General features: G+C 35.3%; 1 protein-coding gene and 2 long non-coding RNA genes across 7 annotated transcripts; 2 read left to right on the top strand and 1 right to left on the bottom strand.

Annotated features, from left to right (window-relative positions):
• Nucleotides 1–53,568: 53,568 nt before the first annotated feature.
• LOC149774155 (uncharacterized) lies at nucleotides 53,569–61,879 on the top strand. The gene is made up of 3 exons (XR_016417068.1): nucleotides 53,569–53,781; nucleotides 56,846–57,005; nucleotides 59,935–61,879. It is a non-coding gene; the product is annotated as an uncharacterized LOC149774155 (long non-coding RNA).
• Nucleotides 61,880–63,667: 1,788 nt separating this feature from the next.
• LOC149774154 (uncharacterized) lies at nucleotides 63,668–67,492 on the bottom strand. The gene is made up of 2 exons (XR_016417069.1): nucleotides 67,354–67,492; nucleotides 63,668–64,826 (listed from the first exon to the last, which is right to left on the bottom strand). It is a non-coding gene; the product is annotated as an uncharacterized LOC149774154 (long non-coding RNA).
• Nucleotides 67,493–67,779: 287 nt separating this feature from the next.
• On the top strand, nucleotides 67,780–173,540 carry LOC149774153 (E3 ubiquitin-protein ligase TRIM71-like). 5 transcript variants are annotated; one of them, XR_016417067.1, is made up of 13 exons: nucleotides 67,780–68,966; nucleotides 83,753–83,776; nucleotides 90,114–90,137; nucleotides 92,002–92,025; nucleotides 101,518–101,541; nucleotides 139,419–139,442; nucleotides 145,187–145,210; nucleotides 149,138–149,161; nucleotides 154,478–154,501; nucleotides 159,983–160,006; nucleotides 163,883–163,953; nucleotides 165,386–165,409; nucleotides 172,983–172,999. XR_016417067.1 is itself a non-coding variant. In XM_089945830.1 (13 exons), exons 1-13 carry the CDS (start codon nucleotides 67,932–67,934, stop codon nucleotides 173,523–173,525), a joined length of 1,371 nt encoding a protein of 456 aa, XP_089801956.1. In that variant the 5' UTR covers nucleotides 67,780–67,931; the 3' UTR covers nucleotides 173,526–173,540. The 5 variants fall into 5 exon arrangements, 4 of the variants coding, with proteins under 4 accessions (XP_089801956.1, XP_089801958.1, XP_089801957.1 ...); XM_089945830.1 differs by lacking the exon at nucleotides 163,883–163,953 and adding an exon at nucleotides 173,454–173,540 and having other exon boundaries at nucleotides 172,983–173,006; XM_089945832.1 differs by lacking the exons at nucleotides 83,753–83,776; nucleotides 163,883–163,953 and adding an exon at nucleotides 173,454–173,540 and having other exon boundaries at nucleotides 172,983–173,006.
• The last annotated feature ends 77,531 nt before the right edge of the window (nucleotides 173,541–251,071 follow it).

The following is a 251,071-nucleotide window of genomic DNA, read 5'->3' as shown; positions in this document are numbered from 1 at the left end:
CTGTTTCTCGACTTACAAACGTGTTCTTGTTCGTTGTATCAGCGATTATAAAATCTAACTCAGCGTCGTCCATGATCAATCTTGTACAATGTTGTCTGTGATCATACGCTGCTCCTTGGGTAAATTTGCCAATTATTTTTCTACCAAGATCCTTCGAATCGGTTTCATCCGAATGTGGTAACCAAACTTCGGTTTGTTTTCGATATGATATAATTGCTTCGCTGATCGTCAGCGATATTAACATCGTGCAATCAAGCATATACCGTAATAGTACTATTGGTGTCCACATTTTTTCCGAAAAATGTTTTCCAAAACCAAACATAACAAATTGCATGGAGTCCTTTAGACATTTCGAATGACTCGATACGAGCAAATCCAGTCAGATCAAAATCCGGTAATGGTCCATTTATCGATACTCGCGTCATTTCGTGCGTGGGATGACCGAATCGCTCAAAATACACAGAACAATCTCCGTATCCAAGAAAACTTCCCGGATAACACGCAACCATATCAACTGAAATAACATCTCTATGATCGTATTTAGTATTCCATAGTCCGCCGTGTCCATATTCGACACAAATGGATACTATGTCATTGAGAAAATCAAACCGAGTTGGTTTCCACGAATTTTTCTTTCTAGCAAAATGAGCCGCAACGGACGGAACAGTAAAGCAGTTGGTCAATAATTCGTCAGTGTCATCAGTGTAATGCAGCGCAAGATTTTTCATTTTCTCGTGAAGATGATTTGTTCGATAAATAACACCATTTGGCCTCACAAACTGATCAAATTGATTATTTTCTTCCACGCAAGAATGAAATAACCATACTGACACAGGATCGTTTTTACTTATTTCGTTAATAAAATCAAACATGCCTCCATCAGAATTATCTACGGGATAACATTTAACAGTTCGATCTCGTGGAAATATTGTTACTGCGTTGGTCCACGCGTGTGAGTTATGATCAATAATTTCGATCGAAGCTCCTTTTGATCTATATTTTGATTCATACAAAATTTCTCCAGTTATCGTCGCTACGGTTATTGGAAATTTTAATCTTTTTCCTAACTCAGCGACATCTTTCATAGACGCACCAGTATCTTTAACCATTTCCCCCACGTGTTTATTATTTTACGTCTCTTATCCGTTAAGCCGTTTCCACGAGTCAAAACGGTAAAATGTTCTGTTACTCGTTCAGCTACACAATTTATTTTTGAAAATTTCATCGGCGCTAGTTTATCAACGCTAGGTTTTTCATTTATCACATAGATTCCATAAATAACCGCGGTCACAGGATATGCTCGTTCATAATACGGTTTGTCAATACCTGTCAATAGACCTGGTTTGGAATCTTTACTTAGTACGACAGTTTTTTTATTGCCATGGACAGGATCATATTTGTCACGGATAATCCAATCATTTGTTTCTGTCAACACGACAAATTTTATTTTGAAAAGATACTTGCGATTACCTTGATTAATATCAAAGAGGTAGTTAATGATAATTGCTGCTCGTTTGTCGTTCATCATAGCGTTAATGGCGCCGTTGCGTATAATCTTGAACGTTGACCAGACATGAGATGCACCATCTGTGTGAAATTCTTTCTTGGCGTCGTGAATTTTCGAGATCAAACTTTTATTTTTCGGATCAACCAGATCTCGTACTGGTAAGTCTGGAGATATTCTGTCGAGGTTGAATTTATCCACGCTCCAGGGCTTTATTCGGGATAATCTATCGAATTCGTTCATACTATATTTCAGACAAGTATTTAAATTAAAATATTATGTATACAATGTCTCAATGCAGATGGCTCATGGTGGGTTCATTGACTCGTTGTAATAAATCCTGTAAAAGGGAGTTCTGCGGACAACACATGCAGTGCGTTAACCGTGGAAGCTTAGGACCAATACCATGTCTGCGATGTGGTACTGGAGTGCGAGGAAAAACAAAATTATGTGGAAAGTGCGGGGGAAAACGGTTCAGAGAACTTAAAAGATATTATGACAAAAAAAATAATAATAGTGAAAATGCTATAAAATCCGTGGAGGATTATCTAACTAAGTTTTCAGACAAACAATAATTTAAACAAATAATATTATCATATATGGAGCAAAATATATTTATCCCACATCCTGTCGTGACAAACTACGAATCAAATATTAATGGTATCATCAGAAATTGTATGCTTAAAATGCCGGTTGGTTTTGTCACTAATACTGGTTATCTAATGTTTACTGCTGGAAAGAAACATTATCTGTGTCATAGATTTACCTATGAGTGTCATAACGGATTGATCAATGACGGTCTTGTTATTGATCATCTTGACGGAGATCCTCAGAACAACTCCTTATCCAACCTTTGTGTTGTCACGCAAAGCGTGAACTCTGCGCGTGGTAATACAGGAAGATGTAAGACAGTTTCTAGAAGGGTGATCAAGGCTACAAACACAGAAACTGGCGAAGAAATTATATTTCAGTCTATGAACGCGGCTGCGAAATATTTTGATATTAACTCGCGTGCGGTGAAATACGTCGCAGAAAATATAACCAAATCTGCTTCCTCAAAGAAATATAAGCAGAAAATCACCTTTCAATATTGTTAACTATCATTACCACCTCGAATTATATTTAACCACATTGAATTATATTAGTTGCTTTATGTCCCCCTTATACTACTGAATTTTTAATTATGTAAAAGGGAGATTACTTTGTAATATATAGTTTTCTTCGTAAATTTCCGATTTTTATGGTCAGATTAACCATTTACGTCGTAATTAATTACTCGTAGAAGTATATTTATGGTTTCTAACTTACAAAATAGAAATTTCCCATCATACAACATAGCGAGAAACTGAGGCAACTTGACCGTTGTTATTGATCCGCAAGTAGCTGCATTTACAAACCGTTGTTATGCACAAATCGATCACTGCACGCAGGTTTATATTTGCAGTCTGTTACGAAAAACACTGTTATATTCAGAAACCGTTTGTTATATTCAGAAACCGTCATTTTAATGTAGAAACAATTATTTAAATGTAGAAACTATTCCGCTGTTTTAATTCAGAATTGCTGTAGCTATATATTAACTTCCGAAACATATGTTTGTAATAAGATTTGATAGCTCAATCCGTATCGAATTGGACTGTGACGCTCGCGGTCCAGGATCGAATCCCATGACTGACAATTGGTCGGTGGTTACGCATATTAGCGATTTTTATAATTAATTGGGGCACCGCCAGCCTCTCTCCGCTCTCAAAACCATCCAAACCACGTATCACCGGTGGTTGATACATGTTTTGTACCACCCACGGGTTGATTATTGGGGTAGGTGGTTCTGTTGAGCGGAGAAAAATGGCCATTCATTCATTACATCTCATTATATATATTTCATTCATTACATTCATTCATTCATTACATCTCATTACATTCATTCATTCATTACATCTCATTACATTCATTCATTCATTACATCTCATTACATTCATTCATTACATCTCATTACATTCATTCATTCATTACATATTTACTGAACCTGCTAAAAGACTCGAATAGAGGTTCCATTTCATAATATATGTTTGTGCCGTCCAATGCATAATCTGAGCTCGCTAATATACTCGATAGGGGCTCTTCATTCATTGCATATATCCATTTCATTGTATATATCCATTTCATTGTATATAACCATTTCATTGTATATATCCATTTCCTTAATTAAGTTATATGTTTGTGCCGTCCAATGCATAATCTGAGCTCGCTAATACACTCGATAGGAGCTCTTCATTCATTGTATATGTTGTGCTGTCCCTGAAACATCCCGACGAACTCGCTAAACACTCGATAGGTGTTCTAGGGATATTTTTTTTATTTTAAAGATTTATATATTATATAATGAACCATGAAAATATCAATGATGTAATTGTTGCTATTAAAAAATTGAAAAAAGATGGAATTAATATATCTGATGAACTAAATCCTGAAAAAATAGTTTCTGACTTTGAGATTTTACAAGAACGTAAAACCCAGGGGACACACACACTATCATCTGAATACAGTCTCATGAAACGGATTCAGGCGGCAATGTTTCAGTCGCTAGCTACCGTAGAAGATGATCATGTGAAGGAGTTCGTTCCTCTCTCTGCCGCCGTAGAAAGAATTAAATCGTTATTATCCCACGAGTATGAGGCAAAGAAAACGATTAGTGCTCGCATAAGACTATTAAGAAAAATTATGTTAGAGAGTAACTTCGTTACTGGTGAAACGATCCAGAGTAGTAATTCCGATGAAGATGACTGAGATCTTTGATCAGAAATATTATTTCTGAATTTGATGGGTTAGTTGGTACTTAGAATCAAAGATTTAGAATCAAAGATTCTGATTTATGCAATTTATAACTCTGATTGGCTAGTTGGTACTTAGAATCAAAGATTCTTATTTATTATTTATTTCTGAATTAATTTGTTTTTTTTTTTACTGAAATTTAACAAAATTGTACAAATTTCTTAATTTTGACTACCATTTACCCCATCAAATTTACAAAATTGTACAAATTTCTTAATTTTGACTACCATTTACCCCATCAAAAACATAAAATTGTACAAATTTCTTAATTTGAGTACCATTTACCCCATCAAATTTACAAAATTGTACAAATTTCTTAATTTTACAAATTATTTATTCTGAATTATTATTTTATTTCTGAATTATTATTTATTTATTTACTGAATTAATTTGTTTTTTTTTTTACTGAAATTTAACAAAATTGTACAAATTTCTTAATTTTGACTACCATTTACCCCATCAAAAACATAAAATTGTACAAATTTCTTAATTTGAGTACCATTTACCCCATCAAATTTACAAAATTGTACAAATTTCTTAATTTTGACTACCATTTACCCCATCAAAAACATAAAATTGTACAAATTTCTTAATTTTATAAATTATTTATTTCTGAATTATTATTTATTTATAACTCTATGGGTGAGTTGGTACTTAGAATCAAAGATTCTTATTTATGTGAAAATGATCAAATTTTCAGAAAAAAATAAAACATTTAAAAAAAGATGAATTACCTCATCAGATATATTTATTCGACTTTGATGCAGGAGTGCGCCGGAGTTCATTGTGTTAATAAGAAATCCTCGTTTCCGTGGCTAAATTGTTCTATGTTTTGTGAAAACGCGCGTTTTCAGGTGTATAAAAACCCTCACGTTGGATCTTTCTACGACAAAAGTCTTACGACTTTACATACAGATTTATTACAAGCTCTTCTCCACGTAGGTCAATTAAGCGATTAAGGTGGTCTGTGAGTTTGAAATTTATTCGTGACAAATACTGATTATGTGTGGGTAGATAGACAGGATTGGTTGGTACTTGCACGATCAAATCGCCAGGGGGGACTTGTGGTGTGAACGTGTATAGGATGTATCCTTGTTGAGCCTGATTTGATCTTCCGAGATCTATTTGATAACTGCCATCAATTACGTCACAAACTAGGTTAACCGCGATCGTCGATGTTATATTAACGATTCCCGGAGATATGTGCCTACCGCCTCCGAGTGGATCATTATCATATATAAGAACAGTTGCTGGTGGTGTTATTTTTGTCCACATAGCTAGTATTTCAGAAAAGTTTTTCGCGACAAGATCATTGAGTGATCTTATCAATTCGCCAGTTTCAAATCCTGGTAGTGTAAAATTTAATAAATCTGCTTCAGTTATTTTATAATGATCAATGTATGCTTGTTTGATACTTTTTCTTCCTGAAGCTATATAATTATTAGCATTTATTACCTCAATAATGGTCTGATTAAAATATTTAAGATCTAATACAATTTGATTTAAATGTTGCATCGTTGCAATGATCTGATGTCTTAGATCGTCATTAGGATATTCCAGGATATAGTTTTTAAACAACTGTGCTAGTGTCGTTAATGTAGTTGTGTATTCAGTTCTAATTTCGCTAGCCCTTGATCTGAATTCTCTTTCATAAACGATATTAGTTGATGTTTTTGCATCAAAATCAATGATAGAAAACGGTGTCATAGGATAATATTTTCCATCATTAATAATACGAAAATCCCTACCAGTCCATGGATACAAATTTCGGTATTCTGGAGTTGTTATAAACCCGGCACTGCCAGCGATAAAATCAATTAATTTTGGTTCTGGTGGTCCTTCATGCACTGACACGATATCAGGCCAGCCTAGCACGGATCTTATCGTGGACTGATAAATATCAACGACGTAATCAGGCGAGTTTATTTCAATCGTCGAGGACAGGGTCGGCTCATGAACATTAATTGATATTTTTGATTCTTTTCCTGTTATTGATTTTATTCTACGAGCAAATTCATCATTGATTTGTTCGACCTCATAACTACCAGTTGGTATTCCAACAACAACCCAGTCAGGTGTTCCATCGGGTTTGTTTTTATCAGCAAACACAAGCGAATTATTTGCTGGTGTACCATTAAATGATTTTGATCTGATATTTGGCCAGCTGTAATATACTCGTAATTGTGCTAGTGCAATTTCATTCGCGCGAATTGCTGTTGGAAAATTGATGTTAAATTCAGGATTAATCGAACTTAGCGAGATCATCGTGGTTTTGTGCGGGGTTGTGTTTGTCACGATCTGCTGCAGTAATTCCGTCATTATTGATACTCGTACCTTTAATACCTGCGCAATTGTATACGCTGATCATCATTGAAAACTCAAAATCGGATATAATTCCATCATTGAGACTCGCTGATAACAACGAGGATAACCTAGTGTATGCGACAGTTGCTATGTGTAATTTTATCTTGTAATCGGATAATTTTTCGCTCGTGCAAGTACATATTTTTTTTGCAACGATATTAAGCACACCTGCAATTGTCGTAGTTGCACAAAATCAAATAGTTACAGCTACTGGTGCCATCATTGTTACCGCGGATAATATTATTCCGCTTCCGGCAACAACAGCGGATACCGAATAAACAACAACGTCGATGATAACTAATCGTCGTTGATACTTTTTTATTTTTACTGTATATTGTTCGACTCGACCTTTCAACGCTGCCTGCCATTCACGCGCTTGATTGTACCTAAATCCTTGAACGTCGATAGCACTCATTATATTTTATGCTGTAACCAATTGAGGTGTTCCAGCTACAAATTCCAAACACCACCAGAAGGATGTTGCAGTTAATTTCTTATCAGCTGCTTCCAGAATAAATATTTCTTCGGTTCCGCTGTTTAATATAACAGATACAAATCCGGAAAACCTGTCGGTGGAATGACGCCATGGAAACGTTGTAAATATTTCAAATTTTGCAGCACTAAACACAGACAGCCTGTACACGCCAGTGACTGTTGCGGTATATTTGATAGTATTATTTTGCTGCGACCATGTTGCAAATCCCGATGATACCGTGCATACGATGTTGGTAATATGCCCGGAAGTTATTCCGGCTGGGATTTTAATCAGACTGGTTTTATTAACGATTTCAGGAATTCCCGCTACGATGTCTTGCTGTGTTTGTTTGATCGTGTCGATGTTGGTCTTGATATCCTGCTGTGTTTGTTTGATCGTGTCGATGTTGGTTTTGATATCAACGAGTTTTATATTGACGATAAGCGGAGTTCCGAAGAATTCTTCTGTGGTTTTTTGATGGTTTCTGCGAAATCTTCCAAAAGCGCCTACGTGAACATCATACTCGGCTCTCAGCGTGGATAATTTACCATCTACGGTGTCAACATACCTTTTTGTTGCAGCATCTTCGTCGGATGTTGGATCTCTTAAAACTACCATTTTGTTTCCGTTCATGCTAAGTTCACCCGTCATTGTGTCACCGGTGTTTTTCACGCGATTATCAACGCTTCTTCCAATTTCATCTCTAATGGTTGTAAACGATATACTTGAATCCCTGATTCTGCCGCTGTCAGTAAACACGGGTATATTATCCGCAACTGCACCAAATACTCGTCGAACTATATCATTCCATTTGATATTGCTCGTTTTTAGTTTACCATGTCGATCCTGAAAAATAACAACCTCATCTGGGTCAACTCCAGCCAGGTTCATAATATCAGCGAGGTCATCCTTAGTCGCGTACTTCGATAGATCAGCGTCGCCGGGCTTTTTCTTAACGCGTGAGGAAGATCTTCCGTAAATATCAACCATTATAATAAGACCTGTTGTTTAAAACGAATCGGTTGCTTGTATAATCATGCACGACCTTATGTGGTGGCCTGGATGATTTTGATATAGCATCGAGTACATTAATTACTTCACGGCCGCATATTGGCGGATCTGTCATTGTTTGTGTGGGTAGCGTTGAATACCAAACTTTGGTTGTTGCGTGGAGTGGTGCAACATACTTGATAAATTCAACAGGCGGAGCTAACCCGTGTGAATCAAAATAAACAATTCCACGCCGATCAACCGCGTATGATACCCAATGAGTACCAGGTCCGGAACGTTCGTCGAGATTAATAATACCTGTTTCGAGTTTGTTTGGTTGTTTTGGTAATTGATCTCGCATGAAAACACCTCTAAAGGCAGATATTTTTAATCGTTTAGCGGCATCAAGTAAATCAAAATTTGATGCTGGAACGTCTAACGTGGAAGCCTTAGGCCTCTCCCCCAACGAGATCCTGGCAATCTTAAGCCGCGTCCCTTTTTTTTGTATCCTTGCCCTGTTGCTTTCTTTAGAGCCATTCCAGCAGCTGCTCCAACAGCACCTAACGCGGCTGCCTTTGCTACGGCTGGCGCGGCAGCAGCTATTAACGCTGGAATAGCCGCGAGAAGTGGAAATATACCGCCTGTTTTAATTGAGTCTTTAACTGCACCCGCAGAGAGATTGAGTTTGACGCCTGTTTTTGATTGTTTAGCGTCGTTGAAATGTTTAAGCTGGCGTTCTGATAATGATAGCTTATTTTGACCACCCGTGATCTGATCTCGCTTTAGTGATATTTTCATTCCGCAGTTTTTTGCTGAATTTGATTGAAGGTTTTTAATCTGACCGTGAGTCAGACTGACACTAACGTGTTGATATGGCATTTTATGATAATACTCGTGTTTTTAAATAACACGATTAAAGATTTTCCACTGGTGCATCAACGACTCTCATTCGACCACTACCACCTTCAAGTAACATGGCTTTATCGCTAAGTATAACCGCGATTGCTCTATAATTAACATTACCTGAATCTAATGTTGCTTTAAGATGTATATCGACGACAGATTGTTTTGATAGATCAAGATGCTCCAGTGAGAAATAATAAATCGGATACAAGGTTCTAAAATCATATTGTGATATTTGCAACCCAGTATCTACATTTTGATCATGTCCCATAAATGACATCAAACGATGATATGCACGTCCTACATGATTTTGTGCATAATTTAGTTGTATATTTTCTGTTGGTTCTTGTTGTCCGTTTATCCGTAAGGAAATATTTGTGAGACCTAGTTGGTTAAATATCATATGAGAGTGAGTTTGTGAGTTTAATCGATCATGGTTCTGAAACGCAATAAAAAATATGCCGTGGTGCAGAAACACCTTGTTGTGATGCTATATGCCATGTAAACTGACCGTTAACGTTAGTTTGCATACTATCTGTGCTTGTTATCAACCATGACAACAAGGATTTACCACCTGTGTCCATGAAAGAAATCAATTTTTGTTCTTCTGCGATCGTTGGAGTCATTACCGGCATCCACAGTGAAAGTTTCGATAATATTACTTTACCAGCATCACCAGCAGGTCTCCACAGAGCGTCGTCATCATTAATTTTTCTTACAAGAGCAACCGTGTGTCTAGCTCCAAAAATAACCCTTTTAACATTCCTACAAAATCCAAAAATGTGCGATAGTGGAATTGTACATGAAAAACTTCTGTTGTCTCCTGACAACATATTTCTACGCGTTGCAAACCCCAAGTTGAAATTTGGGTTAGCACCATGAACCACTGGCCACACATCAGCATCATTGTTATCGGCGAAGTTTCTTGGTCGTCTTATATTATACGGATCGCTTTCAGGGTTATTGGAGTTATCTTTCACAAACATCATTGTGGGACCTGCTGATCTTGTATAATCATCAGAATATCTTGCTAGACCAATTATTGTTGTAGCAACGTCTACATCTTTCTCAATCGATTCAATATTTTTTCCATCAATCATATACGTGGCACTATCAAATAATGCCATGATCCCGTTGTTGACAAAACCAACTTTTACTGCACCTGCGTAATTAGTATCATCCGTTTTTATAATTGTACCTTCTACCTCAATAAACGCCTCAGCGGGTAAAAAGTATCTACTTGTGTCATGAACTTGTAGTTCAATTCTTCCACGTTGATCTGGTACTCGTGCTTCATAAGAATAAAACTGATAATCACGTACCGATTCATCCTTAAGGACAGGTGCTTCCATGTCAAATGCTGTGTCGGATACGCGCTTGAACATTTTATTATAATTATTTCGTCTAACACGTTGATTACCGCGTTCGGGAAGTTCCACTTCGGGAAGTTCCACTTCCGGATATCAAACTTGAGACATTATTTCCCGATTCACCGAGTCCCTGATCTGCTAACGCTGCTAGTTTTTGATTTGCAGCTTGATTTATTATTTTACTTACGTCTGCGGGCATAATATCAGTACTTGCCAGTTTCACTGGTGGTTGTCGTTTTCGTCGCAATAATCGTGATAGTCTGTCCTTGATCGCCGAGAACACCTTACCAGCAACATTGACAATTGCTCCAGGAGCTTTTTCACGAACAATATCGATAGCCTTCATACCTAATTGTTTTACAACAGGTGCTGCTTTTGGAGCTATCCTTGTGAATAATCCCCGAATGACATCACCAAGTCCATCTCCGTTAATAACCCTATAGATTGGTAATCGTGAGTTTACCGCTCTGACCGATACGGGCTTACGATGATTATTGTGTACGATCATCTTATTTTATTTACCATTTATCTAATCGCGGTGACTAATCATCAACGAGCTCATCAATAAGTTCTCGGTAAACGCCGATATCCATGATACCACCTTGAAATAGTCGCCGGCAAATATCAGATGCTTCATTAATTAATTCTGGTGAATTATTTCCGGCTCGTTTTCCTCCTATGAGAACTTCTAACCGTGACACGTCATTGATGATATTATCAGGACAAACAAAATCATCTCCCAGACCACTGCCAGTAGCTCCTTCTTCTTCTGATTTCTCAGGTGATGTTATTCTAAACATCTCCTTAAATTTCGACAGCGGTGAAAAAGATTGTTTTTGTTCTGCTCGTTGCAGAGGTGGAGGAGGCTTCCAGTGGAGGGGTTGTTCTTGTTCTAGTTGTTCCAGTCTCTTTTTATAAAGTATTTTTACTTCTTTATGAAGAGCTTTGTATCTCAAATCATTCTTTTTAACCGTCTTTCGTCTGCATATATGCGATATATCCATTTAATAAGATTATCATCACTTACTTTTTCATGACTAGGTTTTAAAATACTAGATTTATTAAATATACCAAATAATATTTTTTCAGGTAATTTTTCTCTTTCAGTGTTTCTAATATCTTCGGCAAACCCTTCCTTAAATTTTGCAATCAATTCTAAGTTTTCTCCTACTGGTTTGGATTCCGATGCATGTTCTTTTTGCACGTCGGCGACTTCAGTACGAAATTTTCCAATACCTTCAAGTATTTCTTCACCGACATATGGAGGTTGAGCTGCAGCTATTTCCCTGGCTATGCCAGGTGGAAGATCTCGTAAAATCTTTTTTGTCTGTTTAGTTCTTCTTGCTATTTTTTTGATGACTGTTGCAACTTGTTCAGTAGCTGCAGTGACGGGCTTAAACAGTTTTTTAGTTTCTTCTTCGTACTCAACTTGTGCTTCTTGCTGCGCTTGTAGATTTTTTCTAAATGAATCTCTAACAGGAAGAAATTTTTTAATTGCTTCTAATCGTTCTCGAGCTATCCTTGCAGTATGAGATTCCGGATGTACCATTTTATTATAACATAATGATTTAATTATTATAACAGCAGAAGGGGTGATGATAAAATTAAACTGATATCATTAATATAATGAACAATTGTGCGTGGCTGCGTCAAGGAACCACTAACAAATGTGATAAAAAATGTCGTGGAGAATATTGCAAAAAACATAATTATCTTGTAAAGAAAAACCCTCATGCTGGTCCACGAAGATGTGTTGGATGTAACAACGGCGTTAGAGGATTATATCAGATTTGCAAAAATTGCGGTGGAGATCGATACAGAAGTTTGATGATATATTACAGAAAAAGAAAAAACATAAATCCAAAAATAGAAAAACCACCATCAGAACTTGAATATTACTTGAAACATAAAACAAATTCCCAGGATTCCGAAGATTCCCAGGATTCCGAAGATTCCCAAGATTATTCAGAATAACATAGCAGCAGAGGAGGCTCGTCTACAATTATTTTGGGGACAAAAAATAATCGTAGACATGGTATTTGACCTCTATGAAGGGTCACTATTTTTTTTGTATAACAAGGGTGACCCTTCCCTTAAGTGGTCTGTTCCCCTCCTCTGCTGCTCATCATCATCAACGTTACGCAGTCCAGAAGTAGGCCTTGGCCGTGGCAAAGGCATAAGGCAGTTAAAATTGATTGCTTAAACTCACCCCTACACCATAAAGAAAAAAGGCCCTTTTCAGGGCCACCTACATTTCACGAAAAGAAATACAATTTCAATTTGCCAATAACTCAAAAAGAAAAAAATAACCCACCCATTTTACTCCTATAGTACGTTTCTTTGTATGAGTGCTTGAGTGTAGCTTCTTATTTTAAAATCATAACTCAAAGACACTTACCTTATATCATTCATTTATTCTTTTATCCATTGTTACAATCCAATTCACAATTCACAATACAAAACTTTAAAAAGTTCATTAACTTCTTCTTTCTCCTTGTTTAGTCTCTCTGTTTTTTAAATTTCTTCACCGTCTTTTCCTCTTCTTTCTCCTCATTTTCTTCCCTTCTTCTTTTCTTCTCCTGTTTCTTTGCCTCTTGTAAATAGAATTGTCTTCTTTCTTCCCTTTCTTCCTCTGAAGAATCCCTCTCTTCCTCTGAAGAATCCCTTTCTTCTTCTGAAGAATCCCTCTCTTCTTCTGAAGAATTCCTCTTTTTTTCTGATTCCTCTTGTTTCTTTTTTGAGCAATCTGGAGACCAATGTCCTTTTTCTTTACAATAATAACAGGTATCTTGACTTTTGTCCTTTTTAGCCCCTGTTTTTTTTTCTTTTTTGACGGTCTGGACACTCTGAAGACCAATGCCCTTTCTTCTGACAGATATAGCAAGTATCTTGACTTTTATCTCTAAAGGAAGGAGAGTAGTCCGTGGGCTGGTCTGAAGAGAATTTTCTAATGACCCCTCGCAAAGCTCTGACGAAACGTTCCATCTGGTTAGTCTCTTCCATCGTTGTGCTCGGCTTGAGAGTGAAATGAATAGTGAAAGAGCAAGACACACACCCTTTTATATACGCTGGTCTGCCATGACTATAAATTAGTCTATGGTGTTTAAACTTGAGTCATTTGACGTTTTGCATTCAAGATGAAACGATCCTATTCATTCGAGAAGAAAGAAGAAGAAGAAAGTAAGAGGCAGAAACGTGATCTATCGCCTCGTACCAGGGCTGAAATCTTGGCACAAATTCATGCCAGTGATTTTGAAGAGGACATGAGTGAACCAGAATTTGAAACCTCTAAACCAAGTTCACCACCCTTAGTCAACCCTGAAAAATACTATTCCATTCGAGAGACGGAAAAGCGCTCCTCTAGAAAATTTAGAACCACGGCTTACAAATACACGGTGAAGATTAAAGATTTCAAGGCTGAAGTGCCGTTAGAGAAAGCAGAAGTGTTCATCACTGAGGTGTGGGATTCTTTGCTCACTGCACTTAAGCGACAATGTCAACCCAAAGAAGACGATCGCTTGAGACTTTCCATACAACACGACGGTTTGAAATCCCCTGTTTGGATCGAGTTTAGCACCCCTGCAGAATTGACTGCTTCCAAAGTCATGGACAAGATCCAACACGTACAACAATCTAATGATCAGTTTGACATCACCGATGGTAAAGCCACACTGGACATGACCCACGTCTCTCCTCCTCAAGGGACTGGACGCAAAAAGATGTTATTGGTGGACGACCTTCGCAGCACCAAAAGGAGTCTCGTCCGAATTCACAACCCTCATGACCAGATGTGTTTAGCCCGTGCCATCGTGGTGGGACGAACCTATGCCAACAAGAACGACACGGTGGAATGGAAAAGAACCTGGAAAACTATTCAACGATCTGATCGAGCCAAACAACGAAACGAAGCAGAACTCCTGTTGCAACAAGCTGGCCTGTCCAAAGACACACCCTGTGGCATTCCTGAGATGCAAAAATTGCAAGATGCCCTAGCTCCACGCTACACCTTGAAAGTGCTCCCTCAAGAAGTGCGCGGACCTCTGTTGTTTCGAGGGCAAGACTTTAAGGACGGAAAATACATTCAGGTCTATTATCACGATGAACATTTCGATACCATTACCAGTATCACCGGATTCCTGGGATACAGTTATTACTGTGAGAAATGTGACCATGGTTATAACAATCGAGAGCAACACAAGCATTGTGGATCGAAATGCACAGGATGTTTGGCCTCTTCACCCTGTCTGAGCGAAGAACCAGTGCCTTGTTCAACTTGTCTGCGCACGTTTGTCAGCCCTACCTGTTACCAACAACATTTGAAGACGCAAGGTTCACAGAAGAAATGCGCTTGTCAACTGCTGAGATTGTGCTCTACGTGTGAACAAGTCATACGTACCAATAATACCAAGGCACACGTATGTTCAGGAAAGAAAAAATGTCACATTTGTCACCACATCGTGGACTTGGAAAACCAATGTTACGTGCAAAAATACCAACCCCCACCAGAGAAAGAGGACGGTCACAAGAAGAAAGGCAATTTCATCTTTTTCGATTTCGAATGCATGCAAGAGACTGGCATTCACATTCCTAATTTCTGCGTGGCTCATCGAGCGTGCGAGAAGTGCATTCAAGAACCTATCTTCAGTCATTGCCCTCACTGCAGCAAGATTCCCGGAGGGCGTGAAAAAATCTTTCGGGGACCCAACACGTTAGCCGATTTTGCCCAATGGGTCTTAGACCCCGTCGACAAGACGTGGAGCCAAGAGGACATCGAACGTTACGGAGATTGTCATCGTCATGCCACAGTGATGGCTCACAATTTCTCCGGATACGATGGACAGTTGCTTCTCAGATACTATACGGAACAAGGCACCGAGCGTCCTAAAGTCACTTTGAACGGAGCCAAAATCATTTTCATGCAAGTGGGACAAGTACAGTTTAAAGATTCGATGAGCTATTTGGCCATGCCTTTGAGTCGAATGCCTAAAACGTTTGGAATGACAGAAATGGCTAAAGGGTACTTTCCTCACTTTTTCAATACGGAAGCCAATCAACATGCCGTTCTACCCCATTTACCTGAGGCTCACTATTACGACCCCGACAACATGCGTACCGAACAACGAGAAGCTTTCTACGCTTGGTACCAGGCTCACGCCTCGGACCCTTTCGACTTTCAGGAAGAAATGCTAAAGTATTGTTGTTCCGACGTGGACATTTTATGGCGTTGCTGTGGAAAATTTCGAGAACTGTTCATGGAACACGGAGGGGTCGATCCTTTGAAAGAAGCTTGCACCATTGCCAAAGCGTGTTCCTTAGTGTATCGACAACGATTCATGCCTGAAAACACCGTGGCTGTCATCAGCCCTCAAACGACCAACTTTGTCAAACGTCAATACTCGGTCAAAGCCCTACGCTGGTTACATTACTTGTGCGACAAGGAAGACAAGTGGATTCAGCATGCCCGCAGCGGAGGGGGCGAAAAGACCATCGGAACGTATTCGGTCGATGGCTGGGACTTAGAAAACCCCAAGATCGTGTACGAGTTTAGCGGTTGCTTATTTCACGGATGTCCCGTCTGTTACCCTGACCGTGGCACTAAAAATCAGTTTTTGCAACGAACCATGGAAGACTTGTACCAGGACACTTGTCAGCGACGCCTAAAGTTAGAACAGCAAGGATACCAAGTGGTGGAAATGTGGGAACACGAGTACGATCACCGTATGAAAACCGATCCCGAGTTTAAACGCCTCGTGGAAAGTTACCAGTTCATGGACCCGCTGATCCCGAGGGATAGTTAGTACGGAGGAAGGACCAATGCCACCTGTTTGCTGTACCAAGCCGACGAAGAGAAAGGAGAAGAAATCAAATACTTGGACGTGTGTTCGCTGTATCCCTACGTGTGCAAATATTGTCGCTTTCCTGTAGGGCACCCGCAATTGCTGACGGAACACATCGACCTGAAAAACATTCGACAATACGAAGGCTTGATCAAGTGCAAAGTTTTGCCTCCCACGAACCTATACCATCCCGTCTTACCTCACCATTGTCAAGGCAAACTGATGTTTCCCTTGTGCCGTACTTGTGCCGAAACGTGCAACCAAGACCAACCTTGTCAGCACAGCCAGGAAGAACGGGCCTTGACGGGAACCTGGGTCAGCGTAGAATTGTTCAAAGCTCTGGACATGGGATACCAACTGTTAGAAGTGTACGAAATTTGTCACTTTCCCAAGACACAACAATACCGCAAGGGTGACCCTACTCAGAAAGGCATTTTCGCAGACTACGTGGATGCCTTTTTGAAACTGAAGCAAGAAGCCAGCGGCTATCCTTCCTGGTGTCACACTCCCGAAGACCAAATAAAATTCAAAGAGAAATACCGGGAACAAGAAGGCATCACTTTAGACCACATCGAGAAAAACGAAGGCAGGCGATCGTTTGCCAAAGTGATGTTAAATTGCTTGTGGGGTAAAATGGCACAACGACCGTGTTTACCCAAGACGGAATATTTGACAGAACCTTCCCTCTACTTCCAGATGATTCACGACAAAACCAAATACATGAAACACGTGGACGTCGTTCGAGAGAATTTGATCTTGGTCAATTACGAAGAAGATCTGGACTTTGTACAAGACGACCCTTTTGGAAATGTCATCATTGCTGCTTACGTGACAGCTCATGCTCGCTTAAAATTGTACGAAGCTTTAGAACTGTTAGGGGAACGTGTCCTGTACTTTGACACGGACAGTTGCATTTACATCCATCACCCGATTCAACATCACCCTGACATCGAAGGAGACCGTTTAGGAGCCTGGACAGACGAGCATCCCGACGACAAGATTCTAACTTTCGTCAGTGGCGGTCCCAAAAATTACGGCTACGAATACCGTGACAAACAAGGAGAAGTGCACACGACGTGCAAAGTGAAAGGACTGACTCTGAATTATCGTACCAGTCGAGTGGTCAACTTTGGGCTATTGAAAGAAGCCTTGCAATCGGGAGAGGATGGAAACTTTAAAGTGACCACCTATCAACCGAACAAAATTGTACGTTTACCCACTCACCACATCGTCAGTCGACCCTTGGAAAAAGTCTATCAAATTGTATACCAGAAGCGAGTGCGACTTCTCAATCACTTTACGTTGCCGTACGGTCACGTCGGTATTGGTCTGTATATAAAAAGGAACTTCACCATTGGGAACCGCAAGATTCGGCCTACGTAGAACATGCTCGATGGTCACCGAATTGTCATTACTTACCCTTAGTGGGACCGAGACATTGAAGTAACTTCTTACCATAATAATCTGTTCATGGATACTTTACAAGAGAACATTCGTGCTTTGCCTGTGGAGTTGAGAGAACGCATTTATCGAGAACTGGTCAAAATACAAGTGAAACGTAAAGAACAATTGCATCCGTTACGTCACCGGTGTTTGAACCACTGGTACCTGAAGGCTATACAAGGATTGATTCAATTGAAAGTGTTCCATCGGACAGACATTGATCAACGATCCTCTAGTTTTAAAAAGGATTGGTTTGGTATGGACGATTCTACCTACATCATTGTAAACGTACTGCATCGAATTCCAGAGGAAGAGTTAACGAATTACCAACATCTTGAACACAATGTCAACTTAGTGAAAGAGGAAACTTCTGAACGAATTGTAATGTGTAGATTAGTGACTCAACGATTTAAATTCGACACTGAAGTAAAACCATGTTTGTGCAAAGAGTACATTTCTTGTGTCAGACCAAAGAGGATTTAGTATGACCTATTCATGGATACTTTGCTAGAGAACATTCGTGCTTTGCCTGTGGAGTTGAGAGAACGCATTTACCGAGAACTGATCAAAATACAAGTGAAACGCAAACTCAAAGTGATTCGTCCGTTTTTAAATTATGCTATGTTCCAAAGTACAAGAAGACTGATTATGAGTGGATATTACATTAGGCACAAAGTTAAACGAGGCTATTGGTCACCACCCAACGATTCCAAAAACAGTGTATATACTTATGGATACTTTACAAGAGAACATTTTGGGCTTGCCTGAGGAGTTGAGAGAAAGGATTTACCGAGAGCTGGTCAAAATACAAGTGAAACGTAAAGAACAATTGCATCCGTTACGTCAGCAGATCTTTAACCACTGGTACCTGAATGGTATAAGAGAACTGATTCGTCAGAAATTGTTTCAATGGTCAGACATTGTTCAAAACTTTGAGGTCGCTAATGATCGACATGTTCATAATTATGGTTACTTCGAGATTCACCTAGTGCAACGCATTGAGGAAGACAAGTTAAAGGATTACCAACATTTGTTACGTGGAATCTACTTAGCGGAAGAGGAAACTTCTAAACGAACTCTGACTTTTCGGTTACAGTATGCAAGATTTAGATTTCCTACTGGAGAACGAAGATCTCTGGCTAGAAAGTACGTGTATTGCATCCGAAAAAAAGAGAATATAAAAACAGGCTGCCATGCCACGGCTTATGTCACATGTCATTGAACAGATTCCGTGGAAGGAACTCAATGACCATATTCAAACCGTGGATCATTACCATCGATTATTACAAGAACTGTATCCATTCAATTTGGGACGACAAGTGGTGTGTGTCTTAGTGACTTGTTTTCTGGGATTTCGTTTACCAGCCGATTCTTTGTGGACTCTTTACGATCAGTACTTACCACCTCCATGGCCTTAAATGGTCACGAAAAACTCCTTTTGCTCAAAGCCTTGCGTTTTCATCTGGATACTTCTCGACCTCAACAGGAAAAAAAGATTCGTCAACTTTTAGCTACCCAAGACGTGTATGACGATGTGTGTGTAGCTTGTGACTTACATCCCCATTGGACAGATGTCCGTGCCTGGAAAGAATGGGGTTTTGAGGCTTGGACCCAAGAAGTGGCCCAGTATGCACGAGAGTTGTTCAAGGAAAAAAGTTACTTTTCAACCCGTGTTAGTGACGGTGCCAGAAGAACCCGTCACCCAGGACGGGACTGTCGTGGACAGGCCTGAAAGACCCTTTCGGGAGGACACTTGTGTGACCTTACCCCCTATAATAGAACTGGTTAGAACATTACCCAAAACATGTGGTTGTTGTACAGACACTTGTGTTTATTCCACGTTCATAGTTATCATGTGCCTTTTATCCTTGTACTTAAGCCTTTGGCTTTTATGTATTTTTGTCTTTCGTATTCATGTTTGAAAAAAAACATTCAATAAACGTGTTCTGAAAAAGTATATAAACTCCTGTCTTGTTTGTTTTCGTGTCACAAGTGACATTTCTCACACCATGGCTACCTCTACTGTCTCTGCTCCCTCTTCCTCTACTGTCAAAGTCATCGACGAACACTTAGATCGTGCCAGTTGGGAGGCTTTGTATCTCCGCCATCCCTTTAATATGCTCATTGCCGGACCTAGCGGTTCAGGCAAAACCGAATTCGTCAAACGTTTGATCGAACATAAACATCATTTGATCGATCGACCACCTCAACGGATCGTGTGGTGTTACAAAGAGTGGCAATCGGCGTACAGCCTCTTGCGAGAAAGTCAAGGCGATTCCATCGTGTTTGTGGAAGGCATTCCTAAAGAAGACGACGGCATCGTCTCTGACTCCCGTCAAACCCATTTGGTCATTTTCGACGACATGTTAGGAGAAGACGAAGAAGAAATTAAATTGTGGTTCACGCGCAAAGGGCATCACCGTAACGCCAGTGTCGTTTACATCACCCAAAATTTGTTTCAACAAAGTAAAGCCCATCGCACCATCAGTCTCAATGCGCATTTCGTGGTCTTGTTTAAAAGCCCTCGAGATAAATCGCAAGTGCAAGTCTTAGCCAAACAGTGAGGAACGCCTTGGCTGACTCAGGCGTACGACGATGCCACTCAAACGCCACACGCCTATTTACTCGTCGATTTGAAACCTACGACCCCGAGGATTTGCGATTTCGTACCCACTTGTTTCACCACTGGTGCCAAGACGGAGGGCCTGTCCTGTACACGTCTCCGTCCTCGACTTCATTTCACTCCCCATAAAAAAAATCTATAAAAACCTCAGACCCTTTTTCGTCTGTCTCACACAGTGTGAACATGACGTTCCTTCAGTCGCATCTTCCCGTCAAATTGATTTGTGCCTTGTATGGCATCAGTCGAGAAAAAAATCCACAAACACGAGCTCGTGTCTTAGAAGATAGTCTCAAAGAAGTCTTACGATGGTTCACGGTGACGGCACGTCAAATACTCCAAGGAATCATTCAGATTCCTCATCAAACCAAACGCTTTTTCGATCGAAACAAAGTCGCTTTGGTCCAACTGGCCGATCCCCGCATCAACACTCAAACCAAAAAACAAATCATTTTGAAACATGGAGGGAGCGGTACTCTAGGAGGGGTCATCATTCGCTCACTCTTAAGATGGGATCCTAATGCCCCCAAAGTTATCCCCAAGACAAAAGTCCAACGAAGCCCCAAGAAGAAAAAGAAAAAGACCAGGTCCCCAAAAAGAACTTCTCCAGTGGCAGGACCCTCCTCTTACCAGACACCACCACCACCCCGGTAAAAGAAAAGAAGCCCCCAGAAAAAGAAACAGAGAAAAAGTCCCCAGAAAAAGAAAAGTCCACAGAAGAAAACTAGTCGCAAGAGAGGCACTTCGGCCAGGACGCAACCTTACACTCGCAAACCACGACCTGCCACAGCGGTGACTGCGTCTCCGGCAGCCTCACGTTTATCCACTTCTCCGTTGATGTCACCAGGAACTGAAGAGTACTTGGAGACGTTGATCACACCAAGAACTTCTCCGTTGATGACCCCCAAAAGAACTTCCCCAGTGGCAGGACCTTCCAATTTAGCGGCAGTGGCTGCTGCTCACAAAGTACCTTCTCCCAAAATCAAAGTCCATGAAAGATCGGGCATGTTACAAAGTTTACTGGATTTGTCCAAGCAAGAACTGGCTCGATTTAGTCCGTTGCGTACCCCTGCACGACGTGTCATGCCTGTCCTCAAACAGATACGACGTAAAGACAATCAGTGGCGACGCGTTCCAGTATAAAAAAGGCCTGTGACCAAGTCGGGGTATCAGTGAACTTGTAAAAGATGTCACCTCCAAGAAGCCACAAAAGAAAGAGACAAAGGCAGACGCGTCATCCGACAAAGCGCTTAGCCAAGCATCGACATTACCCTAAGAAAAGACATAGTCGTTCCAAGAAAAAGAGGCATCAACAAAGGGGAGGATTCCTTGGCGATTTTGGGAAAAACATTGTCACCTTTATGACAAAGCGATAGTCCCAAAAAAAAGATAAAAGGGTGTGTGTTAAGTCATCGACGTTAGTGTCTGTTCGGTGAATGTCCCGGAACCCACAAGCAAAAATGTCACCCTCCAGAAAACCCCAAGGAAAGAAAAGGAAAGGACTGCCACCACGTTTAGCCAAACATGGGGACATGTTATCTGTCCTGTCCAAAGCTTCTCCACCCCTACAAAAAAAAACTCATTCAAACGGCCTCCAAAGAGGTCATCGATACCGTGTGCGAATGCTGTTTGAACGTTTTGAAAGGCACGATCCCTTTGTCCAAACACCAGAAACAATGCTTAGGCAAACATCGTCACGTTCTTCGGAAAATGGTTCAAAAGAAAATTCCCATTCGTCAAAAAAAGAAGATGTTGGTCCAACGTGGAGGCATTTTACCTCTCTTGTTAGGCCCCATACTGAAAGGAGTCTTGGGAACCATGTTGGGAGGACTGGTGGGAGCAAGATAAAAAGGCCCTCGGAAGTCCCAAGATCTCAGAATCCACCCCTGACAACCCCATGGAAGGACGAAAACTAGCTTTAGTGCCTTACAAACGATGGATGGAATACATCGGTGGCAAGAACAACGCACCCCGCATTTACCTCCCAATCCCAATTTGAGCGAGATGTCCCTGTTACAACACGAATTGCAGTCCTTGATGGATCGCCAAGATTTGTCCGAAACAGAAAAATCGCAAAAGTACGGTCAACTCTTGCAAAGACTGCAACTCTTTCACCAGAAAGCTTTAGACGAAACAGCTTTACCCACTCTGAAAGATTTTAAGACCTTGATGAAAAGTCCAGCACCATCATCATCATTACCACCACCACTACCATCCCCAAGGGTCACCAGAGATGCTACCCCACAAAGACCTGAGGAAGAAGAGATGCGCGAAGTGTTTCAAACACCGTCAGCAGCTCCCATTTCGAGTAAGATTGCAGCATCCTTGTTGACCCCGTCCCCCACACCCCAACGAGAAGAAATGAAAGCTTGGGTTAAAAAGATGATGTCCACGCCTCCTTCGACAGAAGTGAAAAAGAAAGAAGGGAAACCAGAAGTGAAAAAAAGAAAAGAAAACCAAAGCCATTCCATTGCCACCTCCACCTCCACCACTACCTTCGACTTCTACTCCCGTAGCCCATCGGACACGTAAATCCGTTTCCAAACCACCCTTTCGACCCACCCAAAGTAGCATCACCGAAGAGTGGGTGACTTATTAACACACCAACAAAATGGAAAAAGTCTTAGCCAGCATTTACTACGATCCCTCGCATCCTGCAGGTTACGCAGGAGTTCAAAAATTGTATCGTGCTGCCAAAACGCGACTGAAAAGTCTCCGTTTACCTCAAGTGCAACGATGGTTACAAGAACAAGCTACCTACACTTTACACAAACCCATTCGACGCAAGTTTGCCAGAAGTCGCACCCGAGTGGAAGGCATCGATCATCAATGGCAAGCCGATTTAGCCGATGTCTCTCATTTGGCCAGCTACAATCGTGGCTACAAATATTTGTTTTGTGTCATCGACGTCTTTTCCAAATTTGCCTGGGTCGTGCCCTTGACTTCTAAATCGAGCAGCGAGTTAGTGCGAGCCCTGCAACGGGTGTTGAAACAAAGCGGTCGTCACCCTCTTCGATGGCAAACGGACAAAGGCACCGAATTTCTGAACCAAGCTTTCCAAAAAGAATTAAAGAAACGTGACATTCATTTTTTTACCACCGAGAATCCCGAAACCAAAGCCAGCATCGTGGAACGTTTTCAACGCACTTTGAAAGAACGCATGTGGAAATATTTTACGCATCACCACACTCTGAAGTACATCGACATCTTACCGCACCTGGTGCAAGCGTACAACCAATCTTACCATCGAAGCATCGGACGTGCCCCGCAAGACGTGACTCCCGACAACGAAGTGCTGGTGTTTGAGCGCCTGTTCGGTACGTCCCCGACGAGGGCTGTCCCCAAGAAAAGTGGAGAGTTGACCGTAGGAGATTGGGTGCGCATTGGCAAAACCAAACGCACTTTTGACAAAGGTTACTTACCTAACTGGACGACCGAATTGTTTCGCGTCACTGGACGAGTGCATGGCCGTCATCCTGCCGTCTATAAATTGGAAGACATGAACGGAGAAGTACTCAAAGGAACGTTTTATTTACCCGAGTTACAACGTGTCACCAAAAAAGAAGACGACGTGTACGACATCGACAGCATTCTCGAACGCAGAACCCGTAAAGTGGGCAAACGACGTGTCAAAGAAGTCAAAGTACGTTGGAAAGGATATCCACCCAGTTTCGATTCTTGGATCGACGCTTCGCAAGTCATCGACTATAAAAAGAAGAAGTGACCATCATGCCCTTTCACACATCTGACGCAGCTACGTCGACCACTCCTTCTTCACCCAGTTCTTCTGTGCAAGATTTACAAAAACAACCCTTGTGGGTGTGGTGTGGAGAACGTGTGCCTAAAACGCAAATCGTCTTTTTCTGCCAAATCTTCGTAGTGTATTGTGTCATCGGGGCAGCCATTGCCAATTTGAGTTTGCAACAAGGAGACAAACAATTGTGGACCATTTTATTGAGCAGTTGCATCGGTTACCTGCTTCCCAATCCCTCCCTGAAATTCTCCTCGAACGGGAACCACGGGAACCTTGTGTCCAGTGCCAGTGTCAGTCACCACTCCAACCACAATCAGAACCCCATTTTAGACGGAGACACGCCTCTGACGTCCACTAACCCCTCGGACAGCCGCAGAACTCTGGAATTATGAGTCACGAAAACCAATTTTACTTAACCTTACCCAGTGACAGTTCCATGGAGGTGTTTCCCCACAACACGTTGTGCTGTTAGAGGCCAAATTACCTCAAGCCATCCCCTTAGATCACGAAGCCCATTGGGAAGTGGCTTTAGTAGAAATGATTCACCCGACCCAAGTCCTCAATGTCCTTCCCAATCAAAATGTTTTTGATGTGGAAGTTCATGACCAGCAATTGCAACAGGAGTTGGATAAGAAAGTCAACTATGACAAGAAAACTCGTACACAAAATTTCACCACCTATCACTTGTTCATTCCCCCAGGGTATTATTTTAGTGGTCAACATTTGGTCAACACCATAGCTGCCAAGTTTAATGGCGTGTTTGGGAAAGCTTTGGAGAATGTCGACAAAAGTGTCACCATGGAGTACCACAAAGTAGCTCGTCGCTTCTCGATGAAATTTGAGCGGAGTAAAATCATGTCCATTTTATTTTGTCCTGAATTGTTTGACATGTTGGGCGGAGACATGAACCTGAGAATGATCATACTCAAGAACAACGAATTACCCATCGTTTACGACAACGAGTCTTTTAGCAAGTTATTTCGTACCCCAGTAGAACTGAACCAAGGACTGAATTTGATGTTCGTGTATTCCGATGTGGTGGAATACAACGTGGTGGGACACACCTCCGTACCGTTACTGCGTGTCATTCCTTTCAAAGTGGATTCTGCCGCGAACGCTGACGAGGAAGGTGGAAACACTTACCACGTCCACCGCGAATTTGTCCATCCTCACTATTTGCCCGTTAGCAAGTCGTATTTGGACACGGTCAACATTACTATAAAAGGAGATCTGGGACAAAATATTCCATTCACCAAAGGAAAAGTCACGGTGAAACTCCATTTTCGAAAACGGTTCTCTCACGACTCGTAAGTAAGTCATGTATCCAGTGTACCAAGGGGTTGCTCGACAGCGAGGACACGGTTTAGGAGACATGTTAAAATCAGCCTTTCGTTCGGTGGCCCCGGTGTTGAAACCGATGGTGACACGCGGATTGCACGCCTTGAAAGATGCGGCACTGACGCAAGGCAAAGAATTTCTCCAAAATGTCATCATCGACAAACAAAACCCTAAAGAAGCCTTCATGAGGGCAGGCAAAAATGTCTTGCTGCAAACGGGTAAAGACATTTTAGGCCGACGAGACACACCTATAAATGCCCTGCACGCTACCGAATCAGGCATTCAGCAAGGACAAGGCAGAAAGAGACGACGAAGAAAACACCCTTTCACCAGACTTCAAGCTAGAAAGGCCAAGAAAAGAAGAACCGTTCGAGACTTAGACGTTTTCGATTATTGAGACACAGCAACAAAAAATGATGCACCGAGAGTCTTGCGCTTGTTCCAAGACGGAACTGGATATGTTTGCCATGCCCCCCACCATGATGACGATGCAAGAATCCCAGTGGGTGGAATTTCATCCCGTCTCCTCATTGACTGATTCCGCTCCCATCGAGTTTGAAATCAAAGGACAGCCCGAAGATTACATCGATCTGAATAGTAGTTACCTATACTTGAAAGTGAAAGTGATCGATCCACCCAACGCTAACATAGACGCTGATAAAGCAGTAGCTCCCGTCAACAATTTCATGCATTCCTTGTTCAGCGAAGTGGACTTGTACTTGAATAACAAACTGGTCAGCAGCAGCATGGATACTTACCCTTATCGAGCCTACCTGGAAAATCTCTTGACGTACGGAAAAGAAGCCAAGAACACTCATCTGGATGCTTGCGTGGTATGGAAACCTGACCAGGCGACTAAGTTCAACGGCATTACACTTGCTGGGGATGCTTCAAATCCAACGGGATTTGTAGAACGACAAAAGAAAATTGCTGGAAGTCGTAGTTTAGAACTAACGGATCGCTTGCATTTGGACATGTGGTTACAAGAAAAGTATTTGCTAAATGGGGTAGATATCCGCCTGAGACTGAATCGGAGCAGTGCCGCTTTCCATTTGATGGCTGCTGCTGATGCCACTTACAAAACCAAAATCGAAGAAGCCAGACTCTACGTGCGACGTGTGGAAGTGCTGCCTAAAGTAGGTAACGACATCAGTCAGACGTTGAGCAGAACGACCGCCAAGTATCCAATACGTCGCGTGGAAGTGAAAACCTTCACCATTCCTGCTGGACAGCGATCCATGATCGAAGATCATCTGTTCCAAGGACAGTTACCCAAGCGTTTGATTGTTGGTATCGTCAAGAATTCAGATTTCAATGGAGCCTACAATGAAAATCCTTTCTACTTTAATCATTACAATGTGTCCAAGATTGAAGTCAGTCGCGATGGCAAGACCTTGTGTACCCGACCCTTTGAGCCTAACTTTGGTGCCGCAAAGAATTATTTGAGATCGTACTTGTCCCTGTACGAAGCTACCGGACAGTTAGGAACCAACACCAGTCACGGCATTACGTACGACGATTATGCAGGAGGCTACGCTTTGTGGGCTTTCGATTTCACTCCAGACCAAGGCAGCGACGAGGGACATTTCCACCCTATAAAATCTGGCCAGATTCGTGTGGAAATTCAGTTTGCGAGTCCACTGGATGCAGGGAACACAGTGAACGTCATCCTGTATGCAGAATTCGATAATACCATAGAAATCAACAGTTTGAGAGAAGTCATTCTAGATTACTAGAAGTCATGGAAGACTGTTATCCCTCTTTACCTAGTGGAGAAACTTTGGACATGAAATGTAAGGAGACCGTGGAAGAAGAAGTGATCATGATGAAGTCAAGATGGCCAGAACAAGAAGCCCATTTAGTCTCCTGTTTTGCCAAACACTTGGTCGACAAAATGACGGAATTGATCAAGAAAAATTGTTATGGATGTCAAAACGATCATCCCAGTCAAATTCAACACGATAAATGCCTGATGTTGAGTCAAGAAGAAAAATTGGACGAGTATCTGGACGAAGCTTGGAGTCTCATCTCGAACAAAGACGTGTTGCACCAGTGGTATAAAGACTTGCGTGAACATTCTTGTCCACCATTAACCACTCAAGAGATCCATCGTATCGAAGCTCTCCTGAATCAAAGTGAGGAGACGAAACGAAGAAACGGTTATTTGTCAGACATTTTCAAGCAAAAAGTCAGGATCGAATTGACGACTTATTATTACCTGTGAAGAAGAAAAAAACATGGATACCTGGGAACTTTATTACCTTTTGAACCACAGTTCGTATACGGCTTCTTGGAATCCTGTCGTCTGTGCTAAAGATGAACTTCCTCATCGCAAACCTAAAGACCATCAAGCTTACGTGATCAACACGGACGACAGTCATCTCCCAGGAACCCACTGGGTAGCCGTCTACTTTCCTCAAGAAGGATGTGTGGAATATTTCGGTTCGTACGGATTGCCCCCTTTGGAAGACGATATCATTGACTTTATGAGAAGAAATGCTCAAACCACCCGATTCAATAATGTGAAATTACAAGGCACAGATTCCTTGGTGTGTGGACAGTACTGTGTGTATTTTCTGCATCATCGCAGCCTGGGCTATTCCTTAGAACATTTAGTGACTCATTTTGATGTTCGTTCTTCTTCAAGAAATGATGTGAAAGTAGATAGATGGTTTTGTGACCATTATGCTTATCTTTTGTCTCAAGCTAGGAAACGTAGTGTCCATCAATGGCCTAATGATTTCCAACAGTGGAAATCACAATTTCATTCACAACGTTGTCAGCCCTGTTTAAAGTAGATTGTCAATTGAGAAAAAAAGTTTGTGGTTTGAAAAAAATTGTTTGATGTTATAGTGTTGGATTATTGTTAAAAATGTTAGAGTTGTTGTTTAGTGTTAAGTGATTTTTGAATAAAAAAAGTTGTGTTTTGAAAAAAATGTCTTTGTCTTTTGTTTTGCTAGGAGAATGTTGGATTGATGCTCTTTGATTTCTTACTATCCCTCTCATGACACTCACTAAACGTTGCGGCTCGAAAACCGTGTGGGGGATGTTTTCCTTCACGTCCGCGCTTTGACTTTAAGAACCGGGGTTGTTTCCAGTCTAACCATCCATTGTCGTCTCATCCTCCTAAGAAGATGTGCTCCAAACTAGCTAAGCTCAACGAAGCCTACGTGAATTTGCATAGGGTCAGACACAGTCTGATACCGAAGCCAGAAGAAATAGAGAATGTGAGAATGTTAAAAATCACTGAAGACCTGATAGAAGAGCTCTTCAGAGAAGAAATGAACAGGGAAAAAGAAGAATGGACAGAGAAGTACAGACTTCAGAGACAGCAGCAACAGCAGCAACAGCAGCAGCAACCTGAAGCTGACAGAGGCTTTGTCGATTGTCGTATCGACACCAAAGAGTTCTTCTTCTCTTTCCGAAGAAGCAGACCTATCGCCAGAAAGTCTATCCTCAGAGGACTTCGCATTCTTAGAAACTAAAAAAGAATGCCATAGCAAAAACAAAAAAACAGCCCTTTTCAGGGCTACCCAAATACTCTAGAAAAGAAATAACGATCGATTTGCCAATGTGTGTAGGTAGAGTAGTGTGAATATAAACACTAACTCTTTATTGATAGTGAGAGTGTATGTGTTTGTGTGTTTGTAAGTGCTCACGTACGTTGGTGTGGATAGTAGATTAATATGATGTCTTTTTTGGTGTTTGAGGTGTATATTTGGGGTTAGATTGGATTGCTTTGCGTATGTGGATAGTCAATTGAAGTGATTTATAAAAAATTTTAAAATAGTGATGGGTAGCATAAAAAAGTGAGTGAGTGTTTCTTTTAGGTCAGCGCGTTGTTTCTTTTGGTTATGATCTAGGTAAGATCGATTTTATGTTTTTAGGGGGATGTTTTCCTTCACGTCCGCGCTTTCACTATAAATTGAAACTCGTTCGGCAGTCTAGCTACCCTTGTTGATTGATCAACACAAGAATGAATAGTAGCAGAATAAGCAAACTTCTTGAACTCCAGATACATCTGGAATATGTAAGGCGCCTGGTTAATGAACTGGCTGCGGAGGCTATAATAGAAGAAGAAAGAATAAAGAAGGAAGAGGAGGAGAGAAGACAGAGGGAAGAGGAGGAAAAGAAAAGAGAAGAGAGGATGTCGTTCAATATTCCCGAGACAGAGGATTGGGGTGATGAAGCGAATCATCCTCCCTCTTCGCTCCTCAGAAGAAAGGTGAAAGGAGACTGGGGAAGAAGATGCGTGTGTGGCGCCAGGCCAGGAAGGTGCAACCATTAGATAAGTGCATCTGGAGTTCAAAAAACAGCCCTTTTCAGGGCTACCCAATACTCTAGAAAAGAAATAACTATTAATTTGCCAATGTGTGTAGGTAGAGTAGTGTGGATATAAACACTAACTCTTTTTTCATTGTGTGAGGGTATGTGTTGGTGTGTTAGTGTTTATAAGAGCTCAGGTATGTTTGTGTGAATAGTAGATTATGGGTTTATTTATTGTTTCTTAGCGTATGTGAAGAGTATAGTTAGGGTTTTATTATATGAAATGAGAAAGTAGGGGATGTTTTCCTTCACGTCTGCGCGTTGTTGGGTCATGATCTAGGTAAGATCAATTTTATGTTTTAGGAGGATGTTTTCCTTCATGTACGCGCTTTCAGTATAAAACTAACAGTGTTGGCCATTGGAGCCCATTCTACGGAATAAGCAAACAAGAAGATGCCAGCAGCTTCAGCTTTATACAACGATCTTATGGGAAGTTGGTATTGGATGGTGGATGGATTGAGTGTAGTAGAAAGGGTTGAACAGGAATGGAGGTATGCACTGACAAAAGACTTCGTCTCAAGACAAGTAACCAGCCTCCACTTATCCGTAAATATTGTAAAAGAAATGATAGAGGATGAGGAGAAGAGAATCAGAGGTTTAATTAACCCACCGTATGTCAAAGTGGGTAAGTTAAAAGAAGCGATAGATCATGTGACGAGTGCAATGTGCTTTCTAGAAGACATTGTAGAATGGACAGATTGGTGTTTCGCGAAGTGGGGGTTAGAAAAACTTAAGAAAGCTGAAGAACTAATGAGGAATGTGCTGACCGAAGAGGTCAAGAAGATCAAAGAAAAGTGGTCAAAGGAAAGAAAAGAAGAAGAAAATAGAAAAAAAAAAAAAGGATGAACTAGAAAAACTGAACACAAACTGGATGAAAATCCAAGAGAAGTTCCGGGCCATGGGTCACCCGGACTGGATGCCGGAAACAGAAAAGAAGAAGAAGGGGTTGATGGACAAAATAAGAGGATGGTGGAAGAAGTTAAGAAGTTAAAAGAAGAAGAAGAAAAACCCAAAGGCCCTTTTCAGGGCCAGCCATATATCTCGAAAAGAGAATGACTTTTCAATTGCCTACCCTTTTAAAAAAAAGAAAAAAGAAATCCCATATTCAATTCCCTTGTACGTAAAGTGACCCACGATTTATTCCCATGTTAAATTCCCCTTGTCGTTAAACAGACCCACACTTTAGTTCCATGTTAAATTCCCCTTGTCGGTAAAGTGGCCCACAATTTATCGCCATGTTAATTCCCCTTGTCGGTATTCTTACCCACGATTTTTCTCCATGTTAAATTTCCATTGTCGGTATATTTGCCCAGGGGGGTCTGTAATGCTAATTCCCATTGTCGGTTTAGTGCCCCCCTTCACTACTAGTAACATATTTAATGAGGAAGGATATAGAATGTACACATATTTTGACAGTAACATATTTAATGATGAAGGACATTGAATATAGACCTATTTTGTCATTAATTAAAATTAATGGGGAAGACTACTGAATGCATATTTATTTTGACAGTAACATATTTAATGAGGAAGGATAAGGAATGTATAAATATTTTGACAGTAACATATTTAATAAGGAAGGACATTGAATGTAGATATATTTTGACAGTAACAGATTTAATGAGGAAGGACATTAAATGTAGACATATTTTGACAGTAACATATTTAATGAGGAAGGACATTGAATGTAGACATATTTTTGCATTAATTAAGAATTAATGGGGAATGGGGAAGACTACTGAATTTATACTTATTTTGACAGTAACATATTGATTGAGGAAGGACATTGAATGTAGACATATTTTGACAGTAACGGATTTAATAGGAAGGACATTGAATGTAGACATATTTTGACAGTAGCATATTTATTGAGGAAGGACATTGAATGTATTCATGTTTTGACTAACAAATTTTATGGAAGTATATGTGATTTGACAGTAGTAGAATATGGAATGTAGACATAGCTTGTCATTAAAGTTTGTTAAATTTTGAGAGATTACATGTTCTGTTCATCATATTGGTTTCATAAGTTTCTGGATTTTACATTTTTAAATGATGGTGAATCTAATCATTTATGCAATTAGGTGTGTTTGTTGAATTATCTCCCCATTAACACATAACTGTAATAACTTCTCTGGGTGGCAGGGTCCAGTTTCGTAAATTGGCCCCTGGCAAATTTCTTAACTGAAGGCTATGGTGTGACTTTTTCAGCTATTATTGTTTACTATTTATAGATATGGATATATTTGTGAACTATGTGTTTCGGGCTTGTGTTGTTCTTGAAATTGATGTCAGACATGTACATTTTCCATAGTTGCTCTGCAGTATGTTGATAGTGAAATACCAATAGTCAGCTAGGAAGAAGAGCAAGCCTCCCATAGCAGTAGACACGTGGGTTCAAGGCAAGTAGAGTATCTAAAAAACAGCTTGGATGACAACTATTCTGAATTGCATCAAACTATTTAGTAGACAATGTTCTTCAAAATTTTCATCCAGGGAAAGAGCTTGCATTTGCACTGTGAGCACCACATGCTGTCAAAAATGGCCTTTGGATGTGAAAAATGCATGTATAAAATAGGGGTTGGGGTGCATAAAATTCTTCTGCTATGAACTGCCATTGACTTCTCTGGTCAAGTGAATAATATTCTTATGCGTTGTTTTAATATATGTATCTAAAAATATGTACCTTTTTGACCTCACTTTATGATTTTTTTATACTAGGTCGCTGATTGCGGTATTAAATTTGTACATAAAAACTGGCCCCTGCCCCCTTAAGGAAAATTGATATTTTTTTTATGGTGCAGTCAGCCACATCTATTATACTTTTCTGTTTCTTTGTGTATATTTAAAAAATTTGTATGCATTAGCTTCATTATATTTCCTTCCTTTTTCCATATATCACTTAGTGTTGTTATGCAATGTTCTTTTGAGAGGGAGGTAACTGTGTTTTGTACCTCAATGTGAGAACTGTTTGCATCATGACAAAGTAGCATATTTTGGACTTACTTACTAAATATGGGAACAAAATGGTAACTATTATGTATTGTCTTGCACTTTCTGTAGCTGTCAAGGTTTACACCCCTATTTTTTATGAATAATATTCACATTTCAATACAGACACACATGAACAATTGCATAGCATGTCAACATGGATTCTTAAAAGTAATTTTACTCCATAGCAGCAGATAGAATTCAAAGGAATCATACATAAACATACTGCTGTGAATATTGAATGTCACCAGTGGAACAGTCTTAGAAATAATGATGCATATGGCATATTGCTTGCTATATTTTGGTGAGAAGGATGAAAGTTTTAGCACACCGACATAGTTTCTACCTTCATGATCCCACTCCGAAGTTGACATAAGAGACTCATATCTCACACTTGGGTGATAATAGGAAATGTTTCAGTGATATGCATATATCTTGAAATTTCTAGGTTCAGTTAACAAAGGAGGAAATGTTTAAATTTAAATGGCAGTTTCATGCATTTGACAATACACATACAATTTTTCCTCTGAAAGTCTAATGTTTTCACTGAATGTTAAAAGTACATCAATATCACTTGTTTCTTTTCTTTTTGCAGGTCTCAGTTTGCATGGTGAGAGATTAGGATTAATTGGTTAGTCATGCTGAAAGAAACAATAGCTTCAATCTCATCCAGATACTCATTCTGATCTAAGTGCACAAGAGATTGACTTTGATGGACAGACTTAGCTTCTGCAGGAGTTGTTTTATGGTATGTGCTTATCAAAAGCCAAGCCAGTGAAATGCTTTTTACCTTGAACTAAATTTTCCAATGTAAATATTTGTTATATACCTTATCTTATTATTTACTATAATTTTGTAAACTCCAGAAAACATTCAAATCAGTTGTAAGTAAGTTGGTGTTTGAGAAAAATTTCTCTGTTAAATTGTATTGGTAATTTGTATATATATATATATGGTCAATTTAATTGGCTATGCATCTATGAATTTATTTGATATGTCACTTTGTAAGTTTTTGGGTCACACACATCAGTATATCAATATTCCAGCATTGTCTAATGTTAATTGTTTACACTTTGACTTCTCCAGACTAGCCAGACTTGTGTTGCAATTACCCCACCCCCCCACAACACACACTGACACAGCACTGATACTGATATTAGCATCTCCAGAATGATAATGAAATGTTAGGAACTGCTTCTTTTATATCAGTCTAAAAGTACTTCTAAAGCATATGATTTACTTAAATGTGTGATTTCTTTAAGTTTGCTAGAAGAGTTTAAGGAAAATTTTCACTTTTGTCACTGGCAACTAACATAGCATTTCTGTCATTCCCTCCTAAAATTTATAACATCCAGATCTCTTCATGATATTCATAAAACATTGTAAAGGAATTTTGATTTTGTACTGATGCTATGGTGGCAAAGACCAAAAGCATTGTAGGTTGCAAACAATCTGAAATCTTTTAAGAAATGCAGCCAGTCATAATTCACAATGTAAATAATGCAGTGCTTTTTGCCGCAAAGAGGTAACTTTTTTAAAAGCATAATACCATTTTCAGTTTTGCGCACAACAAGTTTTCCTTTATACCATTGTACTAGATAATGTCTAAATATGTGACAAAATTATATACAATTTTTGACATAAACCATTTTCAGCCAAATTCTTAAGTTGGCTGGGTCCAGTTTTGTAAATTGGCCCCTGGCAAATTTCTTAACTGAAGGCTATGGTGTGACTTTTTCAGCTATTATTGTTTACTATTTACAGATATGGATATATTTGTGAACTATGTGTTTTGGGCTTGTATTATTCTTGAAATTGATGTCAGACATGTACACTTTCCATAGTTGCTCTGCAGTATGTTGATAGTGAAATACCAAGTCAGCCAGGAAGAAGAGCTAGCTTCCCATAGCAGTAGACATGTGGGTTCAAGGCAAGTAGAGTATCTCAAAAACGGCTTGGACGACAACTATTCTAAATTGCATCGAACTGTTTAGTAGACAATGTTTTTCAAAAGTTTCATCCAGGAAAAGAGCTTGTGTTTGCACTGTGAGCACCACATGCTGTCAAAAATGGCCTTTGGATGTGACAAATGCATGTATAAAATAGGGGTTGGGGTGCATTATAAAACTTCTTCTGCTATGAACTGCCATTGACTTCTCTGGTCAAGTGAATAATATTCCTATATGTTTTAATGTATGTATTTAAAATTATGGATCTTTTTGTCCTCACTTGTGTATTTGATTTTTTATGACTTTTTATACTAGGTCGCTGATTGCGGTATTAAATTTGTACATAAAACTGGCCCCTGCCCCCTCTGGCCTGGTCAAGATATAAATAGCATACCAAAAATTGGAGCATATTCATAGTTGAGAGTTACCTCCCCTACAACACTATACTATAATGACTACTCTGGCTTGGGCAATATGGACATAGGACACAATTAATTTTACTATATGTTATCTACATTGGTTTCTCAGTACTGACCTTTCCACTGTGTGACAATCAATACAAATCATATGCTAATCTAAACTACCTTCAAAGATGACTTCACGGTGAAGTTCTCGTCAAAGGTTGACCTGCTCTTTTTTTAGATGCTGAACTGTCAACACATCACCATGTAAACAGGACACAGATTTCACTTCCGGAGCATCACCAAGGCCTTATTACTCACTGTGCACTGTCGCCGAAATACACACATACAACAACACCCTGAGCTCATATTATGAAGAATAAACAGTTACCTTTAAATCCCTACCAAAAATGCATAAATAAAACTCTTCTATCACCACCAAAATGAGAGAGGAAAAAATGTTCTAAAAATAGACTAGAACTACATTCGTGGGTACTGAACTGGAAGTATTAATTGTGAACTGATTCCTGACAGGGTTAGACAATTTCACCTCCATGGATAAAACTTCCATCCATGATCAAATCAATGTCTCTTAAATGCTGCTGCAAAGTTTTAAGGACTTTCATCCATGAATAGGACAGATACAGGCTTTTAGCTGACACCACTGTAACACAGACACAACTCAATTCCAAATGGCCGAATTTCAAAAATGCACAAAACTTAAAGTTTAATTGTGATTTTGCTAATCAAGATAAACACTTCAAATAAACTGTAATTAGTTTTTAGTTCTAACACCAATCTGGAAATTACTAGAAATTAAACTAGACTGTTTAACTTTCTTAGAAAATTCAATTTTAAAAAATCATACATATTTTGATATGAAAATTTAAATTTAACTTAAATTTTAATGAAATTTTAAAACCTGAAGTTGACAAATTTTGTTCTATGGCAAAGTCTCTCCAATCCTTTGTCATAAACATCAATGGTTTTCCTTATCAGGTGTGAAGCAATTAAACCAAAGCTTGTCAATGAAAGGTAACACCTGAAATCTGGTAGCATCTAAATACGCAAGCTAGGTCTAACCAAGTACATGACATCATTTTCACCCATGAAGGGGAGGAGTCTTCAGATGTCAGGCTTCCAGTAGTATTGAAGAGTTGGTGAAGTTCTCTGAAACCAAGCTAGCATGCCTTCTCCTAACTATATAAGTGAGAGAGAGAGGATGATTCTTGTATTTTACATGCAGTTATCGTAACTGAAACCATGAAAGGGTACAAGAAGAGGAAGACAACTTTTTTTAAACCTGGATATATTCCACATAACAAAGGAGTCACATATCTGACTGATAATACTCTACCAAGTTCCAGTGCTGCATCTGTTCCAGTGACAAGAAGAATGGATGCAGACAAGTTCTCTGTCACAGCAGTGACAAAGCCGACAAATGGGGGTCTCAAGTCAGTTCAGGCACCAGACTGTAATGGCACACCTGGGACTGCAAATATTCTACAACCATCATCCAAAGCAAAACTGGACCTGAAAGAGACAAATTTGAATGAGCATGATGGGACACGTATGATCTGTATGAAAAAAAATGTTGAAATGTGGAATGATATCATTCATCGCCATGGCAATCAAGTCAACATATGTGGTAGACCAGAGTTCCAAATTGCTAATGAAATAAAATGGGGACTTGCTTGGAAGCATACTATGACGTGTAAAAACTGCAGCTTTAAGTCACCAGAGTATAAGTTGTATGATGAGATAAAAACAAATAAACCTGGGCCAAATCCTGCTGCTGTAAATATGATGTTTCAAGCTGGATTACAAGATACACCAATGGGCAACACCAGGGCTAGATACTTGCTTGCAGCCACTGACATTCCGCCACCTAGCAGAACATCTATGCAAAGGGCCTCCAACCTTGTAGGCAAAGCAACTGTGGAGATGAATGAAATGGACATGACAGAGAAGCTGAAACTAGTCAGACAAGTTAATGTTATGCGTGGTGTTCAGCATCCTGAGCAAATAAATGTTGCTTTTGATGCGAGATACAATGCCATTAGCTTTGGACATGAAAAGAAACCTGGTCAAAGTTCATCACAAGCTGTTGGAATTGCCTGCGAAACTGTTACAGAGAAGCGATACATTGTGGGAACTACAATAGAAAACAAGCTGTGTTGGACTGGAGCATGGCTGAAGGGAGAAGGTTTTGATGTGAAATGTCCAGGAGGCCATGTTGACTGCACAGCAAATCTGTCACCAGTTGCACCACATTCAGAGTATGAAATGGCAAGAGAAATGGGACAAAAATTTGTTCTGCAAGAGATTCTCATCAGACATGCAACAACAGATGGAGATGCACAGGCTGCTGCTGGCTTCCAAAATGCTTATACCATTCTGCATCCAATGTGGAAAGTAGAAAGACTGTCGGATCCCATCCATTTGGGTCGTTTACAGTTCAAACGGTGTAATTCTGCAATATTTAGTGAAAACATGTTTCCAGGAATAAGAACAAGAGAAGGAAAAAGGCTCAAACAGAAAATTTTCAGCCAAGACATTAAAGCACGTTGCGGTTTAATCTTCAAACAAATGATGGAGGACAATAGTGGTGATGTTAAAAAAATTAAATGTCAACTTCCCCAAGTATTGGATGCCACTCTGCGCTGTTATTCAGGGGACTGCTCCAAATGCCGGCAGTATTCAAAGGTCTGTGGGGGAGGAAGTACTAACAGCTGGTGGATGCGATCAGCATACCTGGGCCCTCATCAAATGACTCATCTCAACATGACAGAAAATGATAAGAACATCCTGCTAGAAGTTCTGAAAATGAAACTCTCCTGTGATGTTGTAGAAAGATTGCGACTGAACACAAACACACAGAAATGTGAGGCAGTGAACAGATCAATCAGTGTTTCATTACCTAAGAATGTGAACTATTCCACAAACTTTGAAGCAAGAGTGCATTCAACAATACACAGACTCAATAACAGCCTGGGATCATCACTGAAAAAAAAAGTAACACACTTGGGAGGTAAACTTTCAACAAGGACTCTGAGATCACTGGAGACAATGGATAAAGACTGCACTTACCATCAGTTGTATCAAAAGCATCCCAAAACAAGGAAACGTATTCTAGCAAGACGAGGAAATATGATACAGGCCCATCTGAGGTACAGGACACAGCAAGGCAATAGGAAGTCTGACTACTGCAAAGGACTGCTAGATACCAAGGGCGATCACTCCTATGCAAAGGTTTAGCAGGAGCCAATGGACACTGCAGACAGAAAAAGTTATCTTAATTCCATGTGCAAAATGAAAGCGCTCAAATACACCATGAATAACACATTGTACAAAAGGGAAAACTGTAGTGGGGAAATCCGTAGGTAACACAACGCATGTTATGTGCAGTTGTGTTACTTACTACCACCTGATGAGACCTATGGAGAGGTCGAAACAGTTTTCTCTGAATATGAAGACACAAATAAAGAAATTAAAAAGCAAAATAAATAAAGATTAAAAAAATCAAAATTAAAATAACATGACATGACAAGACATGACTTACTAGACTAGCTGAATGAATGAATGAATGAATGAATGAATGAATAAAAGGAAGGAAAGAAGGAAGGAAGGAAGGAATGTATTTAAGAAAGCACTGTCATACCAGCATGGTCTACTAAAATAAAGACCACACTCTTTCCTTTCTCCTTGTTACTCAACACATACATACATCCATCCATTCATCCATCCTTCCTTCCTTCCTTCCATGCCAGACATACATTGATATGGATGTGGGTGGGTGTAAAGGATATATCATGATACCTGAATTTATTCCATATTACAATTTCAACTTCAACATGCAGTCAGGATAGTCACCATGGCCAATGCAATGACCATAACCTTTGCAATACTGTCTATTATTATTAATGGAATGACACTCTAGAACCAGATGATCCACATTCACACACAGACTTTTATGGCATAAATGGGATGCATCTAGCTCCTTTGGTATAGTCAGACTTCTCAACTTCACCATCAGTGCCAGTCTGTGAACATGTTTTTTCTTCCACGTGTTTGTTGTGGGATCCTTATATGACAATAGGCCATATAATCCATTGGCTGTTACATTTCCTGTCCATATTTTACAAACACTATTATGTGCTATTACAGAATTCAATGAAATTTTTGCTGACAGGCTTTCAAAAAAATCCTCCATTGCAACTTCAATATGGTGTAGGAATACATTGCTGCTAATAATAATGAGTGTCATCTCCAACAGATACCATTTCTTTGAATTTATAGGGAATTTTTTTTTCTTAATTTTTAAATTTTTTAAAATTAACTTTAAAAAAAAATTAATTAATTTTTTAAAATTTTAATTATATTTTCGGATTGCTACAGTCAATATACACAAGGTGTGAAAATCTCATGTGTCTATCATTAATAATAAAAATATTATAGCAATTTAAAGTTGAATCAATGCTTCCCTGACAGGACATAGGACACAATTAATTTTACTATATGTTATCTACATTGGTTTCTCAGTACTGACCTTTCCACTGTGTGACAATCAATACAAATCATATGCTAATCTAAACTACCTTCAAAGATGACTTCACGGTGAAGTTCTCGTCAAAGGTTGACCTGCTCTTTTTTTAGATGCTGAACTGTCAACACATCACCATGTAAACAGGACACAGATTTCACTTCCGGAGCATCACCAAGGCCTTATTACTCACTGTGCACTGTCGCCGAAATACACACATACAACAACACCCTGAGCTCATATTATGAAGAATAAACAGTTACCTTTAAATCCCTACCAAAAATGCATAAATAAAACTCTTCTATCACCACCAAAATGAGAGAGGAAAAAATGTTCTAAAAATAGACTAGAACTACATTCGTGGGTACTGAACTGGAAGTATTAATTGTGAACTGATTCCATATATAAATGGTGGCACTGTACTGTCTCTTGATTTGCACAGGGTTAGATTTTTAAGGAAAATAAATTTCCAGGCTTTCCTCACTGTTTATCATTTCAAAAAGACCTTAGTATCATTAAATAACATTAATTGCCTTCCATTTTTGCCTGATTGATGGACAGAACTTAGGTCATAGCTATAGTATACAGCTGCGGCTCTAATTCAGATGTGCACTTATAAAAAAATAAACCAAAAGAACTGCAAGCTCCACTTGGTCATTTTCAGTTCCTGGACTAAAGATTTAAATTATAATTAAAAGTGAAGATAACTTATGATGAGGTGTCTACATTTCCAAGTCAGCAATGGATGATATATAGATCACAATGACCTGCTTCATAAATGTAGTAATCACTAAATACTGCATTATCACTATATTTCATAAGCATATCATAAGAGATGAACTTGGACACAAGGTAATGAATAAAACTGATGCATGAAATGAAATGAACAGTAGTTGTCAGACAGCTTTATTTGCTATTTCAACTCGGGCATCCAAGAATGTTCAAGGAGCATTCTAAATCAGTTATATTCCAACAGACATTAGTTTTCCTTTTGTTGTGTGTCTGTGTGTGCATTTTGTGTTTTTTTATATCTTTAATGTCGCTTGAAAAATTTCAGCTATGATGTCTGCAGTGTGACAGTTTACTGTGATGCCTAGCACTGGGGCATTGTGTCACAGACATGTGACATTATGTTGAACCCAGACATATTATCCCAACACAAGTGTGACCAGTCCTAACACTAACCTCTTAACACTGAATGCCAAACAAGGCAGATAGTACCATTTTTATGTATTTGTTATGACAAAGCCAACTTCAAAACTGACCTCCCCCAACAAAGGTGGATGATCTATCCACATTTATTGCAAAATAAGATTTGCACATCATCACAAAGGACTACTTCTCTAATTATTACTTACAATATAATAGCAATGTGCAATATATGTGTAAACATAGTTTATGGAAATGTTTATTGCCAAAACAGAGGACAACTCTTGGGAAAATTGTGTGCATACAATAATTAGTCACATCTTCAGATGACCACCATTGTACATGCATAGTGAATACAGTAATTAGTCATATCTTCTGATGATTACCAGTGTGCATATATATAGTGAATACAATAATTAGTCACATCTTCTGATGATCACCATTGTACATGCATAGTGAATACAATAATTAGTCACATCTTCTGATGATCACCATTGTACATACATAGTGAATACAATAATTAGTTATGTCTTCTAATAATAACCATTGTACATGCATAATGAATACAATAATTAGTCATGTCTTCTGATAACCACCATTGTACATACACAGTGAATACAATAATTAGTCATATCTTCTGATGATCACCATTGTACATGCATAGTGAATACAGTAATTAGTCATATCTTCTGATGACCAACAGTGTACATGCATAGTTTTACAGCAATCCAATAAAAAGTGCAATAGTAGTTGCATTAAAATAATTGTGACATACACTCCATCAAGCTTAAAGTAAAAAAGGGGCAATAAATCTTCTATAAAGGACCAAGATCTGTCAGTATGAATGATGACCATACATTGTATGAATCAAGTTTAACCACAGTCCATAACAAGACAAGACAACTTGCATTCACAATGAAATGTTACATTTCACTACATTCAGCAGTAGGACAAAACGTATAGGACCTCCAAAAACAATGGGGAGTAATGTAATTTGTTGACATGGTTGTCTTCCAATCATGACCATATATTTACTAACTTTCATGGCAGTCCATGAAAACCTCTGGGACTAGTTGCATTAATGACAATGTGTTGGATGGAAATGAGTATCATACTATAGAGACAGGTACACAATCAATATAAAACATTACTGATTCAGAAAAATCAAATTATCTGAGTTTTAGCAACAAACATAAATTAATCACATATGTCTAACAAGTTTTATTTTTGTCAGCATTTAGTGTTTTTATGTATACTCATTCTAACAAGGATTTCATTAATGAAACTAAGAGTTCTAAGAAAACAAAACTTTAAATAATTTTGTTAAAAATATATTTTTCAAATGTTACCACTTTGTAAATCATTATTCACACAAATAAGCTTCAGAGGATACATAGAAAGAGTGATAAAGAAACAAATTATAACATATCAGCTACAGTGATCAGCAAGTCCAGGGGACAATTTCATATTATAAACTGTCAGTGCACCCTAAAGTAAAAAAAATACCCATGCACCCTAAAGTCAAAAAATACCCATGCACCCGAAAGTTAAAAAAATACCCATGCACCCTAAAGTAAAAGAAATACCCATCCATCCTAAAGTGAAAAAAATACCCATGCACCCTAAAGTAAACAAAAATACCCATGCACCCTAAAGTGAAAAAAATACCCATGTTCCCTAAAGTTAAAAAAATACTCATGCACCCTAAAGTGAAAAAAATACCCATGCATCCTAAAATGAAAAAAATACCCATGCACCCTAAAGTAAAAAAATACCCATGTATCCTAAAGTGAATAAAAATACCCATGCACCCTAAAGTAAAAAAAATACACATTCACCCTAAAGTGAATAAAGATACCCATGCACCCTAAAGAGAAAAAAATACCCATACACCCTAAAGTGAAACAAAATACCCAAGTACCCTAAAGTGAATAAAATACCCATGCACCCTAAAGTGAAAAAAATACCCATGTACCCTAAAGTGACAGAAAATACCCATGCACCCTAAAGTGAAAAAGATACACGTGCACCCTAAAGTGAAAAAAATACCCATGCACCCTAAAGTGAAAAAAATACCCATGCATCCTAAAGTGAAAAACTTACCTATGCATCCTAAAGTGAAAAAATACCCATGCACCCTAAAGTGAAAAAAAAATACCTGTGTACCCTAAAGTGAAAAAAGTACCCAAGTGCCCTAAAGTGAAAAAAAATACCCATGTACCCTAAAGTGAAAAAAAAAAATACCCATGTCATGAATGTTAACTTGGGTTAGAGATATATGCAATGTTGTATCAAGGTGCAACAATCATAAAAATCAATATTGTAGGCAAATCCAAACATAAGGAAGCCAAATGTTTGTGAGCTAATCATTAGTCACAGAGATGAAAATACACAAGTAGTTATCATGAATGCATAAATTTCAAGTTCAATTCATTTTCTTCATGCACTGGCTAATGTACAGCATAATTCTGTGAGGAAAAATCCCCAATGTACAGCATAATTATGTCAGGGAAAATCCCCAAAGTACAGCATAATTCTATAAGGGAAAATCCCCTATGTACTGCATAATTCTGTAAGGGAAAATCCCCAATGTACTGCATAATTCTGTAAGGGAAAATCCCCAATGTACAGCAAAATTCTGTGAGGAAAAATCCCTAATGTACAGCATAATTATGTAAGGGAAAAGCCCCTATGTACTGCATAATTATGTAAGGGAAAATCCCCAATTTACAGAATGATTATGTAAGGGAAAATCCCATATGTACTGCATAATTATGTAAAGGGAAATCCCCAATGTACAGCATAATTCTGTAAGGTAAAATCCCCAATGTACAGCATAATTCTGTAAGGGAAAATCCCCAATGTACAGCATAATTCTGTAAGGGAAAATCCCCAAAGTACAGCATAATTATGTAAGGTAAAATCCCCAATGTACAGCATAAGTCTATAAGGAAAAATCCCCCTCTCCCCAATGTTCACCAGACCTATAATTTCACACTGTCATCATCATCCCCCTGATTGCGTTTAGCTATCATCTACTTTCATTCTTCTGGGACACCAGGGGATTCTTTGACCTTTTTGACACTCCAGGTTATTTTAAAGTCTCTTGCATATTGTTGAACATGTCAATGTATTTTTGGTCCAATATCTCCTTCAGTTTTGTAAATGTACTGGATTCCCACATTAAGGATGCCCACCATCTGCACCCTCCTCATCTGAACTCATGCAGTTGTTCTCCAGCACCTTCCTTATTTTTTCCATTTTTTCCAGAACACCTTGATTCTTTCTTTTCCAGTGCAGATAGTCTTCTTTTTGATTTCTGCTGCATGATAAATAAAAGGAAAAATAAAAGGGATCTTTAACAAGTACATAATTTTGACAAGGTTCTGCATTTTAGAATATGATAAAACCTTTGTTTTTGCACGATATTCTCAGTAATAGCTAGGCTGAATGCTACAAATTGAAAAATAGGTATCACAATCAAGACAGACCTATTCCAAATGCTCTTATTTCTAAGAAGTCAAGGTCACGGTCATGTGTTGAAAGCAATACATTTATTGGGTCTATTATAAACCCCAGTCTGATGTTAGTATGGAGAATTATTAACCATTCATATTGAAGGGTTATATATCACTCACTAATAGGTGCATGTTGTAAAATATCAAATTCCTTGTAAACAAATTTACATTACACTGACATGTAATGAAAATAAAAAGAGTCCAAAACCCACAATCAAATCAAATCAAATACAACCATAATACAGACAGACATACAAGATAATACAACTTTAATACACACAGACCTAAAACAGAACATGTTACACACACACACACACACACACACATACACACACACATACAAAATACAACTATAATTCAAACAAACAAAACACATGCATACTAATGCTGAGCATTACATAAGAACTACAACACATACACCAGCAATATAAACAGGTGACATTTATACAGAGGTGACTGCTAATACAGGGTTGACACTTTTTCAGGTTGCAGAAATACAAACACAACAAAGGCTGCCTCTACCATAATGTCAACAGCTTCAACAGATACTAATTACAAGCCAAATGTTACCACCAATCTACGCCTAGACAGTTTAAGGTATGTCATACTACTACTACTACTACAACTACTACTGTTACCACTAATAATAATAATAATAATAATAATAATTGTTGTTGTTCTTGCTGTTATAGCATTTACTACTATTACTACTACTACTACTACCATCACTAATAATAATAATAGTAATAATAACATTATGAACATATAGCACAAATAGTGATACTTGTAACAAATCTAAATTAGTCACATGAAATATGACACAACACAAAACACATCCATAAGAAAAGGATATAAAAACATGTAACATGTGACAGAGCACGCACACAAGACAACTGTAAAACAAATTAATACATGTAACATGTGACAGAGTACACACACAAGACAACTGTAAAACAAAATAATACATGTAACATGTGCCAGAGTACACACACAAGACAACTGTAAAACAAAATAATACATGTAACATGTGACAGAGTACACACACAAGACAACTGTAAAACAAAATAATACATGTAACATGTGACAGAGTACACACACAAGACAACTGTAATAAAGACATAATATACATGCATGAATAAAGTAGTTCATTACATGGAAACTACAACAACTACACCAGCAATACAACAACATAATATCAAGCAATACAACAACTACACCAGCAATACAACAACAACTACACCAGTAATTCAACAACATAATATCAAGCATGCACAATTATCAAGACTAAACTACATACTGTTCCATATTTTTAGACTAAGGAAACAAGATGGAAAAAAGAAGAAAATGTGTTCATTTCATAAAAGTTTATAGAAACATATTACCAATGGGGCCCTTTAAAGGGATAAAGAATTTGGGGCAGGGCACATAATGCAAATCAAAAATTTGATATTAGACTAAAATTTAAATTTGGATATGAGACTAAATACAAATGAAATATTAGACAAAAATTAGAAACATTCTGTATTAGAATAAAATGAAAAATTCTACATCAGACTAAGGAAATTAGAAATTCTATATTAGCCTAAAATGAAGAATTCTATATTAGACTAAATTTAAAAGTCCTATATTGGACTAAAATGTAAAAGTTTTGAATCAGTTACAATTAAAACATCTAGACTAAATTTAAATAAAAAATCCTATATTAGACCTAACTAAAAAACATTTTACTAAGATGCAAAAAGAAATTGATTGACTAAAATTAAAAATTCTATATAAGACTAAAATTAAAAATCCTATAATGAACTAAAATTAAAACGCTCTTTATGAGACTAAAATTAAAATGTCTATATTAGTCTAAATTAACAACAAATACCCTATAATCAACAAATTTTAAAAATTCTATGATAGACTAATATTGGAAAAACGTATAATCAGCTAAAAATTAAAAATTATATTGAAGACTAAATTAAAAATTCCATATTAAACAAAAATGAACAAAGTCTATATTAGACTAAACTTATCACCTCCTATATTAGACTAAAATTTAAAATTCTAAATGAGACTAAAATTCAAAATGATGTTAGGCTTATTACTGTTGATTAAAAATTAAATATTAGACTACATTATAAATTTTATATTAAAAATTTCTATATTAGACTAAATTACATTTTCTATTTAAAAAAGAAAAACTATATTACACTAAACACATTCTATATAGTACTAAATTATAAATCCTATATTAAACTAAGATTAAAAGTTGGATATTGAATAGATTTTAAAATTGCAATACTAGACTAAATTAAAAATTACATATTAGACTAAACTTAATAAATATATATATATATATATATATATATATATATATATATATATATATATATTAGTGTAAAATTAAAAATCTATATTAGACTAAATTTAAAGATGCTATGTTAAACTAAATTAAACTGTATATATTAGAATAAAATTAAAAAATCTATATTAGACTAAAATTAAAAATTATATATTAGACTAAAATTAAAATTTGTATATTAGACAAAATTGAAAATTATGTATTTGACTAAAGCAAAAAATTATATTCTAGACTAAAATTGAAACATTTATATTAAAAGAAAACTTAACAAACCTAAATTAGACTAAATTTAAAGAACCTACATTTTACTAAGATCTTGACTGCTCTGGAGGCCTAGTGGTTAGAGCGTCCGCCTTGGATGCGGGAGGTCGTGGGTTCGATCCCCAGCTGAGACATACCAGAGACTTAAAAAAATGGTACTAACAGCTGCCTCGCTTGCCGTTCAGCATTAAGAGGTTAGTGTTAGGACTGGTCAGCCTGGTGTCAGGATAATGTGACTGGGTGGGACATCATGCTACATGTCTGCGGCATGATGTCCCAGTGCTAGACATCACTATAAACTGCCACATTGCAGACATCATAGTGATATGACTGAAAAATTGTTAAAGCTACGTAAAAAATCAAAATCACATCACACATCACATTACTAAGATCTAAAAAATAATTAATCCACTCAAATTAAAAATGCTATATTAGACCAAATTAAAAAATAATATATAAGAATAAACCTAAAAATCCTATAATTTACTAAAATTAAACACTAAATTTGTCTAAAATAAAAAATTCTATAATCAACACAAATTACTAATTCTATGTTAGATTAAAATTAAAAAATTCACAATCACCTAAAATTAAAATTTGTATACTGGACTTAAATTTACAAGTTTATATCCCAAAAAAATTTAACATTCTACTAACACTGGAAAAATTCTACTATGAGCTAATACTGAAAATTATTTATTATATTAAATTAAAATTTCCATATTAAACAAAAACAAACAAAATCTTTATTAGACTAGAATTAAAACTTCTATACTAGATTAAAATAACAAATTCTAAATTAGATTAAGCTTCAAAATTCTGTTAGACTAATTAAAAAGTCTATATTAGAGTAAAATTACAAATTCTATGTTAGACAAAATTAAAAATTCTATATTAGACTAAATTAAAAGTTCTATATTAAACAAAAATTGAAAATGTTATGTTAGTTTAAAGTAAAAAAATTGATATTGACTAAAATTAAAAATTGTAAATTAGATTATTTTTAAAATGTTATTTTAGACTAAATTCAAAATTATATATTAGACTAAAAATTAAAATATCTATTATGGACTAAAATTATAGATTCTACACTAAAATAAATTAAAAACTGTATTAGACTAAAATTAAAAATTCTTTGTAAAGCTATAATAAAATAAATATAATCAAGTAAAATTACAAATTCTATATTAGACTAATTACAAATTACATATTAAGCAAAAATCAAAATCTATATTTGACTAAAAAAATTATATACTAAACTAAAATTTAAAATTCTATATAAGACTAAAATTACAGGTTTCATATTAGACTAAGACTCCAAATTGTCTTAGACTAATATTAAAAACTTTATATTAGAATAAGACAAATTCTATATGAGACTAGAATTAAAATATCTACATTAGCCTAAATTTTAAATTCTATATTGGACTAACATTACAAATTCTATATTAGACTAAATTAAAAAAATTATATTAGACTTATAAGAAGCATCCTATATTTTACTAAGATGTAAAACACATTATTTAATCAATGAAAATTAAAAGTTTCATATTAGACTAAAAATAAAAATACTATATTAGACTAAAATTTAAAAATCTATATTGGACTAAAAAAACAAAATCTATAATCTACTAAAATTATATATTTAATATTATACTAAAGGTAAAACATTTTAAAATCAACTAAAATTATAATTTCTATATTAGACTGAAATTAAAAATTCTCTATTAGAATAAAATTAGAACTTCCATATAGGACTAATATTGCAAACATTCAATATTAGACTAAATTCAAAATTCTACAGTAAACAAAAATAAAATATTTCTATATTAGACTAAAGTTAAAACTTCTATATTAGGCTGAACTTACAAATCCTAAATTTATTCAAAATTCAAAATCCTATATTAGACTAAAAATTGATATTCTGCTAGACTAACATTTACAATTCTATATTAGAATTAAATTGAACATTCTATATATTACAAATTATATATTAGACTAATATTACAAATTATATACTAAATTAATGTTTAAATTGTATATTAGACTGAATTAAATGATATATATTAGACTAAAATAAAAAATCTGTATTAGACTAAAATTCAATATGCTTTAATAGACTAAAAACAAATTCTCTATTAGACTAAAATTGATTATTCTATACTAGACTAATATTAAAAGTTTTATATTAGACTAAAATCAAAAATTGTATATTAGAATAATTAAAAAAATTCTATATTAGACTAAATTAAAAATTACAAATTTAATAGACTAAAATTAAAAATTCTAATACACTAAAATTAAAATTTCTATATATGACTAAAATAAAATTTATATATTAAGCTAAAATTAAAAATTCTGTATTAGAATAAATCATAAATTATATATTAGACTAAATCAAAAATTATATATTTAATAGACTACAATTTAAAAATCTGTATTAGACTAAAATTAAAAGTTATATATTTGACCAAATTAAAACTTCTATATTAGACAAAATTTTAAATTCTATATTAGACTAAGATATTATTTCTGAGTATTACAACATAACATCTTTTTTTCTGAAATAAATACATCACTAATAAACAAAACAATATTTCATAATTAAACATATTACTAAAAGCAGACTCAAAATAGTAAAAATCAGATTTCAGAAATAGACATAATAGCTAAACTGAAACTATACAATCTAATTACAGAACTGAACATATCGCTAAACCAGTTTAAATATTTAAAAATCTTATTTCACAATTAAATATATCACTAAAAGCCAATTCAGACAAGTAATTAATCATTAAACTGTTTTGATACAAAAGATAAGTCATGACAGTCAATTTAAAAAGACCTGTATCTTAATGGTCTTGATAAAACTAGTTAATGGGTCCCAGTCTTATGGTGTTACATAAAATGTGTTTGAAACTATTCCACTAACACATGGTGAATACAAAAGTGATATTCACTAAATTAAATTATACTGAAGACAATGAGAAAACCACTTTGTTCAAACTCTTTTCTGAGGTTTTCTTGTTATGATATGTTAGAGAAGCACTATTCTATTAATTTTCATAAATTTTAATTTGCATTTATTTCCTGTTTAGTTCAAAACTCATTTTGAAGTTAAGCTAATTTCCAATGCAACATGGCAAGAAATCATATTTAAAGGTCAAACTTTGAAATATGTGGGAGTTTCCTCATCCTCATCTAAAATTAGCACTTATTTATGCATAATTTGACATGACTAATCAATAAAGTTAATACAATGGTCAAATGGCAGGTTTATCTTTTTAGACCATGTTTATGCTTTAGTAATAATTTATGTGAGTCTCTACTGTTGTTGCCCATGGATACAAATGTTGGAATGCATTGTTATGTAATCTCATAGAAATGATCAGTTTTTACATGCAGTTCTGGAGCAATAAATAACTGTGGGCTGCAGGGTCTCATTATAAATGAAATTAAGGGTATTGGTCAGTGGATACAAAGATGGTGGGGGTGTAATGAAGTTAAGGGTATTGGTCAGTGGATACACAGATGGTGGGGGCGTAATGAAGTTAAGGGTATTGGTCAGTGGATACAAAGATGGTGGGGGTGTAATGAAGTTAAGGGTATTGGTCAGTGGATACAAAGATGGTGGGGGCATAATACTTATTACAGGTTCTGAACTCACAGGAATTTATCCACTTATTTAGGTGATAAATTTAGACCACTCTGCCACCAGAGGCCCTATTTTTGTTGTTTTGGGCTTAATGCCATGTATTGCAGAACATGATAGGCTCTATTTGGCACCTAGTATATCTGGTGTAGAAAAAATGTAGGAAAACCCTGGCAAATCCACTGACCCACTACAAGGTACTGGTGGTCTTTTGTCACATACTTTGGCTAAGAGGAGAGATGGGCAAAAGTTAGCACTTTAGACCAATCAACCACCGGAAGCCCCATAGATGTAATGAAGAAGCTGATTCACATATTTAAGTGTATGATTGAAGGCATTTGCATATCAACCAAAACATACAAAAAGATTGGTACATTAGAAAAGACACAAGAGTAATGGAACATGGCAAATTTGTAACTGGGGTTGTCATGCATGAAATGTGTGGAAAGGAATGAACTTAGTTTGTCTGATGCATAACTTATTTATTTGAATAGACTATTTTCAAGGCTATTTTTGAACATATTATTAAGTACATGGAGTGATGGTTGGTATAATAGGACAGACAAGTCTCATATTTGGATCATGTATGTTAGAGAAGGAAAATAATGCAAATTAACACATTGACAAACACAGATTTATCATAAATAACTTCTATCAGTCCATCTTAATCTCCATACACTACAAGGGCAGCTTCCATAATTTTCCAGGATTTTTTTAAGGCATTTGATATTGTTAATTCATAAATGAAATGTCAGTTAAAAGAAACACTGGATTCACCATCTGGATGCTATTTATCCAATAGATTGAATCCTAATGTTATACATAAATCTGATCAATATATGTTCTGTACTTTGGTCACTTAAACTTTTAATAGTGTGGGTCAAAAACACTTATCAGGACAGTGGTTTGTTTGAGCTGAACCCATTTTACAGGATCTTGCTTTACAGTTTTTTGGTGTATTTCTGCTTCTCAGTGTTGACCTGACAAAGCATGATAATGAACTGACAGATATGTTCATGAAAGCAAATCATGATGTATAGTTAAAAATTACAATCATGTCCACTGTTTGTCATGAAATGAGACAGCCATGTTTTATATATATATATATATATATATATATATATATATATATATATATATATATATAAATATTATCAATTTTTAAAACACCAGTTCCATCAGTTTTCATGTTACAAACAGCACACAACTTTTCAAATTACAAACAGCACACTCAAAGTAAATGCATTACCATGATGTAAAGTTGACCTTAATGAAGATGTAACATGACTCTATAGTTCTGATGTTTACATTTACAAGATATCAGGCTGGTTTCAGTATACCTTTCAAGCAGAATATTATAAAGAGATTTTGTATAAAAATATACAAGTATCTGTATATATTGTACTGTGTACACACTGTATAAAAAAAGCATTTGACATGAGTGTCACTTTTTTTTCAAAATGGATGATTGCTTGGGTAAACATCAACATTTTGACATACAGAAAAATGCCTAGAATTAAGTAAATATCATGGCATTGCAAGTCACCACTTCCAATCCATCCTGCTAGAGGTCTGACCTGATCCATTAACAAATGCTTAATTCAGCACAGCAAATGTGTATTTCTCTTTACATATGCAAGAGTTATTGTGTGTGTGTGTGTTTGGAATCTTGATAGTTTCCAAGTTTAATAAGTCATGGACAAGTTCCAATCTCTGATGCATGCATACTTATAGCATTGGGGGTTGTAAGGCTGTTTGGGCCTGGTGCAAAATGAGGAAAATAGGCCTCCAGAATCTAATTTCCACATCAGTGAATAAATTCTGTGAAATATTCATAGAAAAATATAGGACTGTTTTCAATAATCTGCTTTAATTATAGTATACTTTAAATAAACTCCAAGGTTTTCATGCCCCCTAGCTTGCGGGCCCTGTGTGATTACCTCTTTTGCACCCCGCTAAGGCCACTACTGGTTATAGGATGGGAATCTTGACAATTTCCAAGTGATGAATCCAAGAGCAAGTACCCTTCCCCAGGATTTGTAACTGAAGTATGTCTGATATTGTTGTGTGTCTCTCAACCAGTTGTATATGGTTAAAAATTGGGGTCTCTGCTCTTTACAAGTTAAGATCTAGGGACAAATCCACATCCTTAGGGGCATGGCCCCTGGTTTGCATTGGATATATATGTGTCCTTCAGACCTATAATATAATTGGTTGTTGTATCGATCTCAGCAGTAGCCCCACAGGGCCCACCCTTTTGAGCAGGATCATAGATTGTAACCCAGGATTCCATTACATATGTCATAGCCCTGACCTTGATGATTTCTAACAATCCAACTTTAATATCTTCACTTACAATACTTAAAATATTGATATTACCCCTCTCCCACTAAAAAAACCTATGCCAACAACTTGCTCGACTCCAAGGGTCATATTAAAAATGTTATACTATTTTGAACATGTAAAAAAGAATAATCATATCTGAAAGTTCAAGACCTTTCCTACATTTAAATGGCTTGCAATCAATTCATGCAATAACCACCATAGCTGTGAAATATATTTCAAGGGACAAGATATTAATGTTATGCAATAACTTCCTTAAAGACCTATCCAACAATTAAATCAGTCTTTCCAGAACTAAATCGGATAAAATCGAACGTTCACGACCAGTCATTTTCTCAAGAAAGTGCACAATAAAGAATTCCAAGTTGTTTCGCGCAATATCTGGAAAATGGCATATTCCAAGTTGAAGCTCAACAAACTGCAAGCCGTTTTGGGACAGACTCGGCATTTTCAAGTGATAGAAAATGATTTTCTAATAATATGCATTACCCTTTATTTTGTAATATTCAAATTAGAAACTTATTATTTCCATGTTAGAAAATGTTGAAAATCTGAGTGACCCCGGTAATTAAACAATGATTGCTCCCATACTTAGTCGCTGTCATTAGAAAGCTTACAAGTTAAAATAATGTGATAAGCATTCCGAAGACAGCAATTCCGTAAACAATGAGTAGTACTAGTACATGCAAACTGTATTTTTGGATATAACAGCATATACAGTTAGATCCTTCAAAGAAATAGAGTCCTGGATAATTGACTCAGAAATGGTGATAGCTCTGATTTTCCTGGTTTTTGAAAACGAAGAGTCAAAGATTCGTGACTCAAAAATGGGATATCGGAATAGTCCTGCGAGTCCTATAGCTCCAGTGTAAGTATTAAATAAGAACTGTATGCATTACAACACTTAATGCAGTATTTTTGAAAACTATTTTAATATAAAATAAACAATAGCGTCGTGACCAGTTACTGTATGTTAATAATGTATTGCATTGAAGAGATGACTCGATGAACAACATGGTGAATCTGAATAAATCTCTCCTTTTGTTCACAGATTTTATTTCCTTCACATTGGTGTCTACTGTCCCAGTTACAAAACCAATGATGTCCACAAAGTGAATGACTGGCTTGTTGGTGCTGATTTTAGTTATTGGTATTTGTCTACCTCTTGACATTTGTTTCAAACAGATTTTGTAACATTTGCTTTTTGCTTCAAAACATTCCTTCCTTCCACATTAGTTGCAGGATGCATGGCTGTCTCGTGTCTGGTAACCTCAGACAACTGCAAATTAGTACTTCGTTAACAAATAGTTGGTCCGAGTGCACTTTGCAGACTAGGAACAAGCAGCATATATATGTGACATCATTTTTATTTCTTAGCCAGGGTTAGACCATTAAGTTGGTCTCCGCTTTTTCTTTATGTTCCACTGTCCGAAAAAAAGAAAGCAGAAATCTACTTCTTGGTCTAAGTCAAGGAAGTTTCCATATCCAATCTGGCTTCCATCATCTTTTCATTAACCTCTGACCATAATTAACCAGATCAGTCTTGTTCTGACATCACATCTGAGTCTTCTTTCATAGCTCACATGAGCTGCTTGATGGATTTATAAATAAAATCCTTCGCAAAAAAAAAACCAAACTTCCTAATAACCACATTGGATGCTCAAGATAACTGAATATAATACACATCTTGTTAATTGGAAATATATACCACTCTGAAAGTTAGCTTCATTAGTGATGATGTGTAATATTTCATTACTAGCACTCATTTATCTTGGTCCTAAGCAAAAACATTGTATTGTTCAATGTCTATGATGACTTGCTGTATTCCATAATGGTCAAGATCAGCAACCTTCCATTGAACAAACAATTTAATTTTCCAGCAGCGGGGTGTCAGGAAAGGTCCATGGAGTTTCTTGAAAAAAGATTTTGCTCTCAGATAGCTTGACTATAAGACTATTGCACAGCTTTATACCAAACAAAATCCAGAGGTCTTGGAAACGCTTAACAATGCATATTTGGATACATTTTTTTATCTGGGACACAGAAAATCGCTTACTCAGGAGTCCTCCATATGCACACAATAGCTGGGCGGCTTATAAGAGTACATCAAAATAATATGATGCAATAGCTGGGCATCTAGACCAACAAGTAGGTCTCTGCTTTTTTTCTTCTTTTGACATTGCTGGTAAATGTCAGAAAAATAAGCAGACACCTAAGAATTTGACTAGTGGCTGAATGGTGGGAAAATAAGCTGATCAGGCAGAAAGGCCCAGAGATGTACATGTGGTCATTATAAGAGTACGGTACGTCAAATAAACAAATTTAGCTTTCATTGTGTTCATTTACTAATGTAGCAGAATAAGTAGTGCGTGTGACCTCAAAATCAAGACATGTCGATTTTTAGACAAAATGCCATTTGCAAATTTGGATAAGTATTTGGGGTTAAACGGCAAGTTGACAAAGATTTTAATGAGATACAGAAGAGTGCTGAGGTTTCTAGAACTGATAGTTTGGATGGAAGAGTAACCAAGTGTGAGAAAGTGGGTGATGACTGGCTTAGTGTTTGGAGTAAGACCTTTCCTTGTATTGACCAAATTCAGCCTTACTCTAAAGGACAGACAAGAGCTATATGTCATGGTGTAAAGAATATGGAAAATTTAACTCAATGACAACCACAGGTTCGTCACATCTGGACATTTAGCCACTTCTGGTATGGCCCAGTATGCTTATGGAACTGCAACTTTTGCTGGTGGGATGCTTAATTTTACCTAACTAGGAGTCCTGGACTCATAGTTTTAAAATCATAGCGAGACCTCTGAAAATCCCATTACATTCATTGTATTATGTGAAAATAAATTAATGATCTTAAAACCCCAAAATTAAGTATTAGATGGTTGGTCTCATCTGCTAACTGACATTCTGATTCAGTTGTGGGGGGCCCTGAGTGGTCTAAAGTACTCACTGTTCCTGATCACTGCCATTCACCTCTGTCTGCATGGGTTCGATTTGCAGGCTCGGTTAACATGGGTACGTGAGAAAGCTTACCAGTGGCTTCTTGTGGGTTGGTGGTTCTTCCCGGGGTTTCTTCCTCCACCAGTTATACTGGCCACCAAGTATTGCCTATCTTGTGCTGAAAAATGGTGTTAAATCCTAGAAGAACAACATCATTCAGTTTTGCGTTTTGATCATGTGGCAAAACAAACCCCCAAAACAGGAGCTTTTGTTGATTATGATGTACTGCAATAATGCAGATAAAAGTCAGCAACCAAAGCAAATATGTCTGCCAGGATTAAGATGTAATGCTTTGATATCAATTTATTTTTAATTTAATTTTTAAATATTGAAACTTGAATATATCAGGAATTTTAAAACAATTCCTTTCACACTATTCGATACATTTGCTTTTAAGATTTGTTCAACAGTACTATATATACATTTAATGAGCAAATTCATGATTCATACTTAAAAATGCCAGTATTTTCCAGGGTATATGCATACCTCCCCCCATGCCTTAGGCCCATGGTCATACATTATAAATTGTTGAGATTCATATCCTTTATACCTTCATGCATATCACTCACTGGGACTGAAATTAAAAATTCAGATATACAGTTATGTTTGGACCATGTACCTATTTTTAGACACGTGACATGACACTGGTGGCACAGATTTTTAGTGGGTGGGGTGAAAAAAGTTGAGGACCGGGATGTGTTATGCAAGCATTTTAGTCAGACCGTTTGTGAGAAATGACTTACGGAGAGTGAGAAAAGTGACTCACAGGATAGGTGGACTCTTAGTAGAGGTTTATTTCTTGCATATCATCATTTCATTGACATTGAAGCATTGGTTGTTTAAGACAGGTGATTGCTTAAGACAGATTAGACGTTGTTATCAAATGACTTTAGATTTCTTGTTTCACTTTCTTCATGTAGATGAAGCCTGGTCACCATGCATCAAGATGAATTCATGGTCAGTGTCATTGTGCTAGAGATAATCTGAAAAGGATGGACCCGGAAAGATATTCTGGACACTGGTCAGCTGCTGTGTTCAGAAGAGTATACCATGCAGATTGATCAATATATGAAACTCCAGGTATATTGGCATTCATTTTTTCCTTACTTTACTTGAATACAAATCATCTCTTGCCACTGTGTGATTACCCGGTAATGGTTTCTTCCCACCATGTGACTAATGCTAGTTTCATGCAAGTCATCTCTTCCCACTATGTGACTAACGCTAATTGCAGATAAGTTATCTCTTCATACCATGTGACAAATGTTAGTTACATAAAACTCATCTCTTCTCATTGTGTGACAAATTTTAGTTAAATAGAAGTCATCTCTTCCCACTGTGACTAAAGCCAGTTACATACAAGTTATTTCTTCACAGTTTTGCGCTAAACATTCATGAAATATTACATAGACATGTGATCGAAAAGAGAGGTCAGCTTATAACAGATCAGGAGATTGGCAAAATTTGGTCTTGAGTTTTGACAGTCACTTTAATAGAAGGATGATTTTTATCGACCTGATTTTTAGCATGAAAATGAGTAAAAATTTCAACTACCAAACAGATTTCCATTTTGTTATTTTAAAATATGCATATAATATATTATCAACATTTCCATTTTGTTATTTTAAAATATGTATATAATATATTATCAATCCTTTCACATAAGCTCCTGCCATTCATACTCTCCTTGTATGGATCACAAACAATTTTAGCATTTCTTGGAGATCGCCTGGATTATATTAATTTTGTACAGCCAGCAATTTTCCTCAGAATGGAAAATATACTTTTGGTGTCTGCATTGGAATGTGGCAATGTTAATGCAATTCTGCAGACTCCACCAAAAATGTTAAATTGTTTGCCGCCAATCCTTGGGATATATAAGTAAATGGCCCAGGTAGACTCTCTTGATGCAGTTATCAACTTGTTCCATACTAAACAAGAATTACTTAAAACTTTTTCAGTATTTAATATCGATTTTTTGGCATCTAATAGTTTAAGTATGAGCTCCAGTCACCATCTGATCTGGCTGTATTCATAATAGTAATTTGATACCATACTCTTTAAGTTTCTAAATTGTATAACTTGTATTTAAATATTTACAATATAAAATCCATATAAACTCAGTTTAGCTTCAAATTAAAAAACTATTATTTAGAGTGCTACGTTGTTGTCATTGTAGGTAATCTCCAGAGATTACACTTTGTTAATAAGTACATGTGCACTTCTATAATTTGTTGGCATTTGCTCTGATCTTTTCTCTAGATAATCATTGTTATTATGTTAAATTCAAAGATATGACACTCTTGTCAGCATGTGAAAAGGCATCACTGGTTAGGAAACTTATATGGGTAAGAAAACTATATGAGTAAAACACTTGGCATTATGCTATACTGTAAATAGTCACATGAATTAGCATCATTAAATGAAACAAAGATTGAAAACATTTTCCAAGTAGAACATGTTAAAAAAATAAGGAAAACTGAATCAAAATAAATACATTAATTAGTAAATAACATGAATTACCTTGAAAGTTTGGCATAAGGAATAAAGATGGGATATAATGAATTTAGTACATTAATGGTAGTTATAGACCTTGAGACACCTGTATACCCTGCATTAAGCTACATGTGTCTTTACAGGGTACAATAAAAATAAAACTCAAGGAGGACTTTATGGTTTTATTGTTCAGTGGTAATTAAATTAACAACTGTCAGCTCTGTAATGACCTAACATGTTTCAAAACTAAAGAAAACAATTTTATTTTTTGTTCTTGAAGAATACACCATATCTTGTCAAATTATTAAGTCAGGATCTTGTTTAAACCAGATCACAGTCATGTGATCACAGGCAGTATTGCCATAAATATATGACACTGGGATCAAGTTGGGATAAACCCCTTATCATTGAGCAACTGGATATACCCCTTATCAGTGAGGGACTGGATAAACCCCTTATCAGTTAGGGACTGGACACACCCCTTATCAGTGAGGGACTGGATACACCTCTTATCACTGAGGGACTGGATACACCCCTTATCTTGGGAGGGATGGGATACACCCTTTATCTTGGGAGGGACTGGATACACCCCTTATCTTGGGAGGGACTGGATACACCCCTTATCAGTGAGAGACTGGATACACCCCTTATCTTGGGAGGGACTGGATACACCCTTTATCTGTGTGGGACTGGATATACCCCTTATCTTGGGACGAAAACACTCTGAGCTAGGAGGATTACATGCATGCATAATTATATACTCACATGTAAGTTGAGTCCATATGCAATCGTAGATCCAATAGACCCAGATCTGCCATTGTTTAACGTGACAGCAGATTTAGGCTTGAGTTATAAATGAGGACATGTAGTAATTGTCCAACAATTGTAGATCCAATAGACCCAGATCTGCCATTGTGTAACGAAAAAGCAATATCTTGATTTACATGCATCAAACATGTGATTCTGTAAGTTCATTGCTTAATGTGCAGATTTTGCATCAGTAATTGTTCATGAGGTAAATTACTGTGGAATTTAGAAATTGTATATCCCTCTCACACCTAATCCACACCATAATTACAATAGCCCTCTGACACCCTGATCCACACCATAATTGCAATAGCCCATCACACGTTATCCACATAATAATTGCAATAGCCCTATCACACATTATCCACATAATAATTGCAATGGCACTGTCAAACCTTATCCACGCCATAATTACAATAGCTCCCTCACACCTAATCCACACCATAATTACAATAGCCCCCTCACACATAATCCACACCATAATTACAATAGCCCTCTCTAAGCCAAACCATACCATAATTACAACAGCACTCTGACACCTAAACCATACCATAATTACAACAGTCCTATCACCCTTGATCCACACCGTATAAGGAATACAAATAAACATAAGACAACTGCAGACAACACAGATTATCTGAGATCACTACATCAGTTTCCTTTTTAAGATGTATAATAAAACTTTGTTATTTTGTTATTTTTACAGATGGGGGTTCATCACACATGGCTGTATTGATGGCTCCAGTGACTTGATTACTTATCTGAGGTGTGGGACAGCTAATACAGACTGTACAGTCCTGAATATGTGCAAAGGTGTGCATCCTATTTTGTGTCATCCTGGGTGATTTCAATGTTGGAGAGTGTAGAAAAAAAAACTCAAATCTTATAAGAGAAATGAGGAGCCATATTAGAGTGAAGATCTGTTTACAGGCTTAGAATTGAACAGCTATGGTGCTATATTCACCATCAAATAACATTGAATTGACTCTGTGTTTTACAGTGTTGAGGGATAAATGATTTTGACCCAGATGGCCTAAAACAAGGAATGGCACTGAGGCCAGTCATAAACTCATGACTAGAAGACTTCAGAAGGGGATGGAATGAGAACAAACTAATATGTGAAGGACACAGATCACTGCATCAACTATGACATCTGGCATACCTCACCATATGGATTTCAACTACAGATCACTGCATCAAATATGACTTCTGGCATACCTCACCATATGGATTTCAACTATAGATCACTGCATAAAGTAGGACATCTGGCATACCTCACCATATGGATTTCAACTACAGATCACTGCATCAAATATGACATCTGGCATACCTCACCATATGGATTTCAACTACAGATCACTGCATCAAATATGACATCTGGCATACCTCACCATATGGATTTCAACTACAGATCACTGCATCAAATATGACATCTGGCTTAGTTCACCATATGGATTTCAACTACAGATCACTGCATCCTCACTGCATTGATATTATATACAGAGCAACATTCAAACTACTTTGTCAAATACCAATTCTAGAATAGAGTCTGGATCATATGCTTTCTGTGTTTTATAAAGAGTCTGAAAGATCTGGAGGAAAAAGCACCTGCAGGTCCTGGATCTGATTGAGATGATCTGTCAGCTTTCTTGTTGGAGGATTAGCAAAGAGAGCCTTGGCAGATAAACAGTCATTAAATGCTTGGATTATTAGAGATACTCAATTGGCCATAATGATGGAAATGAAATAAAGATTTGGAAGATGCTATATTTGTTTGAGGTTGCCCAATCCCAGTATGTTTTAATTTGTTATGTGAAATTATACAGGAGTCCTGTTCAGTTTGTGCATAACCAATAATCTGTTAATTACTGATCTTGTATTGCTTTGCCAAGACTAAATTGGCCGACACAATTCTAATACTGGACCATTTGCTTAAGGACTGTAAGTATTCTATGTTTGTATGATAAAGAATAACACTCCCACTGATATTGGCATTTCGTTATTTAAATTGGAATTAGGTCTCATCAAACATGTCCACACATTATTATAAGCCTGTATTAGGATACATACTGCAATGTCACCCATGGATTGCCAGTGTTTTAATCAGAAATTTCCTAGTGCTTGTGGGTGGCATAATTACTTTTTATGAGAAGAGGCTTTCGTCAAGATTTGTAAAATCATAATAAAATCTATAAATTTAGACTAAAATTTACACTGATTTTTCTTCATAAATTGTAATCAGACAAATTGAATTTGAACAGAAGATAAAACAACTTAAATGTAACAATGTTGACAGGCTTTTGTAACAAGAAAGAATCAAGATAAGAAAGCAATTTGACAACCCTTTTTTGCACAGGGGACTAATCTGCTGATATTTTATTCAGGTTATGATTAAATGATAACCTGTCAGAAATATGTAATTAAACAACATTAGATATAAATTAATACAAATATTTCTTCCAACACCAATTTAATTGGTGAATTTAGAACATTCCAGAGTATTCAAGTTTATTCAAAACATTCTATACTTTTGGATTTGTGATAGAACATATATGATTATTTGGGACTTTTAATTCAAAATACATGTACTGTGTCTTTTGAGTTTTCACATTGTATTCTACAGAAATAAATTATTTGTTGAATTGTATTAAGCATGTAAGTTTCACTTCTTTTTGTTACTTAATTTAAGACCAGTGGGTCGTAACAGCTTGTATCATCAAGATCTATAATCTACTTTGATTATGAGCTACAATCTCTGCATATTAATAAGGAGATATTCCATATGATTTGCTGAACTTTTTAACACTTGAAAAATGATTTATCATACATCAAATATGTTGCATTCTGTGATTTCCATGATCCATCCTTGACCTTGCTATCATGGTCATGAACTTGGAAGATTACTGGTAGATTTTAGTTTATATATTTTCTTTTTTTATATTTCTTTAATTCATTGATGGATTATTTGAGGTAAGTCATTCTGATGCAAATAAATTTATTATGCAACACATCTCCATATGTTTATGACCTTAAGGTCAAGGCCAGATTCATAATATACAGCATGAACATTGATTTTGACATTAAGGTCATGACCTTCTTGTTAAATGTAACATTTTTGTATGTTATTGCCAACCACTGACGCAAGATCAGGCATGATTTTGGGTGTGATTTATGCAAATGATGCATCCAGATAATGGGAATGGATCAGGCATGTTTGTTATCATTGCCAAGTGTGTATCACTCCAAACATAGTGTTCTATTCAGAGTGCATGTTGTAAGTGTATTTGATTATCTCCAAAGTTTAACCACAAAACACTTTCAAATAATCATTAATAGTAATTAGTTTGTACATTGCTAGCTCTAAAACTCCATTTCTGTTTTTCTTATTGTGGAGAATTTAGAATTAAAGTCAGGGTATGGCAATTGACTTTGGTTGTAAATTATTTTTGCATTGATGTTAGGAAAAGAAAATTGTTATGGTATTAGAAAACCTATTTTTTGAACCATGTTTACGTGAATTACTATACAAATTGGCTACAGACCTGTTGTTTCCAGTATGGAATTTTCCAATGGCTTAAATAGTCTTTCATAATAAAGCAATACATAAGCAATGGCTTTTTCTTGGTAAAATTCATACAGAATTACTGTGAGGTTACCTCAATAACCAGACTTTCAGGATCTGGCGAATTTGCTTAAACTGTTAATTCAGCTGACTTTAGCTCATTCCCCACTATAAGAAATTTTCAGTCAAGTCAGTAGCAAAGTCCCCACTATAAGACATTTTCAGTCAAGTCAGTAGCAAAGTCTCCACTATAAGACATTTTCAGTCAAGTCAGTAGCAAAGTCCCCACTATAAGACATTTTCAGTCAAGTCGGTAGCAAAGTCCCCACTATAACACATTTTCAGTCAAGTCAGTTGCAAAGTCCCCACTATAACACATTTTCTGTTAAGTTAGTAGCAAAGTCCCCACTATAAGACACAAAAAGTACCCACTATTAGACATTTTCAGTCAAATCAGAAGCAAAGTCCCCACTATAAGACATTTTCAGTAAAGTCAATAGCAAAGTTCCCACCATAAGACACAAAAAGTCCACACTATAACACATTTTCAGTCAAGTCAGTTGCAAAGTCCCCACTATAACACATTTTCTGTTAAGTTAGTAGCAAAGTCCCCACTATAAGACACAAAAAGTACCCACTATTAGACATTTTCAGTCAAATCAGAAGCAAAGTCCACACTATAAGACATTTTCAGTCAAGTCTGTATCAAAGTCCCCATTATAAGACATTTTCAGTCAAGTCTGTATCAAAGTCCCCACAATAAGACATTTTCAGTAAAGTCAGAAGAACACAGTTGTAAGCCTTTTCTATTGTCATTTGTTACAAAATGCTGCAAAATGTTGTACTTTGAATATGAAAAGCAATAAGCAAAATCATATTAAATTGACTTGTTTGTTTATTCAGATCTCAAATTATTTCATGTAAAGCAATGCTTTCCAGCAGGTCCTGATGTCAGCCATAGCTCATTTTCTATAATAATCTTCTCCTTACTCCTTGGATCAGTAATACTGATGTTAGGTAGCATCTGCATCGTGTCTGACTTTATAGTTTCCATTTACACTTTGATGTTAGGTAGCATCTGCATCGTGTCTTACTTTATAGTTTCCATTTACACTTTGATGTTCTTCATAACTTGACACATTTAGTCAGCTTTACATTATACTAAGGACAGCTCAATTATACTTCATTAAACTTAACATAAAACAGCTTGAACATCAACCAAACAATTCAGGAAAAATGACTACAATGGTGTTTATCCTAAAATAATTATTGTGTTGGTCTTTCCCTTTTATTATACTTCTTCCAAAAAGACGGGTTATTTGTAGTCAAAGTCTCAAAAGCCATAATATGATCATGTACCACTTTGGATCTCTTTATTATTTATAAGACCTACAAAAATCATCCTGCATGTGGCATAAACTATCTAGATTACAACATTAGAGTAATCAACAGCTTGTTGTGTACACATGTTAGCCTTAACACAATTACTCAGCCATGCATAGCTGCACTGACTGCAGCAACTACTGGAGAAGGTCTGGTCCCCCGTTGACTGGTTCTGGCTGACATCTGTATTGCATGGAAAGAAAGCATAACACTACAGTATTTTTTCTTTGGCTTCAGTTTTTCACAAATAAAGTTTCAAAAGTGATAGGTTTTAACTATAAAATAGTATGTGCTTTAGTCGGCCTTAAATCTGGTATATTTGTCCTACTGCCCATAGAATCACAAAAAAATGTTAAAGCCAAGTGAACACTAATTATAGGTAACTTGGATCATATGTTCTCCATTACAAGGTCAGATGCTTCACTTTTTGTACACAAAGTTGTCAGCTTTTGAAAGATGATAAGGCGATAATCTTCATAACGGCAGGGGATACAGATTAGCTATTTGCTAATATCTGCACTTCGTTCACGTAACTGAAGTTTTCTCAGGCAAATTAGATTTTTTCAGCAGGCCAATGGACACCATTTAGAACACACATGCAGGTGGAGCCAGTTCTGAAATCAGTTGGGTGTCGGGCTATCATGTTTTTACCACTGCAAGAGAAATGTCATGCTTTCTATATAATACTCAGTAAAATATGTCTGTAGTTTTTCATTATGACAGTCAATATTATCTAAAAGGATTTACAAGTAAAATAAGGACATGCAGAACTTTATTATTGATTGGAACATAAAGATCCACATCACATGATGGTATTGCATAGCATGTTGTAAAACATCCACAACAAAAAAGATGTTAGCAAGGCATGTAATAAAATGTCCACATGTAATGTTTTCAAGTATGTAATAAAATGTCTGCATCACAATATGTTTGCCCAACATGAAATAAAACATCCACATCACCTGATGTTTGTACAATATGTGATAAAACATCCACATAACCTGATGTTTGTACAACATGTAATAAAACATCCACATAACCTGATGTTTGTACAACATGTAATAAAACATCCACATAACCTGATGTTTGTACAACATGTAATAAAACAAACACATAACCTGATGTTTGTACAACATGAAATAAAACATCCACATAACCTGATGTTTGTACAACATGTAATAAAACATATACATAACCTGATGTGTGTACAACATGTAATAAAACATCCACTTAACCTGATGTTTGTACAACATGTAATAAAACATCCACATAACCTGATGTTTGTACATGTAATAAAACATATACATAACCTGATGTTTGTACAACATGTAATAAAACATCCACATAACCTGATGTTTGTACAACATGTAATAAAACGTCCACATAACATGATGTTTGTACAACATGTAATAAAACATCCACCGAAACTGACGTCTGAACATGTTATAAAATGTCCACATCACCTGATGTTTGCACAACATGTAATAAAACATCAACATCACATGATAAAGCTTGTATATCATGTAATAAACCATCCATATCACACAAAGGAGTTTGCAAAGCATTCAATAAAACATGAACACAATAATAAAGTCAGCATAACATGCAAAAACACATCATATAATTAAGCTAGGAAAGCATGTAGTAAAACATCCACATAACATAATGAACAAATTAACATTACATATGAATATATGCACAGCATAAATACAGTGTATAATTAGAAATGCACAACATATAATAAAGCACTGCAGGGCGGGTTTCTCCAATCCCAATTTGTCTTCTTTCCTCACCCCTTCTCTTTAGCTCCCACTTTCGTCAACCATAAACGTTACTGTTTAATTTTTTTTTTTTTTTCCTCTTCTTCGGCGGGCGGATTTATTACTGGGGGGTGGGTGGGGGAGAGACCTCGAAAGATTATGCTTTTTATTTTTAAAAAATCACGGCTGGTTATTTCTGAGCAGAGCAAACCCGGGAGATGAGAGACCTGGCCGGTCCATCCACACACACACACACACACACACACACATATATATATATATATATATATATATATATATATATATATATATATATATATATAGACTCATATATATGAGTGGGAGTGGGGGTGCTTGTGGGTTTAACACCGTTATGTAGCACATGATAGGCTATTCATGGCGGCTACGATATATGTTGATAGAAGAACCCTGGCAAACCTCGGAAAGTACAACCGGCCCACAGGAAGCTACTGACAAGCTTTCTCGCATACCCACACAAGACCGAGAACAGGGTAGAATAACTATTACTAAATTCCGGAGCGCACAACGGTCCCGGAACCCAACGCCAAAGAGGAGATTTTTCTATTTATTCATAGGGGCCTACTGGATAATTTTTCCTACGGCTCAAAAACCCTGTCCGAGGCCCTTGTACGCACGTTGCTGTCCGTGCATCCCCCAAATATGTGTTGATACTAATAGACAATATGTGATATAAACCGAAAATAAATATCGTCTCGGGTGAGGGGCTGATTTACTGCCCTACACTGAAATAAAAGTGATCCGTAAAGACTAGCAGCTTAGACCACTCGGGGCGGGTAGTTGATTTGAACAGGACTTAATATCCGCTGTACACGCTCCCCTGTTTCATTTACACCGAACGTCATAGATAGACTATAATGACTATATACTATAATCGTATTGTTGTGAAAACTTCCCTAATTTGACTTGACTAATTGACCTTAATTTACCTTGATTAATTTACCCTAATTTTACTTGAGCCGTACATTTGCGTTATATTTTTCTTCAAGATTTACAATGTAAACGCATCCAGGTCAAAACGTATCTTGACCAAAACATATTGAGCCAATACGCACCTAAGCCAAAGGCACATAAGTCAAACTGTGCATGTCACTGTGTACATGTACCTAAACCAAAATGTATTCAAGAGAGATAAAAACTTAACTGACCTTGCCGAGACAAATGTAAGTTTGCAATCAGTATAACTGGCAAAGGTTGTGGAACATAACTTAAAATGACTCCCCCCAACCCCAACAACAAAAAACAACCACCACCAGCCCCCCCCCCCAAAAAAATTCCCCAAAACAACAAGAACAACACTCCCCGAAAACCCCCACAAACAAACAAAACAAAATAAAACAAAAAACAACACAAAAATAAAGTACAAAAAATAACTACTTACGTTTGGTACTCAGATCGATGAACTGTATCAAAAATCGATTAGATCTTCACTTACTGAAAGGTCACATCATATCACGGAATTTGTGTCCTATGTCACTGAACAACATATACTCTGAAATAAATGTATAATGGTGATCAGTGAAATCAACCTAGAACCAATCTGGCCTATGTACGACTTATGGAGAAGTAGTATAGTATGATACACAGAACATGCAATATACTACACAACATCACTAAATGTCTCCGCTTGCTTGGACTTGATTTAATTTGAGCACATTTTCAATTTGGTATGTATTTACGCTAATGCGTTTCACGTTGAGTGCGTTTTGACTTGGTAACTTTTCACCCTAAGTACTGTTGCCTCTAAAAACTCTCATCACGATCGGATCAACGCTCGATCATATCCGTCAGATAGTTATTTTAAAACCTGACGGAAATGGCCCGAGCTAGGGAGTAATCATTGAACTTGTGACAATCACTGAAATATATAGCGCTTTCATCCAACAGGTGGCGCTAACACGTCTGCTTGCTATACCTGTATCTCCATTTTGGTGGAACAAAACGAAAGTGCCCTCGAAAATGGCAGCAAGTCGACAGGAATGCAGTATTTGCATGGATAGTTTTAAGAATCCGAAGCTAATATCCTGTCACCACAGTTTTTGTTACAAATGTCTGGAGGATTATGTACGGGTTAACCTTCACAATGGTCAGTTTAATTGCCCCATATGCAGGACAAGTGTAAATTTACCGAAAAGTGGGGTTTCGGGATTTCAAAGTAACTTCTACATCGATACGGACTCGAGTGAGAAATATCCTTGTGAAATTTGTGGTCCGAAAAACTTGGCAAGCAGTAGATGTTTGGATTGTGAGGAGAATTTGTGCCAGTCATGCTGTTATGTCCACGAAAAATCGAAAGCGACTAGGCATCACAAAATATGTGATTTGGGAACTCTAGATTCTGAAACGAAAGGCAAAATCCGACAACGTGTCTTCTGTGATCAACATCCAGAAGAGGAAATTAAGCTTGTTTGCCAAGATTGTAAAGTGCCTATTTGTTTCATGTGCAAAGCGATTAAGCACGACACTCATCCCACAAAATCCGTAGCTGATGTTGCAGCTGAAGTGAAAATGACCCTTGATACGAAGTTGAATCAATGCTCAGACAAGCTGAGACGTATCAAGGCTTCCACAGCAAAGGGAGAGGAGCTTGATAGGAGCATTAATGATGCTGAGCAGGAGGAATTAAAAGCAGTTGACGACCAGTGTTCACAATTACACAAAGCTATTGACCAAGAAGCGGCAAAATTTAAAGACAAAATAAAACATGTTTACCACCTCCTTAGACAACAAAACACAGTTTTCAAGACATATATGCATGATGAATTCAGCTCGTGTTCTAACACCAAGGACTGTGTACAAAAACTAAGAGATCAGGGGACAGACATTGATATAGTAAAGAAAGGTCCTGACCTTGAACAATTAATTTCAGCGGCAATATTAAAGACAGACTCTACACCCAACATACGTCTGGATAACAAACTGTTTTCTCCAGCCAAAATCGTCGCAAGTAAACTGATTCCTTTAATTGGCATCTTGCAAGATTCTACTGACGCCGTAAGTATCAGTACTCATAAATGTCATCCACAATGTGCTAAAGAAATTTAAGTCTTTTTTCTTATCTTTTACTAAATAAGCAATGTTTGTAGTTCCAACGCAAATACAAACAGACCTATTTTCATATATTGAGTTAATGTCCTGCATGAAATTGGAATTCGCTGATAAACTCTGAAATTTGATGTGCCATTGAATTATATTTTTTTTTGGTTCGAGATGTTAATGTAAAGAAGCTATAGTTGCATATTTTGTGAGTTTCACATTTTATGACATAATATAAAAGGCATCCACATATGTGTATATTTTTCCATTAACATTCCCATATACGTTTAACGTACTTTGTATTTGTATATTCTGTGATTTTTACATTTTATGACATTCCCTCGTTCACTGGAATTACAAAGAACAGAATAATTAGATGAATTAAATAATCATGTTGAGGCCTCGACTTTACTCCACCGCCTTGGGTTGCATTTTAACCTCACTCATATGTGATTCTCGCACATTTCTAAAATTTAACCTACAATGTCACCTGAATAAAACTAGAAATAAGTATCGGAGAAAAAAACTCGCGTGCCTTATCGTGTACAGTCCATATAACGGAATAGAATTTAACTGAAAGTTAAAATGTAGCGCAAGATGCTATATATCAATGTCCCATTATGATAACAGCGAGCGCCGTGATATTTGAATGAACCCGGTCGGATCATTTTTAGGTCATACACATCAGGTCGTGAAATAACATCGGAAGCAGTAGTAGGACTACACGTTATTTGGTGGTTCGACACTTGAGGAATGCACCACACGTGGACTTGGATCCAGTTATTTTTCTTATGTGGTCTCTACGTTTGTTTCTTAGTACTGCACTCTCCACTGCGTCCAAATCCTATTAAATCGCACTTGAATCTAAAATTACTAGAAAGATGTACTCACGGTTAAGTCATTGTCATAGGTTAGCCGGCATGTTTTGAGAGGCTGGACTGTAATTTAATGTACCAATTAAGCCATTTAAATGCATGTACTCGTACAGCCATTTAACTTCATGTACTCATAGTCATTTAAATTAATGTATTTCACACATTCCTTTAACTTTATGTATTCGTACTCATGTGACCATTTAACTTCATGTACCCTTACAACCTTTTAAAGTCATGTACTCGTTACTCATGCGACCATATAATTTCATGTACCTTTACAACCTTTTAAATTCATGTACTCGTACCCATATGACCATTTAACTTTATATACTCTTAGAGCCTTTTAACTTCATGCACTCGCACAGCTTTGCAACTACTTCCTTTATTCAAATATATATTCAGCGTCATATACTCGTACAGACTTTGAACCGAATGTCCTCATACCCGTGTGACCATTTAACTTCATGTAATCTTACAGCCTTTTAACTTCCTGTACTTGTACCCATGCGGCCATTATACTTCATGCACTCTTTGAGCATTGTAACTTTATCCTCTCATACAGCCGTGTAACTTCATGTACTCAAGCAAACATTTAACTTCACGTACTCAAACAGTCATTTAACGTAATGTACTCGTCCATACTTTAGCATTGGCTTCAACCCAAACTCGTCGTTTACGTGGAGAATTCCACAAGAGATCGTCATGTGATAAATGTTGTCCAATTAATAATAGCATTTGAAAGATATTTGTGACACAGAGATGTGGAATTGGGTTATAAGATTAAAAAAACACGTATCGTTCGTTGTTCGTTCATTTTTTTGACACTGTAAAAATAAAGTAAAACGAAACTTTTTGTTTTGAACAATGCGATAATCATATGGAATGAATCAACGTTTCATGTTTAGCTAGTCCGAGTTTCCTCTGACCTTTGCCACCCCATTTTTTGATATTTGGACATTTATGCTGGGGTGTAGGGTCAGAGCGCATTCCCTATCGAAAAGTTAGAATTCGCCGACACCATTTGGTGTCGGCATGGGGTAGCCGCTTTCTAGCCGCCCCAGCAAACTTGAACGACCTTTCATCGAGATATACCTACGTGAAATCGATAGGGGAATATGATTTATTTTCTCAGAAATTGCCATCAAACCATTCGTTATGTCTTTAATCCGCTGATACACGAGACGAAAGCACGTCGTTGCTAAAATTTGACCTGGATCTGGCCATTTTGTATTTCTAATCACGTGACTACAGAACTCACGCAACCGACATCTGAATGACATCAGAGGTCATACGGTCACATGATATCAACAACATACCATTTCTAGTGTTGCTGTAGGAAAACAAATCGAAAATATAAATAAAGGTAATGAAATTTTTGTGGAAAAATTAAAAAACATAAACTTCTCAAAATATTTATTGTGAAAACAACGACGAATATCTGTAAATGTTGCAGAAATTTGAAGAAAACCAGATTCACTACGAACAGCACGTGTCAATATGATAGTCACGTGACACCAAAAAAAAAAAAGAACAAACAAAAAAGAAACAACACAAAAACAAAACAAACAAAAAAACAACATCGCTGACACGTGCTGGATACTTCCTGAAAATGGTTTTCTCCACCCTGCTGCGATACCGACAGGTTTCTTTTCGTTGCTCTCAGAATAAATATGTTGCGAATTAAGTGTGCATTGCATTTATTTACAAACATTACGTAACTTCTATATTATAAGTCCATATTCTATGTACAATAACTTGGGAAATTTGTTTATTTCGATATTACGTGACTATATGACCGCTGATGTCATTGACATGTAGGTTCCGATAGTTGTATAGTTATGTGACTCGGAATGCAAATGGCCAGATCCAGGTCAAATTTCAGCAACGACTTACTTTCGTCTAGTCTGTCAGCGGATTAAAGACATGACGAATGCTTTGCTCACGATTTTTGAGAAAATAAATCATATTCCTATCGATTTCATGCAGGTATATATCGATGAAAGGTCGTTCAAGTGTGCTGGGTGTGCTAGAACGCGGCTACCCCATACCGACACCAAATGGTGTCGGCGAATTCCAACTTTTCGATAGGGAATGCGCTCTGACCTTACACCCCAACATAAATGTCGAAATATCAAAATATGGGGTGGCAAGGGTCGGATGAAACTCGGACTAATCTTTAGCAAGACGTTTACTTAAAAGATACAGACAAAATAAAAAACCATAAGAAAACAAAAGAACATAAAAACAGAAAGAAAGAAAGAAAAAACAAGATAAAAATCAGTAATGTTTTCTATGGAAGTTTCATATTACAAAGTCAGCACATCGCAAAGCTTTGCAACTACTTCCTGTACTCAAATAGATATTCGGCGTCATATACTCGTACAACCTTTGAACCGCATGTCCTCGTACATGTGTGGCCATTAAACTTAATGTAATCTTACATCCTTTTAACTTCCTGTTCTCGTACCCATGTGGCCACTAATCTTCATGCACTCTCTGAGCCTTTTAACTTTATGCACTCATACAGCCGTGTAACTTGATGTACTCAAGCAGACATTTAACTTCACGTATTCATACAGTCATTTAACATCATGGTTTCAACCCAAAGTCGTCGTTTACGTGGAGAATTCCACAAGAGATCGTCATGTGATAAATTTTGTCCAATTAATAATAGCATTTGAATGATACATGTGTCACAGGGATCTGGAATCGGGTTATAAGATCAACAGTACATGTATCGTTATTCGTACATTTTTTTTTGGACAGCTGTAAAAATAAAAAAAAAACGAAACTTTTTTTTAGCAATGCGATAATCACACGGAATGAGTCAACATTTCATGTTTAGCAAGACGTTCACGTAAAAGATACAGACAAAATAAAAAAAGCCAAGAAAAGAAAAGAAAATAAAAGCAGAAAATATAACAAAACAACAAAAAGGACCCCATACAAATCAGTAATGTTTTCTATTAAAGTTTCATATTGCACAGTCAGCACATCACAAAATCATCTACACAAGCAGATGAGTTTCATCGAGGAATGTTTAAGCCCTAATTCCCTCAAAAAAGATAAAGAAAGGAAATATTTTTAGCCAAGTGCTTGAAATGGGGGTGGGGGGAGGCGGTTGTGATATTGCAGATAGGTATAAAGACTTGTCAAGGAGAGAACTAGAAGACCATTGCCTGTGCTATCATTGCAGTTTATACGAAATGTCTTGATTAGTCAAAACAAAATAAAATAAATTTAAATGAACTAAATTATTTAGTTTACTTCGAGGGGTATGATTTTAAGTGGTGTGTATACCTTGACTAAAAAGTGATATTCAAATTCCTCCCGTATTCCATGGACTTTCAACTGAAATCCAATGATCCTCTTACACACATTTCCAGGATCAACAACTAATACACTAAGTTTTGTAAATGTCCTGCTAGTAATTAGAACGAACAGTATTAACAGACCTGACAAACAGACTGTAGGAATCATTACATCTCCTTACACTGAAATGTATTCTAGTTCATGCTATGCATTTATAATTACATGAGTCTATATAGGGCAATATATTCGAGTTTTTTCTTTCTTCATTCCTATTTCTTACTTTCTAATTGTGCGAAATATGGCACGTTAATCAAGGTAAATGGATGAAATAGGGGATTCGTGGCCTTGTTTTCCATGCTAAGAATCTGCAATATATTGGATACGATATTTCTTTCTTTCTTTCTTTCTTTCGATTTAAGTCGTTTATCGTCAGCTGCTGTCAAATAAGACTAATTTAAATGGGTTCCTTGGCACAATTCTTAAAAAGGCACTACTGCATACATTTTCCAAACTTTTCCTTTTTTCTTTTGTCATTGGAAGTGCCGAAATTTAAAAAAAATAAGCGTATGTTCAATCCAATAAGGTCGAAATTGCACTTAAAGATGGCCAAACTTTGAAATATGTAGGATTGTCCTCATCTAAAAATAGATCTTGAGTCACGTGACAAATTGAAATAGCTGCAGGGGCGGGGACTGACAAAAAAGGAGCGATCGACTTGCGGGGAACCCCCATCGATACCTCAATTTGCAAAAAGCTCGCTAAAATAAGTGTCATTTTTGTCTGTAAAAATGCTTTATTAATTACCGAAAGCTAATCCGAGCCTTGTATGTAAACTTGGATCACTGGTTACTTTCCATGCTGACCTCAGTGGAAAATTACTATTCATGCTGACCTCAATGAATGGGGCGACAGACCCCCTCAAAACGCGACTCCAACCTTGAGCCCTTCCCCCCACCCCATCCATGCCCCATTTTAGAATTCGGGCCTTGTAAAAATGCTATTTCTACTTTGGAAATACTGATTTATTAGTTACCAAAGGACAATCCGAGACTTGCATGAAATAGCTAAATGGAATGAATGCGAACAGTTGATTCATGTTGAATATATATTCAATAACTTTCTTGGGTAGCTGTTATAGCTTTTTTGTTGTTGTATTATTTCGTGAATACACCAACTGGCGAAACGAGATTTTGGACAGCTATCACAGTAAAGGAGCCCCAATATCGATTATATACCATAATTAACACGCCTGGACTGAAGCTGTAACAAACTTTCCACGCAAGGGAACCAGATTGTATGACGGTGATGTTTTGGGGCAGATTTATAAAAATAGTGCGCGTGACACTGTATCTGTCTGGCTATTTCACGGTGACGACACAGATTTATCTGCAGCAGATTTATGTGTCACATATAAATCAACATTGGATCAATTTGTGCTGTCGTCTGGGATACTTTATCAGAAGAAATCTCTCCAACGTGCCATGGAACACATTGCGGTACAGTATGACGGCGACAGTGATGAATTACTCAATAACTGTTTTACTACGTCGTCTGTTGTGGCACATAAAGCACAGACAATATTTTAACTCCAAAAGAATTTATGGACGATATATCACAATCTTGTGTCGAGTTTGGATATGGTGGTCTCTAGAACACAAAATATGATTGCACCGATTTAATCTCAGTTGACAATGTGGCATTTTACCCGGCTAGTAGTCTTGGATATGGCTAATTTCAACCGTATTTTGAATGATTCGGCCATCCTACACACGAAATGACCAGAATATCGACAAAATGCCCATTACCTATCGATTACGATCTGACTGGATTTGCCGAGATTGAATCATTCGAGTTCTCAGCGAATACTCTCCCGGATGTACCTGCCTGGTTTGCTTGTGATTTTAATGCCCCAAATCCGAATTTAAATCCCAACGATTTTTGTGCAAAAAGACCGTCGTGGCCGGGCTTCATTAATGCTACTACGATATATGCTTGACACCATTTCCTTACATTGATTGACTGTAACTTGTGCGATATCTTACAAGCCGGCGAAGATAGTTTGGTTACCGCACGATGATGAAGATATGTACAGAAAAAGTATCGGTTAATTAACATTCTGTGCATCATCCGATAATAAACGCCGCTGTACAAGATTAGTCAAGGACCCAGTATAGCTTGATTTTGTGATTGCAGATACGGGGTCGCGAAGGGTATTATTGTCGCGGAAGCGCGTGTGTCTAATCGACGGTACAAAGACTGGCACAGTCGTTAGCTATTACGATGGCGATTCTCCGCAGTTCGCTTATTTGAGATCTTCAGTGCTCGCGTATTCGTCAATAAACCTATTATGGATGATTAACCGGTTTCCAGTAAATGCTGTTATATTTGCTTCGGATTCATTTTATGTAAGTCGATCGAAAACGGATCTTGTGAACCTATTTATCGACGGCAGTGGTGATCAAAATTATGGTTGTTAGAGAATAAATCGTGAAAAAATATGTAATTATTCTGAATCGGACGATGTTAAACTTCCTGCGGTGTATTACCGAAATGATAAATTGTCAGAACCATCATCGTTTCGGTCAGTAAATGATCCAATCACGAGACATAGCACGGTCTATCTTAATGGTTATAGTGGTTTCAGTAAAGCAATACGTGCGTTAGAATTCTTTGAACACTCAAACATGATTGTGTTGACTCCATCTCACCGCTTGCCAGAGATATTACACAACGGGGAGTTAAGTCATGCACGTATGACAGCCTCTTTCGATGGCGTGGTGATGTGTTGACCCTCGAGAGAATGGGTACAAAATATATTATTAAAATCATTATATGGGGCGAAAATGTATTTTGTCCAGATAAACTTCAAAATGTTTCTCGACTGGCCGATGACGAAAAGCACAGACAATTATCATGTCCCGCGATCCAGGACAACCTTCTCAGTTTACAGGAGAATCGCCGCATGACTGGCTGCACAATTACGTCGACGTGTACGAGAAAATATCGTACGAACACTGATAGGGCGATGAATCATTACGAGAATTAACAAAACTTAATTAGATCATAGCTGACAAGATTCAGTGTGAAATAATGCGTAGTGTAATTATAGAGACACCAATATCTGGTTTCAGTAACTCATGTTTACCTAATGATCTGATAGTTGTATCACGATAAAACGTCCTTGATTCACTTCAGCATTGTACATTTGAGCTTCACAAAGAAAACTTACCAACGCTGCCAGTTCCATTGATATATGGGCCGGCGGATACACGCAGACACAATATTCTGGTCAAGATTCCAGGAATTAATACCCAGCAGAAAATGGTTCTTAATGATATTGTTGAAGTTCCCATGGATCTGTACATAATGCTCTATCGGTGGAGGGAACGGGGTCAACATCTTGGACTCTAGGAAATGCGATAACAATTCATTCTTCGCAAAGGGCTAAAAATAGTATACGAATATCTAGGTTGTCGATGATCGCATCGAATGGTCAAAGTTAGTATATTTGGCAGTGTCTAGAATTAAAATAATGTTTAAACTGCTCAGAATTGTCTACGATAAACCAGACACGGCGTCGAAGAAACCGGTTGGGGAAAGAAAAGTCACAGGCACGATAAAGAAAAGTAATAGGTGGTTATGCAAGAGAGGAAAAAAAACAAACAATCAGTGTCAGTTTGATCTTGATGTTAAATTTATCATGACGCTGAAGCAATAACAAAATAATAACCGTGCCTAAGTAACACAATAATGCTGTAGCAATATTTTCCTAATGACGTACGAACATTTACCGTAGAGAGAATCGATAGTAGTCTCGGCTACACACTCGAAAATGTCGCATTGACATGTATTTAATGTTATAGACGTAGGGTAGTAAGTTTCCTCAGGCAAGCTCCACCGCGCTGCGACTGGGGTCGAGCCGTGTCTGTGACGCTGTATCCAACTTGTTGGTAATTGGATATCTTCAAGAATTACCTGTAATTGTTGACAGACAAATCCACGTTGAGGAGCCAATGAATGTAGTCTGTTGATTGCAGGCTGGCCAGTACATCTTACCATGCTGAAAGTTATATGCGTGGTTATACTCCAGATGCGATCAGTTGCTCTTGCATTAGCACCTTCAAGTTCATCAGGTTCATACAAATGCGCGACTTTCCCGTTGCTGTCAGCACTATTTGTTGTAATGGATTTCCTGGTGATTTTCGTCGTGATCTGAGGTTTTCGTGATTGCATCGATAGGTTTCATGTTCATTTACATTGTGACTTATTTGTTCAACGCGGTATCACGTGAGATAGGATTTCAACACATTCGTTTGATCTGTCCTTGCTCAGTAATCTCTGCGCTTACTGATATCGAAACAATCGCACATTAAATGTCCGATTAAATCGATCAACGAGCGCCTAATCACAATGTAACGCGGTGTGTTCACGCTTGATATTAAATATAATTTGTAGCAATCGCATTGATACTGCACCGATAACTTCTTTGCCAGGGTCAACTTACAGCAACTGTGGAGATCGCTGTCGATTCACGGGTGAGCGCGGCTATTACTTCTTTTTTTGTCGATAGTGGTTCTGCGTCTTTGTATCTGTTTGCAACTTCGACAACAGTCAACTCGTATTTCTGTGCGCGCAGTTTGCATGATGTGCGAATGAGTAATGTAGTAAAAACAGCATATCTGCCTGATCAACTTCGTAGGGCATGCTGACATCAAACCGTCCATCCTGGATCGTTTTGGTACGTGGTAGTTAAATTTACCATATTGCCTGTCGTGACAACCAATCTGCCACTGCAGCACGCATGAAACTTGGTGTATAGGCGGGTTTGCTAATCGCTACTGTACATCTTCAATATCTTCTTGGACTATTATAAATCGATACATAACGTTATAATCGAACAATGAACTGTCTTCTCCCACTGCTAGTTTACCTCACATCGCTGATCTTGTCAACCATTTGGCGACTGATTCTCGAATGTTTTTATTTTTGTATCAGTCTCTTCATCAATCGTATTTACAGGAAATTCGCCTGGGTTTGGTTGTTGCCCAACCTGATGATGAGGTGACTCAATTGGGGAAAACTTTATTTAGTGGCACCATCCGTAGATGAATAACGATCATATGATGGTCTTAAGGAATTCAAAGACGCTGAGAGAGATACTAGTGTTGAATTTATCACTGATGTCGATGATACGCACTCCGTAGAGGATCTTGACCGATCTAGTTGTTTACGATGATGTGAAGCTTGACAAACAAACAAATCCGGCCAGAATATTTTCACGAGGCAGGCATATGGTATTTACGTTACGCGGAGATACCATCATATCCCCAAGGTGATCAGATATAACTGTACGTTGTTTTGTTATTGTTAACGGTGTTGACACATACGCTGAGAAATATTCATTAGACTTGGTGTCCATATGACGTGGATAGAAACAAGTTTAGAAACTTCTTTGCACATTCTCAGAAACCCCGCATGGATTTATTACACTAAGTTTACATGATCCAGCAACACGAAATCAAACTAGTCTTGATAAAAGCTTGTATCAAAGAAATACACTCACTGTATAATGAACCGCGGAACTATTAACGAGATTGTCTCTGAGATTAAACAATTACAGCAAGATAGTCTAGTAATTCAACTCGATGTTGACACAAATCAACGACTGTTTTGAGATGATACCAGCAGCGAAGTGAGGAGGCCAGATAAGCGCTAGTGGTAGAATATAAATGTATCAAATTACTCCAACGAGAAATATAATTGTCATTGCCGGATTTACATGAACAACATGAGATTGCTAAATTTGTTTCACTGGCAAGCGCCATTGAGGAAATGCTATCAGAGCGGTCTAGATACTATGAAACTCGAGCGGCTGTAAGTGCTCATACGAGGCAGCTAAGACAAATGTGCTTGAATCCTCTAGGATTCCTGAATCCATGGAATAGCAACGTCGCCAGTATAATACAAATTATCGAGAAAAGAAATAACGACACTGAGTTTCGGAAAATATTCTCGAATCATATCATCGCGAACCTTAGCCATTTTATCGTAATTCAACGGGGGTAGTACAATGGACGGAGGTGGTTCGTCTTTGTTTATCTTAAAATAATCAAAAAGTAACTTTTTTTATAATTTGGATCATTTCTGGTTATTTTGTGAACAACTTTAATTGAAATGAATGATTACATGGTTCAGATGTTTTATTGTATTAATATATTTCCTAATAATCATATTTTGGTTATTCAATCAAATACTGCTCGAAGATTGGTTTGTGTATTTTCATATTCCTGCTCAATCGCACTGACGATTTCTCCTATTTGAGGAATTGGTATGCTACTCTCCCGATCTGACACTCCTATGAAGAGGCTCCGTTACTCTGGGGTGTTCATAAAAACTGCTTAAAACGGTGAATAATTATGTAGCTGTGGCTGTCGTGGTCCAACATAAGCTGGCACTTCCGGTCATCCCAACACGGTTCTGATCAATGACTTGTATTTGTCAGCGGCTTTTGCAGACGATGCTATTTCAATGGCTCGTGTACTCTGATAGTGATCTTTGTTTCTTTTCCCATTATTGATCTGATTCTACGCTGAAGTTCATCCTTCAATTCTTCGATTTGATATGATCCTGTTAGTACGATGACGATTTTCCATCCTCGGGCGGGGGGTGGGGAACATTCATCAGACTTGAATTTTTTTGTGAGAATACCAGGGAATTGTTGGTGGATAATTCACGAAATGATTTTTCTCTGATTAATAATAAAGTCATAATTGTGCCAGTGCGATTTCAAGTCACCGTCCATTGGTGGATTTTATCGGAGTTGGAAAACTGATATGAAATTCCTGCCGCGTTGACGTCGCTGATAGCATCGTGGTCGTCAGCGGTGTTTTTTTTAGCTATGTGGTTATTTATTCGGTCATTATTGTCTATACGACGGATTCTAAATGTGGCGTTGGAAACGATGACTTTTTGACGTGGGTGTGGTTGCGTTCTTGTGACACCTTTAATGAATATCTATAATTGCAATAAATTCATTGATATTGCTTCGTGGTTTAACCCCAGTCAATATCGATAATATATTTATGCACGCATGCGCTGCCACGTACGTCCTTTATGTGTGCTCATGTATTTTTTACTGGCACACGTATATAGTTTTCGCGATAATAGTAAGGATATCAGCAACACCGACAACAACAGCGACATCGATTCCTACTAATGGCGATTTCACATACGTCGCTGATAATGATTAATGTCATTGTTTTACCGACCAGCGAGTAGACCGCATATACAACATTGTTGATGACGATGATACGTCTGCGGTATTTTTTCGGTTTTGTCATTTACTCGTCGATAATTTCTTTAGCGATGCCTTTCACGTACATGCTTAATTATACCGGAATGTAAATGTGGGATTCATTGTGCTATACTAAGTAATCAATTGCGGTGTTTTCGCGACGAACTCCAGACACCACCAATATATCGCTGGGATTACGATTTTGTCTTCTACATCCAATATAAATGTTTCCTCGATATTTTGATTTAACACGACTGACACGGTTCAAGAAACTCTATCGGTGGAATGACGCCATGGATACCTCGTACATACCATACATTTCGCAGTGCTGAACACGTACAGCCTGTACACTCCGTTGACATAAGCGGTATGTTCGAGGAAGTTGTTTAATTATGACCATGTTGCTGATCAAGACGCTTCTGAGATAAAAGAAGTCTTATACACTACACCATCAGTAATATTTTCTGATTGTTTATGCGCAGTTATCGATTCGTTTGTGAATTTCAGCGAGCTTAATATCGACGACATTTGGAACTCCCAAACATCACCAATGACTCTTAGTATGTTTCTGAGATGGCTCATGAACGCGGCTGTAGGATTATTATATTCAGATCTGAATGTGGGCATTCGATCGCTGATTGTTGTAAACAACGTCCTTATCGCGATGTCGTTGTTGTCAACATATTTCATGGTTGCTGCGTCATCATCCGATTCTGGTTCCTTCAAATTAACAATACTATTTCCGCCCATATTGATTTCGCCGGTCATTGTATCGCCGGCTTTATCAACACGTGTAAATATCTCTCATTTGGTCTCACCGATTGCTTCCTACGAGTCTTTGATTTTCCACCATCAGTAAATACCATGATGTTATCGTTTCCACATCCTGAAAGTTGCAGGATAACATCGACCCATTTGATATTTCTCGTCTTTAGCCTCCCATGCTGGTCCTGAAAAAAGACCATCGGGTTTCGCTCTCATGAACCACTGGAAATATATGTCCTGGTGCCGAAACTCCTTGCTTTGATGCTATCTGCTATGTGAATAACCCAGCACCGTTACTCTGGACGCTGTCTGTGGTCATCGTCAGATACCACTGCGTTGCTTTACCGCCGCCATTCATGAAAAGAGAGCAGCCGGTGTTCTTTAACAAGTGATGGTGTCATTGTTGGCATCTACAGGACCACAACGAAAGCTTTATCAGTTTTACCTTACCAGCCTCAACTGTATAAGGGCACCTTATTGCATCGTTGTCCGTGGCTTTTTGAACTAATGGTATTGATTTTATTAGCACCAAAAATAACTTTTCTGACATCATTTGCAGAACCTAAAGATGTGCGACAGTAGAATAATACATGAAAATTTGTCATTGTCATGTAACATCGATCGACGTGCTGCTAATCATTGTTACGCTATGGTTCTGGTGGTGATCACTGGTGTCCTTCGCGAACATCATTGATGGACCGGCGGATCGCGAATAATCATCGGAATATCTTGCCAGACCCAATATGGTCGTAGCGACGTCGACGTTTTCGAGACATGATTCAATGTAATGTCCATAAAATGCTGACCGTAACACTGTTAAACAATGCCATATCACCATTATTAACACAACCAACTCGATCTCCAATTCCGTATGCTGTATTATCTGCTTTCAGATTGACCTTCCATCTCAATAAATGCCACAGGTGGGCATGAAATATTTGCTTATACCATGAACTTGCACCTCGAGTTGTCAATGTGCGACAGGTGCACGCGCATCATAAGGATAATACTGATAATCACGCACTGATTCATATTGGAGATCTGTCGCGTCCATGTTAAATGCGGTATCAGATACACGCTTGAAATTTTTATGATGTTATTTGTTGTTTAAAATGATCGTCGATCCAGGCCACTTCCCGCTACCAGACTTGCAGTTATATTTATGTTCATCCCCGTTTCGGCTTGTTTTGTCAGAGATAGCTCAGCAGCTAATTCTTTCAACCGCTCATTTCCGGCTTGATTTATTGTTTTGCTGACACTTGCTGGCATCACTTTGACGCTGGACACTTTTACAGGCTGTGGTTTTCGTCGTACTAATCGCGGGAGTCTGTCCCGGATTACTGAGAATGCTTTACCAGCAACATTACCAACAGTGCCACTACCCTTATCATGAACAACTTCGCTTTCACGCCTAGATCATTTGCAATCGGAAAAGCTTTTGGGTATATCTTTCTAAATAAACCTTGAATAACATCACTTCTCCATAGATTGATGTATAAACCAGTAATTGTGAATTTATCCCCCTAACCATTTCAGGTCCACGTTGGACATTGTGCATAATCATGCTATTTTACTATCGCTGATCTAATTGATCAGTCACTGTAGTAATCGTCGGTAATTTCATCACTTAGTGCCAGATAGACGCTGCTGTCCTTGAATACGCCGGTACATAAAAGCTGACAAATAGCAGCTGCTTCATTGATGATTTCATGGAAGTTATTGCTCGTCTTTCACCAATCAAACGTTCTAGTCGATCAGCATCAGCGAGGATTTTTTTGGACAATGTTTATCTTGAATAACCGGCCAGGTTTGTTTTCTGTGATGTTGATCGCGCGTGGAAAGGCCACTTTCGGTTGCTCTTTCAGGTAGTTCGTCGTTCGGATCTGGATGTGGTTCCAAATGGGTCAAAAAGCTGTATTTTTAGGAGGACAATAGTCCGTTTTGAATTCCTCGGAATTTTATATATTGTCAAAGTTAGCAATAATGGTCCTTTCATTTTGGTATTTCGGATATTTTATTTGGGCCCCAAGCTAGCCGAGGTTACCTACTACATCAATTCTGTCCCTCTCACCCAGTCCCAACAGATTTAACATTATTAGATTTGGTCCAGCTTTGAACATGGTGTTAAATTTATTTTTGTCGGAGTTATAACCCACATTAAGATAGTAAGTTAGCACATCTAAGCTTATCAGGGTGTTTAAATATGTAGTGTTTACCTAAACACATTTGATGTATTGTATGGAGAAAGAAAAACCATTGCATATTTTGAATCATTCTATCCCTTAAGGATAATGAAAAAAGGAGACATTGAAATTAATAGTTTTAAATACCAGTAGAGTAAGCCAAAAGGGGCATTATGGTAGAAATTATGTTCCAGTAAGGACGTATATTGTAATTACATTTGACAATGTATGTATGAGTATATACTCTCTCTTTTGAGACCAAATTAGTGAAGTTTATTTCGCGTTTCTAATTCTATATGTATTATAATCTTTCAGGAAGAAAGAAAGAAGAAAGAAATGGCAAGTATATCATGTCTGTTTTCAGTCAAAGTTACAAAATTGTTTATTCCTGACGGCCGTTCTGTGGTTGTTAGATATGTACAGGTATCACAAACTGTTCATCGAACTCGACTCATCTTTTTGGCATGATTGTCAAGGTTATTAATTCATTGTAATGCTTCTTAATCTTTTGGTGATTAAATATCTATACGATCATTTTGTATTCAGTGAATATCACCAGAACAGTTTGTGATACAAGTCGAAATGGTAAACAAGTTAAGCAACACGTATATTAATATCAATGGTTCGAAGGATTGGAAGAAGGTGGAAATTAAATTTCGAGTCCCCTCATCATTAGCGAAGTAACGATCAGCGTGTCTGAGGTTTTGGTTAGGAAATGTAAAACTCGAGGCTTCTAGAGGTTGAAAACCAACTTTATCACCTATAAGTATCACCACTTATGGTATTTGCCAATTACTAGTTATGCTGTTCTTGGGATTAGTATGTTGACTGAAACAAGCTGTTAAATTGATTGTTTTGGGTACTATAACCCACGTTAAGATATTATTAAGTTAGCACATGCGTTATAAGGTTGAACTGGACATTCTTAATCAGGTGCACTTCCCATAATATATCGCCTAGGCTAGGTTATTCATCAGATTCAACTACAATAGGCACGACTTAAGTTATTCTGAAAATGGCAACATTTAACCGACAAATTGATATAAGAAACTTTGTATGCATGAACACAGGCACGCTCACAAAATAATAATACTAATAATGTGGACTTTGTATAGTTACTAATCTGTATAAGCCCTAAGCGCTTTATAACATTAGACAAACCTATAACATAACAAACATATAAAATGATATTATTACAAAAAAACAAACAAACACCATGAAATTAGAAAAGATAAAAACATGCTGAAAATATATAAGGTAGGAAACATTATTAGGTCTTTAAATATGTGCGTTCGAAATAAGTGAGTTTTAAGAGCACTCCTGAATGGGATCACTGTGTCTTTGTGTCTAAGTTTAGTAGGCAATTCATTCCACGTTGCTGGACCCTGGTATGCAAAAGAACGTTGTTCAAACAGACATATACATACACACAGAAACACCGACACAGATCACACTCAAACACATACATGACACAAACACACACACACACACACACACACACGAATGTGCTGATATGCCAATGCTCTTATGCATTGATAATGTCTTTAACTAACATTACACAAATCCAACGTATTGTGTTAATCTACCAGTCAGTGAGCACATACAATGCATGATTCCGTTCCAATCGCTTCTTATTGCAAGACCAACCCAATAAACTCTGATCACAAAATGATCCCCACATACTGATCTAAAACAGGAATGAATTTTTGTTTGACCAAATCACTATTTATACGCATAGTCACTGGCTCATCGTCAAATCATGTGACACGCTAAACTTAATAATCCCCCAAAAAACGAATAGCAACGTACCGGAGACCAAAAAACCTCAAAGATGTCCGAGTCGGGGCAAAGCTAAGATAATCACTACATAAGACCACCCTAATAAATATAGCCCTTGTGGCGATGAAAAGTTTTAAACCATTGAATACATTACAAAGACCAACGCATTCTCGTGCAAACCGACTTGCGAGAAAATAAACATACATGATCCAAACAGAACGTATAAAACAGAGAATGTAATTTATCCCATCACGTGCAAGATCTGTAGCTTTCTTTATGTCGGAGAAACTAAAAGGTTACACATACGGATCAGTCTTTGCTGATCTAATTCGATAACAAAGAAGGTGTACATGAGTCCAGTTGCAGAACACCTCTAATCCCGTGGCACACTTTCAGTAGTCTAACACTTATTGCAGTTGCTCACAAGCGCAACTGGAGTTCCGAGACCAGGAAAGAAAAGGAATCTTTCTTGATACACCGCCTTAGAACATTGAAAACAAAAGGTTTAATCCAAGAACACTATACAAAGATAGCTATGCACAAGTAAAATTATCATCTGTTTGCAGCCTGTATATTTTATTTAAGTAATTATTTCAATTTCCTTATTACTCACCAATAACCTATAATTACTATTAGAAATAATGAAATATCCAGGATACAAATTGCGGCTACTCAAATTTACATCAAGAAAACTGTGATGTAGCTTTTGATTTTATACAATACAGTTAGACACAGAACTATGATGTCTATTACAAGAAGCAGCGATACACATGCAATGGTTGCTGTTCTAGGTCTTAACATATCTAAAAAAAGAAGTGTAGCCAGTAAGTGAAATATAAGTCAACAAACTCACTATTTCCATAGAGAACACTGAAAACGGTAAAAATACACAGTTTTGTGAATCAAATTCTAAATAATCATAACTGTCTCGTCGGAATATCCAATAATATATGATGTTCCCAATGAACTCCAGTTGTCTCGAAGTAAGTAGTCTTGAATGTCCTGATATGCTATAGTCTTGAATGTCTGCATATAATAATGAACAGTCAAGAAGGTCTTGAAATGAATTTAAAATAAAATCAAAAGTAATGTATTTTAATCCGAAAAGTCAATTAGCACGTTAGGAATTCCAACGAATGATTTAAAAATATTTCCTTTCAAATGATTTCTAATTCCATCGCAACTAAGCTCAGTTGTTTCCCAGAAACGGATCTAATATTGGGATGAACATTATTTTCTTACAAGCTCACTATTGTATGCACATCTCAAGTATTGGCCTACGACGCAGTAGAATATTATGGGAACGTGATCATTCTAATGAAAATTTCATCTAACTGGTAAGCAAGGCTAGGCCTTAAACTCAAGTATTAGACAATAAATTGCTTACAACTTGTCATACAAATTACCACGTGGATACTTATCATCTCAGGTAATTTTATCATTTAAAGCCGTGCCCCAGAAGAAGGAAAATATGTATTTCAATACTAACGTTTCTCACTTTTCGTTCTTCAAAAACGTGCTGAAATGTCAGATACTTTTATAGTCGGATTATGCTAGTGTATCGTTGAAAAATGCCCACACCAGAACTTATACAGAAGATATTTTTCATTGCTTAGTTTAAGAATTAAGTATAAAGTAGCCATTTTTTCTAATGTACTGAAAAAGCTATGTCTTTTGTGACCCACTGCTTTGTCCATACTTTTGGCTTCTAATGTACTGAAAAAGCATTGTCTTTTGTGACCCATTTCTTTGTGCATACTTTCGTCATTTTTTAAGTTCGAAATGACATGAACACATCCAAAACAATACTTTCTTCTATAATAAATCTTGTGTCCAAAATATTGGGACTAAATGCAGGTTATGGTGCCAGGAGAATATCACACTCAGTTTGTATAATTTGTAACATGCAATTAGTGACGATTCGAATAAAGGAAAGATAAACAAGAAACAAACACCAAAATCAATCGTCGTTATACTTTTAAAAGAAATAGACAGATGTTCATTCTTAAGAAATGGTATGCGTTCATAGTATGATATGATTATCTCGCTTACATAAACAATTCACATTACACACATAACACTACAACTACATTATGCAACACAAGTTTGGTTCCTGGGTAGTAAGTGTTATTTCGTAATTGCATATGCCTAAACAATATAGAACATGCCCCAGAAACTTTGCGTTTGTGACCAGGACAGTGATATTTTGAAATGTATATATTTCCAATGAGAACACGGGAGTATGTGTCTTTTAGTTCACATAAAGTAAAAATACAACAACATTTGAATCAAAATTAACATGTATTTATACTAAAATAATAAAAAATGACTACAACAGGTTTAGAAGTGAGTAGGTTTTCGAGATTTACGATTATACTGTAAACTACGTTCATGTATCAGCCCCCAAATGTAATCTCCCGTCATGTATTCGTTGTACTATCGATTGTAGCGGCGTTCAAAATCCAGTATATCCTGTTGGAAGCGCTCGCCTTATTCCTCCAGGTACTCCATTTTCTCCTTACATTTATCAAGATGAGCATCAAGGATATGGACTTTGAGGGACATCCTACAGCCGATTGTGCCGTAGTGTTTCACCACAATCTCAACCAGCTCCAAATTGTTTTCGGCCTTGTGGTTTCCCATGAAGCCCCGAACCACTGCGACAAAGCTGTTCCAAGTCGCTTTCTCCTTATTAGTGAGCTTCTTGGGGAATTCATTGCACTACATCATATTATTTATATGTGGTCCGACGAATCGCCGACTTTGATCTTTGCCTCAGATAGCTTAGGGAAGAAGTCTTGAATGTACTTGAAGGCTGCCGACTCCTTATCTAGAGCTCTGACAAATTGTTTAATAAGGTCCAATTTAGTGTGCAGTCCTGGAATCAGTACCTACCGGGGGTTCACCTATGGCTCCCACTTGACGTTGTTCCTCCCCACAGAAAACTCGGTGCGCTGTGGCCAGTCCCACCTGTGGTAGTGCGCCTTGGTGTCCCTGCTGTCCCAAAGCAAATATATCAGTGAAAATTGGTAAAGCCGCCTTGGAGACCCAACAGGAATGAAATCATTTTGAAACATTCGATGACCTCGTCCGTTTTCATCATAGTCAAGGCATAACAGCAAGGTCTTGATGCTGTTGTAGTCTTGTTTTGAGGTGAACAGGTGAGCCAAGGGAAGGGACGGGTACTTTTTTCTACTATGGAGCAGCATGTCTTTGAGGCTCGTGGATGAGCTGTCATTTGAAAATATTCCACGGAATACTTTTTCGCTCTTGTCTTGATACATTGTCCGCAGACATAGCAAAATGCAATTAGGAAATAACACATACTACAGCCTCTTGCAGCCTCCTCAGAAAAATGTAGATATGTATCCACTTAGGCAGCTGGAACTAAACTGAACTGGTGGGCTTAAGACCCCTGTATTTATATCAATATTTATATTACTGGAAAGTTTTAGAAAGTTCTAGAAGTTACTCCAAGTTTACGCAGCACTGTATCTATCTAGAATGTTTGGAAAATAGGTAAGTTTGAAAATATCACTGTCTTGGACACAAAAGCAGTGTTTATGTGGAATACTAGCCATTTTCTATAATTTTGAGGCATAAACAATTAGGAAATAACACATTCTACCCAGAAACAAAAGAAAATGTTACACGTTGCTATTTATAAGCTACGTCAGAGTGTCCTTACCTCTAATGTTCAAAATAGAAAGCTTAAATGTGTATTTACACTCAATTACTTGTAGACCTTTTATCATTGTTATAATGTTCAAGCTGAACAAGGATGAGACCAGACGGCTTACTTAATGCATAGCAGAAGTTGCACATTTTAATGTACTTTTATTTAAGTCTTTGATAATCAAGGTTTTAATGCCAGGCCTTTGGCATCGTTTCGTCATAAACATTTACTGTGTTATACACTGAGCCGTTGTTATCATGTAAAGCCGAGCCCAACAAGAACGAAAAAGAAACCTGCAAAGCTGCGATTGACATTACCTATCTCTTCCAGAAAAGAATTTAAACAGATGAACATGATTTATCTTAGTGTAAGATGTCTTGATTTGAAACGTGCAACTCAAACGACCATCTACTAGAAACCGTATATGCGCTTAATTTTTATGAAGTGTCATCATTGTATAATTTGCTGTTTCTTCTTGCCTGATTCCCGTAATAAAAGCAAGAATCTTGAATACTATCTTAAAAACAAATCTGATAATTTTGGTTTGTCTTCTTAAGAATGTCATCATGACCACACCCAACAACACGTTTTTAAAACTATTTCGTATAAGAATTAATAACACAATGACCATTTTCAATATTACAAAGAAATGGCTCATGCTTCTATTTTCCATCTCCTCGAAAATATTACTTTTACTGTGCAGATTAATGTGGCATATATAAATGTTATATTCAGTTAAAAAGGATGCATTACGTTGACATAATATGCCTTTCCTTTGTTAGCCCAGACGGGGCATATTTGATGACTGACGAGCTTTCTGTTTTAATTGCTGTATGCAAATATGCGTATTTTACAAGTTTCAGGAAATTATAAAAAATACCGAAACTCTCTAGATTCATTTGCTTGTTTGTGTCTGATCGCATGCGTCATGCACTTTTTTCCATAAAAAAGTAAATGTACTTTATGGCGGAAAACATTGCAGCTCAGTACTGGTTATCACTTTAGGATACAGAAAAGAGAGAAGAGTTAAAATTCAGAGACCTAAATACAAGCCAAGCTGTAAAATAGATTCGTTCTAACGACATTTATTCTTAAATACTCTGCTCAAGTAATGATATATGTGTGTTCGCATTGGCGATGATATGTTTAACATCTCTTTTGACTGCATTTAATGGAAGTTACATTTACATTGTCTGATATCAAATTATTATATTGTTTCAGGAAGAAAGAGAGAAAAAAGAAAAAGTAAGTATTAAGATGCTTTCATTCAGCCAGTAAGTGCACATAATGTTCATCCCTAATACACCTTTTAAAACGTATGTGACAAGGAAGGATACTAATTATAATGTATATAGACTTGGGACTGTACCACATGGTCATAGCGAGATACAGGTTTGTGATTATGTTGTATGTAACCACTTTCTACCTAATTAATTAGTTATACTGTCTGGTAGAACCATCTGCAGTTCGTTTATTTACTTGTACCGCATAGTGTGAAAGTGCGCAGTCTACAAACAAGTTAGGGCTGATGATCCGAAGCGGATGGAGAGAGGGGGTGTGTGTGGTGCTGACCTGTCAAAAACGGTGATTTGGAAAGTATCGGCAGCCAACCAGTTTATGCTGAGATGACGGCAATTTGAGTCTGAACAGTCACTTGATTATTTGATGCTATTTTTTTATCGTTATCACAGGACCACTAATTGACTTGCGCGTAAATTTAGTATGTATATGTCTAAGAGAAGTTAATAACTGAAATGTAATTTTCAGTTTAATTTAGTTTATGTAATTGATTAGATTTTTGTATTTTACATACAGTGGCTCGTGTTGTTCTATTATATATTCCTGCTCATATCTCTGTTATTCCATCCATTGCTTTCGTATTTCATCCTGTCAATAATACCAACGTCAGTCATCTCCTACATAACCAACACCAACGCACCATGATGTGTGGGGATCACACCCTCCTTACGATGGCACCGTCAATAACAAGCCAACGTGTCAAATTAAAAAGAATTCGTCGGGAAAATCGCTACCATCGATCACTGCAGACAAGCACACTACAAGGACATCTACATTATTAGACATGAGAACATCCCCATCCCATCGAGATCACATCTCTACGCTACTCATTAACACAACATGACGTGCTCCTTTGATGACAAACGATACTCAACATATGACATTCAAAGATTCGCCATCGGATACACACATGCATACAAAAATGATAATAGATATTATAAACACACTGACACAAAAAACACACACACTCTCACGCACAAAACAAAACAAACAATTGAGCCAGAAAGCCCGTTGCCCTAGCTGTTTATATCAAGGGGGGCATCGCTCACTTTTTCACGCAGAAAATAGTGAGCCAGAACCCCCATTAAACTGATACTGCCGTTTTCTACGTTTACAAGTGTGAATACATTCTCAGTCAATAAGTGTACACAGTGAACTTTACCGACCACCGAATTATCGTAATCGTTTAAAAAGTGCATGATATGCTATGTTAATTATTGATTATTCGGTCCTTACCATTCCAAGATTTACTGAGATGTTGACAGAAAACTTTATCCATATACATAATGTGAGGTAGCGTGCTTAACATTGGTCGATACTACAAGAAAGGAATGAAAGTAAGTAACCTGTTTTGGAGTCTGGACATTAAGGTTTTAAATGTGCATATAATTTGGATGGTTGGTTTACATTTATTACCACGAGGAAATTTTGTTCTGTACAAAACAGTGATTTTAGTTCACACGTCATGGCTTCACCAAAAATGTATATATTTGTAGCTTATGTGCGTGACCATATTGTATCGTATGAAAGTACAGACAAAATGTTTACATTAATGTTAGTTCTTGTGCTCAAAGATTTCTTAGTCATGGAACAACAACTTTGTTGATGGTTTATTTTATTGACACTATTCTACGTTATATTGATAGTTTTAGTATTTTATAGAGAAATGTAAACTATGCATCATCATTTATCTAATTTTGTCGTGCCTTACACTGGATGAATACGTGGATGCGTATATACTTCCCATCTTGAGAGCAAATATGTAGGATATTTCATCTTGACTAATATCAGATTTATCCTATTCTTTCAGGAAGAAAGAGAGAAAAAAGAAAGAGTAAGTAAAATTAGAGTTGCTTTCAGTAAATATATCAAATCATGCGTTACTTACAATTATATGATTTCTAATGCGACAATATTTATGAAAAATAATTATTGCCAACTTTTCCTCATTTTTTTACCATTGCCAAAGAAGGATTATTTTCAAACCCGTGTCTATTTAATTTTTTTCGATATTGCACATGTATTACTTTCGACGGAAAACGAAGTAGCATCGTTTGTTCAATAAATGCATCCAAGCGGACACTTTAATGGACTAATACATTATACGTTTGTCTCAAGAAGTGTCTATGATGATATGACATTATCCTACCAACTTTCTGTCCTGTTATAGTATTGACTGTCGGGTCCAAACTTTTAGAAGCACTGGGATGATAACTAGTGGCTTTCTTTTTCTAAATGTATAATGTGGCTAACATTGTCTATTTTATCCCAAACGTAAAGGTCACACGAAGGAAAATGTAATAATGAAACTTGTTTCCATGTGCGGACTAAAATTTTAGAAATACCGGAAACACTTTCTTATCATATTCAACAAAACATACGCGATGCGTAGTCCCTGAATCAATGATGGAGCCACACAAGATACGACGTCTGCACGGTTTCTGTTGCTACGTGACCAGCTAAGACATATTGGGATTTAATAAGGAGCAATGAGTTTATCTCCAGCAAAGTAGCTATGCAGTAACAATATTTCAATGAAGGTGTCGAGTTAGTATAAAGCGTTAATAATTAATCTGGAGTATGTTCAATGAGATATAAAAACACACTGTGGCATACACTACTCCAATATTGCAAAATTTGTCTAATTCTGCGTTTCATTATGGCAGGCATGCGTGGATTCACATTATTATTTGTCAAAATCAAAAAACAAAAAAAGCAAAAAAAAAAAAAAAAACATGTTTTAAATGATCCAAACAATTGTCAAGGCGTTCTACGCATAGTTGTGCTAAATAAGAACGTCATCGCTATCTTGAATAAAGACAAACTGCATGGGCAAGTCAAAGGGAGGTAATCTATGAAACTCAAACTGGTTTCCTAAAATGATACTCGCCTGTATTAACATGTTTAGTCTTCAAAACATTGGTCTATAAATAGTTAAGCAGACCTGGTTTCAGATTATTTTGTCTTTTACTGACTTGTTTCAAGCCATTTGATTCGATACTCCCTCATAGTGTTTAGAGAAGTAGGGTATCGAATAAAGTTTTTTCGTTGTATATAATCAATGTATATTAATAGTTTTGTGTACGTGTCTACGTTGATCGGCATTATACACAATTTATCCTTCTCACATAGGAAACAGAAACAATTGCATTATAAGTCATTTAAAGTTGAATCTGTCAATTATTCGATTACTATATATATAGTTATGTGTGTGTGTGTGTGTGTGTGTGTGTAATCGTTTCCATACTTGACAATGTACTATACTGACTGGGGTGATATTGCTAATTGTCAGATACTATCAAAACTCTAGAAATTCAAGTTGAGGAGAAACAGGTTTCCAAATTATTATTGACTAAACACAAAGTACTGTTCGTATAAATGAAGGTATTTTGAAAAATCGTCTATCCTATTTATGCCACAGAACACAGTTTGTGTGGTTACCAATATTACACCAACTTCATATGCAATCTAAGCATTCTGTCCAAAATGTTGTCAACCTCAAGTATAATTATCAGCGGTAGGTACTGTGATTTTCCTAGACAATCTTAGTCGTTACCTGCGGTATCCCCCATTAGGCCGTAGGTAAATAAATCAGCGATTTTCATCAGATACTGTATGCACCACAATTGCACCCTCCGACCCGCCATTGATCTAAAAGAAAATGAAATTGCACACCTGTTTTAAAATTTATTGCAATAACTGATTCCTGATATTTAAAAAAACTGATTGTTTAATGAATAATTTAATTCTCAAAAGTAAGTCCAGAATTTATGTACGAAAACAACATTATAGACGTGCGATGGGACAGATGCATCGAACGCCATATTACCCACTAAAAATCAAATGTGGATGGAATATAGAAGAATATTAGAGGAAACCTCGACATTATGAGATAAGTTCTAAAACAAATGAAAACGGGTCGGGTTGTGCCTGCCTTCTAATCGACGTTAAATTATTCAAGGAAACATGTATTATGCAAACAAATGAGAAATTTAATTATTATCTTAACTGCATACTAGACGTGAAAATCGGCAATATAATATATCATTGACATTCTGGTAATTGTAGCCATCTTGCAAATCTCGTCATAGCCGCTCCTGCTGAATGGACGGTCATGTCAACGTGAGATTGTTACTAAGAGACTTATTATGGTGAAAATGGGACCGACCTGAGATCAAATATGTGCACCAATATGGCCATCCTGAAAATCTTTGTTATTGCTACTTCTGAATGAAATGTAATATTGAGATAGGGTTTCCACTTGGATGCTTCTTAAGAGGGGCCTAGTGTTCGAAAGCGCTCACCTTTACCGATCACGGCTATCTCACTTCTGTCCACGTGGGTTCGAGTCTCGGACTCGGCCAATGTGGTATGTGAGAAAGCTTGCTAGTGGAATTTCTTGGGCCGGTGGTTCTTAAAGGATTTTTTCCGTAGTTCTTCCTGCACCAGTTGTACTTGCCGCCATGTATAGCCTATATTTCCCTGAGGAATGGCGTTAACCCAGAGCAAGAACAACATCAAAAGAAAAGCACCATTTTTACAAGTGTTTCTTATGATTCGGCGGGGTTCGAACCCGCGACCTCCCGAATCTGAGGCGGACGCTCTAACTACTAGGCAACCGGACTCATCGTCAATATTGTTAAATCGTTTATATCGTTTATATCAAACAATCACCGGGGGCCCCTAGTGGCCGAGTGGTCTAAAGCGCTCAGAGTTACGGATCACTGCTATCTCACGCCAGTAGCTTCTCGTGGGTCGGTGGTCCTTTTCGGGGTTTTCCGCGAGTTATTCCTGCACCATTTATACTGGCCGTCATGTATAAGTCTATCTTGTGCTGAAAAATGACGTTAACCTCTATAATAATAACATAAAATCAAACAGTCATTTTTCCATCTGCTATTTCATCCAAAACCATTTTGTTATGTTTTTTACAAAGTGTTCCTTACAATACAAAATTCTAATTTGAATGATGCATGAAAACAACAAATACTATATGCAATATCCTCATGGCCTTTTTATTTGTACTTAATCATTTTATTTGTACTTAATCATTTTATTTGTATTTAATTATTTTATTTTTATTTAATCATTGATGTTTTCAAAGTGGAACTGTTTTCAGTTTGTTTATCCCTTAATGCTTCTGTACCGAAAACGTTTACTTTAATTTTAATCGAAAGTCTGTCAAATGATAGGAATATATCTTAGCAGATATGTGGATTGTATTTGCATTAGTGCATTTGATTTTGATATTGTGCTTTTAGCTACAATTGGACTTGGTGTCCTAGGTTAATTGCATCAATATCATTATATTTGTACATCGATTTTTCTTCAATCTTTAAATGTAGTCGAATTAACTGCTGTCAGCTATCTTGAATTTACGGCTATTATAGATTTGATGTTTATTCATTATTTCGGTGGGGATAGTACAACGAATTCTGGTCAGAATCATGCCTTTTGAATGAGCTATATCAGCCGTTTATACGACAGATTATGCAATTATTACAGATATATTTCATCAATATATAATACATATTTTGGCATTAATAATTGTTCATTGGATTCAGCCAGGATATAGATAGTTAAATAAATAGATAGATAACGTGCCTATGTGCACGCGACTATGTTTGACATCTTGTTTTGTCATAAAATCATCACGTTTTATACTTATCCACTCCGATAATTATATCATGTAAGTCCATGCTCCAGATATAGGAACATGAATCAATCAGCTTTGACAAAAATGATGCAGTTGACGTTGCCTAACACTTCCAAAGAAGTGCATTCTGATTGGTCTGAAATACCCATAGTGTAAGATTTTCTAATCAGATTCTCGTTATCGTTCGAGAATGTGCACACCAGCACAGACACAAAAAGGCTTTTTATCATTTATCAAAAACGAAGCCACACAAGATATTACGTCTGCACGGTTTCTGTTGTTACGTGAGCAATTAAGGCATTTTAGCATTTATTAAGAATCAATGAGTTTATCTCTAGAAAGCAGCTGTTCACTAATAATATTTAAATGAGAGGGTCAAGTTAATACTTTAAGGTGTTATAACTTTAAGATATACATATCTACTCTGGAGTATGTTCAATGGTATATTAAAACACATTGTGACATAAACTGCTCCAGTATTGACCCACTTGTTTAATTATATATTTTAGTCTTTCAGGCATGCGTGGGTACATGCTATTATATATATATATATATATATATATATATATATATATATATATATATATATATATATATATATAATGTATTAAAAGATCCCAAAAATTGGCAGAGCCTTCCACACATCGTTGTGCAAAATAAGAACGACAGCGCTTTCTTGAATAACGAATGCCAGCATGGGCAAGTGAAGGGGGGATAATATATCAAGCTCAAACTGGTTTCCGAAAAGGGACACGCCATATTAAATGGTTTAATATTGAAACATTGGTTTATAAATTGTTACGCATACCTGGTTTCATATTATGTTGTCATCAACTGACTTGTTTCAAGTCATTTGATTTGATTATCTCTCATAGTGTTAGGAATGTTTAGAGAAGTAGGGTATCGAAAAAGTTTTTTCATTGGATATATTCAATGTACATAAATAGTGTTTGTGTATCTGCTGTCTACGTTTTTAAGCATTATATACAATTTATCTTTGTAACATACGAAACAAAAACAATTACATTATTATTATTTTAATGACGAATATGTCAATTATTTTATTACCAAAGATATATATATATATATATATATATATATATATATATATATATATATATATATATATATATATATATATACCATTGCCATAATTTATACTATCTGGTGGTGTTATTGCTAATTGTACAGATATTATCAAAACTCTAGAAATTCAAGTTGTGTTGAAGAGGTTCAAGATTACTATTGAGTAAACTCTAAGTACTGTCTCTCCTATTTATACCACAGAACAAAATTTGTGTAGCTATCATTATTATACTCATACTGAAAATTTGCAGAACAGATTTGGTAAAAGTTATTCGAAATTACAAAACGATATGTTTTCTTTTGCATTCCATACCGGTAAATTTGGCCGGTATCCTTTTTTATTCGTGACGTTACAAATTACTTTAAAACATGATATTTTAATTATAGATTATTCATACTCAGCATAATGTTGAAAACTGTTAAGAAAAATCAACACGAAAATTAAACCAAAATGGCGTTCCAGGCCTGAACCACTGTCTCCGTAATATTTACTAGATAAGGCATATCAAGTTTTCTTGTATATTTTAATTTTGCTTCTGATTTAATTTGTATGTGCATACATTCTTTTGAACTCGCATAACCATTTTGTTGTTTTCTTTTTTACCTTTCATTTAGTTTGATGTTGAAACTTTCTTTTCAACTCGCTCATCCAATTGCCATTTATAAACTTTTTATTTTCTTGTTTGAACTTTATTTATGACTTCCGTCTGCCAAACACGAGGTAACGAGCTCAATGCTCGCGTCATCCCAATCTTGTTATAATTTTAACTTTTTAAAATGTTGAATCTTTCTTTCAAAGTCGCTGATCGCAAGTTTTCAATTTTAATTTTTTTATTGTTTAAGTTGAAATGCTAGAAGAAACGAGGTTCGCACCCAGTAACTACTAACTTTCTTCTATACTAACGTTTGCTAAGCAACAAGTTGTCAGTTCTAAATTCGCGGCACCCAATTTGTTTATTTTCAAACTTTCTTTATGACTAACGCCTGCCAAACACTAGGTTCCGAGTCTAATTCACGCGGCATCGCAGTTTTGTTTTTATTATTTCTTTTTTAAAATTTATGTGGAAACTTTCTTTTCTTACTACGCTTGCCAAACAATATTTCGCTAGTTCGAATGTTGCAGCATCTACTTTGTTTTTTGTTACTTCTTCATGTTTGAACTTCCTTTTCAACTCGCGCATTCCAAAGTTTATTGCGGTATTTCCTGCTTTTTATATTTATGTTTAAACGTTCGCAAGAAGTCTCGGGTTCGAAACTTGCGGCTTCCCATTTTGTTATATTGAAACTATCTTTTATTACTAACGTCTGTCAAACAAGAGGTTGCGAGTTCGAAACTTAAGGCATCCCAATTTTTTATTTTATTTTTAACTTTTTTTGTTTGTTTTCATGTTAAAACGTTCTTTTGAACTCGCTCATCACAATTTTTATAATTGTTTTACATTTTTACATGTATGCTGATACTGTCTTGTATTACTCTCGGCATATAGCAGATTTCATCGGCATAGTACATGGATTGTCCATCTCTGTTAAGTTTGCAGTCACTTTGCACACCAAATTCTTCTGCTGACTGAAATGCTGTTAAATCTAGGTTAAAAATCCCAATCACATCACATCACAATTCATCTGCAATCTCAGCATTCTGTCCAAAACGTTGTCACAATCAAGTATAATTTATTAGCGGTACGTAGTGCGATTTTCCTAGACAACCATAGTCACTATTTAACGGTATCCCTCATTAGACCGTATCTACAAAATCGCCAATTTTCAGCAGATACTGTATGCAACACAATCGCATCCTCAGACCCGTTACTAATCTTAATAAATTAAATGACACACTAGTTTTCAAATTTATAGCAATAAATAATTCCTGGTATTTTAACAGCTGACTGTTTATCGAATATTTCATTATCAATAGTACTTTCAGGCTTTATGTACAAAGACAACATTCTAGGTGTGCGATACTGAAAGACAGATTGGACAGATGTATCGAATGCTATATTACCCATTCAAAATCAAATATGGATGGAAGAAAGAAGAATATCAGAGAAACCTCGTCATTACGAGATAAGTTCTAAAACAAATAAAATAAAACTAGTCGGGTTGTACGTTCTTTTTAATCGACTTAAAAGTGTTCACCGAAACATATATTAAACGAACAAATGAGTCTTTTAATTAGTATTTTAACTGCATATTAGAGGGGAAAATCAACAATTAGATATGCATACTTGAATTTCCGGCAATGATGGCCATATTGTAAATCTTGTCACCATCGTTACTGCTAAATGGATGATTATGTTAACATGAAATGTTCACTAAGATAATTACTATGATAAGTCTGTGTCCGATCTGAGGTCATATTGTGGCCGAGTGGTCTGAAGCGCTCACCATTTCGGATCACTGCTATCTCACGTCTGTCTTCGTGGGTTCGCCTCTCGGGCTTGGCCAATGTGGGTATTTGAAAAGGCTTGCCAGTAGTTTCTCATGGTTCTTTCCTGGGTTTCCCCGGGTTTTTTCCACCGTTTATACTGGCCGTCATGCATAGCCTATCTTGTGCTGAAAGATGACTTTAAACCCTATAATAATAACATAAAATAAAAGAATCATCATTCAACCTGCTATTTCATCCAAAACCATTTTGTTGTGTTTTTTACAAAGTGTTCCTTACAATACAAAATTCTAATTTGAATGATGCGTGAATACAACAAATACTATATGCAGTATCCTCATGACCTTTTTATTTGTATTTAATCATTTTATTTATATTTAATCATTGATGTTTTCAAAGTGGAACTGTTTATCAATTTGTTTATCCCTTAATGCTTCGGTACCGAAAACGTTTGCTTTAATTTTAATCGAAAGTCTGCCAGATGATAGGAATATTTCTTAGCAGATATGTGGATTGTTTTTTCATTAGTGATTTTGATTTTTATATTGTGCTTTTAGCCACCAATTGACTTGGTGTCCTACGTTAGTTGCATCAATATCATTATATTTATACATCGCGTTTTCTTCAATCTTTAAATGAAGTCGAATTAACTGCTGTCAGCCATCTTGAATTTACGGCTAATATACATTTGATATTTATTCATTAATTTGGTGGGGATAGTACAACTAATTCTGGTCAGAATCATGCAATTGTGAATGAGCTATATCAGCCATTTATACAAGACAAATGATACAATTATTACAGATATATTTCATCAAGATATAATACATATTTTGGCATTAATAATGGTTCATTGGATTCAGCCAGTATAAGGATGGTTAAACAAACATATGTGCACTCGACTATGTTTGACATCTTGTTTTGTCATAAAAATCATCACGTTTTATACTTATCCACGCCGATAATTATAGCATTACGTCCATGCTCCATATATAGGGACATAAATCAATCAGCTTTGACAAAAATGATGCAGTTGACGTTGCCTAACACTTCCAAAGAAGTGTATTCAGATTGGTTTGAAATACCCATAGTGTAAGATTTGCTAATCAGATTCTCGTTATCGTTCGAGAATGTGCACAACAGCACAGACACAAAAACACTTTTTATCATTATTTTGTATAAAAAAATGAAACACACACTGCCAATTTATACAAATCTAGTACAATAGCATTTTGCCGTCCTATGACCGTGCTTGAACCACGTTTTTCTTTTCTTTTCCAAATTACATCGATTGACGAAAATAATATTGTATTATCTAATGCAGAGAGAACGGTCCTCACAATCTCATAGCGTAAGATGAACTGTTATGAAAAGTGCAAGTTTCTTATTTTCCTTTCTTCTAATATTCAAATATCAACAAAGAATTATCTGCTGGAAGACGTATCAAGTGTGCAATGTGCATTTAATTAGGACAGTGTCGTCTTTGCATAATGTACTACCTATCCCTTTTCCTTGATGAAAATAGTGAGGAAACCTGATAAGAATTTGTAATCATATTATCTTGGTCTTTCAAGAATGTCCACATCAGTACATACAAAAAACACATTTGCATCATTTGTGTGTAAGAAATAAACATACACTGCCAATTTATACCAATGTACAGAACTATCATTTTCGATTTACTGTATTGTAGAGAGAGAAAGAGAGAGAGACATGTTCTGCAGGCATTTGTGCAACAAAAAACTCTATAATTATACAAATTAGTCAAATACTGAAGAAAAAGCATGGGTTTGGAAAACAGAATGACAGCTAATGTCTTCGAAAAAATAAGCAGATGAGCATGTTTGAAAACGCTATACTTTTCTGAAATAAAACAATATTGGTTTTGTTTGCCCACTTTCCTGATCACACATTACCGCATCCGCGGTACGTTTTACTTATACCAGTCAACACGACAATTGAGAGATGCATGACTTCATCATTATACACACAGTTCGAGGCCAATGCAGGAAAACAATAATATAACACAAACTTCAGAGAGGCAGTGTATATTTAATGACTTACTCTGTGTATTTTGCCCTGTATTTCCATTGACGAGTATGACGAATTTGTGTATGCGTGTCCTCTCCCTTTCTGGAGAGTATATTATAGGGATTTAGATCATCTTCTCTAATATCAGGCTTATTCTTTTCTTTCAGGAAGAAAGAGAGAAAATAGAAAGAGTAAGGAAAAAAATAAAGATACTCTGCGTAAATAATCACAAATCATGTATTACTTACATTTAGTATGTGATGTCTGAGACGAATATATTTAAGAAAAGTAATTATTATCCAAAATTTTTATTCATACCCTTGTCTTATTGGTTCTATATCGCGCATTTATTGCTCTTGTGGGAAAAAGAAATAACGTCCTTCTTTTAGCAAATCCGTACAAACCGACAGTTGTATTGGCTAATTAATTATACCTTTTTTTCATGATGTGAATATTATAGTTCTACATTGACCTACCAGCTGTCCATCCTGTTAAATTATTGACTGCCCGGCCTTGAACTTTACAAGCCTTGACATGATAATTAGTTGCACTTTCTAAATATATACTATGATTAACATTGTTTTGTTATATCTCACTTTTCAAGGTCACAAGCAGGGATATGTAACCATGAAACTTGATTTTAGAAATACGGACAACACTTTCTTATCCTATTCAACAAAACATACGGGATGCGTAGCTTGAGTATAATATAGTCCTGTAGTTGTTAAAATGATAATGTCTCAGAAATTACCGATTTACTTGTATGACCTTCGGTTTTGTTTAGGCTACAATTAATTATTGAGCGCCAAAAGATGAAATTAACATTATGTGAACGTTTAGTTTATATGTACATATGGCCTAACAATCCCTGCGCAACTATGTTTCAAAGCACAGCAGGCACAAATCTAATTAGTGATCACAATTACTCTGTAAATGGTGTATTGTCTACTTCATTAAATAGATAGTAAATAGTGTCTAAAACTCTGCACATAACATTATCGAATATATACATTCTACACCTTCCGTTTCATAGCAACATTAGTTATATTTAAATGTCCGATTGATTTTCCACTGAAAATATGATGGAGGCAGTACAAATGGCGTAACTATGTTTCAAAATAGCCGCCAAATCTCAAATTCGTGACCATACTTACTCTATATTGGTAAATTTTCTAAAGTGTATTTGGTTTCATTGGTATTAAATAGTGTCTGAAACACTCTTCAGAACAATGTCAAATATATACATTCTAGCCATTATTTTTGATGGCAACGTATGTTAGATCTAAATGTATATTTAATTTCTCGCTGAAAATATATCGTTTGTAGTCCAAATATGTGCGTTAGCTCTGTTATTTCGCCAGTCAGCACAAGGAGTTTGTTGCTGATACTCCTTCTAAAATATTAAATAACGGATATCATTAACATTCTTGTAAAACCCGTTCCTCCGGAATGGATGGTCATTTGAAATTAAGTTTGTGCTAGCGATGCCATTCGGACATCGAATATTCCTGTCACGGTGGTGATCTTGAAAACCTTGTTATCAATATTTTTTCCTGAATCAGTGATTATATCAGCATAGCGATTTCGCCGAAATGCTAATATTGATGCTTATTTGGTTTTAAATTAAAAAAATGCCCACGCTGCTGGTAATATGTTTGCCAATTGGCATCCTGACAAGCTTGGAATACCTACGTATTCCTCATGACTGTTCAACTCTAAATTGTGCTTTCCTTCAAATCCTTCTTACAATGTATAGTATATACGTAATAACTAGAAATGTTCTTAATCTTATATGAAGTATGGCACAATGGCATCCATCTTGAACATCTTGTCATTGCTGTTGTTACGACTCTAGATCTTTAACTAAATAGAGTAAAGAATTTAAACAAGAAATTACAAAAGACATTTCATATATCTAGATTACAGATGTGAATATTCCAAACAGACATTATTGTGATTTATATTCCAAATAATTTCAAATGTCCTATCATAATTTCAAAAGTAAATACTGGTTTGGAACGAATTTCAAAAGTCTTGAATGTGCTGATGTACGATAATGACACAATCAAGTATGTATTTTAATGAGCCGCTTAGATTGCCTATAGTATAAATGGGGGGTGTGGGTTGTTGTTAATGAAGTCATTACGGTCACTCTCGCGAATATATGGTTGAAATCCATTGGATGCGGGCCGACGTCTGTTCGGACTAGCGTCCATCTCAAGTTTGAGTAGATCATATTTGCTCTTCCGGTGATAACATCCTTCATAAATTGTCGTTAGGTTGGTGCGCTATCTTCAACCAACCACGACTACAGTTATCACGAGATAAGTACAACGAACTTCAATAACAATATTACTTGACATGAATTTCAACGTGGGTCATATTCCTTAAATGTTTGTCAGATCCACGGAGAGGTTTTCTTTATTGTCTGTGTTTATTATGCAACGAATCAATGTCGCATAACACACCAACAGGGTTTAACCAAGTGATATTATCATAGCGGCACAGATTATGGTATTGAAACGATATGATTACAAAATCACTTCGTCGTCAGATAATTTACAGGCACCCGCTGCTGTCATATTTTTACAAATATATTCCCGATACGTTCCGTGGACGAAGCCATTCTGTATATTATTACGTGCCGCTGATATAATACGCTTATCATCCATGGTCTTCTTGTCACTCATCAGTTCGCGACGAACTCAGACATTGTGTTCACATATATAATACTTTAGTGACCGTATGTATGACTACCGTGAACACTACCTTGATATGTGTTGGCGCCATTATCCTCAACTCGAAAAAATCAGTCATATTGATACATATCCAATAGGGAGACCGGTTCTAATTATAATTATCCGCGTAATTATTTTGTTCTAAATATTGTCAAGTCGCTAAATGTCAGTCTAGCAAAAAAGGAAAACAAACAAAAACAAAACAAAATAACACCAAAACCACATTAGTTTCACGTATTTCTTTATCGAACGAAATTAATCTTTATAGCTAAATGTAACCAGGAATGATGTTTGTTCTCGAAACAATCAGAACACATGGTTGCCTTTTGTGTAATTACCCACACACTGATATTTGAGTATATTGACATAAATGTCAGCAACGAGATTACATTACGATTGACATGAATCTTAGAAAGAGTATGATCATTTCTGTGGGATCGGTAATATTAGACATTTAACTTTTTTCTAAATGTGGCAAAATTTCAATGATTTGTATCCATTTCATGTATCGGCGGTCCTGCAGCGTGTCTTTAGCGATTTGTATTACCAGTCGTGCAAATGATACTTATTCGTCGAATCGTCCTTGAAAATATTACAAGCAAATTCACATTCGCCGAAATGTGACTGAACAATCACCGTAGCTCACGCTGCTGTAACAACTAAACTATGTAACTTTGTAATGTTTTATTGTTATTTATTAATCAGGAGATTAATCGATTCAATGGGGAGCCCGTATGTATCCGAACCCATGTCGCCGCTAGTAGATGAGTGATCCATACATCAGGATATTCTAATGGAGTCTAGGTGCATTGCTGATTATGTAATTTTTAACAAATTGTATACTATTAAGTGAATTTATTTGGATAAGCACACAAATGGCAGAAATAGCACCATCTCAATGTATAGCAGAACATCCCGCTCCTGAAGTGGACATATTCCAAAAGGACCTCAGAGTGGACATTGCCAAGTACAAATATGTGGATACACAACGTGTACACGATATAGCAAAAGCCACACCAAAGTTTTGACGTCGAGGAAAAGGAAACAAAAGTTGTTCAGTACATTTCAGTGGTATAATTTACTGTCATATGTATCTGCATTCTCATAATACACGTTTTACAAATGCTACATGGTTATAAAAATATAGTCTCCTATACAAAGTGAAATATATTAACCGGATGAAACAGATTTAATCGCGACACTGAAAACTGTACTTTGGAAATTTCTGCAAAATGTGGTACAGATACCAACGTGAATTTATATGTCATAGTCAGATCAGGGAACAGTTGTAGATAACTGTGTTGGAAAGCAGAAAACCACTGTTGATGTTCGGAAAATCACAAGTAAGGTCAGGCCGTCGTAGAAGAGTTTTACGAGTTATATCCTGATGAATACGACACTACGACTACGCACAAACACGCATTCACCACAAGATTATTTATCTAAAATAATGCCATAGCTGATTCCGTGAATATATCAAAATTTGTCGACGACACAATTACAGCTGATGCTGATTTTAAGTTGTCTTGTTGGGCTGTTTATAATTTATCGGACGGATGAGTGCAGATATTCCCACAGATAAAACAGCCGACCTTGAAAACCGTGGATCGAGTCTTGAGGAAATGCAAGTAGAACAAGATTAAACAAGTTCCCGTACAGAAGAAATTGCAGATATCGAACACGTTCGAGCAGGGGTAATTCTGCTACATGACAAATTAGAGGAAAGATATGCCATTTATTGTGAGCCTTACGGAGCCTTATTGCGACTATATTTCGTTCCCGGGACTATATTTCTCAGAGGGAATAGCGGTTGTTAGTTTTTATCTACCTCGAAGGTAATAGGCATTCTAGCTGTAAGACGTATCGCCTAAAAATGGCATCAGCCACAAAATGAATCACTATGTCACCCGCACTACATGTCCCTTCCTCGGCACCAACGATTTCATCCAAAGTACCTGTACCACAAGCACCTGCATCATCAGGAATTACATCGGTCTGCGTGGGACATCGTTCAATGGTGGATAAACATACTCTTACTCTGATTGTTAAAATGTGTGGCTGCTTCGAGAGGTTGTCTGGGTATAATTTGAGCTATGGTGTGGAATTTGTTAAAATGGCCGCTGCGGTTGTCGGAATAGTCGCCTGTGATACAGTAGTGGCGTTAATCATACCGATATCAGCAGGCTAAACCGCGTGGAAATTGTAACGAGATAAACCACAACGACGATGATAACAAATATGGTTTATGTACCAATGAGGTTGCAGCGATTAGTTGTCGTGTAGTATTCAGTCTAATCAAGATTACGTTGCGCAGTATGTACACGTTCCTGAAGTAAGGTCTATTCGATTTTCTCCGCGGCGGCTTCCCTTTGTCAGCCAACGTTGGTAAATTTGTATGCAGCTACGCGTTGGCCGCGTCGTCGCAGGGAAGTGTATCATAACATTTGTCCCTCTCCACTGTCATCATGTGTCTATATATGATGAATTTTATACAACATGTTTTACTTAGCTCTGAACGGTGTTACCTTGGGGGATCCGGGTGAATTATATTTAACAATCGAAATAGTGCTGGCCACGTTCAAAATCTCTTTGAAGGGATTCCATTAAGTAATTTCGTTTGTCTATATTCTTATGGGCCTATTTCAAGTGTTCAGCTGACATTTCTACTATCATTGTTGTGACTATCTCCGCGGGTTATTTAAACACAGAGACACGTAAACGGCAAGTACAACGACGGGTGTTACATTTCAACAAGATTATAAAAGACATAATTATGCTATGACTGACTGCCAGCATAGATACAACTATGTATTGTACATTTCAGCGTGGTTTTTACTAACCATAATGCGAACTTGACTGAGTTCGGATCGTTGGTGAATTTGTATGGGTTGATTAAAACTATATTTATCTCATATGAATATATATCAACAGCTTCACCTCAAATATAAGTCCATGAGCAGCAGGGAAGTTGTACAGACCTTCCTGCACATACAAAATAAACCTTCCTACGCAAACTTTCTCCGTAGAAGCCTCGGATTTCACTTTTGCGGCCTTCTACGGAGATCAAATTTCATGCATTTCAGACTAGGTGCATCAGGTGGTCGCGTCGGTGTGTCAACGAGTATAGCGTCCGAGACAGGAAAAATAAAATAAGAGAAATGTTTTTTGTGTTAATTTTTTTGTTGCAACGCGGGGCTGCTTTTTCATGAATAAATTTGATCAAGACCAATTCGATACCGACTGCGTGGATCGTGAAGATTTATCGTGATAAACCCGTGCAGCGTTGCCTGAGCGCGGCTGAAGAAATTTTTAAATTTGTTTATGTCCATGTCGCCGTTGCACCAAGTCTGATGGATATTTCTCAACGTGTGTGTGTCCACGCCATTGGACACCGACAAAATATTACAATTATCTCTAATCACCTTTGGAATCTGCGTATATCTCTGTGTCACGTAAATAACATCGGTGTTCTTGTGTCTGCCACGCGAGAATATTCTAGCCGGGTTGGTCTGTTTGTCCAGCATAACATCGTCGAATACAACAAGATTATTAATATCGCCATCTAAATTCTCCACGGATGGAGCTTCATTGATGTCTGTGATGAATTCGATTGTGCCTTCGTCGGTATTGTCGCTGAATTCTTTTAGCACCTGATAACATCGTTGATCGTCCACGGATGGTGCAATCAAGTACAATTTGTCCCATTTTAGCCATCGCGTAATCAAATTTAGCAACAACTGCGTCTTACCAGATCCTGACGGGCCAATGATTATCATCCTGATCGAATTCGGTAATACCGCGTTATGTTTTATTTGCTCGCGTCGCTTCGTGGCTGAAAAATCAATTACATTCATGTTACTAAAATACATGGATCTATATTGTGTTAAGTGTCGCACACACACAGCTACTATAAATCCAACCGAAATCGTCACACGCAACAACAGGAATGCGATCTCAGGAGAATGTGAAGTTTGTAAGACGCGCAAGTTCAGATTTGTAAAAAAAAAACTAGAAGAACCACCGGAGGAGATATCGCAGCCTCCTTGACAAATCTACCTTGGACCCCCTGGGCAAAATATCCCGGAGAGAAGCATCTGCCAGGGTATAATTATTGTGGACCCGGAACGAGGCTCGATATCAGACTCGACGATAATAACCAACCAAAACAAAATGAAGATCCGGTAAACGCTATCGATAACGCTTGTTACTACCACGATCTCGCGTATCGCAGCGGGGATTTACAACAAAGGCATCTCGCTGATATCAGGCTAATTCACGCATTAGACGCAATTCCCAACAAAAGTTTCAAAGAGAAATTGGCAACATGGCTGGTAAAAGGCGCGATGAAAGGCAAATTAGTATTCGGTGCTGGTAAATAATATGGAGCAAATATATTATTCTCCGCGTGGATTCTGGCGAGGAAAATCAGCAATTGCCAAACTCGCCAAAGCCGCCAAAGTAAAACAATCCGTCGCTGAATCGTGGCTATCGAAACAGGCAATTTGGCAAATATATCTTCCTCCGCCTAAAAAAAATACCGTACGCGAGTTTCACTGTCAGCGTCCCTAATGAGGTCCATCAGGCCGATCTAATGTTTCTTCCTCACGATACCGTTGACGGCGTCACATGCAAATACGTTTTAACAGTCGTTGATATCGCTAGCAGGTATAAAGAAGCAGAGCCATTATCGAATAAAACAGCAACGGAGATCGCTAAGGCGTTTAGCGAAATTTATTCCCGATCCCCGTTGAAATGGCCGAATCTTCTCCAGGTTGATCCGGGTCGAGAATTTCTTGGTGCGGTTACTTCACTGATGAAAAAGAATAATGTTAAAATCGGTCGCGGTATTGTAGGTGTTCATCACAATCAAGCTATCGTCGAAAGATTCAACAAAAAGCTCGCAGAACGATTATTCGGATACCAATACGCTCGAGAATTTATTCAAGATAATCGATCTCACGATTGGGTATCAAGATTGCCTCATGTGATTAACGCGTTAAATAATGAGACGACTCGAACAATAGCAATGAAGCCTGCAATTGCAATTACAAAATCGAATATACCACTAAAGCGAGATTCCACAATTCAGCCTGTACTAGGTAGCGTCACGGTCAGATATTTATATAAGCAAGGCGAGGCTGAAGGAGGCAGAAAAAGAGCAACCGACCCAACCTGGAGTGTCACAACACATAAAATATCCGCCGTAACAAGATCGTCAGGAAGACCAGCTATTTATATCCTAGATTCGTTAGCGCCTCAACGCGGATTTACCAAGGAAGAATTACAAATAGTACCAGAAGATACTCAACTACCGCCAGCGTCACTAATGTGATTTACTCGAATTCGTCCTAGCTGAGATAATTTTCTTACTCTCGACACGGCTAAATACACTAAATTTGACCAGGAAATTCTATCATCGACGATCCAAACTTGACCATCGACGGTCAATCCCTGCGACGAGTGTATCGTTGTTGCGTATCCTAGTTTCCACGGTGATTTTTCTGCATTTATCGCGTCATTAACGAGATTAATATCAACGAAGATAATATCATTCAAGACCAAAATCTTTTCTTTTCCGCATGGCAAAGTAATAATATTTTGTCGTCGGGTATTAGCGGGCCTGTAGTATAACGGTACCTGCAGCGTTGGAAATTTCTCGCAATGCAGCTTGAATAACATTTCCTGGATAATATCACGAATAATTTTCCTACTAGCAACGATCAAATGATCGGGACGCCACAAATTTAGAAAATCGCTCATTGGAGTCTCGTCGATTATTTTTCTCATAACGTCACATTGAATCTTATTCGGTTGTAATCGAATTAATTTCTTAAATTCAGTCAGTAAAATATCAGTCGATCTATAATCGGCGTCGATTTCCTCGTAATAATCAACGAAGTTTCTGAGCCATTCATGAGGAGATTCACCATCGATAGGATCAGGTTGGCCGTGATCTCCGCACATTATCACGGCGGTATTTTTCCCTTCCAGCCAAGTCAAGATTGATTTTAAAATATCTAAATTCACCGTGCAAATTTCGTCAAATATTATAATCTTGTTGATGTATTTGTTTCCCATACGAGCCGAATCCCATGATCCACCACTGTACTTGAAATAACTGTGATACGTGCAAGAACCAACGCCGCGCTGCTTTATTTCTCGCGCTAATCTGTGAGTCGGAGTCAACACAATCATATCGGAATTAGTAAATAAATTTATTGCTCGCGTTGTTTTACCGCTACCACCAGGACCATTTAGGTAGACGAATTTACTGCGTGAAATTGGGTCAAATGCAGATGCGGCCTTGGAAAAACCTTCAAATTTACCTCGATGAAATTCATCGCAATCTTCGACATCGGCGTCTTCGCAATAATCTAGAATATCCTCGTTTTTTATCCTCCAGGTTCCCCATGAACTACCATCGGTGATTAAATTTTCCAGCCTGTATTGGTATTTTTTATCGATATAAAATGAATCCGTCGCGACTCTAACGCGATATCAGAAAATTTATTTATCATCGAGAGTAAATTTATACTTACATAAGCGAGCATCGACGACCGCAAATGCGTATATTGCGCCGATTCTCCGTCAAGGTAGCTAATTACGGTACCTAACTTCGCTCCATCAATGATAATATTCTCTCTGTTGCAGAATATTCCTCGCGATACCGTATCGGCGATTATAAAATCCATCTCCGCGTCGTTGATAAACAACCTAGCGTGTCGATGTTTGTGGTCAACAGATCCACCTTGAGTAAATTTGCCAATTATTTTTCTTCCAATATCTTTCGCGTTGTCACAATCTGTCGGCAGCCACACCTCGGTCTGCTTCCTATACGATATGATCGCCTCGCTCACTGTCAACGACACTAACATCGATGAATCCAGCATGTATCTCAATAACACCGTAGGAACCCAACGGCGCTGAGAGAAATGCCTACCGAACCAAATATAACAAATTTTATGTAAATTTTTAGCAAACTCGAGCGACGTTACACAAGCGAATCCGGTCATGGCAAAATCAGGCAACGGTCCGTTAATCGCTACTCTTGTCATCTCGCTGGTAGGATGGCCGAATTTAGCAAAATAATCGGCACAATCGCCATATCCAAGAAAACTTCCAGGATAACACGCGCTCATGTCAACGGAGATCATATCTTCGAAATAATACTTGGTATTCCACAATCCGCCATGGCCGTATTCGATACAGCTAAGTTGAATATCAGCAAGATATTCGTTCCTTGTAGGTTTCCACGAGTTTCTCTCTCTAGCGGCATGAGCGGCCACAGACGGAATTGTAAAGCAATTTGTCAGTAATTGATCGGGATTCGACGAATATTTCACCGCGAGATTTTTCATCGACTCGTGTAATATTTCATCCCGGTAAATATCGCCGCATGGCAGAATAAATTGATCGTATCTTTCTTCGCTCGAAAACAACCATATCGATATTGGATCAGATACGCTTAATTTTTTGATAAATCTGAACATGGCATCGGAATTATTATTCTCCGCAGAAAATTCCGTAGAATTTTCCACGGGATAAAATTTGACAATACGATCCCGCGGAAATATCATCACCGACTGCGTCCACGCGTGGGAATTGTGATCGACAATCTCGATTGGTGCTCCTCGGGATCTATACGGCGACGAATATAATATTTCTCCCGATAACGTTTTCATTGTGATAGGAAATTTAAGTTTTTTACTCAACGCAGCTACATCGTCCACCGATGCACCATCAGCGACGGTCCTTGCCCACGCGTTAATTTTATTCAACCTCAACTGGGTCAAACCAGATCCACGTCGAGCGTTTTTCATATGTTCGATAACACGCTCAGCCACGCAATTTATCATCGGCGATTCTTTCATCGCAGGTAGATTTTTCACGTCCGGGTTGTTATTTAGCCGATAAATTCCATAAACGACTGCACTAGATGGATATGCCCTGGCGTAATAAGGACCATCGATTCCAAGTAACAATCCGTGCTTAGAGTTTTTATCGAGGACGACGTTTTTCTTACCGCCACGCACTGGATCTCGTTTATCGCGAATAATCCAAGTATCGTCGGGCATTTGTGCGATAAATTTTATTCCAAAGATAAATCGTTCTTCTTTGTGTTCGTTTTTTATGTGCTCGATTATTTTCTTGGCTCGTTCCAGATTCATCGTAGCATCAATGGAATTTGTTTTCCAAGTCGACCAAGTATGAACCGCTCAATCATCGAAGAATTCTTTCTTGGCTCGGTCAACCTCAGGTATAATATATTCTGCCTCATCAAGATCAAATGCGTCCATGATTATATTTTAGACAAATGTTTAAATTATAATAATGCATTGCAAGTGGATATTAATCGGTTCAACAAAATTCTGTGATAAATCCTGCAGAGGCGATTATTGCGGCGCTCATATACACGCAATTCGGCGTGGTAGCAAAGGACCACAACGTTGCTTAGTTTGTCAAGTTGGCACGCGAGGAAAAACTCGGTTGTGTTTGGCTTGTGGAGGGAAAAATTATCGGGAATTGCGTCGATATTATGAAAAAAGATCCTCGTCGGTTATAACATGCGAAGAAGATTATATTAATCGATTTCAAGCCAATAACGATTTAGACAAATCGATTATCATATATGAATCCAAAATCAACGATTACATGCGAGTTTAAATCTCATCCAACGATCATGGGATACGAAGCATCATCGGATGGTGTTGTCAGACATATCAGAACGAGGAAAAATGTTGGTAGTTTTAATAAATTTGGTTATCTCAGATTTACCGCCAATGTGAGTAAAGGAAGATGGACGAATTATCTCAGTCATAGATTTATATTCGAATGTTTTCACGGACCAATAGAAATCGGTCTCGTTATCGACCACATCGACGGAAATAAACTTAATAACAAATTATTCAATCTCCGGGCGGTAACTCAAAAGGAAAATTCCAAATTTGGTAACAGCGGCGGACGATCAGCCAAGGCGGTCAAATCGATAAATCAAGAAACAAACAAGGAACTTGTATTTACATCGATGAATGCCGCCGCAAAACATTTCGGTATTCATCCGAATTCCGTGCGACTTGTAGCAGAAAAAATTCAAAACGCAGCATTTTCATATGAATTCGGCGCTTGGATCAAATTTTCTTATATTCAGATAATTTCAGACTCAGAAAGTGAAATCAAAGATTTTTGAAAATTAATTGAATATTACAAAAATTATATAATGAACGAAGAAAACGTAAATAACATCATCGAGGCCATCGAGAATCTAAAAAAGAAAAACATAAATTTATCTTCAGATTTGGACGCAGGTAAAATCCGGTCCGAATTTGAGACAGTTGTTCAAGGAAAGCTCGAGTACAGGTACACGCTACCGTCAGAATATAAATTCATAAAGAAAATCCAGATTGCCATGTACCAATCGCTTGCGACAGTCAACGATGATCAAATCGAGAATTTTGTTAAATTATCGACGCTGGTAGAAAAAGTTAGATCGATTTTGTCCGACGAATACGAGTCAAGAAAAATTACAAGCTCGCGCGTCAGGCAGCTAAAAAATCTGATTGATGAAAGTAGAATCGAAGATTCTAGAATTAAAATCGAAGATTCTTAAATATAACGAAATTACTCAATTTTCTTGATTTTGACTACCAACTACCCCGTCAAAAATAAGAAAAAATTAATATTTATTTTACAAAATACAAGAAAAATGTACAATTTTCTTCATTTTGACTACCAACTACCCCATCAAAATCAAGAAAATTCTAACTTTGTCAAATTATTTTTATTTTTCATAAATAAAATTTATTTATTAAGAATATTATTTTTACTGAAGATTTTTTTTTTTTTACTAAATACAACGAAATTGCTCAATTTTCTTGATTTTGACTACCAACTACCCCGTCAGAAATTGAGTAATTTGTACATTTTTCTTTGATTTTGACTACCAACTACCCCGTCAAAATCAAGTAATTTGTACATTAGTAAAAAAAAAATAAATCTTCAGTAAAAATAATATTCTTAATAAATAAATTTTATTTATGAAAAATAAAAATAATTTGACAAAGTTAGAATTTTCTTGATTTTGACTACCAACTACCCCGTCAAAATCAAGTAATTTGTATATTTTTCTTGTATTTTGTAAAATAAATATCAATTTTTTCTTATTTTTGACGGGGTAGTTGGTAGTCAAAAGCGCGTATTTTGTAAAAAAATATTATTTTTTCCCGGTTTTTATTTATTTTTTTGGTCATTTTTCTCTGGTGGACAGATTTGAAAATCTTGAGAATGAAAATCGAAGATTTTTAAGATTCTAATTTCACGATCTCACCAGCAAATTGATACTCAGTGTTTCTCCGCGTATATCAAGTAAATGTCCGTTTTGATCCGTCAGTCTGAAATTTATCCTCGATAATAATCGATTGTGACATCGCAGGTAAAACGGATTTACTGGCTCTTTTATTATCAAAAATCCCGTAGAGACGCTAGGTGAAAACGAATATAAGATAAATCCCTGCTGTGCCTGCTCTGACACAGACGAATCCACGTTGTAGCTGTTTTCAACAACATCCGCGTGAAGATAAATCGCGATGACCTGCGTTATATTAACGATACCCGGCGAGATATGCCGCCCTTGCCCGGCAGGATCATTATAATGTTTGAGTATCGATTCTGATTGTATTTTTTAGTCCACGCGGCATGTAATTTCGGAAATAAATCATCGATGGTATCAGTGACGGATTTTCTCATTTTATCAACATCATAATCGGGAAATTTGAAATTTGTTAGCGTTTCCTCCGTTAATCCGAATACTGTCATGAATTTTTGTTTTTCTCCTGAATTTTTGATCAACTTGAAGCTGCTAATAGGAAGAACATAATCGGCAATTGATATATCGTCGATTATCGCCCGAATGAACATACCATGATAATATTCAACATCATTCGCGAGTTGATTTAAAAACTTCACGCGTCCGATAATTTCGCTGCATGAGCCTGATTTATTTAAGATACATTCATGAAAGAATCCCCGCAATAAATTTAAATGTATTTTATGTTCTTGATTAAAATCGTCGATGGTTCTTCTTATCAAGATACCGTCTATGGGGGCTATTATCCTGTTAATGTTGGTAGCGTCGAAGATTTCCACACCAGGGGGAATTTTAGGAAGAGGCAACCACGAGAGAATTTTGTTGTCCCTGAAAGTAAAAGCGAACGTTACCAGGTTAAATTTGTGGTTATTCATGAGATTGATGGCATTGTGGATCAGAGGCTTGTGTCTATAATCTCCGTACCATTCTTCGTCGGTGATAAAATCTGATTTTTTTGGCTCCGGTAGCTCTGGAGGAGCTTCTTCGTGCCAACCTGGAATAATACAATCAGATTTTTCTGGTTTTGCCAGAGGTACGATTTCGGGCCAACCTAGAACTGTCCTAATCGATGACTGGTAAATATCGACGACATATGGCGATTTTACCTCGATTATCGATGACAGCGTTGGTTCGTGTGCTAATATTTTTATTCCTGGATTAGCATCGCCGGTTATATTCGATATCCTACTGGTAAGTTCCTTATCGATTTGCTCAATTTCGTAACTGCCTGTTGGTATGCCAACGACGATCCAATCGGGAGTTCCATCGGGGCGGTTTTTATTGGCAAAAACAAGCGAATTATTCGATGATAATCTACCGAATGATTTCGACCTAACATTGGGCCAGCTGTTATAGACGCGTAACTGTGACAGCGCAATTTCCTTGACGCTAATTGGTATTGGAAAATCGATACTAAATTCTGGCCTGGTTGAGCTTGCCGATATCAGCGTTGTTATCGGCGGTGTCGTGTTTGTCACGATTTGAGTTAGTTCCGACATTATTGATATTCATTTGTTCAATCTCGGAGTAGATATTTATCATTGCCGAAAATTCTAGATCGGATATAACGCCGTCGTTGAGACTCTCAGAAAGCAACGATGATAATTTCGAATACGCCTCGTTGACCTGGGATAGTTTACTCGTGTATAGAGACAATTTTTCATTCGTGCATGATGATATTTTTTTTGCGATAATATTGAGAACACCGGCGATTGTCGTTGTCGACGAGATTATTATCGTTGCTATGATCGGCGCGATTGTTGTTACCGCGGATAAGATTATACCTGCGCCGGCGATAATTGCGCTTACCGCGTACACAGCAACATCGATGGCAATTAATCTACGCTGGTATTTCTTTATTTTTACCTGATACTCGTCGAGCAGCTTTTTTAGCGATTCTTGCCACGAACGCGCCTGATTGTAACGGTAGTCCGATGCGGTCATTTATTAGTTAATTATCTCAACAATTATCCAGTCGGTTTACCTATCTCAACAACTACAGTTGATTCGGATTGATCAATATTATGCAATGTCGATAAAAATTCGAAAATTGCAAGACAATTCACTGGTTCTGTGACGGATCTATCTGGTGGTTCTAGAACGAATTCTATGCTTCTATTTTCATTTAGCGAAATAATAAAAAATCCAGGGTAAAATTCATGGATCATTTTATCTTGTCTTGGTTGTACTTTAAATTTTAATCTAGCGATAAAATATATTCGATATATGCCAGTAATTGGCGCGCTGAAGCCAAATGTGTCATTATCGGGTGCCCATATATAATTATATACCTTTACTACAAATGGTACATGGCAGGAAAGATTTTTTGTTTCCATCTCCTCTGGTATCGAAATACGCGCTAATCTTCCAAGATTCATTGACGATATTTTTGTGTTAATATCGCTAATTTTTGCTGTTGCGTCGAGAAGTTTCGTTCTTAAATCTTGAATTTCTCCGTCGTACACCGATGTATCGACTTTTTGAAGCGCCAATCCATGTACTATGTTAAGATCCCTGTCAATGTTGTCAGTATTCTCGTTGATTCTTTTTATTTCCTTGTTGATATCGTCGTGCGATGCTTGATCGCTTTTCTGACTCATTACAGTATTTATTTTGGTAATATCGGCGAGAATATTAGTAATATCCTCGTTGATTTTTCTTACTTTATCGCTAAGATCGTCATGCGATGCTTGATCGGCTTTTTTCTTTGCTAGTTCGTTTGCGGCGGAGGAAGTATCGCTGGATGTTTTTATATCTTCCTCGATTTTTTTACTAAATTTAGTTAAGGTATCGTCGAGTTTTTTAAGATCGTTATTTAGCCTGTTAAGTCTTTTTGTCACTCTGTCCTGAAGATCATCGTGTAATGTTTTATCGGCCTTCAGAAGCAACGTTGCTGATAACTCGTTGTCCTTTTTTTCCACATCCGCGATATTAGCCTTCAGGGGTAACTTCGCTATAATATCGGCGATATCAGCGATGGATTTTGATACCGAATCTGACAGGCTAGTAAATTGATTAATGCGATCGTTATATTCGTCTCGCTTGATTATATCAGTTATTTTGACGTTGCTTGTTTGTAATCTCCCTTCGCGGCTCTGAAAAATAGCAACTTCGCCAGGATCCACTTCTGACAGCAATAGAAGATTATTAATATCATCCCTGGTTGCGAATTTTGATAGATCGACGTCAGTCACTTCTGCTTCCTTCTTCCTGTAGAGGAATCTCCCGTAAATATCAACCATGATATTTATCTATGGCATATTCAAATACGATTCTATGATACGGACCGGATGATTTTGAAATTGCGTCGAGGACATCAATTGATTCTGGACCACATATTGGTGGATCCGTTAATGTTTGTGTTGGAAGTGTAGAATACCAAATTGGAATATTTAACTTTGATACGTAATTGATAAATTCTTTTGGTGGAGCTAATCCGTACGAGCCGAAATAAACGACTTCGCGTGGATTAATCGCGTAGGCGACCCAATGTGTGCCAGGACCGGTATTTGAGTCGAGATTTATTATTCCTGTCTCGGTAGCGTTTGGTTTTTCTGGTAGTTGATCCCGCATAAATACGCCTCTGAAAAATTTTATTTTTTTATTTTTTGCTTCGTTGAATAAATCTAAATTTGAATAGGCCGTGCTAATCTTAGGCCGGATCCGTATGGGGGGCGTCTTAGATAAAGGCCGCTTCCCTTTTTTTTACCATATCGCCCTCCCATTATACTTTTTGCTATTTTATCGCCTACGGCTCCTGCCCCACCTAATCCTATCGCTTTTGCAATTCCGGGAAGAGCACCAAGTACCAATTTAGGAATAGCAGCTAGGAAAGGAAGAAATCCACCTACTTTGACCATGTCTCTGATGGCTCCTATACTAAGATTCACATGAACGCCGGAATTCGCTGATTTGGCTTTGGTGAAACGTTCACGTTGACCCCTAGTTAGCGATAGTTTGTTAGGACCGTCCTGAATTTGATCATTTTTCAGGGTTAATTTCGTACCGCATCGCTTTGATATCGCTGATTGGAGCTTTTTCATCTGACCCGGGGTCAGAGTCACGCTGACATGTTCGTATGGCATATTAATACTCGTTTAATCTAAATTTAGAAATCTAGGTTTTGTTACATTTTCTCGACAGGAGCGTCGATGACTCTCATTCTGCCGCTGATTCCTTCCAAGATCATTGTTCTATCGCTGAGAATCACCGCGATTGCCCTTGCTGGTCCACCTGTGTTAATTCTGGCCTTGAAATGGATATCAACGACGGATTGTTTTACCAAATCGAGATGTTCCAGGGAAAAGTAGTAGATAGGATAGCGAGTATTAAAATCCAGCTGTGATATTTGCAATCCCGTATCGATATTTTGATCGCGACCCATGAAACTTAACAAGCGATGATATGCGCGGGCCGTCGAATAGTTGGCAAAATCAATCGATATTTCCTCGGATGGTTCTTGTTGGCCGTTTATTCTCAGTGATGCGTTTGTTGCCGCGAAATTATCGAATATCATGTGACTGTGATTTTGATCATATCTATCTGCAGATTGAAGAGCAACAAAGATATGTCTAGGTGCCGAGACGCCCTGTTGTGACGCAATTCGCCAGGTAAATATTCCGTCAATATTAACGTCGAAGGAGTCGGTCATAGTTGTCAGCCAGGACATAACGGACTTTCCGCCTTGATTCATGAATGACAATAATTTTTCTTCCTCAAGCATCGATGGGACTATCGCTGGCATCCACAGGGTAAATTTGTCGAGGACCACCTTACCGACATTAACATCATCCGCGCTTATTTCTCGCCAGATGGCTCTGTTATTACCTTCGTCGTCTCGAATAAAAGTTATAGTGTGTTTTGCTCCGTAAATAACTTTCCTGAAATGCCTGCAAAATCCAAAAATGTGAGATAGCGGAATTGCACAAGAAAATTTTCGTTCATCTACACTTAACATAGCTTTCCGCGTGGCAAATCCGAGGTTGTATTCAACGTTGACACCGAGCATCGCGGAATTAACATCGGCGGGAGCGGCGTTAGCGGCATTTCTCGGTCTACCGATATCATATGGAAGATGATCGGCTTCATTGGAGTTATCCTTGGCGAACATCATACTAGGACCGGCTGACCTGGTAAAATCATCCGAGTATCTAGCTAGGCCTATAATCGTCGTTGCTATATCAACGTTGTTCGTGATTGATTCAATTTCTCTTCCATCGATCATGTAAGTGGCGCTCTTGAATAATGCCATGATGCCGTTGTTGACAAATCCGACTTTAAAATCTCGTTCATAGTTGGTATTGTTCGTCCTAATAATTCTCCCAACAAGTTCGATATACGCCTCAGATGGAAGAAAATATCTTGTCGTGTCGTGAACTTGAATTTCAACACGACCAATCGCATTTGGTATCACTGTGTCGTACGAAAAATACTGGAAATCTCGCACGGATGTGTCTCTGCCTACAGGCTCGTCCATGTCAAATACTTCGTTTGACACTTGTGCGAACATTTATTAATAAGAATTTCATCTAAAACGAAGACCGCTACCTGAAATGAAACTTGTGTTCGCGATTTTCCTTGCGAGATTTGTGTTAGCAACTTCCTGCGCTAGGTCATTTATTTTTTTATTTGCTGCGTCGTTTATGGCTTTGCTGATTTCGGGGGGCATTTCGCTGGTACTAGGTAATTTGACAGGCTGCTTTTTACGCATTAAATTTGATATTTTGCTTTTGACAAAATCGAAGCCTTTAGTTGCTAAATTACCAATACCAGAAACGACAGTTTCGCCGATTTTTCCTATTGCTTTTGACGCGAATTGCTTAGCTGCGGGTCCTATTTTAGGGACTACTCGCGTGACGAAACTTTTAACGATATCTCCGAGTCCATTGCCGTGAATATATTTGTATACAGGCAATCGAGAGTTAACTATGCGGACCTGTCTAGGTCTGCGCTGATGTTTGTGAACAATCATGTTATTTCAATTGTGTTGTTTTAATCGATGAGTTCGTCAATGAACTCTTTGTAAATGTAAGAGTCGATGAGGCCACCGCGAAATAATCGCTGGCAAATATCTGAGGCCTCGTTGATTATTTCACGAGAGTTATTTCCGGCTCGTTTTCCTCCGATTAATATTTCGAGGCGAGATACGTCGTTGACGACGCTGTCAGGGCAAACGGTATATCCTCTTCCTGTCTTTGGTTCTGGACTACTTCCCCACCCTGACAATATATCTCCCTCTCTTTCTTCTTTTTCTTCTTCTTCTTTTTGTACTATTTTCCCCATAAAATTTTGGTAACCCGGGTCATTAAGATTAACGGATTGTTTCTTTGAAGCAAAATATACCGTGGGAGCCCAATTTCCTCTAGTAAATTTATCAGCACGTCCAGATTTCAAGTATTTGCCTCTTTCATCGAAGCCAAATCTGGCAATATTGACTAAATTATCCTCATCTTTGTTGAAATAATCGATGGAACTTTCTTCGAAATGTTCGTGAGGAAAGGTTCCCGTAATTCTGGCTTCCGGCTCTGCGGAAAAAGATGCAGAAGGTTCATCGGCGGATTTTATTTGGGGTATTTTCTCTATTTTCAAAGATGGCGTCACCGAAGATTTAGGTTTTCCTTTCCCCCGAGGTTGACTCATATTATGTAAAAATCTATCCTGTGCAGATTTGTAAAATCGATAAAAAATCTGGTCACCCCTAGTTATCCTGGGTATATTAGCTCTAGCTCGGTATATATTTCTGTACCAACGATCTCGCGAATTAATTTTTTTTAATCCATTCTTCGTTAAAAATTTCGCCCTAACATTAAAGGAATCTTCAGCAAATGCACCAAGTTCGCCAATATTATTACCAGATAACTTGAATTGTTTTTCCATTGTTTTCCAACCATCATCAGTAAACTTATCTTTTATTATTTCCCAAGGCTCTCTATCGCTCTTTTCTTTTTCTTCTTCTTCTTCTTCTTCTTCTTCTTCTTCTTCTTCTTCTTCTTCTTGCTGTGGCTGTTCTTGAGGCAATTGTGCTTGTGCTTGCTGCAATTGTTCTTCTAGCCTTTGTGTTTGTGCTCGTACTTGTGCTTGTATTTGTGCTTTCCTCAATTTTTCTTGTAGATTTTTTGTTTGTGCTCGTACTCGCTCTTGTGTTTGTCCTTGGTGAATTTGCTCAAGTTGACCTGGCACCACTCGAGTGTGTTCCTCAATATCTTTTACCATAGGAACAATTCCGCGTTTCCTGAGTTCCTTATCATCTTTTTTGTCACCATATGCGACTCTCTCGACGGTTTCGGTGACTGGCTTTAGCCATTTCGACGATATCTCGGTAATTCCATATTGCGTATCTTCGTGTTCACGAACATTTTTCTTAAATAATTGTTTTGCCGGGATAAGTTTCTTTAGTGCCGCTAATTGTTCTCGCGCTAATCTAGCGGAATGAGGCTCTCCAACTGTGCTGGTTTTCCGACTCATATTATTTTCAAGTATATTATTTTAATGTGACGTAAAATTGGGAAAAGCAGCCCCGCGTTGCAACAAAAAAATTAACACAAAAAACATTTCTCTTATTTTATTTTTCCTGTCTCGGACGCTATACTCGTTGACACACCGGCGCGACCACCTGATGCACCTAGTCTGAAATGCATGAAATTTGATCTCCGTAGAAGGCCGCAAAAGTGAAATCCGAGGCTTCTACGGAGAAAGTTTGCGTAGGAAGGTTTATTTTGTCTGTGCAGGAAGGTCTGTACAACTTCCCTGCTGCTGTCCATGTAAACTAAATCAGTAAACTCGAGCCTACTCTCAGTAAGTTTTATAATGTATACGTGATAAGCATGGATGTATTTGTGGAAGTGTTCGGGAAGGAGCGAGTTTATAAGAGTATCAATCTTCATGTGGCGTAGCCTAAGATCAGGATATATTAACAAGGTCACGATACGATTTATGGAATTCATGTTGAATTTTGTCATCAGAGATATCTCGGGAAATTGCTATTGTGATAAATGCATACTTATGTCGATTATAAGTCTTTATGTTGGCACAACGGATGAATCATTTGACATGAAAAACAATACATTAACAAATATACCAATACTTCCTTTGGAAACCAACCTGGTAAGGAAATAATAAACGGATCTCTATATATCTTTATTAGCGTTAGTCTCTGCAATTTACACATATTCGACGCCGTTCCCAAACACGTGAGTCCTAATGCAGGGTCAGTACTTGATTTTATCGTCATTACTCATCGGGAGTGCATGTATTGTATCGCACCGAATGGGCTGCAACTCGTCGAAGGAACTTTGACGATGGCAAATAACGGCGGTAATAAATTCATAAACAAATTTATAAGATCAAATCGCTATTGGTGACGCAAATAAATGAATATACGAATTCCCATTGCTACAGTGTATGACATCTATATATTACTATTTTATGTACATATCGATTGTCGGGGAGAAATACCCGACATATAGTCCCTATGATTTTAAAGAATGTTCATTCTACATCAATGCCTAAAACTTTAATTATTAACAGCGTTTCGTTGCCATTGCTTAATGGGTGTATGAAATGTGGTATCGAAACGAATCACAATATCGTCCCAAATATTTTAGATCCTTCATATGTCACCGATGTAATATTTAGAAATGTCACTGATGATAGGTATAAGCTGTGTTTTTTTTAACAATGTCCGCGACAATCGCGTGGATGAACGGGGAAAAACATTGTTGATATAAAAATGAACCACATATGACTAGAACGAAAGGCTAATCAGTGGTTTTCATTACAAATCCAGTTGCTTTTAAATACGACTGATGGATAAATGCAAAATGCCATAACGAGGACCCGGAAGCACACAAACGATCCACATAAATGTTGTTGATTCCACTCTTGGACGACAAGCCGCTCGAGAATGAACAGCAATTCGAGCCAAAGTTGCAAATTAACACGAGTCACTCTCCGACACATTATATGCGATAAATATCGAATATGAAATGTTCGAAGAGACCTTCGGTAAAATACAGCATTGAGAGTGATCCTCATTGACTAAATATGCGAATTCAATTCAATAATACCTAACTAATCTAGCAATCTATAAAACATATCTTATATCATGCTTATTGTATAATTAACTAGCTGTTTAAGTCATTCTTAGTGTTATCCTCACCGACCTGACAACCAATTTATTGTCATTTATATCAATTAAATTCAGGTACTTATTACGATATAGTTGAAATGTAAATAAAAAATCATTCTCGCTCCAGATTTTATATTTGACTCATTACAATCAAGTCATATTTTCGTGTCTGTAGTAAACCTAATTGGAAGTTAATATAAATGTAATACTCCTTATATAATGTCCATTCATCAAAAGACGTTATATAATGAATTAATTGAATAGGGCAAATATATATATCCTGAACTTGTGTGACATTTTCATGTACCGAACTGTACATCAAAACAATGATAGTAATCAGGCCTTGTATAAAAAAACAAGGCTGTCATGGTTATGAACTGTAGCTTTAATCAATGTTTCTTTATCATTGAATCATTTGTGTTTTGGTTGAAAATAAATCAAGACTGTAATTCCTTCTCCGTTCCTTAGTCTACTGGTAACATACTGTAATGTAGTATTATCAAGACCTAGTTTGGCCATTACAAAAAGAAAATATATTTAGATTGCACGTGAAGATAATATGATATATATTAGGGCGATTATATTTTTATTAACTGTTTCAGCTGTATATACAATCTTCAAAAAGGCAATTATTGTTGAACCTTTCTAGTTGATATATCTCGAACCATTAACTTTCTAATCCTTGAAGGTCTAATCTTCTTCTGGAAAACTGGAGCATATATGAATCAGATTAGATTTCCTTGATATGATATATTCATCTCTGAATGATGCTTAGTTATTCCACATAGTAAGGGACTGATCGAGGTATTTAATTACCTTTGGGACATTGCGCTTCATATCTGATAGCTCTTTGTGTATATATACAATGCACTCATACTACTCTTTCTCAATTGTTATCTTACGTATATGCAAGATAATATCAATATTGAACATGTATTACTTTTAGCTCTAACAAACTGAATAAAGTGTTCACTTAATTTATACATGATGCTGAAAAATGAAAGTATATGTGTAGGTGATAAAAAGAGCAAGGACATTAAAGATATAAGGCAAAGTGTAGGAGGTCAAGTAATGTGGAGCAAGTATGAATAGATTATACATTACATTGTTTTGTTAGAAATGTCAATGTGCTGCCCTAACATTTTATGATTGATATGTATGGCTAAAATGGAATACTAAAAAATACATTACCTGTTGTAATTTAGTGTACTGATGGTAGTCACTCAGGATCTCTTAAACATGTATAAATTTAGCATGTACATGTCATTTAGTTAGAATACGTCCATAAAGTATATCTTCTTTTTCATCTGTATATGGTATCCTGAGAATTTTTAATTCATACTCTATGGAGATTTAAACCCAGGCTTGTGGGCTTCGATTTAAATATATGTAGAGTACGAATTAAAAATTATCTAACCTGTATGATAGTATTATTTGTATTCAGGTTCAGGGGCAGGTACCCTTGCCAGGGTTTATACAGAATGTGTCTAATTATGTCCTATGTCCAATAACCTATATATGGTTAAAGTAAAAGTTATACCTGGTCATGCATGCATTCAATATAGATTCTTTCAGTAACGGGTGTCATAATTGTTTTGTCATGCATACCTTTAGATAGCAATTATTCACCTTATTTGGATCCTCATGCATCAATATTCTTTTGGAAAGTCATATTACATACCCCGAGAAGCAACTACAGCAAAGTATATGTTAAAGTACTCCGACATATTTGGACATTAAACAAACAGGACAAAAAACAAACAAGATATTAAAATGGGAGTGATTGCTCACTAGATTGACATAGGAAACTAGCCAGTGAAAGCAGTTGACTAGGAAATCTCAGTCAATAGGATGCTTTCTTTATAATTTTTTGTCCAAATTTGTTGATATACAAAAATAGTTATTTCATGGCTTCTCTACATTAAAGTTAACATTTCTCTAACAATAGAGTTATGCCTATATTACTGAAATGTGACAATGTAAATGAGAATATACCTCATTAGTCGAAGATTTGGTGTGAAACAGAAATTTTTAAATTTAGTATGCAAACATTGTCTCATATTATATATTACATACAGATATTGTACATAAGAAACAATTTAAATCTTGTCTTCTCTCTAAACATTATTTTCGTGACCCATGTTTGTATCAAATTTGTGTCAGATACCTGTGTACAAACAAACACCAGCCACTTCTTCAACAAATCTTTGACTGACAGGTACAGAAACTAAAACTATGCAAAAGTAAATACTAAATGAAAATCCTTGATATTAGGCAATGTTGAACATTGGTATTTGTTAATGGTGGAAATATATACAAAACTATTCTCAGGGTGTGAATCATCATTATCTGAGCACTAGGACAATTAACATTTTTACTTGGCACATTGTGTATCTCATGAGAAGAAGAGGACAAGTTGTTTTTGTGAACCTTGAGGGCACAAAGACTATTAGGATCAACAATCAGTGATCATAACTCAATCAAATAATGATGTAGTATGCATTCATTTGAGACCTTGTCCATATAATATTGCGTATAAAATTTAGTTGAAATCAATAGGACCAAGCAAAAGTTGTCATCAGACAAAGTTTTGTACTAACTAAAAATTGGATACAGTTTAAAGAAGCGTGGATTGTTTTATCATCAAGCAGATACATATTATGGGACAAATATAGTATTTCACGGGGTTGACCAAAGCGTAAGCTAGTAGGTCAGATAAAGTAAGATGACTGCATTACAGTGTTTATCTGATGACAAGCCAAGATTAATAATAGATAACCAATCTCTCCTTTACAAAAAAAAAAAACCAAACAACCTGGCACATAGTTAATGAAGATATTGTTTCTAAAATCAATTCCACCCCAACCTTTTCAGATTTATTCAGCTGGCTGAGTTAACCACCACAACCCATTCAGAATTATTCAGCTGATTGCTTTGCCCATGCCAACACATTCACAGAGTTATTAAGCTGGCAGCTGTAACCACTACAACCGATTCAGATTTTTTTCAGCTGGCTGCATTGGGCAATCCAACCTATTTAAAGAGTTATTCAGTTGGCTGCCTTGATTGCCAACCTATTCAGATTTATTCAGCTGGCTGCCTTGACCACCCCAACCTATGCACATATTTATTCAGCTGGCTTGCCTTGTCCACACCAACCTAGAACCAGAGTTATTCAGCTGCCTACCTTGACCACACCAAGTTACATGTATCCAGACTTGTTCAGCTGGCTGCCATCAGCACCCCAGCTTATTCACAGGGTTATTCAGCTGGTTGCCATGACCCCTCCAACCTATTCAGAATTGGTCAGTTGGATGTTTTGTCCACACAAACCTGTTCACAGTGTTTTCCAGATGGATGCCTGATATTATCATGGAATAAATATGGCATAATGGTATTCAAGCTGTGTTTCTGTCCTATGCATTTGAAAGAGCCAGATAAATGCAATACGACTTCAATCAGCTAATTACTCTGGAAACTTGTGACATCTATAGCGCAGCCATAAGTTCTATTCATCAATGAGCCATTATAGCACTGCTGAAACAACTGAAAATTCACCTCCTGGATACAATGGTGAAACTGTATGATCCCAACATCATCAGATTTAGAACGTTTTATATGATCTGTAGTTGGATTTAAGCCTGAAAGATTAATATATTTTCTTATCTGGCATCGAAGGTATTGCAAGTATTATCAAGTAAGCAGAAGATCTCTGTTACATAAATCATTTTGTTTAACATTAAAGACAGCAAGGACTTTACATTTGCTAGCTTTTTAGGATTCCTGTGAAGGTCTACAAAGACTGCATATGGACCTGGTTTGTGAGTTTCCCATGTAAGGGCTGTAAGGACTGCAAATGGACTGAGATATCCCAAATACCCATAATGTGAGAGAGCATGGAATCTATTTGCTGAAAAAATTCTTCTTTTGCAAAGATTTCTTGGAAATAATACACAAACTGTACATACATGCATAAATACATATACACACAAACACATACATACATACATACATACATACATACATACATACATACATCGGATGCAGGAGGTCATGGGTTCATTCCCCGGCCGAGTCATAGCAGAGACATACAAAGATGGCACTAACAGCTGCCTGGCTTGGCGCTCAGCATTCAGAGGGTAATGTTAGGACTGGTCGGCCTGGTGTCCGGATAATATGACTATGTGGGACAAAATGCTACATGTCTTCTTCATGATGTCGCAGTGCTAGACATTAATATAAACTGACACACTGTAGACATTAAAGCGATATGACTGAAATTTGTTTTAAAGCTACATTACAAATCCAAGTCACACACACACCCCCTCATACATGCATACAATTTATATTGTTTAATTCAATAGTTAATACTATCATAACAGTATGTCTCTACTTTGCAGTATAATTTATTTGTACATGGTGAAATCAACAACTGAACTGCTCAAATTTGATTGGTTCACTGAGATTTGAAGGTCAGAATAGGGCTGCTTCTGTAAAATAGTAAGATTTAACTGTTCGAGATTTTTCTGAATCAGATATATTTTTATTTTAAATACCGAACAGGATACATTTAGTGAATATAGCAGTTTCATGTGGATTTGTATGTACTTGTGCTAGCATTCATAAGATGTATTTAGAGAGAACGTGGTATTCATTGATAATATATTGAGAGATAACATGTGATTCATTGATAATATATTGAGAGAGAACATGTGATTCATTGATAATATATTGAGAGATAACATGTGATTCATTGTTAATATATTGGGAGATAACATGTGATTTATTGATAATAAATTGAGAGTTCGCTTGTGATTCATTGATAATATACTTAGAGGACACGTGATTCATTGATAATATACTGAGAGATAACATGTGATTCGTTGATAATATATTGAGAGAGAACACGTGATTCATTGATAATACACTGAGAGTTTATATATATATATATATATATATATATATATATATATATATATATATATATATATATATAGGTACATCAAGTGATGGCAGGGGAGGGTTTATTATGTTTACATTATCTATATCCAGACAGATATGGTAGTTGGGTGCTTTAATAGATCATCTGTACAATCACAGTACCTGTAAGGCTAATTTAGGGCAATCGAACTGTACAATCTATGTACCTGTAAGGATAATTTAGGACAGTCATACTGTACAATCTAGGTACTTGTAAGGCTAATGTAGGACAGTCATAATGTACAATCTAGATACCTGTAAGAGAAATTTAGGGCAGTCAAACTGTACATTCTAGATACCTGTAAGAAAAACTTAGGGCAGACAAACTGTAAAATCTAGATATATGTAAGACAAATTGTGGGCAGTCAGACTGTACAATCTAGGTACCTGTAATGCAAATTTTTGACATTCAAACTATAAAATCCGGGTACATGTAAGGCAAATATAGGATAGTCATACTGAACAACTATGGCACATGCATGGTAAAATTTGGACAGTCAAATTTCAGTAACTACTCTTGTATGAATCTTGATACTCATTATAGTACTCCCTCATTATAACACTGTTTATGAGATCCATACCAAGAATACTGCAGGCTAATTGTGAGGTCACCTTATATTGATATATTATTAATACATGTAGAACAAGATAAAATATAAAATGGAAGGGCATAATAGCTCTGCAAAAATAAGTAGAGAAGCTGATAAAGTAACAAATTTGAATATAAAAGCATAATTTTCAAAGCAATGTTAAAATGAAAACAAACATTTGATTTTGAATCTAAAAAAGCCAAGAATATTTAATTGAAATGTATTTTCAGATCTTGAAATCCATATAGTTGAAAAGTATACTAAGAGCGTAATAATGTAGCAAAGTTTTTATCAGTAGACATAATATAATAATGCCTTCATTAATGCTTGACTTCCTGATTAATGCTTGATTCTCTAATTAGTACTTGACCAAATCAATAACCTGTGGTATAAGTATATGTTATACATATACTCGCATAGAAAAAATACTTACAATCCTACATATCCGACCCATTCAACATGTTACAGCGTCCATCTTATCTTTCATGTCTATCATATTATTTACCATTTGCTCTGCTGGATATCAAGTCCAACATTTTACATGTGGTGTCAATAATTTCCTCAAATAATAATAATAATAATAATAATAATAATAATAATCAGAATAATGATAATCAGAATAGTAAAAGGGCACTGATCAGTTAATTAGTTTGCTGTCATCGTCCCTTTTTTTAGCAACAATAGTCTGCATGAATTGACTCAGGCAAGGTTAATTTTATTCAGGCATACCATCTCTAATAACACCATCTCATACCAGTAATGTGAACATATAATGAGAAACACAGTTACTGAACCTAGCCAAATATAAATGTGATAATAGAGAATAAACAGACTTTTAGCAAGAGAAATAACTATAGCAATCAAACAACAACATGTACCTCCCTTCTCTTTTGTACATGTGTTTTCACCACTCTATATGGATTATTGTAATGAGTTATAGCCACTGCATGTGATTTAAATTGAAAAATATACAATATGTAATTATAATAGGTAATCATATATTATAGGTGAAAGAAACTGTACAGTATGTACTTATAATTGTATGTGGTATGAATTAAAGAAACGGTCCAACATGTAATTATAATTATCAACCATGTGAAAGATTATGATTGTTTACACTAGGTATGATAATAAATGAACTGGTATGAACAGAGTTTAGCAGCATATCAGCACAATACTGGCTATATATTACCACTCATAAGTTAAGTTTTAAAAATGCCATGATAAAAAAATACAAAGAAGTTAAGAAGAAAAACTCTTGCAAACATGATGTCCTACAGGATGAAGAATAATATGTAAATTTGTTAAAATGCTTTAAATGTTATGCAAAAGTTAAATACATATACATGTTTAAAAAGACAAACAATATTATGATGGTACCTCATAGAGTTTCTTAACTGAGTCCACATCTCAACATTAAACAAAGTCAGATCTTTAAATGAGAATTTCTAGACGTTGACAGACACAGTCAAAGTCCATAATTGTGCATCTGATGAAGTATCTGCATGTAAAAAATTTGTTTTCTAAACTAATGACACTTTAAGCTGATTATTTGCTATAACATCCGATTCCCTTTGAGGCACCAAGGCAGCCAACCTGGGCTGGCTAAGAGCAGGTATTAAATCCATGACTTTTGGATTACATGTCTAACACTCTACCAAATGAGCCACCGTGAGCCACCGTGTCTCTGTCTGCAAGCACAGGGGGACATGTGTTAGACAAATAGGCAGGTGATGGATATATGCAGTGTGGGGATAAGGTGTGCTAGATGGACAAGTATAGAATGGGTGGAAAAGTATGTTAGATGGAGAAGTACAGAGTGAGGAAAAATGTATTACACATATGGACAAGTACATAATGGGGAAAATTGTGTTAGACAGATGGACAAGTAAATGGATGAATAATCAATGAATAAATGGAAAAAGTGATGAATAGAAATATGAATAGCATATGCCCTGGTTTCAATAAAAATTGGACTGAACTAAGATTGAAACTAATGGGTTACCATAATAGGATTAAGTGAAAAGATTAAAACACACTGTATGCAAATGACATATTTATGATAAAGAAGAATACGAGTCTATACAAAACCTCACCATAAGTATTAATGTATCAATGAAATTGAAAAAATAAATATAATAGTAAGCAAACAACAACAACCAAACATGAATATTCTAATAAGACTTAAAACTTGGACAAAATATGCATTGCTTTACAAACCATGACAATAACTCAAAATATGAAGTTATACTCTGCCATGAACACTGTAGTTATTGTAATAAAGGCCCTTCTAATAAATGCACCTCCTCCAATTTTTCTCCACAAAAAAAAAAATTCCTATATTATTGAGGTATTAAATCCATACTTGTTAATTATGGTATGTTCAAATAACGAACAACAGTGCAGTTGTATTCCAATGACTGTTAGAAAAATCAAAATTTAATTTACAATCGTTTTCAGTCAAACAGCAGTATTCTTTATTAAACACCTCTGCTTAGGAACTGCACACATACACACCAGCGGGGAATCTGTTATTATAACCACAGTATATGCAAAACACCAAATTGTGTGATATTGATGTTAATATATACAACTAATGAGTTTTGTTCTATTCATCACAGAGAGAATATGTTATATACAAAAAATGCTGAACTTGTTCATCATGTTGAGACATTCAAGCTATGAATATATTGCAAAAGAATCTAGTAATACTACAAAAAAATTCTAGTATCAAGATCTCAGTATAATTATTTCCACATATAGCATGTACATGCTGTACATAACAAAAAAAAAAAAAACACATGGAAAACCCAAGGGTAATGTACCCATGCACATCATAAAATATAGGTATCTCATTCCAAATGATCTACAGCAATATTCATCTATAACGCAGTTATTATTAGTCAAGGTAAACTAAGTTAAAGGTATATTAGATATTGCTGTATACAGTAAAATAATCCAATACATATACTCATTTGAATGCATCAGCAAGTTAGTTTCATGCCCATCTCATTACATGTTAATTTAAAGGGATATTTTGAAGAAGAACATGTTAAGGACAAAGCTAAAAAAAAGGATTAACAAATTGTATCTACAATTTCCAAGTGAGTTCACCATTACCTGTTCCAATGGAACTTTTCTTGGACTCATTTGTATAGTAGCAAGGAAACGTAACAACATGCTTTGTCTTCTGACCTCAAATAATACACACGGAACACTGCTGTAAATGCTTTATTACATTTTTCAGAATGAATGAGACTTAGTTTGATTTGACTCAGAGATATGTCTCACCCTGAAACCTCAACATATTCATATATAGCCATGTACCAATTATCCAATGAGTTCCTTCCTGTAATTGCAACAAAACATATACCATATCAAATGAGTAATTTCCCCTTATTTGTACTATAACATAGGCCATATGCAATGAGTTTTTCCCATCATTGAGCCAATGCATACCTTTTCAGATGAAATTATTCTCTTCACTTGCAACAAACATATTTTATATTAAAATACTTATTTCCACTCACCTACAACAAAACATGTACCGTATCAAATGAATTGCTTCCCCTCGCTTGCAACAAAACATGAATGTAGTATTGCCTTTATTATAAACCTCCTCTTTAAGACTACCCTAATACTTTGAGATTAACAGTTTTGCTGGAATTCCAAAATTAATTTGATATTACAAAGGCTGCTTCAGCGTCTATAAGTATAATGCCGCCTAGATGTCAGGGAATACAAATAATTAGTTCCAGTCTAGATGTGTGATATGGCAGTACATACCGAACATCAAAATCAAATGCCTGATCTACCATCTAGGTTTAAATGAGTATATAAAAAAGGGAGATAAAACTGACTTACCTCATTTCATAGTTAACTTGGTTATGTAAAGTTGCAATCTGTATAGGTGTGGTTGCAAGCATACAGTTGATTGAATTCAGTAGCATGTAGCATGCAGCTTGCCTTACTTACAATCACTGATTAGCCTGTCTTACTTACAAGCACTGACTAGCACGTCTTACTTATAAACACGGGTTAGTTTGTCTTACCAGCACTGGGTAGAATATCTTACCATACTTAAAATCAGATGGTTGCATGCCTTTCTTAGAAACACTAGTCAGCATGTCCTTTCCACAAGAACCGAGTAGCCTGTCTTACTTACAAGCACTGGTTAACATGCCTTACTTACAAACACTAGTTAGCATGTCTTACGTACAAGCACTGGCTAGAATGTCTTACTTACAAACACTTCTTAACATGTCTTATGTACAAGCACTGATAAAGCGTGCCTTACTTGCAAACACTGGTTAGTATGTATTACTAACAAAAACTGGTTAACATGTCTTACTTACAAGCACTGATTAGCATGCCTTGCTTACAAGCACTAGTTAGCATGTCTTACAAACACTGGTTAGAATGTCTTTTTTACAAGTACGGATAATCATGTCTTACTTGCAAGGACTGGTTAGCATGTCTTACTTACAAACACTGGTTACCATGTCCTATTTACAAACACTGGTTAGTAGGTCTTATTTACAAGTACTGATTAGCATGTCTTACCTACAAACACTGAATACAATGTCTTACTTTAACAAACACTTGTTAGCATGTCTTACTTACAATATTTAACAAACTCTGGTTAGCATGTCTTACCTACAAGCACTGATTAGCATGTCTTAATTTAACAACCACTGGTGAATCTGTACCTATAAACACTGGTTAGAATGTCTTACCAGCACTGGTTATGATATTTTACTATACGTAAAGTCAGTAGTTAGCATGTCTTACTTAAATCACTGAATATAATACCTTGCTTTAGGAAGCAATGGTTATCATATCTTCCTTACAAACACTGGTTAGCATGTCTTACATACAAACACTAGTTAGCATGTTTCACAAGGACTGATTAGCACGTTTTTCTTACAAGTACTGATTAGCATGTCTTCCTTTAACAAACACTGGCTGGCATGTATTTCTTACAAACACTGGTTAGCATTGCTTATTGAAAAGAACTGATTATCATGTCTTACTTTGACACACACTGAATATGTCTTACTTACAAACACAGGTTAGTGTGTCTTACTTGCAAACACTGGTTAACATGTCTTACTTACAAGTGCTGGGTAACATGTCTTACAAGCACTGCTTAGCATGTCTTACTAACATGCACTGATTAGCATGTCTTACTTACAAACACTGGTTAGCATGTCTTTTTACAAACACTGGTTAACATGTCTTACTTATCAACACTGGTTAGCATAGTCTTACCATCACTCTTTAGAATGTATTTTCATACTTAAAATCAGTTGTTAACATGTCTTACTTAACATCTCTGGTTAAACAGTCATTTAACAAACACTGGCTAACATGTGTTACTTGCAAGCACTGTTTAGCATTTTTTGTTTACAAGCAATGATTAGCATGTCTTACTTACAAGCACTGATTAGTATCTCTTACTTATAAGCACTGATTAGCATGTCTGATTTTATCAAACACTGAATAACATCTCTTTAACAAACACTGGTTAGCATGTCTTATGTACAAGAACTGGTTAGCATGTATAACCTACAATCACTGATTAGAATGTCTTACTTACAAACACTGGTTAGCATGTCTTACTCACAAGCACTGACTAGCACAACTTACTTATACCCACTGGTTAGTTTGTCTTACCAGCACTGGGTAGAATATCTTACCATACTTAAAATCAGATGGTTGCATGCCTTACTTGGAAAGACTAGTCAGTATGTCTTTTCCACAAGAACCGAGTAGCCTGTCTTACTTACAAGCACTGGTTAACATGCCTTACTTACAAACACTAGTTAGCATGTCTTACGTACAAGCACTGGCTAGAATGTCTTACTTACAAACACTTCTTAACATGTCTTATGTACAAGCACTGATAAAGCGTGCCTTACTTGCAAACACTGGTTAGTATGTATTACTAACAAAAACTGGTCAACATGTCTTACTTGCAAGCACTGATTAGCATGCCTTGCTTACAAGCACTAGTTAGCATGTCTTACAAACACTGGTTAGAATGTCTTTTTTACAAGTACGGATAATCATGTCTTACTTACAAGGACTGGTTAGCATGTCTTACTTACAAGCACTGGTTACCATGTCCTATTTACAAACACTGGTTAGTAGGTCTCACCTACAAGTACTGATTAGCATGTCTTACCTACAAACACTGAATACAATGTCTTACTTTAACAAACACTTGTTAGCATGTCTTACTTACAATATTTAACAAACTCTGGTTAGCATGTTTTACCTACAAGCACTGATTAGCATGTCTTAATTTAACAACCACTGGTGAATCTGTCTTACAAACACTGGTTAACATGACGTACTTATAAACACTGGTTAGAATGTCTTACCAGCACTGGTTATGATATTTTACCATACGTTAAGTCAGTAATTAGCATGTCTTACTTAAATCACTGAATATAATACCTTGCTTTAGGAAGCAATGGTTATCATGTCTTCCTTACAAACACTGGTTAGCATGTCTTACATACAAACACTAGTTAGCATGTTTTACAAGGACTGATTAGCACGTTGTTCTTACAAGCACAGATTAGCATGTCTTCCTTTAACAAACACAGGCTGGCATGTCTTTCTTACAAACACTGGTTAGCATTGCTTATTGAAAAGAACTGATTATCATGTCGTACTTTGACACACACTGAATATGTCTTTCTTACAAACACTGGTTAGTATGTCTTACTTATCAGTACTGATTAGGATGTCTTACCAGCACTGGTTATGATGTCTTACCATCCTTAAAATCCGTGGTTAGCATGTCTTACTTACAAGCACTGGTTGGCATATCTTTCTTACAAGCATGGTCTGCAAGAATGATTAAAATCAGTATGTTGCTGTAGTTAATTTTTCTTATTTACAATCAGTAGGTTGCAGCGGTTAGCATATCTGACTTACAATCAGTGCATTGCAGTGTTAAACATGTCTGATTTGCAATGAGTGGATTGTATTAGTTATCATATCTGACTTACGATGAGTGAGTTGCAGCGGTTACCATGTCAGACTTTGGATTTGGATTTTTTAAACTTTGCTTTAACAATTTTCCTGTCATATTGGTACGATGTTTGCAGTGTTGCACTTTATAGTGGTGTCTACTACTGGGGCATCATACCACATACATGTAGCCTGATGTCCCACCCTGTCACATTATCCTGACACCATGCCGACCAGTCATAACATTAATCTCTTAATGCTGAGCGCCAAGCAAGGCACCTGTTATTACCATTTTTATAACTCTTTGTTATGACTCGGCTGGGAATCAAACCCTCCCGCATCCGAGGTGGATGCTCTAACCGTTTAAAGGCGAAAAGATTGAAAGAATAAAGGACAAATTGAAACAAATATATGTTTGATAATGAGATGTCTAATATATTTTTTCTAGTAATAATCAGCATCATGCCGTACTTTTTCATAAACCATTTGGAGTATTGTATTGTGGAAGACTTTGCATCTCCTTCAGTGTATAGAAAAGACAGAAAATATGAACTCTAGAGCTTTAAATACGAGAGTACCATATTATAGATTAGATAAAATCACCATTATACTTGAATAATCATTTCAAGTCATGACGTACAGCGTATTCCCATTTGCGAATAAGAGCCTGCGTTTCTACTATTGTTTTGAGCGCAAATAAGCGAATTGTATTGCACTGTGTCAAATATCAGAGTGATCATATCATTTCAGGAACAGAGAGCGAAAACATAAAGAATAAGTATTAATAAATATGTTTGAGTAAATACGTACACATCATGATTTTTTGCATAAACTTATTATATCATTGCTAAAAGATATTCGGAAAATATAACATATTCTACTACGAACCATGACGTTATGAGTATATGTATAATGCAGTGCACCTGTGTTCCTATTTAGGCTCACATGTCTTTATTATATTGTATATACCGTTTGAAGGCGCAACGAGAGCGAGTAAAAGAAAACACAAACTCTAGTATTGGATGTCCAGCTTGTGTTCCTTTATTATGACCATATAACCAACAGAGCAATGTACCAGTTATAAGAGACATTGCCGCTCACCGAAAATATGTTTGTATATAGTTCGCATCTAAGTTGCTAATCAGTGCTTGTGAGTAAGACATCTTAGCTAAACATTTAAAATTATTTTATGGCGGAAAAAAACTGTGCTTGGTGCATTGCTATTTCTTCAAAATGATGGAACGACAGAAAGTTTGAATTATGATATTTAAATACGAGACACTTCTCCTCTGTTCAAGCAATGACGTGCATTATATTTACATTTACGAATATGTGAATGCATGTCTGTCCTATATTTAGGGAGAAAATAAATGAAGTTTATATTATGGTTGCTAATGTCACATTAATTATATTCTTTCAGGAAGAATGGGGGGAATAAACGACAGAGTAATTATTGATATCTAATTTTTTTCATATTTCTACAGAACACATACAGGAAAGCAATCATAAACCAATCTAAATGTGAAACACAAAGTTCAATACAATTTACTGAATGATATGGTGGGACTCAAAATCATGAGACGTCCTCAACAAAAAGCATGGTCGTAGATACATTCAAATTCAGATCTGAAGCATACAGCTTCAAAGCACATTAAACAAAAATTAATATGGTGAGAATTGACCTATCTATACATGTTAACTGTCCAATATATATATATATATATATATATATATATATATATATATATATATATATATATATATATATATATATATATATATATATATATATATATTTGATAGCAAATATGCAAATATGCTAAAACGTATGTAGTGCAGTCTAGCCTACATCGTACAGTATTCATACTCCACCCCTCTACTATATTTATGGCAAAACTTGTCATTGCTGAATGTGTGCTTAATGACAAATTAAGGAAAATATGTTAGAGTTTCTGAAAATGTATTAAATATCTCTGCTGACCTATCCGTTATCTCAAGGTTTTCATGGACACTTTTCCTAAATACCTTACGTGAGTGTCATGAAATTTTGCAAACACACTTGTCCATTGAGATAATTAATCATTGATGAACATGGTACCTCTCGAACATCCAATATTGCCGTCGCAGTGGCAAAAAGCTTGTGATCGCTATTCCTGCTGATCAAATGGTCGTAAGAACTTGGATTTTTCCTATATATGTTGTTGAGTATATTTTATTTATATTGCGTACCTGACTTTTGTCTTGGTGGTGATTAAACATTGTGAATATCTTTTTGTCATGATTGCAGCTAGTAAACAATATGTTTATTATTATTTGAGTTTAATAGTTAGTGGAATTTTGCATCAGTCACTTTATAGTACGGTTGCTCACATTTTAATGCAGGTTAAATAAAAACGATTTTAAATATCGATTCATATCAGTATTTGGGTATCGGCGTTTACTAATGTGTTAAGATAAATTTTTAAAACTATTATTTATTTAAATTATTAAATGGAAATACAAGGTACTCATTGACATTTTGGACAAAAACACTACCATGGGACTATTAAGATTACTCGATACCTCTGTTCAACCAGAAAGTGCAGATTTGAAGATTCGTCATTGTATTTGGAATAGTAACCATAAAGTTTCATGAGATGATTATAATTATTGAAAATGTTTGCTTGTTTGTGTCTGGACCTATACTTATTCACATTGTTCCAACGGAATTTGAAGTTACGTATTAACCTTGTAGCTCATTATTCCGTATCCCTTTCTGCTAAGGAAAAGACGGAAAAGTTTTAATTTATTAAAAACTGCTTTTGTGGTTACGCATTTCAAATGAATCGCCGAAGTTTATAATATTATATTCTTTTTGAAATACATGAAAGAAATTTAAGTGTGATAGCTAACCTGTAGCCGTATGTGTGTAAATGTATATTCGTTTTATCAATGTACATATACTGTAACACTATACAATCTATTATACAATCTATAGTTTAATGGTTGTACAACATGCCGTTAGCGAGACTATCATGCGTTTATACTTTGTGGTTATATTTTAATAACAACATTTTACCTAAATAACTAGATGCAATGCACGGCAGAAACCTTTGCAGCGCGTTGTTCGTTCATCTCAGCATGATACAATAAAGAAAGAAAATTTAAAATTCAGAGACTAAAACACGGGAAAATCCCGACAGTGTTTTTTTTTTTTGTTTATTGCTTATTTATCCGTTCAGGTAATGCATTTGCAAATATGTGCACCATCACCATGTCTAATATCACATTTATTTTATACTTTCAGGAAGAAAAAGCGAGAAAAGAACGAGTGAGTATTAATATCCGTGATTTTATCCAATACGTACAAAATTTATACTTTTTAGCGCTTTAGACGCAACATATATACTGTGTTCATATAAAATTCTATAATAATTATTTTGTTTAATTATTCATTGCAAAGACAAGATACCAATTGAAGGTTTGGACAAAAAAAAACCTATTTTGGCTCTGGTGAGATTTAATTCAACAAGAGCTTGTATTGCATTATTGTGGTGCATAAAGATATTCAATAATTGTGGTACGTTAGGAATTTCAAGACACTCTAAATATCATAACATGCAAGACTATTGAAATTGATTACGGAACATTCTTTATTTTATATTTGTGATAGAGCATTTAGTATTATTTGGGATTTAATTCATACTAATGTAAGTATCTCTTAAATGTTCACTATATATTATAAAGTGTTTGTTGAACTTTTCATAAATTGTTAATTTTGCTTCCCTTCTTATGTTCAATAGATAAATAAACGTCTTATAATTTCCTAAATCCACTTAGTTTTAAAGAAATGGCACGTCATTTAGGACTGCTATAGGTTTGAAAACAAACAATGTAATAAAGTCAGTAGCTATTCCAAATGATTTTATGTCAAAGACATCATGGTCACAGTTTTTCACTGAAAGAAATGCAGTAGTTCGGTCACCATAACCTCTATATGATTTTATTTTGGAGTAGTATGGACCATTCATTTTGATAAGCTCTATATCATTTATTGCTGATTCTGCCAAGCTTATCCCTATTAAATAATTAAGAGACGCATAAGATGTTCTGATCTTTTGCAATCAGGTACCTTATCTTTAGCTGAGAAATCATTTTGCGAAAGTGTTCTTACTCTGACTATAGAATGCTGATTTATTCTGCTGTTGAATTCTGCTAACCTAGCAGTCTGTTGCTTATATATAACTTGTTAACTGAATTACTGATTGAGTTTCTTCATCACTTCTACCCAATGCAACATTCGCTGATTCATATATCCCTAAACCTACATGTTGTCCTTGATATTATGACACACTCAAACTAATTCTTCTCATAAATATATCTAAATAAGTTTCAAATTATATAATATCCTCCCCTAATATTGTTTAAACATAATTTCAGTTGTATATACTGCGACTTCTACAATCTGTGTGATATGGAAGGGATACATGCATTTAGTATATGCTCATTTTTTTTGTCCGTTAATATTGCATAATCAGAATCGTTCGGTATTTTTCGATATTGCACACCTTCATATTGCACTCACGTGCAGGACACGTGTGCCCAGTAGTGTATTAGGAGCTACGTTGTAAACAAATCATGTACACTCGTGTAGCAGACGCTTTACGCTTTGTTTGATTAAATTTGTTTCTGAATGAAATAATGCAGATCTTTCGTGGATGGCCACATACCAGCTACTTTGCTACATTTCGCGTTTACCTTTTCATACAATGTTTTTTTTAATTTTTGCAATAGACGCCAGATTTCATAAAATTGGTGGGTAGCTACAAATAAAACGCAAGTTACAAGGCATAATATGTCACCTTTAGCTGTTAATAAGAATGGCAAAAACTATACTTAGAGTTTTACAGTTTTACATCCTGAATGTCCTCAAAGTAGAAGATACAAAAATGCCGAAATATATTCATTGCAGATCAAATGGAAAAGTTGTTGCAATTCACATTTAATCACAATATGACTCCAACTTTCAATTTGAAGTAGACCAACACACAATATTCTTTCGAAAGTTATGTCTAGCGCGCGATTAAATTCAAATTGATCAGGGTGGAGTTAAGTGCGCATTAATGATGCTGTTGTTGTGTAATGATGAATCTACGCTTGTGTAATTTGTTTGGAATACGGCACACATTCATTTATTTTGTTTCGTGTAGCGTATTTTTGTTCACATAATTAAGCCTTAGGAAGAATAAACAAATGATCATATAATAAATAGGTTACGGCATTTTGTTGGGAAAATATAAACTCGTTTTGTCGGAAGGATATATTGCACCACCAAGGTCGTGCAATATTTCCATCCAAACAACTCGTTCCTATTTCCCCATACAAATGCATTAACTTATACATGTAAAGAAAGAGAGAGAGAGAGAGAGAGAGACAGAGGCACTTACATATGTGGATATACAGAGCGTCCAATATTGAGACATCACTATGCATATATGTATACATTAATGTTTGGTTGATTCAGGTGTATAGATAGACCGTATATTGTATAGATGAACTGTACTGCATACTCATTAAGAGACGTTCAGGTGCATTCACTTTTGTGATTTTATTAAAACAGCAGACGTAAGAAACGTATTTGTACAATGAAGTTGTTCTCCTTCGTTTAGTGTCTAAACTTTCAGGATAAATGCAAATTCCTGTGTTGTTTCGATCGAAAATAATGAGACCGTTTCTTCATACGTCTGATGAAATTTTCAAATGGCAATTACCCTGCTGTTATGGGCATGATAACAAATAGAAAGCAAAAAGAAAGAAATAATAAAAGAGCCGTTTAAGAAAAATAATCTTTGTTTTAATACCAATAAGTCATAAAGAAATACTAAGCATAATTTAAGATGGGTATTGAGTTTTTGGTCCATGTTTTCTATTTTGTTATTCCTGTTGACATATTTCACACGTTTCTACATCGGACTAAACTTGCATTTCATGCTAATAGTGGTAAAATCAAACATTTGTAATAAGCTATATGGAAGGGTGCACACTTGTTTGTATTATTCTGGTTGAACTGGTAGTGAAAGGTTCTAGTTTGCTTTTTATTTCCATTTTACTCTAATCGGAGTTCCTCTTTATAACACTGTTTAAATTTAGATGTAGAAAAGAAATTGCAATGGGATCCGTAGTGAAAAGAGCGGTGAAAGTGGGCTGACAGCCCACCGTGGACACAGAATTAACATTTCTCGCCAATTTTTACAATGTTGTCTGTTCATTATGCTCTCTTTCTACCATGAATCTCTTATTTTGTTTATTGAATCTCTCATATTAGATAATTATCCAGATGAGATATCACGCGGTTACAATGACAGCCAGTTGCAATGGAAATTGAGAGCCGATAAATATATTGATTGCATAATACTGTGCGATTTATTACCTTATTTATTCTCATGCAGGAATCCCGGTTGACCGAGTGGTCTAAAGCGCTTGTTTTTACCGATCACCTCTGTCCGAAATAGAATGAAATGCCCAATCGATGCTCAACATTACAGATGCAAACAAGTATGTGAGTGGCAAACCAAACTGAAAAGTATCGTTGACGAGTATGCCGTAAAGGTTAAAATAAAATATCGCAGACGAGTATATGTCTATGACATAATTGTGCATTTGGTGTCCGCTGTTTTCGCTGGAACAGGCGTATTGCTATCAACAGTAACAATGACATCACCAGCAGTTATAACAATTTGTGCTTCAGCTGCAACAGCAATTACTGGTGTTCTTAATATCATAGGGAAAATATATTTACATGTACAAATACAAAATTGCATGAGTATATAATAAAACTGATTACAGCGACGATATCATACTCCAAATTATCATCGTTGATAAAATTAGGCCTTACCGATGGAATAATATCAGATTCTGAATTGACAGAAATGATTAAGATTTACCACGAGAAACGAGCAGGATTCGCGGACGAAGTATACTATTTCGTCGAGGTCGATCTCGTTTATCTTGAACATCTTCACGATGCTCACAAATGTTATCCATTATACGCTGAATGAATTCTTGCCACTAACGAAATCCTGTCTCGGGAACAGCACGGGAAAATAAAAAATAAGTTCAGTCTGGGAGACTCCAAAGTGAAAAAACATGTGCCCAAACTCATGGATAAAAACAATTACTTTTGCATCATCGTCTACTCGAATAAGCTATCAAACACGGGCTTGTGTTCGATAAAATTAATCGCACTCTCAAGTCTCAACAATCCCCGTGGATCAAACCTACATCGACGTTAACACGAAACAACATGAAATCTCCACCACATACCTCGGCAAAATTGTCTCCAAACTTAGAAGCAGCAGCGTCTTCGTAAAAGACATAAAAAGACATTCGACATGGTGAATAGCGTCAAACGACGAGACAAACTGTTCGCCAATGAAGCATACCTGCACACGAAAATCTTCAATAAATATCTCGTCGCCATCGAATCCAGGGAAAAACAATCTCAAACTCGATAAACACATCTACGTCGGAGCAGCCATTGATGATCTCTCCAAAATGGTCATTTACAAGTTTCATTATGATTTTATCAAAAACAATAACCTGCTAATGACCGATACAGAATTTGTAGCAAGACCTGTTCGACCATGAAGAACTTTTCGATCTCAGCGACTATCCCACACATAAACCTTTCTACTGCGACGATAACAAAAAGGTCCTAGGAAAGTTCAAAAACGAAAGCTATGGAACACCCATCCAAACTGTACTTCATAGCCCTTAACGATGGCACCGTCAAAAAATATGTCGTCGGTAAAATCGCTAGCGTCGATCACTACAGACAAGCACGCTACAAGGACATCTACACTGTTACACCATGAGAACATTCCAGTACATCGACTTCACATCTCTACGCTGCTCATTAACATAACATGCGTGCTCCATTGATGATAAACGATACTCCACCTATGGCATTCATAAATTCGCCATCAAACACACACATGCACACATAAAAACGATGATCAATATTATATACGCACTGACACTGAAAACACACACTCTCAGGCACAAACAAAACAAACAACTGAGCCAGAAATCCCCACACCCTAGTTGTATATATCAAGGTGGCATCGTTCAATTTTTCACGCAAACAAAAGTGTAAGAACCCCCATTAAACTGATACTGTAGTTTTCTACGCTTAAGAGTGTGAATACGTTCTCAGTCACTTAGTGTACGCAGTGAACTTTACCGACCACCGATAAATCGTACTCGTTTAAAAAATACATGATATGCTATGTTACTTATTAATTAGTCTGTCCTTACTATTCCAAGCATTATTGAGATGTTGACAGAAAACTTGACCCAGATACATAATGTGACATATCGTGCTTGATATTGGTCAATTCTACAAGAAGGGAATGTAGTTAGGTCATTTGTTCCGGAGTCTAGACTTTAAGTTTTTAAATGTGCACACAATCTGGATGATTGATTAACATTAATGTACCACGAGGATATTTTGTTATGTATAAGACAATTGGTTTTTAGTTCCCACGTCATGGCCTCAACAGAAATTGTATATATTTGTAGCTTATGTGCCTGACCAGATTTTATTGTTTGAAAGTAAAGACACAACGTTTAAATTTATGTTAGTTCGTGGTCACACAATGATTAGACGATGTGTTGCAATTTGATCAAAGATTTCTTAGTCATGCAAGAGCAAATTTGTCGATAGTTTATTTTATTGTACATATTTGTAGCTTATGAGCGTGGCCAGATTGTATTGTTTGAAAGTAGGGACACAACGTTTAAATTAATGTTAGTTCGTGTGCTCAAACATTTCATAGTCATGCAACAACAACTTTGTCGATGGTTTATTTTATTGCCACTCTCCTACGTTCGTACTGATAGTTTTGGGATTTTATAGCGAAATGTAAACTATGCATCATAATTTACATAATGTGGTCGCATCATACACTGGATCATCGTTTGTAAATGTGTGCATGCGTATATACTCCCTCCTTTTAGAGCAAATATTTGGGATATTTCATCTTGACTAATATCAAATTTATTCTATTCTTTCAGGAAGAAAGAGAGAAGAAAGAAAGAGTAAGTAAAATTATAGCTGCTTTCAGTAAATAAGTACAAATCATGCATTTACTTACAGTGATTTCTAAGATGACAATATTTATGAAAAGCAGCTATTAGCCAAATTGTCCTCATTTTTTTGCCATTACCAAGGAAGGATTATTTTCAAACCCTTGCCTAGTTCATATTTTTTCTATATCGCGCATGTATTGCTTTCGACGGAAAAAGAAGTAGCATCGTTTGTTCAATAAATGCGTACGAACGGACATTTTAATACACTAATAAAGTATACGTTTGTTTCACGATGTACCTATAATAATACGACAGTGTCCTACCAACTGTCCGTCCTATTTAAGGATTGACTGTCGGGTTCATAATTTTACAAGCAATGAGATGCTAATTAATGGTTTTCTTTTTCTAAATGTATAATGTTGCTAACATTGTCTGTTTTATCCCAAACGCCAAGGTCACAGGAAGGAAAATGTAATCATGAAACTTATTTCAAGTCAGGAATAAAATTTTAGAAATGCCGGAGACACTTTATTTTCTTATTATATTCAACAAAACATCCCTGAAGCAACGATGAAACCAAACACGATAAGACATCTGCACTGTTTTTGTTGCTACGTGACCAATTAAAACATATTGGCATTTACTAAGGAGAAATGAGTTTATCTCTAGCAAAGTAGTTGTGCAGTAACATTATTCCAATGAAACTGTCGAGTTAGTATAAAGCGTTAATACTTTAAACTATACGTAATTAATCTGGGGTATGTTCAATGAGATATTAAAACACACTGTGGCATACACTACTCCAATATTGCAAAATGTGTCTAATTCTGCGTTTCAGTCTGGCAGGCATGCGTGGGTACACATTATTATTTGTCAGAAACAAAAACAAAATGTATTAAATGATCCCATCAATTGTCAAGCGTTCTAATTGTAAAGGCGTTCCACACATCGTTGTGCTAAATAAGAACGTCAGAGCTATCTTGCTAAACACTAGGTCCCCTGTCTGAAACTCGCGGCATCCCAATTTTGTATTATTACTTTTCCTTTTCTATTTTTATTTGGAAACTTTCTTTTATTACTCCCGCTTGCCAAACAATAAGTCGCGAGTTCGAAAGTTGTGGCATCTAATTTGATTTTTGTTACTTTTTCATCTTTGAACTTCCTTTTCAACTCGCGCATCCCAATGTTTTATTGCGTTATATTTTACTTTTTATATTTATGTTTAAACGTTCGCAAGAAGTCTCGAGCTCGAAACTCGTGGCATCCCATTTTTTATATTGAAACTATCTTGTATGACTAACGTCTGCCAAAAATGAGGTCGCTAGTTTGAAACTTAAGGCATCCCAATTTTTATTTTGTATTCCTTACTTTTTTATTTTCATGCTGAAACGTTCTTTTGATCTCGCGCATCCCAGTTTTTTATAATTGTTTTTCACTTTTAGTTGTATGGTGATACTGTCTTTTATTACTCCCGGCATATATACGATTTATTCGGAAGAGTACATGGATTGTCCCACTCTGTTATGTTTGGTGTTACTTTGCACACCAGATTCATATGCAATCTCAGCATTCTATCCAAAATGTTGTCACCCTCAAGTATAATTTGTCAGCGGTAGGTACTGTGATTTTCTTAGACAATCCTAGTCGTTACTTACTTTATACCTCATTATGCCGTATGTTAAAAATCGGCAATTTTCAGCGGATAGTGTATGCACCACAATCGCAACCTCCGACCCGTCACTGATCTAAACAAATGAAATCACACACTAGTTTTAAAATTTATAGCAAAAAATGATTCCTGATATTTTAACAACTACTGTTTATTGAATATTTCAATTGTCAAAATTACTTTCAGGCTTTATATACAAAAACAACATTCTAGGTGTGCGATACTGAAAGACAGATTGGACAAATGTATCGAATGCTATATTACCCATTCAAAATCAGATGTGGGTGTAATAAAGAAGAATATCAGAGGAATCCTCGACACTATGAGATAAGTTCAAAAACAAATAAAAGAAAACGGGTCGGGTTGTACCTTCTTTATAATCGACGTTAAGTTATTCACGGAAACATATATTATACGAACAAATGAGAAATTTAAGTATTATTTTAACTGCATATTAGACCGGACAATCAGCAATTTAATATGTATCACTGAATTTCTGGAAATTGTGTCCATTAGATTCTGAATTCACAGAAATGATTAAGATTTACCACGATAAACAAGCAGGATAAGCGGACGACGTATGCTTTTTCGTCGAGGTCGATCTCGTTTATCTTGAACATCTTCACGATGCTCACAACTATTATCCATTCTTCGCTGAATGATTTATTATTACTAACAAAATGCTGTCACGGGAACAGCGCGAGCAAACAAATAAATAAGTTCGGTCTGGGAGACTCCAAAGTGAAATAACATGTATTCAGTCTCATGGATAAAAACAAATGTATTTTGCTTCATCGTCTACTCAAACAAGCTATCAAACACGGGCTCGTGTTCCATAAAATTCATCGCACTCTCAAGTCTCAAAAATCCCTGTGGATGAAACCTAGATCTCCATAAACACGAAACAACGGGCAAACGCCACCACAGACACCGGCAAAAATATCTCCAAACTTACGAGCAGCAGCGTCTTCGTAAAATTCACGGAACACATTCGACATCCGAGAAAATGAAATGGTTAACTGCGTCAAACGACGAGATAAACTGGTCGTCAATGAAGCTGACCTCCACATGAAAATCTTCAATGAAGATCTCATATTCGCCATCAAATCCAGGGAAAAAAATCTCAAACTCGATAAACACATCTACGTTGGAGCGGCCATTGAGGATCTCTCCAAAATGGTCATTTACGAGTTTCATTCTGATTTTATCAAAAACAATAATCTGCTAATGACCGATACAGACGTACTCGTGTAGAAAATTCACACCGAAGATTTGTAGCAAGACATGTTCGACCACAAAGAACTTTTTCATCTCAGCGACTATCCCACACATAAACCTTCCCACTGCGACGATAACAAAAAGGTCCTAGGAAAGTTCAAAAACGAAAGCAATGGAACACCCATCCAAAATATACTGGATTGCTCTTGACGATGGTACCGTCAATAAAAAGCTAACGGTGTCAAAAAATATGTCGTCGGTAAAATCGCTACCGTCGATCACTACAGACAAGTACACTACAAGGATATCTACACTGTTACACCATGAGAACATTCCAGTACATCAACTTCAGATCTCTACGCTACACATTAGCAAAGCAGGACGTGCTCCTATGATGATAAACGATACTCCACCTATGGCATTCATACAATCGCCATCGGACACACACATGCAAATAAAACGACGATGATCAATGTTATATACGCCTGAAAACACACACTCTCAGGCACGTACAAAACAAACAACTGAGCCAGAAACACCGACACCCTAGTTGTATATATCAAGGGGGCATCGCTCAATTTCCACGCAGACAAAAGTGTGCCAGAACCCACATTAAACTGATACTGTAGTTTTCTACAAAAGTGCATGGTATGCTATGTTACTTATTGATTAGTCGGTCCTGACCATTCCAAGCATTATTGAGATGTTGACAGAAAACCTTACCCAGATACATAATCTGACCTATCGTGCTTAGTTCGTGTATACATAATGATTAGACGATGTGTTGCAATTTGCTCAAAGATTTCTTAGTCATAACAACAGCAAATTTGTAGATGGTTTATTTTATTGCCACTTTATTACGTTCGTATTGATAGTTTTAGGATTGTATAGAGAAATGTCAACTATGCATCATCATTTATATAATGTTGTCGTGTCTTACACTTGATTTTCATTTGTGAATATGTGCATGCGTATCTACTCCCTCTTTTGAGAGCAAATATGTGGGATATTTCATCTTGACTAATATCAAATTTATTCTATTTTTTCAGGAAGAGAGAGCGAAAAAAGAAAGAGTAAGTAAAAGTATAGCTGCTTTCAATAAATAAGTAAAAATCATGCATTACTTACAGTTATTATATGATTTCTAAGATGCAAATATTAATGAAAAATAATTATTAGCCTAATTTTCTTCATTTTTTACCATTACCAAGGAAGGATTATTTTAAAACCCTTGTCTAGTTCATATTTTTTCTATACCGCGCATGTATTGCTTTCGACGGAAAAAGAAGTAGCATCGTTTGTTCAATAAATGCGTACAAACGGACACTTTAATGGACTATTACATTATACGTTTGTCTCAAGATGTAGCTATACTGATATGACATTGTCCTAACAACTGTCCGTCCTGTTAAATTATTGACTGTCGGGTCCATAATTTTACAAGCAATGAGACGATAATTAATGGCTTTCTCTTTCTAAATGTATAATGTGGCCAACATTGTCTGTTTTATCCCAAACGTCAAGGTCATAAGAAGGAAAATGTAATCATGAAACTTGTTTCCGTGTCCGGAATCAAATTTTAGAAATACCGGAAACTTTATTTTCTTATCATATTCAACAAAACTTCCTTAAAGCAACGATAAAGCCACGCAAGATACGACGCCTGCACTGTTTTTGTTGCTACATAACCAGTTAAGACATATTGGCATTTACTAAGGAGCAGTGAGTTTATCTCTAGTAAAGTAGTTGTGCATTAACAATATTCGAATGAAACTGTCGAGTTAGTACACAGTGTCAATGCTTTAAACTATACGTAATTACTCTGGAGCATGTTCAATGAGATATTAAACACACTGTGACATACACTACTCCAATATTGACTCATTTGTCTCATTCTGCGTTTCAATCTGGCAGGCATGCATGGGTCAAGTTATTATGTGTCAAAAAATAAATAAATAACTGTATTAAATTATCGCAACAATCGTCAAGCGTTTTACGCATCGTTGTGCTAAATAAGAAGGTCAGCGCGATCTTGTATAAAGACTGCTTGGACAAGTGAAAGGGAGGTAATCTATGAAACTCAAACTGGTTTCCAAAAAGGGTACTCGCCTATATTAACATGTTTAGTCTTCAAACATTGGTCTATAACTAGTTAAGCAGACCTGATTTCAGAATATGTTATTAATAGTTTTGTGTACGTGTCTACCTTTATCGGCATTATACACAATTTATCTTTATAACATAGGAAACAGAACCAAATGCATTATACGTCCTTTAATGTTGAATCTGTCAATTATTCGATTACCATATATATATATATATATATATATATATATATATATATATATATATATATATATATATATATATATATATATATATATATATATATATTAGGAAAGAGAGACAGAGAGAAGATAGATGCCATAATTGACAATTTAATATACTGACTGATGGCGATATTGCTAGTTGTGCACATACTGTCAAAAATGTAGTAATTCAAGTTGCGCAGAAACATTTGACAAGATTATGATTGACTAAACTCAAAGTACTGTTTGTATAAATGTAGGCATTCTGAAAAATCGTATATCATATTCATGCCCCAGAATGTGTGTGGTTATCAATATTAAAACCATGCTGAAAATTTGCAAAACAGATATTTGTACCAGTTATTCGAAATGACCAAACAATATGATGTTCTGCATTCTCTACCAGTAAATGTTGCCCATATCGTGTTTATATTTGAGACTTTACACATTCCTTTAAAAACCTGATAAAATAGACCAGAATGATCGATTATGCATACTTAACATCATGTTGCAAACTATTAAGCAAGATTAAAATGAAATTGAAACCACAATCCTGATCCACTATCTCCATACTATTCACTAAAGGATACTTTATGATCTTCGTTCAACAGCTGCAATATTGTATATAAACATCCGCATTTATCTGTGTATTTGTGTGTCCCGCTTGGCAAACAAGGGGTCGAGAGTTCGAACTTCAAGGCATCCGAATTTTTCTTTTATATTTTATATTTGTTTCTGTTTTATTTTGTATGTGCATACATTCTTTTAAAATCGCACATCCCATTTTGTTGTTTTCTTTTTTTTTTTCTTTTAGTTTGATATTGAAACTTTCTTTTCAACTCGCGCTTCCAGTTTTCTTTTTATACACTTATGTTGGAACTTTCTTGTATGACTCCGGTCTGCCAAACAAGAGGTAACGGATTAGAAACTCGCAACATCCTAATCTGGTTATAATTTTTATTTTTCTTAGATTTTAAGGTTGAATCTTTCTTTGAAACTCGCTCATCCGAATTTTTTACTTTTATTTTTTTACTTTTTGTTTTTACGTTGAAACGTTGGAAGAAACTAGGTTCGCCCCCATTATCTACTAAGGTTCTTTTAGATTAAAGTCTGCCAAGCAAAAGGTCGTCAGTTCGAAATTCGCGGTACATCATTTATAATGAATCTTTCTTTATGACTAATGCCAGCCAAACACGAGGTCCTGAGTCTGAAATTCGCGGCATCCCAATTTTGTATCATTTCTTTTCCTTTTTTATTTTTATGTGGAAACTTTCTTTATTACTCCCGCTTGCCAAACAAGAGGTCGCGAGTTCGAAACGTAAGGCATCCCAATGTTTATTTTATATTCCTTACTTTTTTATTTTCATGTTGAAACGTTCTTTTGATCTCGTGCATCCCAGTTTGTTATCATTGTTTTTCACTTTTACGATGTCTTCGGAAGAGTACATGGATTGCCCCACTCTGTTATGTTTGGTGTCACTTTGCACACCAGATTCATATACAATCTCAGCATTCCGTCCAAAATGTTTTCACCATCAAGTATAATATGCCAGCGGTAGGTACTGTGATTTTCCAAGGCAATCCTAGTCGTTACTTACGGTATCCCTCGTAATGGCCGTATGTAAAACAAATCGGCAATTTTCAGCAGATACTGTATGCACCACAATCGCATCATCTGACCCGTCATTGATCTAAAAAATGAAATTACGCACTAGTTTTGAAATTTATAGCAAAAACTGACTCCTGATATTTTAACAATTGATTGTTTATTGAATATTTAAATTGTCAAAAGTAAGACCAGACTTTATGTACAAAGACAAGATTCTAGGTGTGCGATGCTGAAGCATAGATTAGACAGATGTACAGGTCAAATATGGGCACCAATATAGCCATCTTGAAAATCTTGTTATTGCCACTTCTGAATGAAACGTAATACTGCGATAAGGTTTCCACTAGTATGGTTCTTAAGAGGGGCATAGTGTTTTGAAGCGCTCACCTTTACCGATCACTGCCATCTCACCTCTGTCAGAGTGGGTTCGACTCTCAGACTCGGCCAGTGTTGGTATGTGACAAAGCTTGCTAGTAGAAACCCTTGGGTTGGTGGTTCTTAAAGATTTTTTCCCGTAGTTCTTCCTCCACCAGTTATACTTGCCGCCATGTATAGCCTATCCTTCACTGAGGAATGTCGTTAACCAGACCAACAACAACAACAACAAAAGCTACTTACTTTGTCCTACAAGTAAAGGTTATGTAGCGGGTAATTTTTATATTTGAAATACATACGTAGTACTCAGCACATTAGTTATGTCGTGATAAACGCAATGGTTTTGCTCTTAAAGGTGACGTACAAACATCATGCAGCGGATATATAGCGGTCATGACCCACCCATTTACATTATCCTGACCAGTCCTAACACTAACCACTTAATGCTGAGCGTCTAGCGAGGTAGCTGCTGGTACCATTTTTATAAGTCTTTGGTATGATTTGGCCTGGGTTCGAACCCGCGACCTCCCGCATCCGCATATTTCGGTGGGAAAATTACAACGAATTCTCGTCAGAATCATGCAGTTTTGAATTAGCTATATCAGCCAGTCTATATATATATATATATATATATATATATATATATATATATATATATAGAGAGAGAGAGAGAGAGAGAGAGAGAGAGAGACGATAACGTGCCTGTGTGCACGCGACTATAGTCGAACGTGCCTGCGTGCACGCGACTATAGTCGTACAAGTTATCACGTTGTATATATATATATATATATATATATATATATATATATATATATATATATATATATATATATATATATATCAGTTCCGATTATTATCTCGTGTAAGTCTGTGTCACACATGAAGAAAAATGAAACAATCAGCTTTGAGAAAAAATGTTGCAGTTGACGGTGCCAAAAACTTTTAGAGAAGTGTATCCAGATTGATCATAAAACTCATAGTGTAACATGAACTGTTATAAAAAGTGCAAATTTGTATTTGTCCTTCCTTCTAATATTCAAATATCAACTGAGGATTGTCTTCTCGAATACGTATCAAGTGTGTAATGTTCATTTAAGTAGAATAGCGTCGTCGTTGCATAATTTATAATGTATTCCTTTTCCATGATGACAACAGTAAGGAATCCTGGTCAAGTTGTCTAATCAGATCATGATTTGTTTTTCAAGAATATCCACACCAGCACATCCACAAAACACTTTTTTATCATTATTTTGTGTAAGAAGTAACCATACACTGGGCACTTGTACCAATGCACTGAAAAATCATTTGCCGTCATATGAGCTTGATCAACATTTTTGTTTCCTTTTTTTAAATGATATCGACATAACGGAAATAATCATTTATGATATACTGTAGTGTAACGAGAGGGGTTCTGCAGGCATTTGTGGAATAAAACATTTTTTAAATAAAAAAAATAATCAAATACTGAAGAAAAAGCATTTATTTGGAAAACAGAATGACTGCTAATGTCTACGATAAAATAAGCAGATAAGAATATTTGAAACCGTTACACTATTCCGATATAAAACAATATTCTTCTTGTTTGCCTACTTTCCTGAGCGCACTTTAACGCAACTGTAGTTCGTTTTTCTTCTATCAGTCCACATGACAATTGAGTGATGAGTGACATGATAATAATACGCACAGTTTGAAGGAGAATGCAGCGAAACAAGAATAAAACACAAACTGCAGAGAGGCAGCGCCGATTTGATAATGGGCAGTCTGCCGTTTTTTTTTTATCGTTGTAATTAGCAGCGCACTGTACTTGTTGCCCAAAAGCAGAAGTACTTAATCGCTGAAACATTACAGGATAAAGAAAGGACAGAATGGTTGCGATTCAAAGATTTACATACGAGACAAACCCTACAATAGATTAGTTAAAACGACAACATATGTGGATTACTTGTTCATGTAATGACTTACACAGTGTGACTTGCACTGTATTTCTATTGACGAATATGACGAATATGTGCATGCGTATCAACTCTCTTGTTTGGGAGCAAATATGTATTATTTATGTCATCTTGACTAATATCAGATGTATTCTATTCTTGCAGGATGAAAGAGAGAAAAAAGAAAGAGTAGGTACAATTATAACTGCATTGAATAAATAAGCACACATCATGCATTACTTCCAGTTATTATATGATTTCTAAGACGAAGAGATTTATGAAAAATAATTATTCGCCAAATGTTCCTCGTGTTTGCCACTGACCAAGGAATGATTATTGTTTCTATATCGCGCATTTATTACTTTTGTCAGAAAAAAATAACTAGCGCCCTTCCTTTAGTAAATATGTTCAAATGGTCACTTTTATGGACTAACGGATTATACCTTCGATTCATGATTTGCTTATCATAATAGAGCATTGTTCGACCAGCTGTACATCCTGTTAAATTACTGACTTCCCGGCCCATAACTTTACAAACCTTGAAATGATAATTAGTTGCACTTTTTATAAATATATACTGTGACTAAAATTATTTTGTTATATCTCTCATTTCAAGATCACAAGAAGGAAAATGTAGCCTTACAACTTACTTCAGTGTCTGGAATAAATTCTTAGATATACTGGCAACGCTTTCTTATCCTATTCAACAAAACATACGGGATGCGTATCTTGAGTATAAATTAGCCCAGTCGTTGTTAAAATGTAAATGTCACAACAACGAAAGGTGTACGTGTGTGACCTTCGTTGTTGTCCATGGTATAATTGATTCTAAAGCGCTAAAACATTAAAGGAATCCTAATTGAAAGCTTTGTTTTATATGTACCTAATACCTATGTTTCAAAACACATCAGACAGAAATCAAATTGATGACCCTAATTACTCTATAAATGGTAAATTGTATAACATGTACTTCGTTCCATAGATATTAAATACTGTATAAACCTCTGGACAGAACATCGTCAAATATATACATTCTACATCCTCCCTCTCACGGCAAATACGTGTTATCTAAATTTGCGCTCGATTTCCCCACTGGAAATATGACGGTAGTAGCTCAACTGTTTGCTTTTACTTTGCTAGTCCGTCAGTCAGGACAATGAATGTGTTGCTCTTTATAAAATACGTAACAGCGGCTATCGTGGAATTATTGTTATAACTACTCCTCTTGAGTGGATGGTCGTACGAACATACGTTGGTCCTAACTGTGCCATAATACCTCGAATATGCATGCCACTGCGGCCAACCTGAAAATCATGTTATCAATATGTATCCTGAATCAATGGTTATATCAGCACGGCGATTGCACTGAAATACGTATTTTGATGTTTTTTGGTTTTAAATGAAAATAACGCCAACAGTGCTCCTAATATGTTTGTCAGTAGCCATCTTGACAAGCTTAAAATAACTACTTATTCGGAATGACTGGTCAAGTCGACATTGTGCTTTCACCGAAGACCTTCTTACGACGTATAGTATATAAGTACTAACTAGAAATGGTGTCATTCTGACATAAGGTATGGCACAATGACATCCATCTTGAAAATATTGTCATTGCCGTTGTTACGACTCTAGATCTCGAACTAAAAATATAAACAAATTCAGCAAGGAAAATACAACAGACAATTCATTTAACTAGACTACAAATGAGAAAGTTCAAAATTACAGCATTGTGATGTATATTCCAAATAATCCCAGATGTCATATCATTACTCCAAATGTATATACTGGTTTGGAATAAATTTCAAAAGTCATTAATATGCTGATGTACCAATAGTCTATAAAGAGATGGCGTACAATATCATTGAATATGATGATGTGCCAGTAGTCTACAAAGTGATGGCGTACAATACCCTTGACTATGCTGATGTGTCAATAGTCTACAAAGTGATGGCGTACAGTACCATTGCATATGCTGATGTACCGATAGTCTACAAACTGATGGTGTACAATAACATTACATATGCTGATGTACCAATAGTCTACAAAGTGATGGCGTACAGTACCATTGCATATGCTGATGCGCCAATAGTCTACAAAGTGATGGCGTACAATACCATTGAATATGTTGATGGGCCAATAGTCTACACAGTGATGGCATACATTACCATTGAATATGCTGATGTGCCAATAGTCTACACAGTGATGGCGTACAATATCATTGAATATGCTGATGTACAAATAATTTGAATCTGCCTTGGTACCACAATGTCACAAGCAGTTATGTCTTTGAATGAGCCGTTTGTATTGCTCATTGTGTAAATCGGGTGGTCGTCGTAAAAGTCATTGACGCCACTCTCGCGAATATATCATTGACATATGCTTGATCCGAACCGACGTCTGTTCGGACTAACGTTCATCTCAAGTTTACGTGGATCATATTTACTCTTCCGGTTATAACACCCTGCAACAGTTGTCGTTAAATTAATTGTTAATACCATCCACGACAGCACGAGATTACCGCGCGAATGGTTTACAAAACCAGCTGAGTAATATTTCACAGTGGATACATATTCCAATATATAATCCCTCACCGCCACCACTAATTATCTCAGTATCATATTTGTTAGGGTCTGTCGTGACATGTCAGACTTTGGATTTGGATTTTTTAAACTTTGCTTTAACAATTGTCCAGTCATATTGGTACGATGTCTGCAGTGTGGCAGTTTATAGTGATGTCTACTGGGGGCATAATACCACAGACATATAGCCTGAAGTCCCACCCTGTGACATTATCCTGACACCAGGCCGACCAGCCCTAACATTAACCCCTTAATGCTGAGCGCCAAGCGAGGTACCTGTTCGTACCATTTTTAAACTCTTTTGGTATGACTCGGCCGGGGATCAAACACTCCAGCATCCGAGGTGGACGCTCTAACCGTTTGAAGGCGAAAAGAGTGAAAGAACAAGGGACAGGCTGTAACAAATATATATTTGAAACTGAGATGTCTGACATGTTATTTCTAGCAATAACCAGCATCAGGCCGTACCGTTTCATAAACAATTAGGAGTATTATATTGCGGAAAACTTTGCATCTCCTTAATTTTTATCTCTTCAGTGTATAGAAAAGACAGAAAATCTGAAATTCAGAGTTTTGAATACGAGAGTACCCTATTATAGATTAGTTAAAATCACCATAATTCTTGAATAATCGTTTCAAGTCATGACGTACAGCGTATTCCCATTTGCGAATATGAGCCTCTGTGTGCACTATTGTTTTCAGCGCAAATAAGCGAAGTTTATTTCACCGTGTCAAATATCAGATTCATCATATCCTTTTAGGAATAGAGAGCGAACAAATAAAGAATAAGTATTAATACATATGTTTTAAAAAATACTTACACATCATGAATTTTTGCATAAGCTACTATATCATCGCTAAAAGGTATTTGGTAAATATATTCTACTACGATCCATACCGTTATGAGTAATTGTATCCTACAGTGCACACCTGTTCTTATTTAGGCTCTCATGTTTTTATTATATTGTATGTACAGTCTGGAGGCGCAATAATATAAAGTAAAACAAAACACAAACTCTAGTATTTGATGTCGGGAATGTTTTCCTTTATTGTGACCATGTAACCAACAGAGCACTGTACCAATTAAAAGAGATGATGCTAGTCACCGAAAATCTGTTTGTATACAGTTTGTATCTAAGTTGCAAAATATGCACTCTTAGCTAATCATTTAAAAGTATTTTATGGCGGAAACACTGTGTTTGGTGCATTGCTATTTCTTCCAAATAAAGAAATGAGAGAAAGTTGGAATTTGGATATATAAATACGAGGCACAAATCCTCTGTTCAAGCAATAACTTGCATTATATTTACATTTACGAATATGTGCATGCATGTCTGTTCTCCATTTTGGGAGGAAATAAGTGAAGTTTAAATTACGGTTGCTAATATCACATTCATTATATTCTTTCAGGAAGACAGAGAGAAAAAAAGAAAGTATAATTATTGATATCTAATTTCTTCATATTCCTCCAGAACACATACATGAAAGCAATCCTAAACCAATTGAAATGTGAAAGACAAAGTTCTAAAACATTTACTGAATGATATGGTGCGACTCAAAATCATGAGACGTCCTCAACAATAAGCATGGTCGTAGATACATTAATGTTCAGATCTGAAGAAATCTTCTTTAATACACATCAATCAAAATTAATATGGTGAAAATTGGCCTATCTATAAATGTAAACTGTCCAAAATGTACATATTTCATAGCAAATTTGCTAAAACGTATGTTGTGCAGTCTATCAGACATCGTCCAGTATACATACTCCACCCCTCTACTATATTTATGGCAAAACTTGTCATAGATGAAAGTGCGCTTAATGACACATTGAGGAAAATTTGTTTGAGCCTCTGAAAATGTATTAAATATCTCTGCTGATCTATCCGTTAGCTCAAGGTTTTTCATGGATACTTTTCCTAAATAACTTACGTGATTTTCATGAAATTGTGCAAACCCACTTGTCCTTTGAGATAATTGATCCTTGATGAACATGGTACCCCTCGGACATCCAATATTGCCGTCGCAGTGGCAAAAGCTTGTGATCGCTATTCCTGCTGATCAAATGGTCGTACGAACTTGGACTTTTTCTTATTTATGTTGTTGAGTATATTTTATTTGTATTGCGTACCTGATGTTTGTCTTGATGGTGATTAAAAATTGTGTATGTCTTTTTGTCATGATTGCAGCTAGTAAACAATATTTTTGTTCCAATTTGAGTTTAATAGTTAGTGGAATCTTACATCAGTCAGTTCGGTTATTGAGAACAATATATTGCTACATAATATGGTTTCACGCATTTTAAATGGAGGTCAAATAAAAAAAATATTAAATATTGATTCATATCAGTTTTTTGGGGTATCAGCGTTTACTACTGTGTTAAGATAAATTTATAAAACTATTATTTATGTAAAGTATTAAATGGAAATACAAGGTACTCATTGACAGTTTGGACTAAAACACTACCTTGGGTCTATTAAGATTATTTGTTTGCTCTGTCCAACCAGAAAGTGCAGATTTGATGATTCGTCGTTGTATGTACCGTAGTAACCAGAACGTTTCATGAGATGATGATAATTATTGAAAACGTTTGCTTGTTTGTTTCTGGACGTATACATATTCACATTGTGCCAACGGAATTTGAAGTTACATATTAACCTTTTAGCCCATTATTCCGTATCCCTTTCGGCTAAGAAAAGACGGAAAAGTTTGAATGTATGACAAACTTATTATGTGGTTACTCATTTCAAATTAATCGCGGAAGTTTATGGTATTATATTCTGTTTGCAAGATTTTACCACATGCTTTTAGCGAAACTATCATGCGTTTATACTTTTGTGGTTATATTTTAATAACCACATTTTACCTAAATAACTAGATGCAATGCATGGCAGCAATCTATGTAGCGCGTTGCTCGTTTATGTCAGCATGATACAATAAAGAAAGAAAAGTTAAAATTCAGAGACTAAAACACGAGAAAATCCCGACAGTGTTTTTTTTTTATTATTGCTTATCTATCTGTTCAGGTAATGCATTTGCAAATATGTGCACCCTCACCATGTCTAATATCTCATTTATTTTATACATTCAGGAAGAAAAAGCTAGAAAAGAACGAGTGAGTATTAATATTCGTGATTTTATCCAATACGTACTAAATATGCACTTTTTAGCTCTTTAGATGCAACATATAAAGACACTGTGTCAGGTCAGGTCTACCTTTAAAGGTACGATACATTCATGTCAAAACTTCCGCTCAATGATACATCGTAAAAAAATATATGCTGTATCGTGTACACTTTAGTTACGTATCTAGATCCATGCTAATAACAAAATACAATGTCTCCCTTTATTTTTATTTTTGCATGATCAATTTCACACATAGCAAAGAAAACCTATCCGAGGGAGTAAAATTTATTCATTACATCTGGTGGTCAATCCCATATATCAAGGTTTTCATGGATACCTTTCCTAAAGTACTTAGACAAAACTTTGCAAACACACTTATCTTTTGAGCTAATTGATCCCTGATTAACATGATGCTGCTTTGACATCCAACATGGCCGATACAGTGGTAAATTATGTTGATGGCTTCTCCTGCTGAACATATGGTCATGTCAAACTGGGGTTATTACTGATCATGACCTTATGTATATTTATTTGATAAGCGTTCTTGACGTTTGGCCTGATTGTGCTTAAGTTTTGCCATGATTATAACTAGTAAACAAGAAGCTTATTCCAATTTGAGTTCAAGACTTTGTGGAAATTTCTATCAGAAGTTTTGTTATCCAGAACAATCTATTGTTGCAAAGCATCGGTATAAGTATATAAAGGGAGGTTAAGTTAAAGCAATTTAAATACCTATTCATATCAATGTTTGTGAATCAGAATGTACTACTGTGTTCATATACAATTCTAAAATAATTATTTCGTTTAATTATTGAATGCAAAGACAAGGTACCAATTGAAGGTTTGGACAATAAAAAAATATCTTGGCACTGGTGAAAAATAATTCAACGAGAGCTTGGATTGCAATATTGTGGTGCATCAGGACATTCAATAATTTTGGCACGTTAGGAATTTCAAGACCCTCGGAATATCATAACAATCAAGACTATTGAAATTGATTACTAATCATTCTGTATTTTATATTTGTGATGGAGCATTTAGTATTATTTTGGATTTAATTCATATTAATATAAGTATCTCTTAAATGTTCACTATATATTATAAAGTGTTTGTTGAACTTTTCATAAATTGCTGCTTTTGCTTCCCTTCCTATGTTCAACGGATAAATACACGTCTTATAATTTCCTAAATTCACTTAGTTTTAAGGAAATGGCACGTCATTTAGGACTGCTGTAGGTTTGAAAACAAACAATATAATAAAGTTAGTAGCTATTCGAAATGATTTTATGTCAAAGACATCATGGTCACAGTTTTTCATTGAAAGCAATGCAGTAGTTGGGTCACCATAACCTCTATCTGATTTTATTTTGGAGTAATATGGACCATTCATTTTGATAAGCTCTATGTCATTTATTGCTGATTCTGCCAAGCTTATCCCTATTAAATAATTAAGAGACGCATAAGATGTTCTGATCTTTGGCAATCAGGTACCTTATCTTTAGCTGAGAAATCATATTGCGAAAGTGTTCTTACTCCGAGTGTAGAATGCTACTTTATTCTACTGTTGAATTCTGCTAACCTAGCAGTCTGTTACTTGTATATAACTTGTTAACTGAATTACTGTTTGCGTTTCTTCATCACTTCTACCCAATGCGACATTCGCTGATTCATATATCCCTAAACCTACATGTTGTCCTTGATATTATGACACACTCAAACTAATTCTTCTCATAAATATATCTAAATAAGTTTCAAATTATATAATATCCTCCCCTAAGATTTTTCAAACATAATTTCAGTTGTATGCTGCGACTTCTACAATCTGTGTGATATGGAAGGGATACATGCATTTATTATACGCTCATTTTTCTCCGTTAATATTACATAATCAGAATCGTTCGGTATTTTACGATATTGCACACCTTCATATTGCACTCACGTGCAGGACACATGTGCCCAATAGTGTATTTGGAACTACTTTGTAAACAAATCATGTACACTCGTGTAGCAGATGCTTTACGTTTTGGTTGACTAAATTTCTTTCTGAATGAAAAAAGCACGTTTCGTGGATGGCCACATACCAGCTACTTTGCTACATTCCGCGTTAACTTTTTCATACAATATTTGTTTGATTTTTGGCGATAGACGCCAGATTTCATAAAATTGGTGGGTACCTACAAATAGCACGCAAGTTACAAGGCATAATATGTCTCCTTTACTCTTAATAAGAACGGCAAAAAAATATACTTAGAATTTTACAGTTTTACATCCTGAATGTCCTCAAAATATACTTTCTTAGTTCTGCAAATCCGAATTACATGAGCCATGTCATGGGTTCCCAAGCTTGATTACGCATTTCGAAATTGTATTGTTATTTCAACTATATTCCAAATACAATGACATGCTCCTTACTGCACTCAAAATGAAATAAACATTAGATTCCATAGCGTCGTTTTGATCATTGCTTTTGAATGATTTCATGTTTTTCCACATTATGAATTAAAACATTCAATGGCAGAACAGAAACACATTTGCAGATGACAACACGCTGCTCCATCTCCGCTGAAATATGATGTACATCATGTAGAATTGGCACATATATCCAGTCCATAATCACAAAATGTCGTAGAAGATACAAAAATGCCAAAATATATTCATTGCAGATCAAATGGAAAAGTTGTTGCAATTCACATTTATTCACAATAGGATTCCAACTTTCAGTTTTAAGTAGACCTAAACGCAATAATCTTTCGAAAGTTATGTCTAGCGCGCAATTAAATTCAAATTTATCAGGGTGGAGTTAAATGCGCATTAATGATGTTGTTGTTGAATAAGGATGAATCTACGCTTGTGTATTTAGTTTGGAATACGGCAAACATTCAGTTATCTTGTTTCGTGTAGCGTATTTTTTTTTACATAATTAAGCCTTAGGAAGAATAAACAAATGAGCATATAATAAATAGGTTACGGCATTTTTATGGGAAAATATGACCTCGTTTTATCGGATGGATATATTGCACCACCAAGGTCGTGCAATATTTCCATCTAAACAACTCGTTCCTATTTCCCTATACAAATGCATTAACCTATACATGTAAAGAGAGAGAGAGAGAGAGATAGAGAGAGAGAGAGAGAGAGAGAGACACACACACAGATAGGCACTTATGTGTGGATATACAGAGCGTCCAATATTGAGACATCACTATGCATATATGTATACATTAATGTTTGGTTGATTTTGGTGTATAGATAGACCGTATATTATATAGATGAACTGTACTGCATACTCATTAAGAGACGTTCAGGTGCATACACGTTTGTGATTTTATTAAAACAGCAGACGTAAGAAACACATTTATACAATGAAGTTGTTTTTCTTCGTTTAGTGTCTAAACGTTCAGGATAAATGCAAATTCATGTGTTGTCTCGATCGAATATAATGAGACCGTTTGTTCATACGTCTGATGAAAGTTTCAAATGGCAATTATCCTGCTGTTATGGGCATGATAATATATAGAAAGCAAAAACAAAGAAAAAAAAACCGTTTGAGAACAATGATCTTTGTTTAAATACCAATATGTCATACAGAAATACTAAGCATAATTTAAGATGGGTATTGAGTTTTTGATCCATGTTTTATATTTTGTTATTCCTGTTGACATATTTCACACGTTTCTACATCGGACTAAATTTGCATTTCATCATAATAGTGGTAAAATCAAACATTTGTAATAAGCAATAAGGAAGGGTGCACAGTTGTTTTTTTATTATTCTGGTTGAATTGGTAGTGAAAGGTTCTGGTTTGCTTTTTATTTCCATTTTAGTCTAATCGGAGTTCCTCTTTATAACACTGTTAAAAATTTAGATGTAGAAAGAAATTGCAATGGGATCCGTAGTGAAAAGAACGGTGAAAGTGGGCTGACAGCCACCGTGGAGGTAGAATTTACATTTCTCGCCAATTTTTACAATGTTTTCTGTTCATTATGCTCTCCTTCTACCAGGAATCTCTTATTTTGTTTATTGAATCTCTCATATTAGATAATTATCCAGATGAGATATCACGCGGTTACAATGACAGCCAGTCTCAATGGAAACTGAGAGGCGAAAAAGATATTGATAGCATGACTGTGCGATTTATTACCTTATTTATTCTCATGCAGGAATCCCGGTTGACCGAGTGGTCCAAAGCGCTTGTTTTTACAGATGACCTCTGTCCGAAATATTCGAGTCTCGGCCTTAGCCGATGTGGTTATATCATAGAGCTTCCAGTAGGTTATCGTTGATCGATGGTACTCGTCTGTTTGTTTTTTTCTTCCGGATTCGTTCTCCGCCAATGATAGTTAGTGCAATGTATTGCCTATCCTGTGCCAGGAAATTGCGTTAAACCCAAAACAACAACAACTCATTTTCAACCACGTATTAGGCATCCTTGTGTGACAAGCGTATAACATATGAGAACTTGGCAAGAAAAACAGAATGCATTTGTTACCATTATGATGCAATCCAACACGCACGGAAATACGGGCAACAAGACAAAGCTCTTTATTTGACTGTCCAGTGGAACATATAAACGTGATATCGAAGTGCATGCATTATATATATTTATTATAACATAATTATACTTCGCTCACAGGGCACAGGATATTGCATGAATACTCTTTCAAATATGTATCATTGTTATAAATCTCACCCTCTATAACGCGAACTTCATAATGCTTATGTAACGAATGTTGAATGCTCTAATGTACTTTCTTGAATTTGAATTTAATTCTCCTAGTTTGCCATAAGTTATTTAAATGTTACTATGTACTATAAGTGTCCACTCCAATATGAAATCTCGTGTGAAAGAGAATGAAATCAAGTTGTCAAATATTTCGAATCAGATGGTGCTAGTTTGTCTTTAATATTATTTGCGCCGTTCGAGGGCTCAGTTAGTTAAAAAGAACAAAAAAAAAAAAAAAAAAAAAAACGGAAACATTATAAAGTGCACATTTGGATGTCATTGCATTTGTTGTATTATGAAGGAGGGCACTGTGCCAGTTATGGAGATTATATTCGTCACTGACAAATCACTGTCTATTTCTCTGTTATGTTGTGTCTAAGTACCAAATTTGCACGTTTTGTTAAACATTTAGAGGTATTGTATGTACTTAGTAGTTTTAAATAGTTTTAAATAGTTTTTAATAAGGGAAATGTTTTTGTCTCATCAAAATAAGGACTGGACGGAAATTTAAAGTTCGTAGTTTAAAATACGGGACAGTCCCCGTACTAATTTAATTTAAATGAACGCTATTGTGGGATAATATCTGGAATTAACGACCCGCATTTCACTTGCATTTTAATATAAAACAATATTATATTATTTCAGGAAGAAAGAGAGAAAAAAGAAAGAGTAAGTATTGAGATATCCGCTTTCACACATTAAGACGAAAAAACGCAATGCATAAGACTATTATTTAATTGCTAAGACTAGTGAATTTATTAAAACAAAAACAAACTATTTCTCGAATTTACGTCGTATTTAATCGAACATTGCAACTGTTAATTATACGCTTTATGATCTGGAAAGATATAAAACATGCAAACAAGTTTTCTGTCATGTCATTATCCATATAGCTATACCACTTACAAAACAACCATTTTCCCGTGTGCATTTCACCTGCTTCAGTATATATTCCAATTATTGTGTTTGTTCGAAAAGTAGTAGAATTTTACTTGGTTGCAAAACGACAATACTTTGCTCAATAAATACATTTAGACGGACTCTTTGTTCGACTAATTGATCGAAAATGAAAATTGGTGACAATCTGATCTCCATTATAGCCGATACAGCGTATATCTTGAAAATCTCTCTATAGCTCAACAAACAGATATATTGAAATGGTGGTTTCAAAAGAAGACCTTGTATTATATCTGTCAGATTCTAAATGAAATTCGTGTCAATATGATGTCCATATTATGGCCATCACAACCTCCATGTTGAAAATCTTAATATTGCTACTCCTGAAGGAAAAGATATACATATACGTGGTTTTCAATATAAAACGTCTTATGGTGTCTAGTTGACCATACATGAAAAGTATGTCACTCTTATTTGTAACATGGCCACAACAATGAACACCATGAACATATTAGTGTCGTTGTTCTTCCAGAATGGCTAGTAGTACCAGCATAGTGTTTCCAATAAATTAGCTCCTATGATGTCTTGTGGATCGTTTGTGTTTGCTCTGCGCTTAATTCGGCAATGCTTTTCCCGTGAAAACTGTTTTGCCTCGATGAGGGTAACAAGATTTTGAGAACATTCTAAGCTGTAAACAAGAGTAATTTTTTTTTAAAGTTCAAATTTAGTACGATACCTGAATAAGTCAGGTTGACAACATTTTCCTATGACATATCAATGTCCAGAACTCAAATCCATGTAAATATGTTTACATACATTTAATAATTATCCTAAAATATACTATAAAAACAGAAAATATAGTTATCCAATATTTTGTTTACCAAAAAATAGTCATTAGTCAGATAGGCCCAATTTCCTATTCTCAATTATGGAACCACAAAAATATACATGATCCTAGGCACTACATGTAAATAACTTCAGTGGATTGTATTTAGTGAAATGTCTTGGTGGATAGACTACCAAATGTTATATACGAGACGTCTGTCGTTGTCGATCATCTGTGCCCTCGAGACCTCGACTGATGTCGCCTTGAGAACACCTTTGGTTGATAAAAGTGTTGATCCCAGGAAATTAACGTCATATCCACCCAGGTTAGGAAATGTTACCGTGAGTAGTAAAGTTTTATCAATCGTGCTAGGATTATTAGAATTTATAACGCGCGTGTTGTATTTTCTTTCAATACATGTGGACGGCTGGTTATTCTACATGGATCAATTGATGCTGCCATCTGTGAGATTCTTATTGCATATCCTTTACACCTGAGAGAGAAATATTGTAATAAGCTCTAAAATGGTGGAGATAAACACCATGTAATAATTTAGCAAACATCACAATGAATTAGTTTCGTCAACAGGAAGATGTCGTTGGAGAAGACGTAAGTGCTGATCCTACGAACGGGCCCCAGGGCTGGATATAATCACTGAAAACCCGACCCCGACACAAATGATATATGATGCTTCGAATAGATGCAATAAGAGCCATGCCAGACAATGCGAGGAGGAATGGACAGAGTCATTCGATACACAATTAAAGCCAGTTATGCACATATGAGGAGTTTAATTAAAACAAACAAACTTGATCAAGGCCCAGAAAATGCTATTTGGCAAATTTAGTAAAATTTGGTAAAGATACGAAAAGGTACATTTTATTTTATCCTGAGATCGGCGATGCGTTTCAGACAACTGTATTTCAAAGCAAGGAACCATGGTTCATGCTGGATAAAACGACATGGAAAGATCCGTCAGTTGTAAAACTCTTTCTAAGTTATTTCTTTTCGGGAATACCCCGCGAAGGTAACCGTAGAATACACATATTAGGGAAACATTTATTGGCCCTGGAACTTGGTCCCGGATTGTTGGCGACGTTATCACAGCTCATCCTATTTTTTCCATCGACAATTGGGGTATTTTATATAACATAGTCATCTACATAACGTAGCTTGCAATTAGCATTTTCTTCATCGGTTATAGTGCAATGTTGAATAGTGAGGATCGAAGGCGATGTTGCCGTCACATTTTAAGAAAATAACCGATCATAAGTAAGGTCTCATCGGTCTCGAAGAAATACACGTCAATATAGATTATTTAAATGCCCCTAGAGAGGACACATTTCAAACATGTATAAGTCCATATCATAATAAATCAACACAAAGTTTTATCACAGATGAAAGCCGTTGCGGAGCGGTATTGCGATTATATTTCATTCCTGTGCCACCATTATATCATGGGCAATATAGGTAGTCAATTTTATTAATCTGGCGATGGTAATATAAATTCTAACTTCATTAAAGAGAGCATCAACACCAACACCATCCCCGACGCCACCACCTTCACCTGCCCCATTACCTATCACCACAAATCGCCAACCAATGGACGTGTATCACATGAACCTGCTCCGCCATCAGCTGTACCATGAACCATATTTTATTAGTGACTAGAAATGCTCGTACAGTGCTCACAGATTGGTTGTTATACACTGATGTCACTGCTGATGGATCTATTCGTTGTTAATTTTCAAAGATGACAATGTGTAATGTCAGAATAGATGTTAGTAATCTAATCGCGAGTTAATCATCAATATAGCAGTTGGATGTACTGCATGAAAATGATACACTGAGGTCGTTAACGAAGCTCAGTTACAAACGCAGCTACATAACAGATGATGATGATAATATATAACAAAATGCCAACATCTGCATGATCACTAATCCGCGACAACAGTGTTGGCGGTGGTATCAGCGGATGAGCCCTTGGGGGCGCCGGTTTTATTGACGTTAGGATCAGATTAGATTCCGATGGCGATTTAAAGGGCACACATTCAATTGTCATTAAAAATTTTGAAAAATGATTAAAATTAGGTTCGTTGAGAATGCACGTTAAAGTGTAATACACCTATATATTAGCACTGACGTTAGCATCAGGGACCTTGTTGCAGTCAGATGCGTCTGCCAAAATTGGCACTCACAAGGCAAACTTAATTTGACGCTGTTAAAAGAACATACGCGTTGACAACGACTTAGAATATAACCAGGCACATGAGCCTGCTCATAGTATTCAATGGGTGCATTCGCCTTTCAACGATAAATTGTCCATCCAGATGTATTTTCCGATTTAGCGTCTGGAGTGTGTGGGTGATTTGGATTGTCAACATAGCTTCAACAATTTTGTAGTCATCACGCTACGATGTCTGCAGTGTGGCAGTTTAAAGTGATGTCTAGCACTGGGGTATCATGCCGCAGGCATGTAGCATGATGTCACACCCAGTCACATTATCCTGACACCATGCCCGCCAGTCTTAACACTAACCTTTTAATGCTGAACTCAAAGCGAGTGGACTGCTAGTATCATTTTTGTAAGTCTTTGGTATGACTCGGCCGGGAATCAAACCCTTGACCTCCCGCATTCGAGGCAGACGCTCTAACCACTAGGCCACCGGAGCGGTATCTCATGATTTTGTAAAAATTATAATTTGGAGTGTACTTCTAAAGATCGGTTGGAGTAATTTCGTTGATGATCAAACAGCTTCATATTGGTAAATGATTGTATGGGGCTTAATATTTATCCAGCTTGATGACGATTCGGATATTTCTCGTCAACAAGCGCCGGACTATATATTGGGAAAATACGAAGCGAATGCCCCAGGAACCATTTCATTATTTCGCGTGGCGATGTCCGTCTGTGCATATTCTCCGTTGTCGATAAAGATTGCCATCGCTTGTTTATTGTCCAGTGATTCTCAGCACGGCACTGCTCACTATTAGATCGTCAAAATATAACCGAATTAGTCAAGATCACGCTACGACGTATCGACGCATTTCAGAAGTTTATTTACATCCGCATCAAGATCCGAAAGGCTTTTCGCTGGGTGAATATCATTTGTGTCTGTCAACGATGATCAGATCTGCTCAGCTACCCACTGGCTGCATTGTCATCCTCACCTTTATGTATATATTTTCTCCGTCCAGTATCACGTTAAGTCTTATTTTGGCATCATAACATGTTTAACTTGACACTGACCGAAGTTGCCTTGATGGATCCTGTGAAATTATAAATATCAATCGACACGTGTGGGAAAATTGCGTTGAGGGAATTCGCCTTTGTCGTCAATTGGATAAATATACTCGCTGGGACCACATTTGAGTGTAAAACCTGATGTGATCCAATTATTGTACTGACTATTTTCGCCGGGTATTGCAACATAGATGCACTTTCCTCTTTTATTCAAGAACACGAGTTAAATTTCAACGTAGTTTATAACGCCTGTGATGCGATGTCGTCCCTGACTGTCCCTGAGGAATGATTATCATGTTGGAATCTCTGGGGAAATTATACGGGCTGAGGTAGACTTCATATATATATATATATATATATATATATATATATATATATATATATATATATATATATATATATATATATATATATATCAACAGCACCTCTTGGATTGATTAAAATATGATCAAATACTCGTCCATGTGAATCAAAGAAATATATACCAATAGTCCTCATCGGGCTCCCATTACGTGCTTGCAAACTGTATTTACTTGCGGAGCAGTTATTCGAGGAGCGGGATTATAACGTTACTAATCTTCGTTTGAGCGGGCTCAAATCGGGTTTTATTATCGAGCTGACGATAACATTTCTTGAGGATGCCTTAAACTATGTTGAAGTTTCGGAAACGTTCCGTTGAGTTAAATGCGTAACTAAGTCGATACTACGTCCGGACGGGGGAACCATATATTGACTGATTGATGTAAACAAGAACATAATCACAAAGATTATAATTTCCGTACGGAAAACCAGGTTCGTAAACAAATTATGCACGGATCAGGATAAATCTGCACGGCTGCTTGTCTCGGCAGTTTAGACCAATTTAGGTAGTTTCCAGATATGCGTGCGTTGAAGTTTCTCCGCTGAAAGTCATTATGACATCCACCCTAAATGTGTTGCCACTAGATGGCAAAACTATAATGTCATCCGAACTGTTCCTGCTCCAACAGATAATACGAATGTAATGTCAAGAAATGTCACTGAAACAATATATAAACATTATTATTTGACAACCCCCGTGATAGATACGGAGTTGTTTCCACGAAGGATCAAAGTGTAGAAGACTTCGTAGCACCCTTGACAAGATTAACCGGTAAAAATAAAATCAAATGCAACCCAAAAAAAAATCGAAACTGCTATGTCTTCGTGCTTACAGTGGGATGGAAAAGATTTCAAAAATAAGTACACTGAATTCACTGCGATCAGCAACCAGTTGTGGGAGACCGTAGCGCTTAAACTATCACTTAAAACATCGCGCGGTATAGTACTGACTTAGATGGTGACGCTACCACCATCCAGATGGAATGCGGTGGTACTTGAAACAAACATTGGAGCAATACGCTGATAACGATGTTCGAATTATTTCGAATGCGAAAGAATTGAATGAAATATAAATAAATCACACCGTATTCAGTAATTAGATGTGGGTACATTTGAATTACGTATGGATATCAGCTTCAATTCAGCGAATCCAACACGATGGCTGCCCCGTGGCCACTACCATTTAAACTGCTAATGATACATAGGTGATCTAAACAATTATATGTCATTGATTGAAGTTCCTGACGGTTCTGACTGACTCACAACTCAATTAATCATCAATACAATTATAACTTTCTACTTCGAAATCGATGCATTAAAAACAGAAATTACCACCGGTAATATCAAAGCCAGCGCGAGAGAATTAGATACTATATTCATTAATATTTTTAAAAACGAGCTTAATTTGATATGTTTCTGGATTAATACACCATGTTTTGAATAGTACGTTTCGTATTCGTGCCGGCTTAGATGTGACACACACGTAAATCACAATAGGCAAACATAGCATCACTTAAATTTCGCGGATTTTTATCGAGGTAGAAGAATCGCATTTCAGTGTTGGCATCATTATATATAACACAGCAGCGATCACATATTTTTAACCTGACAATGGCATTAGAGCGTAGACACGCTAACATGTACTGCCGTTGTAGGCGCTGCGCTTATATGCGCGTAATACAAAAGCACAACAATACATACTGCTTTACAATAATTCAAAAACATCAGTGCTCTCGGTCCTTTGGTATCCCACTTCACTTCATGTTTATAACAGTTTTTCTTAGAGCTGTCGACCGTGTATTCTCCGCAAAATTTGCGCACATGCTGCACGTAGATGACGATGTATCCATTGTATATAAGATACACGAGGCACGAAATTTATCGTTGAAATCGGGGATGTTACTGTTGATTGAGAACTATCTGAATAGGAATTGTGCTAAGTCAGCACTGTAAACTTGTGACTAACATCAGCATGGTTGGGAAAAGGCTACCAATCACGTACCTAGTCGATATTGCTTATGATAATGAAAATTTCCACATTTTTAGTAGGAAATTAGCCTAACCAGCCCGAGGCGATAGTGAAAACATGTTGTGTTTTTAATATGTTGGTGTCATCTTCGTCCTTGATGGCAGGGTAATGTGATGTCTAAGGCGCCAAAGTGTTCTATATTTATAGGAAATGTTGAATTGCAATCATTGTAAATTGACATCGAGAAGCTGATTTTCTTTAATAAGCGGCGTCTATCTCTATGCCGATGGTAATGTTGATTGGGATCAAGGAGTTTCCATGGTTATAGGAAATGAAACCAAACAACATCTGTCGACATGGAAATACATTTTTGCACTGAGGTATAAATTGTTATCTAACGTAGACTCAGATGCTAGTACGTTCGCCTTCTACTTGATTGATGACCCCAAGCAATTTTCGTCATATTTTTTCCTTCGGAGAAACTGTATTGATGACACCTGTCGATGCGAAAACAAACAGGAAATAAATAACCATCTGATTGTCGTTTCCATGTGACTGATGGAAGGGTTAATTGTGCTAATGCGACTTAACCATCCGCCAGTATATCAGACACATTAGGATGTTATGTTTCAATAAAAATATAAGAACATATAAATATATGTTTGTTTGTTGGTATCTGTATGATTAAGTAAGTCGGTTATGCATATTTTATGTGGCACAAATAAATGGCGGCTTTTGTTTACTTTTCAGAATAAAGGCAAAGAAAAACGTTCAAATACGGATATTTACACATGACACAACCTGTCTAGTAGAATACGTTAAAGGGCAATTACTGTGGAATGCTCGGCTAAAGTAGCAGCATTTGTACAATTGTACTTGTACGTCCATTTTAGAGTTCAAATAGCAACGTTTGTTTCTAATATGACCTTTATGCTATTTTTTTCAGGAAGAAAAGCAGATACAAGCATATGTAAGTATTATAAATATATGTCCCCTCAGTCTACTATAAACTAGTTATGTATTCTATATGGTTCGCAAGACACGCACATGCATTAAAAATAGGTATTCGTCAAAGTTTAAGTTATACTTTACTAAAAAGTAACGTTACCGTTTTATTATCATGTACCTTTTTCATATTTTGGATGAAATTTCAATAACATTATTTCAGATCACACCAGGTTATGTAAATGCTTTAGAGGCCCGCATAATGAGATTATCCTCTGTCTGACTCATATTGTACACTAAAACATTTGTAATACAGGTTTATTTTCTCTACCGAGAAAGGGATACATAATTGTTTAATACAAATATGAGAAACCCAATTGAAGGCGCGTCCTTTATTTAGAGTTTCGTTCATGCTACACCACCGAAAGTATATTTCACAGTTTCTAATATCAGGTTTATTGTGTTTTTTTAGCGCTCGTCGTACTGGGTAAGTACTAAAATGTGCACGCACACGCATTACATGATATATGTTACTCGAATTTAAATGTCATTTGACCACTGATAGCAAAGCCATCAATTCATTTATCATGTAATTTAAGTATTTGGAGTATAAGATGATTATAACAATATTGTAGGTTACATTAGAGTCTACTAAAGGTTTTTCTACAGCGTATATCGAAGTTTTCTTTTATATGATTCATTATCACAGGATGCGTGTCATAATACGGGTAAAACTATTCTGCAGAGTAATAAAGGCGTACACTATTATAACAAATAAGAAATACATAGTGGACAGTGAAGATTATAACGAACGTATGCTCATTAGCAAGGTAACGACCAGACGTTCTTCATTATTGCTAAGTAATTATGAACTAATCATTGCATAATGATGTATTCCCCCTATATTTGCCTTGTAAAGCCTGCATTGGTTTAGTTGATTTCATCTTCCTCAAGGGTATATTGACTACCTATCATTGATTATGTTTACATCATGTTTATGTTGTAGAGACGGAAATATGGTGTTATTTTTTAATAAATTGGAATAATACTTATGTATCACCATAACAACTGTGTCTGTAGATATCTAGCCTCTATTTACATTTAGCTTCTCTGTGAATTCTATAGACATTTACCTGAAATTAGTAATTGTACCATACATACTGTACGTACATGTTAAACCTGGTGGTAAGAGAGGAATATGTACTTTGTAAGCTTGGAATATGTTTGATAGTATTAATCTTCTTTACACTTAATCATCTTAATCACATTTGGGATCCACCTTTTTGCGTACTTGATCACATGATCTGTTATTACGATCAAGATCTCTTAAAATGAAAACAAATGTCGTGCTCTCGAACGAGTCTTTCATGATGTGAAATGTTATTTATCGTATTCCAAGTCTTAACAATTTGTACATTAAATAACAGTGCCAACTGCATAACATGTGGTAAAATTAACAAGACATGTAACGTATACATCGATATCTCTATCCATATAATTTCATATCGTTTTCTTGATACAAGTAGCTGTAGTTCTACTAACGGATTAGTTTCTAAAACACTGTTATAATGGATGTTGGAAAGAGACCTATTCTGAAAAAAACGATAGAAAGACTATTGTATATATTGCCATGCCACTGTTTGAAACACTGGAGCTATAGTTATATCCTGGTCATAATTAATGTCTAATTTCTTCTTCCTCCGAATTTGTAAGGTTTAAATTTGCATTGTTTAAAGAGGCTCGGTGATTGCCCTGTCTAGTACACTTTTGTGAATATAATGTCAAGTCTTCTATTTATTGATGGATCTAACTTCAGAGCGGAGTTCTTCTTTAGCATTACTTTGATTAATAATTTATCAAATTAGGTATCTTTCTTTGCTTCAAACCGATGCTAGGATTCTTGTCATACGGATAAGCATCGTCAGGTAATGACAACTAGATAAATCGGCTTGCCCATAACTCTCCAAGAGAGTTGAGAGTTGAGGTCACATAGAACTATTATTCCGTTTGCTAAAGTTTCAGAAATGCAATCCTGTTTAAATATTTCCTTCCATGAAAACATTCTCACTGAATTTAGAAATATCAAACTCTGCAGTTTTCTCAAGGTTACTAAACTGTACTATGTTGTACATTTTTATTTTCACTACTTCGTCTGCAACAATTGTTTAACTTTCTTATAATTCGTGAGTGACAGATATTCCCAGCCTTGTGACCACCAGACGAGTTCCAGTTTCTACGTATCTACTGCGTTTCGTCATGAACACATTTTTGTACGGTTATTTGTTCAGAAAACGGATTACCCTACGAACAAACCCATGTTATGGACAGAAACGTAGATCCCTCGTCCTACAGTCTGTTTATCACGCTATCAAAAACAACTCCAATAACGACATTCGTCGCTCGTTCGACCATATGCAGTAACTTTATGAGTTTGGAGACTATTGTTTTTTTTTTTTTCTTATTACATGCACATCTGTCTTGTCGAGGTTCTCTTCCATTTTACATATTTTGTTATATGCCCCATTCCTTGTCGTGATTTGCACAAACGGCAACAACATGATAACTTCAACTATTCATAGCGATATTGGCCTTAACCACGATATTGCAATGCAGTATGGTCTGTCAGAGATTTAGATGCTTTCGAGGCAAAACGTATACAATATTGTTTCAATTCTTTCATTGTTTTGAAGTGGCTTGCTAAACTAGTGAGTAGATACTGGCAACATGGTTCCTAATGCATACTATTTATATTAAATTTAGATTTTACAACTACATCTGACGTTCAATTTTTACAAGCTCTAGACACAATAATATCGCAGATGGACTTTCAGTACAAGATTGATATTCCCAGAACACCATGTCCCTCAGTCTTCTTCAAATTTCACTGTTAGCCTACTACTCGAATGTGAAAGGATTTAAACACGGGATTTATGCTGTGCATGAAATTAAGCTCCCCGTGTATAATCTATTACCCATTGAGTTACTGTAATGTCTACTCAGTTTAATAATCAGTTGATGTACGGTGAATCGTAGGTTGTCCATTTTTCGTTCCATGTCATTTGCTGATACGTATGGTCAGATATTTGACGGCCAAAATAATTAATTTTTAATAAAGTGCAGCAAAGATCATTGATTGCTGAACCATAATCTACGTATGTTATAAAATGTTCGTTTTTCTAAATTCGATAATAGTGGCTATTGTCATCATCGACATATTCCTCATATTATAATCATGCACAGATAACTGGTGTCTAATAACCTTTCTATGAAACCATTTCAAAATCTGACTGCTCATACTAGACAAATTTTTAAAATGTTTGCGTGTCTCGCCTGAATTTGCTTTGTTCCATCATCCTTTCTAATACACTTGTTCATCTCTACGCAACATATGTTTATTTGTATCCTTCAGATAATAACCCGACATTAATATGAATTGATAACAGTTCTGAGCCTTATTTCATGTTAGTTGTGGTTACTTATATTTTATGACGTTTATCCCTTTTGTTGTCGTGGGAGCTCATGTTGTTGAGATGTTAGCGTTTTGTTCCTGCAGTTGCTTCTACAATGTTTCTCATTTTGACGAGTCATGATAATATTGGTAACCTTCCTCTCCACTATTAGTGATTACCATATCTTCTTCATCCAAAAACCATGTTCACCAATGCGACAGCTCAATCGGACCCTTTTCAAGTTCATATGTTTGACTGAAATTAAGACCCGAAGACGTGTATATATATTTGAAAACTATATTAGTCAGTATAATAAGTCATGTTACATATTAAAAGGCTTGTCGCCAGTTGAAACCAGTAGCATAACCACATGTCAAAAGTATGAGTTTCCTAACTCAGCATCCTGTCACGAGAAACTTATGGAACTCCCAGAAAGCAAATTGGTCCGAAAGTTACCCAAATTAACCGTTTTGCATTGCTAAATATTATCTTCCTAATTTCTTAGAATATATATTTAGCAGAATCAGATAAATACTTTAAGGAGAGAAAGTGGTACAAAAATGGTGCACATAAAGCGAAATAAGGTGAATGAAAAATTATCAAGGGTAAATGCCTCAAAATCTGTTATGTATGAAAATGTTTATTATGTCGTGATGGAAATAAGCGTATGATGGACATTCTGGATCTGAAACTGTGTCCTTATGTTTCTGAACTTGTATCTTGTTTTCTTATATGATGTAGTAACATAATTATGTATATCTTAAACGTCCAAACTGGAGCCATACATCTAGTTGTGTTGAATTATTATTTGAGAAGATTTAGATATTTCAGTTGCTAATTGGAATTACGAAGTACCCATACACTTCAAGGCTAAATTATTTTGAAATTTCGTTGAGTTCATTAAAAACATTCTGGATTATATCATTGTGCAACATCAAAACTATTAAAACATTATCACATTTGAGGCTTCTGGTACATCATTACATTCAAAGTTGACTTCGTTCGGAACACCACTGGTAAAAAAATTGATATACTCTATACTTCTGGATTTGTGATAATCTGTTCTGACTTGTGTGTTAGTAAACAATAATGTTCTTTCAAATTGTACACATTGTAGGTAAAGGACATATATTCTGTCTAGTATTTTACAAAACGTGGTGATTTTCGCTCTTTTCCGTTACTAAGTTTATGACGACAGGGTCGTATTACTTTATAAGCACAATTATCATTATCTGCAAAACGTATGAACAATTTGTAATCATACAAAGTTCAGAGGAAGTTTGTCCCATATCCCAATATTCGTTCGATGCTGGCACAATCAAAAATATACTAAAACTTACGAATTAGGAAAACGTTTGCATTAAGGCCCATCGTATCTTGCAATCTTGAGTATTCGCATATTCCAATAGTAACTTTAATATAAGCAAGAGAAACATTTACATTATGTAACAAACATAGCGTTTATCATAATTGTGTTGTAAGCATTACTAAAGGCATTATTGCATTGAGTATCAAGTCCATCAGATACGAAGAACGGCGTTAGGACATATACCATATGTATTAAAACATTACTAACATCGCAAATGAAACTATATAGGAAGAACGGGTCTAGAAACAAAATAATTGCATGAACAGTTTTGCAACAAGTTGTGAATCCTCTGGAGACAGATTGTGACAACTCGCAATAACAGAAAGTAGGAGAGAACATAATTTAAGTGACTATATTCCAACTCATCCATATATAATTCAGTTAGAAGATGCAACGAACATCTGCATGTGCATTAGGTGAATTCACCTTGATCGTCCAGAGAAAGGCGCACACGTTTACAAACATGTCTTTTATTGGTTCCTGTAACGATGAGACTATACACTTTCGCTTTACATACTTTGAATGTGGAGTGAGTCAATTGCACAAAGAAACCTTCCAGATTCATTGTGTCCAGTTGATGGTGTATGTTGTCATCTTACTATAAGAGCAGTATTTCCATCTTATTCGGAACGAATCCGGATTGAGCATAAACTAATATTAATCCATGCAAAACGGGGCTATGAAGCATATTCCCTTCCAGGTACAAATAAGTAACAATATATCCATAACGGTTTGCCATGTGAGCTTAAAATTACCCTGCCTGAATATATCTTATGTATGACAACGTTTACTACGCTGTGGAGCAAACTAGTTCAACATTATTATTATTCACGATTTTACTCTTGTTTGCAAACAACATACCCCTCTAAGTGCCGATGCAGCATCAGAAAACATTCCTCTACTAGAGTGAGTATCGGTGGCTGTATCGTTAGTTTAAGTACACAAAATTAATAGAGATATAAGTATGTATAACTGAGGCATATCAGCCCTGATATGTTGACAATGTGAAGTGAATGGTTCTTTACGATGGTTTCGTGATGATATACTCTATTCTGTGAGAATGATTCTCGTTTCCATTGAAAATGCATTATTAGTTCCAAGTAAAGAAGGACACGATTAGTGTGCCCATTCTTTATAATTATTAAGATAACAGACCTTATCTTAGTAACAAAAAAGAGATCACAAGTGAAATCACCATGAAAGCCGTACTGTTTGTTTTAATCGAAACTTTCTAGACATGAATTCATATATTACTGGTTTTAGTACTGTTTATTTAATGACGTCCTAATTCATTTGTTTCTTGTACTTTAATTTTGGTCTTTGTCATGAAAGAGCTTCTTTTTCCTTTACAATAGCACGTGTTCTAATTATATTTTGGATGAACGAATAAATGCTAACTGCATGTTTTATTTCCTTTTAGGGAAAGGTAAGTGCCTACATTCACGATAACCATACATCATGACGTAACGTAAGTAAATCTACATATTTGTAAAGCATTATATTTACATTGGATTAAAACTGAAAAATGTTTTCTAGTATGAGCCAAACTTATCACGAAACATTGAATCGTTCTGGTTGCACTTGATGAGTTATCTATGCAGTTTTACATTAAAGGTACTGTTAGTTATTTGACAGAACATTGTATCGTTCTGGTCGTACTTGATGAGTTATCCCTGCAGTTTTACATTAAAGGTACTGTTAGTTACTTGACAGAACATTGTATTGTTCTGGTCGTACTTGATGAGTTATATCTGCAGTTTTACGTTAAATGTACTGTTATTTGACAGAACATTGTATCGTTCTGGTCGTACTTGATGAGTTATCTCTGCAGTTTTACGTTAAACGTGATGTTAGTTATTTGACAGAACATTGTATCTTTCTGGTCGCACTTGATGAGTTATCTCTGCAGTTTTACGTTAAATGTTATATTAGTTATTTGACTGAGTATTTGATACATGTTCATCTTATAATGCAAACATGATTGACAATCCTGTTTTCTCTTTTTTAAAATTAGTAAAGTCCCAAATTATGCTCCGTGAATATACAAAGCTGTTGATTAGGTGCATAACTATGTAGACAGTATTATAAGCTGTAGCCTGCAGTTTATTGTTTTTCGTTAAATGAGACACGTACTGTCTCAAACTTAAAGGATGTACATTCAAATGTAACTGATGGTGCAAACTTTAAACATTTTCGTTCCAAAATGAACTTTTTTAAGATTGATTGAGTCGTAGAGAGAGACACACAGTCGTACATCAGATAAACATATGAAGGTAGAGTAAACAACAACACCATTGTGCTATTACTTGTTGCCATCGAAATTTGATTGGACATTTGAAGCTGAATACCTTTGTCGGAAAACTTGTAGCACAACAAATACACTTATTTTTCACATTTTTAACCATTATAGAGCTATTATTTATCCAATTAATAGATAAAGAGGGATAAAGATATATAAGTGGTGCTTTACCACTAATTATAGATTATGATATTGTACGCTGTAAATTTACGTTGATAAATAATACTTACAGATTGACAGTTGATATTATAATCAAGCAACATTATTCCAAAATTATTTTTGATTAGTTGAGTTTTAATGTTTTGAAAAGGAATAATACAATGTTTGAACTTGTACATAGTTACTATTTGCACATAATGAAATGTATTGCAAAATGTACCAAGCATAAAGACAAGTATAATTTGATGTTCTAACAAAAGAAGAATAAAAAGTAGTGCTAAGCGAAGATGGTATTGTGAGAACAGACAATACAGGCAGAATGAAGGAATTAAAAATACATAATTTGACTTGAACAAGATAATTACCCCACACTCCAGACTTTGAGTCTGGGTTGGAAATATAATATAACCCAAAATATCTCAGTTATAGTATATCCCATTAAGACAGAATTAAATTAACTTACACACCAGCACACAAAGATGCATAACTTAGAGTGGAATTTGTTCCACTTGAACTGGGTCATGACAGAGTTACGATGGTCCGAGTATGGTAAAGAGAAACCTTTAAAGAGATAACTCTTTGAGTTGTAGTGTGTGATAGTTAAAATTAAAAAGGATAACGTGTTATAACTTCTTTAGGATATCAAATATATTACTGTCTGTAGTATATCCATTTTCCTAGTAATAAGGAAGGCTAGCATTATAGAATTGTAATAAATTATACAACTTTAAATATGAAGACTGCCATTTACTAGTTAGCTGCTTACAAAGTCAATACATCTGCGAAGATGATTCTCATGTTTATTAGCCAGGTGACTTTACTCTCCCTCTCTCTCTCTCGATCAAAAATATATACACAACATTGACAGTTACCATCAGTTACAAATGACCTGCTTGCATGTGAAAATAATAAACATTGTCAAAATAATTGAACTAGGTGCTCTTAAAAACACTAAACCAACCCTGTGCCCCCATTCAGAGTTTACACTATAGCATTGCCCTTTTAATTATTGATATGAGCTAGTGGTATAAAAGGAAACCTAAAGATGTTATTCTTGTTTTGATGCTTAAAGCCATTTCTCGGTACACGATAGGCAATACATGGCTGCCAGTATATGTGGTGGAGGAAGAAACTCCAGTAAGAACCTCCTACTCACAGGAAACTACTGGTAGCTTTCTCACATATCTATATTGGCCTAGTCCGAAGCTAGAACCCAAGAGGGCAGAAGTGCAATGTCAGTGATGGAGATGGCGAGCGCTTTTGTTGACTCGGTCTACCGGTTCCCGAAAGTTACAGAATGAGAGTTTTTACTTCATTAATTTAAATGTTTTAGAATATAGCAAATCTACGTTTAAGAAATTCAAACCCCAATAGTTAGCTGATTTGGTTATTCTTTCTTTCTTCTCTTTCTTCGAAGCTTAGTTTGTAGGTAAGTCCGTTTGGTTCCATTTTGATCTCCATCATACAAGAGGTAGTCAATTCTGAGGGCAACATCAGTCATTGACATTCTTCTTAAAATCATTAGAAGATGAGGTACAACGCTTATTATATGAACAACTTTGCCAGTATTAAAATATGGGGTAGGCTATATACTGTCCTTCCTATGTCAAAGTAATGTCTGCAAAGGCTATTACTTCTTCTGTCTTGTTTCAAATAGTTTCCCTCAAAATCTTTAGAAGTGCACATACATTTTAATATATTCATATCGATTATTTAGAACAATCAATTTTATTTTACCTGATTATAAATGACGTTTATGTTCATCATTTTGAGTATTACCTTCATGCAATATCATTTTGGGACTGTCCAGTCTATGAATATTGAATAACAGTTTATAGGGAAATGATCTCTGAACTATTTAAATCATGCTATGTTAGGTTTGCATTTAACAATGACCCTGCATTTTTTTGTTGTAAAAAAAAATATTCAAAAGAATATATTATGATCTTGCAAGTGATTAAATCATTTAAATTCAATTTTGTTGAGGTCAAAGATTATATTTTGTTTGTCTATTTACAGGCGAACATAGATCTTGTAGAGTGAAAATAATGCTTGTCATTTTCATCCAGATTATTAATGTCTCCAACATGTTTCAAAACAAACAAATTCCCTATTAGTGCATTTTTGAAGTATTGATCCTACTCTTGATGCTTCTAGCTATAGTTGCCAACCAGTTTTAAAACGATTAGGTTGCGTAATGCTACATGTTAAGGATAACATATTAAGAGAAACTCATGGAGTTTCAATTTGATTTTTGGATGAAATGTTTAGGTTCATCATTATATACACTTGTAGGTGAAATCCCTTTCTGTCTTGCTTAGATGTATTGATAGTCTAGTTTGTTCAGCTTACAAAACCGCAGCCTTATTCGTGCCGACATGATGCAGTTTACCTTTCCAAACACAGGATATAGCACCATATTCGACATTGTATATGATATTAAAAGATTAAAGAAGTTGTAGATAAAAGTTAGCACCTAAAAGGTCACATTAAATCCAATGTACGCACCAGAAAGTATAATATTAGTCATGAACTAAGTCGCGTCCTAGTCTTATAAATCCAAAAAAAACCATCAAACATCACATAGTTTGACTAAGAGAAATAACCTTAATTATGGTCACTTTGGCGGAATATTTACATCCAAGTCCGCACGTTTAATAGATGGATTGGCTCGGTCACATGCAAATTACATCAAAGAGGATAGATATGTTTTTCTCCCCTAAAATATCATACATTGTTTAAATGCAAAATACAATTTATCAAGCCCACCCACGCATTTCCTTGGTACATTTCAGAGTAATCAACCTTATATATATATATATATATATATATATATATATATATATATATATATATATATATATATATATATATATATATATATCATATTTCTTCAGATAAACCAGTCTTGATGAAAGTCGGCATTCCCTAGACCAATTACCACCATCATCAAGCAAACAAACATCATTATTATTCATGATACAATATTCCTTAAAAAGTGCTGGCATGTGATTCCTATACTCAGTGTATGGACGCTTACTTACATCGGTGTGGTTTTCTTTAAACACAGCGCTTTTAGGAAGGCATGCTCTTCTGTGCAAAACCACTCAGGTGGCCTAATGGTTAGAGCGTCCGACTCGTATGCGGAAGGTCATGGGTTCGATCCCTGGCCGAGTTATACCATGGACCTGCCAAAAAATGGTACTAACAGCTGCCTCTCTTGGCGTTCAGCATTAGGAGGTTAGTGTTAAGACTGGTCGGCCTGGTGTCAGGATAATGTGACTGTGTGGACATCATGCTACATGTCTGCGGCATAATGCCCCAGTGATAAGCATCACTATAAACTGTCACACTGCAGACATCGTCGCGATATGACTAAACAATTGTTAAAGCTACGTTAAAACTCCCAAATCATACACACACACACACATTTTCGTGCAACCATCAGTTACAGTAGGTCTAACGCAATGCTTAAGATACATTCTTTGCGAAGCGTTACACTAGGCACTTTTACTTGAGATCCATTGTTATCATAATAATTGTAAATATCTGACACAAATCAATACTCACCAAAAGCATAGGAAATTATTAACATTTATATATAACTGAAACACGCTACTTTTTATTTGGCGCTATTCATTATGCAACAGTTTTATTCAACATCCAAAAATATACATTTTCAGGCGTCGACGTAAAACTTCAGGCTATTGTTAAGCTTATGTAGATATACCCTATTATGGTATATTACAATGGCAGTAGTATTTTGTTTTGGGTGTAACCCATTTTCAGCACGTGTTAGCCATACATGGCGGCCAGTATATATGGTGGTGGAAGAACCAGATAAAATTCCGTGAAGAACCACCTACCCACCGGAAGATACCTTCAAGCTTTCTGACACATAAACACATTAACAGAACACGAGACCCAAATACATGTCAGTGATCGGTAAAGGCGATCCCCTTAGAACACTCAGACACTAGGTGCCCCAATAGTATGTTAAAGTAGCGTCAATCACATTCTTATATAAAAATACCAAATTAAAGAACTTACGTTTGAAATATTAAATAATTCCCGTTAAATTTCTTACAATGGTAGCTGTAAATAAAAATATTTTAACTCCAACCGCGTGTCTTCATTTCACGCCACTCATCATGGAAATGGTTAGTATTTCCAATGGACGTAGTGAAAATGAATGGAAACTTTGAGACTGGACCATTATTATGCAATATATACAAACTGATTAAATTAAGTGTTGTCAATAAAATAAATTTATCTTACTCAATGAAACTAGGTGATTAAGGTAACTGGGATACAAACCTTGTCCATGCAGAATATATATCAGATAAGAAAAGAAAAGACAAACTGTAGATGACATTAATATTGAATCCGTAAATAGGTTTAAGTTAAAACATATTTTTAGAAAGGAATAGTTACAAAGTGTGACTTCATGTGGAAGATTTCTGTACACGCATATGTAACGCATTGATGAAGATTTATATAGCAGGCTTTCTATCAAAATTATACAGAGAAATATAAACAGGACAGTAAGAAACAGACAAATATAAAATAAAACCTTGATCATATATTGGATTTTGTTTCTCTCGGAAACCTCATTGATGTTATTGCCTACAATACGCGAACTCGGCTTTCACATTTTTAAACAATACAAATGTCACATTTTACTATGAGATAGAGAGAGAGACATATAAATGAAGCATGGAATCATAGCGATTATGCAATTGTATAAGGGAAAAAGCTTGCACATATTAAAACAATAAAGCTTCAAATATAACTGCAAGACAGAGAGAGAGAGAAAGACAGAGAGACAGGGGGAGTTTAATAATGTGTGTAGTCTTAGTGATTATGCCACATTATGCGGGAGATGTATATTGTTGAATCAAATCTACAGAATGCTTGTTTTTTATAACCAGGAAACATTCCAAAGATAATCAATGAGCCAAACGTACCTGTTTATAAAAACAAAACAATATATAAATTGTTGTTATGCAAAATATAATATATAATACAATATATATGATATAAAAATAGAAGTGGCGTATGTCGGGTTTATTAAGACAATTAAAAAGTAAATACTAAATAAGCGAGAACGATAAAGATCAAGAGACAGAGACAATATACAGGGCTTGTTTAGAACCATATAATGACTATATACTGTAATTTACTTTGACAAGATAGTGAAAGACTAGTTATTTTCATTATTAGGTTTCAATTCTAAGAATAGATAGCAAAAACATAAATTATATAATATAACGAGAAATGGATTAATTTAGAAGTGGAACATACAGCTATTTTCTAGTTTAAATGAGTCTTTATGGTTTGTTTTTATAAGTTAAGACATATAAATGATATAGAATGTATTGTGTTGCTAAAGGGTGCTACTGATGTCAGACAAATTATAACGATAAATCAAGTCGGCGAAAGTGAGATTCAAGATCATTATCGACGGTAAAGCAAAGTGTAAGTTGTATGTATCAGATGTCACATGAATGTTCTGTTATGAACACCTGTCTAAATGAATCCTTGATATAAGAATTATACATTAATAGGAATTGTTAACCTTTCCAAAGCTCTTTTTTGTATCTTAGTTGTGTTAACTTGATTTTATATTACGCTTAGTCTCTGTCTTCCTTGTGCGAGCTGATGTTATTGCATATGGTATTTTGTTCTTGCCGTTGCTTATCATATGTTTGCATGTTGATAATTGATGATCACTGTGGTAACCACTTTATCTGTTATCATTGATTATCAAAACTGTTTCATTCGATGAATCTTGTTTACACAAGCGAAACACCTCAGTTGACTCTTTTCAAGTACGATGCTCTTATGTTTAGCTGCAATTAACTCAAGGATATGGGTATATATATATTTAAAAACTGGATTGGTGGAAACAATAAGTAATGGCATAGATCAATAGATATGTCGTTAGTTTAAACCAGTAACACATTAACATGTCAAAAGTATATGTTGACATTATTGGCTGTCTGCAAAGAGATACATATGAAACGACCAAAAAGCTAATCGGTGTGACAGTTACTCAAAATACAAGTTTATCCTTAATAAAGAGTATTTTTCTAATTTCTTGGAGGTGATCTTTTGCATAATCAGATATGTACTTTAATAACTAAAGTTGTGCATACATTTGTAGACATAAGGGGAATTAATTGTTATGCGTATATCAAGAGTAGTAGCTATCTTCATACGAAAAGCTATATAATGTAGCTAAGACTGTGACAATATGAACAAAAATGTAAATATCAATGGTAGCAATTTAGTGTTGGTAAGAAGAATTGCTTGGTAGTTGCGAGTGCGAAGAATATTACATGTCAATAGAGATTATATTGATTAATTGTCCTAAGCGATAATACAAAGAGCAGTGTAATAGTCGTATGTAATTCTGTGTGATTTACAAACCGTCCAACAATACGGTGTATGTGTTATTTCTTTCAGTTTTGGGTATGATTTTACATTAACGATGAACGTGCTCCATGACATTACATAAGTAGACATAGTTGAACATGTCATGGGGTGTATTTACATTATAAAAATATATTTAGTTTATTGTGGAGCATCAGGTGATGTTTGTCTGGAAAATATTATTGCTGTAGGTGTGAATTATAAGCTATCTATATAGTTTTACCTATTCTTTAGCACTGCGTCTTCAACAAAACGTTCAAAAGTGTTAATCTGGTAGTGGAAAATGCCTGAGGACATTAGTGTCACACTCGTTCCATCCTAATATTTCAAATGGGTAAGAAACTAGATGGCAATCCTTGGTATGCAGCAACGTATTTAAATAATGATAAGAATGTCATAGATGTAATAAATTATAGCATGCATTTATGTGCTGATTAATAAAAAGGCGTTGATTGTTTGAAGCTTTGAATTTTATAACATAACTAATAATGAATGTCCGAAACAAACTGATTGTGCTGCTACAACAACAATTCAAAAGTAATTATTATATAAGTGGTAAAAAATAATTCACGTATGTGAATCCATGCAAGCAAAAAATTTAATGATGATTGGAATAACGTTTTACAGTGTAATTGGCGAGATAAAATGAAATTTAAGAGGTAATAAAAGTTATACTAGTTATGTTAGCATCTAAACTATGATAAGTAATAAAAACACAATTCGTACAAAAAAATACAATTGTGGTGAGATAAGCTCAATAATGTAGATTAAGCGAGCATATAAACATCCATTGACTTAGATATAGGGACGCCTTTGTAATGCATCCTAGTAACTGCAACACTGTAATAATAGAATAATCATGCCGCCATTTAACCAGACAAAGGAAGAGAACCAGCACATTAATTTATTTTAGTTAAAGCTTTATTATCTGAACACTTTCATTCACAAATATATCTACAACGTTTTCGGATTTTTTTTGAAATTTTTACGACATATATTCTTGTTAGAATAATAAACGTGGGTCTGTGGCAGAATATAATTAGAATTCTGTTACTGGGATTTACAGACAAACAAGAACCAAATTATATTCCGATTGAATTTCACCTAATGAAAACCAAACATATTTGTTGGTGTGATCTTGATAAGCCATCTTCGCGTCTTGATTCAACTGTTAATTTATGCAAGACACGTGCTTTATTGACACACATTAAGCCATTCAAATGTGAATCAAATTCATATCAACTATCGTCAAGAATTCATTTGTCATAGTTTAGCATTGCTATCTGACTAATATTTCTCGCATCAGTAAGAAACTGAAACGGTGAAACGGGATTTACTCTATTCCGGGCAACACAAACACGTGAAGTGAGGTTTTCGGTAACAACTTCTCACGAAAAACTTGTTAGAATTGTTCGCACCATTAGTTATATAGTATACCGGTCTTTAAATTGTATACATATATCGGTCTATTTTTCTTCGTCACAGCTTACATCGTGCATGTTTGCTCACTGTGCATTTGATCAGCCTCTGGTACCTCTAGGTTATTATATATATGTTTAAACAATTACTTGTTCATTTATGTCCCTAGATTCACCAGAAGACTCCTCAAATCAAAGTTAAGGAAGTTTTTTTTGTCACAATGACTTGGCTTATATATTGTCAGTATGCTTCGCAAATTAATATAACCACGTCGGTACATTGTAGTAGTTCTTAATCTACTTTTTACTAATTTATTTACTCTATATTTTCCCCAGTGTGGCAACATTCCTGTTAATATCCACTAATTCAAAGCAACAAATAATCAACATTACTATATGATAAAATATTCTCACCACTTGGTGAAGATTTATAGATATGGACACAGTGTATTGATTGACGCATGATGACACGAATTAGATCTTGATGAATGCAGAAGAACAACAGCAGTGGAGGTGATTACAAAGTCTAAAATCTGTATGTCAGGTGTGTAAAGTGGCTTTAATGCCTTAAGCGACAAAACGTATCAAACGTGGGTCAAATTGCATATTGATCGACAATATAATTATATTCGTCTAATTCCAGTACTAAAATAGTTCTTTAATTTTTATTGACTTCTGGTTTGCCTCTCTGTCTGCCTGTCTGTATTTGATCGATGTTTTACCCCTGTATATGAAAACCTCTTGTATCAGCTACTCGTTAGGGATTTACACTGAATCAGCCTATAATGAAAATCTCACCATTCGTAGAAATATCATGTTGTGGGAATGACTCTCTCTCTCTCTTTATATATATATATATATATATATGTATATATATATATATATATATATATATATATATATATATATATATATATATATATATATATATATATATATATATATATATATATAATGGTTTATTGACCTTAGCAGAGAGGCACCTGTCTGATTCTAAACATACTGACATCAGTGCATCAAAGTAACATTAGCATACTAAAATTAAAGTCTCAATGTAGAAAACTAACTAAGCACAGTTACAAAAATCTCGGAATATATTCTTATTTAGTAGTTATAATTACTGCATTTTGTATAGGAAAATATGAACGAGGTTTCGGAATGAATACTGCACAAACTTGTGAGTGTAGTATATCCTTCCGACTAAACGAGTTATATTTTCCCATACAAATGCAGTAACCTTTTTATTATATGCTCATTTTTTTTTTATTCTACCTAAGGTTTAACTATATAAACATAATACACTATAACAATCAACGTAAATGAATCAATGCCGTATTCCAAACTAAATACACAAGATCAGATTTGACATTACAAAATGACATCATTATTAACGCGCACATAGCTCCGCCCAGATAAATTTGAACTTAGTCGCGCGGTCGACATAACTTTCGAAAGAAAATTGCGTGTCTAGTTAAAATTGAAATTTGCAGTCATATTGTGAATGAATGCGCATTGCAACGGCTATTTTGGTAATTTGTTTCCATTCGACGAAAGTTTGTGATTTTGGACTGGATTCATCTGTGCAAATTATACATGAAATACATCGGATTGAAGTGGCGCGGGAGAAGCGTGTTTACGTCAGCAAATGTGTTTCTGTTTCTGTCACTGAAAGTCTGAAACCATAACGTGGGAAAATATGAAGTCCTTCAATTGCAATTTTCAAAAAGACGCTATGGAAATTAATGTGTATTTCATTCTGAGTGCAGTAAGGAGGATGCAATTGCACTTATCATCGAAATTACAGCACACTTTCGAAATGTGTAATCCAGATTGAAAACTTATGACATGGCTCATGTAATTCGAATTTGCAGAATTAAGAAAAAACATTTTGAGGAAATTCAGGATGTAAAACTGTAAGTATATTTTATTTTGCCATTCTTATCACCAGATAAACAATACAGTATATTCTTTGTCACTTGTATGTTATTTGTAAGGACATAATCGTCCGTCTTTTATATAATGTAGCTAGCCTAAATCTGTAGCATTGTATCAACGCGGAATGTGCCAAAACAGCTGGAGTTTTTTTTGCAGTCCACGAAAATGTTTTAGTTCATTCAAAAACAAATTTAAATAACCAAAACGTAAAGAGCCTCTTACGCGAGTGTATATGATTTGTTTACAAATCAAAAGTGCTGGTGTCTGCGTCATTGTTTGTTTACAATCGAAAGTAGTTCCTTTATTCACGTGAATGCTATATATGCATTGTCGCGCGCGTTCAGTATCGGGGAATACTGAACGATTCCGACAATGTAAAGTTAACGGGGGAAAAATGAACATATAATAATATTGTTCCTTCTCTTGTAATGCTGACTCAAACATGTACTTGAACTCCAAATCAGTGGAAAAAGTTTTTTCTCCACGTAGCTTGCAATAACGCAGAAAATCTTGCCTTGTTAGTCCTGCAATGATATAAAACACGTGTCTTCCCTTATTATCTTCTTCTTCTCTCTAAACCTGCGCTATAATTCATGATCCTTGGTTTCCAAAATCTAGTTGGCATGAGACAGGAAAATCATGTTCGAAACTGTACTTGGAATAGCAGAAATGTCTTCAAGTATATTGCTGAAAATGCAGCTTTGAAAAGATTTGATCAAGTTCCGATAGCATATAAATGGGTGATCGTGGTTTTAATTTACCAATATGGTACTCAACGTCGGAACCTAATCGAAACAGCTGAGGTTCCAACACATAATTTGCAGTGAGACTCAAGACTAGCTTATCTGATAATATGACCCAGTTTTTGTAAGTAAAGCGCTCTAATGAATGCGCGTATTTACATATATATGATATGTCTAAAGTTTAAAAAACGAAACGCACACTGTATTCACACTGGTGAACAATATACTATCAAACTACATCACTTCGAGCTCCGTACTTACTCAAGCTTTCATCTAATATTGATATATGCATATTTACTAATAGGTTTAACATTTATAGCTTTATTGACTAATGTTCAGTAGATTAATATTAACTTTGAAAATATGGCGAATAACAGAGCTTTCACATCATAAATTCCAGTGAAGTTTATAGTAAACTGTCATGGCGTTGGCACCATGGTGTAAGTTTCTCGTACACTTATTAACAATCGTCAGAACGAAACAAATATATGCTATAACACCAAGAGTATGAGAAGCATTTCGTGATCAGATTAATTGCAGGTTAAATTGTCATACAGTGGGGATATGCAATGAATATAGATTTGATATAGTGTGAAAGGTGTATACTGAATCACTTAAATACAGATTGAATAAATATGGAGCTGAAATACTGTATTGTACTTACGTGTGACATAAATGAAAAAGAAAATACATTGCATATCCCTGATCCAACCACTCTTCCAACGTTCCGTTTTTGTGTTTAATGTTAGAGACCGCATGCTGGAGCCAGACATTTAAGTCAGAGTTATGACCGGTGAAATTCCAACATTTTTAATACCCATTCTCAAAAACCTCATCCTTGTAATGTGATTAAATTAGAATACTCTTTGTTATTGTACTCGGTGTCAAACGTATCACAACTATAATGTGCTGAAATTCGGATATAATGTATAATAGTAATCAGTGTCAAAAGCATGTTACAATAAAAAGGCAATTGTATGGTGGTCAACAAACCGTCTTTTTGACTATCTCTTACTATATTTCTTTCCTAAGTATTCCTCTGATCATTACCTTTTACTTTTTATAGTAAATGCGACACATCATGTTTTCTGTTTTTGTGTGGTACAGTTTGTGTTATATATTTATTATATTCAGATATCAGTACATATTTTATGGAAATCTTATCCGTGCTCATAACGGTTTATTACGAAATTAGGTTGATATTGATATTATAACGTTCTAAGCATTTATTAGTCATATCCAGTGTGTTAGCTCATTGGAGTCAAATAAATGAAAGAAATTATTCCACACCATACAAGTTTGACGTTTTCCAATTAAATGTATTTTCATTTGCAACGCCCGCGAAATTATATAATGCACATTGAACAGTGCTTTTCTTATCCAATTGTGCCCACCAGCATTTGCTTATTAAGAGTTCATGTAGATAATCTGTAGGAAAGATCAGTGTATTTGCAGATTTTTTCACACCGGATATATGCCAGGCAAAATGTGTTCGTTGGAGTAACGTAAGCTATGCGTTCGACCTGATGATAGTATCGAATAACTAACCACTTTTACTATTAAACTAGCATATTCATTAAAGATTATCGTGCCGGTAATGACACTGATATACGACCTGGCAAATATTTATGAGATGGATACATATTAACACTTAAGCCAAATTTAATTTTTAAAACTGTGAACTATGTAACAGCCTTATATGCTGTATTGTGAAAATATATTTGAAGTGGATTTTGTTGCTGTCTTTGCCAACTGAACAATTTAGTTTTACTAATACTTACTTTGAATCCAAATGCTCTGATATATCAATGCTTTTTTCGACAACGAGGAAACAAAAGCGTCATCTAGCTGTAAAACAATAACCAAATCGATATAATTAACTGTATAAATGTGGTGAATACTACATGTTATATGTGTGAAAATATGATATACATATTATATACAAAACACAGAATAAATGAAGATTATGTATGAAATCAATATGTACACAAACATAATCTGATTACATATTTTCATGTCTTGTGCACGTTTTAGTTATTTTCTCACACACATAACGTATCCATGTCTTCAGACCATCTTAAACTATACAAAGCGAACTTTAAAGACATTTTAGGATCAATGGATGCTCAGCTGAACTGAATTTCAGAATGTACAACTTCTGCTTTATTAGCATTCAAAATGTGTATCACATATGTGGTTGAGTTTTTCTATCGTAAAGCTAACTCAATCTGAAGCAAGTTTCCATTGTGTCTCGATCATTTATCACCCCATCATCAACAAACAACCAACGTTCTATCCACTTGAACACTGCATATATCTAAAAGAAAGAACGATGACATACTTAGGTTGTTCCCATCAAATCGAGTTTTTTTATTAAATACATAAACTTTGTAAATTTGTCGTTTCTAAGCTTCCCTCTTTTTGCCAGTTTGCTCAAGAAACGTTAGAGATTACATGAAATGACCTTGTCCATATCATACAGTGTGAAATATGCACAATATAATTCAATCTCAACAGGGCTGCATCATTGTAAACAACTCGTCAAAAATATTGCTTGTATTTCCAATGAACATTGTGAACATCATTAAAAACTTTCTGATTGGACCATTATTATGCAACATATAAAAACCGATTATATTAAGTGTTATAAATGCATTGTTTTATTTAAAAGAAATCTTATCCAAGGTAACATGATTATTAAGGTAGCTGGGATGCAAAATATGTCTAGGTATAATATATATGTGATAAGAACAGTAGACACAAACTTGATATGACATTAGTTTTGAACCGGTAACTATGTCTAAGTTAAAACAAATTTATATAATGTGATATTTAGAAAGTGTGGCTTCACGTAACAGACTTCTGTATATATTTACGTTATGCTACTGGTGTATATTTTATCTATCAGCCGTTACAACTATTTAAAATATATACACACTGAGGGAGATATAAGCAGGACAGAAATAAATAAACTGAACAAGGAACAATGACCATATGTTTTAATATTTGTTCTTAGAATAATCGTTGGACTTTAAATTATCCTTCATGTTATTGCATACAGTATACAAAATGTGCTTAACGTGCACATATTCGAAAATTAAAGAAGAAAAAGATGAGAGATAGAGAGAGTTACATGAAGCAAGTAATTAGAGTGAATGTGTCATGGTATAAGGGGAAAAAAGCCTGCACAAATGTGAGCAATAAAGCTTCAAACGGAGGTCTAGGAGAAAGAAAGAAAGAGAGAAAGTTAAATAAAGGTTGTAGTCATAGTGATTATGCATCGGTGTACGGGAAATATATAGTTTTGAATAAAGTATACAAAGTGTTAGTTGTGATTATAATCAAGAAACGTTCCAACGATAACTTGTGTGCAAAAATACCTCTTCAAACAAATTAGAACAATACAAACATTATTATGATGCAGATATAATAAGTAAATAATAAAATATGTACAGTACGAAAATACAAATGGAGTATGTCGGGATTATTAAGACAATTTAAAAATAAATAAAGACTAATTTGAATATATAAAGTGCAAGAGACGGAGAAAGAATATACAGAGCATGTTTAGAAACATAATGATTTTACAGTGTAGTATGTTTTGATGATATATTGAAATACTCGACTTTATTTCCCTTCGAAAGTGTCACTTCACATATGATCCAGTAACAGGATAAATTATATACTATAACGGCAAATAATTATTTAACATATAAAACTTTGTATCCTCTTATGCGTTCCGTGTTTTATTTTTTATTTATTTTACAAACCGTGACTGTGCACTCCTTTCAAGGTTGCTATTTATGCGAATGTCGGCCACGACGTATATATGGAATTGGTTTAAATTGTATTTATTGTATCTATCTCATCTCTCACACGCCTACACTCTAGCATATGAAATATATCAGCAACACACAAATGAACATAATAATGATCACTCTTTACGTGGAAATAACAAGAAATTTGAAATGATCAGCACTGATTACCATTGAATTCATAACAAATACAGAAAGAAGATATGCAGAGTCATCAAAGTAGCAATGTTAGTCCATTCGATATAATATTGGTATGATATACACGAGGATAAGGGAGCTCACACATTTATTTTAATTTTCATCTTCTGATTCGAAATGTTTTGATTATATCGAATTTTCGTGGATCATAACCAAGGAAATTGGTTGTAAAATTTGTTTGTTTTTGATGTCCCTTTCCTATATCTAAGGCATATAGTTCAAAATATTTACGTCTTCGATAATGCCGTTAAAGCAACGCATCGATTACGATTCGGAAGCTATACATACTGTTTTGTAACGGCAAAAGTCACAATAATCACTTGGTTTCCTTGATGTACGTTTACATTATAGACTGTGAAGGTGCAATTTGAATTATTACATTGCGTGAGTCGTGCCAGTATCCAAGAATACATAGGTTTGCCTAACTCCACGTCACAGTCCACTCCAAGTTTTACTCATTTATAAAATTTGCGCCTTTGCTTGATAACTGTACTAATATTTTATTGACTGGAGGTAGCATAATACATATCATGATGCACACTTTTGTCTTGAAAAAGCCAGCTAGATGATTATATAAGTGATGTTCAGAATCGCTACGATTTTGAGTTGCTTGTTCTATGCTTTGGTCAAGCTGGAACATTGGCAGAGGTCCTTCCATTATGAGTTTTTTATATTGTGCTTTTTCGGAAAGCCATTTCTCTGGCCGACAAATTTTTAACCATATTGAAACAACTATCTACGGCCAACACGTGTTAGCGGGCATCAAGCAATCGTCTTCACACAAAGTCTGTCTGATTAAAAACAAGTGTGAGGTTGCAATGTATGAAATATATGCGTCGTGGTGTGATATAGTGGGACCCGCATAGTTATTGATTAAACGAATTTTTGGTACAAAGACAGAGACAATTAAACAACAAATAGTTGCAGTATGCAAATTAGAGGTATATAGAATGGCACGTTTTCTGAAGCTGACAGTTTTAGAAGAGTACAAAATGACACTAGAACTATGCCATATCTTCCACTCCTGAGAGTACAATGGAATAATGTTGTTTATGAAGTATGCAAATAATGATATCACTTTACCATGCACAATACCTCGTTTTAGCTATTTTTAAAGTAATTATTTTCTGTTTCTAAGAATTAAGTTATACTTAGTTATATAACCTAAATATCTTCATTTAGTTGTTTCACATTTTTATCACACTGGAAAATATAACCATCTACACAACGGATATTGTACTATGACTATTTCTCTCCCATCAGATATTTCAGATATTTCATATTTGGGAGTTGCTCAATCATGATTTTTTTAAAACCAAAATCAAGTAATAATTTATTATATGTAAAAAAATATAATTATAATTGTTATTATATTACCATTATTGACTACCTTTGTATTCACGTCTTTAAACACATTCTTCTTTTGTAGCTGCGCAAGATAGTTGTTATCGTTTGTCAGTCCAGTTTCCAACTTTTTCTCACCATTGCTATAGTCTTTATCAGTACTTTTATAAATGCAACATTGTGCATATTATCCTCGTTTATTGTAAAATATAGTGATTGTTTAGAGATGTCTTTATTTCATTCATGTCACAATACAATTCTGATATTGCATTAATTGTCCTATCATTAGCGTCTTTTTCTTATATATAAATATTTGTGACGCTTGATATATAATCCTGAGCTGATACAACACGATCGGAACCATCTTGAAAAATGTTTACATTTTATTAGCATGACATATATCACTGAGATATGTTTGTGTACAATATCGTCTAAAATATTACACTTATTGCTACATAATAGCTATAACTAATATACTAATTGATTTTAACTATTGTTTACTGCAAACATCGCGGTGAAGAAATCATATTGTTGTAGTTGTAGCTATTTCGCTTACTTAGTTTAAGACAACAGAGAGGTAAAACTCTTTTAAATATTCCCTGATTGTTTGCACAATACAAAGTGTACTATCTAGCATGTCTAAAATAATAACTATTTTTTGTTAAGAGTCTACCCTGCTCTATGGTATCTATAAAAGAACTATATTATTATTAACGTTCGGACAAATAACAATTTTTGTTTCAAATATATATCAATCTCGTTTTTTGCGTATTGAGGTGTGAAGTGTTAATATCAGTAATGCATTTTTCAAATTCAAGTCTAGGAAGAGGTAGAGAATTAACGACTACTACATTGTCTATATTGTTGTCAGTAAGGAATCAAGTAAACCCCCACAATATTCTTGTCACTAAATTTTACATTCATTAGGAACCAGTCTTTACCAGAAAGAACCATTTGTTTTCCATATTATGTTCTTTCAAATTTCAACAGTTGTTAATTTTTCCATATCGGTAATACCGTGAGACCTTAAGACACTATATTCCACTCCATTTAGGTTTAATTCTGCTAGAACTTGTAAAACAATATTTGCCGGTATTTTAAGCGCACTACATTGACTTCAGCCAATGAAAGACATTCATATTTGAAAACAATGGCAGAGAGTGTACTTTAGTAACGTCTCACCATGAGGAGAGGATACAATGTCGCTTAATATGCGTTGCCAGTGTTTCGAGTCGAGAAATGACAGCTGATAGTATAATCAATAAACATTATTTCGAAATAATTTATCATCAGTTGAGTTGCATGCTTTGCAAAAGAATAATATAAGTTCAAAGAGAAGTAAATATATGTATTTTCCGATGTGCGCATAATGCAATATGTCACAAAATCTACCATGAATGAAGACATGCATACTGTGATTTTCTAACAAAAGAAAAATAAAAAGAATGCAAAGTGAAAAAGGAATGGGGCAAAATGAATAGACTGACAGAATAAAGGAATTAAAAATCCATAATTAGACTTGAATAATATAATTACTTGACATATAATAATTTGTTTCTGAGTAGGAAAACATAGTATAACCCAACATAATTCAAGTATAGCAAACGGCATTATGAATGCAGTGAATTAACAGATACACCATCACACATACATGACAGAATTACGATGTGGCGATTGCGGTAAAGTGAAAACTTTTAGGAGTTACCTGCTTGAGTTGCAGTGTGTGATAATTAACTTTTAAAACGATAACTTGGAATAACGTCTTAAGGATAACAAATATGTTACTCACTGTTATATCCACTATAAAATATACATTATTCGTACATATTAATTGATAATATCGGTAATATATAATTTTGTCTAGTAAATTATGCTGAAATCGATCGAAAATAAGGAAGGCTGGTATTTACTAGCTAGCTGCTTTCAAATCCAACGCGTCTGCGAACATGATTCATATGTTTATTTCTCCGGCATCTTCTCTCTCTCAGACAAGAAAACATATACACAGCACACACAGTTGCGCTCACCTACAAATGATTTGTTTGTCTGTGGAAAAAAACAAACAACAAACATCTTCAGCATAATTTTAATCCACTCGGTATATTATTGATAGGATCTAGTTTCTAAAAGAAAACTTAAACGTTGTTATTGGTTTGAGGTCTAACGCCAATTGTCAGCCATATATGGCAGCCAGTTAAAGTGGTGGATTAAGAAGCCACATTAAGAACATCAGACCCACTGGAAGCTACTGGCAGCTTTCTCACATAGATACATCGGCCTAGTTGGCGCAAGTGAGATGTCAGTGATCGGTAAGGCGTCAGAATTCGACCACTCGGTCACCCTCTTGTCGAAAGTTACAGACTGAAAGGTTTTACTTCTAGAATGTCAATATTTTAGAATATTGTAAATCTCCATGCAACAAATGCAAACTTCAATCGTTGGTTGTTTGCGTTATTCTTAACAGGATATAGCAAGTGATTACATTATTTAAATTGAGTTATTTAGTGGTCAAAGATTATATTGTGTTCGTTCCCAATAGCCGCTTGGGAATTTAGCACCTTAGTGAGTCCTAGGCGGTATGTCGCCAAACATAACCTACAGCAGTAACACTACACACACGTTTTTCGATAGCTGAAAGATGACTTTAAGTTTGAGATTCGCATTCGTTGAAATATGTTGTGTGAATATAAATCATCGATCTTTACTTTAGTAACACTCCTACTTGTTGCAAAAAATATAAACGATAGGGTACGTTTCGTGAGATCTCCATCCTAATTTATATTCAAAGTCAAAACATAATGCTAAATAAATGCAATAAAGGCAGAAGGCTTAATGGCCGGTGGTTTGTTTTCATGTTCTGCACCAAGACCACCATCTTCAATTTCCCGCCTTTAATTCAGTGGCCATGGGATAGTGTGCTGTTTTAACAGTTTACCAATGCACTTTATGATTTTCAGAATGATCAATGATTTGAGAAACATCCTTTGGTAACTTACCAAATTTATCCAACTCGTTGTAAACGCGATATCGACGCTTTATTATTTTACATTTTTTCGAAGAAAAATCATGTTCTACTTTCTGAGAATGCTTTCTCTTTCTGGATTTTGAACGAATTTATCAAATACTGACATTAACATATAGTTAATGTATGTTCCATATACATTATCATTCCCCGAGCACAGTCTATTGAACGATGAATATTTCGCCTTCTCTACCCTTGATTCATTTGCCAAAGTCCTAAAGTATCTCATGCGGCTTCTCTGTACAGTGACGCGTAAGCAAGCTTTAGATAATAGAGCTTGCACACGCGTCACTGTATAGTTCTGATACAACTCGAGTTGTTCTGTCATTGAATGCAAAATGCCGTAGTTTACATACATATACAACAGAAGGTACTTTAATTATTCCTCGATTTTAAAACTTGCTAAGGGCTTGTTTTCGCCGTTACCGATACAGATAAAACAAAAGGGCATATACATATGTTTGTCTTCATCACATTGTGCTTCTCTTTATTTCTTTTGGTTTTAAATAGCATGTTAGATGAACAGCGCATAAGTCGTATTTTTGACTAAGAGGTTTTGAGCATTGTCAAAGAGAAAATCGGGAAAAAAACAGACAGTTCTTTGCTAGCGAATAAAACAGCAGAGATTTTCTTTTGTGTTATATAAGACTCCATAATTTCGTATAGCTTGACATTTCTTTAAGCAAATGTTGCATGTAATGATGCGAATGAACCATTCAAGTGGTTTCGTCTCCTAAATAAACGTAATTGATGCTGAGATAATCACGTAACCACGCAAAGATTATTTAGTTTAGTGATCAACTCATGTATCATTAGGAAAAGAACCACGCAAAGTATGGCCCTGACATAAGCACTGCTTAAAAAGTATTTCTACAGACTGTTTCCCATAAAAACTAATTCATAACTTGACATTACCGAATTTATTTCTAAACCCCTGTAGTAACGGGTTTGGAATAGAGAGTTTGTTCAGTAAACAATAACTTGTTCTCTTTATAGAACTTTCTTTTAGGCGTTTGTGACTGGAGCTATAGTTATATTCCTATAAGTATTCATGTATAATTAGCCCTTCGTCCTATCTTTAAAGAGCGTTATTGCCATTAATTATTTAATGAGGTTTGGGTATTTGTTTGTCTCATATTATTGTGTGAATCAAATTCCAAATAACGGTATACTGCTTTGAAAGTCCGGAAACAGTAACTTATTATCATCAATACCGTCATGACCAGTTATTTTTTATTATTGGAAGACACAGTTTCACAGCTGATGCCTTCTATCCTATGCATTGGATGAAAGGATTTATACAAGTTGGAACAGTTTTATTTTGCTGTGTTGATTAAGGCCTGTTAGGTCGATCCGGATATATTTATAATCATGCGGATAAGTATCGTCATGGAGTAACAATCTAGAAAAATGATTTGTCCATAACTTAAATTGAGTCAAGGTCGCATATAACTATTCCGTCTGCTTCGGTCCTGTTTACAGCTATCATTCCACCGAAATAGCCTTTTCAAGTTTTCTGAATTGCTCTCTTTCGTATATTTCTTAATAGGCATACAAACTATCCAAAAAGTTTGTTCATTTTCGTATTATTCGCGAATGGCAGGAATCCCCAGCCTCATCACCTGCCAGTCGAGATCTATCCTCTAAGTTTATGTCCAATTTCCATATGCGATATGTTTTGTTACGAATATGTTTGCACGAGTCATGTAATAATAATGTCTTGAATAGTAATTCTACTATCGACATTTGTCTTTCTTACTACCCAAAGTACATTTATAACTGCATTGCTTATTATGCTTACGTAGTACATAATTTGCTGATCACCGATGATATCGACCATAACAATTAAGTGAAACTTACTTTTCTTAGTATATGGAACCATGCCTAAAGGAGATATGGCAAGTTTGTTAAGTCTCGTTGTCTTCATAACTATTAATCAGTTGGGGTCAAATTAAACTGACTGTCCACAATAGGATAAAGCGTTTTGAGCGTATAGATTGCTTGATAAAATATTTTATTTACACATTACAAAAGTAGTTTAAAAAATCCCTATATTTTTCTTACGTTAGTCACGTAGGTGACTAGTTCAAGTCGGGCATAGTTGATATGCAAACATAAAATTATAATAATCGCCATGAATTTATTCCACCAGTGATCTTTGTCACTGCAAAATATGCCTAGACTAAGAAAGTAAAACCAAGTTAGGTAAAGTGTTTACACCACGCGTTTACATACATCTTTAGTAAGTTAAAATCAGACGAAATACAGTTTTGTCATTGGAATAAGTTATATGACCTCACATTATGACGTCATTGAATGAAGGAATGTTCAATAGCTACATATCCACTTACTCAGACGAGACGTTTGTACCAGTGAATGAATTTATTTGGAGTCTTCTACGATTAATTGGGAAAGTATTGTACGTATAATGAATCCAGAAAATTGGTAGATATAACATGGGACCTATTGAAGGATTTAATAAGTCGCATCACATTTCAATAAACATGTCGCCCATTTAAACCAGTAACCTAGCAACATTTCAAAATGTATGAGTTGACTTATTTGGTTCATTGTCAATAGATACATCATAACCAATACCAATAGATGAAATAGGTAGAGAGACAGAATCTAAAAAGTTGTATAATTTTGCTATAGGTATATTTCACTTTACTTGTCATCAGCCATGTAATATAAAGAGAGTGAGTGGTACATAAATTTGAAGACTGAAACGGACAAATAGGTAATTAATATTGTATGACGAAGAGCTATTTTCAGACAACGATATATATATGTTGTATTAATAATTGAGACGATTTGAAAAACTTCGAATGTTAATGGTGAGCAGTTGTGTGCTTGTATAATGGAAAAAACATTGAGATTAATCATTTGATAATTGCAATCCGGGAGAAAACCTTGTTTCATTAAAGTAGCTGCTGATAGTTAGACCAGAGTTATAACACTAGAAGCAGAGTACTAATCATATATAACAATTGTTTATTGTGTGCATTGAACCAATTAGACGGTGAATTTGTTATCAAATGATATTTTTGATATGATAGATGAAGGAAATAATGTAAATACGGTTCAAATATAACGAAATCTGTGTAGTAATGGAGAGGTAGAAACAAAAGAATCAGTGAATACAATCTCTCAATAACTTGCAAGTGAACACGAGAAAGTTACTAAACCAACTCGATTTTTTATTATAAAACGGTGCACTAACGCTTCTTTCATGAAGATTTTGCACTTACAGTTTCACCGAAAGAAAGTAGTACAGTGCAAATGTAATAACTTTCCAAGGTGTAGAAATTCAAATTCTAGGTGTAGCTAGCAGTGGCTTCACTGATTCTGTGTTCGTTAGCATTTAGGAAAGCTACGAAAGCAAATAGCAGCTACTTGCTTGCTATATGGCAAAAATAACAAAAAGTTGGAAATTGTAATGCCTGATATAATTAGCACTTTGTTAACTAAAAGCTTATATTATACGCATGTCGACAAAATCTAAGAAAATACTTAGTACAAACTATCAAAAATAAGCGTTTAATAAATTATGACATGAATTTTGATTTGTACCTGAAAGCGTATAAATGCAATAACAACACTTTACTAATTTGATTGGTTTTGTATACAATTAGATAGAAAACCTAGGGAATTAGGGCAATTCAAAGTATAGCTTGATTAACCTATTTAATTCGGACTACAATATGGTTTTACACTATGCATCAGAAAAATAATAAAAACATTAACAAGTTTAATATAATTCATGAAATAATTTATTTTCCTAGAATACAAGGTAAAACACAAGGTAAACGAACATTTGAAATGACATTACAATATTGTGATTTCAATTCCAAATAATCTTTAAGATGCTATCCCAAGTCCAGGAAATCCAGTATATAATGTGCTGTTGTGCTAATAGTCTAGGAAGAGCTGATGTGCTAAAAGTATTGATGTATCATAATTGTATAATCCAGAGTGCCCTTGAATAAATTCGCAATGATTCGAAATCAATGATATAGTCTAAAATGTCAATGATCACCCTGCTACTCAGAAATGAGCAAATGTTAAATAAACAGCTCCTCCTAAACTGCATCGGAACACAACTGAACCCAATTTAAAAATGAATACAACCAGGATGCAATAAGACAACAAGGATGTCAATGATCACCCTGCTACTCCCAAATGAGCAAATATTAAATAAACAACTCCTCCTAAACTGCATCAGAACATAACTGAACCCAATATAAAAATGAATACAACCAGAATACAATAAGACAACAAGGATGTAGATCAAACGCTTACCTCCAGAAAAAAAACCAGCAATCAGCAGGCATTGATACAATTCAAAGATTTAATTAAACTGAAATACAATAACTCGAACAAGTTTATAGAAAACTCAGCGTAAAAAGATATGAGGCATATTTCTACCTTATAATATGTACAAAACATCAAACATAACTTATATTGGTTTCTTTAGATAATTACAAAGTACACTCAATGCATTTTGTTGGTAAACATGTGCTAGCTCATGGTGCCCGTTTGAAACAAAATATTAAACATCAAACAAATATTGAGAGACTATGATATGATTGATTGACTCAGTATCGACGCTAAAGCAAACAATGTGTATTTTAACAAACCTAATGATGATAAACCAGGAAATAATCGAAATTAATATACATACGTGTCAATGGATCCAAACGTCGACAATCTATGTTGATGGTCCATATGCTTTTGATTTCCTTAAATGGATAGAAACATATCTAAACGAAATAAATAATCCATGATGTCAACAAGTGATGGTTGACAAATTTAAAGAATCCAAATAAATGATAAGGTGTTTGCAAGAACATTTTAATGATTATCATTTTGCACCTTGATCTTACTGCTGCTGATTTATCGCTACTACATAATATATTAATTTCCTCGATCTGTAAGCGATGCATATGTATAATCAGCGCCAAATCTGTTAATCTTGAGACGGCAAATGTCTCTTTATTATAAAAACAATTGGCTTATGACACATTTCATGAACACATTCCTTTCCGAAAAGGCGTGCGCGACATTTTCCTATTCACCACAGCCTGCTGATTATTTTCGATCAGGAATTAGTTTTGCTCCAGAGTGAGCAATTTACGCTTTCCCCTTTTCCGCCAATAGTAAAACTTCCACTCATGTTGCCTCCGTATTTTAAAATAATGGGTTATTTAGCTCTGACAAATTATGGTTAATGTACTTCTCTACTTTAACAGAAGAGAGTTAAATCTTTCTTTCGGGAACAAAGCCCAAGACACGTTATTGGCTTGTTCTTTACTAGTCAAGTCAGTCAGCGGGTTAGTTTTAAATGAATGTTTTAATACACATTTCATGTAAAGGTCTATTTAAGAAAGGATCAATTTAATTTTTTTTCTTGGTTTCTGGTCCAGAAGCAAATCTGTTTGCTTGAATTTGTTTCAGGTTTCGGTTCCATCTACCAAGACTCACTTATTCGATGGTCAAAGCATTCCATACCGTATTACATCTGCTGGTTCTTTCTGTGAGATTGGCGATATAGGTTTTGTCAAACAAGTTGATTAAAGCCGTAATATGCTTCTTGCTGTAATTCGTGTGCAGAAGAGTATCGTCATTATAATTACATTTCCCATTCCTTTTAACAATTTGCGCATATGACGGATGCTGATGCGACTGAAGTGATTAGTACGAAAGACACAAACTTCAAGTTATATAAATATTTTGGGGTTAGGTATGTCTTTAACGTATGGCATAATCGGCTTTCAACATATGCTAGATGCAATGGTCATGAGACCCAACTTATAAATGTTGTTTCCCTACCACGTTTAAAACATTCCATATTTTCCACCGGCTCCGCATCAAAAACGATAGTTTTGCGAAGGTCAGTACAAAACAATGTTTCTGCCATCTTTCATTCTGACCAACACCACGCGGAACGGGATGGTTCAATTACCCTCATGTCTGGCATTTTACCTAATTTTAAGTCGATTGTTAGAGTGTATTGTATGTCCTTTAAGTTTGATTGATTGTGAGGTGCCTACGTCTTTTTCATGCTTGTTATCCTGTCCTTATACAAATTAGAAAATCTATTTGAAAGAATGATGCTGTACAGAAACACATGCTAATATTAGCTACTACGTCTTTTCCCACCTACATGGGGAAGTCAAGAGCAATTTCGTTACTGGGGAATACTTTTAGTTTGCCACCCGACTCGTCTTCGATGACCATAGTACATACCATATTCAGCATATCTATCCTATCATTTGCTCAGGCATTACTACTTCCCGCTTTAACTTATTTGCATGAAATATTCCATATATGTTCCAGACTATGTCCATTCCTAATATGTTGTACATTTAGCCTTTCACCAGCTTGACATAAAATGACCCTTTACGTTTGACTTACAATGTGCCACTACTAGAGGGAAGATGTATAAACACTTTATCACCTACTTCGAGCTCCACGGTTACAATATTTCGCACATTTGCCAGCCGACATCGCGAGTTCCTGGTGCAGAATTATCCTAGAACAATACAATGATATACCGTATTCCATATCTAAAGGTGAAAAAATTACTACCATCCGACGTGGTAAATTCTTTTGTACATTGATTCTTACCACCGGTTTAAAATCTTAAGAAAGGTACCGGTCACATTGTTCTCCGATGATGAGAACAATGCCGATTTTTGTCTTTGCTATAGCTTAAATTGATCAGGCGAAATATCTGTTAAGTTTTCTGAACCTTAGAGTCCATGGAGCAGTTGTTTCTTATTATCCACCTGTGACCTAGTTTATTCCGCTATACTAGTGGGAAATTGAAAATGTAACAAAGATGGGGTCTAGAACACTCAATATATCGAATTGTTACGTTGTATATGGGATAGTCCATATATATTGCTTCGATGTTTCATTTCACGACACGCGATGAATTGTGCGATTTCAAGCCATATATTTGGTTATCTCTAAGAAGTCTCCGAGATACCCCTAAGTCTATACACACGGTGTCGAGTGAAACCTTACCGTCCTAACCACCGCAATGCTGTTTGCTCACAGTCTCTTCGAATTGTGGAAAAGACAATAGATACTCAACCGAATAACATGACTAAAGGTGTTTGCACACGTAAAACGGAGCTATATATATATATATATATATATATATATATATATATATATATATATATATATATATATATATATATACATTCTACCTTTGGGACAAACCCTTTTCCACACATGCGGAGCATTCCCTGTCCATACGAATAGCAACCTTCCAAACTATAAAACTCTCTCCTCATAAGCACGTTTTCTTGTTTCATGTGAGTGCCGTGTCTTTACATTGGTTTTGGAAACGAAGTGTTAGTGATATAATGTTCTTGTGCAGCAATGTGAGAGATACTTGTGAAGGATATTTGCCTCAGAAACAGATACTGCTTTTACCGCATGTTTTTACAATTGCGTTTTGAGATGAAGTCTATTTGACTCTTTAATGTTGCTTAACCTTACCACATTTAAATCATCGTTGTGGACACGTACACGTTCTACTTACTCTGTTATAACGTTCTTCTCTAATTCTACCTATATGCATGTTTTGAAACACATGACTGCATCTCTGGAATCGTTTAATTATTTCACACAGAGCATACAGAACAATTGAACATTCAACCTTTAATAAATGTATTATGTCACTATATAACCAATATTATGAGTGTGTGTGCGTTTGTGTTATAAAATGCTAATTAGGTGGCTCACAGTGCTTTCCTTTTTTCTGCAGATAAATGTTTATATATATATATATATATATATATATATATATATATATATATATATATATATATATATATATATATATATAAAGAGAGAGAGAGAAAGAGAGAGAGATAGATAGATAGATATATACATTGATAGATGTATATAGGTGTGTGATATTAATTATACTATTCATTGGTTATACTAGAGAAAATTGGCATCATTGCCAATATATGTACATTTGCAAAATTAACTGTTCATATTTTTGCTATCAATATGAATGCTGTTAGTCATTTTATTTGTAAGCATGACAATGAAATAACGTGGTTGATGTGCATAATTATTCCGTAATTGGTGACGTAATTATGATCAGTATCATTTTATACTTCGATAAACATCGGAAATATTTGCATGAGAGGTACATTTTAATCCTATTCATAGGGGTTTTCTGGAAGTACACGACCAAGATAAGTGGCTGAACGCATGTACCTCTTTATGCTTGTTTCCTACATCCACAGTTATCTTCAATTGAACAACATATATCCTACCTTCAAAGTAGATATGTGTTATGCAAAGGCCATCAAATCACTGCTGGTTACATTTATTCCTGGATACAAAACCAGCTGCATATTAATGCAGTGCATTAGTACAATACGCTTTTGTCATTTGATGTGAACACTGAGCCAGCTTTCCAATTTTTGTTTACATTAGATATTTCGTTTACATGTGTTATTTTAGTATATTCTTGTAGTTATATCTAAACCAATTGTCACAGCTGCATACGTTGAGTCAGTTTTACACCTTGGTCAACAAATTGTTGCTCATATATGGGTATGTATGTATGCATATATATATATATATATATATATATATATATATATATATATATATATATATATATATATATATATAGATAGATAGATAGATAGATAGATAGATAGATAGATAGATATACACACACACATACAGAGAGAGAGAAAGAGAGAGCACTGTAACCGGTTATATAATGGAGAGGATCCCATTTCCACGAGCGTGTCACTGCGGCTATGTCTAGTTTACCGGATGGAGTCCATAGCACGCCAAGGGGTCGTACCGGCATAGCCACAACACCCTATTTACACTGGAGGACTCCAGGTCCACCACACAACCTTCAAGGACGAGAAGCTGATACCTGGCCATTTTCCTCTATTATACCTTCCCATGTCATACTCAGTTCCAAGAATGTCACGTGTTTGACACTTCTAGACCACAGTGTAACATTAGGCCTGAAGTCGGTGTTACATGTGCCTCATTGGATTAAGATAGATCGATGCATGCAAAAAGAGAATTATGAAATACACGCCTTACAGTCATACTGTAGAACAGTGCATTTAATCCCAATTCAGTTATGGAATATATCTTTGTTTTATCCCAATGCAGATTAGAAAACGGGAAGTGTGTGGTTAAATCTTCAAATATACATTAAATATTGCATAAGTTCCTTCTTCCATTACTGGACGATATATATTAGTACACAGTGGTCAACACAGTTTGGGGAGTCATAGCTCAGAAAGTTACAAGACAATCGCGCAGTAAGAAATTTTAATTAGTTGCAAAGTGTGTCTTACGTAGGCTGGTCGGCTGTGTGTGGATCTGACAGTTTCCTTATAAATATATTAAGGACCTGCAAATTATATTAGTCCAGTCAGAGTTCCTCCTGGAAAACTTTCCATTTAGAGGATAAAATTGTAATTTAATGACAAATTCAAATGCACATTTATTTGAAATATAGTTTTTTTCTGTTTTCTTGTTTACTGCATTTATTTTATCATTCCATGTAAATCGAAGGTTTAAAGAAATCTTTTTAAAGAGCTACAGTGTATCAGATGCTTCTATGTCCTAATTGACGTTGAGAGTAACAATTTAGGATTTTGTTCTAGGTTAATATTGAATTATAACGTAAACGAATGTACGTGTGTATGAAAGCTGTTTTGAATGTATACATGAAGAAAAAACCTCCTGTTGAAATAAACATATATTCCTGATACAATATGTGTTGCGTTCGATCTCTCACTATGTCCTATACTGTTTGCATGTGGGGCATATGGTGAAATCAAGGCCTACGATGTTCTAAATGTCATACCACATTACATTTGTTTTATACAAAAGTGTTTTTTATTTTAATAGTGTCAATAGTTAAATACAGTTATTGATGATAATTTATATTTCTAATAAATATATGATTATGTCATTCCTAAGTGTGGTTGCTGATATTCCTTGTGAAAACACATGGATTTAATCACTAATCTGACCACCTACTGAGTTTATATAAGTCCACTTTCAAGGCGTCAGCTGCTAGGATTGTGTAATCGCTATTCATTAATAATGACGTGTCGGCTGCAACAATTTCCATCAAAATGCATTTAAATGACAATATCTTTTACTATGGTACAAGTAAACGTGGTCCAAACATTGATTGTTGGGGCACATTTCTCCTGATATACTGATATTAAGTACTGCTTATGTTTTACGATATTTTGTTGATGAATGAACTAATGCAATATAACCTTATACATAAGTGAGAACTTTGTTCATAGTAGCAAATTACTAAAATAGCGCAGACTTATTCAGTGTAAAGATTTAAGTGTTCCCGCAGTAAAATCAGCATGAGCGCTTCAATGTTGGAAACCAACACTAGACACGAACATGTTATATTCAAAGTTGTTTTACCAGAATAGACATATTGTCTAATATCATCTCGGTTATGTATTTTGATTTCGGTCAGTGTGATGCAGGAGCTTGAGTTATTACATCTTATGGAACATGCTCTTGTTATAATGCGTCTGAATAATTATACAACATATGAAACGTGCTCTCGTTATAGTACATGTTAATAATGACACAACTTTATTTGCCTTTTGTAATTTCCTTTCCGCTGGTAAGTGTTTACATTAACGATGAACATACATCATTATGTCACGTAAGTACATGTAGCTGACCATTACATAGGTTCTACGTACATTGGCACAAAACGGTGAAGTTTGTTTGTGAAGCATAAGGCAACGTTTGTCTGGAAAATATTAATTTTGTATGAGTTCAATGTGAACCAGCTTTATAGTTGTACCTAACTATATATCATTACAGACTCGACAAAACGTTCCGCACGTGTTAATCTGGTAATGTTGATAATGGATGACTACATTATTACCATAATCGTTGTATCATATTATTTAAAATGAGGAGGAAATTATTACTTGGCAACCCGTCTTAAGCAACAATATATTTTACTATGCTTAAGTATGTCGTCACTTTTATAACATCTAGCCTACATTTCAGTGCTGATTATTAAAAAAGGTAATAACTGTTTGAAACAAACTTTGAATACACAAATAATAATGAATAAAACTAAAATCGATTATTGTATATATCATTGTCACTGTATGATAAGACATGCATACCAGCACGTAAAAATCAAAAATATATTTCAAATGCTACATATCGATAAAGTTATGTTCACTTCAGAAAATCACCAGAGGAAGCCGCTGAAGAAAGCCAAGCTGATTTATATGTGTTCCATTTCTTGTTTCACTTTGAGGTATAAAACGTCAATTTCCGCGTGATATTACATTATTTCACGAGTTTGGTTATGCACTACATTATTAGGAAGTTAAACATTTCATTGTCATATATAACTCGACTTATTTTTTCGCATATATATATATATATGGAGTATGTGGACTCAGTTCCAGTAATAGACAAGAATGATCAGTAACGAGTTTTCTGCAGTTCAACAAATATGGCATGCCCTTAGAATACAAATTTAAAGACTGAAGTTTCGTTATTGCGAATTAAGTCCGATAAAATCATACAATTAGGGATAAAGGTCTTAACAAGTCTTCTTAAGATCAAACTTCTGATAGATGTTAGTTCCTTAGTTGAAACCGAAATTAATTCCAGGGCTGGAAGTGTTGATGTGCATATGGTTGGTCGTTCAGTGATGATGTGTAACGTTATTGCAAATGATTTACATAGCGCAGAGGTTATCGGAGTAAACATTGAGGTGCTCCCGAGTAAAATCAGCATGAATGCTTTAATGTTGGAAACGAACACGAGACACAACATTGTTGTATTAAAAGTTGTATTACCATTATAGTAATAGTGTCTAATAGCATTTCGATGATGTATTTTGATTTCGGTCGGTGTGATGCAGGAGCTTGTGTTCTTACATCATATGGAGCATGCACTTGTTATATTACGTCTGAAGAATGCTACAACATACTAAACTTGCTGTTGTTATAGTACATTTGAATAACGATACAACATTAATTGCATTTGTTTCTTTCTTTTCAGTTGGTAAGTGTTTATATTAACGATGAACATACAGCATGATGTTACGTAAGTACATGTAGCTGACCATTACATGGGTTATACGTATATTAGAACAAAAAAGTGAAGTTTGTTTGTGAAGCATCAGGCGTCGTGTGTCTGGAAAATATTATGTCTGTAGCAGATCAGTGTAAGCCAGCTTTATAGTCGTAAATAACTATATAGCATTACAAAATCGACAAAATGTTCGGCACGTGTTGATCTGGTAATGTGGAGAGTGAGTGACAACATTAGTAAAATAATCGTTGTATCCGAATATGTGAAATGAGGATAAACTCACTATATGGCAACCGGTTGTAAGCAACACTGTAGGCAACCAGTAGTACGCAACAATATCTTTTAATATGCTTCAGTATGTCGTCGTTTTATTCAGTCTTGCCTACATTTTAGTGCTGATTATTAAAAAAGGCAATAATTGTTTGAAAAGTATCATTTGAATACAAAAATAAAAATGAATGAATTTAAAATCGAGTAATGTACATATCAATGTCATGGTAGGATAAGATAGGCTTACCAGCATGTACACAATCAAATAGATATTGCAAAATGTACAGATTGATAAAAGTTGTGTTAAATTCAGAATATCAACAGAGGAAGCCATTAAGCGAAGCCAAGCTGCTTTATATGTGTTCATTTTCTCGTTTCTCTATGATGTATAAAGCGTTACTTGCCGCGTGATATTACATTATTGCTCGATTCTGGTTATGAATTACATTATTATATAGTATTTCATTCCATTACCATATATGATTCGATTAATTATTCGCATTATATATATATATATATATATAATCGATGATCTCAATTCAAGTAATATACAAGAGTGAGAAGGAACAGGTTTTGTACGATTCAGCAAATAATGTATATCCTTAGAATACAAATGTAAAGAAAGAAATTCGTTATTGCGACTTAAGTCCGATAAAAACCATCAACTGAAAGATAATAGTCGTAGCAAGTGCTAATGATCAATTATCTGAAGAAACTTCTTTAGCGGAAATCCAAAGTAAACCCAATGCTGGAAGTGCTGATGTGCCTGTGGTGGGTCGTGTAATGGTGTTTTGCACATGCCATTTTGTTAAATCACAATAATACAATTCCAAATATATCCTTATTTGAAATTTCACTATAAATGCAAGTCTCAATTTCCAAACATATTATTTCTTAAGGCCACGTTGTATATCCAGTAAATAAATAAATTTTAAAAATAAATTCCTGCCCCAATAAATCACCGAACAGAACAATAATACAACCGATTATGCAAAGACCTTACATCACGAATTAATACTTTCTAGAAAAATAAGAGTATGTAGTCTTCTACTTTAACTCAGGTCGTTGTTAGCATTTTCTAAACAATGACTATTATCTGATGGAAAATATCTTTCTAGAATGTTCCTAATATTTTCAAGATAGAACATCAGTTATAAATAAAAGGTCTGTTACTAAGTTATAACATCGGATGTGGAATATATAAGGATAACCATGTATATTTATCGGGGCATTAAATAGCCTAGGCCGTGACCCAAATACATATTTACTTTTATTAATAATCATCCCAATATTCAACACATACATGTAGTTTTTAAAGTATCAGCCTCGGATGCTGGAGGCCACATCATTTAGACATAAGAGAATAACCATTCCAGCTGATCATTATACCGCGGTCATCAGCACCACAAGGCCAACAATGTCAAACACTTGAGGAGTATGATCAAAAAACGCAGCCAAGATTAAAGACAAATAATACAAATCAGTATTAATGAAATGTTGCAAGAGGATATTAAAAAAGAGATTTCAAATAAAAATATGTTATCAGCACCAACGATAATCCTTTAGACTCATCAGAGAGAATTCGATTTTGATAAAATGTCTATAATGGGTTCGAACAAAAGCAAAAGCTATGACATTAAAGATAATCACTGTCATATTCTTGCTGCAAAATTCGAATTTTGGAAATTACGCAAAGGTGGACTGTCTCCTAATTGTGTGATACCCAACCAGAAATGAGAAATATAATCTGATTTTATCCACGTGTAATTGATCTTATGAAATTCCCGCATCACAATGGTATGTTTTTTTTTTTATTTTGCCGTACGAATGTTTTACTTTTTCTGACACTGTCTTTAGTGTAGTGTTTCAAGGTTGCTATTACATTTCCGTTGAATCTTTAATTAAAATCGATGAATTTAGTTAGGATATTTTGTAATAATTTAGAGACATGAACGGTATTAAACGAGATAAACATTAACAAATGAGAGAGTATGTTGCATGTGGCATTGTTAAAGCGAGTTTCCTCAGACATAAATATTTATTTAATAATAGTTTGTCGAAAGAAAAAATCCATTTTAAGCAAGATAGTCTGCATGGTCATGACATGTTATCATCATAAGGTATTTCAACATCTTGCACTAGAGTATGGTCAAAGTCAAATCAAATTAAACTCTTTGAAACTAATCGATGGCATTCAAATTACTCTTGTACAGCTTTATCCGCTTTACCCCATCTATAGTCATACTGTTGGACGGGTTATTTTAGTACAGAAAACAAAACAATTGTTATGCCTTATTGTGTACACAGCTTTAACAGAAAGTACAAAATTTCATTAGACTTTGATGGGAATGTAGAATAATTAATTATTTAATTCGATATATTTTCAAATTTTGAATCAATCCGGTGCAATGTATATCAGTACTATTGAGCATATTGAATATTAGGTGAAAGTTGTTTTTGGCAGATACAGAGCCAATGCTTTTGGCTTGTTAAAAATGTATTGCTCACCATGTAATTGAGGTTAAAACGTATGTTATTAACTCTTTCAAGTGCACCATAGTATAATGAATAATATACAACTCTTCTAAGAAATTTATTGCCATAACATTACTAATACAAGAAATAGCTATATAGGATAGAGTCAATTAACTCAGCTATAGTAACTCTTAATGATCCTGTTTGGAAAAATCACTATACTTTTCTGGCATGACAATCTTGCATTCGATCTATGTAAGCCATACCATATCACAAGCCTCATTTTATAATTAAGTCACTCCAGATCTTACCCGTAATAAGTATGTCGTAAACAGTAAAAACTGCAATGTGTAGTTTGATGAAGACACGTAAATGCAATTTCTGTTTCATGCTAACATATTGTATGCAAGAAACCTAATCAATACCCAAACTGAAATGTTTTTGATTTGTTTCCAGAATGCAGTTTCAAAATTATGCAGTATATTATTGTTCAGTGTAATACCTCTGCTGCCAGGTGTAAACTTTTAAATAAAGAAAAAGGTACCAGTTGATAAAACATATTACATATTAGTATTTAACATATGTGGAAAGGATGGTGCCTTCGATATTAATAATTATAATGCCAGTACTACTACTACTACTAATTCTGCTAATATCAATAATAATACTAATAATAATAACAATATTACTACTACTACTATTACTACTACTAATAATAATAATGATGAAAATAATAATAATTACCTTGCTAGTAGTAGTGGCTGTAGTCGTAGTTGTAGTAGTATTGTCAATAGTAGTAATCATAGTAGAATAAACTGTAGTACTAGCAGTAGTTGTAATTTCATCTATTTATATATTCATTCATTTATGTAACTAGAATAACACTTTGTGTCAGGATTGATCGGTCTTATAAGTTGTCAATAGAAATGTCGCTAGTTGGATCCAACAATCTAATAACATGTCATAGCTATCATTCGGCCAATAATTACGCATGAAACATCTAAACAAAACAGCAGTTAAAATGTTAGAATCTGAATATATAAGACTATTGTTTCGAAAAGTTGTCATGGAATAGACTTTGTTTATAGTCAAACAAGCACTTTTAGGAGACCATGTGGTTAAGGATTGGATGACTAAAGGGAAAGAATGGTGAATACATATTTGATTAGGAAGAATTATCTCCATAAGACAAGCAACATGCCTTCATTAAGACAGACAATTTAGAAACTTAAAAATAATACTTGTAGCAATTTTGCGTTGGTAAAACGGAAAGAATTGCATAGGTCATTTGAGAGTTGCGATTTCTCTATATTAGGTGCCGATTAATAGACATAATGTAAGTCAATAGAAACATCTGTGTTAAAGACATACTATAACAATTTTCTACGATACATATTCAATAGTTATTCCGCGTTTTTTTGTTATTAAAATAAATATTTGGTAAGATGGAGTAAGGAAATACAAGATAAATACGATACAAAAACTAAGCATTATAATGAAATCACAGTGGTATTACAGCAAAAGTAATAAAATCAGCTAATTGAGTTAGGAGACTGATGCGTATGTCGGATTTATTAAAAGGAAAAATTAGTATATAATAAACGCAAGACTAGTTTAATAAACTTTTAGATGATTTTTTACTTGTACCTGAAAAGGGAGAAATTCTTGAACATGTTTTACTGATTTTGCTGGTTTCTACCAATTTAACCATACCTCAGATAATGTTATCGGTGTATGACACAAATATCAAAGGAACTCGCTATCAATCCATATATTATTAACCTCACATGAATCATAGAACTCATAGAGGAAATGGACCCTATCGTTTTAGGAAATAAATTCTTAATGTGTATGGCTTGATTCGCTTAAGATTTAATGAAACTGAACTACTAGAAATATGAAACATTGATTGAAAACTCATTGTATACATAATTAAAGTGGCACAGTACTATTGATATATAGGTGCAAGCGAATTATAAAGGATTCCGATATCTGTCTTTGTGTAATTGCAAACTGGAATGCACTTAAATACACAACGTCTATCTCACGATATCAGTTTATACAATGCAAGAAATTGTTAGAGTTACAACAATTACACACACAGACACACACACACGCACGCACACACACACACACACACACACACACACATATATATATATATATATATATATATATATATATATATATATATATATATATATATATATGTGTGTGTGTATTAATGTGCGTAATTTTAATCTATCTTGATCCAAACCTCTTACAAATGTAGGGTTGGTACACTGAGTGTTATAATGTCTATTATGGCGTGAAGCCACATTTATTGATTTACCTTTATCAAGCCACGTTAGTCAATGAACTTGGAACAGCGACATAATTGTGTGCGAATTTCCTGTATAACACGACTAACCAAACAGAGCAATGGGACCTGCGTATATGTTTCTAATTTAGAATCGTATGTTGTATTCAATTTTCTCAAGGCCGGGTTTCAGTTAATCGGACTGACTTAATAAATGGTCAAAATGCATCTATAGTATAGTACACTTATTGGTGCTACATGTGATATTAGCCATTAATAGTTTGTCGAAAAATGTTATTACATCTGTAAAGTGCTGTTCCCGGCAATGCTTGTACACGAGTATATCATCAAAGAAACTATAGTTTGCCGATGGCATTTACGTGCGGCGTCATCTGCGATGCGCACCTGCCAATAATACTTATTGTGATCAAGTTCTGAAATAATGGTGCATTGCTAATTGTGAAAACAAAACAAATTTTCTGTTGTTGTCATCGGTGTCTTATATAAATCAGTTATTTAACTATTTTCTTCCTTCCTTCTCTTTCAACAACACCAAAGTGTGGGGTGGGGATGAATCCGGACAGTTTAACTTTTCATGTATCGCCAGGTCCTGCAGTATACTTATTTCATCTCTGATTGCCTACAGTTCATTATAGGTAATTAATATCCTGTAATTTCCATTGACTGATGTACTTAAGTTACTTCAATCTTTACTATTTCTGAAATATCATGCATGTAAACAAATCTGCATAGCTAATTAAATTCCCCCTGCTTTGTTAAAACTGATCTTGTTGAAAGAGAGAGAAAGAATTTGAGATATATAGATATATCGACAGATAGATAGAGAGAGACAGACAGACAGAGAGCTCGTACATACGTACATATGTGATATTTAATTGATATAAAAGTGCACACTTTTTAAATTGCTTTCTTTCAAACTCGTCTGTCTTTGCCTTTTCAACATGTTTCATTGTAAATTCAATATTTTATAACGTGAACCTCGTACCTTTATTCATGTCTCGAGCTGATTGTTCTTTACTGCAAGTCGCACAGACGGTAAACGAAAAAAATCCTTAAGTTAAATGTTGTCTATTTTTGTGGTATATGACGCTTCCATACGATGTTATTTTTTCTGCATCTAAATGGTAGTATTATATCCCTGAATACTTAGAGTTCATATTGTTTCCAATGTAAATCGTTGTTTATCGCCATTTAGAACAATATATAAATCATATTATTGAATACACTAGCTAGATTTCAAAACCTCAGACTCGCAATCGAAGGTTAGCGTGTTCGAGAAGTTCTCTAGGCAACCCATGTCTGCTCCATTAGTATGTCCTTTGGAATTACGTTTATCTTTCATTTCCCCGGTATGATATGACCAGTAATGGATTAAAAAGTGGTCGTAAGAAAACAACCGATTCTCTCCTTTCTATATAACCTAGTCACTAACTTTATGTTTTATTTTCCGTAAGAAAATAACTATTTCACTGGAAGTTGTATCTACGGTGCATATCATTAGCAGATATGACTTAATTGAGACTTCTGTGTGTTGCCTTTCCATAGAATATGGACCCCTGGGGCTACATGGCCTTTATTTTAACGTGTGCACACGGAAGCATCCTTAAAGAACTACTTTATTTCTTGAGACATTGAATCGTATTTTATACGTATCAAATGATTTGTAGAACTAAAACACCCCCGACAAAGAAAGCAAACAGAACATTTAGAAGAAAATTGTTTATATTCCGAGAAAGACACTGTGTTAACATTCAAAGTCAGCTATATCGAATTAACAATATCAACGTGACTGGCGAACGAAAAATGCAGACACCTATTTATCAAAGACGCATATGACCGTTCAAACGTTCTTGGACAAAAGCGAGAACAATCACTAACAACACCACGCAAGGGCCCTATTTATATGGGTCTAAGCAAATCTTGAAGAATATTAATATAAAATGACTGACTGATCGCGAAATAGACAATCGAAGAGGAACAACAACTCAAAGGGAACCGTTATATTTGGAGAATATAAGCGCAGGTTTAACGTTGTAGTTGTTACTGGTTTACTTGCTACAGCGACCATTTATGGCACAGAATATGTTATAATTATTACAATAGTAACTGTTTTGGGCATGTTAGTCGCATTTGATTCTTGGGTTACAAGATTAGTACGTCGTTTGGCTTTCTGCTCTGGTAAAATATAGTCTTTACATTCTGCATTCGCGAATAATGTATATATGGAAAACAATCATGTAATCACTCTGAAAGCACAGGGTCATGGGGCTTTTGCCGCACGAGGAGCTTATATACAATGGCCCAGAACGAATTCAACTCACCCGTACGATCTTGTCTCTGATTTACTAATGTATGTTGCAGGGAAAAGGCTTGCGGTAATGAAGGCACATTCCCAGAGCTGTAGCTTGGTTTTGGTTATAAAAGCCCCTTTTCATATTACTGCATATTTAACCATGTGTTATATTCTGTGTCTATTGCATTTGCTTCTGCTTGCATTATTACAGTATCGCTTATCATTTTACTTACCATTGCATTAGCACTCTCCAACTTTCTTTAAGCAGATGTTAAAATCTCATCGTGAGTTAAAACTGTACTTTCTGGTACCTTGTCGTTTTCAACATTTACTCCCAAACCAAGGAGGGTTTCAACAAACCCTATACAATTTCGCGGCATACCACATCGTGCAACTGTCCTCGGAACTCAAGAACTAAGTCTGGCAACTACAACACAAATTCCACTGGAAACATTTGCAATACTAACCATGTGAAATATAAGGACAATCATTTGTAGCTTTACAATTTTGATTCGACGTTGATATGATTTCTTTCTTCTAGTTATATTCTCTTCTGATTTAGGAACAATACCACATTCTTCAGTTTGAATTTCCATACATTTTATAGCGATATTTGTGTTTTCCTAAACATTTACCGCGTTTGATTTTTGTTCAACTTATCAAAAACGTTTGGTATATTTTGCATCTGGTATATGTTTGAACTAATGTTTATATCAACTAGCAAGCATTGTTCAAACCAATAACGCTTGGTTGTCTTACTCAACAAATTTGTCAGGGGTTCAGCAATGATAGTGAAATTTGAGCACAAATTCCGATAGTATCCAGTCATCGCATCTCTTGCTTTTCACTAATTGGCACATGCTATTCAAAGATAGCCGTGCCATTACTATCTACAGGTTTAACCTGTCCATGTCCCATAATATCCTCTGGGAATGTAAAAAAAAGCACAACGAAACCCGCTTGTGGATAGATTAATTGCCATATTTGTATCGATAAGTTTGTCAAAAATATTGTCTCTAAGTGATCTTTCCAGGTGTCGTTGTAGATGATGGCATGGAATAAGTAAGCATCACAATTATGTAGACTAAATGTAATCATGTTCACTAAACGTTGGAAAGAACAAGGAGAACCTTTCATGCAGAACATAATAAACTTATATTGATGAAGTTGATATGGAGTCATACATTCTGACATTTCCTTTTCTTCAGTTGAATTTTCCAGATTCCTTTCAAAAGGTCAACGTTTGTGAAATAGTTTGCATATCCAATAGTATAACTGCTGTCATCGCTTCATGGCAATTGAAATAAATCTGATTTAATCACACTATTAACTTTTATATAGTAAGTGCACATGCTGAAAGTATTATCTGGTGTTGGTACAAGGATACACGTTGATCTCTAGTTACATTACTTGTTTCAAGTTTTCATATTGAAGTTCTCCGTATATTGGACTGAATAGCTGGACGAGTCACTCATGCATAAATTGCTGAAAAGGTCCGCACATACAATTTGACCCTTAATCAGAATGGATAGATTAGGAAGCTACATTATGTTAAAAATGTTTACTGTGATTATGTCTGTTTATTGATCAATACGAGGAGCAGAAGTGATCTCATCAAAAGCCTGTCCAAAACACGTGTCAGCTAAAGGAATATTTTTCCCATCAGCATCTTTCTCAAAAACGTTCTTCGTCATAGCTCTATTAACTGCACAAGCTTGATATAAATTAGGGATTTCGTTTTCAATAGGATCGATTTTATGATCCAAACAAAGTTTGTCAGTGACATGTAGATTAACCACAATCTTATCTCCATCTGCGTCAGGATTATTGCTTATTTTTCAATTTGTAGCAACCATACATAATGTGCACTTTAAATAACCCCATAAAACCATAGAATAACGGACTCAAGTCCAATTCATTAAAGTTTTGAATTAATATTAGTAGAAATCCGAATTTAATATAATGCTAGAATTGTTGATATGACTGTGGTGGCCCGTGCGGTGATGATGTGGAAATAATTTTTTGTTGGACCACAATAATACAATCCAAGAATATACCCATATTTGAAACTTCACTACAAATTTAAGTTATTCTTTAAACAATGTTATTTTTGAAGAGCACTTCGTATTTCAATTGAATACATATTTTGAATATATAAATTCCTGTCAAATCTAATTAATCTACACAGCAAAGATCTTACAGCACGAATTAATTCTTTCTAGAAAACAATATTATACATAGTCTCTACTTGACCGCTCGTCACAGTTAGCATTTTATAAAAAAACAATTATTACGTAATGCATAAAATCCTCCAAGATGGTTCATAATGTTTTCAAGATAGAAATTTAGTTATTAATGTAATAGTTCTTAGGAAATGTATCATGTAGAATGTAGAATACAGCAGATAGACCATGCATATTTATAGGAACATTCAATAACCTAGACCCACACCCAAATAAATATGCTTAATTAGATTAATAATCATCCTAAAATTAAACCCATACACACAAATATGTTTTTACCTATGCATTAGTTGTTGACAGTATTTAGAAAAATCAATGATTTAGGTAAAGTAGAACATTAACATAATTTTGGACATTGTCAAGTTCAACAAACGTGTTACGTCATCAATATATCATGAAATAAAATAAAATAAATATATATACCTCTCTGTCTAGAGGAATAGAACAATAACCAATTAGAACATAATTTCAGTGGTTTCCGATCTATGCATCTATCTATCCATCTATATCTATATACCTATCTAGAGGAATAGCAGATTAACAAATTAGAAAATTATTTCAGTGAGTTAGATCATTTCCACACAAATACTGGCCCCAACTCCCATGGCAATTTGCCTCCACCGATGGTCATCATACCATCAACATTTTCCCTAGAAAATTTTCTCCCACCCTCAGTCATCATATCATAAGCATTACCAAAGAAAAATGGGACTCACTTTTTGGCCTCATCGAGTATTTTAGATGTTATAGCCGCTTTTGCTCCCAAGACTGCAACTGCGTACTTGCATTAGTATCAGACACGTTTAGCCTTTAGTTGTCGTATAAGAAACTGTGTCGTGTCGGAGACTCTGTCAAATTTAGGGTTGGTGCACTGATCAACTATCTGTTAAGAGTGTTATAACGTCACTACGGGCGTGAATCTAAGTTTATTGGCTCGCCCTGCTATAGTGAATTTATTTAAGAAGCTTGACATACCGGCTAACGTTGGTACAAACTTCATGTACAACCCGACTAACCAAAGGCGAGATAGAAACAGTTTCTTTGTTTCTAATCTAGACTCGTCTCTGATTGCTTTAATGTTGTCACTGTTTAATTTCAATTACCATGACAGACGTAATAGACTGACAATATTTTCCATACTATATTGCACTTGGATTTGCTCGCTCTGCTATTGACTTTGTTGAATTTGCCGAAAAAGTTTATTAAAGCTGTACAATCATATTCCTGGGAAGATTTGTAAACCAGTAGATCGTCAACGTAACTAAATTTTGAGATTGACGGTTATTTGTGGCCTTATCTGCGATTGGCTGCTGCAATATTCTTCAGCGAGATCCAAATTTGGAATAGTGGTGCATTGCCAATTTTGAAAACATTCCATATATTTATTGCTCCGGTGTGGCATCAAAAACAATTTTTTTTACAAACTATGTACATCGCATTTTTTTATCCAGCTTTCCCTTTTTTCACCAACACCATACCAGTCTGGTTGCTTAGTGGTCTGAGCGTACGATTCAGATGCGTAGTTCTTGGGTTCATACGAAAAACGTATAAAAAATGATACTAGCTGCATACCTCGCTTGTTGTTGAGCATTGAGAGGTTAGTGTTAGGACTGGTCGGTCTGGTGTCAGGATATTGTGGCACGTTAGAATATGATGCGTCAGGTATGTGGCCTGGTCCCCCAGTGCTGGACATCGCCATAAACTGCATAATGCAGATATCGTAACACACACACACACACACACACACACACACACACACACACACACACATTCATTAACACCATAAGGTTGCGGTGAATTCGAAGAATTTGTGTGTATAATTGCGACTAGGTCTTGCATATTACTGACTTCCTCTCTGAGTGTCTCCCGTTCATTATACGGTATTCCACATTCTATAATTTTCTTTGACTCTGAGGTACTTAATTTCGATTCAAGTTTTGAAGTCCTGAAGATCTATTTAAAATCTCCCTGCTTTGTTAAAACTGATATTCAGAAAACTATACACACGTACTGATCCAATATACCACTTTTCACCCCATGTCGTAATCTAGTGTACTCGGGTTTGCTTTTGGTCTTCGTCATGGAAAAGTACATAATAAATTTTATACAAGGTTGTTACTCTCTGGTCTTAGACAGGGCAATATAAGGCAGCACAATAAACAAGTTTTGTAAAACGGAAGGAATAATTTAATTACTTAAATTAGAAAAACTAGAATTGAAGAGAAACCTACAGTATTGTGAACTAATTCCAAAACAGTCCTACATATGTATGTCGTACGAACGAATTCCAGGTCCCGATTGTGCTAATATACCACCAATATCCTGAAACATGCTAAAGTGCCAACAGTAGTGATTTATCAGAATGGCATTATACAATACCTCTTTTAAATAATTCACAGTAAGATGAAATTCGCAATGGAGTTAGAGAGATACAGAAACATAGAGAAGGAAACTCTATATGTGGCAGGCGTCATCAATGTAAACATAAATCTTATATTTTCAATTCCGTGCCGATTGCGATGTTCTAATTAGTTTTATTCTATTTGCGTGACTTTATTTTTGTCGGACTATTACATCCTTGATTATGGAGAATATGCCTACTGTCCATATCAGCTACCTAACTCACGTATAACTCAATTATTTTGATGCGAAGAATCATGGTTTTCTTTCTATATAACGTCTTAGACAAACATTATTAAGTCCTAACAATTCTTTGGAAATGTTTACTTAGTATTGTGAAAAGGCTGACAATGTTAAACTAAGGATAGTGAAGTTGCTTAATATGCGAAGATCTGGTGTCGTGGCATGTAAATAAATGCATGTACACGTGGGCCACAAAATGCATACTCTAAGATATTAATGCTTGATTTCGATTTATTTCTTTGTTTCTGCGTGAAATAATGTGCGAATTGCCAAGCCATGTTTATTACATAGATCACATCAAAATGACTCGTATAATTGTGATTCTAATTCAGTTCGTTACGTTACACTTCAGTCTATTCATTTTTGCGACTTTATGTGTATTGGGCCGTAACAACCATGTCGTGGGAGAATATTCTAAGTGTCGACATCAGCTACCACCCTGACGTACAATTAAATGAATTTGACCAGCAGAATATTGATTCACATTCAACATATATTTTAGACAATTATTTTTAAGGTATAATAATTCATTATAAATTCGTGCTTAGTTTGATGTCAGTTGGACATTTTTCTCTGAGATAAACTAAAATCCGATGTTTCCGTTGTTATCGCCATACTCATATATTTTTGAATATACAAATTGTATATGCCACAAGTAAACGCCATGACAATCATTTCAAGACAGAGGAAAGCACGACAATTTTGGCGGATATAACTGAATAATATATGTTTATTAACAAATGTGTATACAGATTGATTCATGCCAAATGAAAAGTCATTTTCGAAGGTTTAGTTTTACACCATTATGGCAAAACCATATCCGAAGATAAACCCATTGATCATTGCCTTTGAAATATATAAGTGCAGCCCTTTGGTTTTATAGTCAGATATTATATGAAAACTGTTTGACATTTCCATTAACAAACTATTCAAGGCTTTAACGGGTTTCAATTTGTGCTGTACTAGGAACAATGACATTTTCATTGACATACCATATCTTACATTTCGAATGCACACTCTTATTACATCATACAAATTACTCTTCCTCGTGTCTTTAAATACTTGGCTCATAGAATAGACGAAATCGACACATATTCGAACCAAGTGGAAAGCAGACATGCGATGTCTGTTTCATAGCTCTCATCCATAGACGTCATTAACACAGTAAAGAAATTCATATTACTTATTGTCATACACGCCATTTTTCTATTACAACGATTCCCATTTCATGGTTTGATTCTACTAAAAAAAACTTTGAGTGAACTTCTGAGTATGGATTTGTTTTCTGGATCAATAAACGTTAGAGATTACATGACCTTGTCTATATCATGTCTTCAGACCATATGAAACTATTCAAAAAAAGCGAACATTAAATATATTGTATAATCTATGGATGCCCAACTGAACTGAATTTCCGAATTTACAACTTCTGATTTATCAGCATTCAAAATGGATATCACATATGTGGCTGATTTTTCCTTTCGAAAAGCTAACTCAATTTGATGCAAGTTTCCATTGTGTTGACCATTTAACACCATCATCAACAAACAACCAACGTTCTTTCCACCTGAACACTGCATAGATCTAAAAGAAGGAATGATGGCATATTTATGATTTTCCCATCAAATCGAGCTTTATTTTTATTAAATACGTAAACAGTGTAAATGTGTCATTTCCAAGCTTCCCTCTTTCGGCCAGTTTGCTCAAACAAGGTTAGAGATTACATGTCATGACCTGTCCATATCATACAATGTGAAATATACATAATTCAGTCTCAAAAGGGCGGCATTATTTTAAACAACTCGTCAAGGAGATGTGAAATATACATAATTCAATCTCAACAGGGCCGCATTATTTTAAACAACTCGTCAAGGAGATTGCTTGTATTTCCAATGAACGTTGTGAACACGATTGAAAACATTCTGACTGGAGCATTATTATGCCACATATAAAAACCGATTTTATCAAGTGCTATACATTAATTGTTTCTATTCAAAATTTTACCCAAGATAATAAGGTGATCAAGATAACTGGGATGCAAAATATGTCCTGGTACAATATAAATCTGATAAGAAAAGAAGAGACAAACTTGATATGACATTAGTTTTGAACCAGTAACTAAGTTTAATTTAAAACAAATTTATATAAATGGATATTTAGAAAGTGTGGCTTCACCTATCAGACTTCTGTATATATTTACGTTATCCTGCTGGTGAAGATTTTATACATTAACCGATACAACTATTCAAAGTATGCACACACTGAGAGAGATATAAGCAAAACAGAAACAAATAAACCGAACAAGGGAACAATGACCACATATATTTCTTAGAATCAACGTGGGACTTTAAATTATCATTGATGGTAATTCATGCAGTATACAAAATGTGCTTAACGTGCACATATTCGAAAATTAAAGAAGACGAGATATATAGATAGTTATATGACGCAAGTAATTAGAGTGAATGTGCCATGGTATAATGAATAAAGCTTGCACACATTTGAACAATAAAGCTTCAAATGTAGCTCTAGGGGAGGAGAAAGGAAGAGAGAGATAGAGTTAAATAAAGGGTATAGTCATAGTGATTATGCAACGGTATACGGGAAATATTTAGTTTTGAATAAAGTCTACAAAGTGTTAGTTGTGATTATAATCAAGAAACGTTCCAAATATAAGTTGTGTGCCAAAATAATTTTCAGACAAAAGAGTTTCCCCTTTTTCATTCGCTTATGACATATATTCGCAGCATTGTGACCATCAGACTAGTTCCATTCTCTAAGTTTCTGCCGCATTTTCGCGTGAATATGTTTTGTATGTTTAATGGTTCCGAAAACGGATTAGTATACGCACAACGTCACTTTAACGGCAGAAAATTTGACGCCTCGTCATATACTATATGTTTACAATAACTTCAATAACTCCAATATACACAATATTTGCTCCTTCTCCCCATGTTGTTGCGTTAAAAGTTCAGTGCTTATTCCTTTCTGATACATACTCATCTGTTCTTTCCATGCTATCTTGCAGGTTACTTATTTGATTATGCTCTCATTCCTCGTCGTGTTTTGAACACATGGCGTGACCAACTGCACAATTACATCATAACATCATATATTCATAGAGATATTGGACATAATCACTAAACTTACTTTTTTGTAATAGTGTATGGTCTGTCAGAAATTTAGATGCTTTCATGGCAAAACGTTTCCAGTATTATTTTCTTCTCCAATTCTGACATTGTTTTCAAGCAACATGCTAAAATAATTAGCATTGATGGCAAAAGGGCTCCATATACATATATTGATATTCATCTAGACATTTTAGCCCTACATTAAATATTATATTTTACCAGTTATTGATGAACCTTCTATATGCGATATCCCGAAATACGTGCCCTTCAGTCTTATTCAAATTTCACCGTTAGCCTACTGTCCAAACTTGAGAAATATTTAAACACGTGACATATAGTGTCCAGGATATTAAGATAATCGGGAATAATTTGCTACTCATTGAGTTACTGTAATGTTTACTCCTTTTATTGAAGAGAAAATATAACAGGAATCTAAAAGTACTTCTTTATGTTTCAAGTCATTTAACGAAAGGTATACTCAGAGACTCGGCGACGTAAAGAGGCAATTTTCATAAAAGTGTGGGATAGATTATTAACTGCTGAAACATAATCTATGTATGGTGTATTACGCTCGTTTCTCTATATTCGCTAATAACGAACATTATTCTTATCAATATAATTCTCATACTATTGCATTGCTTATATAATTCTTGTCAAATATAACCATTCTCTGAAACCTTTTAAAAATCAGACACCGCTTACAATAAAAAGTTTTAATATGTTTGGTTTCTCACCTATACATATTTTATTCCAATGCTTTTTTTCTGATACACTTTATCATTTCTTCCCAACAGCTGTCTACTTGTATCCTTGAAATAAGAACTAGCCGTTGATATGAATTGTTAACCTTTCCGAGGCCCTTATTGTATGTTAGTTGTGTTAACTTAATTTTTATGACGCCTAATCCCTGTCTTTGTCATCCGAGTTGATGTTGCATATGGTATTTCTTGCCGTTGCTTATCCTGTGTTTGCATGTTGACAATTGATAATCAATGTGGTAACCACCTTCTCCGTTATCATTGATTATTATAGCTTCTTCATTCGAATAACTGTGTTTACACTAGCGAGAGCCATTATTCGGACTCTTTTCAAGCACAATGGTCATATATTTGAATGAAATTAACTCCCGGACATGTGTAGATATATTTATAAACTGGATTGGTGCATATAATAAGCAGTGACACAGATTAATAGACTTGTCGCTAGTCGAAACCAGTAACATAGTAACATGTCAAAAGTATGAGTTGACATACTTGGATGTCTGCCAAGAATGTTACTCAAAATATATGTTTATCTTTGCTAAATTGTATCTTCCTAATTTCTTGTAAGAGATTATTTGCATAATTATATAAGTAGTTTAAGGAAAGAAAGTTGTACAGAAATTAGTAGACATAAGGGGACTTAGTTGAATTGTGTACATTACGAGGGTAAGATCTCTCCATACTGAAAGCTACAATAACATATTTAAGACCTTGAATATTTGAACAAAAATGTAGCTATCAATAGTATGAACTTAGTGTTGGTAAGAATAATCGCTTGGTAGTTGCGAGTGCAAAGAACAATACGTGTCAGTAAAGAGTAAACTGATGATTTGTCCTAAGTGACAACACAATAAACAGCATAATAGTCTTATCTACTACAAACCGTCGAACAATACGGTGTATGTGTTATTCCTTTCAGTTTAGGGTACGTGTTTACATTGACGATGAACATGCACCATAATGTTACAAAAGTAGACATAGCAGAAAATTTCATGGGATCTGCTTACATTAGAAAAAAAAAATGAAGTTTGTTGTGAAGTATCAGGCGATTTTGTCTGGAAAATCGTGTTGCTGTATGAGTGAATTGTAATCATTCTCTATAGTTTTACCTAACTCTGTAACAATGCATTGTATTCTAATCCATGCAAACATAACAAATAATGATGATTGGAATAACGTTTTACAGTGTATTTGGCGAGATAAAATGAAATTTAAACGAGCAGTACAAGTTATACTAGTTATATTAACATCTAAAATTCATTAAGCACTCAAGACATTATTCGTATAAAAATACAATTGTGGTGAGATAAGCTCAATAATGTAGAGCAAGTATATACACATACAGAGGCTGCGTGATAATATATATAGTGACGCCATTATAATGCATCCTAATAGCTGTAACACAGTAATATTAGAATGCCCATGCATACATCTAATCAGACACAGGAAAAGAACTAATACATTAATTTATTTTAGTTAAACCTGTATTCGCTTACCACACACATACAAACATACTTCATGTATATAGCATTTTGAAATTGTTTTGAAATTTGTACAAGATATACTTTTTTGTAATAATAAAGGTGGGTCTGTGCCATAATATAACCATAATTTTGATATCTTGATTTAAAGACAAACGATAACCAATGTTTAGTCTGACTAAATTTTTGCTAATGAACAACAAACCTATTTGTCGATATGATCTTGGTATGTCATCTTCGCTTCATCATTCAACTACTGATTTATACAAGGCAAGTTCTTTATAGTCACACATTCAAATGTAAATCAAATACATATCCACTACCGTCAATAATAAATTTGTCATAGTTTACCGTAGCTATCTTATTAACATTCCTAGCATCTGTTAGTAACTGAAACTGGATTAATTTTATTCCGGGCAACACAAGCACGTGAAGTAATGTCTTTGAACTATGTAAACTTGAATATTATCGGTCTATTTTTCTTCGTCACAGCTTACATTTTGCATGTTCGCTCAATGCCATTTGCTCGGCCTCTGCTGCTTCTAGCTTGTTTTTATATATTTTTAAAGAATTACGTGTTCATCTATATCTCTACATTCACCAGAAGCCTTCTCGATTCAAAGTTAAGAAAGTTTTGTTTTCGCCCTAACTTGACTTCCATATTCTCAGTATGCTTCGTAAATTGATATATCCATTAGGTATCTTGTAGAAGTTCTTACTGGTCTTTTAACTACTATTTTAATTATATGTTTTCGCTCAGCGTAGCAACATTCCTATTCATATCCACTAATTCAAAACAACAAATAATCAGCATTGCTATATTTGAAAATATTCCCACCATTAGGTAAATAATTTTTAGATATGGACACAATGTATTGATTGATAAATGATAAAAGGAAGTATATCTTAATGAAGGCAGAATGTACGTGTACTCGAGAACATCAGCTATGGAAGTCATTATAAGGTCTAATATCTATATGTCCAGCTTTGAGGGATGGTTTGTTGCCTTAACCGACAAAACGTGTCAAAGGTCGGGTCAAATTGCGTATTGATCCCCAATGTAATTTCATTCGTCTAATTCCAGTACTAAAGTAGTTCTTCAATTTTATATTTACTTGTAGTTGGCCTCTATGTATATCCGTCTGTCTGTCTCTCGATTGCTGTTTTACTTTTGGCTATAAAAACCCTTTTGTATCAGATAATATTTAGTAATTTACACTAAATCACCTTACAATGAAAATCTCACCTCTCGTACAAAAAAATATAGTTTATGGGGTTGACTCAGTAATGCCTTATATATGGTCTGTTGACATTAGCACCTGATACTAAAATAACTGGAAGTGGAATCCGAATAGTTTTTTATTCGAAGAAATTTTAGTACAAAAATGCATACTATTAGAAACATATAGTTAAAGAAAACAAATTATATATATATAAATATATATATATATATATATATATATATATATATATATATATATATATATATATATATATATATATATATATATATATACAACGATACGATTTATGAAGCTGACTATTCTTGAAAAATACAATTAAAATTTCACGTGAACTACGTCATCTCTTGTACGTCTTGGGGTTTCAATGGGACAGTATTGCTTATACTTCAATGTGTTTGCTTCCAGTACGAAACTATCCAAATAAAATGGTATCACGTTATTGTGCAAGACCACATACAAGATTTTTCTTTTTTCTTTTAAAGTATTTTTTTTTTCTGTAACTGAGTAATATTAATCTTAGAGCTTATACGTATTTATGTACCCTGAATGTCTTCATTCCGGTGTTTCAAAGTTTTATCACACTGGACAATATCACCTTCTACACAGCGGAGATTAGGATCTTCTAATACTAGGACCTTTGTTATCCCATCAGATATTTCAGATATTTCATATTTGGGAGTTGCTCAATCATGAATTTTTTTCTACCAAAGTCAAGGAATAATTTATTATATGTAACTATATATAATTATAATTTCTCTAATCTTACCCTTACTGAATAGCTTTCTATCCACCTCTTTAAATACATTATTCCTCTTTAGCTGCACAAGATCACTTGTTTCGCATGTCAGTCAAGTTTCCAAATTTTTCTCACCATCGTTATAGTCATTATCAGACCTTTTATATAGACAACATTGTATATATTATCATCCTTTATTGTACAGTAATGTAATTTTCTAGAGATTTTTTTTATTTGATTCATGCAACAATGTAAAGCTACTGTTACATCATTTGTCTTAACATCAGTGTATTATTCTTCTATATACAAATGTTACAATACCTGATGTATAATCCGTAGATGATAAAAGCCGCATGACAGGAACCATCTAGAAAAAATATATACATTTCATTAGCATGAAATTATATCATTGAGACATGTTTGTGTACATTATCGTGTGAAATGTTAAACATATTGATACATATTAACTATAACTAATATGATGATTGATTTGAACTATTGTTTAATGCAAACATCACAGTGAAGAAATCATATTATGTCAGTATCATGAAAGAGAACTTAGATTATTGCAAGATATAATAGAAGATATACAAATATTCAAACATTAATTACTCGCTTATTCCTGTGTGCAAATTAATCTGTATAAACACTTATTATCAGGTACTTGTAACATTAAAGGCCTGTTGAAATTACATCGCATGAGGAACTTATACTTATTTGTAAGTATATTTTTTTGTATTCGTAACTTGGCCTATCATTGAGACCGAGGCCTACCTCTCCGATCTCGTGTTTTTCTCTTGTTGTAAGTTATAAATATATGTTTACTTTGGTTGGGTTTAAAGACCCAGCCTTGGTTTCTGCCTTCGAAAATTTTGGAAACGTATTTGTTTACAGGTAAGGGCAATTTACCATTAGATAACATTGGGAAAATGCTATTGCGACTTTAAAGTCATGTGGAGATGTATATGATTCCGAAGTAAAGCAACATTCATAATTTCTGTATTTAATTTAATTTGTCTTCAAAGTTAATATGGGGATGCATCTTGTTTTTATATTATTTATTGGAACTGCAATGGGCACGTTGGCATTATTGACTTTAACGTTACTTCAGGATGATTGTGAATTCATTCAAAACTATTCTGGATTATATAATTCTGAAATATCAAGTCTGCTGGCACATCAACTATGCAAGACTATTATCACATTATATTTGCACTTTAATTTAGGGAATTAATTCATTGGTTGATCTGTTCTAAGCTTGCTTGACTTTCTATTTATTATCTTTTAAATATTCAGTGATTGTTCGAACAATACAAAGTATAATATCTAGCATGTCTGAAAGAAAACTATTTTCGTTAAGTATCTACAATGTCTTGTAGTAAAGATAAATGACCTATATTAATATTAACGTTAGGATAAGTAAGATATATATTTCAAATATTTATAAATCACGTGTTTTCACTTCCGCATTAAAGTGTCCGCTTTTAATTTCGGTAATGATTTTTTCAAATTCAGGTTTGAAAAAGATATAAAGTCCAACACTATAATAGTGACTCTATTGGTGTTAGTAAGAACTCGAATAAATCCCCTCAACATTCTTTCAACTAAATGTTACATTCTTTAGTAACCAATCTTCACCAGCGAAACCCATTTATTCTCCACATTATGTTCTTTCATATTTGGACTGCGTTTCATTTTTGCATATCGATAACACCGTGAGACCTTAAGGCACTATATTCCACTTCATCCATGTTTAATTCTGTTAGAACTTGCAAAACAATATTTATTGGTACTTTATGTGTACTACATTGTCGTCGTCAGCCAATGATAGACATTCACATTCGAAAACAATGCAAAATATTTTTCTTTGTAATGTCTCACCATGACGAGAGGATACTACGTCGCTTAATATGCTTAATATGCTTTGATAGTGTTGCGAGCCCCTGACAAGATAATGGTCCCCAATCTCACTGGTTCGAGTGACTGGCGGATACAGACATCTTGCGGCAATGGTAGTATTTCCTTCCGTTTGGAAATAATGTCTGATATAGTATATATTAATCGCAAACAGCGTTTGTAATCAAGACTGGGTCCTCACAAATTGACGCTTGAAGTACAGAAAGACGGGGATATATATCATTAAAATTCTCCTTAGTGTGACTGAAAAATATCAAGGGCAAATGCCTCAAAATCCGTTATGTATGAGAATACTAATTCTGACGCGATGGAATAAATGTATGATGCTCAACCTGGTTTTGAAATTGTGTCTTACTTTTTGTATGAAATTTTATCTTAATTGCCTATATCATGTAGTGAGTAACATAATTATTTATCCTTATCTTAATCATCTGTACTGGAGTCAGCCATCTAATTGTGCTGAATTAGTATTTGAGAGGATTTCTTTATTTTAGCTATTGATGTTAAGTACAAAATTACTCATACACTTTAAGACTAAATTATTTTGAATTTACTATGAATTCATTTAAAGACATTTTTGATTATATTACATTCTAGGCTACTGGTGCACGTGCACATTGAAGATTTGACTTCATTTAGAACACCACAGGATATACACTATTCTTCTGCAAATGAGATATACTATTTGGGTGTTAATACACACTAATGATAAGTCTTTTATATTGTTAGCTTTGTAGTTTAGATAAATAGATTATTTTAAGAATTTTACAAACCTTGTTGGTTTTCCCCCTTTCATGTTACTTAGTTTATGACCGCAGGGTTGCTTTAGTTAATATGCACACTTATGACGTGATTCAAAACGTATGAACAGTTTGTTATCATTCAAAATTCCGAGGTAATTTGTCCTATGTTAATGTTCTTTTGATGCTGGCACAATACAAAATCTAATAACTTAACACGCACAAATTAGGAACACATTTCCATTAAGACCTACTTTTGAGTAATCAGGAGTAATTGAGTAGTCACCTAGTCCAATCGTAACGGTAAGTTAAGACAATAGCCAATCAACCGAACAACATGACTAATGGAGTTCGCACACGTAAAACGGAATTATATATACATTGAAAGACATGTTTTTACTCTTCTGGAAACATGTTTATACAAGAATTCCTTGCGGAAGCTATCACATTAGGTTGTAAATTGTAAGCTTTGTATTGTCAACAACGTAAAAACCGTGTATTGTTACATAACATAGGTGTGTGGGAGCCTGTTTGGGGTTTTCAAGATGTTTGTTGACACAATAATCTTGTCAGATATGATATCAATGATACTATTAAGTTGGTTATACTAAAATTAACTGTTCATATTTGTTCTATTAATATGAATGATGTTAGTCATTTTCCCTGTAAGCATGACAATGAAATAACGTGGCTGAAGTGCATAATTATTCCGTAATTCGTGACGTAACTATGATCAGTGTCAATTGTATACTTCGATAAACATCGGAACTATTTGCAATGAGAAGTACATTTTAATCCTATTGAAAGGGTTTTCCGGATGTACACGACCAAGATAAGTGGCTGAGAGCATGTACCTCTTTATATATGTTTCCTACATCCACATTTATCTTCAATTGAACAACATATTTTCTACCTTCAAAATATATATATTTGTTATGCAAAGGCCATCAATTCGTTGCTGGTTACATTTATTCCTGGATAGAAAACCAGCTGCATATTAGTTTAGTACATGAGTAGTAAATGCTTTTTTCATTTGATTTAAATACTGAACCAGCTTTTCAATTGTTTATGTTACATTAGATATTCCGTTTACATGTGTTATTTTAGTATATTCTGGTAGTTATATCTAAACCAATTGTCACAGCTTCAGACGTTGAGTCATTTGTATACCTTGATCAACAACTTGTTGTTCATATCTGTACATATATATATATATATATATATATATATATATATATATATATATATATATATATATATATATATATATATATATATATATATATATATATATATATATATATATATATATATTATATATATATATAGAGAGAGAGAGAGAGAGAGAGATAAAGAGATATATATAGATAGATAGATGTATATAGGTGGGTGATATTATATTATGGAGAGGATCCCATTTCCACGAGCGTGTCAGCGCGCTGACCCACATCGTTGTTCCGGCTGTGCCGACTGATTTGATGGAACTCATCTTGTGCACGATCAAATGTTAGTATTGCAGGACCTGTTTAGCCAATGTGGTGACTTCATTTATGCAGCTATGTCCACTTAACCGGATGATCCCATGGCACGCCAAGGGGTCGTACCGGCATAGCCACAACACCGTATTTACAAAGGTTGACTCCAGATCCACCACACAATTGTTAAGGACGAGGAGCTGATATCTGGCCATTTTTGTCTCAAAAGCCTCCTCCATTATACCTTCCCATGTCATTATCAGTTCCAAAAATGTCACTTGTTTGGCACCTCTAGACCACAGTATAATATCAGGCCTGTAGTCGGTGTTACATATGCCTCATGGGATTAAGATAACTCGATGCATGCGAAAAGAGAAATATGAAATACACGCCTTACAGTCATACTGTAGATCGGAGCATTTAATCCCAAATCAGTCATGGAATTTGTCTTTATTATCCCAGTGCAGATTAGAGAACGGGAAGTGTGTGGTTAAATCCTCAAATATACATTAAATATTGCATAGGTTCCTTCTTCTATTACTGGACGATATATATTAGTACACATTCGTCAACAAACGATGAGGTGTCATGGTTCAGAAAGTAAAAAGACAATCGCGCAGTAAGAAAGTTTAATTAATTGCAAAGTGTGTATTACGTAGGCTGGTCGGCTGTGTGTAAATCTGACAGTTTCCTTATAAATATATTAAGGAGCTGCAAGTCCTCTTACACCAGTCAGAGTTCCCCCTGGACATCTTTCCAATTAGAGGCTAAAATTGCAATTTAATGACAACTTCAAATGCAGTTTTATTTGAAATAAAAAAGTTTCTTGTTTTTTTTTGTTTAACGCATTTATTGTATCTTTTCATGTAAATCTAATATTTAAAGAAATCAGGAGATACAATCTAGCAGATGATTTTGTTTCCTAATTGACCTTGAGATTAACAATTTAAGATTTTGTTCTAGGTTAATATTGAAGTGTAACGTAAACGAATTAACTTGTATATGAAAGCTGTTATGAATGTGTAAATGGAAAACAAACAAAAAGCTCCTTTTGAAACAAATATATGTTCCTGGTACAATACGTGTTGCGTTCGATCTCTCATTGTGTCATATACTATTTGCATGTGGGGCATGTGGGGCAATCAAGGCCCAGGAAGTTCTAAATGTCATATCACAGTACATTTTATTTTATAAAAAAGTGTTAGATTTTAATATCGGCAATAGGTAAACCCAGTTATGATGATAATTGATATTCCTAATAGATATATCATTATGTCATTCCTACGTGTGGTTGGTGATATTCCTTGTGAAAATATATGGATCTAATCACTGATCTGCCCACCTACTGTGTTTATGTAAGTCCTCTTTCAGCTACTAGGATTGTGTAATCGCTATTCATTAATAATGACGTGTCGTCTGCAAACAATTTCCATCAAATGCATTTAAATGACAATGTCATTTATTATGGTACAAGTAAACGTGGTCCAAGCATTGTTTTTGGGGCACATTTCTCTTGATATACTGATATTCAGTATTGCTTTTGTCTTATGATATTTTGTTGATGACTAAACCAATCCAATATAACCTCATATATAAGTGAGAACATTGTTCATACTAGCAAATTATTAAAATAACGCAGACTTATTCAGTGTAAAGATTTAGGTGTTCCTGAGTAAAGTCAGCATAAGCGCTTTAATGTTGGAAGCCAACACAAGACACGAAGTTGTTATATTCAAAGTTGTCTTACCATTATAGATACATTATATAATATCATCTCTATTATGTATTTTGATTTCGGTCGGTGTGATGCAGGAGCTTGAGTTATTACATCTTATGGAAAATGCTCCTCTAATAGTGCGTCGGAATAATGATAGAACATATGAAACTTGCTGTCAGTATAGTACATTTGAATAATGATACAACATTAGTTGCATTTTTTAATTTCCTTTCCACTGGTAAGTGTTTACATTAACGACGAACATACATCATTATGTTATGTAAGTAGATGTAACTGACAATTTTATGGGTTCTACGTACATTGAAACAAAAAGGTGAAGTGTGTTTGTAAAGAATAAAATATCTGGAAAATATTTTTTTGGAAGAGTTCAATGTGAACCAGCTTTATAGTTCTACCTAACTATACAGCGTTACAAATTCGACAAAAAGTTTCGCACGTGTTAATCTAATAATGGGTAATGAATAATGGAGACTACATTCCTACCATAATCTTTGTATCAGATTATTTAAAATGAGGAGAACATTATTACTTGGCAACCCGTCGTATGTAACAATATATTTTATTATGCTTAAGTTTGTCGTCACTTTTATAAAGTCTAGCCTACATTTCAGTGCTGATTATTAAAAAAGGTAATAATTGTTTGAATAAACAAATAATAATTAATAAAACTAAACTCGATTATTGTATATATCATTGTCACTGTACGATAAGATAGGCTTAACAGCACGTAAATATCAAATATATATTTCACAATTTTACATTGGTTATGCATTACATTATTGGGAGTATTTCATTTCATTATCATATACAACTCGACTTCTTTGTTTGCATATATATATATATATATATATATATATATATATATATATATATATATATATATATATATATATATATATATATATATATATATATATATTTAAAGGGAGAGAGAGAGACAGAGAGACTGAGAGAGAGGGATAAATATAAGGAATAGATGGATTCAGTTCAACTAATAGACAAGAGTGATAAGTAATGAGTTTTCTGTATTTGAACAAATATTGTATACCTTTATGATTTCAATAGTACACAGAACAAAGTATCGTCGGATTAAATTTCGAGTAAAGAGCAACATACCTATTTACTGATGCGATCTTGGTACATCATCTTCACGTTTCTCTCAGCTGCTAATTTATGTAAGACACGTGCAAATTTCATATATATATATATATATATATATATATATATATATATATATATATATATATATATATATATATGGAATGGCTATCCATTATTATGCCTGCGCAAAGTTGAAATCAACAGATAAGTTCGTATTTGTAACATGATATGTATGTTACATTTATTGATTCATAGCAAGTTAGGATACGTTGGTCATTTTCGTGCAATCCTATCAAATTAAGTTAAATATTGGTAATGTCATAATTAATTCAAATAACCATTATACATAATTTACCCAAGTTATTCACACCATAAGCGTCCAACATTTTAATACCATAATAATTTTCATGTATGAAAATTGATACAAAGTCATATTAATCCGTGTTGTCATATGAAGGAATGATATCCGGAATTCACAATGGTATGATTTTTATTTTGTCGCTGTAGTACGAATGTTTCACTTTTTCTGACACTGTATTTAGTGTAGTGTTTCAATATTGCTATTACATTTCCGTTGAATCTTTAATTCAAAATCGATGAATTTAGTTGGATATTTTGTAATAATTTAGAGACTAGAACGGTATTAAACGAGCTAAGCATTGAAAAATGAGAGAGTATGTTGCATGTGGCATTGTTTAAGCGAGTTTTGTCAGTCATAACTATATACATACATACACACACACACACACACACACACATATATATATATATATATATATATATATATATATATATATATATATATATATATATATATATATATATATATATATATATATATATATATATAGATAGATAGATAGATAGATAGATAGATAGATAGAGAGAGGGAGAGAGGATGCTATATGGTCCCAGAAAGTGATGAAATGCCAATAGCGTAGATGCATCATGATAACATTGTCAAGAAACCTTCTAAAAGAAATTACAATATGAAGTTTGGAAGAAAAAGAGAGAGAGATAGAGAAACAGGCAGACGGACAGACATACATAGTCGGAGAGAGACAGAGAGTGAAAGAGACAGATATAGACAGTGTACCTGTGGCATGAGTTAGATGAAAGGCTTTCAATGATATACTATCTTGTAGGTACCATGTTGTTTTCTTTCACATTCGGGCGACCGAGTCACTTTAAACTAACATGGCGGTATGTTTCTCTTGTATTCTGTTTGAATTGCAACTTAAAATGATGTGTTTATATTGGAGTGAATGCTCTCTAAATTTCAATTGAGAACAGTCTATTCCGTAACATAGCTTCAAAACAGTTATATCTGATGCAACTTTGGATCACTATGTTTTATCATGTTCATATTCTTTGGACATACTCGATATAATATATACATAAAATATTTCATGTCAAGTTAATATAAGTATGCCCCAATAATGTTCTTGTGAGTGTAAATTTCAAAAATAGTGAAACATTTGGGTACACTTGAACTTAATGGTGTCATGAGTTAAGCTCAGATGTTGTGAAGAACCGATGTTCTTAATACATGTAATGATAGGTATTTTCATTTACAATGTCATGAACTTGATTATGGATTTTTTTCTTCGATTTGCATCACTTAACTAGATTTATTGTTCGTCTTAGTACGGGAGTCATCACACAAAGCTTGAATATAAAAAGAAAACAACCCAAAAAATGAATAAAATAGTATGCGTGAGATAAAAAAATCTTTCAACATAAAATTTTAAAAAAAGAGTAAAAACCAATGGGATGCTTCGATATCTCTTGTTAAGCAGCCTGAACGGGACACATGAGAATGAAAAATGTCGGTATATATATTTATATATTAGGCCGCTGATCGTTTAGTGTTTTTCCATCGCAGTCATTAATAATGACGGTTCTTCAGCATATAGTTGCATAACTAATGTAGTTTCAGTGCCAATATCATTAATATTGCATATACGTAGGTGTGGTCCAATCATATACAGTTAGGGCATATCATTTCTGACATGCTGCTAAGTTATACTGCTTTTCTCTTACGATCCTATCATGCCAAAGACAGAATAATGTTATTTGATCTATTTTCTTAAAATGATTAGTTTTAAATCGAAAATGAAATATTATATTAAAGTAAAACCATGTATATGTATTCCCAAGTAAACACCTAAGCGAGCACTTTATTAATACTTACAGATAGTTAGACAATACATAATTTATTTGGGTAAAGACTAAGACTTCCCAGGTAAATTCTCCGTGAACGCTTTAATGCTTAAAATAAATAAGACACACGAAGGTGATAGTTTGGTATTAATATTGTCTCCAAACGTCATCTTCTTGCATTGGGATTTCAGTCTGTGTAATGAAATAGTAAATTATATTAAACTTGCTCTTATTATAGTGTATGAATACATATACATCAGTAAATGTGTTATTACTTTCCTCTCATGATTGGGTAAGTATTTGCATTCACGATGAACATTCTACATGGCGTTATGTATGTAAATTTAATGATCATTGCAAGGATTATGCTTCCATTAAAACAAATAGATGACGTTTTCTGTGTATTATCAGGGAAAATTTGTCGCAAAATAGTATTGCTGTGATATTGTTACATTTAGGGTCTTATAAAATGCAAGAAAAAAGAGAGATGACAATATGCTTTGTAGAATTTCGCAATTCATTTATTTCCATAGAAAAAGAAGGTAAAAATGAGAAAATCAACTTACGGTTTTAAGAAGCAAATCCAAAAATAATCCAAGAATTAAAAATACAACTAGAAATAATAAGAAGTGAGTTTTGATCCCGATGAAATCCAGAAATGGAATGTGATGACGTATGCTGTGATCAACGTCGTCCTCATGTGTCAACATTTCTTTGATGAATCACAAAAAAATAATAGTCCAGTGCTTGAAGTCTTAGTAAAGTTTGATAACTGTCCATGTCCAATAATTAATTTGCAGCACATGTATTTCCAGGGAAAAAGATACTCTTGGAACCCAAAAATCTTACAGAAAAATAATAAAAAAATTGAACTCCAACGGGTCACAATAAATCACTTTTAATTGTCAATGATTTAAAGCCCGACTGCTCAAATTCTCTCTTATACGCTAATTTAAGACTCAAAACAGATTCCCCTATGTAGGTCACATGATCATGTTTCTAGAACAAAATATAAGATTTGTACATGTCTAACACCACATATGGCCTTCATTATAACCAAAGATTATTTACTCTGGGAAAATGAAACATGTTGTTTACAAGAACCCTATAATATGTCCAGAATCAAGGTCAGAAACTATTTAAGCATTATATACAAAGTTTATATTATCTCTGTTTACGAAAAACTGAACTAAATTTCAGGAAATTTTAAAATCCAGTACATAAAATTACATTACAACAGCAAATAATGGAAATAAAAAAAATATATATATATATATATATATATATATATATATATATATATATATATATATATATATATACTTATAAAAGTATATGCTCTTACAATAAGTAACAGAAAAGTGTGAAAACAACAAACTTTGTACTATTTAACACTTCATTTATTTCCCTAGAACACGAAGTAAAAATTATTCCTTTATGAGTTATAGATACAAATTGTAATCCTATACTTAAGAAAACACAAGTTATATCAATGAAATGTTTTATGTGAATCTCATTTAAAATCCCAAAGAAGTTCATGATGGAATAAGATAACTTCTGTAATAGTCAGCGTTGTACTGATGTGTCAACTCTCTCTTGTTGAATCACTTAAAATATTATTCCAGTGTTTGAATTCCGTGAAATTCCTGTCAATGTCTTTGTCCAAGAAATTATATAAGAACACATTTGTATTTCCATAGGAACTAATCACTTGAATTAAATAATTTAAAACAATATTAATTCAGACAAAGCTGGTCACGATATGACACAACTTACTGTGCCATTCTTTAAAGCACAATTGACTATAATTCTTATCAGGATTTCCGTTATAAGACTGACTAAGACACAATACAGGTCTAATGGTCACACTTTTGGAAATAATAGAAGTTTGTTTACCAATTGACACAGGCTTAAAATCATGTCGTTCGGGTATGACCTAGACTTAACTGATTGATTCTTACATTGAGAAGGAAAAGACTAAAGCAAATTAATAAACGTTGTTTACCAAATCTGTCACTGATTTCGTAAAGATGTCGCAACAAGATGTAATGCTTAATTTACTAAATTCGTGACAAGTTGAAGTCAACAACAAGATATAATGTATCATTTACTCGATTGTGGACAAGTTCAAGTCCATTACACGATGTTACATTTCAATATCATGTGATCAAATTAAATAAAATTGTAAAACTAACAGAGAAACAATTAATTAAAATATATAACACTCACCCCATAAATAAATAAAAATATTTATATAACAAAGTTTTATTTTTACCATTTGTCAGTTATTCGTGAGGTTTATAAAGGATATAAGAATAAATCTAATGAATGATACATGGTATACATTTAAAAAAATATTAAAAAACACTTGTAGGCGCATCTGTTATTAAACTGTCTTTTCCCTTGACGTGCCTGATATCAATATAATCCCGTGGCAACAAACGCTACCTTAATAATCTCTTACTTTTTATTTGATCTCGCTGATGATCATGATGAGTTTGTGACCACTAAACACACAGTCGTAAAAGGAACTGAACATATATAAACATCAAAATGTTGTAATGCAGTATCAATGCCAAACACTCGATTCTGGAATAATTTATGTGGTGCTTATTTAATTTCTTAGAAAAATAGCACACTGGATGATCAACATCATTTTTATCTTCTTGAATCAATACTGTTCAACCCCAACATCACTAACATCACCAGAGAGTTTAAATGATTGGCTGAAATTTGGAGCTTTAAGAATTGTTTCAGTCGTACATATGGCCTTTAACTTATCAAAAGCCACCTGACATTTTTTAGCCCAATCAAACTTCGTTTTCTTCCTCACAAATGTGTCAGTTGTTCAGCACTTATGGAAAAAATGGAACAAAATGTCTGATATTATCCAGCCCTATGCAAAATCGCATCAGTTGGTTTACACTGATATGGACAGAGAATTCGGAGATAGTCTTGACCTTGGCATCTATAGGTTTAACATGTCCATGTCCTGCCATCTGTCCCAGAAAGGTTATAGATGCACGGTAAAACTCACTGTTGGAGAAAGTAATTGTCAAACTTGCATCAGTGAGTCAGTAAAGAGTTTCCGAATTTTCGTTAAATGTCCTTTCCAGGCGTCGTTGTAGATGCTGACATCATCAACATAAGCATCACAATTATCTAGACCAAAGGTAATCATGCTCATTAACTGCTGAAAAGTACTTGGCGAACCATTCCCAAACGGCATTACTTTATATTGATAAAGTACATCGGGAGTCACGAATGCCGATAATCAATTTTTCCTTTCCGTCAGTGGAATTTGCCAAAATCCTTTTAGAGGGTAAAATTTTGGTGCCATACTTTGCATTTCCAATTTTCTGAATGCAATCATCGATTCTTGTTAATGGAAATGAATCTGTTTGGTCACACTGTTCACCTTTCTATAGTCAATGCACATGCGGACAGTTTGATCTGGTTTCGGAACAAGTATACATGGTGAACTCTAGTAACTTTTACCAGGCTCAATGAAATCATTTGCTAGCAAAAACTGCATTTCTTTTTTTAAGTATTCCTGTTTGAGAGGGTTTATCCGGTATCTGTGTTTTTTCACTGGTCTGTAAATTACAATTTCACCGTCATAGTAAATTTGATTGTTCTTGTAGAAACATCTGGAAAAAAGTGCTAATATTCAAATAATAGCTGATTGAGTTCATTCCTTTCTTCCTTTTGCAAATGGGAAAGTGTATGGTCCAGATTATGCATAATTTCTAAAGTTCGAAGATTTGTAATTCCAAAATCAATATAATCGGACTTATTCCCTTCACTTAAATCTTCACTGAATGGGACACTTACAACTAAATTAATTGCATGATTAACCTGGCTATCACTCTCAACATTATGGTACACATTTAATTTATTTACATTCTAGTATTACTATTATTATATTTTAACTCATTTATTTTCTCAGTAACCTTGTAAGGGCCTTATTACCTAATCTGAGGAATATTTTGAGCATTAACCCTTTTATCAAACTCAAAAGTTCTCGCAATGAAGTTCTATCAACCATTTTTTTCACTTTTGACATGAATTGCTGCATGCCAAATTAAAGGCTGGAAAATTCCATACATAAAATTTGACACAGGAACGGATTGGATAGATTTGGCAAGGCCAATTTGAGTACAAAACTTCATCGAAGATTTTAGTATAGTTTTAGTTTTATAATATTCCAATAAAGAAATTGCCTGTGTATTGTTTATTTGATGTTTTCTTAGGTAAGAGACACCACAATCTACCATAGTGCTGCTAAAATTGTTCGTCAAATGCAGGTATAACCTTTAGGTATCTTCTGAATCGGATTTCCTATCATTTGATAATTATGACAAGAAGGGCAGTATTTACAAGCATCACCATGATTTTTTGGCCAATAAAAGTGAGTCAAGATCTTGTGTTTAATCGTATTACTCACTAAATGACCCGCCAACTGAGTTTCATGGGCCAGACGAAGAATTTGGTGTCTGTATGACTTTTGCACTTCAGATTGATAGCTCACTGACCACTCGTCACCGAAAGGTACCAGGAAAGGTATCCACGTTCTCATAAGAATCTCAATGTTAATGAATTAATAAAGATGTACTATTGTGACTTCAATTTCAATAATGGTCCTTTGAAACAAACATGAGAGCTGATGATCTTTTTGATGTTCGACGACAAGAAATTGTCGTTCATCACCCTGATTAGAAAAAAGAGACTGAGTAATTTAATCTCTTAGAAAGCATTTGCGCGAGCGATATATAAGCGCGAACTCATGAATGCCTTGATAAAGAATACTGTTTTGATGCAAATGTTTGTTAATTTATCAATACGCCTACCAGTATTTAATGAACAAAAATCTCATTCCAAGGAAAGAACTGGCTAAACGAGTAGAAGAGGTACATGCATTAGAGATATTAAGATTTCATAGGGTACTCAACTATAATTAAATGTACAAGTATGCACAGGAATGTTGCAGGTTAAAATCAAACAGTGGCAGTTGGAAATAGAAATAAATAATCAATTTAACTACTGATTTTTCAGCTCTGCCCATTCTGTAATGAAAACACACATAATACAGAAGTCGGTGCATGCAATGAGCCTGTTGTCAATATAACATCAACATTATTTAGATACAAGCCAATGTTAAGTAAAGGTTGCATAGGTACCTACATATGCACATATGTACTGATATTTAGGACGGCTTTTGAGCGTTCCAACTATGTTAATTATGCGAAGATGTTGAGTGAGAGAAATAAAATGTAGACCAATAGAGAGCAAACTAGCAACATATATAATACAAACTAAACTCAGAAACCTAGTTCGCCTTTAAAAACCTCAAGGAAGGTGCCGTAAACAAAATCAAAATATGCCCAGATTACAAAACAGAAGACAATACAGTTTAAAATCTGAATACAGAGAGAAAGAGGGATAGAGAAATGAAGTCACATCATTTCCACGCAACATCAGTTACTAGGTCATGATATGCAGTATATTGATATCGACAAATCGAATTTGCAAATTCGACAGCTGATAGTTTAATAAAGAAATCTTTGTCAACGACAATGAATACACTAAGCCTACCTAACGACAACAAAATAATGCTGCATCAATAATTGATGTGTGAACATCATAAAGACATAATAACATATGTAGCACACATAAACACACATATTGTACGTCACATTTATTGCAAAAAGAAAAAAAACAACGAGGGTGTAATTGTGGGATAGAAGAAGCAAGAGTGACAAAAAGGGCACATTCTTTTGTCACTAAGTATTTATACCAAAAATATCGATTTTTAACAATGTTATATATAATGATGATACTTTTGACAGTCATACAATATTACATGTAATAACCATTTTTAAAACAAAATACACTTATGATACTTTTGACTGAGTAATATTACAAAGAATGTTACAACTTAAGGAATATTACAAGGAGTTTGCTTTCTCACTAAGTAATTTAAGCACATTACAGCTATGATTCTTTTTTCTCTATGTACTCTAAAATTCAATATCAGAATTTAATGACATTACAGTTGTGATGCTGTTGTCACTGAGTAATCTTTCACAGAATGTCCGAATTTAAGCCTAATACGGTTATGTTACACTTGACACTGAGTAATATTGCATATAATATCCTAATTTAAGCGAATTACACTTATTATGCTTTTGACACAGAGTAACATTATGTCGAATATCCGAATTGATAATGTTACAGTTAAGATATTTTTTTAGACTAAATAATATTACATAGATTATAAGAATTTAAACACGCTAAAATAATGACGCTTTTGACGTTGATTATTATCAGGAGTAATATTCAAAAGTATGCATATCTATTACAAATTAAGGAGCTCTTACATTATTGTATATAGATTATTGGATTATTCCTAGTATAAAGATCTAATTGCCATGTTTAATGAATTGTATGATCCCAACTGAATAATACGAAGTTCGTATTATTTAAATTCAAATCAAATTGACAGTTTGTGCTTACTTATATTGCTTCTGTTTCTACACTTTCATTTTCTGCCCATCGAAAAATCTTGTAGAATAGCTATTTTGTAAATTTTAGTTGTATTAGCAGGGAAGGAATTCGAATGTATCACCTATTGAGATTAGAATGTATCACCTACTGAGACTGGTCCACTTTTTCAGATAATTTAATTGTGAGCCACAATGCTAATTATATTGCGGTAGAGCATTTTTATCCATTACCTGCCAGTGTTAAGTATGTTCTTGTCCAGTCAAAATCAAGAGCATACATGTACCTGTACTCAATTTATTCCTTTGACAGTTGCAGATTTTAGCAAGATCTTGAGGGAAAACTATGCTATCACATGTACTATTGCGAATGTATGATTCAATTAGGTGCAAGCTAGTTTTTCACGGAAACAAGGTTAGTTTAATAAAGGGCACATTTAGATAGGATAAATAAGTTACGCAGAGAAAACTGAGTTAGATTTTGTTTTTAAAAACATATAAAAGCATGAAAAAAGGCAACACATTTTTAAAAAATCCATCAAACATTTCATATTCCTGCAAAAAAGTGAAGATTTAAAAGGAACTTTGAAATATTGTAAATTCCATGCCTAATAATTCCAAATTTTCTCTCAAAAATCCAAATTTATTTAGTCTTCCGAATGAATTCTATTATTCTTGTCTATGTACTATTGGTCTTATTAGTCTTGAAAAAGTTGATTTGTCAGCAATATTGATGTAGAACAATGCTATATTAAAAATATCTTTGAACAGGTTTTTAGTATTCTGAATGTAATCTTTTAGTCCAAAAGTCAATGAGCACGTTACAATTCTAATGAGTAATTTACATAGGCAATTCTTATAAAATGATAGCAATTGAACACACTAAAAGTGATTCCATATACATATATTATAATAGGATGGAGCAGTAGTTGACCTCATCATATGTATTCTACTATCACGTGGCATCAGATGCCATAGTATGCACACAATTTGGGTCATTTTAAATGAAACGGTTCATCAGATTGCAAACACGTTTGCTTACAAAACTATATTCTAAGGTCGTGATCAAATATTTATCTTTCAAACAATGGAGAATAGTCAGGTTGGCCAAACCATTATCTTCAATCGGACACAAAGTTCAAGCACATAATATAAATTAAATGTCTCCCTCCCACTCTTGTGTGCGGATATATATATATATATATATATATATATATATATATATATATATATATATATATATATATATATATATATATATATATATATATATATATATATAATGCTCTCTTTGTTTCCGGAATCAAAACTAATGGAAAACTTCCCAGGATATGTGATTCTGACGTAACGTTAAAAATTCAATCCCCTCAATTTATTAAATAATGATATGAAAAAATAGTATATTTACCGACTTAATATTTCACGTTAATAATTAAAAATACTTGTAGGAAGACGAATCAATCTTTGTATTACTGTAACTCCATTATAGTCACCTATAAGGATTTCAAAGGATATGAATAACGAAAAAGTGTAGAATTTCTGAAGAGTTCAATAACACTCGTGCTTGTTTTTATATAAGTATAAATCATATGATATGTACGCGAATTTTTCCGATAACAGATGATATATGGTTAATTGTAGCGACAGCCGGTTAAGAATCTGAAATAGTTGCATACATTGATGCACAACTATTAGTTCCATTGTATATACGTATGTACGTATGTATGAATGAATGTATGTATGCATGTATGTATGTATGTATGTATGTATGTATGTATGTATGTATGTATGTATGTATGTATGCATGCATGTATGTATGTATGTATGTATGTATGTATGTATGTATGTATGTATGTATGTATGTATGTATGTATGTATGTATGTATGTATGTCTGAATGTATGTATTAATGTATGCATGCATTTATATATGTAGGTATCTACGTGGTAGTCATTTTTAACGCTTTCACAAAATGAACATAGTAGAGTATCTCATACATGTCTAATGTCAAAGCCACACTGTAGACTAATCTATTAATTCCCACTTAAGGCATAAACAATATTCAGTTTTCTATCCTCATGTAAATAACAGGACGGCATGTATGTGCTTTCATCAGATTTGCTTTAAATAGATGCATACTTTTCTCCATTCTTTATCGTATTGTATATATTAGTCGAACTGCAAGAGCGTAGTTTTATTTTGCAACCATCATTTTTTTATTAATCGTTCTAGGATTACGCATTTTAGACTAACTAGCCAAAGAGAGCAAGAACTCCGAAAACTGCGCCTGAAATGCGTCACAAACAGTTGTATGCAAGTCTTGTCAAATGTACATCGGTCCTCGTTGTGTAGGCGACTCGGCTTACTAATCAATATTGAAGTGGAAACACTCAATGTTAGTCCTGTCAAATTTCCCCGTTTCAAATTACACTTCTTTTTCTGAATTTGGTTTGCATGCCTGCTTAATGACTTGTAAGGTTTAGAGAAATGGTCGTTTAGAAAGCTACAGTCTAGTAATACATTGATTTATGCTACTATTTCAGTAGTGTTATGATGGGGCCTTGGATTCCATTTTGGGTCTTGCCTATTCACCACAACCGCTATCCTCCATGCCATGGATGAAAACCAAAATGCATAAATGCACAGCCCTTGGATTATTAATCCACAAAAATAGTCGAAGCGTATACATATTACGTCGTATTTTTGCTATAACGCAACCATAAGTTCTTAATCGATAGTTTACTGACCAGGCAATTTGCTGTGCGATTACAACTGTGGCCATGTTTACTCGACTTATATTGTTTGCAACTGCACTATTTCTGATTTGTGCTAGGTGATGTCGGTGATTTTTCATTTCCGTCAACACTGTCGCGAATTTAGTCACACTAACTATTTTATTTTATCCTAGATAGCCAAATAATAGTTTACTAATCAAATTGAGAATGATTTATGCCACTTCAAGCAGCTATGAATATACACGTATTCCTGAATGTAATCTTATTGAAATTAATTTGATAGCGACAGTAAGGACACCGCTTATTTTCGATATAGCCTCGAAACTAACTCGGATTGGCTCACCCACGATGATTCCAGCCATTCCAAGACCAGCAGTTGCTGCTGAGGTAAGATCACGTAGTACAATTACATGACTGGCAGACGCTGTCCGGACGCATCGTGTCCAGGTGCAATGCTCACACGCAGTTCTAGCCAATTACCCCTTTTCACTGGTACAACTGCCATAAAATCACATACAATATTTGTCGTAGGAATATTTATATTTGCAGCGATTGTGCGTCCTGTGTGTTATGCCCCGGTATAATCTAAAAGCACCACGATTACGCCTGTACCTTTTCATATAAACTGTAACCTTGCCACATAACTGTTACATGAACAAGCGCATCCCTTTTGAATAACATTAAAGATCTTCCATTTTTAACTATGTCAATGTTGAGGAAAACTATTCGCTGGTAGATATCCCAATGTCACGATTGTAAATGCCACCAAATATCAACACGTTAGAGTTGTCACGAATCATTTTCGGTGCATGCGCTTGTCGTTGAGTCAAATAAATAACGTGATCATTGTGCCGCCTTCATGAAACTATTTGTCCGAGATTGAGTTGACCTTCAACTATTACATCATTGCAAACAAAAAGAAAGATTTTGATTGCATTCATAATGTCAATATTTAAGGCTTGAACGATTTTGGAAAATAAATCGATGGTCGTGGTTTTACCATCTCTGCAAAGCAGTATTTTGAAAATCATTTTATAACATCATAGCATGGTCGGTCACTAACAAACGACCCCACTTTAGTTCTCGTAAAATCATAGCCATCAACGGATCGGCGAAGTCAATAATGGAAAAACCTCTGAATTCATGTGCTAATTTCCCTTTCCTTAAGGCAATTGAATAAAATGGTTCATGAGATTGAAAATGTCCTTCTCAAACTCGTTTGTTTACTTTGTAGTCAGACCATATTCATCTGAATATACGGAGTCATCCAAGCTTTATGGCCAACTTGTATTGACATAGTATGGATCACGTCTTCATATTGTTTACGATCTCGCATGAAAAGTCGTGTCGCAAATCTAACCTGAGATCAACACAGCCTGGACTTGCAATGATAACTGCAGACTTTGTCCGATGCAAAGTTACGAATCGACATTTATTAAAGCAAAAGTCGTCGGTGATATCGCGATTGCATTCGCAAAAGTACCGGGAACACCGTGAGGTAAATACCCTGGTGAAAAGCACCTTCCTGGATACAATTATTGTGGACCCGGTACACAGCTGGATATACAACTCGATTCAGTAAAGTAAAGCCTGTTAAAGCGCGCTGAATCGTTTTAATTTTGCTTGTTACCGACATGACATTGCTTATAAAACATGAAGTGATAGCCGTGAACGTCAAAGTCATGATGCTCATCTCCATGACTTCAATACTATTGCGTGACCAGTTGCTGAATAACGAATTGCAAGACGGGTCGTTAAAAGAGGAATGGTAGCTAAGATTGTTCTTGGAGGTTCCACTCATTAAAGGCAAACTAAT

This window comes from Sinohyriopsis cumingii, unplaced genomic scaffold (genome assembly GCF_028554795.1).
Source record: "Sinohyriopsis cumingii isolate HCF-2022 unplaced genomic scaffold, ASM2855479v2 utg000426l, whole genome shotgun sequence".
Lineage (NCBI taxonomy): Eukaryota > Metazoa > Mollusca > Bivalvia > Unionida > Unionidae > Sinohyriopsis > Sinohyriopsis cumingii.
Note: the sequence above shows the minus strand (reverse complement) of the source record. Positions and strands in the feature narration are given on the sequence as shown.

What these genes read in the sequence shown, in the direction of transcription:
- LOC149774153 (XM_089945830.1), top strand. Translation starts at nt 67,932, where the DNA reads ATGGCAGCAAGTCGACAGGAATGCAGTATTTGCATGGATAGTTTTAAG. An exon ending in AGAGAGCGAAAAAAGAAAGA is followed by an intron (nt 149,162 to 154,477) that starts GTAAGTAAAAGT and finishes CTATTCTTGCAG; the next exon opens with GATGAAAGAGAGAAAAAAGA. An exon ending in AAAAGCAGATACAAGCATAT is followed by an intron (nt 173,007 to 173,453) that starts GTAAGTATTATA and finishes GTGTTTTTTTAG; the next exon opens with CGCTCGTCGTACTGGGTAAG.